General features: G+C 42.7%; 5 protein-coding genes across 10 annotated transcripts; 4 read left to right on the forward strand and 1 right to left on the reverse strand.

Moving 5' to 3' along the window:
* The first annotated feature begins 21,622 nt into the window (after nt 1–21,622).
* On the forward strand, nt 21,623–34,470 carry LOC148896530 (retinoic acid receptor RXR-beta-A-like). The gene is made up of 11 exons (XM_088998390.1): nt 21,623–21,775; nt 22,777–22,906; nt 23,621–23,774; nt 23,863–24,042; nt 28,730–28,890; nt 31,714–31,843; nt 32,247–32,373; nt 32,451–32,492; nt 32,597–32,688; nt 33,114–33,219; nt 33,310–34,470. Exons 2-11 carry the CDS (start codon nt 22,781–22,783, stop codon nt 33,455–33,457), a joined length of 1,266 nt encoding a protein of 421 aa, XP_088854516.1. The 5' UTR covers nt 21,623–21,775; nt 22,777–22,780; the 3' UTR covers nt 33,458–34,470.
* Nucleotides 34,471–34,521: 51 nt separating this feature from the next.
* On the reverse strand, nt 34,522–170,868 carry fhod3b (formin homology 2 domain containing 3b). 6 transcript variants are annotated; one of them, XM_088998388.1, is made up of 28 exons: nt 170,375–170,868; nt 163,352–163,458; nt 155,487–155,551; nt 114,244–114,311; nt 109,303–109,408; nt 87,129–87,223; nt 86,582–86,693; nt 83,939–84,033; nt 83,560–83,703; nt 83,210–83,457; nt 75,017–75,142; nt 71,301–71,348; nt 61,411–61,518; nt 61,191–61,325; nt 61,066–61,116; nt 60,094–60,266; nt 58,373–58,948; nt 56,666–57,573; nt 55,184–55,342; nt 54,471–54,653; nt 52,066–52,185; nt 49,649–49,810; nt 48,662–48,852; nt 48,374–48,566; nt 47,403–47,426; nt 46,119–46,305; nt 45,840–46,001; nt 34,522–35,784 (listed from the first exon to the last, which is right to left on the reverse strand). In XM_088998388.1, exons 1-28 carry the CDS (start codon nt 170,537–170,539, stop codon nt 35,702–35,704), a joined length of 4,794 nt encoding a protein of 1,597 aa, XP_088854514.1. In that variant the 5' UTR covers nt 170,540–170,868; the 3' UTR covers nt 34,522–35,701. The 6 variants fall into 6 exon arrangements, with proteins under 6 accessions (XP_088854514.1, XP_088854512.1, XP_088854515.1 ...); XM_088998386.1 differs by lacking the exons at nt 71,301–71,348; nt 75,017–75,142 and having other exon boundaries at nt 34,529–35,784; XM_088998389.1 differs by lacking the exons at nt 47,403–47,426; nt 71,301–71,348 and having other exon boundaries at nt 34,529–35,784.
* A 1,538-nt stretch (nt 170,869–172,406) lies between these two features.
* slc6a19b (solute carrier family 6 member 19b) lies at nt 172,407–178,795 on the forward strand. The gene is made up of 12 exons (XM_088997988.1): nt 172,407–172,605; nt 173,948–174,088; nt 174,162–174,299; nt 174,365–174,546; nt 174,622–174,732; nt 174,947–175,059; nt 175,136–175,264; nt 175,347–175,503; nt 176,486–176,690; nt 176,789–176,948; nt 178,080–178,242; nt 178,331–178,795. The coding sequence occupies exons 1-12, from the start codon at nt 172,407–172,409 to the stop codon at nt 178,517–178,519; spliced, it is 1,887 nt and encodes a 628-aa protein (XP_088854114.1). The 3' UTR covers nt 178,520–178,795.
* Nucleotides 178,796–186,581: 7,786 nt separating this feature from the next.
* On the forward strand, nt 186,582–193,090 carry LOC148896533 (ferroportin). The gene is made up of 8 exons (XM_088998538.1): nt 186,582–186,684; nt 186,788–186,855; nt 188,078–188,237; nt 188,557–188,672; nt 188,837–188,963; nt 189,039–189,293; nt 189,804–190,469; nt 192,399–193,090. The coding sequence occupies exons 1-8, from the start codon at nt 186,582–186,584 to the stop codon at nt 192,656–192,658; spliced, it is 1,755 nt and encodes a 584-aa protein (XP_088854664.1). The 3' UTR covers nt 192,659–193,090.
* A 9,209-nt stretch (nt 193,091–202,299) lies between these two features.
* On the forward strand, nt 202,300–240,707 carry rapgef5b (Rap guanine nucleotide exchange factor (GEF) 5b). The gene is made up of 18 exons (XM_088998391.1): nt 202,300–202,577; nt 209,715–209,848; nt 210,398–210,498; nt 216,592–216,670; nt 216,772–216,916; nt 217,004–217,101; nt 220,778–220,808; nt 220,959–221,037; nt 232,854–233,003; nt 234,146–234,243; nt 236,502–236,624; nt 236,800–236,978; nt 237,587–237,677; nt 237,889–237,939; nt 238,040–238,127; nt 238,222–238,286; nt 238,540–238,594; nt 238,675–240,707. The coding sequence occupies exons 1-18, from the start codon at nt 202,398–202,400 to the stop codon at nt 238,791–238,793; spliced, it is 1,866 nt and encodes a 621-aa protein (XP_088854517.1). The 5' UTR covers nt 202,300–202,397; the 3' UTR covers nt 238,794–240,707.
* The last annotated feature ends 172 nt before the right edge of the window (nt 240,708–240,879 follow it).

A 240,879-nucleotide genomic window follows, 5' to 3' on the forward strand; every position in this document is an offset into this window, starting at 1 on the left:
GACGCATAGCACACGCTTGAAAATTGTATAAAAGGAGCTGTCGCGGGACAGAGAGATTGGGCGAACCACGGGGCAGAATCATATCAGACTCATCTCGGACTCACGCCGGGCGTCGGACGGACATCACGGCACGACTTGCTCAACTCCACGACACGATCAAGCTCTGCGCGTCACCTGCCTGGGAGATCTGACAATGAACCTACTTACAAATAAAGAGAACCATCAAACTCTTTAAATACACCACATTACCTCCCCCCTTAGCTTAAAGGTAATCGCAACAATGTCTTAACTGTAATTTCAATAGACATCAACATTCACTTAGAATAATATATTCACATGACCTTAGCCATCATACTGCATAGAAATTGTAACAATAAACTCAATCTGAACATTTTCAATTACAACATCACATTCAATCTTTGTAACGTGAAGGCCGTTGTGTTTTACGTCCTGAACGTCTCAAAACCACTGTTTCCGGCACAAATGGTTCTGGCGCGTCCGGTGCACAAGCTGGTGGTGCATGTGCTGTGGAATTTGGTTCACCAAGGTCTCTGTCATGCTCAGAATGTTGTTCATGTGCGGAATCAAAAGTGTCCGGTAGGTATCGAGGGCGCAATTGGTCTCCATGGCGCCTGTATACCTGTTCAGTCTCGCCTTGCACATGGTATGACACGGACGGGTCCAGTCTGTTGTGTCACCACCCCAGGGATCCATTTGGGGTGCTCTCCAGCCGTGTTGCGGAGATAGACAGGATCGTCCACATCAAAGTGTCTTTCGGTAGCTTGACGATCATGTTCCTCCTTCTGTCTGAACTGTCTCTTCCTCACTGTCTCAGAAATGTTCGATATCAGGAAATCCAGCCGTGTTCGCACGTGTCTTTTTAAGAACAGGTCTGCTGGTGTCTCTCCTGTTGTACTGTTCAGCGTTGTGCGATAACGCAGCAAGAAGTGTGAGATCTTATCCTCAACACTCAGGGTCTCTCCTGCAAGCTTCTTCATGCCTGCCTTGAAGGTTGCGATGCACCTCTCAGGAAGTCCATTTGGAGCAGGATGCTTCGGTGCTCCAGTTGTGTGAAAGATTCCATTTCTTTTCATGAAGAGCTGGAACTCATTCGACATGAAGGTTGTGGCATTGTCGGTGACAATCGGCTCTGGTATGCCTTGGGCTGCAAACAACCTTTTGAGTCTTGTGATGGTGGCTGCTGAGGTTATCTGAGACATTTTGAAGACCTCAAGCCACTTGGAGTAAGCATCGACCACTATCATGAACATGTGATTCATGAATGGAACTGCAAAATCAGTGTGTATTCTTCTCCATATTCCAGGAAACTCCTATGGGTGTAAGGGAACATGGCGTGGCATGTGTTGTTCTTGCAGACACGTCTCACATTTCCTGCAGACCTTCTCTCCGTCCTTGTCAATATTTGGCGAGGTTTTTTTTGTTTCTTCTTGGTTGTGCAAGAATAAAGTGTGCTGTCTTTATCTGAGGCAGAAACAAACGGTTGTTGTTTTTTCATTTCTTCAGACTCACAGAGATGTATCATGCTTTGACTGGAAGCCTCGGTGTGCTCAGATATTTTGGCTTTGCCATCAGCACTTAAACATGGCTTTTTTGTTTTCATTGGTTTTGTCATATCTTTGTCAGTTAGAGCTTCATGTCATGATTATCAAAGTCATCATCTTTCTTGAGTATTTCTGGGATTGACTCTTGGCTTGGAGACGACAGCATTTTGTTTTTTGTTACTGTTTTGATCGTTTCCCAGTTTACTTTTATTTTTATCTAGCCCAGGGGTGCTCATTATGTCGATCGCGATCTACCGGTCGATCGCGGAGGTAGTACTGGTCGATCGCAGCGTGACAGTAAAAGAAAACAAATTGTCAGCCTATCAAACGTCCGGTCACTTGATTGACATACAGGGCAACCATTCAGATGACAACTGAATTTTTACCTTTAGGTCGCCGCGCATGCGTAAACAACGGCGCTAAACGCAGCAAAATTTACAAGCTAGTCAGCGAATTACCTTACTCCTTGTTCAGAGACTTTAAAAATAAGGCAGAAATATTATCTTGAATCAAAGCTCTACAGCTGTCAAGACATACAGTTACACGGCGCTGTGAAGCCATGGCTGAGGATTTAACCCAGCAAATGTGGAAAGACATCGGAGATTGTGAGTGTTCTCACTGCTGAAGTCCAGGGCTCATGGACAGTTCTGTAACTTACTCACACAGGAAAAGTACCCCAACGTGAGGAAATGTGCTACCTCCTTGCCTGCATTATTCGGCTCCACTTATTTATGGGAGTCAGCCTTTTCCTACATGAAGATCATTAAGTCCAAATACCGTTCCACCATGACTGATGAACATTTGGAAATGTGCTTGAGGCTGGCTGTCAGCAGCTACTGTCCGGACTATGAATCCCTGGCTGATTCAATTCAGTGCAAGTCATCAAAATAAACTCAGGTAATTACAAAAAATAATAATAGTTATGTGTGTTGTGCAATATTGGCTTATTCAGTTATGCAAGGTACATCAACATACATTGTACATACAAAGAATCCTTAAAACATTTGATAATAATTATGTTTTGCATTTTTGTCGTGGGTAGATCATTTTGACTTGGTTGTTTTTATAAGTAGCTCATATGCTGAAAAAGTGTGAGCACCCCTGATCTAGCCACTCTCATCCACAAAGTGACGGCCCATTAACCCCCACAACTACCAGTGGTAAGTTAGCAGTCTGACCTTCATATGTCACTTTAACGTTGAATTGACCTGTCACAGGGATGGGTTGCCTTAAATAGCCCTTTAGTGCTACACGACTCCCCTCTAGTGGTATATGCGAGAACGACCGCTCATTCACATTTTCAGAGATAATGCTGACTGCAGCGCCTGTGTCAATCTCCATCGAGATCTCTTTCCCATTTATGTCAAAAACGGCCTCATATGGCCTCTGGCTCCCATTAGCACTATGCATGTGGACTTGTAACATGGGAACATCATCTTTTTCGTCAGTTTGCACATAGCCAGTCATTTTACTATTATGTATCTCTCTCTCTGTCGATTTGAAATGCAGTATTCAATATTCGACTTGAGCCTGATATTGTTTGGCCATGTGTTGACTGTTTGTATGGCTTGCCTTCACGTTGCACTCTTGGCTTCACGTTTGTCTCCTCAAACAATATCCATCCATCCATTTTCCAGACCACTCCATCCTCATGAGGTTCCCAGGGGGTGCTGCAGCCTATCCCAGCCATCTTTGGGAACTAGGCGAGGGATAGCCTGAACTGGTTGCCAGCCAATCGCAGGGCACACAGAGACAAACAACCATCCACACTCACACTCTCACCTTGGGACAATTTGGAGTGTTCAACCAGCCTGCCATGCATGTTTATTTGAATGTGGGAGGAAACCGGAGGATCCTGAGAAAACCCACCCGGGCCCGGGAGAACATGCACACTCCACACAGGGAGGCTGGATCGGGTTTGAACTCCTGACCTCTGCACTATGAAGCCACTAACCACTGGAGTATCGGGCCGCCCCTTCAAACCCAGGAAAAAAAATAATGATTTTCAACCTTTGTTGATAAAAGTTATGATGGTTTCCAAATCCAAATAAGCCATTCCATTATTTGTAATTACACAAAGAAAACAAAACACAGAAGAATATAGTTGCAGTTTTTATTAAATCATACAAAAACATTTAAATCAACAGACCCCACCAAGAAGAAACCATCCAAAAAATAGGAAAAGAACAAATTGACCAGCCAGCTAAACGTGTAGCTGATGGGAAGCCATGACTTGAAGCTATTTTGACATGAAGCTATTTTGACAAGAGCAGTTCCTCGCCTCATGGAACCTCCAGAACTACGTGGAGAAGGAAGCTCTTGCGCGTTCCCTGTCATCAAAAACAATACAGTGCAAGAAAATCCATTGAACCATTTGAACAAGTAGCACCCAAGTGATGAAGTGAAAAGCATGATAAAAAGTTTGCACAGCCTGCCCACACAAAATTAGCAGTTTAGTCGCTACTAACACACCGGCAGTCAACCTGATGAAAGAAGCAGTCAATCATGTCCAATTTGCAAGTTACCAATGAGGCTAGCCCAGGATGTAGGATCTTAACTAGGCGTAAATATCATTCCTAGGAGGCCCATTTCTTGGTAATTCACTGTTTTAGTTTCTTTTAGTCTAAATTTGTTGTGCAATACATTAACACTGTTTTAAATGAATAAATATGTGAATAAAATGTCAAATTACTTTCTTTTTTTATTACTTTAATTACTTTTATCTTCCTCGTAAGTATCAGTGCTAGCAATTTTAAAGGAATGAAAAATCATGGTTGGCATTGCACGAACAACATGTATTTGTCTCCGCCGATCCTTGACAAAAAAAGGTTGGAGACCCTGTACTTTGTGATTTTTAAAAAGTGTGATTTAAATCGACACATCCATCCATCCATTTCTTGTTAAAAGGGAATACACCTTAAAGAGTTAATTCCCAAAACAAGATAAAAGCTATATTTTATATTCTAATCTTTTCTCAAGTAAGTATTATTAATGTTTTAAAACATTTTAGTCCAAGTATACAGGATCTAGTTAGTCAATTTTCTCAGAATGATCCAAATGGATTTACAGTGGTTTGAAGAAAAATAGTTTTATAAAAACGAATGCGCAGTCATGTGGTCAATTCAAAGTGAAACTTGTTGGACATCTCATGGAATCTAACTCCTTTCTTAAGACTTATAGGACAAGCAAAGTCGACTTAATAGGCACAGCCAAACAATTCAAGAAAAATAGTTAACATAAAATGTGTCACAAAACACGTCTTTGGGCTAATCTGGAGAGGGAGTCCACAAAATATTGTTAGAACTCATCATTATGAAGTTTAGTTCTTCCTGGAAACAAAGTGTATTAGTGAGAGACAGGGGCCTGATGTCCATCCACAACTCCTGGATGAGAAACACAAGAATTGCGTTTGGACAATCAGCTCCAGACTCCCGGTCACAGCAAAAACATCCTTTTGTCCGCGCAGTGGCTTAAAAAGAAGGAAAGAAAGAAACAAAGAAACAATATGAGGCAAATTTAAAGACAATAATCATAATCTAAGGTCTTGATGCTCCAACTTAACTTTTAAAAAAGGTTACAATCAAAGTTTGTTTGGAACAACAGTGTCAACGAATGAAAGTTTCAAATTTCTTCGACAAATTCAAAATACAAGACGCACCTTCACGCATGCATTTTCTTGAAAGTCCCAATTTTGATAAATGTGTCCATCACTACACAAACTCTTTTCGGTTCTACATGCCGGTTAAGTCCACACTCCTGTGCATCCGAGCTCAAGCGCTGCCTGTTCCGTTTGTCTCCTCTTGTGCCCCTCTCTGCTGCTTTCCATCTATCCATCTCATTTCATGGAGGAACAGGGTTACCTAAGCGACTGGGCCTCAAAGGAGAAAATCTCCTTTTCTACAATTAGCTCTGAAAGTGACAGAAGGGAAAGAAGGGAGGGGTCCGTGACGATGGGGGGGCTTGAGCGGAGAGAAGGAAAGAATGACAACAATGCACATGACAGATACAGAGATGTAAAGTTAAAAAGTACTAATCTGGTGTTTTCCCAAATTTTCGCTGTTTTTCAGGGGGTGGGGGTCTGTTGAGACAATCAAGATCGACAAAATCAAAGCAAACAATTATCTATTTTACTTTTCAATATGATCAATTTCAAGATTTATTTGAACTGAAAAGTAATATTTCATTCATTAGTCGTATTTTTTAATACCCCCCCAAAAAACGAATGGAAAAAAATACACTGACTGGCTTCTCCAATCATCCGATCATTCACTTAAAATGATTATGCTCAACTCCGGCATGTGTAAGAGAAGGTATTCCTTCATCAGTATGCGTATCATTGGGGAAACCTATTTCTAATATTTTGCGTATTCTTTTTCATTACATGGAAGGCCCAATGTGTAACAACAACAACGTGCAGATCCATCAGAACAAGAAACATTAACTTTGCTGACAGTGTCAGACACACCTGAAAAAGATCTTTCTAGATGCCGCTAGGTTGTTTCTTTCATTTTCAGGTGCACAGAATATTGTGGCCAGTAAATAGCATTAGGCCAAACTTGTCTGCATTAGCCTATTGCTTACTAAAGTGAAAGATGCCCATCGTTGTCATCTTAAAAGATGCAGAGGGTGTACCAACTGAGTAACCACGGGGAGCGGAACACAAAAGGGTGTGGCGTGGGAATGTCCCCCAGAGGTCAGGAGTAAGGCTGAAGAGGTCAAAGGTCGAAGCCAGCTGGACAACACACAAGAGGAGAGGAGGGTGAGAAAAGATGGTGAGGGGGTGGGATGGTCCACAAACGGAGCCAATGGGACATTAACATTGAACTGATGGGAGGCTCAGTGGCCAGCGTCTACTGACATGGAAGCTAAGCTATGACACACTCATGCGTAATGGGCCGTGGTAATTGACAAATGACAAGAAGCTCATTTGGGATGCAAAAAGCAGCCCTTCAAAAGCAGTGTATGATTAAAATTTGTTGGGATTATCTGAAAGGAAGACTAACTCCCATTTAGTATAAGTTGAATCAAAATATAACATTCACAAAATGCTCAATTCTAAAATGGAGTCTGTCTTTGAGGTTTGCCTCCATTGGTTTGGCTTGTTTTTTAAATCGAAGTGGCATTCTCAAAATGAACATGAACAAATGCCCAAACTACCTAGAAATCATTTGTCATTGAGTTCGTCTTATTGCAAAAGTACGTCTCACAAATGTCTCTGTATATCTTAGCAAGTAGCCTACGGTTTGCACAATGAACACTTTTATCATTTTTTTTTTAATAAACCTTATTATAAGGTTGTTTCTCAGTCTAATACTTGTTTTCTCAAAGACAGCAAGATCTCATTTTATAAGTTATCACATGCACTATACTCAGTGACATGCAGTCAGGGGAGGTAAATCAGGCAGTGCCTCACCTGTCATCATGGAAATATCAAATGAAAAAATAAATGAAACAGTTATATTTATTTAGTGACTTCTACTCTGCTTCTACTAAGCAGAGACCAGCGGTGAGGTAGCAGTGGGCTGAGCCTCACCATGGATTGCGCAATGACTGTGGTACCTGGGCTGCTTGCTCTGCAGTGAGACCGCATTGCTGTCCCTCTGCATATCGCGATTAAAGTGTTCAAACACATTTAGTATATCAACTAAATTTATACAGTTTAGCTGGTGTATATAATGTACAGTCACTGTACATAATAAATTAACACTGTACTACAGTGTTTATTTTATTTTATTTTTATCAAAACTGTGTGCATAGGTGAGGCACACAGTTCTCCTGCCTCATGACAGGGGGCGCTGGTGATTACAGATTCTTCTTGCGACTCCTCGGCTGCAGAATAATAGAATTAGTGACAGCAAGCTACAGTAAACAGTTAGCAAGTTAAGTGCAACCATCCAGTCATTTTTTCGTGTTGCTTGGCCTTATTTTAAGAATGGAGGATTACATATCTAAATTGAAAGAATTTTTCTAAACTGGACTTTCAATCGAAGCAGGAGATAATAATTAAAGGAAGACCAACACCGGACTGTATAGCTCACAAACGGTGAAGGATGAATGTAAATCTCCTGGACAGCTTCTCAGCTTTTTGGCCAAGAAGGATCTCATTGAAACTATAACTGAAGCGACAAAGTTGCTCCAGCTTGTGCTCACTGTTCCACCTACTACAGCATCAGTGGAGCGGTCATTCTCAGCACAAAAGACTGAAAACATACATCGGAACAGGACTGATCAAGGACGACTTTCTTCACCGGCAGTAATCTCCATTGAGACAGAGAGATTTGAACTTCATGTATAAGGAAAGGTAACACGATAATAACATTTTCTTAATTCTTTTTTTCTATGCTACAGTTTGTATACAGTACATAAAGAATGCTGACATGACATTTTAAACAAAACACGTTAACTGTTGCCAATCAAATGGTGAATAAGCTACACTGTGGAGTTCATATGTTTGTAAATCTGACTGTGATGACGTCAGTGCCTCACCAGCCATGAACTTCACCGCACGTCACTGGTTGGCTATAGTTTAAGTTGTAATGTCACCATTTTTACATGTTTACATTTTTTTTTGTTCTTTTGACTTCAAGACGGCGCCGCGAGAGTGGCTGCCTTTCCAGCAGCTCATGTATTTCATTTTTCTACTTTCATTCCTTTCATCACTTTGCTGCTGTGAAATGTAAATTTCTCCACTGTGAGACTAATAAAGGCATATCCAATCCAATCCAACCTTGTGAAATTCCATGATGCTTGCTAAAATCTTAACTTAATGTCACCATCAACCTTGTGAAATTCCATGCTTGCTAAAATCTTAACCGAAATGTCATATTTTTGGAAAAACTACAATAACAGTCATTATTCTTGACTTCAGATTTGAAAACTAGTTATTCATTAAATTGTTGTGCACTCTATATGTAATATGTGGAGGGGCTTAAAGATGCTAATGGCGTCCCCATAATGGCTCTCCAGAGGAAACCATAACTATAATGTGGCCTACGGCAAAAATGACTGTGACACCTCTGCTTTACAGCCTTTAAATTCCTCCCCATCCCTTTTCTATGTTATCGTAAGTACTTTTCTGAGGTGTTTAGTAATAGTTCTGCTGATAGGGAAGTGTAGTATTGTGTCCATTTAGAGCAAAGCCAGTGAGAAGTAAGAAAACATTTACCAGAGGGGCGAGTTATTTTAGTATACCTATATTACTACCAATAAAACAGAAATCACACGGTTCCATTTAGTAATTTTCTGATCACTTCTGACAACTGTACTTCTACTTATCTGTTGTTAAGGTAAATGTATCTCTCAGTGTGGAAACAATTCTCGCCAAATTGTTTAAAATAATATTGTGCATATAATCATGGTCAACATCATCAAAATCCAAACAAAGTGAACAAACTGTTCACCAGTTGATAAGAAGCTACTAGTCACTCCAGTTAACTAAGATGTTTTGCATTTCAGAATCTGAAAGCCTTTAATGGTCCCACAATGGGGACATTTCTTTTATTCTATTTTATTGATCATTCATTTTAATTTTTCACAGTTGAATGATCAGTTGCGAGGTGAACATTTTTTTTAACAATTCCCACGGTTGTCGCCGTTCGCCATAGACCTCGGCTCTGTGGACAAGGTCAGTGGGGCCGGCAGTCCGTCTGCATCAGGTCCGTGGTGGTCCTAAAAAGGAGCATCTTGAGCTCAAGCAGTCGGGGTCAATATGCAAATGCTAACCCCTGAGTGAAAGCAGTGGATCAATGTTCTCATGTCACTCTCTCCACTCATGAATGTGTCAGCCGGCACACTGCACTGTTTTCATATTTAATCACATTCACACTTAACAATGGGGAGGTAGCCCTTCAGTTATCCTTTCACACTTGTGCACTGATTTAGTGAGACAAGAGAACGATAGTGAAATGAAAATGGGGATTATAACACAATAAACCGAGTGGTACTGTCACGGTTTGCGAGGTAGTGATGGTGGGTGCGGATCCCAAAAAACAGGCAGGAGGGAGCAGGAGGTTGTGTTTGACAAATTGTATTAAAATAAAGGTCAGCGGGAACAAAATGTAAAACATCAAAATCATCTGAACAGAAAAAATACAAAGTATCAAAAGAAGACCAAGAGTAAAAGTCCGCCAAGGTTAAACAAACACATGCACAGCATACAATGTATACAATTGCATACAAAGCATACAACAATGACCCGACACCGGATGGTCGTGCCGGGAGTCCTTTTAAGTGTCACTGATTGTAACGACCAGCACCTGCGAGGCAGCAGGCAGGCTGACAGCGCTAGCCGGTGGTCGCCAATCCGAACGTGGCAGTCCGCCAAGGCTCGGGACGACCAGCACCTGTGCAGGTGCAGGCGGGGCCGACAGCGCCACCCGTTGGTCGCCAACCAGATCATGACAAGTACCAGCTCACATTTTTGCACCTTAAAAAATTAACGTGCTTATCCAGCACAGTCCTGGCAAATAAAGGTAGGTTGCTGCCTCTCAAACAAGCTCACCCATGCTGCCCCTAGCTGGTCAACATGGCACCGGTTACTCCACATCCATATGCACACTGCGGTGGTCCTTGTCCATGGGCCCAGAACTGGTCACAATCAGCTGACGAACCGAGCCCAAACCAAAGGTCAAAGGTACAAGTGGAGCATATGCCAAGCCAAATGTGGGATATTAGGAGTTTTGAGCCATCTGATCCCGAGTGCTTTGCGCAGTGATGAAGACAAGGTCCATGTATTTCTCTCTGTAATAACTGAAGGCCTCCACCCAAGGCATATTTTCTAAAATTAATATCAGATATCCTGTGACCTAAATGTACTCGTTTTCTCATCTTATAAATGTGTGCCAATCAATATAACTCGATATATCACACCTGTTATTAACAGTACAGCATTTAAAGCAAAGTAAAGAAATACAATATGTAAAGAGCATACAGTGCAAGAACGATATTTTTCAAAAAAAAAAAAAAAAAAAAATACCCTCCTGTTGTCCGTAGGTCAAAATGACCTGAGACTGTGTTTAAAATGCCCCCTCCCCCCCAAAAAAAACTAAATTATATGTTTTTTACTTGAAATTTTATGACTTTTCCTACATTACGTCTGTGTAAGCTCTCAGTCGTACAGGAGTGTTCCATCGATGAGAAGGTTTCTTCAGCCGTCATCTGTACAAAAGTGAAGGTTTCGGACGTTTCGCCTCCTATCCAAGAGGCTTTGTCAGCGAACTAAAGTCTGACTGGTCGTATCGGCCCCATATATATAACCCTAATGTCCAGACCTGGTGGCGCCGGACACAGCTATGATAGGTCCCTACTCTCAGGTTAGGGGGGGCGCGGGACAAGGGGGATAAGAATGAAAATTGTAAAGAGCAGTACATTGGGGAGACTCAACAAATTCTCAAAAAAATACTTTATCAACATCGCAGGGATAATACTAGTGGGCCTCAATCGGCAGTACATTTGCACCTAAAAGCTAGCAACCACTCATTTGACGACAATGGGGTTAAAATCTTAGCGAAAGAACATAGATGGTTTGAAAGGGGGGTAAAAGAGGCGATTCTTATAAAACAACAAAATCCTTCATTAAACCGGTCTGGTGGTGTGAGGTTCAATTTGGATCGTTCATACAATAGCCTGCTCAGGCAAAACAGGTTAGGCAACTTTCGCAATGCTGATGAGGGTCGTTATGCTGATGAGGTGATACCGGGGGGAATGGGGGTAATAGGCCAATCGTTAGTCAGAAATGTAGGAACAATCAGTGGGGCCACAGGGGGGGGTCCTGCGCCCCCCCCCAACCTGAGAGTAGGGACCTATCATATCTGTGTCCGGCGCCAGGTCTGGACATTAGGGTTATATATATGGGGCCGATACGACCAGTCAGACTTTAGTTCGCTGACGAAGCCTCTTGGATAGGAGGCGAAACGTCCGAAACCTTCACTTTTGTACAGATGACGGCTGAAGAAACCTTCTCATCGACTTTTCCTACATTGACATTTCGTTTTGATTCCAATTTGTACAAAAATTACAAAGATGCTATTCGGGTCAAAATGACCCGAGAGGCGAATCAAGTTGAAATTAAGGTCTTGCCGTTTTTTACATACCACAGAATGTTTCAATATTTTAGGTGTGTCTCAAAACAATTAGCTGTGCATGTGAACAAGACAGTAGCAGACATAAACCAGACAAGATAAGTGGCATTCTCATAGACGCAGAACTCCTTTTTTTGTGGATTTCAAGGTGTTGACAACGATACTAGTGCAGCGTGTACTACCGGAAACAAATTCCTTGTGTGTTCTACATACTTGGCAATAAAGATGATTCTGATTCTGATTCTGATAAGGGCGCTACATATGACAGGACCCCTAATTATCTGTGTGGTGACGCCGACATTCAAAAGGCTCTGGAAGTGATTTTTTTCTGTTATCCAGCAAGACAACTGACTCAGAAGAGGAAGTGGTCAATGTATCAGAAGAAATTGAGGAGGAATATAACCCAGAGTAATTATCAATCATCTTACCCTACCACAGCCAAGTCCTCAGCTTTGCCAGGTAAGAGAAGATACGCCAATTCTGCCCTCAAAAGAAGGACTGTAAATACGTAGTGGTTACTTCTGGTGTCAGAAATATATACACAAGTCTGTGCACTCACATACTGCTCTACATCATGTGTGTATTAAAAAAAAATCATTTAAAGGACAACCGACGTCACTTTTTTGTTTCTTAACTGACATCAGAAAAACGTTTTACAGCATCTAAAATACCCAAAACACGCAGTATGATATTTTTATTCAAATGCAAAACACCAATAAAAATTACTTAAAGTGTCCAAAATCTGCCAAAAATTGAGCTGCGAATTGGGCATTTTCAGAAAGTCCCGCCCCCAGTTCGTGATGTCACGCCAAGACGTCTTGCATTGCTGGAGAATCAAAACAATGGCTTCAGATTCGGAGAATATGCTTTCTTGTTATACATCCAGTTATGAATATGATTCAAATAGTTCTGAAGAGGAAAGCATACATGTTTGCAATTGATTAAAGAATTTATTCCGTGCCATTATGAGGCAACATTGAGGGGAAATGTCTCAACGAAAAAGAGGCACAAAATGGCGACCTCCTGTGGCCACCTCCCTTACCACAGGCTGATAAATTCTTTATATGGAGCTTGGACGCCCTCTTCTGGCGGCTTTTGGGTGCAACACGAGGTTCCCAGACCAAACAAGTACAGCCAAATACATTGACGTGATGGAAGGACCGCTATAATGTGTCTTTTTTCGGTCAGGGGCGTTCCTTTAGTGACGTCACGTACGGACTCGTCACCAACTCAAAAACAAGACTTCCTGAATATTCAACGCAATTCTTAAAACGGAAAATATAGCTATATGCGGTGGAATCTTTTTAAAATACGCTCAGTAGAAGTCATTTGAAGCCATTTTACAAATTATGGACACAACTTGTCCGGAGACGTCGGTTGTCCTTTAAGCTGCTTATTTGGGGAGGGGGGTTACCTAATACGGGTTATTTTGACCCAAAGTACACGGAGTGTGCACAGAAAATGAGGACAACAGGAGGGCTAGAAAGACTTACATAAAAGTGGATGACTGTATTGTTTCCAGTGTCGCAGAGTAAAAAACAGCATGCAGACACATAGAAATCTGATATATCTACGATTAAGAAGACAGTGTCTCCCGTGTGCTTCTCTGAGTGGTTGCAGGAAACTGCTTGTTGCACCAAAATAAACACAACAGTGATGCAATGCAGATGTGTACCATTTATATCGATTCAGCTCTCCCCAAAAATGTGGATATCAACAGAAACTTGATTTATTTGAGGCTATATAACTCAAAAAGTGAAACTAAGATTGTATACATGCACTTATAGAATTGTATATACAGTGAGACCTCAACTTACGAACTTAATTGGTTCCCAGACAGTGTGTAAGGCGAAAAGTGTGTATCTCAAAAAAAAATTCCCGTAGGAAACCATTAAAATGGGAATAATCCGTTCCCGGGTTTCCATAAAAGATACTTTTCAACTAAATAAGCCTTAAAACAACATACCTTATTCTATGTATAATAAATGTGCTATTGTATTGTAATGAAAGAAATACACTGCATTGTATCATAAAGTCACTTTATTTACATTTGTGATGGTCATTTATGGCTTGATGGGATGGCGTTGGAGGTCGTAGGTCAAAGGGAATTGCTGTTTGGAAAGAGAGGCGCATTACATGACGACTGTAATTAAAGAAATAAACTGTGCTGTAAAATAAAGTTTTATTTACCTTTTTGATGGTCGTTGATGGCTTATGGTGTCATGATCTGGTTGGCGACCAACGGGGGTTGCCGTCGGCCCCGCCTGCACCTGCGCAGGTGCTGGTCGTCCCGATCAGATTGGCGACCAGCGGGTAGCGACGTCAGCCCTGCCGGCAGCCTCGCAGGTGCTGGTCGTTATAATCAATGACACTTAAAAGGACACCTGGCACGATCATCCGGTGCCGATTCATTGTTTGTTTGCTGCTTGGTTGCAGCATGCATCGTGTACGTGTTTGTTTAACCTTGGCGGGCTTTTACTTTTGGTCTTCCTTTGCTACTTTGTACTTTTTCCATTCAGATCATTTTGATGTTTTACATTTTGTTCCTGCTGACTTTATTTTAATACAATTTGTCAAACAACCTCCTGCTCCCTCCTGCCTGCTTTTTGGGATCCGAACCCGCCATCACCACCTCGCAAACCTTGAGAGAATGAATCGGCCTACCATCGGATCCCGCAGGTACATCGGACCCGTCTCATTTCCACCCTGTGCCTGGCAATGCTACGTCCACGTTAGCGCAAGCCTCGTCGAGTTTGAATTGCGTCACTCGACGAGCCGCAACGTCCACGTAAACGTCCGGCCGAGACCTCCTTCCAGGTGGCCATCCAGGGTGAAACTGGGTGACTGGCATTGCACGCCCACGTCCAGCCACGCTGTCGTCGTGCATGACGAATTGAGTCATCCACGACGAGCCGTGCAACGTCCGCGTCAACGTCAGTCCGAGACCCCACTCACCGCTGGATCCCGGAGCGGCTCTGGACTGTTCTCGTTCCCCCGGAGCCGGGCAGTTCACGCCCACGTCGGCGTCCGGCCGAGACCTGGTCCCATACGGCCGTACGGGGTGCCATTCTGCGCCTGGCAGTTCGACGTCCACGCAGAGCCATGCGCCGTCGCGTGAACGTGCGAGGGGGATCGCACTCACGCCCACGACGATCCGTGCCGCGTCTTCGTCCACCCCAGGCCGAGTCCCGTTCCCATCAGGCCGCCGCCCGTCGTATGCTGGAGAGGCAGCGGTTGCCCTCTCCACCGACCGTTCCCTGGCGAGTGGACCTTTTGGGAGACTGTTGGGACTTCTGGAAGCAGCCCCTTGAAGTGGGGGTACTGTCATGATCTGGTTGGCGACCAACGGGGGTTGCCGTCGGCCCCGCCTGCACCTGCGCAGGTGCTGGTCATCCCGATCAGATTGGCAACCAGCGGGTAGCGACGTCAGCCCTGCCGGCAGCCTCGCAGGTGCTGGTCGTTATAATCAATGACACTTAAAAGGACACCTGGCACGATCATCCGGTGCCGATTCATTGTTTGTTTGCTGCTTGGTTGCAGCATGCATCGTGTACGTGTTTGTTTAACCTTGGCGGGCTTTTACTTTTGGTCTTCCTTTGCTACTTTGTACTTTTTCCATTCAGATCATTTTGATGTTTTACATTTTGTTCCTGCTGACTTTATTTTAATACAATTTGTCAAACAACCTCCTGCTCCCTCCTGCCTGCTTTTTGGGATCCGAACCCGCCATCACCACCTCGCAAACCTTGACATATGGAAGGAGAGTCACCTTCCATAAGGACTGTTGGTACCTTAACCTCTGGTTCTCTTCGGTCGTGTGCTTCCGCCGAAGATCACTCTGCCAGCCGTGGTGGGTGTGTATTATGAAAATAGTGCTTATTATAATGTTTAATTTTCATAAATTTGACGTTTGTAAGACGAAAAGTTTGTAAGATAAGGTGTTTGTAAGTTGAGGTCTCACTGTATGCACTTCTTAGTCATTTGAATATTAAGAGCTGATAGATGATTTAAAAAAAAGAAAATGGCAAAAATGACCAAAAGCTGGTTATATAACCTCGGTTTAACTGTGCTTGATGGGCCAGAAAAAACTCACCCGACATGAACCCCGTACAGAATTTATGGGGTACTCATTGCCAAAAGCAGTGTAAGATACACCTGACCAAATAAAGCACACAAGCTGAAAGGCTGCTATTGAAGCAATCTGGACACCATAACACCTCAGCAATGTCGCCCGCCTCCATGCCACAACTTATTGACGCAGGAATTCCAGCAGAGAGATCTTCAACAGGAGATACGGAGTGAATGTACCAGTCGGCGGAGGTGAACAAACAGAGGTGCTGTGTGGCACCATCAATGTTTTCACTGACTAAACGCTTTGCACCAGTGAGCATGGCTTCCATTTTCATGGGTTTTCATTTGGCTTTGCCGAACCTTAGTCCGCCAAGGCACATATTGATATGAATAGAAAAAAAATCAGATAATAAAATTATACAGTCTTCTTCTTCTTTTCCTTTCGGCTTTTCCCTTCAGGGGGTCGCCACAGCAAATCAATGTCCTCCATCTATCCCGGTTTTGTGCATCCTCTTCTCTCACACCAGCTACCTTCATGTCCTCTTTGACCACATCCATAAACCTCCTCTTCGGTCTTCCTCTCGGTCTCCTGCCTGGCAGTTCAAGACTCAGCATCCTTCTCCCGATATAGTCACTCTCTCTCCTCTGGACATATCCAAACCATCTCAGTCTGGCCTCTCTGACTTTCTCTCCAAAGCCTCTAATATGAGTTGTCCCTCTAATGTACTCATTCCTGATCCTATCCAACCTGGTCACTCCCAAAGAAAACCTCAACATCTTCAGCTCTGCTACCTCCAGCTCTGCTTCCTGTCTTTTCTTCAGTGGCACTGTCTCCAGTCCAAACATCATGGATGGTCTCACCACCGTTTTATACACGTTATAAAATCATACAGTGCAAGCTTGAATATTCATGGAGTAGCATTTTTGAATTTGCCAAATTGCTGATATTTTGGGTAACCTATCTTTGTGTACTATCCTCCATTGTTTTGATGTTCAGGCTAAATCCATGTTAAAGATAAAATAATAATAATAATAATAATAATAATAATAGTAAGGCCAACCGAGATGAAATTATGGGTCGCATAATATATTATTATTATCAGTATATTATTATTTGTATGTTAGTAGTATATTATTATTATTATTATTATTATTATTATTATTATTATTATTAGGGTTATTATGATTACTTGGAATTGAAGCGGATTTATGTGGGACAGGTGATGTGAGACAATCTGTTTTCGTCAATGGAGGCTACAGCTTTATGTTTATTTTCAACAATTAGCTTGTAGTAGACGTGCACATTCCATCATGACGTCCCTGATCAACTGCTGAAAAGGACGCTTTGATCCTCTCTTTATTCATCTAGAACTGCTTCATGGCACAAAGAGGGTACAGAACGTGCTGAAGAATGAATGACTCTTTGTCTTTGCGTTGTCATATTATTTGTTATTTAGTTGTTTTTTTAACTTTGTGTTACTTCCGGGTTGAGTGAACACTGGCTGCCGCTGCTCATCCGCAGAAAAAATATCCTGTGACGGTAAAGTGTCGGTAGTGTGACGGTAAATGACATTATTTTTACCACCCAGTTGGCTATCTATTAGATTATTATTATTATTATTATTATTATTATTATTATTATTATTATTATTATTATTATTATTATAATAATAATAATAATAATAAATATTATTATTATTATTATTAATAATAATAATAATAATAATAATAATAATAATAATACTGTGGTTGCATATGGGGGCTCTTGTCAACAAAATGCCATGCTGAACAAAAGGGAGTTTATTTTAGTCTGACCCTAGTTTTGTGTAATATAATAAAAACGTGATTTGCCAACATCTTGTGGCATCAAGTTTTTTTGCAATTTGCCATTAGTCACTGAATTTCACTGTTCGTGGCCAGGCTAGGTCCCCTTCGTTCACTTAAAGAGGGTTCCCTGAATACTAAAATGCTAATATTTTGATCTCATCTCAATTTACACTAAAGATACTAGATTGGTTCGTCATCATTGTTTAGACAATAAGATTGTCATTTTTAAACAGCAGGCTTGAAAAATAAATGAGTGTTGTTATGTAAACCATGAGCCCCTATGATACGGTTGCATCTGTTTTCAGTTGCAACAAAAAAAGTCTTTCTTGATGACAAATAGACACGAGTCATCTTACGGGTTTGGCAGACAAATGTACTTTCACTGGCTGCTACATTTCATCTTTTAAATGATCATCTTTGTAAATATAACACATAAGCAAAATAAGCAAAATAAAGTCAAAGTCAGCTTTATTGTCAAACATGCTAATATGCATGACATACAGCACAAATGAAATTAATGTCCTCTCGGACCCAGCGTGCAAGACATGCAAGGCACTTATAACGTGGCTAAAAGACATACAATTGACAACAGACAATACTTGTAATTTCTGTATGTAAAGTGAGGTAGTGTCGTCTGGAAAGTGAGGCAGTGACGTATGTAAAGTGAGGAAGTGACGTACATAAAGTGACGTAATATAGTATTGCAAAAACAAACAACAAGAAAGGGTTGAAGTGAGGTCTTGCAGAAAAAAATGAGAAAGAACAAAAAAATAGAGTTCAGGATGATCGTACAGCATGTAGCGTGTACTCAGAGTTCGGTGAGTGTGGCAGTGGGAAGGAGCAGGCTGGGCAGGGCTGGGAGGGAGTTGAGTCTCCGGACTGCCTGGTGGCAGAAACTGTCCTTGAGCCTGCTGGTCTTGGCTCGGAGACTCCGCAGTCTCCTACCCGATGGCAGCAGGCTGAAGAGGTTGTGGGAGGGGTGTGTGGGATCGCCAGCGATCCTGATGGCTCTGCGGGTGAGGCGGGTGTTGTAGATGTCCTGAAGGGGGGGGAGAGAGACACCGATGATCTTCTCAGCTGTCCTCACGATGCGCTGCAGAGTCTTACGGATATGTGCACTCCCAGGAACTTGGTGCTGCTCACTCTCTCCACTGCAGCACCGTCAATGGTTAGTGGAGCATGCTGGGGGCGCACTCTCCTGAAGTCCACAACAATCTCCTTCGTCTTCTCCACATTCAGACGGAGATTGTTGTCCTTGCACCACGTGGCCAGGCGGCTGACCTCGTCCCTGTAGGCTGTCTCCTCGTCGTTGTTGATGAGGCCCACCACAGTCATGTCATCCGCAAACTTTATGAAGAGGTTGGAGCTGAGTGATGATGGTGAGCAGTCGTGCGTGAGCAGAGTGAAGAGGAGGGGGCTCAGCACACACCCCTGGGGGGCCCCTGTGTTCAGCGTGATGGTGCTGGTAGTGTTGTCGCCAACTCTGACTGCCTGTGGTCTCCCCGTCAGGAAGTCCAGCAGCCAGTTGCACAGGGAGGTGCTGATCCCCAGTTTGCTCAATTTATCGGTGAGCTGTTGGGGGATGATTGTGTTGAATGCTGAGCTGAAGTCGATGAACAGCATTCTGACATAGGAGTCTCTGGTCTCCAGGTGGGTGAGCGCTGTGTGGAGAGCAGTGGAGATGGCATCATCGGTCGAGCGGTTGGGCCGATATGCAAACTGGAATGGGTCATGGTTGGGGGGGAGGGCAGCCTTGATGTGGTTCATAACTAGCCGCTCGAAGCACTTCATGAGGATGCGAGTGAGTGGGACCGGGCGGTAGTCATTGTGGCAGGTGGGGGACGACATCTTAGGGACCGGGATAATGGTGGTGGCTTTGAGGCACGTGGGCACAACAGCCTGGCTCAGAGATGTGTTGAAGATGTCCGTGAAGACATCTGTGAGCTCCACAGCGCAGTCTCTCAGAACACGGCCAGGAATGCCGTTGGGACCCGGGGCTTTTCGTGGGTTGGTCCCTCTGAGGGATCGCCTCACGCTGTCCTGGGACAGTGTCAGCACCTGTTCGCCGGGAGGTGGTGGGGTCTTCTGTGCTGGAGTGCTGTTGTCTGCCTCGAAGCGGGCGAAGAAGTCATTCAGCTGATTCAGCAGAGTGGTGGAGTTCTCGCAGGTCTGTGGAGAGGGCTTGTAGTCTGTGATGGTCTGTATCCCACGCCACAGGTTCCTGGTGTCTCTGCTGTTTCTGAAGTGGTTGGTGATCCTCCTGGAGTGCTGTCTCTTGGCCATCCTGATGCCACGTGACAGGTTGGCCCTGGCTGTTCTCAGGCCCAGCTCATCGCCAGCTTTGTAGGCAGCGTTCCGAGCCCTAAGGAGCAGTCTTTGAGTGCCTCTGACGACCCATCAGGCCACAGCCTTATCTGCTTCTTGACTGGTTTGACGACTTTGACAAGTGGCCTATATGCGGGCATTAACATGATAGTGGAGTGGTCCGAAGCTCCTAGGTGGGGGAGGGGGTAGGCTTTGTAGGCTCCTTTGTGTGTGGTGAAAACATTGTCCAGAATGTTGTTACCTCTAGTCGGAAAGTTAATGTGTCCATGGAGTTGTGGAAAAACGCTTTTCGGGTTGGCATGGTTGAAATCGCCAGCCAAGATAAGGAAAGCATCTGGATGGGCTGTCTGTTGCTCGCTGATGTGCTGGTAGAGTTCATTCAATGCCGCGCTCCTGTTGTTAATTGAGCTTGGGGGGATGTAGACTGCTACCAGCAGTATGGCACTAAATTCCCTCGGCAGGTAGGTAATGATTAATGACTCGCTGATGAGATGTGGATACATTCTGGACTCTTTTCGTCTCTTCTGCTGAGCCTCTGCTGACCAGATCCAAAGATAAATCGCTGCTGTGTTTTTAGGTGTCCTTTCCTCCATGATTGAGTGATGACAATAAAAATAAATCACCTGGAGAATGATGGTTCTTTGACATTTTTTTTAAAGCGTGATTTATGACAACGACTGCAATTTCAGGATTATATAATTCTAAATGTGTACTTACTGTGCCAAACAAAGATATTTTGGGTTTCACAATCACTTTCAAATAATTCTCCCGGCTTTCTGTGAATCTACTGCTCCAAACGAAGGTTGACCCAATCCTTGCGGATTTCCCAACTTCCAGATAAAGACATTACATTTTTTTTATTCAGCTAAAACCGATGTCACCTTAATATATTGCCCAGCTTCAGTCCTCTCCACGATCTGACGATGTTATTTGGAACAAAGGTAATGAGATTGTTGCAATCTATCAGGTAGCTGATCGTAGCAAGGTCCATGGGCATCTGTCTACAGAAGTCATTTGTTTCTTTGTGGGTCCTCTAAGGCAAGATGTAGTAGTAGTTACAAAATGCTACGAGAAAAAAAGCAGATGACTGTAGAACAACAGCTTACTTCTTAGTTAACAGAAGGGAAGAAACACATTGGCAGAGAACTCATAATTTTAAGTATTGAAAATTAGGCGTGAGTGTTAATTTCATTTACATTTACATTAGAATGCATTTGGATATACTGTATAGAAGAAAAGTTACAAACTAGAAAATAGCAATACCGCTACCACCCTGTTGGCCTTCTGCATGCCCATTCTTTTGCGTCTTCACTAACTATATCATTCACATCCAAGATGTTCATAACCTTCAAGACTCCTTGGTAACTACTTATCACACTTTCCAAATCTACAAATGTTATTTCTCGAACGATGTAAACCATCTTTAGTTCAATTTTCGATTTCAATGGTTGCCCTGCGGTTCAGGATGTCCCCCACCTACTGCCCGAAGACAGCTGAGTATATGAGAATAAAGTAGTTCGGAAGGGTATGGGTGATTTCAACAGTTCAGAAATCGAATTAAGGAACCAACATTTTAGTGCAGCGACATCTCTTGAGCGTTCAAACGGCATTCGTCAAGAAACTGCAAATTATTATGAGTAATATGATGGTCATACTTTTGTCTGAATTCCTTTGCCTTCCACCCACACATCACGAGCCGCACTGTCACGTGACCACGCCACTGGGTGGTCCCAGGAGACATTTTGGCTCGCGTGGAGCTGGCACTGAGTCAACATGGCCAGTAAACAACAACAGCGTCGAATTGAAGGCAACTGGCGTTGAGCAGCGGCCTTGCTGTCGGCTGTCGCTTCTCGGGAAGCACGATCAACACACATATGCGTGCTCACCAACAATGCGTCGATTGTGTGTCTGGTGAGTATCCCGCCACCTCATGACTTTCAAGGGAATACATTCGTTGCCATTATCTTGCTCGCTCGGCTACCGCCTTGTAATTAGCGGCAAGCTAATTGTAGCCACGCTAGTGAAGTTAGCCTGAGTCGTTGCGAAGCTTCGCTAAGTAGATTACATTGCGACGCACACTTAGATTTTAAGTCGTTCTTATTGACCATCAACCTGTGTCGTGGATATGTTTGCGTTCAACGAATAGCTTGTGAGTAATTTGAGCCACGTAAAATCCGAGACAGGTATGCTTCTCATGTTAGCGGGCTAATGTTGCGCTCGTCATTCGGTGTACTGTACACAGTGCTCATTTTATTTGGCTCAAATGATAGACGGGTGAATCTGCATTATTGCAAATAAGAGTTGTTTGTTTGGTGGTAGTTTTTGCTTAATGTTTCAAATTCAATTCAAAACGGCGTAGGCCGGGTAATGTGACGCATTTGTTTGTGCGAATCATGAGCAGCATTTAACCAGCAAACGTGTTAACAATCCAAATGCAACATTGCTTCCTGCCAAACACTTGTATCATACGGTACCAAACGACTCATAAATGCTTTTAGGTCGGTTTAATGCAAACGTTATTCTGCACAACGACCACGTTTATGAGCGTTACACGATATACGCCAATGCATCAAATATTCTCCACCAATTTTGTACACTAGGTACAAATGTATTTGATCTAAATCTAGCGCTGTTCCTAACTTGTTTGGCTCTTATGCAACGGAGGTAACTAATTTATTACCCACAGCTCTTTATATAGAATATAATTTTTTTTTTATTTGAGAGGGGAAATTTAAGATCACATGGGGCAGCAACAATTTTCTGAATGCAGACTATCTAATACAGCTCTTGTATTGGATCTCACTTTTTTATACAACAGATCATAATTCCGTTCAAGTAGTAAATACTGCTCATAACTGATTGTCACCCTTAAACTAATAATTGATTTTGTGGGACCTCGTCCTATGTATTAGAGCAATGTCTTCCCAGCAGCCTAACAGCTCAGCACCCAACAGCCCGACCAATGTAATTGGTTCTCCATTCACTGTCAACTCTCCAATGGTGTCACCCTCTCTGGGATTTGGACCCATCAGTCACAACCAGGTGAATTGATATGTATGCATTTCATCATTTGTCAAGAGCTATTTGAGTATTTAGAAAACACTGATACCTGCATGCAATACAATACATATTGATTTATATAGCGCTTTCACGACAGCTGAATCTGCAACAAATATGTATGTATTATTCATTTAAATATGTAGTTATGCAGTGTTTCCCTACTGTATCGTGCGCCCATTAAACCACAATATTTGTCAGGCACTCATTATTGCATGAGTTCATAATGTATACTTCTCGTAATGCCTTTGCTTGTGGGATAGGAGAACCACAGTCTCATATGCACTGTTCAGATGTGGAGAGAACAGTAAAACATATGAATGCAATGAGTACACAGAAGCTCCCGTTGGCCACAGCTCACACCCATACACTCACATGCAGACTCGCTGATGTGACATACCACTTCTTTAGCCCTTTCTCTTAAAGGCACTTCTGTGTTTTCAAAACAGTAACTACAATACATGTAGTATATTCAAAACATTTTATATTTGCTTTTTGTGTTTTCCAATATGTTTGAGTGCTTTAAAAACATGTTTTAATAAGCATATGTGTACTGTGGATCTCCGCTATTCGCGAGGAATCGGCACTTGGCCCGGCCCACAAATAGCAAAAATACATGAATAATAGCTGGCGATTATAATTGCACGCATTTTTTTTCTCTTCATGTGCCAATTCTCTCTGTGATTCATATCTATCCAGCGCTCAGCTTCAGGTGCCATGTCAGGGATGCATTCAATCAGCAGTTCAGAGGACATCAAACCTCCATTCGGCCTGAGGCCCATGTCTGCGCACAGTCCGGGAATCATGTTGTCTCAGAAGCGCCTGTGCGTCATTTGCGGAGATCGTTCATCTGGTGAGTGAATGAACCACACAACCAGCGTATGCTAGTTTTACTGTAAATATTTTTTGGGCTTATCTCTTCATTTCTCATTGTGCACTAGGCAAGCACTACGGCGTCTACAGCTGCGAGGGGTGCAAAGGTTTTTTCAAGAGGACGGTCCGCAAAGACTTGAGCTACACGTGCAGGGACAACAAGGAGTGCCTGGTGGACAAACGCCAGCGCAACCGGTGCCAGTACTGCCGCTACCAGAAGTGCCTGGCCATGGGCATGAAGAGGGAAGGTATGCAAGTTTTGTATTGCAAAGCATGTCTCCCATGGTAACAAAACAAAAACAAGTCACTACAACAACAAAAAACGAAAAACATCAGCCAAAAAAGGCTAACTAGGCAAACAATGGAAGTGGGGAAACGCACTAGGTTGCAAAATGTCTTGCCTTGATTTATTACTTTTTGGAGTTAAACGGCGTTCTCATGGTCATTGCACTTAAAATAGTCTAGAAATGTTGTAGAGGCTGATGCAGCGGGTTGGGCTTATATATCTAACCCCTGTCTTCCCTTTATTTTCCCAATTCTACCCTTTCTCCATCTTTCAATAGTGGTAAGGTGGATAAAAGAAGATGGAAAAGATGAGGGTTGGATGGGTATGGCATTGACATTCTAAAGCTACTTTTTGTACTGCAATGTGTCTTAGATTTGATGTGGTCTTATTAAACACGTAATGCTTAAATTACAGAGACACAGAGGGTGATGTTTTGGGCAGCGAAAAAAATTCAGTCATTAGATATACATATACAACTGATTAATCGATCACAGCTTTGCAACTCTATTAAAATTATCGGAACTGTTCATATTAAATGGCAAATATGATATTTCCAATATTTTGTATCTTGGGTTCGATTTACTATTCACTCTTAGAATGTCATAACGGAACAGAGGAACAGAACCAAAAATGAATGTTATTTGTTAAAAACACTCTGTTCTCAAGTTGACCAGATAATAACTTGTGACTGAATTTCTTTTAATCCCAAAAGAAACAAAATGAAGTACTTTTTGCTGATATGGACAAAATATTTCATCACAATATAGGTAGTGGTGCTATATAAAATGATCAAATGAGTGCAGGGGCGGACTTGTGCATGCGTGCGTGCAGCTCTCTTTAATGTCACTAATTACACGGCTGAAAATGAATAAAACCATTTTTTCCCCACCTAATACTGGTCGGGTCAGCTGAAAGTCATGCCGCCATCCTTGTTTTCAAATCATATGATTGAACCGGGACATCATGATTAACTTTAAACTGACATTTGTATTTGTGTTGGGGTAGCACATCTGCCTCACAGTGTGCAGTTTTGCATGTTCTCCCCGTGCCTATGTTTGTGTTTTCCCCCCCGGAAACTCAGATTTCCTCCCACATTTCAAAAACATGCAATTTCAGGTTGATTGGGCACATTCAATTGTCCCTACTTGTGATTATGTGGTTGTTTGGTCTAAGTTTTACTCCCTGGTGCTGTCTACTATCTTCTTTCTTTTTGTTGAGGGCTTTATTGCCTGTATATGATAGTTGTCCATGTGCAGCACTTTGTGTGCAGCTTGTTTGGAAGTGTTCTATCAGTACAGTTGAGTTGAGTTTGTCTATGTTTGCCCTGCGATTGTCTGGCAACCAGTTTAGAATGTACCCCTCCTACTGTCAGGATTAGGCTCCAAAGCATGCGTGACCCTTGTGAGGCTAAGCGGACTCAAAAATGGACAGAAGTATAGTGATACCTCAGCTCGTGAACTTAATTGGTTCCCAGAAAGTGTGTCTAAGGCGAAATGTTCGTCTGCTAAACATTTATTTCCCATAAGAAACCATTAAAAATGAGAAAAATACGTTCCCAGGTCCCCATAAAACATACTTTTACTGTACTGTAGTGACTTTCGCTGCCATTTGCGGGCTTTTTAAAGGACAAACAACATGTTTTTTTTTTGTTTCCTAACTGACATAAGAAAAATGTTTTATAGCATCTAAAATACCCAAAACACACAGGCTGATATTTTTAGTCAAATGCTAAACACCAATAAAAATGACATAAAGTGGAACTGGGGATTTTCAGAAAGTCCCGCTCCCAGTTCGTGACGTCACGCCAGGACGTCTTGCCTTGCTCAAGGATCAAAACAATGGGCTCACGGAGTTCAGATTCGGAGAAGATGCTTTCTTTTTACTCATCCAGTTATGAAAATAGTTCTGAAGAGGAAAGCATAAATGTCTGCAATCGATTAAAGGAGTCCTTCCGTATCATTTTGAGGCGTCGAGACTCAAATGTAGCTCCCAGAAAATGACAAGATGGCGCGCAAGCTCCGTTGGAAATGGGCTGATTTGTCTGCTGGGAATTTGTGTCCACTTCTATATGGTGTTTGCGCAATTCGTAGTCTTGGTGCGACACACAACGATTCACAATCGCGTTATTTGTGTTTTTCCTTCTAATTTCGCCATCAACACATATCAACACGATGTTTTCAGACCAAACAAACTACCCAAAATGCATTGCGTGTCACTTTCACGGTCGGGCATTCCTGATGTGACGTCACGTCAGGAATAGTCACCAATTCAAAAACAAGACTTCCTGAATATTCAGTGTGAGTTTTAAAACGTAAAATACAGCCATTTGCGGTGTAATCTTTGTAAAATGCGCTCAGTAGAAGTCATTTGAAGTGATTTTACAAATTATGGACTTGTCCGGAGGCGTCTGTTGTCTTTCAAAGGACAACCGACGCTGACCGGAGCTACATTGGAGTCCAGACGCCTTAAAATGATACGGAAGGACTTCTTTAATTGATTGCAAACATTTAAGCTTTCCTCTTCAGAACTATCCATCCATTTTCCGTACCGCTTATTCTTCATTAGGGTCGCGGGGGGTTCTGGAGCCTATCAGCTGTCTTCGGGCACGAGTTAGGAAACAAAAAATGGTGTCGGTTGCCCTTTAAGACTACATAAAACATACCTTATTTATCTATAATAAATGTGCTATTGTGTTGTAATTAAAGAAATAAACCGCATTCGTGTTTTTCGATGATCTTCTGCTTGACCGTAATTTTCTTCTGTGTCCTCTTCGGCTGAAAGGACAACCAACGTCACTTTTTTGTTTTTTAACTGACATCAGAAAAACGTTTTATAGCATCTAAAATACCCAAAACGCGCCAAAATCTGCAAAAAATTGAGCTGCTAATTGGGAATTTTCAGAAAGTCCCGCCCCCAGTTTGCGACGTCACGCCAAGACGTCTTGCATTGCTTGAGAATCAAAACGATGGCTTCAGATTCAGAGAATATGCTTTCTTGTTACACATCCAGTTATGAATATGATTCAAATAATCAATTAAAAAATTTATTCCATGCCATTTTGAGGCAACATTGGGGAGAAACGATCACCAGAAAAGAGGCACAAAATGGCGACCTCCTGTGGCCACCTCCGTTTCCTAGGCTGATGAATTCCTTATATGGAGCTTGGACAACCTCTTCTGGCAGGCTTTTGGGTGCAACACAAGGTTTTCAGACCATACAATACAACAAAATACATTGACGTGATGGAAGAACTGCTACGTGTCTTTTTTTTGGTCAGGGGGCATTCCTTTAGTGACGTCACGTACGGACTCGTCACCAACTCGAAAACAACACTTCCTGAATATTCAGCGCGAGTCTTAAAACGTAAAATATAGCTATATGCGATGGAATCTTTTTAAAATATGCTCAATAGAAGTAATTTGAAGCCATTTTATAAATTATGGACACAACTTGTCCGGAGACGTCGGTTGTCCTTTAAGACTAGCCTGTGGAGGGGGACTTTTTCGGTGCCACAAGAGCAAAAGTACTCCTCTCAATAACAAACCACGTCTGCACCTAACGGAAATGGGTGTGGAAAACTATTCCGGCAGTCACCGTGCCGCTGTGTGGTTTGGTTCGTCCGCTGAAACCTAGTTCGTTAGCCAAGACTATATGCTCGCGAATTTAATGTTCGTGAGGCGAAAAGTTAGTGAGCTAAAGTGTTCGTAAGCAGTATTTGTCCTAAGAGGTATCACTGTATTTGTGTTTGAAATTGCCCCACCTCAAAGGATCATCGAAAATATTGTTTGTTGCTATTCACGATGTGAATGTAACAATTAAAAATTGTTGACTTAAGAAAAAAGGAAAATGCTGTAGTTGTTCATTATCATCAAATTGTTATTGTTTAATAAAATCCTTCGCAAAACTGTGTTGCTCCTCAAATTAAGTAGTAGTGATTAGCCAAAAAAATCCCTTAAAGTATTATTTCTAGGCTTGCTACACCAATTAAAAAGGAATAATGAGTAGATGGCAATGTCAATCCAAATTAACGGATTAAAAAAAATATTTTATGCGCAGACTTTTGAAGTGACTTATTTTGTCCAGCTCAGGGATTATTTTAGTATATCTTGAGTACCGTGTTTTCCAGTGTATAAGGCGCACTGGAGTACAAAACGCACCCCCAATGAATAGTGTATTTTTAAAACATTTTCCATGTATAAGGCGCACCTTCAATAAATGACAAAAGTTTTCCAAACATATGAATATATAAAAGTTTTCCAAATATAAGGCACACCACATTATTAGGCGCTACAGTCGAGGCTGGAGTTACGCACTACTTGTTTTACAGCTAACATTAGTTGCGATACCTGTTGTGGCTCAATATTACTTCACATATTATTCGCACCTGCGCATAAGGCGCAGGATCATCTTTTCAAGAAAATTAAGGCATTTTGTGTGCCCTATACACCGGGAAATACGGTATTTAGATGGAAATAGTTGTAACCTAAGTCATATCTATTAGAAACCTCTGTTCCTGCATACATAAAGTCATAACATGGCAGTCAACATGATGAATTCACTGCTGCACCTCTGCCGCATGGCCGATCTGCATTCAAACACCAATGGTAGCTGCCTTCTCTAAATCACTTTTTCCACCTTTTGTGATGCAGCGGTTCAGGAAGAGCGCCAGAGGAACCGCGAGCGTGAAGGCGAGCTGGAGTTCAGCATGGGCATAAATGAGGAGATGCCAGTGGAGAAAATCTTGGAGGCTGAGACTGCAGTGGAGTTGAAGACTGAGCTCCACTCTGACGGAGGCTCTGCTGGCAACTCTGTAAGTGGCTACACAACACTGGGGGGGAACCTTTTCTTTTGTTGTTGCCACAAACAAAACAACGACAACAGCAGCCGCACCCCATTTTTTTTACTACATGTAGCTTCATATGCCTTTCACATTTGGCTGGTGCAGGGTAATTGTGGAGCCAAAAATGACCACAACTTGATTATTTCTTTTGGTGTACAAGCAACCACTTGAAGCACTCCCATTAACTCATTTGCTGCCATTCCCGAATTTATTCGGGAATTGAAAAGTGTGACGTGGAGCGCCATTCCCAAATTTGTTTGGGTTTTGTTTTTTTCCTGCGGGGGGTGCCGATAAAGCGCTGGTCTGACCTCTGGCAATGTTTTACCTTCCACGACGGGGCAGCATTTGCCTTTTGTTTGCGCTTTGTTGCAGCTTCAGCTGTGGTTAGATAACTCCACACTCATATAACTTCGGAATTAACAGTTTTTTTCTGATAAAAGAAGAGAGTCTAAGGATGTTTATGTTGTCCTAAAACTCAATATTCTGTTGGTCCTGCAATTTGAGTGAAAATGACAAAAAACCCTGGCACTGGAGTGGACATACTGTATATTTGCATATCGTCTGGCAGTGAATGAGTTAATTTTGTGCTTAGCTCGGGGTAACCCTTTGTCCTTCCAGAGACAAGTCTTGTGTTTTGCCATTCAGTGGCAGTCTGGTATGAACATTCAAGCGCTATTTAATGGAAAAGAAGCCACAGACGTTATCGTAGGCAGTTTTGTAGCAGGAATGTACATTCAGCTGCGACTTGGCTCATTGCCAGCCAAACTGGTGCACACTCTAAATCAGGGTTCCCCGGGCTGCAGACCTCTATCGGTCCGTGGGTCATTTGGTACCGGGCCGTAAAGAAGAATTTCTGTTTTATTTATCATCTGAGTCCGAACTCTGTTTTGTTTTGAAAAATGAAAAGTCACCGCTTGCAGCGCATTTCCGTGACGAGGAATGGGTGGCAAAGCTCGCTTACTTGTGTGACATATTCAACCTGCTCAACGAACACAATCTGTCACTTCAGGGGAACATGACAACTGTCTTCAAGTAGGCTGATAAGGTAGCTGCATTTAAAGCCAAACTGGAGTTGTGGGGACGGCACGTGAATAGCGGTGTATTTGACATGTTTCAAACATTGGCGGGGTTTTTGGAAGAGACTGAGCCCAAGCCTTCATTCCCCAAGCTGTTGCACGAGCACCTGTCTTTGCAATTAAAGGAGTTCGAGCGATACTTCCCAGCCACAAAAGACCCACAAAATGACAAAAAATGGATCCGCAACCCATTTGTCAACAAACCAGGTGAATCCAGCATGCCTGTGCAAGAGGAAGAACAACTGCTGGAGTTCGCAAATGATGGCGGATTTAAAAGTACAGTAAATTCTCGTTATATCGATATCGGATATATCGATAGTCCCGGTTATATCGATACTATTTCTATGCACGCACGGAGAAAATTACATGCAAACAGGGTCGGATATATCGATAGTCCCGGTTATATCGATATTTTTTCGGACTCCCTTGAATATCGATATAACGAGACTTTACTGTATATTTGAGACAAGAGCTCTGCCGGTGTTCTGGATTAAAGTGATGGCAGAATACCCCGAGATCGCCACCACAGCACTGAAAACCCTGTTGCAGTTTCCGACATCTTATTTGTGTGAAGCGGGGTTTTCTACAGTGACAGCAACCAAAACAAAACAACGGAGTAGAATGGACATAAGCAAGACACTTCGGGTGTTATTGTCTCCCATTACCCCTAGATGGGACCGTCTCGTTGCAGAGAAACAAGCTCAGGGGTCCCACTGATTCAGTTGAAGTGAGTTTCTTTTTATTTCATGCGCTTTACACTTGTTTTCATGGTGTATCTTATTTTGAAGGCACGTTTAAACATGACCATGGTGACCATTGAGCGTTAAGAGGCAGAGTTGATGTTAAATATGTTGCTGGTGCGATGTTACCAGGACTCCGCTAATAAAGTTGGATAAAAGTACCCAATGGATTCACGTTTATTATTATATTTGAAATAATGAAAAAACAGTTTCCATCCCTGTCGTATCATTTTATTTTGTTGTATTTATCCGCCGGTCCTTGAAAATATTGTCTGACATTAAACCGGTCCGTGGTGCAAAAAAGGTTGGGGACCCCTGCTCTAAATGGCGCATGCACATCAGTTCCTAACTCAGTCTTGTTATTGGCTAATAGTAACCTCACAATCCCTTCTGTGATTTCTATTCTAACATTATTAAGATTGATTGAATTTGGAATAATTTGGCCTGTCATTCCTCTTTATTGAAATTGCAGGTTATATTTCAACTAAAGTTTGACTCTTTTCTTCCAAGTGTCGGGTTCTTTGACTGATGTTGCATCCGGAAATGTTCACAGCACTTACCTTGTTCCACATTTTGTTATGTAGAGCCTCATTTCAAATCCAAATAAATTTTTTCCCTCATAATACTAACACACAACAACCCATAATGACAAGATTAAAACACAGAGGGGGGAAGTTTATCTACCACCTCAAAAAAGTACTACTGGTCTCGGTTGAGATTCCTTTCAAGCCCAAAGCAATGGAACAAAACAAACAAATGAACCTTAATAAGAAGGCTTCAAGATGGTTTGATACTATTAAACCATCTTGAATCGATGTGCGTCTAACCATCTGTTAAATAGAAGCAACACTGCTGCTCAGACTTCAAAAAGTGGAAGAGTTAATGTACAAGTGTAGCGCACACCGGAGTCATTTCGCCTCTGTTGTTTATATGTGAAACTTCCAAAGTGCTCCTTTTGACGCAGCGATTTGTTTCAGCCCCATGACGCGGTCACCAACATCTGCCACACCGCAGACAAGCAGCTCTTCGCCCTGGTGGAATGGGCCAAGAGAATCCCTCACTTCTGTGAGCTGCCCCTTGATGACCAGGTCATCCTCCTGCGTGCAGGTGCTTCATCTCGTGCATACGCGCACACACATGCAGGGAGCTTTTGTAATTCCTGCAGTTTGAAAATCGACCCTGTTACGAATTCTAATTGCCTTTTCAAGGCCTCGACCCCACAGAGCCACGCCCGCCTGTCCAATCTTGAATCACGCTGCTGTTCGCCATCGAGCAGGCCGATTCTCAGATACTGTTCGTTAGCTTCTCTTATGCTAACGTGGTCTCATAGAAGGAGCAGGGGCTCAGAGAAATGTCTAAAATGCCCGGTTATATTTTTCGACAAATATTTGTCCACTTCTACAAGAAAAATTCTCAAGTCGACTAAAGAATGGCAAAACTGATTGAGCTCACTGTAAACTTAATGCACATGGAAGTGGTCTTTATGTAACCCTAATGCTGGTGTTGCCAGGTTGGAATGAACTCCTCATCGCCTCCTTCTCCCACCGCTCCATTGCCCTGAAGGACGGCGTTCTCCTCACCTCGGAGCTGCAGCGCGATGGTGCTCACAGTGCGGGAGTCGGCGCAATCTTTGACAGGTTCATTCATTGGCCACTTCCACACGTTAACAATTAGTTCAAAGATCCTTGTCGTAATCACGCTTGTTTTAAATCAGGGAGAGTGTGCAGAGTGCTGAGGTCGGTGCCATATTTGACAGGTAACATCACAGCTTTGTGATATTTTTTGGGAATCGATCACATCATTATTTTTTGGAGTTGGGGGAAACTTGAACGCATTAAACATATGAATGTTGTCCTTCAGGGTTCTCACCGAGCTTGTCAACAAGATGAGAGATATGCAAATGGACAAGACAGAGTTGGGGTGCCTTCGCGCCATCGTCCTCTTCAACCCAGGTGGGCCCGCTGGTGACACCCTACAAATGGGTGACCAAATCTGCAAATCAACTATTTGGCGACACATGTTACTGCTTCAAACTATTTGTTGCTGTGATCTTATTCGAGTACAAAAGCATCCCGCATTTCACTCACAATTTGAGCTCTTCAGTAAATTGAGTTATACTTGTGGAGGCCACGCCTTGATTTGGGAAAAACAAGCGGGTGTCCAAAAAGTTACATGACAGTTCATAGATTTTTAACGACAACACTTTATAATCTGCACATTACACTGTACATTGTCATCAAATTTGCCTTGTTCAGGGTGGCCTCAGGATGGCCCGGCACTCCAAATGATGCAACCATTACAAAGTCAAATTTCCCTTCGTCCCGTTTCAAGGACCAAGCGCTTCATCAAATTGAAGATGACTCTTATTACACTGCAGATGCAAAAGGTCTGTCCAACACGGGGGAGGTGGAGCTGCTCCGAGAGAAGGTTTACGCATCGCTGGAGGCCTACTGCAAACACAAGTACCCCGAGCAGCAGGGCAGGTGCGTGCGCGGGTAGCCTTTTTTTCTCCCCCTTTGGAGTCGTTACAAAGACAAAGCGACAGAAAGTCCTTGACCTTCGTGTCGTGTCAGGTTTGCCAAGCTGCTCCTTCGCCTGCCCGCACTGCGCTCCATCGGCCTCAAGTGCTTGGAGCACCTGTTCTTCTTCAAGCTGATCGGCGACACGCCCATTGACACTTTCCTCATGGAGATGCTTGAAGCTCCTCATCAGCTGGCCTAGAGGGAGCGTGCAGACTGGAGTGGCACTTTAACTTGGAAACATTTGTCCGCTTGTCTCACTGCTATCTGGGTTCCACTTCCTTTTCCTTTTGTTTTGTTTTAGCGCTGCACACATTTTGATCTTTTTAGACCAAACAGGCTGGCTGGTGCTATGTGTCGAAAGAAGTTGTTTTTCCTCCTTCACAGGCTATATCCCATTTTATATGAGCTTTGTACACACTGCTTAAGTGGATCTATTTTTAAACGACAGCACCGCGTCGGAAGACCTAGTCTTCTTTTTAATCCTTTCTAGTCAACATGGATTTATTCCACAAGATGAAATCTTTGCAGAGACACAAAATGTCTGCACCCCAGTTAGACTCAAGACTTTGCCCTTTTCTAAGGCCAATCACTTGCCTTTCTAAAAGCTGCCAGCCGACTGTTGGGAGCCTTTTCCTATTTGGTGCTATTTACGAAAATGTGACTTGATTGGTTCGAGAAGCCCAAACCTAAGAGGATATGCAAACATGTTTTTTTTTGTTATTTTAAATAAAATGTAGCAATATAAAATGTTTAAGTGCTTTCTGCCTTTCACTCATTCAGGGGTTTTACCAAGTAAATCGCGTCTGGTGGAAAGGGAATATTCCATTTTGTAATTTATACAATTCTGAGGTACTGTGCAAAAGTAAATGTTCAGGGAAAATGTATGTTGATTTGAAACATGATCAGGAGATGCAAATTATATCTTTTAACCCGCGCCCTTGTTTTTAATTTTCTCTTCAGATAGCAGAACATGTGTTGGGTTGCACTGGATTTGCTGATTTTCAGCTTTTTTTTAATCTTTTGTTGCTCCCTTGTATTTCCTTCCATCCTTCTTACCCTGCTAGGTAGCTGTCCTGCCCATTGTACTGTCTGCACAGTTTATTCAAAGCAAAATCACATTAGGTCCAAGCACCAAGTCATTGATCAAGTTGACACCCATGTGCTTCTCCCTGCGTGGGTTGTGGATTAAAAATAAACATCACTTCAATTTGACTCCTTGTTTCCCAGGTTTGTGTCATTTCCTAAAAAGAGACTTGCTATTTTAATTAAAATAGTGAGATAGTTCCTGGCCGCATGTCAAGTCATGCTTGTGTGAATGTAGCAGAGTTTAGTGCAATGAGTCAAAGAAGTCAAGTGTTGGAGCACAAAACCAGCATCATTTCAAACTTTCAAAACTGAATGATCTTTTACTCTATTATACACAATTCTACAATTGGAACGAAGACATTTTACATCACTGGCTGACCTGACATCATCTGTCATCTTGGTTTAAAAAAAGTTTTACTAACTAGTACATTGGATTGCTACCCATGTAATCTAAGGTGCTGAACCGAGTTCTACCGCTGGTTTTTTCTTTATTTTGATCAATCCTCAATGGCCATGCTCACATTCTAATTCTACATAGCAAATTTTGACTTGTAAATGGAAGAAAAATGCAATTAACTGGCCCACGTTAAAAAAAACCCTCTTCACATCACTTCAGCATTGGCGTTAAATTGCGATTTTCACATTCAATGTCATGAGAGGAGTGCTTGCCACAGAAACTCCAGTGCTGCCAGTTGAAAGAGATGTCTGTTATTCATACTTTTTGCTTACAGTTCACGTGAACTGACATGTAAGGCGCTGGGGAAAGACTCGTCATAATAAATACACAATAGCTTCATTTAGAATCGACCCGAACACTATAGGGAAATCATCGGTCCTCGTGTATTTGGATGTCCCTGAAAATCTCTTAATAATAAATAATCGTCTCAAAAAGGCACTGATATGTGCGGCTGGGACGACAGATGCAAGTACAGTACTGTGCGCCACATGCTGCCGAGCAATTTGCCTATTTTACTCCTAAACCTGGTTGGTTGATTCGGTCCTAATGTGCTGCAGCTCATCTTTTTTTCTGGAGTGTTTCGCGTTTTGTTAACGGCCGGTGAGTCGATCGATAACCTTATGGAGCGCAATTTAAATACACAGAGATGCTCGCAGCACAGTAGTAATTGTACACACGCAGGTGATATCTTTGGAATTGTTTCTCTCACATTGACTACCAGAGAATTACAAAACGCCTCCAATGCTCAAGAACTGCCCGAGTGCAGGCAGAATATACCAGAAGCTGAACACAGTGGTCTCAACGCGGCGCTCTGCTTCTTCTCGAGGAAGGGCAAACAAGTCCTCCATATTGGGACGGGAACGAGGCGAGGATGCGTCAACTTGTGTCCCCCAGTCCTATTCATACTTGCACGTCAGGGCCACCGGATAAGCCCAAGGCGTTGGCCTCCTCGGATGTCAAACCGCTCTTTAGCGTCCTCCTCACTTCACAAAGCAGAATGCAAAGTGGACATTGTCAGACAACTTGCAATTTCAACAATACCTGTACAGCACAGAAGGAAAAAATCAACACTATTTGACATTCATTTTAATTAAAAGCAATGTCTTTATTATCACGTATTTTATTATTTTAACACGGTACAAACAGAGTATACTACAAGATTGTTTATACGTAATTCCTAGTTGTGTTTTAGTTTTTTTTTAATTCTTTTTTATTTCAGATTGCCGGTACAGTGTATATGGCGTCAGTATGGCTCGTGTTTGTGTGATGCAGGCTTCCTCTAGTGCAGGGGTCGGGAACCTATGGCTCTTTTGATGATTGCAAATGGCTCGCCGATAAAACTAAATACAGTGGTACCTCGGTTCTTGACCATAATTCGTTCCAGGACCCTGTTCGAAAAGTGATTTTTTTTCGAACACCAAAACCACCTCTTTGCTCCTGTCACTTGCGAGTTGACAGCGGGGGAGGGGAGGGGGGCTGCCTCTCCCGGCCGTTCTCCACCTGTTTTCAATTCTCTAATCACGGACACGGGGCATTTATACGGTTCGAGATCACCTCACCAATACCAGATGATTGACTCACTATGATGATTAACTCACTATAAGTACCTGGGTGTTACTCTCAACAATAAACTGGACTGGACAACAAACACGGATGCCCTAATCAAAAAGGGACAGAGTCGCCTCTTCCTCCTCAGGAAACTGAGGTCTTTTGGAGTTCAGGGGTCACTCCTAAAGACTTTCTATGACTCTGTGGTGGCATCAGCCATCCACTATGGCATTGTCTGCTGGTCAGGCAGCATCACCACCCGGGACAGAAAAAGACTGGAGCGCTTTGTCAAGCGGGCCAGTTCTGTCGTGGGCTGCTCGCTGGACTCTCTTGAGGAGGTGGGCAACAGACGGACGCTAGCTAAACTAAAAGCTATGACGGACAGCCCCTCCCACCCCCTCCTGCCCATCCTGACAGCTCTGGGTAGCTCCTTTAGCCAGAGACTATTACACCCGCGCTGCAAGAAGGAGAGGTACCGCCGCTCGTTCCTACCGACTGCTGTCAGGCTTCACAATTCCCAATGATCACGTGAAAAAAAACAAAAAAAAAAAAAAAAAACTGGACACTTGTAAATATGGGTTGTTGCAATATATCTAAATGCATCTCTTGATTCTGCACTATGTACAGTCTTGTTTATAGAACGGTTTTTGCACATCTACATTTGCACAGTATACAGTTGACATTTTTATTTTGTTATGATTAGAATATCTTGTTTTCTATCCTTTCACTCCCACCCCAACCCCATCCCTCTTCAATTGCTGCTGTGGACTGCAAATTTCCCCATTGCGGGACGAATAAAGGTATTCTGATTCTGATAAGGTTCGAGATCATCTCGCCAATACCGGATGATTGACTCACCTCGCTACCATACCTGGACTCTTCCTTTGATGCGCGAGTGTATCCCGGTCTGAGGTATTTTCCCTGTGTCCCGTAAATTTATGTCATCTTCCAGGATTGCGTCATTTTGCACCCTCGTGTGCCATTTGCTTTTTGTCGTAGTAAGCAGGTAACAAATCGCTACGAGCCACACTGACTCCACTTTCTCGACGGGTTTCAAAACTCTGAAGTACACTTTTGAGTCAGGGTATAGTCCGAAGCATGCTTCTGATTGGCTGCCTGTGCCGAATATGCAAATTGCCGAACGAACGTCCATCCATCCATCCATCCATCCATCCATCCATCCATCCATCCATCCATCCATCTTCTGCCACTTATCCGGGGTCGGGTCGCGGGGGCAGCAGCTTCAGTAGGGAAGCCCAGACTTCCCTCTCCCCAGCCACTTCTTCCAGCTCGTCCTGGCGGATCCCGAGGCGTTCCCATGCCAGCTGGGAGACATAGTCTCTCCAGCGTGTTCTGGGTCGTCCCCGGGGTCTCCTGCCAGTGGGGCATGCCCGGAACACCTCACGAGGGAGACGTCCCGGGGGCATCCTAATCAGATGCTCGAGCCACCTCATCTGACTCCTCTCGATGTGGAGGAGAAGCGGCTCGACTTTGAGCCCCTCCCGGATGACCGAGCTTCTCACCTTATCTCTAAGGGAGAGCCCGGACACCCGACGGAGAAAGCTCATTTCGGCCGCTTGCATCCGGGATCTCGTTCTTTCGGACACAACCCATAGCTCGTGACCATAGATGAGGGTTGGGACGTAGATCGACTGGTAGATTGAGAGCTTTGCTTTTTGGCTCAGCTCCTTCTTCACCACGACAGATCGGTACAAAGTCCGCATCACGGCAGACGCCGCACCGATCCGCCCGTCGACCTCTCGATCCCTTTCACCCTCACTCGTGAACAAGACACCCAGATACTTAAACTCCTCCACTTGAGGAAAAATCTCTTCCCCGACCCGGAGAGGGCACTCCACCCTTTTCCGACTGAGAACCATTGTCTCAGATTTGGAGGTGCTGATTCTCATCCCAGCCGCTTCACATTCGGCTGCGAAACGCTCCAGCGAGAGTTGGAGAGCTCCACTTGAAGGCCCCAACAGTACAACATCATCTGCAAAAAGCAGAGATGCTATACTGAGGCTACCAAAACGGAAACCTTCAACGCTTCGGCTGCGCCTAGAAATTCTGTCCATAAAGGTTATGAACAGAATCGGTGACAAAGGGCAGCCTTGGCGGAGCCCAACCCTCACTGGAAACGGTTCCGACTTACTGCCGGCAATGCGAACCAGACTCTGACATCGGTCATATAGGGACCGAACGGCCCGTATCAGCCGCTCCTGTACCCCATACTCCCGAAGTACCCTCCACAGAACTCCACGAGGGACACGGTCAAACGCTTTCTCCAAGTCTACAAAACACATGTAGAGTGGTTGGGCGAATTCTCATGCGCCCTCGAGGACCCTGCTAAGGGTGTAGAGCAGGTCCACTGTTCCGCGGCTGGGACGAAAACCACACTGTTCCTCCTCAATCTGAGGCTCGACTTTCCGACGGACCCGCCCCTCTAGGACCCCTGAATAGACCTTTCCAGGGAGGCTGAGGAGTGTGATCCCTCTGTAGTTGGAACACACCCTCCGGTCCCCCTTTTTAAAAAGGGGGACCACCACCCCGGTCTGCCAATCCAGAGGCACTCTCCCCGATGACCACGCAATGTTGCAGAGGCGTGTCAGCCAGGACAGCCCCACAACATCCAGAGCCTTTAGGAACTCCGGTCGGATCTCATCCACCCCCGGGGCCTTGCCACCGAGTAGCTTTTTAACCACCTCGGTGACTTCAGTCAAAAGGATCGGAGGGCCCACCTCGGAGTCCCCAGACACTGCTTCCTCCAAAGAAGGCGTGTTGGTGGAGTTGAGGAGGTCTTCGAAGTACTCTGCCCACCGGTTCACGACGTCTCGAGTCGAAGTCAGCAGCGCCCCACCCTCACTGTACACAATGTTAGTGGTGCACTGCTTTCCCCTCCCGAGACGCCGGATGGTGGACCAGAATTTCCTCGAAGCGGTCCGGAAGTCGGCTTCCATGGCCTCACCGAACTCTTCCCATGCCCGTGTTTTTGCCTCGGCGACCACCGAGGCTGCATTCCGCTGTGCTAGTCGATACGTGTCAGCTGTCTCAGGAGTCCCACAGGCTATATAAGCCCGGTAGGACTCCTTCTTCAGCTTTACGGCATCCCTTACTACTGGTGTCCACCAGCGAGTACGGGGATTGCCTCCACGACAGGCACCAACCACCTTACGGCCGCAACTCTGATTTGCCGCCTCAGCAAGGGAGGTACGGAACATGGTCCATTCGGACTCAATGTCCCCCACCTCCCCCGGGACATGTGTATAGTTCTGCCGGAGGTGGGAGTTGAAACTCCTTCTGACAGGGGATTCTGCCAGACGTTCCCAACAAACCCTCACAACACGTTTGGGTCTTCCAGGTCGGACTGGCATCTTCCCCCACCAACGGAGCCTACTCACCACCAGGTGGTGATCAGTTGACAGCTCCGCCCCTCTCTTCACTCGAGTGTCCAAAACATGAGGCCGCAAATCCGATGATACAACTATAAAGTCAATCATCGAACTGCGACCAAGGGTGTCCTGGTGCCACGTGCACATATGAATACCCTTATGTTTGAATAAAGTGTTTGTTATAGACAATCCGTGTTGAGCACAGAAGTCTAATAACAAGACACCACTCCTGTTCTGATCGGGGGGGCCATTCCTCCCAATCACGCCCTTCCAGGTCTCACTGTCATTGCCCACATGAGCATTGAAATCGCCCAGCAGAACAAGGGAGTCCCCAGGGGGAGCGCTCTCCAGCACACCCCCTAAGGTCTCCAAAAAGGATGGGTACACTGAACTGCTGTTTGGTCCATATGCACAGACAACAGTCAGAACCCGTCCCCCCACCTGAAGGCGGAGGGAAGCAACCCTTTCGTCTCCTGGGGTGAATCCCAATGTACAGGCGGCGAGTCGGGGGGCAATAAGTATGCCGACACCTGCTCTACGCCTCTCACCGTGGGCAACTCCAGAGTGGAAGAGAGTCCAACCCCTCTCGAGAGGGCTGGTACCGGAACCCAGGCTGTGTGTGGAGGCAAGCCCAACTATGTCTAGTCGGAACTTTTCAACCTCGTGCACCAGCTCAGGCTCCTTCCCTGTAAGAGAGGTGACATTCCACGTCCCCAGAGCTAGCTTCTGCAGTCGAGGGTCGGACCGCCAGGGTCCCCGCCTTTGGCCGCTGCCCAGCTCACATTGCACCCGACCCCTCTGGCCCCTCCCATGGGTGGTGAGCCCTTGAGAAGGGGGACCCACGTTTCCTCTTCGGGCTGAGCCCGACCGGGCCCCATGGGTGTAGGCCCGGCCACCAGGCGCTCGCCAACGAGCCCCATCTCCAGGCCTGGCTCCAGAGAGAGGCCCCGGTGACCCGCGTCCGGGCAAGGGAAAACTGAATCCATTTATCTTTTTCATCATATGGGGTCTTCTGAGTCGTACTTTGTCTGGTCCCTCACCCAGGACCTGTTTGCCATGGGTGACCCTACCAGGGGCATGAAGCCCCAGACAACCTAGCTCCTAGGATCATTGGGACACACAAACCCCTCCACCACGGTAAGGTGACGACTCATGGAGGGGCGAACGTTCGTTTGGCAATTTGCGAGAGGATTTAACAAACATTATGTGTCATAATTTTTCGCGTCTTCGAAAGTTCGTTTGGTAATTTGCATACTCGGACTACACCCTGACTCAAAAGTGTACTTCAGAGTTTTGAAAGCCGCTGACAAAGTGCAGTCCTCGTAGTGTTAAGCAGGCAACACAAAGCAAATGTTGTATGCGACAATAGTTGATCAGGAAGAGAGTGATACACCCGTGCGCCGCTCAGTTCCCCTCCCTCGCTCAGCTCCCCTCCCTCGCGTACGCACTCACGCGTCGTATGCCTTCGTATGCCTCACAGTTCGAACATCAATCGGTGTTCGAACTGTGAGGCGTTTGAGAACCGAGGTACCGCTGTGGTACCGCTGTGGTACCGCTGTGGTACCGCTGTACATATTCATTTCCCATTGGGGCTGCAGTTGGCGGAAAGCGCAATTTTGATTGGATGACACTTACCTAGAATGGCCGAAAGCGCCATTTTGATTGGATGATAGTGGCCGTCATGTTGAAACCGGTAGACGGCCCTTTAAATGAGCCCAACTAGTGCACTTCAGCGTGAATGCACCGGAGCATTAGGGGAGAGAAAATGTTCTGATTCTAATTTGCAATGAAACAATACCATCGATGAAACAGTCGAATGTCAGTGACATTTTAACAAGCCCCATGTTAACGTTAGCATCAACCTACTTCTGCGAGAAGTAGATTGCAGATAGCAACTGTGGAAGCTTATTAGCCGTGTGCAGGCAAGCTAGCAGTAACTTCGCCTCTGGACCGGCAAATTGAATTTCATTCCGATCGTTTGCCTGGATTTTTACCAATCACGAGGAACGGAAAACCATTCATGTTAACGGTGAGTACTATCACAAAGTTATTTTAAATAATACATTCTGATATTTTGTTGAAAAGTGGCCGCGCGTGCGCGTGTGTGTGTGCGCGCACGCGAGCGTTTGTATGTGCGCGCGCGCGTGCGTGTGGCTCTCACTGAAAAACATTTCTAAATATTTGACTTTTATGGCTCTCTTCGTCAAAAAGGTTCCCGACCACTGCTCTAGTGGTTAACAAAAGAATCAGTACCGAAGTGATATTAAGTTGGATCCAACTTTAAGAACTGTTTATTTTGATACTTTTATTGTTTCACAATATTTATGAGCATTTAATCGAACGAGTAAGTACATTGTAATAATATTAATGATCATAATAATAATAATAATAATAATAATAATAATAATAGTAGTCGAGTGGTTAGCACACCGGCTTCACAGTGCAGAGGTCGCCGGTTCGCGTCCCGGTCCGGTCTCCCTGTGTGGAGTTTGCATGTTCTCCCCGGACCCGCGTGGGTTTTCTCCGGGTCCTCCGGTTTCCTCCCACACTCCAAAAACATGCATGGCAGGCAGATTGACCACTCCAAATTGTCCCTAGGTGTGAGTGTGAGAGTGACTGTTGTATGTCTTTGTGTGCCTTGCGATTGGCTGGCAACCAATTCAGGGTGTCCCCCGCCTCGTGCCCGAAGACAGCTGAGATAGGCTCCAGCAACCCCCGCGACCCTAATGAGGAATAAGCGGTACGGAAAATGAGATGAGATGAGATAATAATAATAATAATAATTATTATTATTATTTTCCTTTCGGAAAAGTGGCGCTGTGGCGACCCGGTCGCCACAGCGAATCAATTCCTCCATCTATCCCGGTTTTGTGCATCCTCTTCTCTCACAGCAGCTACCTTCATGTCGCCTTTGACCACATCCATAAACCTCCTCTTCGGTCTTCCTCTCGGTCTCCTGCCTGGCAGTTCACTCTCTCTCCTCTGGACATGTCCAAACCATCTCAGTCTGGCCTCTCTGACTTTCTCTCCAAAGCCTCTAATAATGAGTTGTCCCTCTAATGTACTCATAATAAAGGCATATCCAATCCAATCCAATCCAATTCCTGATCCTATCCCAAAGAAAACCTCAACATCTTCAGCTCTGCTACCTCCAGCTCTGCTTCCTGTCTTTTCTTCTGTGGCACTGTCCAAACATCATGGCTGGTCTCACCACTGTTTTATACACTTTTCCTTTCATCCTAGCTGAAACCCTTCTATCACACATCATACCTGACTTTTTTCTCCAACCGCTGCAGCCTGCAAGGACACGCTTCTTCACCTCTTTTCCACACTCTCCGTTGCTCTGGACAGTTGACCCCAAGTACTTAAAATCCTCCACCTTCTTTATCTCTTCTCCCTGCAGCATCACTCTTGCACTTGGATCCCTCTCATTCACACACATATTCCGTCTTGCTGCGACTGATCTTCATTCCTCTCCTTTCCAGGGCATATATCCACATCTCTTGTTTCTCCGCCACCTGTTCCCTGTTCTCGCTACAGATCACAATGTCATCTGAAAACATCATGGTCCAAGGAGATTCTTGTCTAACATCGTCTGTCAGCCTGTCCATCACCATAGCAAACAAGAAGGGGCTCAGAGCTGACCCCTGGTGGAGTCCCACCTCCACCTTAAATTGCTCAGTCACACCGACAGCACACCTCACAACTGTCTTACAGTCATGATACATGTCTTGCACCGACCGCTCTGCAATGCAACTTTCACTCATGCAATGCCACAGCTCTTCTCTGGGTACCCTGTCATACGCTTTCTCCAGATCTACAAAGACACAATGCAATTCCTTCTGACCTTCTCTGTACTTCTCTATCAGCATTATTAAAGCAAACACTGCATCTGTCGTACTCTTTTTTGGCATGAAGCCATACTGCTTCTCACAAATGTTCACTTCTGCTCTTAGTCTAGCTTCAACTACTCTTTCCCAGAGTTTCATTGTGTGGCTCATCAACTTTATTCCTCTGTAGTTAGTACAACTCTACACATCTCCTTTGTTCTTAAAAATGGGCACGAGTACACTTCGTATCCATTCTTCAGCCATCTGTTCACCACCTAAGATCTTGTTGAATAACCCAGTCAGGAACACCACCGCCACCTCTCCAAGACACTTCCATACCTCGATTGGTAAATCATCAGGCCCGAGTGCCTTTCCCCGCTTCACCCTCTTCAGCGCCCTCCTCACTTCATCCTTCATTCTTTCTCATTTTCCTCATTCATCAATTCTTCAAAGTACTCTTTCCATCTTGCCATCACACTACTGGCACCTGTTAATACATTGCCATCTCTATCCTTAATCACCCGAACCTGCTGCATGTCCTTACCATCTTTGTCTCCCTGTCTCGCCAGCCTGTAAAGATCAATCTCACCTTCCTTGCTGTCCAGCCGAGCATACAAATTATCATAGGCCTCTTGTTTGGCCTTTGCCACCTTTACTTTAACCGTGCGCTGCATCTCCTTGTACTGCTGTCTACTCTCGTCCGTCCTCTGTGTCCCACTTCTTCTTTGCTAACCTCTTTCTCTGTATACACTCATGCACCTCCCTATTCCACCACCAAGTCTCCTTATCTACCTTTCTTCCACTCGATACACCAAGTACTTTCCGACCTGTGTCCCTGATTATGTTCGCTGTAGTTTGCCAGTCATCTGGAAGGACCTCTTGCCCACCCAGTGCTTGTCTTACCTCCTTCCGAAATGTCATGCAACACTCTTCCTTTTTCAACTTCCACCATTTTGTCCTCACTTCGGCCTTTGGTATCTTCATCTTCCTCACTGCCAGCGTCATCCTACACACCACCAACCTATGCTGTCTGGCTACACTCTCACCAACCACTACTTTGCAGTCACTGATTTCCTTTAGATGGCGCCGTTAACACAAAATGTAGTCTACCTGTGTACTTCTGCCTCCACTCTTATAGGTCGCCCTATGTTCCTGTCTCTTCTGAAAGAAAGTATTCACAATAGCCATTTCCATTCTCTTAGCAAAGTCAACCACCATCTGTCCTTCAGCGTTCCTCATCTGGAGTCCATACTTACCCATCACCTCCTCATCATATTTAAACCAGATTCTTATCTTACAGACAGTGTATTTTCGGTGGAAGGCGGAAGTAGACGCCGAAACATGTCAGGTATTTGAACACCGAAAATACACTCTGTAAGATAAGAATCTGTTTTAAAGTTGATATAAAGGATGAACTTAATACAACTATTACCTCCTCATCATCTTTGTTTCCTGCACCAACATGTCCATTGAAGTCTCCACCAAATACAACCCTCTCACATCTCGGGATGTTCTGTATGACTTCATCAAAGTCCATGCAAAATTTCTCCTTCTCCGCCAGCTCACATCCTACTTGTGGGGCATACCCACAAAGAACATTGAACATCACACCTTCAATTTCTAGCTTCAGACTTATCATTCTGAGACTCTTTTTACTTCTAAGACATTCCTAACAAACTCCTCTTTTAAGATAACCCCAACTCCATTTCTCTTTCTGTCTTCACCATGTTAGAACAACTTAAACCCTGACCCTAAGCTTCTAGCCTTGCTCCCTTTCCACCTGGTCTCCTGGACACACAGTATGTCTACCTTCCTTCTCTGCATCATGTGTCTAATAATAATAATAATAATAATAATAATAATAATAATAATAATAATAATAATAATAATAATAATAATAATAATACATTTTATTTATAAGCACCTTTCAAAGCTCTGATGGACACTTTATAATCACAAAACAAGCGCATAAATAAAACCACAGATAAAATTATGAATAAAAACAAGAGCAAAAACTACACAATTTGGGTCGTGTCAATGCTCTCTATGTATATTGTCACCGTAGCTTAAATAAAATACAAAATACATTTATTGTAAAAAGTTACTTGAAGCCTACAGAGAATTTTAAAAGTAGCTACATTTGTAAAAAGGTGCATTTTTGGAATACAATGCTAAGTTGGGTTATCTGAAAATTTGTTGAATTGAGCAACAAAACTACTAAATGTGCACGCACTTCCTGGCTTCCAGCAAAACGCTTTAAAAATAACTTACGTGATTTGCGATTAACTCTGGAGCGCCGCCTCTCACGAGGTTGCGTCCTTGGACCTGGCCCCTGAGTAGCCGATCGCACGATTCGCTCCATGATCTCGTCTGCCGTGTCGTCCGTGCAGTTGATGGCGTCATCGTTCGCAATGCGCCATGGCGAGGCATGGGCTGAAAACCCAAACGTTGAGAGCAGGTGATGATTACATCCATGGTTTAATTTGTGGATTGTTCTGTGATTGACTGGTGACACTCAATGCTGAACACAATACAAATGTACTGAATCACCTTTGGTGCTGCTGGCTCGCGTGCGAGTTCGGAGTCCCGGCACGGTGGACGTCTCGCTGTCTCCACTCTGGGCACTGCTTTTCAGCACCGCCTTCATGTTCTCGTGCTCGGCAGCGTCCTCGGCGTACTGGATGCCCTGAAGCAGGCTCCCGGGTGTGTCGGGCCGGGTGCCGCCAAATTTTCCGCTCTATAAAACAGGTGAGGATCAACCGCTGCGCTCTGGTCATTCTCATTTGTTGTGATGCAGCAATTTTCAGTCCCCTTTGGTCCATGCTGTCTCACTGAATTGGTCCCGAAATGCATCTTCATGTTTTCACATAATAATTTCACTTTGTTCTCCCATAGAAGCAAGTGTGTCTTTGATCTTGGCTGTCTCAAGTATTTCAGGTGATTTTAAAATTAATTCTCAGTAGTTTTTTTAAGTCATTCATCAGTGTTCTGCAATTTGAGATGACATGCACTGCAATCAAGTTATATTTTGAATTATTTCCCGACAAGGTTCAAACAATAGGTATAAACAAACCACCAATAGTTTTGTACATTATAATATAAATACATAAATAAATAAAATAAGTTTCCCCAATAGTACTATGTGAGAACGTTGGCAGCTAAAAAAACAAACACACAAAACAAACAAACTGTAACATCCTAATTGCCGTCAGGCCCGCGCCCCTCCCCTCTCTGCTCTCCGGGCTCACCCACCTGATTCCAATCCCATTGATTGTGCCTTCTGGCTATAAAAGCCCCCCGTTTCCCCTCGGTCCTCGCCGGTGTATTCTTTCATTCATTACCCTGTCGCCCAGCAGTACGCAGGTTGGTCCCGCTCAAAATACATACATACTTACATAAACTATATCGCTAATTCATCCATCAATTTTTTTGTTCTTTTGACTTCAAGACGGCACCGCAAGAGTGGCTGCCTTTCCAGCAGCTCCTGTATTTTGTTTTTCTACTTTCATTCCTTTCATAACTTTGCTGCTGTGAAATGTAAATTTCTCCACTGCGAGACGAATACAGGCAAATCCAATCCAATATTCAATTTATCTCTTACACTGCAGGAATGCTGGTACTGATTAAACTTTGCACAGTGCAAAATGAGAATGAACACATTGTCTAGCATTTGTAGACATTGGAGGTTTGGCTTGGTCAGATATTGTGACCGCATCATCATTACAACTAACAGCCATGCACCCTGCTGTCAGCCCTCAAAGTTTAAGTCTTGAATGTTAGTCACTGCAAATGCTTTCTCATGCGGCCAACTGCAGACAGCAGAAGCGCCCCTACCTCACTTTCACCTTCGTCGTCACTCTACAGACATGGGAGAGTGAAGGACACGTAAAATAATAAATAAATAAATAAATAAATAAATAAATAAATAAATAAATAAATGAATGCCTGGGGATTTCATGCAGAAATTTCAATTGACAATGTCACAACGAAGCTCTCTGTAAATATCTGTAATACAGCAAAACACCCCAAAAGGGTGCGGTCTTATAGGAGAGAACTACTAAATTGAGATCTAGAGTACAGGTGTCAAAGTCAAGGCCTGGGGCCAATTCTGGCCCGTCACATCATTTTATGAGGTCCGCGTGAGCAAATCATGTGTGCCAACTATCATGATTCCTGCTGAAATCTGTATCGGAAGGTAAAATTGGCATAGGTAACAAATAACATGTACCCTTTGAGGGAAGCCGTAACTGTGAAGTGACCAGCAACCTAAAATAAATTTGACACCCCTGATCTAGAGGATAAGTGCACATGTGTGTATTGACATTTTGGGGCTTTTTACAGCCATTGAAAGTGTGGAATGATTGCAGCAAAATCTATTAAATGTCACGAGGTGACAGCATTAAGGTGTGAATAATTGTACTTTATATTTACTTTGCTCTGGCACTTGTCTGCAAATTATGACTGTTCAAATTTAATTAAAAAATGCCAACATTTTCAAGGTTTTATCATGACCAGGTTTGACTTAGAAGGGATTCTACTCATGGTATTTGCTCTGGCCTTTTATAACCAAATGAAGCAAACATCAGAGTAGACGGCCAGTAATTCTCGAGTGTTGTGACAGAAAAGTATACAGGTGAGTATGCAGGAGGGGAAAACGGTCAAGACCAGATGATGCACGTGGCAGTTGCATGGTCGCATTTGGCGCTTAAACTCTATTGAGTATACTATCAACAGCTTGGTGGAGTGTAGACAGTTAAACTCCACAATGAGAGGGAGGAAGAAATGGGAGGTTGTTGTCCACTTACATCTGTTATCATTTTCCCCCTGGTCTTATTCCTCTCGCGATGGTTGGCTCTCTTCTGTTTCTGCTGTAGCACACGCTCTCTGGTTGTGCGGTACTCCAGCGCAAACTCACTGAGGATCTTGCTGAAGCGATGAATGCTGACGTCTCGGACACTGTATATTGGATGTCCCAGGAACAATAGGAAGGCATGAAACCTACAAGAAAAGACCACAAGCATAGATCAAGGCTAAACAACAATAACAAAGGTGGTAACAGGTAAATAGCATCTATATAACCAACGCCTGCCTACCTGTTGATTATCCTCTTGTGTACGATTTTGAGAATGATAATCCTCTCTGCGCAGTCTTTGACAAAGTCGGACATTTTTTGTTTCAATGCCGATTTCATCTCGTGTTTGGCGATGATCTTGAGGTGATCCCAGGATGCTTTGCATCTTCGCTCCATCTGAGCCAGGTTGTCTTGAAGTTGGTCGAAATCCACCTAGGGCAGTAAGTCATATGGTCCTTTCTCAGACACCATCTGTCCTTCCGTCCGTTCATCCGCCGGCCCGACAGATCTCATCCATCCATCCATCCATCCATCCATCCATCCATCCATCCATCCATCCATCCATCCATCCATCCATCCATCCATCCATCCATCCATCCATCCATCCCACCATTCGATCAAACGATCCACTTCTCCTCACAAAGGTCGCGGGGGGTGCTGGAGCCTATCCCAGCTGTATTAGAACAGTAGGCCTCGGACACCCTGAACCAGTTGGCAGCCAATCGCAAGACATACACAGGCAAACAATCATCCGTGATCACACTCATACCTAAGAACAAATTTGAGTGTTCAATAATCCCGCCATGCATGTTTTTGGCACATGGGTGGAAACTGGAGGACCCGGAGAAAACCCACACGGGCCCGTGGAGAACATGAAAACTCCACATGGGAAGGCCAGACCTGGAATCGAACCTGGTACCACTGCACTGTGATAATCAATGATTGATCCATTAATATTTCCACACACTGTAGCTACCAGCCAGCTAGATGTATGTCTCCCTCAAGTCCAACGTTCAGCTTTTGCAAAGCTTGATGATAAGCTTAACATACAAATCTGGTGTTTTGGAGGAGGGAGACATCTGGTTAGCTCCTGAGGACTGAACTTGCCATTGATAGCATCGTATGTAGTATCCAAGCATTGATCCATCCATTTATTTAGTGAAGACAAAAACAGTCATCAGGATTTAAGATAGAAACGCTATCGAGTGTGAGCTAAATGTCAACTCACCTTGGTAAGGCGGGTGACAGCTCCAATCTCAGAGTAGAGATCGGAGCTGTCTGGAAACTTCTCCACGACGATGGCACAGGTGTGGTGCAGCAAGGACTGCTTATGAACCGTGTCTTTCACCTCAGGGACTTTCTCAAGATAACTGAGCTCAAAGCCTTTGGCCTGGGGAAGCAAGCAAACACAAGCAAACTCAAGAGAGAAAAGGTAACGTTTGGCTCGTTCTGACAGGAGCAATCAAAGGGCCTAACAAGCGCACTAAATTGCGGCACATTTCCTCTCTGGCAAAGACACAAAAAGGCTCTCAAAGCGTGCCAAGAAGATATGTAGCTTCATTAGGTTGTGATGATCAGGAACCACAATCTACTTCCAGGCCGGCAGATTGCAGTGCTGACCACACAGCGGGGCTAAAGTCGGCACATAGCATGGGAGACGCAAAAACAACTCTCCTTTGTTAATTTTCCAGCTTGAAATGTCAAACTGAAAACAAAATTCCACCTGACATTATTTATGGGAACTGCCTTCTTTGATGTCTATGATTTGTACTTTCCTCGTGTGCTTGTACCACACACTCATTCACAGAAGCACAGAGCAAAGATTCATTTGCATGTTCCTCACACATCCCAGCTTCTAGACAATACACAACGCCTCAAATAGTTTTTGAGGCGTTGTATATGGAGATCAATCACAACAGAAAGCAGATACATGAAAATGCAGACTCATGTGAACATCCTCTTTCGGGACTCAATAGGGGATTTTAATTAGTGTTGGCAACCACATTCCCTCAGTGCGTGTGCATTCTTTCCTTGCCACGTGCCTGGCATTTTTTCTCTTGTATGGTTTAAAGATATGCAATTTGCCTGACATTTTGGTTACCGGCCAGCAGCTGACCACTTTTCAAACATGGAGTACCACCACTTATTGGTTGGTTCCATTGGCCAGTCTTCATGCATGCGCTTAACGCTGGCTATATTAGACCTGCTGTAGCCACGTGGCTGGAAGCGACTGAACTGTTAGAAATGTGTAATAATAACCATTTATTTTGGTCAGTTTTCTTTGTGGCTATCCGCTTTGTCCTTGTTGACAAGAGCGTAATCTTTTGGTACTTTGCGGTTCGATTATTGCAAGTTGTGTCCATAATTTGTAAAATCACTTACAATGACTTGTACTTGGTGGATTTTACAATGATTCCACCGCATATAGCTATATTTGTTGTTTTCGAGTTGATGACGGTCCCCTACGTGACGTCACATTTGGAACGCCCCTGACCGACACAATGCATTTTGCGGTACTTTGTTTGGTCTGAAAATCTCATGATGATCCGTGTTGATGGCGAAATTAGAAGGAAAACACATAAATAACGCGATGGTGAATCGTTGTGTGTTGCACCAAGACTATTATTTGAGATTCGCTGACACAAATTCCCAGCAGACAAATCAGCCCATTTTCAACGGAGCAAAAAAAAATATGTTGTTTGTCCTTTAAAGAGCCCCCAAATGGCAGCGAAAGTCACTACCGTACAGTACTGTAAGACAACAGCGGGTCACAGAGAGCAGCCAAGACCATTCATTAGATCCACTGTTGTTATTTTTTTTATTTATTCATCCATTTTGAGGCATTACTGTGATGTAAATGCACAAAACCCAACATTAGTAACCAAATCAGTAACGAAAAAAATCGGTTTTATTTGGCCACACCTGAAAATGAGTCGACGATTAATGTCAACAAAATGTTCATCAATTTGCTTACTGTACATTAATCGTCTTGACTTTGTGTACATTTGTGATGGCGTTCTGTCAACTCTGGTTTTTCTTTTTTCAGTTGTTTGTGTGCTGACTCGGGCCGAAGCTGATTGGCCGAGAGACAACACTACATATAGTATGTTGATAGTGGACTGTTTATTGCATTACTTTTGTACTGTACTAAAAACATTTACTGTGCTTCTTTATGAATGTCCTGTACTGTATTCCACTAAATTTGACCTTATAAATATGTTTTTGTACTCATACACATGTAAATATACCAATGCCTGTTGGGTTCGGTACATCACGGTTTTGCATCTATCACAGTCCGTATTAACTGCGATAAACGGGGGGTTACTATGACTGCATGTTTTTGTGGTTCAATGAAAAAAAAAATCACAACGGCATACTTTATGTGAAACCTCAAAAACTAATACATACATGTACAAGGGCAGACACTTCAGAACCTCATGACAGCACAAAGAACTATACCGTGGTGTTGGCCTCTCTTCAGAAATTAATCTATGTAGTTACTCAGTTTATCCATCAATTCTTGTATTTAACTTATTGCTGTGTGAAATTATGATACGATAAAAGAGAAATCACATTTTGCTTGCTTCTTTCCTAAGTTAGGCCTCAAAATAGCAATGAGCACATGTGAGCTTGAGCTTTGCTTACATTAGTGCCGTTCAGGAAGTTGCCGATGGCTAACAGTGTGGTCAAAATGTAGCGGAGGGTTGTATTTTTTTCTAGTTGGTCCATCCCTTCCTTAAGATCCTGCAGGGGCTCCGCAACTTCCTACAAACACAAGCACAGTACTGGAGGCAGCTGATTCCCAATTTATTTGTACTTTATTTTACAAATACAGTTAAAGGGTTTAATGATGCAGACGGGATTCAGGAAACATCCACTTCCTATAGCACTTTCCTCAAACTCTGAAAGTGTTCCTCCTTTGACTTAATTTCATTTAACTCATTAACTGCCAGATGATGTGCAAAAATGTGTCCATTCCAGTGCCAGGGTTCTTGACTTTTTCACTCAAATTGCATGACCCACAGAATATTGAGTTTAAGAACTACATAAACATTCAATTCGGCATATGAAACCTTAGACTCTCTTCTTTCATCAGAATGAATAGTTAATCAAATCAATAGTTAATTCCAAAGTTATAAGGGTCTGGAGTTATCTGAGCTTGAAGTGGGGGTGGCTGTCCAAATTACAATACATACATCTCATCTCATCTCATTTTCCGTACCGCTTATTCCTCATTAGGGTCGCGGGGATGCTGGAGCCTATCTCAGCTGTCTTCGGGCACGAGGCGGGGGACACCCTGAATTGGTTGCCAGCCAATCGCAGGGCACACAAAGACATACAACAGTCATTCTCACACTCACACCTAGGGACAATTTGGAGTGGTCAATCTGCCTGCCATGCATGTTTTTGGAGTGTGGGAGGAAACCGGAGGACCCGGAGAAAACCCACGCGGGTCCGGGGAGAACATGCAAACTCCACACAGGGAGACCGGACCGGGACGCGAACCGGCGACCTCTGCACTGTGAAGCCGGTGTGCTAACCACTCGAGTACCGGGCCGCCCACAATACATACATATTAATTTAAATAGTTCTTTGACAACAGCCGAAGCTGTAACAAAGCGCTAACATGGACAAAATGCTGGCCCCTCGTGGAAGGGAAAAACATTGCCAGAGGTCTGAGCAGCGCTTTATACGCACCCCCCACAAAAAAACAAAACAAAAGTAAAAACAAACCCAAACACATTTGGGAATGGCGCTCCACATCATGCTTTTCAATTCCCAAATAAATTCGGGAATGGCAGTGAATGAGTTAACAGTCTTCAGTGAGACCAACTTGCTTGTTTTTGGAATACAGTAAATCGTGAGCCCCTACCCTCCACCAAAATTAAAAAAATAAAAAATCATGCAAATACGAGAACAAGCAAACTCCAGACAGGAAGCCTGGAATCTGACCCCAAAACCTCTCTCCTGTGCTAACCATTCCCCCCATGATACTGTCAAATCCAATTAGAAAGAAGAGCTAGATCAACATACCTGAGTTTACAAACATAATAATACTCAGTTTTGATTGATACTTCGAGAGGGTATCAGTTAACCGGTGATTCCCACTGCAGTGTGCTGGTGGAGAACACTTCCTAGACTTCAAATAATATATCATTTCATTGTTTATCTATGGCGACATACACTGAAAAGTAGAAATGCTGTTCAGCTAAATGGTAAAATTAACTTGTGGATCAAACATTGTTTCAGTATTACGTTTTGTGAGCTCTGTGTGTGTGATGTTTGTTATGCTGGTAGATTGCAGTAATTTTGTCACTTCAGTTTCATTAGAGGGCAAACATTGATGTCAGTCAACAGTACCAATAGTCGAGCACAGGGGTGTAAAACTCATTTTTTTGCCACTGGCCACATTGTCGTTATGGTTTCTTCTGGAGGGCCGTTATGAATTTGGGGAAGCCATTAGAATGTTTCATCTCCTCAACATATGACAGAGAGCGAAAAACAAATGAATGAATTACTAGTTTTCAAATTTGAAGTCAAGAATAATGGCTGTTATTGTGGTTTACACCCAAGAATTTGAAATGTTTGTTCGGACTTACTGTGCAAGCATCATGGAATTTAACAAGTTTGATTAGCTTTTGCGGGCCGATTAAAAGTGAGGCCCAGATTTGGCCCCTGGGCCTTGACTTTGACACTTTTATTCTCGCATGTTTTTTTTCCAGAATTGTAGCGATTAGCCGAAGTTCCAGGGTAGTCTTTTGAATGTAAATTGTTTGCTCCTCTCTTTAATCTATTAAAATGAAGATACGGATCTTTGCCCCTCCCTGTAAGCTAAATGACATTTGAAGGGAGCTATTTTATATTTTAATCAAAACAATGTTCAACAAGCTATGTATTACTATACTCTTTTTGTGTCTTTTTTAAACATACAGCCTATTGTAGTTAGTGCTCTAGAATAAAGATGAGATCTCAATTGATGAACTTCTGACTATCTTCTGCCTCCTAACGGTTGCACGTGCATTTGAGTAAAAGTGACCACAGACACTGACCTTCTCAATAAGCTCATAGTCCATCTTGAAGGCCCACAGCTGCAAGCGGGCCGACAGCTCGGTGATGGAGGAGAGGATGAGGAGAAACTGCTCAGCGCTGCCCAGGGGAATTTCAGGATTGAGCAGCTGAGCCTCTTGGATCTTTTGCTTTTCTTCCTCGGTGGGGATCATGGTGAGGATTTTCTAAGAGGAGATGAGATGATAGAGAGAGTGCATGGAGAGCTCCAGTGGGGATCGTTTATCAAGTCCTCATCGCCTTGTTTTCGCATAACACGTCTGGAGGTACATTGTAGAGTGGGAGAGGATGCAAAATGATCCTGACATTTTCCACTGCTGTTTAGCTCAGCTATTTCCAGATTTCCAGGAAATCTATGTGACATGTGAACTTTCAACCTTTGAAGTATCTTTGGCAAAAAAATAGGTAAACAGGAACTTCTTGTGGAGTGTGATCCTTTCATAATACAGAAGGGACGCAACATTCATTGCTGATGTCATTCCCATCATTTTCAAGTGCTTGTTGACATTTTTATCTCACAGTGATGAATGAATCGACATCAGACATCTAGATGAAAGAAGTATCTTTTTTAGATCCAATGGTGCATTTTTTACTGCGTTGGCACAGCGTCAGTGCATAAAAATGTTGATTTGGATTTTAACTTGATGGGATTTCTTCACAGCCACTTCATATTTGAACATGCACTCGTTATCCTTACCTCAATGCCTTCTTTGTTCAGTGCATATTCATCAAAGTTGAGAATAGCTGTCTTGATCGTCCGAGGGGGCGGTAAAACAGTCAGTCCGATGTTTATGGCATTGCTGCGTTTGGAGTCCAGGACGATAATTTCTTGTCGTTTGCCATCAACTGCTGCTTTCTAGGGGACGCAGCACATGTCAGCCATCTCACAAAACACATCGAGCAGGTGGGTTGGTCCGAGTTCTAATATTTCCCTTTCCAGTATTTCATTTGTGAAGAGGCCAAATATTTTCACCCAAAATTATGTTGTCCGGTAAAAGGCTTTTTTGGCTGTTTTGGTTTGTGCACATTCAGTTATTGGGACATGAAAATGGTTTTGCTCTTGATAATTTTGTTGCCCAAAAATAATGAACGTAAAAAATATTTTAATAATGCATATTAAACATATTCAGTGAAATATTGCATTCCTATTTTGTATTATGCGATACAAATATAAAAAGTAACATGTTTCAAACAGTTTCATGGCTGATTCAATGAAGCCTATACCCCCTCCACAATGTACACAACAGGCTACAATTACCTGCTATCTGAATGAGGAAAAACAGAAGAGGAAAAACATGCACGTTCATTGCGCATGTTCACTGCACGCAGCAAGTGAACTGTCCTATCTCCATAAGCCATTTCAATATTTTGGTTATCCGATCCCTCGTGTGGCATAACCCCTATAATTTAAATTTTTTGAGATTCCATTTGAGAACCTGCAGACTGCTATTTATGGTGACTGGTGAATCTGGTTGATGATTGTGGTGTATTTTAGATATGACTATATTTGTATATTGTGATGTCACGAGAGGCTGTGTCCTGGAGGGGAAATACATCCCCCTAAGATGGCTCCACCCAGAGAGAGTCTTGGCCCCAGCTGGTGGAAGGCAGCAATTCAAACCACACACCTGCGGCTGATCACGGCTTGATTGGCAAGCGAGGCTCTTAAGGCAGAGAGCCTCTGAGTGTGGAGTTTGGGGAAAGACAAGCTCGATTGCTGTGCTCTGTGGAGAAGTTGATTGCTGCGTGGAACTCATTGCCAGTTGGGATCACACGACTGGACACTGGATTTGAACCTAGCTAAGGTGGCTAGGCTACATGACGAGGACGTCAAGAGGGGTGAGGCCTCGAGTCTCTTGTAAAGAACTCCGTCTTCAGTTTTACCTCAGAAGAGACTTTATTTGGATTTAAGTATCAGAAGAGACTTTATTTGGATTTAAGTAGCAGAAGAGACTTTATTTGGATTTAAGTACCGAAGAGACTTTATTTTGAGAAGTATTGGAAGAGACACTATTCAAACCTTTGTTGCTTGTGAATTCCCCCTGGAACCCTTGATTAAAACCTTTTGTTTGTATCCAAACCTGTCGTCCATTGCACTTCTTGTCCCGTCCCGCTGAGAGCTAGCCTCTCATGATATCACAATATACAGTAGTGTAAGTGATTTTATGATTCTGTGTACCTTGGTAACAGGCAGATCTTTGGATTTGGACTCAAACAGCTGTTCCAGCTTGGATGTGTCAATTTTAAGTGGCTCTAGTTTGGACCACAGGGACTCCTTACAGAACTTATGGCTCTTGCACTGCCATTCCACCGGGCGCACCTCTTTCCAGAAGAGCCGAATTGTCTTCTTCTTCTTGAGGAAATGAGGACCGTCCGCCCGATTCATCTCAGGAGAAGGAGGCGGCACAGAAGGTGGAGGTGGGAGCACCATTTTGCCAAGGATGGGAGGAGCAGGTGGGCAGCTAAAAAGCGGAGGTGGTGGGGGGAGAATAGCTTTGCACAGTGGGGGAGGTGGCGGCAGCGGTGGGACATGATCACCGGGTCCCACCGCACTGTCCATATCCAAAACGTTCAGGTCATCGTCATCCTGCAGGTCAGTGAAATCCATTTCCTTGATGCGCAGCTCCCTGGGCGAGGCCATGAGTTGGTCCCAGATTTGGTCCGATTCCTTCTTCTGAGCCGATGGGATGCTGCTGGGGGATTTGTCACTCAGAGCGTGCTGCGGCTCCTTTGATGCCTCCGCTTCGGTCGGCCATGTCAGACCTTTGACTAAATCACCAAATTTTTCTGCCACGGCGCGCACAGTTCCTTGTTTGTCGCCAATGGCCACCTCTATTTTCTTCACAGTTTCTTCTCTGGCTTGCCTGTGAGCCTCCAGTGTGGAGATTCTGCTGGCCAGGCTGGCCACTTCGGGGTCATCCACTTCCGGGTCTTTTTCACATTTACATTGAGTTTCTTTTTCAGTCTCTCCTCCTTCGTTGTTTTCCTCCTTGTTGGATGCGTGCACGTAGAGCATATCCAGCATGAAGCGCTTGTTGTTGAGGATGTCGTTGTCGTCTGAGACTTTGATACACTGGCTCCACTGTCCTGTTGGCAGGAAAAGATACAATGAACGCATGCTCTGAAAGACTCCATAAACTACTTCCGTATGATGGTAAAGATTTTGTTATCTTATTTACAAACAGGAAATTATTTCGAATAGAAGGTGCAAAAGAAATAAAAATTAAAATTAAGAGCTAGTGACCTTTTTGGTCCAGAATGGGTTACAAAAAATAAATAAATAAAATCCACCCAAAAAAAATGATCATTGTATTTCAAAATAGAAGTAAGTTAGTAAGTATAGTTAGTGTGCTTTTATATTATTGCATAATTTGCCGGTTTTTATTGCTTACTTATAGAAAGGCTGAAATTTCAAAGAATTGGGCAATTCTAAATGAAAAAATGGTCTTTAATGGATTTCATATTCTGTACCTCCCTCAATAATCATTGAGGGAGGTAATTTTTTTTCAGATCTCTGAATCTAATGAGGATATTTTCTTTGTTCAGGAGAATAAATGTCATTGTAAACAATACATGTTTGTGTTCAAAAATCATTATTTATTGTAAATAAACAAATTATAAACACATATTAATATGAATAATAATAATACATTTTATTTATAAGCGCCTTTTAAAGCTCTCAAAGACACTTTACAATCACAAAACAAGAACATAAATAAAACCACAGATAAAATTACAAGTAAGAACAAAAGATACAACTATAGAGATAATGTGATTTTAATATTTTAGATATTTTACAACAACACTAGTTTCTAGGCTCTGTTTTAAAATTGAAACGTTTCTATCCATGCATACATTATGCAACGAATAAAGCTGCAAGTCATACCTGCTTCAAAGTCATGTTGGATTTTTTCCTCTCGCTCCTCCCTCTCCAGAGTGCTGCTGGTGGAGGAGATGCTGGATGCTGAGCAGTTGTCCTTCTCATTCACTTCCTCATTCTGTTTCTCCTTCTCACTCAGCACAATACTTTCTTCGACCTCTCTGTCTATTGTCGGAACAGTCTCGCAATTCTCTTCAAAAACGACACCCTCTCCGACCACTTCTGAGACTGTGCTTGCTAGCCGTGCTTCCTCAGCTACCTCCACTTCATCAGCCAATACCGCCACCTCCACCTGCTCTTTTACTTCTCTCCCAGTCTCACACTGCTCTTGCTCCTCAAGCTTTCCTTCTTCCTGCATCGCTTCACTTCCCACCCCTCTCTCTTTACACCCCTCTGGCTCTTTATCTACTTTCTCGACTGGTTGTGTGAAAGAAACATCCTCTGCGTCTGCTGGCAACTCTTTTGCAGCCATATTTGGTTGCGAGGGAGGTGTGGGACAAAGTTCTGATCCCGTTAATGCTGATGCTGGACTATTTGTTCTCGTTGGAGAGTCAGGTTTTGACTCCGGGCTGGATTCATGTTCTGCAAGAAATGTTGGGAAAAAAATATGTGAACTGCCAGCAGATGACTGCTATATATCGTCATATTTTTCTCAATGTTTCAAAACAACAAGTGAATGATGCAATGTGTTCTCTTGCCTGTATTAATTTTGGTAAAAAGAAAAATTAAACAAAATGGCCAAATTTAGGTTCAATACCGTATAAAATCCTTATCCTGCCCTCCACAGTGGGTCTGACAATTTATCTCCCCAAAAAAATGCAAATACAATATGCAAACGTGGCACAGAAGACACATTTTACCTGCTGCTTGTAAAGACCACCGTATTTCCCAGTGTATAAGGCACACCCAAAAGCCTTAATTTTCTTCAAAAGATCACCTTATATGCAGGTGTGCCTTATATGTGAAGTAATATTGAGCCACAAAAAGTCTTGTAACGACTGTAAGCAGCCACTGACACCATTTCCCCTTGTACAAGTAGTAGTGCGTAACCCCAGCCTCTACTCTAGTGCCTTATAATGTGGTGTGCCTTATATTTGGAAAACATTTATATATTTGTTATATTTGGAAAACCTTTTTTATTCATTCAAGGTGCACCTTATAATTTGGTGCACCTTATGTAGGTAACATCCGACTTATGACCGAGTTCCGTTCAGAGCAAACGGTCGTTAAGTCGAAATCCATTCAAAATGTTGAATAGAGACTCGGAGGCTGACTCGCCAACCCCCCCCCCCCTGGTGCCATCACACAGTCGATTGCTGAGCGAGAGTGAGATGCTGGCTGGCCAAAATTGTCGGACGCGTTGCCGGCCTGCTAGCGCGTTACGGTGCCGGCCGTAGAATTAAAATTTAGAAAATTGGGTCTGGAGGTCGTGGTCCTAAGTACGGGTGGTCGTAAGTTACCTGTATATGGAACAAGTTTGAAAATACACCATTTATTGGGGGTGCGCCTTTTACTCCGGTGCGCCTTATTCACCGGAAAATACGGTACTGATATTTACATAATTTGTCATTTTAATTATTAGTTTTTATTGAGAGAAGGGCAGTACAATAAATCCATTGTACTCTTATCTGGAAGGAATTACAGGGTCATTAACCCTCATACCTTGTAACAAAAAAGATCATATCTAATGTGTATTGCTTATTTAAGTGCAAAAGGTAAACTGTTACCTGACGTTGTGTCTTGTTGTGAGGCGATAGATGAAGTGGTGATACAACGGGAGGCCGAGCGGACGGCGGGGCTGGAACTTAAACACAGTGTGATCTCCGTGCGTCCTCTTATAGGCACTTTGGTCCGCTCGCACTCACACTCCTCGGCCGCTAGCCTCTCCACGGCTTTGTATCTGCCACACCAAACGTAATTATGTAAAATTCTGATATCACAATGCTGACTGAAGCCATTTTCTGATTTTTATTATTGCTATACTGATCATCTGTGACATCTTCATAAATTCACTTCTACTTTCTACTCTGCCTTCACAAAATAGGCTCATGCCACCTACTAGTAAGGTGTATTCCATTCGTTCAATCTTGGGATTTAGCTACAGTCTTTTTCCAATAATATTAGTAAACCTACAAGAACGTGTTTTTTAGATGCCGCGTCCAGATATGGTCATGTTTTCCCCTTCAATTTGAACATGACATACAGGAAGGTAAGAAAAGAGCACATCCGGGTTATGTGCAGAATTTCTCTTTGCTCTGCCATGCTATCAAAAGTAAAATGAAGATTTAAGAGCCTGAGTGCTTTTGCCACATGTGCAAAGAAAACACAGTCCAATTTAGAGAGATGAAATGGTTGATGGTGGAACAATGAGCCCAAAAAATCTTTCAGGCCACCTTGGCCACACCCATGCCAAAAGACAACTACACACTTGCCCTTAAATAAATAAACAAACAAACAAATAAATAAATAAATATCCATTGTGGGATAAATAAAGGTATTCTTATTATTCTTAATTTGGTCACATATTAATTGTGAAGAGGCCGGGCAGGTAGAACCTAACTCTTGGGCTCTATGAAACTCTCTTTGCATCTGCTCTCTCTTGGAATAAAAACATTAGCACATTCTATTTTTGATTCAATTATGATAATGTCAAAATATAGTCTGTTGATGCCAAAATGCACCAAATATATCCAACCTACCTTTCCTCTCTGGCTTGTCTTGCCTCTTCCCTTTTGTCAACATAGTCTCGCCTGAAAAGGACGAACCAAAAATGATTCCTGATTCCCAATCTACAAATGCTGGTGTTTTGCAAGATGAGACTGACTTCAAGCGGTCCCTCTCTTCTCTTTCGATCCTCTGTAGACGTTCCTCTCGTTCCATGCGCCTCCTCTCCCTCTCTGCAGCCAAGGACTCCTGATGTTGCCTGTACGAGGAGCTCAGCAAGCCTCCTAAAGCAGGTCTGCACGCATTATGTATACAAATACAATAGTCATTTGTTGGGAGTTGTTGATGTTTACATGGTGTACTTTCTTATCAAGGGCTACCTGTCAGTTTTAGATTCCGGGGTGCAGGTTGTCGTACTCGTGAAGCGATGGGTAGATGATGTTGGAGGCTGGTTCATGCTTGGCTGTGGTGCTCCAGCGGAAGTAACCCTGTCAACAGATGATACAATGAACACAACGAAAATGGCTCTGAATTATTGAGGTCAAAAGGTGACTCCAAAAGTATCATTTTATATCAACACGAAATCTCCGAACTCACTTTAAGTGAGTCAATTAAAAAAAAGGAATTGTTTGTCCAAATGAAACAGTGAAACTCCATTCAACAGTGGTGAGCCGTCAAGCCCTGCAGGGACTTCTCAACTGGCTTAAAAATATCTGAGCTTCTCTGCTGGCCTAAAAATTTCCGAATCACAGACTAATGTGAATCATATATTGTCCATGATTTTTTATTAAATAATTTCAAATTGTCTTTCGACTTCCTTTTATTGCTTTTCCCTGTTGTGGTGCTTCCAGTTGTGTTTTCGCATTTAAGCATTTAACCAATCACATGTCAGCCCTCATTTGTTCCCACGGTCAGAAATCTTCCTGGACGCTTTCACTATCAGTTCTGCAGGCTCTGGAGCATAAACATCAATAGTGATGAAAGAGTTGCTTTAACCAACCAAAGTTCAAGTTGGCAACCAAAGGCCTGCTCAAAGGCACTGGCAATGATTTAATCGCAGTTTTGTCAACCCACAATGGCTGAAGGAGGAGAAGAAATGGATTTGGTTGCAGATATATTGTTTCAGCCATTTTCAAGACGGACAGCTTCGAAGCAAGCTAAAATAGCAAATAATATTGCAATTTTATGAGGTTATCAAATCTACACGTTCAGTAAATGAATTTACATTATTAAGTTTCTTCAAGTCACAAGTTATTTCCTGGCCAACGACTTCTTCTAGTGGACGTGTAGTAAATCACACCACACTCGCAGCTGTGGAGTGATTCAGAAGGCCTAGGAGTGACATGCACAGCCCGCAACTGCAGTTCAACATAGTTCCTCGACACCGACATGGCACAATATGTTGCTTCAAATGCTACTTTAATTGTATGGGCCCAGTGGAAAAAAAACAATAGTTCAGTTTTGGCAAATAACAGAAGCTATGATTATAAATACATAAATGAATGAGTTTGTGATTGAAGACCAGCAGATATGTGGGGGTTGACAGAATTGTTAACATATGATATAAATACTACTCGGAAAACTGTAGTTTATTTATTGAGCATAGAAACAGATGACAGGAATTTGGCAAGAAATAAAAGGGATGTAAAAAAACAACTTAGACAAAAAACAGTCATCATTTAGCACAGCTTGCACATACAGTGCAGTCGGCTCCCCTCTCCCGGCAAATTGGCGTTTTCATGTTTATGTTTGTTAAAGTAATTATAAGTGCCTTGCATGCTGGGTCCGAGAGGACAGTAATTTCATCTGTGCTGTATGTCATGCATATTAGCATATTTGACAATAAAGCTGACTTTGACTTTGACTTTGACTTTGAAAGGAAGCAAAACTATATCCAGTCCTGTCCCTTGTTCTTTGTGTATTTTGACTTTAACCCTTGGGGCATGTTTAATATTCACGTTAAGGTCATTCATGTAATATATCAAAAACGTAAAATCCACTCAAAACAGTTTCTCATCCATTCTGAGTGGACTTCATTTAGACGTTATAAAAAGACTTACTGCACCGTCCAAACACGTTCAAGGCAGCAGCAAGTATTAATACAACAAAGCCTTAGATAGGATTAAGGAGTACAGTGAGACCTTGGTTCACGAACACCTTGCCTTACGAAATTTTCGGTTACGAACATCAAATTTATGAAAATTAAACCTTGAAATATGCAGTACTTTTCGCGATACACGCCCACCACGGCTGGTGGACTGATCTTCAGATCTGGTGGAGTGATTTTAGGATTTTCGGCGGAAGCACACGACCGAACAGCGCTCCAGCCGGCGCACCTTTCCACACCCTCTCTCTTTGAATGCACATGTTGATCGCCTCCAAGGAGCTTTTTGCAGATAATCTTACTAATATGGGACCGAAAAAAAAAACCCCACCACTGGCTCTGTCACATCTCGTTGCCATCCGGGGCGCGCCCCGCCCCTCCTGTCACCTCCTCCGCCAATCTTGGGAGACGGCCCCTTCAATCATCATTCACCTGGGTTCCCACAGCTGATTGTCATTCACTGATGGTGCCTTCTGCCTATATCTGTCTCTCGCTCACTACCGTCTCCGTCGGAGTATTTTTGGACATTGCCGTTTCCACTTCCGTGTTGCCAGGTCTGCTGTCAATTAGTTATCTTCCTCCACTCTTCCCTGTTTGGTATTTTTTCATGCGTGCCTCAGTAAAGACTTTTGTATCCGAGTATCTGTCTCGCCGTGTATTTTGGATCCACACTCCCCGCTGTCCTTTCGTCACTGGAGCCCAGCCCTCGAGCCTCGAGTGACGTGTCATAATACTCCGACCCACTATGGATCCCGCCGGCGAAGACAGATATCTCGCCGCCCTCACCGAGCAAGCGGAGCGTTCGAGCCAGCTGGCCCGAGCCATCGCGGAAATCAGCCAAATTACCACCAGGCTGGCTCAACGCTTCGAGGCGGCTGAGGCACGCATTTCCGCTCTCACGGCCAAGTCTTCCCCGCCCGTGAGTAGGCACGCTCCTCAATTTCCTCTTCCCTCCCGCTACGCAGGCGAAACCGGGCGCTGCGCTCAGTTTTTAATGCAGTGCACGCTCGTGTTTGAGCAACATCCATACGCCTGCGTTAGCGATGAGGCGAAGGTAGCCTTCATCACCAGCCTGCTCACGGGAGAAGCCGAGACGTGGGTGCTGGCCATCCGAGAATCCCGACCGGAGCTGCGCACCTCATACCCGGACTTCGTCGCCGAGTTACGCCGGGTTTTCCATCATCCGGTGACGGAGTCCGAAGCGGAGGGGAGACTACTGGACTGCGTCCAAGGGGCCCGTTCAGCCGCGGAATACTCCGTCGACTTCCGCATCCGGGCCGCTGGCAGCGGCTACGGCGACCGAGCGTTGAGGGGGGTGTTTCGTCGCGGATTGAACACCGACCTCAAGGACGAGTTGGCTACCCGCGACGCGGGCACCACCTTCGACGACCTGGTCGCCATAGTCATCGGCCTGGATCACCGCCTTCGGGAGCGACAGAGGGAGCAGCGCGGCCGACGGCCCAGACAGCCACGCAGCCGGTCCATATCTCCCACACCCGGCAGCGAGCGTGTGCGGCGCCTGGAGGAATCCCCCGAACCCATGATCATAGGGGGGGGGGGGAACGACCACACTACACCCGGAGCTCGTCGCACCCAAGGCCCCCAGGCGAAGACCTCAGGTCCACGCAAGTCCCCGACAAGACGGCGACCACAGCGACCTCTGGAGGTCAAATCCACGACCCCCGTTACGCGGTTGGAGCTGGACAGCGAATTAATCGCCCCGTCCAGCTCCCAAACCGTGCGGGCCCTAGTGGACTCGGGGGCCGACGGGTGCATCATTGACCCCCAGCTGGCGGACTCGTTGGGCTGCCAGCTGATCGATCTCCACCCCCCAAAGGAGATGGTCGACCTGGACGGCAGACTGTTAGCCCGAGTCACCCACCTCACGGCCCCGCTCAAACTCAGGGTCGCGGGGAACCACGTCGAGCACCGCCAATTTTTAGTTATGCCCTCCCGGAATGCGCCGTTGGTATTGGGTCTCCCCTGGCTCAATACCCACGACCCGTCAATCTCCTGGGAGGGTCCCACCATTCAGGGCTGGAGCCCCTACTGCTACGCCAACTGCCTACGGTCGGCTACGGCAGGGCGAGACGCCTCCCGCGGTGGACCGCCTGAGGCCATCTGCCTCAAGGGCGTGCCACACTGCTACCACGACCTGCGGGAGGTGTTCAGCAAGGACAACGCCCAATCCCTGCCGCCCCACGGACCGTATGACTGTGCTATTGACTTGCAGCCAGGGGCTCCATTACCGGACTCCAGACTTTTCCACATCTCACAACCGGAACGGGAAGCCCTGAGCACTTACATAGACTCCTCCCTCGCGGCGGGACTCATTCGGCCGTCTCGGTCTCCGCTGGGCGCAGGGTTCTTCATTGACAAGAAGGACGGAACCCTGCGTCCGTGTGTCGATTATCGGAGTCTGAACGACATCACCATCCTTAACAAATACCCCCTCCCCCTCATGGACTCAGCCTTCACCCCCCTTCAATCAGCAACCATTTTTTCCAAATTAGACCTCCGTAGCGCGTACCACTTGGTCCGCATCCGGGAGGGGGATGAATGGAAAACTGCATTTAAGACACCGTTAGGACATTTTGAATATCTGGTGATGCCGTTCGGACTCACGAACGCGCCCGCCGTCTTCCAAAATTTGATCAATGATGTGCTCAGGGACTTCCTCAATGTTTTTGTTTTTGTTTATCTTGATGATATTCTCATTTTTTCTCGTTCCGCAGAGGAGCACCGGCAACACGTCCGACGGGTCCTGGCGCGGCTCCTGCAAAACCGTCTCTATGTGAAGGCAGAGAAGTGTGAGTTCCATGTCCGCTCTCTGTCCTTCCTAGGGTTCATCGTGGAGCGGGGGCAGCTCAGGGCCGACCCCACTAAAACCAAAGCGGTGGTGGAATGGCCGATCCCAAAGACGCGGAAACAGCTTCAGCGATTTTTGGGGTTTGCCAACTTCTACCGCCGCTTCATACGCGGGTATAGTCAGAAGGCACTCCCCCTCACTAACCTCACGTCCACCAAGATTCCCTTCAGGTGGACGCCCGATGCTGAGGGGGCATTCAATCGCCTCCGTCTAGCCTTCACCAATCCCCCTGTTCTGCGTCATCCCGACCCGGATCTCCCGTTCACGGTCGAGGTTGACGCATCCGAGTCCGGAGTAGGGGCCGTCCTGTCCCAGCGCTCTCCCACAGACCAGAAGCTACGCCCATGCGCCTTCTTCTCCCGCCGGCTCAGCCCCGCTGAGGCCAACTACGACGTCGGCAACCGGGAACTGCTGGCGGTCGTCCTGGCCCTGCAGGAATGGAGACACTGGCTTGAGGGAGCGAAACACCCCTTCACCGTCTTCACTGACCATAAGAACCTGGCGGCCATCCGGTCGGCCAAGAGACTGAACTCCCGTCAGGCCCGATGGTCACTCTTCCTCACCCGTTTTAACTTTTCTCTCACCTACTGCTCAGGGTCACAGAACACCAAGCCCGATGCCCTATCCCGCATCCATGAGCCGGCAGAAAAGGAGGAGACCACCACCACCAACATTCTGCCGGCCCAGCGCATCCTGGGTGCCCTGAGGTGGGAGGTTGAGAGAAAAGTCCAGCAAGCCCAGGGGACGACCCCCATCCCCAGGGGCTGTCCGAAGGATCGCCTGTTCGTCCCCCCCCCCTCTTCGCACGGAGGTGCTCGTCTGGGGGCACACCTCCAGGATTGCCTGTCACCCGGGGGTCAACAGGACGATCCAACTCATCGCCCAACGATTCTGGTGGCCGGGGTTCCGGAGGGACATCACCCTCTTCGTGAAGGCCTGCCCGACCTGTGCCTGTGGGAAAGCCTCCCATCAGCCCCCGGCAGGACTCCTCCGGCCGCTACCGGTACCGTCCAGACCCTGGTCCCACATCTCCGTCGACTTCGTGACAGGCCTCCCCCCCTCCCGTGGCAAGATGGTCGTCCTTACTGTTGTGGATCGATTCTCCAAGTCGGCCCACTTCGTCCCGTTAACCAGGTTGCCGTCCGCCATCGAGACGGCTCAACTCCTGGTTAACCACGTCGTCCGTCTCCACGGGATTCCGACGGACATCGTGTCGGACCGGGGACCGCAGTTCGTGTCCAAGGTATGGAAACGTTTCTGTCGGTCCCTAGGGGCGTCGGCGAGCCTGTCGTCTGGATACCATCCCCAGACCAACGGACAGACGGAGAGGAAGTACCAGGACCTGGAGGCGGCCCTCCGGTGCGTGTGCCTCCACAACCCGGCGTCGTGGGCCCTGCACCTACCCTGGGTGGAGTACGCCCACAACTCCCTGGTCTCCGCATCCACAGGTCGGTCCCCATTTATGTCCGCCTGTGGCTATCAGCCGCCCTTGTTTCCCACTCAGGAGGGCCAGGTGGAGGTCCCGTCTATTGAACATCACCTCAGACGGGCCCACCGAGTCTGGAAGGAGACCAGGGACGCCCTGACACGCACCGCATCCCGGAACCAGCGGGTGGCGGACCGTCACCGGAGACAGGCACCCAACTACCAGGTCGGGCAGGAGGTGTGGCTGTCGACGAGGGACCTTAGGCTGGCAGGGTCTTCAGCCAAGCTGGGCCCACGCTTCACGGGTCCCTTCCCCATCGAGGCCATCCTCAGCCCAGTCTCGGTGAGGCTCCGGCTGCCACCCACCATGAGGATCCACCCCGTTTTTCATGTTTCCCTCCTCAAGCCAGTGGAGACCAGCCCCTTAGCCCCCACGCCCTCCCCCCCACCTCCCCCTCGGATATTGGACGACGGACCAGTCTACACCGTGCGGGAGATACTGGACTCCAGGCGCAGGGGCAGAGGAGTGCAGTACCTGGTCGACTGGGAGGGCTATGGACCTGAGGAACGTCAATGGGTCCCACGTTCCTGGATCCTCGACCCATCCCTCACCCGGGCGTTCCATGCGGCTCACCCATCCAAACCTGGTGGGCCGCTGAGAGGCGTCCCTTGGGGGGGGGGCACTGTCACATCTCGTTGCCATCCGGGGCGCGCCCCGCCCCTCCTGTCACCTCCTCCGCCAATCTTGGGAGACGGCCCCTCCAATCATCATTCACCTGGGTTCCCACAGCTGATTGTCATTCACTGATGGTGCCTTCTGCCTATATCTGTCTCTCGCTCACTACCGTCTCCGTCGGAGTATTTTTTCTCGTTCCGCAGAGGAGCACCGGCAACACGTCCGACGGGTCCTGGCGCGGCTCCTGCAAAACCGTCTCTATGTGAAGGCAGAGAAGTGTGAGTTCCATGTCCGCTCTCTGTCCTTCCTAGGGTTCATCGTGGAGCGGGGGCAGCTCAGGGCCTACCCCACTAAAACCAAAGCGGTGGTGGAATGGCCGATCCCAAAGACGCGGAAACAGCTTCAGCGATTTTTGGGGTTTGCCAACTTCTACCGCCGCTTCATACGCGGGCATAGTCAGAAGGCACTCCCCCTCACTAACCTCACGTCCACCAAGATTCCCTTCAGGTGGACGCCCGATGCTGAGGGGGCATTCAATCGCCTCCGTCTAGCCTTCACCAATCCCCCTGTTCTGCGTCATCCCGACCTGGATCTCCCGTTCACGGTCGAGGTTGACGCATCCGAGTCCGGAGTAGGGGCCGTCCTGTCCCAGCGCTCTCCCACAGACCAGAAGCTACGCCCATGCGCCTTCTTCTCCCGCCGGCTCAGCCCCGCTGAGGCCAACTACGACGTCGGCAACCGGGAACTGCTGGCGGTCGTCCTGGCCCTGCAGGAATGGAGACACTGGCTTGAGGGAGCGAAACACCCCTTCACCGTCTAAGAACCTGGCGGCCATCCGGTCGACCAAGAGACTGAACTCCCGTCAGGCCCGATGGTCACTCTTCCTCACCCGTTTTAACTTTTCTCTCACCTACTGCTCAGGGTCACAGAACACCAAGCCCGATGCCCTATCCCGCATCCATGAGCCGGCAGAAAAGGAGGAGACCACCACCACCAACATTCTGCCGGCCCAGCGCATCCTGGGTGCCCTGAGGTGGGAGGTTGAGAGAAAAGTCCAGCAAGCCCAGGGGACGACCCCCATCCCCAGGGGCTGTCCGAAGGATCGCCTGTTCGTCCCCCCCCCCCTCTTCGCACGGAGGTGCTCGTCTGGGGGCACACCTCCAGGATTGCCTGTCACCCGGGGGTCAACAGGACGATCCAACTCATCGCCCAACGATTCTGGTGGCCGGGGTTCCGGAGGGACATCACCCTCTTCGTGAAGGCCTGCCCGACCTGTGCCTGTGGGAAAGCCTCCCATCAGCCCCCGGCAGGACTCCTCCGGCCGCTACCGGTACCGTCCAGACCCTGGTCCCACATCTCCGTCGACTTCGTGACAGGCCTCCCCCCCTCCCGTGGCAAGATGGTCGTCCTTACTGTTGTGGATCGATTCTCCAAGTCGGCCCACTTCGTCCCGTTAACCAGGTTGCCGTCCGCCATCGAGACGGCTCAACTCCTGGTTAACCACGTCGTCCGTCTCCACGGGATTCCGACGGACATCGTGTCGGACCGGGGACCGCAGTTCGTGTCCAAGGTATGGAAACGTTTCTGTCGGTCCCTAGGGGCGTCGGCGAGCCTGTCGTCTGGATACCATCCCCAGACCAACGGACAGACGGAGAGGAAGTACCAGGACCTGGAGGCGGCCCTCCGGTGCGTGTGCCTCCACAACCCGGCGTCGTGGGCCCTGCACCTACCCTGGGTGGAGTACGCCCACAACTCCCTGGTCTCCGCATCCACAGGTCGGTCCCCATTTATGTCCGCCTGTGGCTATCAGCCGCCCTTGTTTCCCACTCAGGAGGGCCAGGTGGAGGTCCCGTCTATTGAACATCACCTCAGACGGGCCCACCGAGTCTGGAAGGAGACCAGGGACGCCCTGACACGCACCGCATCCCGGAACCAGCGGGTGGCGGACCGTCACCGGAGACAGGCACCCAACTACCAGGTCGGGCAGGAGGTGTGGCTGTCGACGAGGGACCTTAGGCTGGCAGGGTCTTCAGCCAAGCTGGGCCCACGCTTCACGGGTCCCTTCCCCATCGAGGCCATCCTCAGCCCAGTCTCGGTGAGGCTCCGGCTGCCACCCACCATGAGGATCCACCCCGTTTTTCATGTTTCCCTCCTCAAGCCAGTGGAGACCAGCCCCTTAGCCCCCACGCCCTCCCCCCCACCTCCCCCTCGGATATTGGACGACGGACCAGTCTACACCGTGCGGGAGATACTGGACTCCAGGCGCAGGGGCAGAGGAGTGCAGTACCTGGTCGACTGGGAGGGCTATGGACCTGAGGAACGTCAATGGGTCCCACGTTCCTGGATCCTCGACCCATCCCTCACCCGGGCGTTCCATGCGGCTCACCCATCCAAACCTGGTGGGCCGCTGAGAGGCGTCCCTTGGGGGGGGGGCACTGTCACATCTCGTTGCCATCCGGGGCGCGCCCCGCCCCTCCTGTCACCTCCTCCGCCAATCTTGGGAGACGGCCCCTCCAATCATCATTCACCTGGGTTCCCACAGCTGATTGTCATTCACTGATGGTGCCTTCTGCCTATATCTGTCTCTCGCTCACTACCGTCTCCGTCGGAGTATTTTTGGACATTGCCGTTTCCACTTCCGTGTTGCCAGGTCTGCTGTCAATTAGTTATCTTCCTCCACTCTTCCCTGTTTGGTATTTTTTCATGCGTGCCTCAGTAAAGACTTTTGTATCCGAGTATCTGTCTCGCCGTGTATTTTGGATCCACACTCCCCGCTGTCCTTTCGTCACTCGAGCCCAGCCCTCGAGCCTCGAGTGACGTGTCAGGCTCGTGTTCAGCCGAAGAAGACACAAACCAAACAAAAACACACTTTGCCCCTTACACACTCTGTCTGGGAACCAATTAAGTTCGTAAGCCAAGGACTCACTGTATTTGCAAGTACTGTAGCAACATGGGTAGCAGCCCACTGAGCAGTTTGACAGCAAGCAAGCAGAAAACGATTGCAAAGCAAATATTAAAAATAGAAACCAGAAAGCCGTTTTCTGTCAGATGTAATGACAAGATTCATGTTCTCTCACAAAGCGTCACTCATTTGCTGCTGCTGTGAAATGTAAATTTCTCCACTGTGAGACAAATAAAGGCTAATCTAATCTAATCTAATCTAATCTAATCTAATCTAATGTTTGACTGCTTTTACCTTTCAGTCCAGCAGGTCCTTCTAAGAGTGTGAGACGCTTCTGTCAGACTAAAGATGGAAGAAAGTGTGAAACAAAGTGCCGAACGTTGAAATGACACTTTGTGTCACCACAACAAGCAGGCAGGAGGAAGGAGTAGGGTGTATTTGACATAAAGGATTGATTAAAGTCAGCAGGAACAAAATCTCAAACATCAGTCATCAGAACAAAACGGTCCAAAGTAACAAACAAAACCATGAGTAAAGTATGACAAGACAAAACAAACCTGACAGGGTGAAACAAACTATGACCCGACATTGATTGGTTATTCCGGGAGTTCTTTTAACTGCCACCGATTAAAATGACCAACACCTGTGCAGCTGCTGGCGGGACCCACAGTGCCACTCGTTGGTCGCAAACCGAAACGTGACAAGGTATTTTTACAGCAGCTCCTTTAGTTTTTGTTCTTCTACTTTCTTCCTTTCATCACTTTGCTTGAGTAAACTGGGAATTTTTCCATTGTGAGACAAATAAGGGTTTTCTTATTCTTATTGACTGCTTTATTTTATGCATATGATAGTTGTTCATGTTAAGCGCTTTGTTACAGCTTCTGTTGTTAAAGCACTATATAAATCAATATTTATTGTATTATTAACATTTCAGCTTAGTCCTATTATTTGTGCTCTTTATTATGCTACATGGCAAAACGAATGATGGGTTGTATCCCATGGAGGAGTGAGTTCGCCGACAATACCTGTGATTGTCATGCCTAATGGACTCAACGACTAGATGATTTTCACCATCTGTCTGATCCTCATCCTCCTCATCCTCCATATCCTCCTCTCCATTCTCCTCCTCCTGTCCTTCTTCCTCCTCATCTCTGTGGTAGGGGACGGTTTGAGGGTTGAAAGGAGGGAAGGGAGGCCGTAGGAACGAGAAGTATGACAGAAGCAAAGACAAGAGATGACTTTCAAAACCGGTATTGAAAAGACAATACACACGGGGTGACAGCGAGTGTTTCCCTTTTCAAATTTTTCTCAGTGGAGTATTTCACCACTCAATTTTTCCACATCTGGAAGGCATTAAATTCAAAATGAATACAGTATAGGTAAACACATAAAAGACAGCTTTCCACGTGACATTGCGTGCCTCCAATTTTTGTTCATTCTGTTCAGTACGGCTTAAAAGCAAACTACAAATCCAAGTATTTAGATGGAGGCTTTAATCCAATTGTATTCATTTTTTTTGGGAAACACTGAACACACACCCGTGCAGCAAACAGGTAGTTACAAGTGTAGAACATTCAGTTCAGCACATGTTAAATTAAAAGCAAACCAGAAATCAAAGTGCTGAGATGAAGGCTTAATTCCAATTTGATACAATTTTGTTGGAAACATTGAACACACACTAGTGCAGAAAGCAGGCAGTTACAAGTGTAGATGATTAAGGATATGGTGGAAGAATGTTAGTTGGCTGGTATTCCAGCGTGCTTTGTATGAGTTTGGGTTGGTCCTGCGACCTATTATACTCAGGTGTGAATTATAAGTATTAAAATTATAAATCACAGAAGATGAATTGAATGGACCAAAATGTTTGCTAACCACAAGAAAGTGGAAAAAGATGTGATGAGGAGAGAGATCAAGGAAGAAATCTTATCTACCGCTTGCGGATCTCTGTCAAATGGGAATTCTTGAACCCGGGAATAAAAAGTATGCATTAAACTTACTACAACTATGTTATATTAATGATCGATTCATAACAACGGGAGTTGCGGAAGCCATGCGGAAGTCCACAGCAGCGCCAACTGAAGCAACGCCCCCTGAATACAACAGAATAAGTGTGTCTGTGCCGCCATTTTCTCTTATTGGATCCAAAAGGACAACATGCAAGTGACTTTGCATGATTGATTTTCATTTCATTCATTTACATCACAGAGATATTGGTGTCCAAACAAAGCGGAACAGTCATGACCGCGGAAGAGAAAATTTTATATATCTGATTAAATGAAGAGGGTTGCAAAGTACGAAACATTCAGGAGACGCTTGGGGTCGGAAACACTCAATTCTGGAGACTGAAAAACAATGAAGCGATTCTTGCTTGGTTTGTGCACTGACATGCACTGTCATCTGTGGCACCTTATCCGGACAGGCCTTTTCAAATCATCTGCAATCAAATGAATTTACTTCTGGTGGACTTGTATTAGGACACAGGTGTCAAAGTCAAGGCCCGGGGGCCAAATCTGGCCTGCCACATCATTTTATTCGGCCCTCAAAAGCAAATTAAGCATGTCAAGTACGAACCAAAATTTCAAATTGTCCCATGTAAACCAAAATACAGTCATTATTTTTTACTTCAAATTTGCAAACTATGTATTCATTAATTTGTTGTGTGCTGTGTGTATAATTATATTAGGATAAAGGAACCTGTCAATAGTGATCAAATGCGCATGAATGAGTGTTTGTGTATTTTGTGTTGTGTCACATTTGTTATTTTGATTATTATTTTTTTGTTCGTCTTCAAGATGGCGGCGCGAAAGTGGCTGCCTGTAGACAGCAACTCTGTGTTTTGTTTTTATACTTCTTCCTTTCTTTTCTTCCTCCTTTCATAACTTTGCTGCTGTGAAATGTAAATGTATCCACTGGAAGACGAATAAAACCTAATCCAATCCAAACCAATGATGTTTCTGAGCTCAATATTGAGCCTCAAGACAAAAACAGAAAACTAAATATTCATAAATATGGAACAGTGTTGTGTGCGGGGTGTTTGAGGGGGGAAAGGATATACTGTTTTTGAATGAGTCTATAACATAAAATGTGTGAATATCTTCCCAGATGCACTGTATACTATTTTGTTTGCTGCCGGCTCTAATAGGACGAAATAACGGGGCAAACTCGACATGCCTTGCTCGCTTAGGGTGCAGCGTCGCTGCAATGAAGATTTAGTGCGTATAGCACAAATAGGTGAAAAAAATGACAGGATTTTATATTTGGTCACAATTGGCAACACGCTTCTAAGCAACTCAGGTCCTTCTAAGAGTGTGAGACGCTTCTGTCAGACTAAAGATGGAAGAAAGTGTGAAACAAAGTGCCGAACGTTGAAATGACACTTTGTGTCACCACAACAAGCAGGCAGGAGGAAGGAGTAGGGTGTATTTGACATAAAGGATTGATTAAAGTCAGCAGGAACAAAATCTCAAACATCAGTCATCAGAACAAAACGGTCCAAAGTAACAAACAAAACCATGAGTAAAGTATGACAAGACAAAACAAACCTGACAGGGTGAAACAAACTATGACCCGACATTGATTGGTTATTCCGGGAGTTCTTTTAACTGCCACCGATTAAAATGACCAACACCTGTGCAGCTGCTGGCGGGACCCACAGTGCCACTCGTTGGTCGCAAACCGAAACGTGACAAGGTATTTTTACAGCAGCTCCTTTAGTTTTTGTTCTTCTACTTTCTTCCTTTCATCACTTTGCTTGAGTAAACTGGGAATTTTTCCATTGTGAGACAAATAAGGGTTTTCTTATTCTTATTGACTGCTTTATTTTATGCATATGATAGTTGTTCATGTTAAGCGCTTTGTTACAGCTTCTGTTGTTAAAGCACTATATAAATCAATATTTATTGTATTATTAACATTTCAGCTTAGTCCTATTATTTGTGCTCTTTATTATGCTACATGGCAAAACGAATGATGGGTTGTATCCCATGGAGGAGTGAGTTCGCCGACAATACCTGTGATTGTCATGCCTAATGGACTCAACGACTAGATGATTTTCACCATCTGTCTGATCCTCATCCTCCTCATCCTCCATATCCTCCTCTCCATTCTCCTCCTCCTGTCCTTCTTCCTCCTCATCTCTGTGGTAGGGGACGGTTTGAGGGTTGAAAGGAGGGAAGGGAGGCCGTAGGAACGAGAAGTATGACAGAAGCAAAGACAAGAGATGACTTTCAAAACCGGTATTGAAAAGACAATACACACGGGGTGACAGCGAGTGTTTCCCTTTTCAAATTTTTCTCAGTGGAGTATTTCACCACTCAATTTTTCCACATCTGGAAGGCATTAAATTCAAAATGAATACAGTATAGGTAAACACATAAAAGACAGCTTTCCACGTGACATTGCGTGCCTCCAATTTTTGTTCATTCTGTTCAGTACGGCTTAAAAGCAAACTACAAATCCAAGTATTTAGATGGAGGCTTTAATCCAATTGTATTCATTTTTTTTGGGAAACACTGAACACACACCCGTGCAGCAAACAGGTAGTTACAAGTGTAGAACATTCAGTTCAGCACATGTTAAATTAAAAGCAAACCAGAAATCAAAGTGCTGAGATGAAGGCTTAATTCCAATTTGATACAATTTTGTTGGAAACATTGAACACACACTAGTGCAGAAAGCAGGCAGTTACAAGTGTAGATGATTAAGGATATGGTGGAAGAATGTTAGTTGGCTGGTATTCCAGCGTGCTTTGTATGAGTTTGGGTTGGTCCTGCGACCTATTATACTCAGGTGTGAATTATAAGTATTAAAATTATAAATCACAGAAGATGAATTGAATGGACCAAAATGTTTGCTAACCACAAGAAAGTGGAAAAAGATGTGATGAGGAGAGAGATCAAGGAAGAAATCTTATCTACCGCTTGCGGATCTCTGTCAAATGGGAATTCTTGAACCCGGGAATAAAAAGTATGCATTAAACTTACTACAACTATGTTATATTAATGATCGATTCATAACAACGGGAGTTGCGGAAGCCATGCGGAAGTCCACAGCAGCGCCAACTGAAGCAACGCCCCCTGAATACAACAGAATAAGTGTGTCTGTGCCGCCATTTTCTCTTATTGGATCCAAAAGGACAACATGCAAGTGACTTTGCATGATTGATTTTCATTTCATTCATTTACATCACAGAGATATTGGTGTCCAAACAAAGCGGAACAGTCATGACCGCGGAAGAGAAAATTTTATATATCTGATTAAATGAAGAGGGTTGCAAAGTACGAAACATTCAGGAGACGCTTGGGGTCGGAAACACTCAATTCTGGAGACTGAAAAACAATGAAGCGATTCTTGCTTGGTTTGTGCACTGACATGCACTGTCATCTGTGGCACCTTATCCGGACAGGCCTTTTCAAATCATCTGCAATCAAATGAATTTACTTCTGGTGGACTTGTATTAGGACACAGGTGTCAAAGTCAAGGCCCGGGGGCCAAATCTGGCCTGCCACATCATTTTATTCGGCCCTCAAAAGCAAATTAAGCATGTCAAGTACGAACCAAAATTTCAAATTGTCCCATGTAAACCAAAATACAGTCATTATTTTTTACTTCAAATTTGCAAACTATGTATTCATTAATTTGTTGTGTGCTGTGTGTATAATTATATTAGGATAAAGGAACCTGTCAATAGTGATCAAATGCGCATGAATGAGTGTTTGTGTATTTTGTGTTGTGTCACATTTGTTATTTTGATTATTATTTTTTTGTTCGTCTTCAAGATGGCGGCGCGAAAGTGGCTGCCTGTAGACAGCAACTCTGTGTTTTGTTTTTATACTTCTTCCTTTCTTTTCTTCCTCCTTTCATAACTTTGCTGCTGTGAAATGTAAATGTATCCACTGGAAGACGAATAAAACCTAATCCAATCCAAACCAATGATGTTTCTGAGCTCAATATTGAGCCTCAAGACAAAAACAGAAAACTAAATATTCATAAATATGGAACAGTGTTGTGTGCGGGGTGTTTGAGGGGGGAAAGGATATACTGTTTTTGAATGAGTCTATAACATAAAATGTGTGAATATCTTCCCAGATGCACTGTATACTATTTTGTTTGCTGCCGGCTCTAATAGGACGAAATAACGGGGCAAACTCGACATGCCTTGCTCGCTTAGGGTGCAGCGTCGCTGCAATGAAGATTTAGTGCGTATAGCACAAATAGGTGAAAAAAATGACAGGATTTTATATTTGGTCACAATTGGCAACACGCTTCTAAGCAACTAAGTCATTTTAAATAAATAAAAAAAAAAACCCGCGTCCATTGGTAGAAGTGGAAGTTCTCATTCGTTGTCCTCAACATGATTAGGGAACGTGGACTTTGGGAGCGTATCCGAGCTCAACTGTTCTTGGAGCTTGCTTTTTTGTAAAATGCATTTCCCCTGAAAATGCAACTCATTGTAAAGAGCTTCTATGTGTTTTTTTTTCTTGTTGGTGACATGTTTCGACTTCTACTTGGAATAATTATAGAATATTTTTCAGATTTATAGTCTGAAAAATACAGTAATGTTTAGCAATTTCTATTTACTGCTATGGACTAAAGTAATGTTTAGCAATTTCTATTTACTGCTATGGACTAATAGTCATAAAAAGAAAGTTCTTGGTAATATTTGACTTTTTACACAACCCTGTAAATGGCTGACCACTAAAATATTTCCAGGACACATTTAAAGTGAAATAGTTGAGCCTGCATTAAAAAAATGCCAATCATTATAAAATCTGACCAGAAAAAGAGAAAAAAACAAGACCATGAATGAAGAAACACAATGACAAAGCCTAAACTAAATGTATCCTCTATGTGGCATTATTATTATTATTATTATTATTATTATTATTATTATTATTATTATACATTTGATTTAGAAGCACCTTACAAAACTCTCAAGGTCACTTTACAGTTTGTTGATTGAAGCAATGTTGTGCAATACATAATCAAACAAAACTGAATGTAAACAATATTCTGTCTTGAGCATTGAGGCGGTAATCAATTTACACAGACGGGAATACCACATCTCTGGCGGGGGTAAAAATGGACAAAGACACAAGGGGTATTTGCAGGTATGACAAATATTATAATGTATGCAATCTGTGACCTAGGAGGTGATTCATGTCACTGAAGGTAGCGCGAAAGGCTGTACAAGACATGCTCAATGATAATTCCTGTTCCCTGTCCTCATACGAGTTGTGTTGACCGTTTACTATTTAGATCCATCAGTCACATGGACCTTCTGGCTTTCATTACCAAAATGGAAAAAATGTTGATCTTCAAAGGCCTCTAGAATTTCCTGTAGTGGGCAGGTATCACATGACTTGGCCAGACGTACTAGCTACCAGAGGGTTTCATGGTTATGCGATTTCAAAACCTGGCTGGAATGTGATGCATTAAGAGTGGCAACGATCAGGTGATAGCTTAAATAGAGGAGGCAAGACACACGTGCAATACAAATGATTGAAATGTGAAACTATTTTTGTCTGAGGACTGGCATTGACAAAAAATGGAAGACCATTTTTTTTCCCTTTGTTTGATAGGGAGGAGTGGGCAACGATATATAAGAAGAGTACCGTATTTTCCGGTGTGTAAGGTGCACCCAAAAGCTTTATTTTCTTCAAAAGATGACCCTGGGCCTTATACACAGGCGCGCCTTATATGTGAAATAATATTGAGCCACAACAGGTGATGAGGAGTCTCCATTACTACTGTCAGCAGCCACAGACTCAATTCCCCACAGTAGAAGCAGTGTGTAACCCCCGTCTTTACTCTATTGCCTTATCATGCCTTATATTTGGAAAACTTGACAAAAAAACACTGAAAAAAAAATGTTTGCTAAACTTTTTTTCATTCATTGAAGGTCCGCCTTACAGTCCGGTGCGGCTTATACAGTGAGACCTCGGCTTCTGAACTTAATAGAATCAGAATCAGAATCAGAATCATCTTTATTGCCAAGTATGTAGGACACACAAGGAATTTGTTTCCGGTAGAACACGCTGCACTAGTATCGTTGTCAAAAAAACTGCTAAGTGGCACTATACAGTTCCATTTTCCATTTTAATAGGTACCCAGACAGAGTGTGTAAGCCAAAAAGTGTATATCACAAAAAAAATTCCCATAGGAAACCATTAAAATGGGAATCATTCATTCCCGGGTTTCCATAAAATATACTTTTCAACTAAATAAGCCTTAAGACTACACACAACATACCATATTCTATGTATAATAAATGTGCTATTGTATTGTAATGAAAGAAATACACTGCACTGTATAATAAAGTCACTTTATTCACATTTGTGGTGGTCATTGATGGCTTGATGGAATGGCGTTGGAGGTCAGAGGTAATTGCTGTTTAGAAAGAGAGTCACATTCCATAAGGACTGTAATTAAAGAAATAAACTGTACTGTAAAATTAAGTTGTTTTATTTACCTTTGTGATGGTCATTGTTGCCTCGATGGAATGGCGTTGGAGGTCGGAGGTCAGAGGGAATTGCTTTTTGGAAAGAGAGGCACATTACATGAGGACCGTAATTAAAGAAATAAACTACAGTATAATACAGTTTTATTTACCTTTTTGATGGTCGTTGATGGCTTATGGAAGGAGAGTCACCTTCCATAAGGTCTGTTGGTAACTTAACCTCTGGTGTGGCTTCTCTTGGCTTCTTTGTAGACCTCATCATTTTTGCTGATTAAAAACCTCTTAATTGACACCTGTTGCTTTCTGACTACTAAGGTCTTACGAAACTGAGGCATCACAGTATCGTTCATCATGTTGATGACTCTCATAGCCACAGTCTTTTTTTGATGGAACTGTTCGATAAAAGCCTGCAATTCATTCCACTTTGCCAACATTTCTTTGATGCGCTCACTAGATGCTGCAGCAATCTCCAACTCCTCTGATCATCTTTTTCAGGAAAAGTCCGGTCTCATCCGCATTAAATACCTGTTGAGGAATGTAGCCTTCTTCATTCACCAGTTCGAGGAATGACGCCTTGTAGGCTTCAGCAGCTTTATGGTCAGAACTGGCTGCTTCACCATGACGAGTGACGCAGTGAATCCCAGTACGGCGCTTAAAGTTCTTGAGCCATCCGTTGTTGGCTTTATAATCCTCAATCAGTGCCGAACTTCTAGGTTGCCGCGTGGCGATATCGGCGTGAATTAGCCGTGCTTTCTCGCATGAAATAGCTTTACTTACGCTGTCGCTGGATAGCTGCATTTCGTTAATCCAAATTAACAGACATTTTTCAACCTCTTCGATTGCCCGAAACCGTCGCTTTGAGAGCACAGAAACACCTTTTGCAACAGATGCACCTTTGATGGCTTCTCTGTTCCGGAGAATGGTAGCAATGGTTGACTTAGCATAGCACACAAACGCATACCTCGTTCGTGTTTTTCAATTATCTCGTTCCTCTCAGCGACTGTGATTTTATTTTGTGTCTTCTTGGGCTGAACACAAGCCTGTTGTGGTTTTTTTTCGGTCCCATAATAGTAGGCTGGAGAGCTGTTTGGTTGTGTGCTTCCGCCAAAGATTACTCCACCAGCCGTGGTGGGTGTGTATCATGAAAAGTAGTGTGTATTTCAAGGTTTAATTTTCATAAATTTGACGTTTGTAAGATGAAAAGTCCGTAAGATAAGGTGTTCGTAAGCTGAGGTCTCACAGTATATGGAAAAAGTTAGAAAATACATACTTCTTTGAGAATGCGCCTTGTACTCTGGTGCGCCTTATACACCGTAAAATACAGTTCATTTTACTTTAGTTTCTATCTAGTCCAGTGGTTCCTAACCTTGGTTCGATCAAACCTCAGCGGTTTGGTGAGTTGGTCGTAGGGGTTCAATGGAGCCTGTGCCATGGCGGCTAAGACACACGTGACTCAACATGTTGGTTATGACACGCCTGCTTGGCTATCATTGGCTGCATATGCTCACTCTCTCTCCTCTGGACATGTCCAAACCATCTCAGTTTGGCCTCTCTGACTTTCTCTCCAACGCCTCTAATATAAGTTGTCCCTCTAATGTACTCCTGATCCTATCCAACCTGGTCACTCCCAAAGAAAACCTCAACATCTTCAGTTCTGCTACCTCCATCTCTGCTTCCTGTCTTTTCTTCAGTGGCACCGTCTCCAGTCCAAACATCATGGCTGGTCTGACCACGGTTTTATACACTTTTCCTTTCATCCGAGCTGAAACCCTTCTATCACACATCACACCTGACATTTTTCACCAGCCGCTCCAGCCTGCCTGGACACGCTTCTTCACCCTGGACAGTTGACCACAAGTACTTAAAATCCTCCATCTTCTTTATCTCTTTCTCTCTTTATCCCCCTGTAGCATCACTCTTGCACTTGGATCCCTCTCATTCACACACATATATTCCGTCTTGCTTCGACTAATCTTCATTCCTCTCCTTTCCAGGGCATATCTCTACATTTCTAGTTTCTCTGCCACCTGTTCCCTGTTCTCGCTACAGATCACAATGTCATCTGCAAACATCATGGTCCAAGGAGATTCTTGTCTAACATCGTCTGTCCGCCTGTCCATCACCATAGCAAACAAGAAGGGGCTCAGAGCTGACCCCTGGTGGAGTCCCACCACCGCTCTGACATACTTTCCCGTCACTCCAGACTTCCTCATGCAATGCCACAGCTCTTCTCTGGGCACCCTGTCATACGCTTTCTCCAGATCTACAAAGACACAATGCAATTCCTCCTGACCTTCTCTCTACTTCTCTATCAGCATTCTAAAAGCAAACATTGCATTTGTCGTACTCTTTTTTGGCATGAAGCCATACTGCTGCTCACAAATGTTCACTTCTGCTCTTAGTCTAGCTTCAACTACTCTTTCCCAGAGTTTCATTGTATGTCTCATCAACTTTATTCCTCTGTAATTAATACAACTCTGCACATCTCCTTTGTTCTTAAAAATGGGCACGAGTACACTTCGTCGCCATTCTTCAGGCATCTGTTCACCATCTAAGATCTTGTTGAATAACCCAGTCAGGAACACCGCCGCTACCTCTCCAAGACACTTCTATACCTCGATTGGTAAATCATCATACCCAAGTGCCTTTCCCCCCTTCATCCTCTTCAGCGCCCTCCTCACTTCATCCTTGCTAATGCTTGCTACGTCTTGGTCCACAACAGTCACGTCTTCTACTCTTTGTTCCTTCTCATTTTCCTCATTCATCAATTCTTCAAAGTACTCTTTCCATCTTGCCATCACACTATCCAAATAGTACTGTGGGAAATATAATCATCAACCATGAAGAGTACGGTGAATGTGCATACGTTATGTTCGGTACCACCAAGAACAACCGATCTCGTCTTTTAGTTGTTTATCCCATTCACAGTTGGGGAGCGCCCATCAGCAAGGTTAACACGACTGTCTTCAAATGCTATACAGGAGTGCTATTTTGGAGCCCCGGCTTTAATTCGATAGCATCCCCGCTCACTGCCAGAGCAGTGCCTAAAGGCACAGAATGCTCCTTTGAGCATGTGCAGTGTACATACGAACAACATCGGAAGTGACCCCTTATTGATCCGGGGTGGGTATAAGAGCCTGTGTCAAAAGAGGGTCAGTCCCATTTTTCTTCTGGTTTGCTGTTTTCATTACCACTGGCTCCACCAAAGGAATTTTCTGTCATACGGAATCTTGTGACCGTGGGTCCTATTTATTGCTCTCGATCGAGACCTATCATCTTTGGCCTCAATCAATATTACATGCTGTTGAGGTGATTAATTTTGGGTTCGCCATCCATTTTCAACATTCCGTATGCTGAACATGGTTGCTGGAGCCTATTTCAGCTGGCTTCAGTTGCAGGGCTCATATAGAGACAAACAATCCATCACACCCACATCCACACTGTCAATGAGCGGGAACCAATCCGACGCTGCACACACACAATTCCAGAGAGTATACCACCACACCATCAGCAACATTTTGGGTTCTCATTAGCTACAATAAATCATTCATCAAAACAAAAGTAGTAATATTGTAAATATTGGCTTCATTTTTTTTTCATAGGGTACTGAAACTTTCCATGCTTGTAAGTTTCAGATACGCTAAGGATTAAGTTCTGAAGTAGGATCGTTGAATCATTTCTGAACAATCCTCAAAAATTCAAGTCTAAATTGAATCCACATCCCATCTCTCACTGTGCTCCTTACCTTTCGCTAATGTCTTCAACACTCTGGCCACCAAATGGTCGGCGGTTGCTTCCATGAGCGCGAGTGTTGCATGGCGACGGCGGCGCAGAGCCGTGACCTATGTTGTTTTGGAGAGAATGCCTGCGGCTGCGTCGTCTCTCCAGGCCGCGCCGCTCGTTGGCACCACCCATGCTCGCCCGCCGGCGCTCCTTCTTGCCGCTCGAAGGCAACTGTGTTTCATCGTCACCGTCCTCACGACGAAGATTCGTCTGGGACAAGACAAGGAACAGGTCAAGTAACACAACTGACAATGATGAGGGTTTCCATCAGTTCAGAAGAGATAATGTTTGTTGAATGACAAACTTCCCGACCTCATAGATGTTTAACTGCTCTACAAGGTCAAGGTCAGAGCCCTTCCTGCTCAGGTGCCTCTGTGCCAAGGCTTCAATACCCTGATCCTCCAGACAGTCCACCACGTCATAGTAAGAGTCTTGATCAGGCAGACTGGCGAGTGTCTGAAACAAACACACGCACACACCCATGAAAAATGCAAATGGAAGCCGCTGTTCATTTGATGAGAAATCAGATTCATGGGAAACTAATAGGCCCATAGCGAAGCCTGAATGATTATCTACACAGCACATTTCACATACAAGGAAACTCAATGTACTTGTACACAATCAAAAGCACAACATTACTTTTTATTTGTTAATTTGGTGCACATAAACCGTTTGCTAACAATCTCCCGACCTTGTTGATGAGTGTCATTGCATACACCAGCAATTCAGTATCCACTCCGTCCTTTTCATTCAGGATCTCCATGATATTCCCCCACACTTGTGTGCCTGAAATAGACAAATAGAGACACCAGATATTTGTCAAAAAAACAACCATCCCTCCTTTATCTACATCACTTGTCCTAATTTGGGTCACTGGTGAGCTGCAGCCCACCCCAGCTGACTTTTGACAAGAGGTGAGTTACACCCTGGAATGTTCGCCAGGCCATCACAGGGCAGGTCTGGAAAAACTGAGATTTCAACCCAGAAACTCTTGACTGTGAGGAAAACCCGCTAAATCCTATGTCAACGTGCTGCCCAACATCTTCACTCAGAAAAAAAAACATTTTAATTTCCTGTACAGTGATATCTCAGCTTACGAACGCTTTAGCTCACTAACTAAATTCACGAGGATATAGTCGGATGAACTAAACCACACAACGCCACGGTGGCTGGCGGACTAGTTTTCGGCAGACGAAAACCAAACCACACGGTCAACTAGCGCCACGGTGGCTGGCGGACTAGTTTACGTCACCCTCTTTCTTTGAGTGCGGACATGGTTTGTTATCGAGTGGAGTACTTTTGCTCTTATGGGACCATGAAGGCCCCACCACAGGCTCGTTTTAAGCCAAAGAAGACACAAAAGAAAATTACGGTCGAGCAAAAGATCATCGAAAAACATGAACGTAGTGTGCATCCCATTATACCGGGATATACAGTACCATTATGCTAAGTCGACCATTGCTACCATCCTTAAGAACAAGGAAGCTATTCAGAGTGTGTGTGTGGCCAAGGCTGTTTCTGTGTTGTCTAAGCAATGGTCTCAGGCAATAGAAGAGGTTGAAAAACTTCTGTTAATTTGGATTACCAAAAAGCAGCTAACGGGGGACAGTGAAGTGAAGGTATTATTGCTGAGAAAGCACAGCAACTTCACTCAGATATCAAGAGGCAACTACATCATGACCTTCACAAAGGTAAATAAAATGACGTTATTATAAAGTACAGATTATTTCTTTAATTACAATACAATAGCACATTTATTATAATTAAATAATGTATAGGTGCAGACGTGGTTTGTTATTGAGTGGAGTACTTTTGCTCTTGTGGCACCGAAAAAGACCCCCTCCACAGGCTAGTCTTAAAGGACAACCGACGTCTCCGGACAATTTGTGTCCATAATTTGTAAAATGGCTTCACATGACTTCTACTGAGCGTATTTTACAAAGACTCCACCACATAAAGCTATATTTTACGTTTTAAGACTCGCGCTGAATATTCAGTAAGTCTTGTTTTTGAGTTGGTGACGGGTCCGTACGTGACGTCACTAAAGGACCGCCCCTGACCGTAAAAAAGACGCATTCTCGCGGTCCTTCCATCACGTCAATGTATTTCGCTGTACTTGTTTGGTCTGGGGACCTCGTGTTGCACCCAAAAGCCGCCAGAAGGCCAGAAGAGGGCGTCCAAGCGCCATATAAGGAATTTATCAGCCTGTGGAAATGGAGGTGACCACAGGAGGTTGCCATTTTGTGCCTCTTTTTTTGGGTGAGAGATTTCCCCCCAATGTTGCCCCAAAATGGCACAAATAAATTCTTTAATCGATTGCAAACATGTATGCTTTCCTCTTCAGAACTATTTGAATCATTTTCATAACTGGATGTGTAACAAGAAAGCATATTCTCCGAATCTGAAGCCATTGTTTTGATTCACTCGCAATGCAAGACGTCTTGGCGTGATGTCACGAACTGGGGGCGGGACTTTCTGAAAATGCCCAATTCGCAGCTCAATTTTTTTGCAGATTTTAGACACTTTAAGTCATTTTTATTGGTGTTTTGCATTTGACTAAAAATATCATACTGCGTGTTTTGGGTATTTTAGATGCTATAAAACGTTTTTCTGATGTCAGTTAAAAAAGAAACAAGTGACGTTGGTTGTCCTTTAAGGCTTATTTGGTCGGAAATTATGTTTTATGGGGACCTGGGAACGGATTATTCTCATTTCAATGGTTTCTTATGCGAAATGTTTGGCAGATGAAATTTTCGCCGTACACACACTTTCTGGGAACTAATTAAGTTCGTAAACTGAGGTATCACTGTTTATGGTAGTTGTCCATGTTAAGCGCTTTCTTACAGCTTCAGCTGTTATTAAGGCACTATATAAATCCATATGTATTTTGCTGCATTGTATTAATTTGGATACTGCACAAGACAATACAAATATGGCATCACTTCGTGAGTTGGTCGGATTGCATGCACAGCTTATGATTTGACTTTGCACAAGACAGACAATTGAGCACTTCACTCTTACTCAATGGAAGAATGCATTCATTTAATTAAAAAAATATCTGGCACATGCAGGAGAAGGCCCTCTATAGAGATGTGTAATTTGAAGCTGATTAATTACAGGATTTTTCAGATGTGCCGTCAGTAAATTCATTTTAAGGTTTATTTATTCAGCATGCAGATTTGAGTGAGATTATGCTTTAACTCTACCAATGCACTGATCTAATTAGGATGTGTGCCTCTCCAATTAGTGACTTCACTGTACAAAAATGACTGAACTAATTTGTTACTGATCCATTGTGTTATGAGTACTGTGATTTTCATGAGTATCACTTTACCCCCTTTGCCATCCACATTGTTCACGGCGCTAATGAACAGGGCGGCATTTGACTCTGTGTATTCTACGAACACCAGCAGGAGCTTCAGCGCAGTCTTCACCACCAGACGGAACTGCACATTAAAAGAGAAGAATAGCTGATACTCAATCAAAACATTCCACGAGACTTATCAAAATATCCCATCTTGGCTGACTTCATAAGAGCCTTTTTAGGAATTTGTGTTTGTGTACGATGGTTTAAAGCCGAAATAAAACCTTCTGCTGTGTGTTGTATGATGTGAAAATGGGGTTCAATACATAGCGCTGGAAACGTATAGACGCAAGCAATTACTCCATGAAAAAAAAAACAAGTACTTAAAATGTACTGCATTCCCCTTAGTTATAAGGGGGTAGTACTCATAGTTGCATATGCGGAAGCTATCAGGCCACAAGCGGGCTGAATTGACTACATGAACAAGAAGGTCAAATGAAGGGAGTTTAAAATTTAACAATGTAGTCAGGCAGTGAAAACAAGATAGCAGAAAACATACATAAAAAAATAATCTTACCTTGGTTCCAACAAGGGTGTAAAGCCATTGGACTATTTCCTCATGCGCAATAAGGCCATTCATGCCATCCACAAACAACATGATTTGTCCAAGAGCTGAAAAGGAAAAAAATACAATATGGTTTAGATATTCATCAAGCCAGTGATCAGTGATGCTTCGTTATTATCTGCTTGTAAGTGTTCGTCTTAAAATAAATGGAAGCGCTTTGACATTTACTCTGTTTACAAATATATATATATATATATATATATATATATATATATATATATATATATATATATATATATATATATATATATATATATATATATACATATATATATATATATATATATATATATATATATATATATATATATATTGGATTGGATTGCCTTTATTAGTCTCGCAGTGGAGAAATTTACATTTCACAGCAGCAAAGTTATGAAAGAAATGAAAGTAGAAAAGCAAAACACAGGAGCTCTTGGAAAGGCAGCCACTCTCGCGGCGCCGTCTTGAAGTCAAAAGAACCAAAAAAAAAACCTAAATAACAAATAACATAACAACACAAAGACACAGAGAGACATTCATTCTTAAGCACTTTCTGTACCCTCTTTGTTACATAAAACAGTTCCAGATGAAAGAGGAGAGGATCAAAGCGTCTCTTCACCAGTGGATCAGGGACATCATGGTGGAATGTGCACGTCGACTACAAGCTAAATGTTGAAAGCAAACACGCAGCTGTAGCATCCATTGACGAAAAGAGATTGTCTCACATCTCCTGTTCCACATAAATCAGCTTCAATTCCATCCCGCGACAGTTCCATATACGCATCGGCGCTCTGCGCTGACGCTCCTTCCTTCTTATCGCGGGCTCCTCAAGCCATGTATCCATCCAGCCGCAGACTGTCCAACAGTACCGACCTTCCACTGAACAAAGCGGGGCTGTGAAGATGCTGCCCATTACAGGCTCAAAATAGCACAATGGCCCCAGAGCTGTCCAGTGATGACAGTCGAATGGCACCGACATTCCTCTCATTCAAAACTGTACTGGCATATCCATGCTGCCGAAAAGGCGCAACCGCTCAGCACAGTCTCCTCCTTGATGAATGTCGTGGTCAAAAATGCTGAAAAACAATCCGTATCCGTTCCACACGACGCACAATAACACAAAGTGACAAAAGAAAACACAAAAACAAGACAAAAACAACAAAAAAAGCAAGGCCTATCAGAACACTTGCTGACGGCTGCCTAATCGGGCCCCATCTTGGACTCCTTGGACTCATATATATATATATATATATATATATATATATATATATATATATATATATATATACACAGTAAAGTCTCGTTATATCGATATCGGTTATATCGATAGTACTGCTTATTACGATACTATTTCTATGAACTCAATCAAATATATCGATCTTTTTTCCGACTCCTGAGAATATCGATATAACGGGACTTTACTGTATATATATTTGGGGGGGGGTACACAATGTAGCCCAGCAGTAGGAAAAATACAATAAAATAAGATTGTTCTTTAATATATTTCACTAACAAGTCACTATAGTACAATAGTTGTTGAATTCACTGCTTTCCTCATATATCATAAAGTATTTAACTTACAGATTTTTATTTTGGAGTAATTTGGCTGTGTCAGGTTTTGGTTTGTGACCACTGTGGGTCCCGCCTGCAGCTGTACATGTGTTGGTTGTTTTAATGAGTGGCAGTTAGAAGGATTTTTTACTCTTGGATTTGTTTGCTATTTTGGACCTTTTTGTTCTGATGACTTTGTTGTTTGAGATTATTTCATACAATTTGTCAAATACATAGTGCTTCTCCCTCCTGCCTGCTTTGTTGGGGTCCACTAAAACCACCACCACCTTGGCTCGCCAGGGAACAGAAAGGTGACAGCCTGATGGGAAGCACTTGCCTGCGGGGTCCAGTGGTAGGTCGGGACATTCTGTCATTGATTTGCAAGGTGGTGGTGGTGGATTGTATTCAATAAAGTCAGCAGGAAAAAAATCTCAAACAACAAAGTCATCAAAAGAAAAAGGGTCCAAAGTAGCAAACAAAACCATAAGTAAAACATGACAAGACGAAACAAACCTGACAGGGTGAAACAAACAACAAATTGACGCTGAATGGTCGTGTCGGGAGTCCTATAAACTGCCACAGATTAAAACGACCGACACCTAAAGCAGGTTGCAGGCGGGGCCCGACAGTGCCAACCGTTGGTCGCAAACCGAAACGTGACAGGCTCACATAATATTTAATTAGATCAATGGATGAAATGTCTTTCCATTTTGTATTAAGGAATGGGTTAGTTAATGTTTTTTAAATGAAAAACAATTTATATAGACAGACATTTGATTTTTATTTTCATATTATTATTATATTATATATAACATCAAATAATGTCGCTGGATCATGTATGAAAAGAAGCGTGACCCCATCTCACATGATACGCACACCACAAACAGATGTGTATTGTTGTGAAAGGTGTTAATTATATTGCTGTGCCCCGCAAAGAAATTTGAGCTACTCTCCAGGACAAACTTGAAAAAACAACCCTCAACACTCATCCCTCAAGTCAGCCAACATGACTGTAAGGAAAATATTTGAGTAGACCGCCTCGATGGACACCGACATGACTTCCATGTGTAAGCGGATACATAAATAAGAGAGGAAAATAAGAGCCAAGGGATCTCAGTGGGGAAGAGCCCGGGCCAGAAAATTGTGGGGCTTCTGTTAAGGAGAGAACCCATGGGGGAAGAGAAAGTGCAGCTGAACTGACAAAACGATTTTTGCTCCCCCTCTAAGGTGCGAAATAGAACCTCATTGGTCGCTGCTGCATACATAACAAGGGGTTAATGCGTTCACACTAACAGGATGAGAGCCCAGCTTGAGCCTACTACCTCATTCATCAGCTAATGGAAAGGTGGAAGGTGCAAGGGGGTTCTGGACAAAACATGGTGACATTGAAAAAATGTTTATTCGCAATCAACGATCAGTAACATTCAGTTCCTTTAGGTCCAATAAGACAGCTTTCCAAATCAAGGTGTTTGCGTTTATACAATGGAGACAAAATTTGTTATAATGGTCAGTGATTGTAAGAGAGAAAAATAATTCAATCGGATACTAGTAATTAATAAAACAATCAGTAAATCTTACAGATTTGTTTTCTTGGGTTTTCCTTCACTAAGATTTTGAAAAGGCAAAAATACAAAGGACGAGTGAAATCAACAGATAGAGTAGCTGTTGTCCTATTTTCAACTGAGAAACCCAATGGTTGACTTTTGATCCATATTTCATAAGAAACTAAGGTTCTTCATCTACAACAAAAAAATTGCCGTCACAAATGTCAAGAATTAACTCATTCATTGTTAGATGATGTGCAAAAATGTGTCCTCTCCAGTGCCAGTGTTTTTGTCATTTTCATTCAAATTCCAGGGCTCACGGAATATTGACTTTTAGGACCACATAAACATTCAATACAGCGTTAGAAACCTCAGACTCCCTTCTTTCATCAGAAAAGAGAGAGTTAATTGCTAAGTTATATGGGTCTGGAGTTATCTGAGCTTGAAATGGGGGCGGCTCTACAAAATACAAATCATACATATTGATTTTTATAGTGCTTTAAAAACAGCTAAAGTTGTAACAAAGCGCTAACATGGACAAAACGCAAATTCTACCCCTTCGTGGAGGGGAAAAAACATTACCAGAGGTCTGACCAGCGCTTTATCGACACCCTCGCAAGAAAAACCAAAAACCCGAACACATTTAGGAATGGCCCTCCAATGGCACTCCACGTCACACTTTTCAAGAACAAAGACAAGACAAACAAATACAGTGAGACCTCAGCTTACAAACTTAATTGGTTCCCAGACAGAGTGTGTAAGCCAAAAAGTGTGTATCACATTTTTTTCCCCCATAGCAAACCATTAAAATGGGAATAATCCGTTCCCAGGTTTCCATAAAATATACTTTTCAACTAAATAAGCCTTAAAACTACATACACCATACCTTATTCTATGTATAATAAATGTGCTGTGTATTGTAATGAAAGAAATACACTGCACTGTATAATAAAGTCACTTTATTGACATTTGTGATGGTCATTGATGGCTTGATGGAATGGCGTTGGAGGTCTGAGGTCAAAGGGAATTGCTGTTTGGAAGGAGAGTCACCTTCCATAAGGATGGTAACTTCACCGCTGGTGTGGCTTCTGTCTGCTTCTTTGGAGACTCCTCATCATTTTTGCTAATTAAAAACCTCTTAATTGCCACCTGTTGCTTTCTGACTTGTAAGGTCTTACGAAACTGAGGCATCCCAGTATCGTTCATCATGTTGATGACTCTCATAGCCACAGGCTTTTCTTGATGGAACTGTTCGATGGCTTGGCTGGATGGCTTGTTGCTGCTTGTCCTCGTGAAGGGTAATCAAATCCTCCGTGTTGAGGACCTCATTATGGTCAGCAACAAGCTCCTCAATGTCATCGCATCCACTTCGAGTCCCATGTTCTGTCCAAGGGAAACAATTTCGTCCAAAACAACAGCGTCATGAGAATCAAATGTTTCAAAATCCCTCTCAAGGATGCATGCTGCTTTCAATGATCGGAGGGTAACATCCTGCCAAGCCTTTTCTACCAGCTGAACACAATGAAACACGTTGAAATGGTCTTTCCAATAATCACTCAGGGTGTCACGGTTTGCGAGGTGGTGATGGCGGGTGCTGATCCCAAAAAGCAGGCAGGAGGGAGCAGGAGGTTGTTTGACAAATTGTATTAAAATAAAGGTCAGCAGGAACAAAATGTAAAACAGCAAAATCATCTGAATGGAAAAAATACAAAGTAGCAAAAGAAGACCAAAAGTAAAAGTCCGCCAAGGTTAAACAAACACATACACAATGCATGCAGCAAACAAGCAGCAAACAAACAATGAACCGGCACCGGATGGTCGTGCCGGGTGTCCTTTTAAGTGTCAATGATTAAACGACCAACACCTGCGAGGTTGCAGGCAGGGCTGACGTCGCTACCCGCTGGTCGCCAATCTGATCACTTTACATATGTCACTACCTCACTTTACATACGTCACTACCTCACTTTCCATACGACACTACCTCACTTTACATACAGAAATTACATGTATTGTCTGTTGTCAATTGTATGTCTTTTTTAGCCACGTTATAAGTGCCTTGCATGTCTTGCACGCTGGGTCCGAGAGGACATTAATTTCATCTGTGCTGTATGTCATGCATATTAGCATATTTGACTATAAAGCTGACTTTGACTTTGACTTTTGACTTTGACTTTGATCGGGACGACCAGCACCTGTGCAGGTGTAGGCGGGGCCGACAGCGCCCCCCGTTGGTCGCCAACCAGATCATGACACAGGGATAGTTCGGTGTCATATGTCACTTGAAATCATCTGGTAAATAAAGCCTTTGTGTAAAGCTTCTTAAAGCTTGCAATCACTTGCTGGTCCATGGGCTGCAGAAGAGGGGTTGTGTTGGGAGGGAGGATTTTTTTTTGCGTGAATTAGCCGTGCTTTCTCGCATAATATAGCTTTACTCACGCTGTCGCCGGATAGCTGATTTTCGTTAATCCAAATTAACAGAAGTTTTTCAACTTCTTCGATTGCTCGAGACCGTCGCTTTGAGAGCACGGAAACACCTTTTGCAACAGCCGCACCTTTGATGGCTTCTCTGTTCCGGAGAATGGTAGCAATGATGACTTAGCATAGCCGTCCGTGCTCGGCCACTAAATCACACAAACGCACACCTCGTTCATGTTTTTCAATTATCTCCTTCTTCTCAGCGACTGTGATTTTATTTTGCGTCTTCTTCGGCTGAACACGAGCCTGTGGTGGGTTTTTTTTCGGTTGCATAATAGTAAAATTATCAGCAAAAAGCTCCAAGGAGGCAATCGACGTGTGGATTCAATGAGAGGGGTTGTGGAAAGGTGGCCCGGCTGGAGCGCTGTTCGGTCGTGTGCTTCCGCCGAAGATCCGAAGATCACTCCAGATCACGCCAGATCCGAAGGTCGTGTGCTTTGGTGTACTTCCGCCGAAGATTACTCCGCTAGCCGTGGTGGGTGTGTATCACGAAAAGTAGTGCATATTTCAAGGTTTAACTTTCATTAATTTGATGTTCGTAAAACGAAAAGTTCATAAAATAAGGTGTTCGTAAGCTGAGGTCTCACTGTACTCAAGACACTTCCTTCAAAATCACAAGGTATGACAAAAACAGGACTTTTTGAGTAGATATAACATTTAAAGTGGTCACAATGACATAATAACGCAGGTTTTATCTGACCAACAGCTCGGCCCAAGACTTACAGTGGCTTAACTGAGAGCTCCTCAGTCGTTGGACACTAATCTTCACTTGGTCATGTTAAACTGCTTCTCATGTCATAATGAGATGACGGGATACACCTTGTCACATGCTTCTCATCTTTGAAGGGAAGGGGGCTTATCTGGTGATTCCGGAATCACCAGATAAGACATAATTCCCAGGTGCAGCCGTTGAATGCTGCTGACCCTATGCTCGTATGTGTGTGTGTGTGAACGCTACAGTTCATCTTTTATCAATCAGACTTAATTACTCAGAACAGGTCAAGCCTGAGCATTCCTGACGGTCCTCTGGTGTGGTCAGCTATGAGCGGCGGCGTGGACAATGTTGAGACTCAGGGTGGACTATAACAGGGTATGTTTATAAAAACATGATTAACCTTCTCAGTCAGCGTGACTTCAAGTGTCACCCTCTCCTCTAATGCCTCCCACCACCCCCGTTATGCTTGGGAGCGCTGCTGATGGATGCGTAACAGGGGGAATGACGTGATGAACAGCTGCCAACTGACTCCAAAATAGAGCATCTAAACAGCTCAGAACTCAAACGAACACACTTTCCAGACTTCTATTATGATCCACATTATTTTTGTCTCACGGATCTATGATATGACCACATGAGCTGATACTTGTGTACTAACTACACCTGACTGGATTGGATATACCCTGCGTGGCCCGTAAAGATTTTGAGCAAATCACAAGTTCACTCGGAAGTTTCATGGCCTTAATAAGGCTTTTCAATATGTCACAACACAACATAAATGCCTACAGATAGCGCATTAGGCCTCCCAAAGTTGACCCCTAAATGAGCCGATGCTTTGATTATCGTAACATGAGGATTTTGTGTAGCCAGATACGATACAGTAATTAAATGCATAAACGTTTATACACAAGAATAGAAACCATGCTACGGCGAGCTTTCCCTCAAGAGTCGTTAAAAATGCTTGGTCATGGATTTTGTTTATGCCAGCGGCGGTTTCAAGAACATTTAAACGCAAATACACAAAACCACATGGAGTGCAGTAATCCTGTTAAGGCAAAAACGATAATGTAACTTGTTTAAAAAACTAAAAGGACAATTTATTATGGAAAATGCAACCCTGGAACACGGGTAATTATTCGGTTTACATATGTTATATAGGAGATATCAATTTGAGATGCAAACTCACTTCACTATATTTGTGATTAAGGCATGCCAACAACTATTGCGAAAGATGGATTCCTTTTATGTGGCAGCATGTGGCATGTAATAAGACGGATTCTATTTACCATGGTTGGTATTTTTAGTTTTCATTCAACCCATATTTATGCATGCAAGACATTTAGAGCAGATTATTATTTGGGAATGCTGACCGAGCAACAAAACTACTGTATTTTCTGGTGTAAAAGGCACACCCAAAAAGCCTTCATTTTCTTCAGATGACCCTATACGCAGGTGTGCCTTATAGTTGAAGTAATTACTGTCAGCGGTCACCGACCCCATTTACCCTTGTAGTAGCATGAAATGCCAGGCTCTACTGTAGCGCCTTATGATGTGGTGTGGCTTATATTTAAAAACCTTTTCTATATTTATATATTACATTTGGAAAACATTTTCCATTCATTGAAGGTGTGCCTTATAATCCAGTTCGCCTCATATCTAGAAAACATTTGAAAATGCACCATTCCTTGGGAGTGCGCCTTATACTCCGTTGTGCCTTTGTACATTGGAAAATATGGTAAATGAAAATACAATGACATACACACACGCATATACAGTATACATAAGTATATGTTGTATGTTACATCATAACATTACATTCCACATAGCATATGGTGAGTGAAGGTTAATAATCCTGTTGGAACGGGTAGTGCATTTAGTGGTATGCCTGGTGAGTCTTGCCAATGAGTAATATGTGATTTCAAGGAGATTGAGGTTGGCAAACAAAAAAATGACAAAAAAAAAACAGGGCAGCAGCAAATTGGAGACTGAGGTGTCCAAAGGAAACTTAAATTAGCAATTAAATCTAATTATGAAAGAATTGTAAAACGGCCACATTTGTTGGGCATAGTGGTGCACACGTGATTTGCATCATTTTCTCATAATTGGAACGCTTTGGGTTCGATTTTCGACTCTGATCTTATGGTCAGTAATGTCCCCTTTCACAGCTTTTCTATGGGTGTTACAGCTCGTACGACAGCCATTTGTCGCATGAGTAGTCCCTGGACAAGAAAAGGAATGAGCTGGCAGGAAGAAGTCAAGAAGTCTTCCCGGAAGATTTGTCATCAGGTGCCTCAGCTTCGGTTGCAGGTGTCCACCGCGTTGTTGTTCTAAGTGCAATGTGAAAAGGCAATTGCTTTTCACCAAAACTACGTAGGTCTATAGATGGTGGGAAAAAATATATTTTTCTTTCACAAATGAAGCACTACTTTCGATCTGGATTTATTTATATTTCCAGCAATGTTATTGCAAAAAAAATATACACGGTATATATCAGTGTCTGAAACTCATTACAAAAAGTACTGTCCTGCCCGGCCATAAAGTTGCCTGCCCCATTTTTCATAAGTTGAAAGACAATAAGACAACTAATGGCAAAAAGTCCGTGCTCGGCCACTAAATCACACAAACGCACACCTCGTTCATGTTTTTCAATTATCTCCTTCTTCTCAGCGACTGTGATTTTATTTTGCGTCTTCTTCGGCTGAACACGAGCCTGTGGTGGTTTTTTTTTCGGTTGCATAATAGTAAAATTATCAGCAAAAAGCTCCAAGGAGGCAATCGACGTGTGGATTCAATGAGAGGGGTTGTGGAAAGGTGGCCCGGCTGGAGCGCTGTTCGGTCGTGTGCTTCCGCCGAAGATCCGAAGATCACTCCAGATCACGCCAGATCCGAAGGTCGTGTGCTTTGGTGTACTTCCGCCGAAGATTACTCCGCTAGCCGTGGTGGGTGTGTATCACGAAAAGTAGTGCATATTTCAAGGTTTAATTTTCATTAATTTGATGTTCGTAAAACGAAAAGTTCATAAAATAAGGTGTTCGTAAGCTGAGGTCTCACTGTACTCAAGACACTTCCTTCAAAATCACAAGGTATGACAAAAACAGGACTTTTTGAGTAGATATAACATTTAAAGTGGTAACAATGACATAATAACGCAGGTTTTATCTGACCAACAGCTCGGCCCAAGACTTACAGTGGCTTAACTGAGAGCTCCTCAGTCGTTGGACACTAATCTTCACTTGGTCATGTTAAACTGCTTCTCATGTCATAATGAGATGACGGGATGCACCTTGTCACATGCTTCTCATCTTTGAAGGGAAGGGGGCTTATCTGGTGATTCCGGAATCACCAGATAAGACATAATTCCCAGGTGCAGCCGTTGAATGCTGCTGACCCTATGCTCGTATGTGTGTGTGTGTGAACGCTACAGTTCATCTTTTATCAATCAGACTTAATTACTCAGAACAGGTCAAGCCTGAGCATTCCTGACGGTCCTCTGGTGTGGTCAGCTATGAGCGGCGGCGTGGACAATGTTGAGACTCAGGGTGGACTATAACAGGGTATGTTTATAAAAACATGATTAACCTTCTCAGTCAGCGTGACTTCAAGTGTCACCCTCTCCTCTAATGCCTCCCACCACCCCCGTTATGCTTGGGAGCGCTGCTGATGGATGCGTAACAGGGGGAATGACGTGATGAACAGCTGCCAACTGACTCCAAAATAGAGCATCTAAACAGCTCAGAACTCAAACGAACACACTTTCCAGACTTCTATTATGATCCACATTATTTTTGTCTCACGGATCTATGATATGACCACATGAGCTGATACTTGTGTACTAACTACACCTGACTGGATTGGATATACCCTGCGTGGCCCGTAAAGATTTTGAGCAAATCACAAGTTCACTCAGAAGTTTCATGGCCTTAATAAGGCTTTTCAATATGTCACAACACAACATAAATGCCTACAGATAGCGCATTAGGCCTCCCAAAGTTGACCTCTAAATGAGCCGATGCTTTGATTATCGTAACATGAGGATTTTGTGTAGCCAGATACGATACAGTAATTAAATGCATAAACGTTTATACACAAGAATAGAAACCATGCTACGGCGAGCTTTCCCTCAAGAGTCGTTAAAAATGCTTGGTCATGGATTTTGTTTATGCCAGCGGCGGTTTCAAGAACATTTAAACGCAAATACACAAAACCACATGGAGTGCAGTAATCCTGTTAAGGCAAAAACGATAATGTAACTTGTTTAAAAAACTAAAAGGACAATTTATTATGGAAAATGCAACCTTGGAACACGGGTAATTATTCGGTTTACATATGTTATATAGGAGATATCAATTTGAGATGCAAACTCACTTCACTATATTTGTGATTAAGGCATGCCAACAACTATTGCGAAAGATGGATTCCCTTTATGTGGCAGCATGTGGCATGTAATAAGACGGATTCTATTTACCATGGTTGGTATTTTTAGTTTTCATTCAACCCATATTTATGCATGCAAGACATTTAGAGCAGATTATTATTTGGGAATGCTGACCGAGCAACAAAACTACTGTATTTTCTGGTGTAAAAGGCACACCCAAAAAGCCTTCATTTTCTTCAGATGACCCTATACGCAGGTGTGCCTTATAGTTGAAGTAATTACTGTCAGCGGTCACCGACCCCATTTACCCTTGTAGTAGCATGAAATGCCAGGCTCTACTGTAGCGCCTTATGATGTGGTGTGGCTTATATTTAAAAACCTTTTCTATATTTATATATTACATTTGGAAAACATTTTCCATTCATTGAAGGTGTGCCTTATAATCCAGTTCGCCTCATATCTAGAAAACATTTGAAAATGCACCATTCCTTGGGAGTGTGCCTTATACTCCGTTGTGCCTTTGTACATTGGAAAATATGGTAAATGAAAATACAATGACATACACACACGCATATACAGTATACATAAGTATATGTTGTATGTTACATCATAACATTACATTCCACATAGCATATGGTGAGTGAAGGTTAATAATCCTGTTGGAACGGGTAGTGCATTTAGTGGTATGCCTGGTGAGTCTTGCCAATGAGTAATATGTGATTTCAAGGAGATTGAGGTTGGCAAACAAAAAAATGACAAAAAAAAACAGGGCAGCAGCAAATTGGAGACTGAGGTGTCCAAAGGAAACTTAAATTAGCAATTAAATCTAATTATGAAAGAATTGTAAAACAGCCACATTTGTTGAGCATAGTGGTGCACACGTGATTTGCATCATTTTCTCATAATTGGAACGCTTTGGGTTCGATTTTCGACTCTGATCTTATGGTCAGTAATGTCCCCTTTCACAGCTTTTCTATGGGTGTTACAGCTCGTACGACAGCCATTTGTCGCATGAGTAGTCCCTGGACAAGAAAAGGAATGAGCTGGCAGGAAGAAGTCAAGAAGTCTTCCCGGAAGATTTGTCATCAGGTGCCTCAGCTACGGTTGCAGGTGTCCACCGCGTTGTTGTTCTAAGTGCAATGTGAAAAGGCAATTGCTTTTCACCAAAACTACGTAGGTCTATAGATGGTGGGAAAAAAAATATATTTTTCTTTCACAAATGAAGCACTACTTTCGATCTGGATTTATTTATATTTCCAGCAATGTTATTGCAAAAAAAATATACACGGTATATATCAGTGTCTGAAACTCATTACAAAAAGTACTGTCCTGCCCGGCCATAAAGTTGCCTGCCCCATTTTTCACAAGTTGAAAGACAATAAGACAACTAATGGCAAAAAAACATTGTTGCGAAGTATAAAGGATTTGTTTTTTAAATTAAGGAAGTACCTACCACAAATGCTCCCTGGCTTAATTTATGGTAAATCTTCTTTGCTGAAGATTTTGCTCCAGTAGTCATTTGTCGTCATGGTGCACAATGCAATGTTTGCGTTGCATTTGCGTTTTTTTTTCTTGAAGAAGTTGTCGGCCACCCGGGATGAGACGTTTTGAAAGTTGTACGCCCGACGTAAAAGTTGTACGCCTCGGGCCTCCGGGCAGATGTTATTTCAAAACTGTATATTGTCATGATCTGGTTGGCGACCAACGGGGGGCGCTGTCGGCCCCGCCTGCACCTGCACAGGTGCTGGTCATCCCGATCAGATCGGCGACCAACGGGTAGCGACGTCAGCTCTGCCTGCAGCCTCGCAGGTGCTGGTCGTTTAATCACTGACACTTAAAAGGACACCCGGCACGACCATCCGGGGTCGGTTCATTGTTTGCTGCTTGTTTGCTGCATGCATTGTGTATGTGTTTGTTTAACCTTGGCAGACTTTTACTTTTGGTCTTCTTTTGCTACTTTGTATTTTTTCCATTCAGATGATTTTGATGTGTTACATTTTGTTCCTGCTGACTTTAATTTAATACAATTTGTGAAACAACCTCCTCCTCCTGCCTGCTTTTTGGGATCCGCACCCACCATCACCACCTTGCAAACCATGACAGAATGCACCGACCAACCATCGGATCCCGCAGGTACATCGGAGCCATGTCATTTCCACCCTGTGCCTGGCAATGCTACGTCCACGTTAGCCCGAGCCTCGTCGAGTTTGAATTGCGTCACTCGACGAGCCGTAACGTCCACGTAAACGTCCGGCCGAGACCTCCTTCCAGGTGGCCGTCCAGGGTGACACTGGGTGACTGGCAGTGCCCGCCCACGTCCAGTCACGCTGTCGTCGTGCATGACGAATGGAGTCTCATCCACAACGAGCCGTGCAACGTCCGCGTCAACGTCAGTCCGAGACCCCACTCACCGCTGCATCCTGGAGCGGCTCTGGACTGGTCTCGTTCCCCCGGAGCCGGGCAGTTCACGCCCACGTCGGCGTCCGGCCGAGACCTGGTCCCATACGGCCGTACGGGGTGCCACTCTGCGCCTGGATGTTCGACGTCCACGTTAAGCCATGCGCCGTCGCGTGAACGTGCGAGAGGGATCGCACTCACGCCCACGACGATCCGTGCCGCGTCTTCGTCCACCCATTGTTTGCTGCTTGTTTGCTGCTTGTTTGCTGCATGCATTGTGTATGTGTTTGTATAACGTTGGCGGACTTTTACTTTTGGTCTTCTTTTGCTACTTTGTATTTTTTCCATTCAGATGATTTTGATGTGTGACATTTTGTTCCTGCTGAGTTTAATTTAATACAATTTGTCAAACAACCTCCTGCTCCCTCCTGCCTGCTTTTTGGGATCCGCACCCACCATCACCACCTTGCAAATCGTGACATATATATGTATCTTTTTTGTGTGTTTTTTTTTTTTTACATAATGATGATTGCAAATAGCCTGAGAGAACTCCCCCTCAACCCAATTCCCCCCCAAAAAATCTACCGTCACAGACAACACCAATACACAATGTATTGGTCAGAGAATTAATAAAAAGAGCATGTGAGTGCTGAGACTGTGCAGGACAGCGTCCACTTCAGGCACTCATCTGGGTCCAAAAATGTGGGCCTCCATTTGGGTTAATCATGAGCAGCTCCAAAATACCTCACACAAAGTACAACAATAACATCGCTCTGCCCCTTTTTTTGCATGGATATCACGTAATGAGATGCTGCCAGACAGTGAACTGCCTCCAAAGCTCAATGATTAGAATTTAAATGTATCCACGATGGGAAAGGCCCGCCCGGGAAGAAAACGCATAGCTGTAAGGACAACAAGCAAAGATCTTCTGTACGAAAGACACGAAGCAAGCGTCTGAGCTCCAGCGGTAGTTCTCAAAGTGTTTCTTAAAGAGCCCTCTCCCATAGACCACAAGTAATTATGCTGAAAATCCACAGGAATGTGCAGGAAGGGCTGCTCCTTGACTGCTGCCAAGGTGAGAAAATCTATGAGGTTTGGGTGGCAGCGCCAACATTAGTCAGCTGGCTCCAACAAAGCGACCTTATCTGGAAAGACGTGCAAAGTCAACACAAGAGTCTCCTTTCCCAAACTCATTCGTCACTTCGCCCCTTTGCTTTTTAATTTTGAAATGTATACAAAACTAGGTCAGTTGAACCGTCCGTCATCGAGGAGAATTTATTTTATCAGCACTTGGGAAAGGTGCCAAATCTCCATCACATTCAGGCTGTTATCATGCTATGCTGTGCATTAGCAAGCAGCTGCACTCACGGGTCGGACGTGCATGCACATGAACTGGACAAAGCTCTTTGCAGTATAGAAAATGTTTAATGTTGATTCTTTGTCTACAAAACTGCTGCCAAGATCAACGTTTCAACATCTCATGCAATAACATTAACATCCATTTAAAGACATAACATAAAAAAGGGGTGAAGTTCACTGGAAACAACAGAGAGCAACACAAGTGAAGAAATAGAAACCATCAACCCAAATCAACAAGCTCATGGACCCTAAAAGCCTCTGCAACACGTTAGTCGATTCATCAGAACCTTCTATTTCAAAACATAAAACAAAATTGCTTCTGAAATTGTACAAAACACCGATGACCTGAATCTACCGTCTAGTATTACTGCTTGAAATGTTAAAAATTAATCTACAAGAAAGGTACATTGTTTCTCTTTTACTGTTATTATCTGTTTAATTTATTCTTGACCCTTGTATGACAATTAACTCATTCACTGCCATTCCCAAATGTATTCGGGAATTGAAAAAATTCCTGAATTTTTTTCGGGTTATGGTTTTCCTGCGGGGGATACCGATAAAGCGCTGGTCAGACCTCTGGCAATGTTTCTCCTTTCCACGAGGGGGGAGCATTTTCATTTTGTCCATGTTAGCGCTTTGTTAGAGCTTCAGCTGTTGTTAAACCGCTATATAAACCCATTTTTGTATTATAGTATTTCATACAGCTGCCCCCATTTCAAACTCCGTTAACTCCAGACCCATACAATTTAGGAATATACTCTTTTGTTTTCATCAAAGAAAATAGTCTAAGGTTTCTTACACTGAATTGAATGTTTATGAAGTCCTAAACCTCAATATTCTGTGGGTCTTGCAATTTGAATGAAAATGACAAACACTGGCACTGGACTGGAAACATTTTTGCACATCATCTGGCAGTGAATGAGTTAATGATGCAAAGGTATTATTGCTGTATATGTAGATTTTCTTTCTTAGCTTTTCCCTTTTCTGCTCCATTACTTGTAACTCAGGTTTGATTAAAAGCCTATTTTGGCAAACACATAAAATGTTATTGCTCATTCCTTAAGATCTAGATATTGGATAAGACAGGTTCATGGAGAGCATGCGCTTGTGTTCAGACAACTTGCCCCTGCCAAAACATTTCCAGTCAACAACCCGACTGCCAGACATACACAGAGGCCACATGCGCATTACTATATTAGGAAGATGCTTCCATTTGGAAGTGAAACACACATCTGCAGCCATTTGACAACTCACTTTGGGGCAGAAGCCCAAAACAAATTCCATAATGACATACAAACAAATTAGATAGCAATGAATGTGTCGTTTCTCGAGGCCTTGTGAAGAAATTTCATGTCTCGAATTGGGTGTCGGCATTAAGTATGTGAAAAAAAATAACTTCAAAGTATCTCAGACATTATGAGTGAAAAGCTGTTTAATGCTTGACTGATGAGTTTTTCCTCCATCAGCCTGACAGGGTGAGACTGGAAGAAAGCCACAAAATGAAAATGTCCCAATTGAACTGCACTGTTAATAGAGCATTGTGTAACACATAATACTCACTGGTTTTGTTTATCCGTGCGCTTTTTTTATGACAAAAAAAAATAATTGTGGGGAATCAATGACAGATAATCTATATACCAGTGGTGTGCAACTTTTGTAAAATATTCCACTAATTAGAGCCATGTGCTAGCCACCTATCCAACCATCTGACCAAAATATTGAAGCGAGGGCCAATATAGTTAAATGGCCAATAATAGCAGCAAACCCTGAGTCCACTGGCCTTTCATGCATGCTTCATAAGTACACGCCAGTGCTTCTGATGTACATTTGGCATTTAATGAAAGTAGTAGTGGAAAAAAAAAGTAATAACAGTTAGAAGGTCCAAACGCAAGCCCCAAATGCCTGTTCGACAAACATCGCGCACAATAAAAACTCCAATGGCCTCAATTGAAGATTAACTCATTCACTGCCAGATGTACACTCCAGTGCCAGGGTTTTTGTCATTTTTACTCAATTCCACGACTCACAGAATATTGAGTTTGAGGACAACATAAACAGTCAATGCAGCGTAAGAAACCTTCGACTCTCTTGTTTCATCAGAAAAAAGGGTTAATTCTGAAGTTATATGGGTCTGGAGTAATATGGGGTGCAAGTGGTGGCGGCTGTACAAAAGATAAATGCTGCCCCCTAGTGGAAGGGGGAAAACACTGCCAGAGGTCTGACCAGCGCTTTATCGACACCCCAACCCCCCGCACAGGAAAAACCCAAACAAATTTGTCAATGGGACCCTACTTCATAATTTCAATTCCCGAATAAATTCAGAAATGGCAGTGAATGAGTTAAATACAGCAAATATTTCAAGTGTGTATATTCTCAATAAATAAATAAATAAATAAATAAATACATAAATAAATAAATCCTGTAGAAGACGTGCAGCACATATTGCCTACCACTGTGAGGAGGACATGAATGGGCTCTATTCGGTTTCAACTGCGGTACGGTGGGCTTAAATGTGATGATCTAACCAAATACCACGTTACCGGGTCAGGGTTCCTTTCACGTAAAAGGTTGCTAAGTCAAAAGCTTTTGACACTTTGGACAAGTTATTGGAGTTGCAGATCATAGCACATAGGAGTCATATGGAGAGAAACGATCCACACACACACACACACACTGATGGAAATTTTAAGTGTTGCATGTTTTTGGAATGTGGGAGGAAGCCGCAGTACCCAGAAAAACCCCATACAGAGGTCGAGTTCAAACTGCACAGAGGAAGGCCAAAGTTGGAATCTATCCCTGCATCTCGCACTGTGAAGCATTTTGTGATTAACTTGTCGCCCACCATGCCAACCAACTCTTCAAGAGCTTTGTAAAATTTCTTTTGGCATGAGAACAATCTTTTTTAATACAAACAAAGCGGACGTTGCCCAGTGTCGCAGCAGGAAGTAGTTTTATAGGCCATGGATTCACTCAGCTTCCCCCATTACAAGGAGCTTCGACTGATAGCCTTGCATATACCATGTCATTAAAAACAACGGACCTTCTCACTGTAGTGCCAAAGAAATGAATGGAGCCACGAAGGACAAAAGCAAGAGTAAAACAAATTATGTGATAAAGACACAAAAAGAAATATGAGCGTCACTTACTTTATCTGCTACAATTGGGCTGCCAACTTTGGAAGTTATAGCATGTAATCCACTGGATGACAACACAACATGTAATGACCAATGCTTGGTTTTACAAACTTTAAATGCAGCGTTCTCTCTGATGCCCGCAGACTGTCAAAGGTATAAAATACTCTCCACATTCCTGTACATTAAAAAATGTCATGTTCTGTTCCCAAGTGTGTGTCATCATCATCATCATCATCATCATCATCATCATCATCATCATCATCATCATCATCACCATCATCATCATCATAAAAAAACGGGAAAAAAACCATTGCAGGAGAACTAGCAGTGTTGGTGTCAGTAAAAACAGGGATCATTCTAAAGTGTCCCCAGAGACCATTTCCGAGAACAGATAATTGCTTCAAGTTGGCTGTAATTGGTTTGTCTGATTGATGTTGCTCCCATGTATTTTTTTGTTTTAAACATGACCAACTTTAAGGTTGTTTTTATAAGCATGACCAACCTTCTTTGAGGTTACAATGAGCAACTTAAAGGACGAGCTATGGCCATATGGCAAAGGCTGGAATTAATACTTATGTTTGTGGTAGATCTTTCACATTTCTGAATATATGAAGCATTTTTTATGAAAGAATGTCATGAAATACATTTTTGATTTGTTTTCAGTTTGCAAGGTGGTAGATGGTTGTGGATCCCAAAATAAGCAGGCAGGAGGGAGCAGCAGGTTGTGTTTGACAAATTGTATTAAAATAAAGTCAGCAGGAACAAAATCTAAAACCTCAAAGTCATCTGAACAGAAAAGTACAAAGTATCAAAGAAAACCAAGAGTAAAAGTCTGCCAAGATGAAAAAACCTGACAGGGTGCCACAAACAAATACACAGAACAATGACCCGACACGGAATGGTCGTGCCGGGAGTCCTTTTAACTGCCACTGACTGGGACGACCAACACCTGTACAGCTTCAGGCGGTGCCGACAGCGCTATCCGTTGGTCGCCAACCAGAACATGACAGTCTGCCACGGATTGGAACGACCAACACCTGTGCAGGTGCCGGCGGGGCCGACAGCGCCACCAGTTGGTTGCCAACCAAATCGTGACAGACACAAAAGGAAATCTAAATGAGAACACTAAATACAAAATTACCACCTGCAGAAGATGTAAGGCGCAGAGAAAAATAACTGTGCAAACAGCTACATATGATCAACGAACGCCCATGACATTAAATACTTGACAAAACCCAAGCCAACCACCAGAGCCTTCTGAGTTGTTCTTAGCCACACCACTCGTTGTACAGACCACTTACAAACTAGTGTCTGGGGGTGGAATACACAGCTCTGATGAACACAAGATGCACCAAGACGCTTTTCTCGGTTGCTACAAAAATCAACATTGTGTTATTTATAAGACACTTTACGCAGATATTGCAAAAAAAAATCAAACGACTGACATGATGTCATCTGTGGCAGTCATCGAGATAACAAGTTTCAGCTAGTTAAAACAAGATACATGCCAGTCATGACATTTTTCGTAGTTTTCTAGGCGCGCACATGTTGAAAAATCATGCAATCAGTTTGGAGAATTGTGGAGAATGTAATAGGAAATGAATAGGAAATTAAGAATTCATGACGCAGTTCAACTCTGTTACAGAAATGTGTACATAGTGTTCATCATTTTCAATGCTATCAATTGTTTTGAGTAATCAATCCGTATCAGGAAAGTATATCTTAGAAGTTACCCTTACACATATCTGTACATGATATACTTTTATTTTTTTCTTAATGTATTATGATCATGATGGACGAATCTTATATCTAATGAAACTTGAATTCCTTCGGTATAGTAGTGACCTTGTAGCATGTCTGATCATAAAGTAGCTAACCCAGATGACAAAAAGGCAGCTCAGAAAAAAATGACCTCATTCCCATTTGCACTGATGGGGTGATGAAGGTCCCCCTGGGCCAGAACTGCAGGCCTACAGCAAGTTAAATCCCAGTCGGGAAGACCTTTTGGGCCAGGTGTGAGGGGGGGCGCCACATCACAGCACTAAGTGGTCGCAGAAACCTTTGCGGCAACAAAAACTGAGGGGGGGGGGGCTATAGATGGCATTATTCCAAGGAGTGAAGTCTGGGAACCGCTCTTATAAAATCTATGCTCACTCGGTACTAGTGTGAATATTTTTTCCATGATTTAAAATAGATTTATTGATTCATGAGGGAGCTGTCAGAGTGTCCTTGGGAGCTTTGAAAGGCGCTTGAAATAAAATGTTATTGTTATTGTTACTGTTACTGTTACTGTTACTGTTATTGTTATTGTTATTGTTATTGTTATTGTTATTGTTATTATTATTCAGAAACGTTCAGGGCCATCTTCTTTCCGTTTTGAAATTAGCTTCAACATTAGAAATAAATTAAGAGACACACACAATTAAATTACTTCCCGTGATTCTTTTGCTTGTGTGCAAGCATGAAAATTTCCCCATTGTGGGACGAATAAAGGTTTTCTGATTCTGATTCTGAAAACCACAGGTCTGCAACCCCCTCCACCGTCTCTTTTGTGAATCCATATGACTTAGTTCCACATTTCATTCAGTCATCAAATATAAAGCGGCCACATCTAAAGTACATCCTATGGATGTATGCTCATGTTCCACTTGTCATGAAAGAGGGATGTATCGACTAGAGTTTCAAAATATTCTATGGTGTGTCAAGAGACAACATTGGATTGGATTGGATTAGCCTTTATTAGTCTCGCAGTGGGAAAAAAATACATTTGACAGCAGTAAAGTTATGAAAGGAAGAGGAAAGAAAAGAAGTAGAAAAACAAAATACAAGAGCTGCTGGAAAGGCAGCCACTCTCGCGGCGTCACCTTGAAGTCAAAATTACAAAAAAAAACGAAATAACAAATATGACAACATAAAGACAAAGTCATTCATTTTAAGCACTTTCTGCACTTTCTGTATTGCATGAAGAAGTTCTAAATGATAGAGGAGAGCATCAAAGCATCCTTTTCACCAGTGGATAAGGGACGTCTTGGTGGAATGTGCACGTCTACTACAGGCTAACTGTTGAAAGCAAACACGAAGTTGTAGCATCCATTGACGAAAAGAGATTGTCTCTCATCTCCTATCACACGTAAATCCGTTTCAATTCCACTTCGCGACAGTTCCACATATGCATCGGCGCTCTAGCCGCAGATTGTCCAACAGCACTGACCTTTCCGCTTAACAAAGTGGGGCTGTGAAAATGCTGCCCATTGCAGGGGCAAAAAAGCAGAATCGCCTCAGAGCTGTCCATCGATGACAGTGAAATTGGACAGACATTCCTCCCAATCAAAAACAGTGCTGGCATATTCGTGCTGCCGAAAAGGCGCAACCGCTCAGCACAGTCTCCTCACATATTTTCCTCGATGAGCAATTAAATTGGGTTGAAAGCCCTTGTGGAGAGGTGGGAGTATTGCACAATCTCTCATTGTAGTTTTGAAACACAAGGAGGACCTAATAAGTGATCATGCTGTTTTGATCAGATAAGTGAGATGAGAAGTGATCACATGATTCATCACGCAGTAACACCCACATTGCCCCTAACGCGGGAGGGTCCACATCATACCTCCTCCCACTCCTGTGCAATTTGGGAATGAGCAAGACATTCAAGATCAGTCGGGGTTGACAGAATCAAAGCAGAGGTCATGTTCATGTTTATAACCCGTACAAGTTGGACAGGAACTGAGGTAACTTGTCACTGGCGTCCAGACAAAGGCAATTCTTAAGAGAGTTTACACATGGGGGCCATGACTCATTTAAGGGACTAAACACAAAGCATCTTGTTTAAACCTGAGATCTTGACTCACAGTGATGTATTTTGTTGTTTCTATTTTGTTGCAATTACTAGTTCTAAGTTCAATCATTATAAAAAGCTATTTGATTTTGGAACTGAAATTATTTCCCCCAAAACTGTAAGCACTACTAATGGTGAATTCAAGAGTTATTTGTTGATTGCCTGATTATATTCCAACTTTTCAGAGTTCCGGGTGTATACACCTGAATATAATTGTAAAATATCTCGAAAATGTCTCCACTGTGAGACTAATAAAGGCTCATCCAATCAAGTTTCTGCCTTTATTTATCTGTGAATTTTGCAATGCTTCATTGAAAAAAACTGAGCCAGCCTGATGCAATTGGCTCATACTTATCAACAAATAGTTTAAAAAATGAGCTTGGGAAAAGACCAACACAACCTAAAAGCGGAGTACATTTTATGATCCTAACAGGTTTTTATTAGCTACTCAAGCATGTGTGACCATGATATCAGGCAGTTAAAATGTCCGTGACCCTGCAGCCGGTGGGTGAGGCCTCCACCACGCGAACTGAAAGCATGCGATCTCTCATCCCCACTACCAGGGGACTGATAAATGAACATGACTTCATATGGCTTTTTCATTTGAGAAGGTCATCCAGCTAAGGTATCAATTGACATAGTAAACACATGGTTCTGGGCAGCCTTATGGAAAGACAAGTGTTTGGGGATTGATTAGGTAAGTCCTCCTTCTGACCCAAAGCCCAAGTGTGACAATGTAATCGAATTCGGACACGCACGTACCTCTGAGAATGTAATTCTGGTAGTTCTGGTCAGCTTCAGCACCTACTTTGATCAGACAAGTCAGTCCCTCGGCCACCACAAATTCATGCACCAGATCCTTGTCATCCTAAACAGGAGAAATGGAAGACAAGTCAATATTGTCGGCAAAATTTACAATAACCCTAACTTTCACTATTTTTTTTAAATGAGGGTGGTGAACGACCTTGGGATTTGCAACCCCCCCAATGAAGATTGGTGAGTTATCGGAGAGACGCTAGTTAGCTTTCTGACTGCTGTTGCTCACCAAGTAAGGCTACTACGTTCCTCCCTCACCACCTCATCAGATTGTATTTGAACCTGGTGAGAGCATAATGGTAATATGTTTGATCATGTTAGCACTTGATGCTATCATGAATGTTGTTGCACTACTCTGTTAACAGTACATCACAGGATAGAAAGAACATTGGCGAGAAATTTTGATGGTACAATTTAAAACTGATGCAGTCACACGCAGGCTGCAGCGGACCAAGCTCAGATTTCTGTCACATGACATAAGAACCGTCTTTGAAATCATTTCTTGCATGACATCTGATATCAGTGCATTCGATCAACATTAGAATTGTTTGCCGTGTTCATACCTGTCCTTCTGAACAGCACAAAACAAATACAGTACAGTAGAAGAGAGTTTTAGGATAGATTGGCAAGAGAAGAAGAGGTTTGCCAATAAACCTCAGTGGAACCAATTTAGTAGGAATTTCATCCGTGAGTCACCGAGGGGCAAATAGCATCATTTACTTGAGAAAATATATTATTAAGCGGAGCTTTTCAGCCAGCTGCAGCAGTATTGATGAGTCACAGCATTAGGGCGAGTGAGCATATGGACATAACTCATTTCAGCAGCTTGTTGGAACCGTCTCATCTTTCAGTCACTCGAACACAGATTGTGTGGCTATAGGTGAATGTTGGAACGTGACGCGAGAAAATCCAGATGTAAAACCATTGGTTTATGCTATTTAACATTGTCTTCACCTGTTGTGGTCAAAAAGCCAAGCCACGCCGCCAGCCCTTTGATTAAGGTTTCAATAAACAAGTACAAAGACTTGTGATTGTGAGATTGCCATTTGTTTAGAAGGCCATTGTGAAACGCGACGATCGAGTTATTCGAAATGTGAAGCATACCGTCACTGTCGAGCGAAATCTTCAATGTTCAAAAATCACAACTTGTCATGAGGAACTTATTTTTAAAAAGTTATCTTGCTTAAATTACCAAATAGTATAAATTGGTCTGATACATTATATTGCTCTATTGCACAGGAATCTGAAGAAAACCACACCATAAAATAACATGCAATCGCTGAATCAAAACTCTAAAAACTGGCTAATTTACGACAAGCTTTAATTTAATGTGGTAGGCCAAATTACACTCATATCAACCTACAGGATGAAATGGCTTTATTACTTCACAAAGCAAATGACATTTATTACATCATTTTCCCAAGCTTTGTTTGAAAGGTTTTAGCCCCCCAGCTGATCCAATTGTAATATACCAGACTTCCTCAAATGTATCCAACCAAACTGTTTTAACACATTATTGTCTATCAACACTTACAGTTTCAACTTTCTTAACTCTTTCAGTGCCATTCACAAATTTATTCGGGAATTGAAAATACGACGTAGAGCGCCATTCCCAAATGTTTGGTTTTTTTTTTTTTCATGCTTAGGTGCCGATAAAGCGCTGACCATGGGCTCTGGAAATGTGTTTTATTTTCCACAAGGGGCAGCATTTCCCTTATTTCTATGTGTGTGCTTTGTTCAGGCTTCATCTATTGTTAAAGCACTATATAAACAAATATTTATGTATTGCATTGTATTTTGGCTACCCTCATTTCAAAGTCATATAATTCCAGACCAATATACAGTAAAGTCTCGTTATATCGATATCGGATATATCGATAGTCCCGGTTATATCGATACTATTTCTATGCACGCACGGAGAAAATTACATGCAAACAGGGTCGGATATATCGATAGTCCCGGTTATATCGATATTTTTTCGGACTCCCTTGAATATCGATATAACGAGACTTTACTGTAATTAAGAAATTAACTTTTTTTCTGATGAAAGAAGTGAGTAAGGTTTCTCACGCTGTATTGAATGTTTATGTAGTCCTAATACTCAATATTTCTGTGGATCCTGGAATTCAAGTGACAATGAAAAAACCCTGGCACTGCAGTGGACACATGATTTTGCACGTCTGGCAGTGAATGAATTAATCTCATCTCATCTCATTTTCCGTACCGCTTATTCCTCATTAGGGTTGCGGGGGTTGCTGGAACCTATCTCAGCTGTCTTTGGGCACGAGGCGGGGGACACCCTGAATTGGTTGCCAGCCAATCGCAGGGCACACGAAGACATACAACAGTCACTCTCACACTCACACCTAGGGACAATTTGGAGTGGTCAATCTGCCTGTCATGCATGTTTTTTGGAGTGTGGGAGGAAACCGGAGGACCCGCAGAAAACCCACGCGGGTCCGGGGAGAACATGCAAACTCCACACAGGGAGGCCGGACCGGGACGCGAACCGGCGACCTCTGCACTGTGAAGCCGGTGTGCTAACCACTCGACTACCGGGCCGCCATCTGAATGAATTAATGATGCGTAAAAAAAATGACTCCTCCACGGACCAATAATGTCAATTTGTGAAAAAAATATTTGGATACATCTGGTTTTTGCCAAACAAGAATATTCCAAAAAAACTGCCAGGCAGGAGGAAAAAGATGGAGGACATTGATTCACTGCGGCGACCCCTGAAGGGAAAAGCGAAAGGGAAAGAAGAATATTCAGAAAAAAAGAGGTGGGGGTTGCTTTTTAAGTTTCTTGATTTAAAGGACAACCAACGTCACTTTTTTTGTTTTTTAACTGACATAAAAAAAAAACGTTTGATAGCATCTAAAATACCCAAAACACGCAGTATGATATTTTTAGTGAAATGCAAAACACCAATAAAAATGACTTAAAGTGTCCAAAATCTGCAAAAAATTGAGCTGCGAATTGGGCATTTTCAGAAAGTCCCGCCCCCAGTTCGTGACGTCACACCAAGACATCTAGCTAGCATTGCTGGAGAATCCAAACAATGGCTTCAGATTCGGAGAATATGCTTTCTTGTTACACATCCAGTTATGAATATGATTCAAATAGTTCTGAAGAGGAACGCATACATGTTTGTAATCGATTAAATAATTTATTCCATGCCATTTTGAGGCAACATTGGGGCAACAATGGATCATCAGAAGGGAGGCAGAACATGGCGACCTCCAGTGGCTACCTCCGCTTCGACAGGCTGATAAATTCCTTATATGGAGCTTGGACTCCCACTTCTGGCGGCTTTTGGGTGCAACACGGTTCTCAAACCAAACATGTACAGCAAAATACATTGGCGTGATGGAAGGACGCTACAATGCGTCTTTTTTACGGTCAGGGGGCGGTCCTTTCATGACGTCACGTAAGGACTCGTCACCAACTCAAAAACAAGACTTCCTGAATATTCAGAGCGAGTCTTAAAACGTAAAATATAGCTATATGCGGTGGAATCTTATTAAAATACGCTCAGTAGAATTCATTTGAAGCCATTTTACTAATTATGGACACAACTTGTCCGGAGACGTCGGTTGTCCTTTAAAGGCTTGTGCTAATGATGTTTACGCTTCTCGTATAGAACGCAACATTTATTTAAATTGGTCATGACGCTTGAATGTCGCTGCGCTGATGACCATTTTGTGTTTGGGAGCCTTTTCCTGAGCATCTTCATCTATATTAAGTTCATAGAGTTGCTTGTTCAGTAGCCACAAGGAGACACAAGCCAGTGTCTTATTGTTCTGGTCCCAAGCCCGGATAAATACAGAGGGTTGTGTCAGGAAGGGCATCCGACGTAAAAGCCTAAACAAACATGCGAATGAAACCTCTGAATATGGAGGACACTGATTCGCTGTGGCAACCCCTTGAAGGGAAAAGCTAAAAGGAAAAGAAGAGGTCATGACATACACTCTTAGCCACAGGTGTCAAAGTCAAGGCCCGCGGGCCAAATCTGGCCTGCCACATCATTTTTTTCGGCCCGCGAAAGCCAATCAAACTTGTTAAATTCCATGATGATTGCTAAAATCTGAGCCAAAATTTCATTTTTTTGGATGTCAACCACAATAAAAGTCATTCTTGACTTCAGATTTGAAAGCGAGTTATTCATTAATTTGCTGTGTGCTCTAATATTTGAAGGGATTTAAACATTCTAATGGGTTCCCCAAATTCATAACGGCCCTCGAGAGGAAACCATAACTACAATGTGGCCCGCGGCAAAAAATTACTTTGACACCCCTGCTCTTAGCGGACATTTGTGAGGATAAGGCTTTCTGGCTACACTATCAGCTAATTTACATGTCTTAATTCCGTGAATGTCCTATTTTTTTTTCACAAATACTGTTGGGCAGTCCGCATGTTTGAGGTTTATATTTTTACAAATTACTGACTAATCTAAAGTTTTTAAAATGATGCCGCTTCCAATATATTTGTTGAACAAACCGTGTTTGAGATCCCGCAAAAATGTCTGATTTTGGATGAACAAGGATTCCATCCGACGCCAGCAATTCATCTATTGCAGCCCAACGCTGTTACCCGTCATATTAAAAGCTAGAAAGAAGGAAAATTTGATCCCCAATGACAAAACCACCTGCAACTCTCACCTGTCAGTAACATTGTTATTTAAAGCCCAGCTGGGGCGTGTTCTGATGAAGCCCGTCATTCAGATGAGGGCATGGAAAAGAGAAGCCCAATACCGTGTGGCAATCAAGGCTCCTTCCCTTCCCTGGAGGGGGTTAAACTGCTTCCATAACAGCTTTACCATAGGTGCATGATTGTTACTACCAGTGTGGAAATGGAAGAAACCGGCTGCTGAAAAGTGTGATTTACCTGAAAGATTTGCTTGAGGGAAAAGAGGGCTCTCCTCAGCTCCCTTCCGCTGGAGTTGTAGAGTTTTTCTGTATGGAGAGCAAAGGAGATGAATCAGTCACACATGTGGAAACCCCCCATCATGTCACAAAGCAAATGGTGAATAAATAAGACTAATTTGTTTTGTCCGATGCTGAAAGAGACGCTCATGAACAGTGGTTGAAATGAACACAGTGTGCCATGAATAATAAATAACTCCATTGTGTTTGCTGACTTGAAATAGCTGCAATTATTCCCAAGTAGCCAAATGTGCCGTGAGGCAAAAAGCCGGCGCAAAAAAAGAGCAGACGCTACATCTGGGTAGAGTTAGTGAGTAGTTTCCTGCCGACGGTGCTGAATGCGCAGCTTGTGATTATGCAAATTCATGGCAGAAACACCACAATGGCTAAGAAACAATCTTCTCATTAATCAGTTATGGAAATATGTGGAAAGCTGGGCAGGTCCCTCTAACAGTGAACATTTCCTGCAACAACTTTTGGTCATTGTGTCACTGCTGCCAGAAAGTGGCAGTGCTGAGCCCATTTGGAGACTACCTCACACAGTTTTTATGCTGTATCTTTTGTGGAAATGGATTGGAAAGCTGGACTTTAAAAACAAGTTGACCTCAACACCAGGGACCGGACATTTTATCTCTCTCGCAGTCTGTCTCACTCAGTCTCTGTCTGTCTGTCTGTCTGTCTGTCTGTCTGTCTGTCAGGCTCTCTCTTTCTCTGCCCCCCCCCCCTCCTCTCTCTCGGACGGACACTGATCAGCATTCGAGCAAGTCTTCTTTATAGCATCAACTAATCCCATTCTCAAGTATGACGAACACACACTGATTGGTGTATACGATTGGCTTCCGAGCAATAGGTTCCCATTCATTATTGTTGCTGGCCATTGCAACGAGTGGGTAAATCCCTTTAGTGGATGAACAGAGGGAGGAAGAGAGAGGATGCCGGCTATGTCGGCTGCCAGTTCTGTGGGCACACACAGTCTACTTACAGACACTGGACAAGACAGAATAAGCACACTGAGCCTGGTGTACTTGAGGGTGCCTTTCCAATGACACAAAGCTTTTTCCCACCATATGCATTGGGTCACTGATGCAATAATCACACAGCATCATGCTGCTACATACTTTGTAAAAAGATGATTCAAGATAGACAAGATTTTTAACATGTAAACACTTTAAACATCATCCAAGAGGTCAACCATTTGGTCTTGGTTTATTTGCTGGATGAGACAGCAGCCGCAGGTTTCATTCAACATCAACATGTTGAATCTGAATCTGTACAAAGGACAAAAGTGCCATCATGGCAGTGATCGTTATGGGATGGGATGGTGGTTGTTGAGTTTATGCCATTAAGATTCATTGTAATGGCATCAGGCCATCTGGGCCAACACAGCCTTCTCTACTGGCCTAAATATTACATTAGCACAGTTGAAATAGTTGTTCCATGCACGTGTACAAATTCATTTCAATGGGAGTATTTTTTTCAGTGCGCAGGATTTTTGTTGTTGACAAAAATGACATTGGCAATGACACTGAACATAACGTTTATGTTTTTCTCTCCTCTAATAAGTATATTTTTTGTGTTTGGTCCTGTGATGGTGACATGTGAATGCAAATGACAGTTGCAAGCAGTCAGAATGATGCCTTTTTGTATAGTACAGTATTGATGGTTTCTGGATTTGCCCCAACAATACTGTAGTGGCAATGTGACCGTGGATTCTCAGTTTGCTGGACAGAATATTTTTTCTTGAAAAATCAAATATATGTTATGAAATAGAAGCCTTGCACGAATAGTCCACTCGAAGGCAGCAGTCTGCCTTACAAATGATGAAGAAAGATTGCCAAATAAATTCATATTTTAGGTTTTTATAAAATGTTATCTCCCCCCGAAAAAAAGGAATCTCAGAAGTCAAACATTAATTTGTTTTGAATGCACCTTTTTATTTTTAGGTAGACATAGGCTGCTGCCTTGAGGATGGTTTGGGAGTCGCCTGATTTGAAAAAAGGTTGGCCTGGATCATTTCCCAACAGTGCAAACCTGAAAGAGACAAAAGTTACCGCAAAGGCCATGTCTTCTGTAAGAAATACAAAGTGTGCCTGCCGAAGGCCAACAAGGTTTTACAAAATGTCCCAATTCCAGATATTTTGTATTACAGTCGTAAAAATATAATGAATGTTTTTTAATTGAATTTTCTGTTAATTATCTAATGGCTCCAGCTTTACTGGGTTAAGAGGTGGTTTAAGTCGAGTAAGTCCTCACTGGAGGCGCAAGCACCAATTGCACAGCTAGAGTCCTGACACAACCATTAAATGAAGTTGTGTACACTTTTCCTTGGAACTACAAATGCAAATTCCTGATTTTAATACACCAAAATGAATCATTAATTATACATTGTTAAAAAAAGTAATCATTTTGCCACCAAAACTGGAGAAATAAGACTCGTAGGTCAAACAAAAGCTTTTGTTTAAACATTTAGATGAGGCACAGTGAATCCGGACTGCAGCTAAGTGAGCGTCTAAAGGATAAACTGTCAGGTCTGCTGTCTCAGCCTCCCGAGCTCCATATTGTGGAGTCGTATGCACATGATTGAGCCCTTCAAGATGAGCAGCATCAGAATCGCTCAGCGGCTGTAACCCAATGTCCATCTGCTGCCCTTCTCCAACAAACATCAGATACCACCAAGCTAATGAATTGACAAGGCAAAGCTAATCAACAAATAAAACAGAACCGTGAGGTTAACAAAATTAAAATAAAACAATGATAACAAGATAGACAAAGCCGGACACAATTGGACATGAGACGAGATTGAGAGTGAATGTCTTGAAAATAAGCACTTGAACGTGAGACGAGTGAAAATATCGGACAACTACTTGACATTCTCTTTCACAGGTGACAAATAAAGACATGACAAACAGGTGCAGAACAAAAGGGAGAGCTCTCCTTTACCACCTGCTGGAGACACATCAAAACAGGTGCGACAATATCATTCTATCATTCAGTTTGTAATCATGTGTTTTCATGTATGCATTCCAATGTCTGAAACTGACTGAGGTCTGAGCACCATTGTGAAAAAGACAGCACAGTTATTTTCCCTTTCACTCTCATATTTATGACTGGAACTTGACTGCTTTTCTTTGTAAACGTTGAATGTCAATCAGCCAACAACCAACTGACACTGTGCCCCGCTTAAGAAGTGACTGCGTCCAGATCGTAGCAAGCCCCGATGACAGCGATGCATCAGCACCTGACTTGACCCCAATTGGCCTTCTACATATCCAGAAGCACATGCGCACGATGCCATTTTCCCGTAACCAAACACTCAGTTCTTCTCTCTTTGTCAGCTCTTTAATCTGGACTGCAATAAAAATGTCAGAACATTATTCCTTGCCGACACTAAATAAGGCACATCTGCAGGAAGAGACAGATCTTTTTCCTGTCTTTGTCAACGTCACGCCCTCTGATGAGGGGCTCCGAGGCCCATATCTAATGAGAAATAGCTCGGTGGAGATTAACGCCGTACCATTTGGCACACCATTTCCGTGCCAGCGACGAAACCACAGAGCTTAATGTTTCAAGACCCCAACTCTCACAGTTTTGTTTACCTGAAGCCAACTGAAACGTCCAACTTACTGCGTTTGTCAGGGCTTTTTTATTGGACCAGTGCAAATCTCCGAAACAGAGACCAAATAAAGCCAAAGTGATAACACATGTTTGGGGCAGGCAATATCATCATGGCTTCATCTTTTGAACGACCGTGTATCAACCACAATTGGACTGCAAAATAGGACTGAATCATTTACAGCTCACTCATTTATTCAATACATATTTTTGATTAAATAGTTGGTCGAGTATAATTATATGCTATGAGTGAATCCTCGCGCCACAAAGTAAGATGTAATCCTCATTATTTTAACTCCTAAATTGCAACATCAAATCACATGTTCTGAGATGTATCACTCTAGATAAGAAAAGGCAACATCTTTATAACTTGCTATAATAATTATCAATAGCACGTGGCTGTGGCAGAGCAGTGGCAGTGTCATATGGACAGTCACATCTCGTCGCCGTCCTGGGCGCGCCCCGCCCCTCCCGTCACCTCCTCCGTTGCTCCCTGGAGACGGCCCCTCCCATCATCACTCACCTGGGCTCCCACAGCTGTTTGTCATTTACTGATTGTGCTTTCTGACTATACAGTAAAGTCTCGTTATATCGATATTCAAGGAAGTCCGAAAAAATATCGATATAACCGGGACTATCGATATATCCGACCCTGTTTGCATGTAATTTTCTCCGTGCATGCATAGAAATAGTATCGATATAACCGGGACTATCGATATATCCGATATCGATATAACGAGACTTTACTGTATATGCCGATCGCACATTACCGTCTCTGTCGGAGAATTCTGGAAGCTATCCTCGCGACTACCTCGCCGTCAGGTCGGTCGTTGTCAGTTGTCCTCACTTACCTTCCCACTGTTTGTTATTTTGCAAGCGTGTCTCAGTAAAGACTTTTTCCTGGAAATCTGTCTCGCCGTGTATTTCGGATCCAAACCGCCCCACCCACCTGCCTCGAGTGCCGTGACAGACACGCTCTGCTATTCACAACAATAGGCGGAAAAAAGTCTGCAGACAAAGGCATATTTACACGGCCATGCAAGTAGTGAAAAATCGCCTTTGCTACTAATAGCAATGTGCAATGATAATTGTAATTCAGTTTGTCATTTTTGTCGCAGTTAAAAAAAAATACAATAAGTGAGATGGCGATTCAGGACTGATGTATCCGAGATACTCCTTTGGCCTGGAAAATGCTACAATCAGTATGGTATTGCAAGCTGTTGTTTCAAGTGCAGCTTAAACAATACAGTGCAGAGAGATGGTCATCATAGATGCCTGATGGAGAGATACTGTAAATAATTCCACTTACATGAGAGTCAGGGTACATTATGCATCATTCCTGCTAACCATCATTTAGCCGTTTATCCCTTGAGGGCTGTGTTGCTTTAAATAAGTTCCTGACATAACCTGAAAGTATTTAGAGTTCAGTTGTTTTGGGAGTAGTCAGGAGGAAGTAAATCCTCCATCTGTATGATTTTTTTCTAAGACGTTTTATTACAGCCACAGAAACATCAATAAACTTGTCTGACCTTTATGTGAATACAAAACAAAGATGAATCATTTAAACTTTTGTTTGGCCTCTATGGGGCTCTAAAGCAAAGATGAATCGTAACAAACAACAATGAATGGTATGATGATTTTCCCTTTCTCTTCAGCGATCGCCACAGCAAATCAGTGCTCTCCATCTAACCCTGTTTTGTGCATCCTCTTCTCTCACACCAGGTACAGGATAATTTTCCCTGTCAACAAAAAAACTTTTTTGGGACAATGGCAGGGTTGACCTTTGATTAAAAGTGAGAAATGTCATGTAAAATTGAAAATACCAGAGAAATCAAACAACTTGCATCATCATACAGGCGCAGGGTTCAGGCGCTGAGTGCTGTGCCACATTGACACAGAAATGAGCCACTTTGTTGGAATTTTTCGTCTTTTTTTCCCATCTTTCGCCATCAACACCCTGACCTATTCAAGAATAATGCAACCATGTCATTTCTGGCAGATAAAAATGTTGGTGTGCAACTCTATTCAATACAGCTTCCACTGCATTGGTCTGTTTTCTCACTGCCCTTCACGTCTTAATGGAATATGTGACAAATCGAGAGGAATAGATGGGATTTGTCCATTGCTGTTGTTTGGCATTATGTTTTTCATTCTGATGTTTCAATACTGTCCGGATTTGATAGTTTGCTGCAACTACGTTTGTGTAGTGGAAAATAGTCCAAAATGTAGGCAACAACAAAGATGCTTACACCTAGTGGAGACTCCACGACCAAATTCCACATTCCTGCCAGAAAAAAAACAAAGAAGCAAACAACGCAATAAATAAATAATAAATAACTCCTAAATAAATAATCAACAAGTCTGTGTTTATTTACACATTCATAAATATAATAAACACTGTAACTAAATAAATAAATACAGAAATAAATACATACATGAACTTTCCGAGATTGACGTTTGGCATGGTATTGGCCAGAATTGACCCCTTTCTGCCTGGGCAAAGGTGAATGAAGGTTCAATAAAAGCATTTTATAGCACTTGGGTGAAAATTGTTTGACAGCAGGTAAGACTGGGCTCACATTCTGTGTTTGGCTTTTGACAGCCAGTCACCTGAGAATATAGAAAATATCTGCACCAAAATTAACTTTGACTTTCACATGTATGCAGACTGCTCAAAATGCGGACAAAGGAATAAAGGCATTCATTAATTTGTTCCTGTTGCCTGGAAAAGATGTGGATGTTATGATGAAACCCATGTGGCGACGATGGTTTAGATTTCAGAAAACTGAGCCCGGCCACACAGATTGAAGAAGAAGCCTCTGCCACTGGGAGCCTTAGGAAGGCCTCACAGCACGCACAGGGCGTGAAAGTCAAAGCCCAAAAAAGCAGACACATGAGGGAGACATGAACACCCCCACTCCCAAACGAGAAATAAACTGGCGCATAATCTAATCATAAACACATCACCAGCAGACGGTGCAGGGACTGCTATTCAGAAAATATTCATGCCACAATACAACCGTGTAAATAAACCAGTGCAATTTCTTCTAATTCTCGATCTCTCGCAGGTAAGGTATCGCTGGATTTCCTCATGGGAGCTGAGCACGAGAAATTGTGTTACCGGGCTGTGACACCCGATCCTGCCTGGCTCCTTCAATGCAACGACATACCAAGTTCATATAAATATCAAACCTGCCCCACAGAGCACAACAGCACCCATTGTGCCCCAGTGGGAATTGAATTGTGGCGTTTATTGATGTGTTTACACACGACCCATGGTGAAAATTTAGTTTTTTTTGTCAGTCACTATAATTCTGCTTGAAGGCAGCAATGACTTTTTTCTTTGAATATGGCCGACGTCTGCTCCTTTTCTTGAAAGAGCCCTTATTAGGAGGTCGTTGGTGCTTGACAGACATGGCGGACTAAAGCATGTTGCTTTGCCTGTGTAATATGTATTTTGACCACACATCAAGATGCTATCTGATGCTGTCAGAGGGACTCTTGCTTGGATCTGCACAAGGGACGCATGACTGCAAGGCTAACAGCGGACAGGTAAAACTTTCAATACCTGCTCGTCAAATGAGTCCTTTCTTACCAGGTGAGCCACACTTGGGCCATTTCTCTCCTCTGTTTTTATTTGATATAGCCCACTGCCCTCGATTCACCTCCCCAGCGGGGTTTCCTCGTGCTAAGCACAACTGACACAGATACCGACCTAAGGCATGCAACTATTCAGCGCGCCAGACAAAAGCCTGACACACATACAACTCAGCGGATCAGTGTTTGAGGCATGTCCGAATGGGGGAAGGGCGGAAGGGTGGCCGTCTGTCAGGTCCAGCTGTACCACAGCTAAATCAAATCATCTAATGCGTTAAAACGTTGTGGTAACCTAACCACCTCCAGATGATGATCGTGAACTTTATTTCTGTAACTGTGTCAGTAAAACTAAGTTCATTGAAGCCGACGGGTTTTTGCACTGTGCAGAAATATCAGATGTGTTCAATCTGCACCTCTCATTTCATTTGTAACAAAGTAGGAGGCTGTCAAAACCAAGTGATTGACTGGAGTTTCATTTCAAGGTCCCAGCAATTAAAAACGATTCATTACTCAACGTGCAATTACATTTCAAGCCTTTTTTTCAATGTTAGGGAAGGGAAAAAAAACTTTTACTACTTTTGGATTGCTCTATAACTTCCTTTGCCATGTCAAGCACCAGAGACAACGGAAGAAGCACCTCTTGACACCATTCAATGGACACATTTACATCAGATTCAACGCACACGCACACACACACACATACAAACTTGGGACTATGTATCCGAAGTCTATACAGTGGTCTTCTGACTTCCAGCTGTTCCTATAAAGTCTGTTTCACATTGGCAAAACTAACACAGCGTATCGAATCTCCCAATTATTCATGCAAATTATCCAGTTATCATGCTTTTTTTTTCTCGCAAGACACAGTGTCATTTTTGTACCACTGATTTGGGATCCAGAATTAGTGGGAAACGAGTATAGTTATTGTAATGATGATGCGTGATTACAAATTATTAATTGCACTTACAGGTGAATCTGTGTATTGAGTAAATGGCATTGTAAATCAGAATGATCACACATGCAATATATGAATCACAGACTGATGTGAATTATATGTTGTCCACGAATTCTTATTAAATAATTCCAAAATGTCTTTCAGTTTCCTTTCCTTACTTTTCCTCCATTGCATTGCATCCAGACATGTGTTTTCGTATTTAAGCATTTAACCATTCACATTTCAGCCATCATTTGTTACCAGAGTCAAAAATCTACCTGGATGCCTTCACAATCAGTTCTGTCGCATCAAATCTGTCGATCGAACTGTTGCTTTAACCAATCAGATTTCGAGTTGTCAATCCACAATGGCTGAAGGAGGAGAAGAAATGGATTTGTTTGGAGATTTACTGTCAGATTTAAGTCATTTTCAAGACGGACTTTTCAAAAAAAATGGACATCATAAAGAAACGTCCGTCATTTATTTCCTGACTAATGGTACCCTCTAGTGGACTTGTAGTAAATCACACCACACTTTTTTCAGTCTGGATTGATTCAAACGTAGCACTACTGAAGGCCTTGCGATGAAATCCACGGCCTGCCACTGCTAAAAGCCTATGAAAAATTTAACACAGTGTGTGCCAAAGTGAAAAATAATAATTTATGACAGGGCAGTGGACAATTACGCACAAGCTATGGAACACAATGTTCACATTGATATGTTCTCAGGTCCAATGTAATATTCCTTTTTCTTTCCGTGTGTCGTTAAAACCATTCACTTTGATCCAGTGGCACTGACAAGTTACCCAAGAAGCTCATGACTTGGTTTTCATAGTGTGGAACGTCCCACTTCTGGATGTGCTTTTGAAATGGTGAAAGGTTTTGCAAATAATCCATGGAAACCATTCATTGATAAATGAGCTTCATTAAAAAAAATAATAATGAAAATATCTGACGTTTAACCACAGACGTAAAATGAGGCACTCATGTTATTCCGAGCATGTAATATGTGATCTTGAGCTATCACTACAATCTTGGCCTTGCATCGATGCCCTGTCATGTTGCATTCCTTTGCCCCAGTACCAGCTTCACGATGCTAAAATGGTGTGAAGTGTTATATGACTGCTGACAGGTGGCAAAGACAGGAATTGGGTCAGCTTACCAGCTACCAAAGGCTTGCAGGCTTGCAACAATAGCTTAGCGCAATCAAAGAACCAGGAAAGTCTTGATTGTATATTAAAGGGCCGACATTTCAATGAACAGCAAACAAATGGAACAAGATTAACATTTCAAATACATATTTGTTGTACGTTATTTGGGTAAGTAATGCTTCAAACAGAGGAATCGGGGAACTTTGGTGTCAAACCGGAATCCTCTCAAGAGGATTGAGTTCTCATGACTGATGTATTTTCAGTTTTACTCCATGTAGATCATAGGAGACATTTCCCCACTCCAGCTGGTGCTGCTAGAGAAGGATGAAATATTTGCTTAGCAAGCCAATAATAATTCTCTCTTAACTATTTAGTTTCAAACACGTTTGCCGGCCATCTTTAGATGTAGAGTACTGATGGGTTTTTGGGTTTCCCCCCCCAAAAAAATGTGATTCAATCCAAGTATATAGATTGGGAAGGATGGATTGTGAAATATCTGCAGCATGACAAAGTGAAATTAGAGACCATGACCTTTCTTGAAGCATGCAGACATACCCGCATCCCAACAAACATGCATTAACGAGCAAAATGTCAAAATTTTGGACAACCCCCATTAGTAGCCAGTCATGCATCCCAAGAGCATGGGAAAAAAAGAGCTCTGATTCACAGCACGACAGACTCTGCTGTCTTTGGGCAAAACAGAATACCGGTATTGTGATTTCTCCACTTACAGGATGTGTTTAGCCAAAATCAGTCACGGTATCAACACCTGAAATTTTGCCAAGATTATAGTCAAAAGCTGAGAAAAAAAAGGATGTCAACAAAATTTACTGAAACTAAGGGCATTCATGGCAGTAAAATGACAAATGGGGCTCACAGCCCCTTTTGTAACATATTGTTTTTGTGTGTCTGACAAAGATAAGTTGTTTTTGGCAGCCTTTAACAGCAAATGTTAGAGCACATTGGCTTTACCACCCTGCACAAGACATTACATGGGATATATAAATCCGTAGCATTAATATTGCGCAATTAAAATCAGATTTTCTTTCCTTGTTTCTTTTGAACAATAATCCTCATGAGGATAGTCTATCTCTTGGACTATGACAGAATAGATGAATTAATAGACTTTGCATTCCACCAAGGGGACGGAAGAAGATATCCGGACTTGGATCTCAAGTGTACTCAACATGACTATAACAACGGGCACCCATGCCGAAGAATAAATGGCAATCTTGCGGTCTCGTATCGTGTGGGCGATGTATATTATCGTCCCTCAACTCAACAATACTGATGGAGCAGTTGAAAACAATCAACACGGGATGAAAAGTTATGTGCATGCAGCGATAAGTCAAACAACAACAAAACCATCAATGAATAACGAAGAGAGTAAAATAAATTTATCGCCAAAAGGTGTTTTCATTATGTTTAATTTAACTAATAATGTCTCAAAAACAAACATCAAAAAATAACTAACCAGCTAACCAACTAACCAACCAACTAACTAACCAATGAATAAACAAACTAAACAACACAATAACTACATATCTACTTAACTAAATACTCAACACCTAACTAACCAACCAACTAACCAACCAAACAACAAACTAACCAACCAACTACCCAACTAACTAGTTAACTCATTAGCTAACCAACCACACACTTACATTGCTAACTAACCGACTAACTAGTTAAATAGCCAACTAACCAACCAATTAACTAGATAACCAAATGAATAAATGAATACAGGAATAAATAAATACGAGAGGTTTTATCAGTTGACTGCAAATTGGGAGGAAGTGATAAAAGCCTATTTGACAAATTATCGTGCATTGTTGGCTGCGGAAGAGGGAATGATGAGTCTTCATACTACAAATCAGTGGCCGTGATTCAGTTTGTTTTAGTGAGTTTTAACGAGTTTTCAAGGCAACTTAGGACATTTTTACTATTTTTTTCCTCAAAATGGTTACTTCCTTGAGTGTTGTCAGAACAACTCATGTGCAATATTAAACAGACTGGTACATCTTGTGAAACATAAAGTGACAATGCAGAATGCATCATAATGGGTTTCTAAACAAGGAGATAAATAAGTGGTGAATGGGATTGAATTCTTATGGCTAAGTGGAATAAATACATCCGGAACAGGCTGCAAGTTTGTTTGGAAGCATACCAAAACAACAGAGAAGAGGAGATTTGCCAACTCACGCCTGAGTTTGATTAGCGTCTTGACACCGAACCAAATCAACCATGCCAAAAAAAGACCATTTTACATTCAAAAGGACTAAAGTGGCCAAGTATGAAACCCTCAAGATTCATGAATTATTCACTTGTATAATTTCAGGAAAATGTGAAAATAACTTTAATGTGAATGCACACAGCTGCCTTGCATAATTACTGTATAAGCAATTCACATAACTCGGACCCGGCAAACTGGTACCAGATTCTGACTGGTCCATGTTTTTCCATTTTGGCGCTTCATTTCCAGTACAGGTACTCCCATTTCCTTTTCACTCCTCCACCCCTTCTCGTATTCTGTCTCGACCAGTTTGCCAATTTTACCAAAATGTTTTCGGCACAAATACGTGGTTGTATTACCAGTGCAATTCCACGAGTGTTTCTGAAAAAGAAAAAGACATCTGCTCTCAAAAGAAACTGGTTAGGTACACAGCTGTAACTCTGCAAATGGGACAGAAGATAACTCTAAGTAAACCACAAAAAATATTCCTAGCCATCAGTAATGCTCATGTACTGATTGTATAGCTTACTTGTTAACTTCTATGTCTTCACCGGAGCCACACCAGGACTTTAAGGAAATCCTTCCACCCATCGATTCATTTTCCGAAACGCTTTATCCTTACTAAGGTTGCGGGGGAGGGGTTGTCTCTTCCAGCTGTGTGCAGGCAGTAGGTGTGGGACACCCTGAACTAAATCCCTTGCCATCCACGCATACAGTCATATTTACGGACAATTTGGAGTGTTCAATAAGCCTGCCATGCACATTTTTGGAATGTGGGAGGAAACCATAGTACCCGTAGAAAACCCACGCAGGCCCGGAGAGGACATGCACACTCCAGAGCAGATCCAGAGGCCAGAGCTGGAATTGGACCTGTTACATCTGCACTGTGAGGTTGAGGCGCTAACCACTCGAATATCAGGGTCGCCCGTTAAGGAAATATCAATTGTATTAGATTGCCAACTGTACAAAACATTTCCCGTGCTGCCGTGAACCTAATTTTAAAATTAAGTAATCTAGAGGAAATTGTCGCTAAAAGACAACATGAAACCACCCACTGTGTCAAGATTTTCATCAATGTAAAATATATATTGTGATGTCACGAGAGGCTGTGTCCTGGAGGGCAAATACATCCCCCGAAGATGGCTCCACCCAGAGAGAGTGTTGGCAGCAATTAAACCCACACACCTGCAGCTGATCAGGGCTTGATTGGAAAGCAGGGCTCTTAAGGCAGAGAGCCTCTGAGTGTGCAGCTTGGGGAAAGACAAGCTCGATTGCTGTGCTCTGTGGAGAAGTTGATTGCTGTGTGGAACTCATTGCCAGTTGGGACCCCACGACTGGACACTGGATTTGAACCTAGCTAAGGTGGCTAGGCTACATGACGAGGACGTCAAGAGGGGTGAGGCCTAGAGACTCTTGTAAAGAACTCCGTCTTCAGTTTTACCTCAGAAGAGACTTTATTTGGATTTAAGTAGCAGAAGAGACTTTATTTGGATTTAAGTAGCAGAAGAGACTTTATTTGGATTTAAGCATCAGAAGAGACTTTATTTTGATAAGTATTGGAAGAGACACTATTCAAACCTTTGTTGCTTGTGAATTCCCCCTGGAACCCTTGATTAAAACCTTTTTCTTTGCATCCAAACCTGTCGTCCATTGCACTTCTTGTCCCGTCCCGCTGAGAGCAAGCCTCTCATGATATCACAATATATATATTTGCACTCTATTGCACTCTGTTCTATAAAATATACATTCTGTAAGTAAGGTTTTGAGACAACATACAGTATTTCTCCTTATGAATTAGTGAGTTTAAAGTGACTGAAAGTCTTCAAGTTGTTGAAAACTGTGTCAGAATCACTTGATTCTGACCTGGCCCAGACAAATGGAACTCTAGAAACATTTGACCGAGGCAGCTGGCTTCCATAAGAGCCTCAAAGCCGCCGTTGCGCTCTTTGTAGACGCCGCAGGATTTAGCTAACAGACAACACAATGTCTGTGTATTCTAAATATGACATGATTGCAATAAGAATGTTAGATAAGCAGCACCGCCGACAACCAAAACCATGACAGACTTAGAAACTCCAGCTATGTTTGGACTGAGAATAATGGCGGCCTTCTAATGAGCAGTGAGATTTGCATAATACTCGTGCATAACGGGCAAACAAAGACAGCATTTTCCTCAATTACTTAAACAAACATTGAAATGTAGTTAATGGGATCCAGAGGTGGTTACGGACATGTTTGTTTACATTTCAGAGTAATGGACCCAATATTTTATTTGGTCTCATTCAAACGATTTTGTTATGTTTGATCACAGGGTTGGAAGACTTTATTGTCAAATCGATCACAGCTTTTGTCCAAGTTCCATGATTGACTAGCCAAAACAGTGCAGGAGGCAGGTCTGCAATGAAATAATACGACTTTTTGGACAAAAGGCTCAGCTCACTTTTCAGATGACAGGATGGTTTGAAAAGATTATTGAAAAGAAAATCCAATTCCATGTTTGGCACAATGTGTTTGATTGGGTTTGTTTGATCTCTTTTCACGTTAGTTTATGGTATACATTTCCCCGTTGTGGGACGAATAAAGGTTTTCTGATTCTGATTGTCACTTATCACATTTGCCCATCCATCCATCCATCCATTTTTTGATCCACATTATCCTCACAAGAGTCTGTTTTTTGGGCAGTAGTTAAGGGACACCCTGAACCGGTTATTGCCAATAGCATGGCAAACCACCCGCGCTCATACTCACACTCAGGGATGGATTATTCTGAGTGGTCAATCCGCCTGCCATGCATGTTTTTGAAATACGGGGAGTGAACTGGAGTGCCCAGAGAAAACCCGCACGGGCTCGAGGAGAACATGCAAACTCCACACGGGGATGGATATCACTGTTATATTTTTTTTAATATTTTTGCGCATACCGTTTAATACTGTTCACACTTTTTAAAACATTGTTTTTTACATTTATAGCTGTGTTACATCAACCCTTTGTCAATTCAGTCAAGTCATTAATGTTTTATTGTTGAACAGTGGTTAACTTTTTTGCTACACTGATATGACAGTTTGATTCTGACATCCATCAGTAGCGATCAGAGGAGTAGTTATAACAAGTTACATAGTGACTGCTCAGTTTCCATTCTTTTCCTATGGGGGCATTTATTTTGGACTTCTACTGAAAGTGAAACGTGTCAAGAAGCTGAGTAAAATACTGCATCTATTTTTTTAATCCGTTTTTATAGGTGTATTAAAACAGCCTATTCAAACATTAAAATGAAAGGGGCAGTAAATGTGTACGTCTGCGTCATAATACCTGAGAAATAATGACTTTGCTCAGCTTTGCTCTTTTATTTAATGGTTGCCTCATGCTTGACCGGTACCACTCCCCCACCATGTTTGATTAAAACCCGACCGGGTTCTTGAAGTAACACCCTGAAAGATATACAACCCCTTGAAGGATAAATTGGAAAGAAGTGGAGTGGACAGGCTCAGGCAAATGGACTACACATCTATTGCCAATTATTAACTTCCCAATCATGAAAATGAGAAAACACTGGTGTACTTTTCACACTAAGAGGAGGTTTCTGCCACTGGATACTTTCCACTTCAGAGAGTGCCCTTTTACTCACAGATATCAACATCTCCTCAAGCCAGACTGCTTCCTCAAGTGGTAATTGTTCCTTTCGAAAAACACCCCTGTGTTTTCGGCTCTGTTGGGGGCAACTCTGCACACAAAGCGAGTTGGTCTGCTTATCATTTGTGATTGATGAGTTCAGCTGTCTTGTGCGCGGCGTTGTGTAAAGAGCCATTGACCGGCTGTCAGGCAGATCCAGTGAAGGAAATGAAAAGGCAATACTAAAACAAGTGTCATTTGCAAAATACTGTACTCACCTCTCTGCATTCGGTACATATATGGTGCTGATTTTATTACAAATCTCGTTGTGGTCAAAATGTTTTCTTTGCCTTTGGTTACTTTGTTTTTTCAGCATCGCATTCCGAACACTCCAAATATTACATTTGAACTAGGTGATTTATCTTCTATTTAAGACTGCCAAAGAATTTCCCCAGAGAAGTCAAATCAAATGCCGACTCGAGAGAATGTCTGAACTGTTCTTTTGCAGGTTCATATCTTGACTTGGTGCTTCACACTTGGGTGATATTATTATTTAGGCCCGGTATGCTGGGTAGACCACTTCCACAATAAATCCCGACAGGTGACTGAGTTCTCTGATTTATCTGTTGCTATTTTACGAAAACTAAGAAGTGCATAAATGGGGTAATAGTCCACACACTGCTGGTTTTAAATTTGAAATAGATATCTGGGGTTATGCATGTTTTTTTTGTCAAGTGTCAAAACAATCAGCTGGAGGAATTGCGCATTCACCACTGACCTTGATCAAGTGTTCTTTTTTTAAATCCTCTTGACTAATTATAACTCAACCACAAAGCATGTAAATGAGCTTCCTGGAAAGAAGCATTTTCACAAATATCAAGAAAATTTCCTCCCTGGCTGTTTTAGATAAAATTGCACCTTTGTGGGAGAGCAAATTAGTACGTATGACATGTTGTTTTGTTTTTCACGAGGAAGGGGGGAGAGGCAAAGTTTGCATGTGTGTGATATGTGTATAGAGCAGGGGTGGGCAAACTTTTGACTCGCGGACCACAATGGGTTCTAACATTTGACAGAGGGGCCGGATTTGGAGGGAGTGTTTGGGCCCGATATAATAAAGCATTAAATGTAGTGTGTGCAAACATTATAGCACAGTCAGAACACTATAACCCAATTTATTAACTGTCTTTCAAATGTGAAAAATAGCCCTTATCAGTTCATAAATTTGTCTCAAGGAATATGCAAGAGATGGCATTTACATACAATTTCACAGATACTGAGAGGAGTAAATAAATATATATAAATATACATAAATATATATAATAAATTTAAATAACATACGCACTGTGATTTATCAAGATTGCATCTGTTTTTAATAAGTTTCAATTGAAGGTGCAAAGTTAAAGAAATCAACATTTATTGAAAAATGGAATCACTTTCAACATTCAAAACATATTATTACACAACGAAATACTCAAGCTCAATAATATAACTTGGGTTAAACTCCGCAAAATCATGGATGGATTGTCCTGACCGCGCGCTCTACAAACTTGCCATGGACGCCCTCACCTTCACGCGCAAACGATACACGTGTATCGTTGCCAAGCACACAGACATAGGCTGAATGAAATAGCCTACCTGCAGCTGAAATTTGCATACTCGGCACGGCAGCTAATCAGAAGCCTGCTTCATGCTTCGGACTTTCCCGAGCGTTATAAGGTTGTGCATTTGCATATCATTTTCCAAAGTAGATGCACAGACCCTCAGCCCCAGAAGAAAGATTCAAAAGAAGCTAACACAATTTATGACGCTACAAAACATAAACGTACATGATACCGTGACTGTGAAGTGTCCTTGAGAGTTTTGAAAGGTGTTTAGTCGCTTGTAGCAGACAACATTGCATTGCTGACAAACAACAACTGGAGAAAAATCTTCAGCAAGGGATATTTACCGTAAATTAAGCAAGGGAGCATTTTTGTTAACTTTGTGGACATTTTTTTTGTTTGTTTGTTTTTTGTGCAATGTGTCGTCTTTTTGTGTTTCAAGTTGTGAAAAATGGGGCAGGCAACTTTTCAGAGTTGTCTGCCCTGGTGTCCGCTAACTTTGTGTCATGAGTTTCAGACACTGTTTTTAACTATAATTTGGAAAAGTTCGGCGGGCCGGATTAAAAAACCTAACGGGTCGTATGTGGCCCGCGGGCTGTAGTTTGCCCATGTCTGGTGTAGAGCCACCATGAGCCGCTGTGTCACACCAGCCAAAGAGCAGACGAGTGATTACCTTCTTTGTTTCGATGACATTCACAAGACCAATACAGTAAAGTCTCGTTATATCGATATCGGATATATCGATAGTCCCTGTTATATCGATACTATTTATATGCACGCACGGAGAAAATTACATGCAAACAGGGTCGGATATATCGATAGTCCCGGTTATATCGATATTTTTTCGGACTCCCTTGAATATCGATATAACGAGACTTTACTGTACATGCTATAGGGATGGCCTTGTTTTGTTGACAACATCCCAAAATATACCTTCAGAAGAACATAAATACAGGAAGAAGAAAAATAAAACCCAGGGGTTGAGTAATTAGTGCATTGGCCTCATTATCGAGGTATTGGGTTTGATCGGGCTTACTGTGTGAAGTTTGCATGTTCTCCCTGTGCCTGAATAGGTTTTCTCTGGGTATACAAAAGCATGCGGTTTCCTCACAAATTCCCAAAACATGCGTGGCAGTCCGATTGAAAGCTGACCGGAAAATGGATGTATGGATGGAAAATGGGGGTGCAAGACAGGGAGGACTACTCTCCAAAGCTTGAGGTGATCCATATCATCGTGTTTGACAGTGAGGTCACTGAGTTCTTCTATGTTTACCCAAAATGTTGTGCAGAGACTTGCCACATGAAAAAGTCTACTCCTTACATCTCAAAGTTTTCACTTTACTTACCGGAACTATTTGTTTGCTGTTATACAGTGATGTGCAAAAGTCACAACTACAATTTTAAAATTGCAATTAAAAGATACAGATAGTATGATTAGACACAAACACACGCACACACACGTGCACACGCACGCACGCACACACACACATGAACACACACGCACGCACACACACACAACACACACACACACACACACACACACACACACACACACACACACACACACACACACACACACACACACACACACACACACACACACACACACACACACACACTAATACATATGACGTATTTTAATTGAGTTTTAGTAAAGGGTGGAGAAGGAGCCAAAGGGGTTCTTCCATTTCTGCGTGATCTGATTTTTAGTTCACACCACCCGTGATCCAAACTGTGTTTTTACCACGTTTGTTTCTTTCACACTGACCCAATAAAGTCCCAATGTCGCTTAATGGTAGGCCATGAAGAATAAGATATCTTGCCACCCTCCCTCAAGGGTATGGAAGCGAGTTAAAATAAACCCAGATGATTCATCCAGCTAATCAAGGTGATGTAAATGACCACTGTGGCTAAACACTGAAATCAGACAATGCACGACAACAGTCATCATCGAAGCAACACAGTGTGTGTTTGTTAAGATTATACAGATTAGAAGTTTCACTTGACGAAGGATAAAATGAAAGCCTTGTGACTCCTTGTTGTGGACAGAAACCAAAATACTGTATGTGCATCCTAGCAATTTGAGACAGCAAAGGCAGAACAAACAAACAGCAAACAGACTGCAAAATATACAGCATCATATCCAATTAAAGCCATCAAACACATTTAAACCACAAACGAGCGCAATTGACTCACAAAGCAACATGACTTGATAGCTCAGTTTATTTATTTATTTATTTATTTATTTATTTGGAAAACATGTGCATCCCATTGTGATAGTGGGGTTAAAAATTGTGAAATTATGTAAAGTCTTGAGTTTAAATTGTAAAACTATTTTTGAAAAAGTGGAAACCCTGAAATCTATTTAAAATAAGTATATATCTTTGAAATATTTCTAACATATTGAACTTCTTCTTTTCCTTTCGGCTTTTCCCTTCAAGGGGTCGCCACAGCAAATCAGTGTCCTCCATCTTTGGAGGTTTGATCCGCATGTGTGTTTTGGCCAAGCTTTTACGTCGGATGCCCTTCCTGACACAACCCTCTGTGTTTATCCGGGCTTGGGACCGGCACAAGAAGACTTTTGTGGCTACAGAACAAGCAACTCACTCAGTAAAAGGCTCCCAAACACAAAATGGTCATCGGCACAGCAACATTCATATTGAACATAAATAAGAAATCCGCTTTTAAAAGAAATTATTCAGAAATTTATTTTTACCCAGGATGAAATACAGTGTATCTAATATGTGTTTGGAGTTTGAATTTAATAAGCAAAAAAAATACCTGTACAGTATAATGAAACTCCTTTAAGCAAATAACACACTACATTTTGATGCCATGTGACATTTTGACACCAAAGTAATCAATGTATCATTCTAGACCAGGGGTGGGCAAACTTTTTGACTCGCGGGCCGCATTGGGTACTAAAATTTGACAGAGGGGCCAGGCCAGGAGCATTTGGAGGGAGTGTTTGGGCTGGAAATACTAAACCTAAAGCATTAAAGGACAAACGACGCCTCCGGACAAGTTATGTCCATAATTTATAAAATCACTTCAAATGACTTTGACTGAGCGTATTTTACAAAGATTCCACAGCATATAGCTATAGTTTACGTTTTAAGACTTGCGCTGAATATTCATGAAGTCTTGTTTTCGAGTTGATGACGATCCCCATGTGACGTCACGTTTGGACCGCCCCTGACCGAGAAAGCGACACACAATGCATTTTGGGTACTTTGTTTGGTCTGAAAACTTCGTGTTGATCCGTGTTGATGGCGAAATTAGAAGGAAAACACATAAATAACGCCATGGTGAATCGTTGTGTGTTGCACCAAGACAACTATTTGATATTCGCTGACACAAATTCCCAGCGGACAAATCAGCCCATTTCCAACGGAGCTTGGGCGCAATCTTCTGCATTTTCTGGGTGCTACATTGCTGTCATTGACGGCTCGAATTGATTTGGGAGGACTCCTTGAATCAATTGCAAACATTTATGCTTTCCTCTTCAGAACTATTTGAATCATATTCATAACTGGATGAGTAACAAGAAAACATCTTCTCCGAATCTGAAGCCATTGTTTTGATTCTCGAGCAAGGCAAGACGTCTTGGCGTGACGTCACGAACAAGGGGGTGGGACCTTCTGAAACTGGCCATTTCCGGATTCATTTTGAAGTCATTTTTATTGGTGTTTTTCATTTAACTAAAAATATCAGCCTGCCTGATTTGGGTATTTTAGATGCTTCTTTGTAAGCTCTCAGTCGTACACGAGTGGTCCATCGATGAGAAGGTTTCTTCAGCCGTCATCTGTACAATTTTGAAGGTTTCGGACGTTTCGCCTCCCATCCAAGAGGCTTCGTCAGCGGACTAAAGTCTGACTGGTCGTATCAGCCCTATTTATATATCCCTAATGTCCAGGCATGGCGGCGCCGGACACAGCTATGATAGGTCACTATTTTAGATGCTATAAAACGTTTTTCTGATGTCAGTGGGAAACAAAAAAACAAAAAAAATGGTGCCGGTTGTCCTTTAAATGTAGCCTCATAGCACAGTAAGAACACTACAACCCAATTTCTTAACTGTCTTTCAAATGTGAAAAATATCCCTGATCAGTTAATAAATTTGTCTCAAGGAATATGGCGTTTACATACTATTTCGCAGATACTTGGAGGAGGAAATGGAAATAGATTAAAATAACATATGCACTGTGATTTATCAAGATTGCGTCTGTTTTTAATAAGTTTTCATTGAAGGGGCAAAGTTAAAGAAATCAACATTTATTGAAAAATGGAATCACTTTCAACATTCAAAACATACTATTACACAACAAAATATTCAGCTCATAGATGGTTTGTCCTGACCGCGCACTCAACAAACTCTCCACTGACGCCCTCGCCTTCACGTGCAAACAATACACGTGTACCGTCGCCGAGCACTCAGACATAGACTACTTGCAGTTGAAATTTGCATACTCGGCACGGCAGCCAATCAGAAGCCTGCTTCTTTCTTCCGGACTTTCGCAAGCATTATAAAGTCGTGCAATTGCATGTCATTTTCCAAAATAGATGCACAGAACCTCAGCCCAGAAGAAAGATTCAAAAGAAGCTATCAACATATGTGACGCTACAAATCGCACATTTACATTAAACCGTGACTGTAAAGTGTACGTGAGACTTATGAAAGGGGCTTAGTGGCTCGTAGGAAGCAATGCAAACGTTGCATTGTGCACCACAATGACAATCGACTACTGCAGCAAAATCTACAGCAATGCATATTTACCGTAAATTAAGCAAGGTAGCATTTGTAGTAGGTACATTCTTAATTTAAAAAAAAAAATATTCTTTGTGGCAATGTTTTTGTTGTGCTTCAAGTTGTGAAAAATGGGGCAGACAACTTTTCCGTTATCTGACCTGTTGTGTTATCTGCCCTGTTGTCCGCTAACTTTTTGTCATGAGTTTCAGACACTGTTTTTACTATAATTTGGGCAAGTTCGGCGGGCCGGATTAAAGAGCCCGCGGGCCGTAGTTTGCCCATGTCTGTTCTAGACTGAGCCTCCAAAATCTACGAGCTCCACCACCTTATACTCTATTACTATCTTGTTTTAATCAATAAGCTCATCCCACTTTATCATACCATCTCAACAGTTTTTAAATATGTTAACTGTCGCAGAGAACATTTAGAACTTACAGGGCAGTCATGTTGAAAAAAAAAAAGAATTGCCACTGTGCAAAGGTTATATGTTACACTACCCCCAAAACAGCTGCCTCACAATGGCTTGCAGCCATGCTACAATTTGGTGAGTATGAGAAAACTCCAGAAAATATGGTGTGATAGATTATGAACACACCTTCCTACACATACTCTCCCTGTGCCAGCTTTTTTTGCTGTGGTGAGTGCAACATTGTCGTCTAACTACCAAGCTATAGACCACGTTTTTCTTTTCTCCTTCTTTAAACCCGTCTGGTGGGGTGAGGTTCAATTTGGATCGTTCATACAATAGCCTGCTTAGGCAAAACAGGTTAGGCAACATTCGTTATGCTGATGAGATGATACCGGTGGGAGGGGGGGAAATAGGCCAGTCGTTAGTCAGGAATGTAGGAACAATCAGTGGGGCAACAGGGAGGGGTCCTCTGATCCCCCCAACCTGAGAGTAGTGACCTATCATAGCTGTGTCCGGCGCCGCCATGCCTGGACATTAGGGATATATAAATAGGGCCGATACGACCAGTCAGACTTTAGTTCGCTGACGAAGCCTCTTGGATAGGAGGCGAAACGTCCGAAACATTCAAAATTGTACAGATGACGGCTGAAGAAACCTTCTCATCGATGGACCACTCCTGTACGACTGAGAGCTTGCACAGTCGTTTTGATAACATTGAAGACTTTTAGTGCGAAAATACGATGTGTGTGTGAGTGTGTGTGTGTGTGTGTGTGTGTGTGTGTGTGTGTGTGTGTGTGTGTGTGTGTGTGTGTGTGTGTGTGTGTGTGCGAGTGATCTATAAATTTAGATATATCTCAGGACAGAGGTACAAGGTCTGATTCCAGGTCATGCCCTTCCCCTGCAAATTCTCCCCATACTTGCGTGGGGAGGGTTTTCTACGGGGTCTCTGGTTTCCTTCCACATTTCAAAAACATGCACGGCAGGTTACTGGAACATTCTAAATTGTCGCAAGGTGTGATCTTGACCATGGATGGTTGTTTGCCTGTGTGTGCCCTGTGATTGGATGGCAACCAGTTCAAGATTATACCGTCGCTACTTCCTGAAGACAGCTTGGATAGACTCTCGCATGCCTGTGGCCCTTACGAGGAGGAATTCATGAGAAAATTGATGCATGAAAATTATGCAGCACCAGACAGAGAAACAAACCAAATCAGTGTAACTATTAGCCTCCCAGTGTACTGGAACGGAATTCTTAAAGACCCCATTGATTGCAGCCATGTAAGTCCAGTTTTTTCTTCACTTTAATGAGCATTACTGAAAAACATAAGCAAAAATAAAAACACTTCAGTAACTTAGAAAGATATGAGATCACCCCGTCCCCCACACACATAATGTGACAGACAGGGTCTGAGAATCTGTTCTGCTGCTGAAATTGCCATGACGTATCTGAACTAGTTCACATGCGGCAATTTTATACAACCATGAAAATCTAACAACTGATTTACTTTGGTTAACCTCAGGTCTGTTTAGGGTATGTTTAAAATCGGAATCATCTATAGCAGTGGTCTCAAAGGCGCGGCCCGTGGGCCATCTGCGGCCCCCAAAACAATATTTTGCGGCCCACCTTGATATGAAAGATTAATGTTAGTGAGGCCCGTATGATTGATACGAATGAAACTTGTGTGTGAAGCTGAACAAGTAGGCAAGAGAAGCCATGTTTAGGACAGTTCATGTTCAATATTTTATGTTTTATGTTTCTTAATATGTTAAGAAAGCTAAAGGTTCAAGAACTGTTAATACAGACATTTGAAATTTCATTAAAATAATTAGTTTTCCTGTGGTTTTCTCAGTCGTCTGTATCTGCCTTATGATCATTATAATTATTTCATTTATTTATTACTGGTTAATTTATTTTTTATTCATCTTTTCATTTATTCATTGAATTCATTTCTTGGGTGTTAAGAATCAAGATTTTGAGAACATTGGAATGTTTTATCTATAATTTTCTTGAGGAAATCATGATGCGGCCCAGCCTCACCCAGACTCTGCCTCCTCCTAAATTGAGTTTGAGACCCCTGATCTACAGTATGCAACTCCTGGGAAACACGAAAAACCAAACCACACGCAGTGCTTAGGACACTGACTTGTGACAGAACTTCCATATCTAGACATTTTATATAAGGACACAACCTGGAATCAAACCTTGCACCTCTGTCCTTTATATGGTGTTTACCTGAGATGAAGGTGGACTATATACATTAATCCCGATTTCTTCACAGCGTCTGGTGATTGTATTCGCCGACAGACTTACGGCATTATATGCATCTTTCTTCTCGGGACACAACTCCTCAGTATCCGTACATTTCTTAACAAACTCTCCGTCCGTGAAAGGCTTACCGCTGCTTGCTCTCAGTTTAGCAACCCGAAAGCTGGCCCGAACGGATGCCTTCTTCAGCTGAGCTTGGCGTACAAATGTATTCTGCTGAGATAGTAGTCCACTTTTCGCTTTGAGAGTTTGTTTGCTTGTATTTGGCCTTGCAAGCTATCGTACTTGTCTTTGTGACGGGATTCATAGTGTCGGCGAAGATTGTATTCTTTGAATACCGCCACCGCCTCTTGACAGATGAGAGAAACGGCCTTTTCTTTGAATTGAACATAAAAATAATCGTTTGTCCACTGCAGGTTAAATACCCTGCATTCGGCATCAATTTTTCTCTTACCTAACCTTTTCGCCATTATTCCGTTCTCTCTTTGACAGGAAGGTTTACAAGAGAAAACGGGTTTGGGACCAAATAGAGCACCAAACTGAGCGCACCTGAATGTACCACCGGACTCCTTTAGAGTTCTATTGTGAGCAGGCGTGTTTGTATTGTTCAATCACGATTATAAACAACATATATTGATTACATTGATTAAAATAGGAACAGATAATGATCGAAAACCGACCTTTGACTTGTAAAAGGATTTTTTTATTTTTCTGGAGGACAAATAGGAAAAACATCTGATACCATCTCTGGTATTGTTCAGGGGGCCGGGCCAAATGTGCTGACGGGCCGGATATGGCCCGCAGGCCGTAGTTTGGTGACCACTGACGTAAGTGGTACAATTTAAAAAGATCCTCATCATTTGAGGGAATACGATCTGAATTAAAGTTGGAAATCATAAATGTCTGCGATTCACATTAACATGGAGCACTTTCCAAAAAGGACAGCTGGCGTTTTGCTCTCCGCATATGTTTGGAAAGTGAAACCTGTCCATCCCCAGAATATATGTGGGTTAGATCCGAAAATAAATCAACACCACTGCAACTCGGGCACCGGCTGACCATTTTTGAGATATGAAAATACAGTCTCTAACATTTGAAATGTGAGCCCAGTGGCGAAAGTCTTGAAACAGCAATTCAGCTTGCCAATACCCAGCTCTTCTCTGAATAGAAATACTGTACATAACAATATTTTCTTAAAAGTCAAGCCAGTCACTTTGCTCTTTATATAGCTCAGCATATCTATAAACGAGAGTGATTCTTTTCCCGATGGAGGGAGATCAAGTAACAAATTTAAGTCACTCTGATGACAGCAAGAATAATCTGTTAGACTCACATGAACGATAGAGAAATGTGACATGAATTTAGACTCTGATGCTGTTCTGAACATACTGTACATTATTGGTGTAGTCGGGAAATACTAGGTTGGCATTTTTGTCCGCCATTATATCGAACATTTATATACAACAGAACCAATAAAAAGCTGACAAATATTTACCATACTCTCCTCCATTATTAGAGCTGGAGAAACTTGCATTTTCATTTATAAATGTTACTTTTTGCATACATTACTGTGCCATATAAATAGCATAGGGGTGCGCTGTATCAATATAATTGATGAGTAGGACATTGTTTCCCACTGTTTTCGTCAGCCTTTGTGATTGACACTATTAACTCATTCACTGCCATTCCCAAATTTATTCGGGGATTGAAAAGCATGACGTGGAGCACCATTAGCTAATTAGTTTGGGTTATTTTTTACTTGTTGGGGAGGAGGGGTTGTGAATCAAATGTTTTTCCCTCCCACGAGGGGGCAGCATTTGCATTTTGTATAGCTCCCTCAATTTACATTGCAGATAACGCTAGAGCCAAATAAAATCGACATAAACTGTTTTTCTGATGAAACAAGAGAGTCTAAGGTTTCTTGGGCCGCACTGAATATGTATGTAGTCCTAAAATTCAATATTCTGTGGGTCCTGCAATTTGAGTGAAAATGACAAAAACCCTGGCACTGGAGTGGACACACATGTTTGCACATTGTCTGGCAGTGAATGAGTTAAAAGCAACCAACATAGGAAAGTCTGCTGTGCGCCATCACTATTCTTCAACACAATGCAGTCAAACGGTATTTTGCCATTTCTGTCAACCGAAACAATTGTTTATATATGGAAAGCAAATTGTATCTGTGACTTTAAATACTGTATGACATAATGATTATGGACCCTTTTTAGGAGGTTTAGAAATGACTTAATTATAATTGATGTCTTGGAGGATTGGAGGGATAATTAGCCAAAGCGTGTGAATTTGTTCTAATAACACATTCAAAAGGAGGGCTTTTATCTGGTCCTGAAGACGGATGACCTTCTCTTCAAAAGGGGCTGCAGAAAAGCTTTTTGTCTCTGTTCATGGTACATAACAGCAAAGCATTCTGTTTGCCAAGTCAGGAAGTGATCTTGTTCTTATGTTGAGACAAACATCCGTAGAGATTCAAAACTTCGGCCGGGTGTTAATTTGTCACGCTCTATGACACATGCTCAATGGATATAAGACTATTCAATCGCCTGCTGGCTCTCCGGGCTAATCATGGAGAGAAATGTAGTTGGACAGAATGAAACGGATTCCTGCATTGAGAGGATGAGGCCCTCCTCACTATGGGATACACTTCCCATATGGCGCTCTGTTTCTTCCCACATCCTTCAGAAACCCTCGAGCACGAGAGTGCCTCAAGCAAGGCCTGATCTTGGACTATCTCACCGGACCAATCAAAGCGCTCCTCGTGTCCCTTTGGCAAGCCTATTCACTCAGAACAACCACTAATGCTTTCTTCAGCTCGCCTCATTCTGCTGCACTCCACTTTCTTTGTCATTCCCCGCAATAGTGAGCCCAGGATGTGTTAGCTGACACTGGACTCCTTCCGCCCACTTTCTGTGGACTCAACACTTTCTAATGATAACACAAGCCAGAGATTTCCACTCACAAGCGGGCTGAGGCACTGCTGAGGCAGCCTTGCTAGGGGGGAATAGACCAAAAACAGCCCAAGACATGTCCTGCAAGACCTGGATTAGTGATGTGACATTTTTTAATTGTGCCTGTCAAAATTGGGCATGACCAGGTAACACTGCATATTATTTGAGTCCAAAAACGGACCATATAAGGGTTGACATAATCAACTGTGTCATTGTTTCATCTGATGATAACAAGAAACCAGCTCACGCTTGTGTTCCCCCTTTGTGGTGTCTTCGCTCTGGTTGCTGAATGAAGTATTACACGTCACAGTGTCATCTTTGCTGAAGCAGTGGCTGACAACCACATATCGACATGTAAATAAAATAGTCCCTTGTTCTCATTTACCTTCTCTAAGTTGTTCAGAGAGTAAAACGTGCCTTTTTGTCTCGACAACATACTAGCATCAATGAAAAGGATGACGTCCAATACCGAGGCAATATCCAAAGTAAATACGTGCGCTCATCATCTTGCAGGTCCTCCCGTAATACCTGTTGCATGCAGACATGTGTGTATGATATTTTCTATTAAGCAAGAAGTCAAATGAGAATTCCTGCCGATGTCTGCATGGCCTGGCCAGCATGGCCTGGCCGTGTGCAGTCACGCACCGCATGACATCTTCGAGGGGGAACATTCCTCCACGTGTTTCAAACTGCTCCCAAAACCCATCTATACTTTCATCTATCCATCCATTTTAAACACTGCTTATCCTGAACAGGGTCGTAAGGAGTTGCTTGAGCCTATCCCAACTGACTCCATGGGGGGAAGGCATAGTACACCCGAAACGGTTGCCAATCAGTCGCAGAGATGAATGACAATTCACACCCACATCCCTGTCGTAATTGAGTGGGAATCGAACCTACGCTGCTCGTCCAGCAGTCCATCAGCGACACTTTCAAAAAACACTTCAATTTAAAGTTGTAACAGAGGGCACAGAACGTGGTCTGGCATCAAAATATTAATTCATCAAATTCATTCCAAACTAAACTATAAAATACCACATATGAGAGATTTCCCAGGCGCACAATGAAAGAAGAATCTCTCATTGAAGAACTTTCCACAGGAAGTTTAAACTGAATTCCACTCCAGGTTACTCTATGAGCTTTTTAAAGAGGGTTGGTTCTTGTTTTAAAACACACACCACAGGGTTACTACAATATTTCCTATCCTGCAACACTCTTAAACTCAACATCAAGTGGTAGGGGGCAGACAGGTTGTGATGGCTTCAGTATTCAGTTACAGCATACAGGATACGTAATTGATTCACTTGTTGACAACTCACTCCAGGATGACAGGAGGTGGTCGTCTTGTCACTTAGTCCGCTAGCGCCCTCCTCATTCAGAGATGTCAGGTTCCCTCCATGGTCAGCTCTGACTCAGAAGGGATTTAAGCAAGGCTATTTAACAATCACGTATTGGCCCGCACCATTCGTAACATGGCTCACTGACATGGTGCCGACAGGTTCGATCAGATGAGGAGTATAGAGGTCTGTTCTAAAAATAGCTCCACCAGTGATGTCCATCCATCCATCCTTTTTCTGATCCACTTAATCTTCACAAGGGTAGCAGGGGTGCTGGCTCTTTGGACAGGCAGAGGAAATCCTGAACCGGTTGTGACATCGTAATTTTCTCGGAATGCAGGTCATTTCCAAATTCAATGACTTAAAAAAGATTTTCCAGTAGGTTTCAGTTTCAAAAAAGGTTAGTCCTGCCATATCCATAGGATAAGCTGCTGAGTATGCAGTTATCAACATCAAATCAAGAATGTGTGCAAAGGTGAGAAAATGTACTGTCCCACAGTATCATTCCAATGTGCTGCACAGGGGTTCCTCCAGATGGCTAACAGGTTTAGATGGAGTTAACCCCAGTTGACCTTCTCTCTGGGTATCTAAGATATAAAACCTTTCGAGGAACTGATGGCACCCAAGGTAGAAATATGGTAGACACTTGAAGAAAACAACAGAATTCAAGTCAATTTATGTTCTATACTTTTTATCTTGTTCTACGTCACTAAAACCGGGAGCAGAAACAAGCCAACGGGCAGAATACATCATATATTAGTTGTCAGTAAATCATAGGACATCTGGAAAAAAAAGACATTTCATAAAAATGCACAACAATGTGATCAATTATTATCAGATAAACAAGGGAAGTACCAGAAGTATAGTTTCAAAGGAAAGTGTTGGAATGTTTGAAAATACTGACACAGTCTGCATCCATAACAATGGCTTTCCATGAAGAACAGAAAAATAATAGCTCCCCGTTTATGATGACAAATGGAGGAAAAATAAAATGTTTACACTGGAATTGGTTTATTTCTTTGTTTTGTGGCTTATTTGAATAAATTTTGACCAGCTCTTTGGTCATTTGGTTCTGAGTCTCTCAAATTATCTTGAAATGAATTTAAAAGGTTGACAAGAATGTGAGTCTTTATGATAATATATAATATTACAAGAAACAAGAAACAAAACTTCTCCAATTATGTCCTCTGAAGAGGACCATTTTAAGTTGTCCACTTAAGAGGACTGGGGCTTGAGTTCCTTATTGGAGCTTCAACCTCAGTGATGACTGGATTGAAGACAGGTTGATTGAGTCTTTGAATATTGCTTGTTCCCCGAGATAAAAGGCCCAGTGAGAAGTCTGCATTTGTCATGTTCTAGCGTCAACCATGTGGTTTAGCTAAAATAAGGGAACAACCCTTTGGATAGTCATTTGATCATGTCAAAGGTTGTCCGCAAGATTATTGAAAAACTAACATGAAACCTTGGAGAGGAATTCAGCATAGGAACAACACATATCGATTCAAGCATGGATCTTAGTTCTTCTGTCTTTTTCACTGAAGATCTTGTAAATTAAAAAAAAAAAAAACTGGTTTGTCACCCACAAATAAGTGCCAAAATGCCTGCTAGGGTTAAAGCAGTGTCTGAAATAATGCTTGACCGGACGCCCGGGGCGTGCAACTTTTATGTCGGCCGTACAACTTGCAAAACGTCTCCGCCCGGGTGGCCGACAACGTCTACAAGAAAAAATATATATAAATATATATATTTTTCAAATCAAACGTTTGCTTTATTCAATAAAGCAAATGCGACAAGAAAATTGCTACAAGCCACATGGATGCCTATTTCTAAGCACCTTTCAAAACTTTCAAGGACACTTTACAGTCATATGATAATGTACGTTTACGTTTTTTCGCGTCAGAAATTGTGTTAGCTCTTTTGAATCTTTCTTCTGGGGCTGAGGTTCTGTGCATCTTCTTTGGCAATCGATATGCAAATGCACGACCTTATAACGCTGGGGAAAGTCCGAAGCACGAGGCAGGCTTCTGATTGGCTGCAGTGCCGTGTATGCAAATTGCCAACGGCAAGTCGTTTGGCAACGCAACGCAAACATTGCATTGTCCACCATGAGGAACAGTGTATGGACAAATGACAACTCGAGCAAAATCATCAGCAAGGGATATTTGCCATAAATTAAGCAAGGGAGCATTTGTGGTAGATACATCCTTAATTTAAAAAAAAAAAAACCTTTATACTTTTTTTTTTGCGATTAGTCGTCTTATTGTGTTTCAAGTTTTAAAAAATGGGGCAGGCAACTTTATGGACAACTCTGAAAAGTTGGCTGCCCTGGTGTCCGCTAACTTTTTGTCATGAGTTTCAGGCACTGGTTAAAGATAAAAAATGAGGCTGTAAATTCTGTTTCAAGGATCTAGCTTATTTTGGGGGGAAGATTTCATCATTTCAATCTTATGGAAAGGTTACATTTAATTCATTCATGCATTTTGCGAACTGCTTTTTCCACAATTGGGTCGGAGGGGGTGCTGGAGCCGATCCCATCTGTGTTTGTGCAGTTTGGCGGTTGCGAGCCATTTGCAGGACACACAGAAACGAATAACCAGCCATGCTCACACTCACGCCTCGGGACAATTTGGAGTATTCAATCAACCTGCGATGCATGTTTTTTGGCATGTAGGAAGAAACCGGAGGACCCGGAGAAAACCCACGCGGGCCTCGGGAGAACATGCTGACTCCACACGAGAAGGCTGAAGCTAGAATCGAAATACTTCTGCACTGTGAGGCTGCCCTATTCAAGAATATATCAACTTAAAATACTTTATCAAATAATTTCAAAAAGTCTGGATAAAACACAAGTAAAACAAAATCCCATTGTTGATTTTGTGAAGGAAAACATTTGTTTTATTCCTGTCCACATAGGGTTGCCATGTTCTGGGGGGGTGTTTAACCTTGGTTTAAAACAATTGGGATTATTTTTAAAATCACATCTATGAAAACTATGTTGAGTATTTTTTTAAAAACGGAACATCATGTTTGAACATTGTATTATTGCAGGGTAAAATAATCATCATGAATGAAAAAAGTATACATTTTTTTGGTTCCAAACACTTTGAAAATATGATTATCTATATAATTTAGAAAAGATAATATCTGTAAACAATAAGTGATGACTTGAGAACAAGAGGAACATTTGCTTAACTCAGAGAGAATAATGCAAAACATGTGCTGTCTATGGCTTCATGTCATCAATCCATTTTGTATGTTGTAAAATTTGATTTTTATTTCTTATTTTTGCAGGGAGTGTTTTATGGTATTATTTTTCTTTTTGTTCTTTTTCATTCACTGTTGATGCTTTGTCATTGTATTTGATAGGATGATGATGATGATGATGATGATGATGATGATGATGATGATGATGATGATGATGATGATGATGATGATGATGAATGGTGATGACGACAATAATAAGGATGATCATGGGTCATGTTAGAGTGAATGAAAGGGTAATTGTGCACGAAGGCACGAAGGGGTGTTATAAAGCCTATTTTTTTCCTCATTTATTAATGCTATTAAATAAAGTGTTGAAAAACATAATACATGTATTATTTCTAACGTTGTGGACAGAGATGATCCCGTTCAAGATTCACATGACTATGTAAGCTTTAGGATTTGTACATTTTATCCTCCAGAAACCTCATTCACCTCCTGTGCTTTATGATGGGCAACGAATGACAGCACTGGCAAGGAGCTAAGCGAATAACACTGAAAAGGATACTATGTTTCATTAGAGGCTCTGCAAAATAAATATTATGTATCCCACTTCTGGCTTGAAATTTACATCACCTCTAAAAATCACAGACATAGTTCTGTCTTGGCCTTGGACGTATTTGCAGTTGATCCATCGAAATGAATAACTGCTATACCCACTATTGTTTCCAGTGCCTGACAACGTTTCACAGAATAGTCCAGACGAGTCGTGAATGTCTACCAATAAAACTACTGATGCGCTTCCAAAGCTAAAAGCTGTAAAGCAACAACCGAGGACAGACTCCAGCATGGGATGCAGTCACGCACACCAAAAGCTATCTGCCAGCTGCCTATAACGACAGAAAAACAAAAGTCGGAAGCAGTTTTCATAGAATCACACATATTTCACTGCTATGCCAGCTAAATAAAACGCTACACTTTAGGCAGACCACCAAAAGTTCCAAGGATGATTCAGCACAGTGAAGAATGGGCAACTGAATAGTTGGAAGGAAAGCAGTTTATGTTTACGAATGTTAAACAAAGAACAAATCTGAGGTTGAGCAAATTTACTCTTGTCCCAGTATAGAAAGTCTTCGACTTTAGACATTCCATCATGTTGTCGGTGTTATAAAACAACAAACTTCAGTATAACAGGAAATGAAACACAATTACAAAGGCAGCACACATAATGTAATACTCTATATGAAACATAAAACAAGCATTTCACCTCATTGGGTAGTTCATAAATGTGAATGGTCTTAAAAAAAACAACTAAAATAATTTCCAGCTCATGGGTTGTATGGAGCATTCCTGCGTTTTAAGGCGTCCACGTTAGACTTGTGACAGGGCGTGTGAATAACATTGTAACATTTTATTCATAACTTTCTAAACTTAAACTTGAGGCAGTTTTTTTCCAGCTGATGTCAGGCTCAATATTGGATCAATTTGAGCGCGTAAATGTGACCAAAATCCTATAAATCCTCTTTGTAAGCTAAAAGGCAATGTAAATGATTCAAAGGTAGCCAGCTGAGGCAACACCACTTGATCCAAAGCGAGAGGAGAAATAACAGTCATGCTTCACAGAAGACCACATGAATGACAGTAGTGTTACGACAAATATAAAATATGTTTTTGGTTTTATTGGGCTCATTGTCTTGATCGATGCAGCACGGGAAAAATGACGTTTCCTACCAATGCGGCCAGCATCAAAGCGGAAGGAAAGAAAAGTGAGGTCGGACATGGAATGGAATTCAGTGTCACACTGCATGGGATTTGGTTGAAGGCCATGTGCACACCGAACTAGCCTCAGGGGTTTTAACTATACTGGTACTGTAGCAAAGGCAACCATAAATCCTGATCCAAAATTCAAGCATTGCGGAAAGTAATTTTTTTCCAGCTACATTTTTTCTGTGCCTTGCCATCAAGGATACCATAACTACAGTCATTTTAGGAATCATTTCTGACACAATGAGAGAAGAATATTTATCTATAAGCAATCAAAGTCAAAGTCAGCTTTATTGTCAAACGTGCTAATATGCATGACATACAGCACAAAAAATTAATGTCCTCTCGGACCCAGCGTGCAAGACGTGCAAGGCACTTATAACATGGCTAAAAGACATACAATTGACAACAGACAATACTTGTAATTTCTGTATGTAAAGTGAGGTAGTGTCGTCTGGAAAGTGAGCCAGTGACGTATGTAAAGTGAGGAAGTGACATATGTAAAGTGAGGAAGTGAAAATTGCAAAAACAGTGTAATTGCAAAAACAAACAACAAGAAAGGGTTGAAGTGAGGTCTTGCAGAAAAAAAAATGAGAAAGAACAAAAAAAATAGAGTTCAGGATGATCGTACAGCATGTTGCGTGTACTCAGAGTTCGGCGAGTGTGGCAGTGGGAAGGGGCAGGCTGGGCAGGGCTGGGAGGGAGTTGAGTCTCCGGACTGCCTGGTGGCAGAAACTGTGCCTGTGCCGTCACACGTGTGTATGATTTTGAAGTGCGCCTTTCAACCTTTCATGTCTTTCAATTCCTTGATCTCCTTGATGTGCGTCTCACCCTGACGCATAGCACACGCTTGAAAATGGTATAAAAGGAACTGTCGCGGGACAGAGAGATTGGGCGAACCACGGAGCAGAATCATCTCGGACTCACAGACTCAAAGAGACTTGCAAAGACCCGCTCAGGCGCCCGACTCACGACTCACAGCATGACTTGCTCGACTCCACGCCGCGATCAAGCTCTGCGCGTCACCTGCCTGGGAGATTTGACAACGAACCTACTTACAAATAAAGAGAACCATCAAACTCTTTATTGGCGAGCAAGCCAGGAGGTTTTTTTTTCGTCCTCCTCAGCCCAATCAACTCTCCAAATGGAAAGAACCAGATTTCCCAGCCGCCCGTGATCCCGGCATCTTCACAGCAAGACCCCTCGAGCCGAGCTCCCAATGGGCCGCCACCACCCGTGGGCGCCCCGACCCCACCGTGAAACCTGCCACACCCTGATGCCCAACATCGTTCAATTCGCCTGGCGACTCTGCAACTCGCTGCATCGTATATGTCCACGATCGCACATCGTCGGACATCGCTTATGTCCACGATCGGACATCATATATGTCCACGATCAGACATCGTCGGACATCGCTTATGTCCACGATCGGACTTCGGGAAGACGCTTCATGGCCAACTCGGCCGCCGACGTCAGCGTGCTTCCTCAGCGTCCTGCAGAGCGCCAGGGCAGCGCGATCAACGCCACCGTCGCCGATGACCGGCCTGTCCGTGCCCGGCAGCATGACCAACCCCACGCTTCTTCGTCCTCACAATCCCTCATCGATCGACTCAAACTGGCAGTCGTAGAGCACTCTTTGCCGTGCTCCCGTACAACGACTTCAGGCACCACGAAACTTCTTCGGCAACCACCCCACCGACGCCTGCCATGCCCGGTGACCGTCATCTTGCCTGGCCTCACCATGTCGCAGAATGACTTTTGTTTTTATTTCTTTTTCCTTCATCGCTTTCATCGACTTCGGATCCAGGAGGGGAGCCCTGTGCCATCACACGTGTGTATGATTTTGAAGTGCGCCTTTCAACCCTTTCATGTCTTTCAATTCCTTGATCTCCTTGATGTGCGTCTCACCCTGACGCATAGCACACGCTTGAAAATGATATAAAAGGATCTGTTGTCGGACGGACATCACGGCACGACTTGCTCGACTCCACGCCGCAATCAAGCTCTGCGCGTCACCTGCCTGGGAGATTTGACAACGAACCTACTTACAAATAAAGAGAACCATCAAAGCCCAAATAGGCTATGACATGCAATAAAGCTATGTCCATATGCTATTGTGAACGTTTTTTAGAAACTGTGCATGATTTGCTACCACAATGAAAGCTTATTTGCATAGTCAATTGAATGTTTAAAAATCGGTCCATCCTTTCATCATCGCATGAAGGATGTTGTAAATACATGTAAAACCTTTCTGACCATTTAGGGTGGACATTGCTTGCTTGCAGAAGCACTCAAGCCTTCACACTAAGACACCACAAAGCCTGACATTGAAATACTACAAACTATATTCCGCAGAATTGAAATACAAGTTGTTCGAAGCAAAAACAAACCACTGCGATGTTCTTTCCAGTGAACGGATAGTTGTTTAAAGCTTGTGGCCGCTGAGGTTACACACCTGTCCCCTTCAGCATAGAATGACCCTCACAGCTGTGCACTTTCCCAGCATGCTCTCGTTCACATGGTCGCCACTCTGTGCCATCTCCACCCACATGTCATGATTGTAGGTAACTTTACCCAGTTGTAGGCAAGTTTCTGCTAAGTTACATTATCATTGGCAGCCTGTGTCCAAAGTAGGTAATTCTACAGCAATTTAAAACACTGTCAAATGTTGGATGAATATTTAGGACAGTGCACAAATCGGTGGTGATTTACTAATATTGTCACAGGTATATATTTTTAAGTCATTCCAAAGTTGTTGACAATTTACCTAGCTAACAGAACTATCACCATTCTGTCTCTACGCCTTTGCATAGAAACACAATGCAGATCAATGCAGATCACGGCTTAAGTTGTCCAAAATGTTGACAACCTTGTAACTCTGCTTGTTCACCCCCCACCCCTCCTTCCACAGTGAAAGAAGTAAAACCACTCTTTGAAGGGAAATGTAGACAGCTCACTTCTCTTTGTATTGGTGAGGAACAGTGCTGAGGGGCCTTTCAACTGAAACCAGATGGCTTCTTCAAAACGTACATGTCTTTGCATGAGTGTGTGAGAACATGAGCATGTGATTGTCTTGAGACGAATCACTGTTGTAGTTGTCATAGCCTTGTACTGTAAGCGAAACTGTATAAAAAAAGACAACAAATTAGATCTGTTGAAATTGTTTTGTTTCTAAGGTCACTGGGACAACAGGAAAAACGATCTTCTGTGCTATAGTTTAAAAAAGAAGCACACGTCAAGGCTGTGCTGTTATCGCACTGCACGGGGCAGTTGGGCTAGAGGCCAAATGGACAGATTACAAAAACAGTGAGGGAAAAAGTGTGAGGTGAGTGATACGAGCAATCCTTCCACTGATTTAAGGATCAAGACATGGTTCACTCTCCCGTCGCTCTGAGATGTTGGCTGCCTCACATTTCCCCTCTCTGGCACTAAACTGTTTGGGTTGGCCTCCCAGAGTGACTGTAATCCCATGTTGGGTCTCTTGGAGTGAAGTTGAAGAGATAGACCATTTCATCTTCCACTGAGTCCCCGAGGTGCCATATGATATGCATGTTTTGAACGACAGTGTGGCTGCTAGCTTGCGTGCTATGGTCACAGGAACAAGGAGAGAAATTTGATGAGACTACCTGATAAAGACAGCAGGAAAGAAAAAATACCTCCTCTTTAAAAATATGTACAATAACAGTACCACTGTGATGTCATAAGTTCTTGTATTTATGAAATCATTTAAATCAATTGAACTCAAGTGTAATTAGCAGTGTTGGTCACAATCAAAACAGCTTTTCAAACTGTTGTTTTTATATGGACATCTTTGCAATGCGTTGCTGTCTTTTTTCGGTGCCAATAAGATCAATAAACTACGGTCTGGAACAGCATGTAGAATACACTGGATCTTTGCTTTTTCGAGTCAATTACCAGACACTATCCTAAACCGGATTTTCAAACAAAACATAACCTTAAAAACAAATCTTTACCCTCAAGTTCTTTTGAAGCGGTGTCGTTGACGTCATCTGAAATGGATAGAAATTTACTCACCAAAATGGTGACATATAATCATGCACATAAACAAACCATTAAAAAGCATGAAATAGCCCACATTTCCCAGGAGGCAAGGTTTCTGTCAGCTACATGGAACTGTCCACATGGTTCGCAGGGGAATAATAAAAAGAAAACACACGACTCATTGAACTCCCTTTTCAGTGTCATTGCTAGCTAGACTTTCCACTTGTCAACATGAAGATGATCAAGACTCTCAATTTGACAAATTCTTAAGAGCAACAAAGTCTTAAGAGCAACTGAAGTCATCAGTGGGTATAATAATGAATCATGTCTGGAGCTGTGATTATAAGAGGTTGTAAAAGGCAAGGTAGATAATCCACTACGATTGTCCCGCTTCTGATTACGGATGTAGCTCTACGGTCGGGATCAGTGTGTTGTCAAATAAAGCTACACGTAAAGAGAGACTGCCAACACATTCAGTTTAGAAATGCACTGTTTTATTTTATTTATTTAGTTTGTTTTTTTACATGCCAGTAAAAACCTGATTGGGACTGAGAATGTGCTCCAGGGCCACATATATTTCACATGTATAAGGAAGCTGAAATGTGCATGTGAAATGTTTTGTCCTAACTGTGAAATAATAACGTGATTATCATGGTGCATGCACCACTTTGATGCTAGCAAGCACAGTGCAGTCCCCACTCAGTTTTCGTGTAAAATGTCACTCTGTGGGCCTGATTATTATGATGTGGGCAATGTGCAGTCTTACTGTCTGCATATTTTCGTAGATGGGCGCAGTTAATACTGGGTGTTTGCGCCATTGTGGGAGTGAAAACAGCCGGCTAGCTAATTCCTTGCCAAATAAAGCAGCCCCTCATTCCTCCTAAAATCAGCGCAGAGGAGGCACGCCGTCAACATGGCGGAAGCATAACAGACTAACTAGAGACTGTACAGGAGATTATGCTCGCCAAGTATGTTAAGGAGGAAGTGCAATCAGACTTCCACGGATGATATTAAGTTGGCTGTAGCGAAGAGGGCACCTGGAAACCACCTTTCAACCCCAATCATGCAGATGGTAACACATGCAACAAAGATGACAAATCTTTTTCTCAGTATGCTAGTGTAAGTAACACACTGATTTGTATGACCAAAATTCATTCTAAAGTCCCTGACAGCCTCTTGAATGAAAAGTTTTTTTTTTAATTTGGGAGACAGTCTGTATTATTTTCTCAGTTGTGTGCGTGTGTGTATGCGTGTGTGCGTGTGTGTGCATGTGCGTGTGTGTGTGTGTGTGTGTGTGTGTGTGTGTGTGTGTGTGTGTTTAGCATTCCAGTCGTGTAAAGGAGAGTTTGAGGAGTGAGTGAGAATGTGAATGAGTACATTTTCAGTTGTGTTTGTCTGATGAAAACAAAAAGAAGTCTGATCTAGAGCTCCTGCATTGAGGCGGAAAATCACGTTGTAATGCCACACTCACGGGTCTTCAGGGTAAACCCCGCAGTCAGATAAAATCTGGCTCAAATGTCTGGACATGTTACAGTAACAGTGACCACCTTGGCTAGAAGAAATAAATCAGCTAACTTCAAGGGTAGTCTCAGGGCAGGAATGGGGAAGGGCAACAGGTGGTTGTCAACTTAAAGAGAAAGACGGTCATCATCCACTTAGGGAAGAGCAGCAAGTCCGTCTGTCTCTCCGCAGGTTTCGCTAAGCTCAACCAACCAACAGTAGGAAGACAAAATAAGGCTCTGTGGGGCAACTTCACAGTTGAAAACACCAACAGTATCCCAGGCAACATGTTATCATGACGGTTTTTTGGCTATACAAAAGGTTAAGCGCGAAATCTGATTTGGACTGGACAATCTTCGCACTACTACAAAGTGTACTCTCGAAGAGGCATACTTTCCAAACGTGGCTTACATAGTTAGTTTGCTTGAAAATGCTGAAATCATATATCCGTCTCTGAGCACTTATTGATTAAAACTTTTACCTGCACAGGGTCATTCAAAAAAAGCCACACACCTGATCATTCTTTGCACATTTTTTTACACAGGTAACCCTAAATGAAACAAGTGTCAATTTTATCCAGGCGCAGGAGTGGCAGTGATTGACAACTGGCAAGCTGCATCAAGGTAAACATACCTGGATCAACGTGGATTGGAACCCCAATCTTCATGTCCAAGGATATCAGTGCTTCTTGCTGAAGCATCCAGCCACCACAAATGTTCTTTCAGGATATATCGTGTATTTACTGTACTTCAAATTCAATACAACAAATAATGACTAGCTTTAGCCCAAATACAATCGTTAACCTAGTCAAAACAGTCATGACTTCATCTCCCCAAAAATCAACAGCTATTCAGTGAATGCACGGAAAACAGCCCAGCATTTTTTAATAGGAAGGATATTTGAACTTCCTCTTTCTTATATGTCATGTCCAAGTAAGGAGAATAAATTGCCCGATTCCTTTGACACAGTAACAACGAGTTCCCAGACCAGAGTGACTATGTTTACTTGAATCTATGCAGCCATCCAGTTCCTGTACGACTTGTCCTCATCACCACGAGTGAGCTGGAGGCTATCTGACTGACTGGCCAGCATTTAGTTGCAACACACGTACAACACTCATAATTACAACTATTGGCAATTAACTCATTCACTGACATTCCCGAATTTATTTGGGAATTGAAAATATGACGGAGAGCGCCATTCCCAAATTAGTTTTGTCTTGCTGAAGTGCCGATGAAGTGCTGGCCACACCTCTGGCAATGTTTTTTTCACACCTACAAGGGGGCAGCATTTCCTTTTTTTCCATGTTAGTGCTTTGTTCCAGCTTCAGCGGTTGTTAAAGCGCTATATAAACCAATATGTATGTATTGCATTGTATTTTGGAGAGCCTCCCTCATTTCAAGCTCATATAACTCCAGGCCCAAACAATTTAGGAATTAGCTGTTTTTTTTGTTGAAAGAAGCGAGTCTCAGGTTTCTTACGTTGCATGGAATGTTTATGTAGTTCTGGAACTCAATATTTTGTGGGCCCTGGAATTTGAGTGACAATGACAAAAACCATGGCACTGGAGTGTACACATTTTTGCACGTCTGGCAGTGAATGAGTTAAGATTTTCTACTGAATCTAACGGGCATGTTTCTGGAAGATAGAAAAACTGAAAATTCCTGATATAGGTACAAAAAATATTATAATTCTAAGATTAAAAAATCTAAATTCAGGGTATGTGTTTGTGTACGTGTGTGTGTGTGTGTGCGCATGCGTGTGTGTATGTAAAATAAGTAAATAAGTGAAAAGGATCTGTGAAATTGAAGCATGTGCAAAAATATGATTTATCATTAAAAGCTTCAACAGCTGGTGATATGTTCATTACGTGTGCGTGTATGTGTTTGCATGTCGCAAGCAGGCTAGTCTGCATGTGTTTTCAGTCAGCTCTTTGAGCAAGGTCCCTCCCATGATTCAGACACCAGGAGACCCAATAAAACAAAGTGACGGAACATAGTAACTTTAAAAAACAAAATGTTTTCAATCTGTGTCCTCTGCCAGCTCGCTGATTTGCCTAGTGTCGCTGAAATGCTGGTAATTTGCACTCAAATTAAGATTCAAGCTGTTTCCCCAAAGCTGCCACTGTGCATTGTATGCACCAGTAATAAAACGACCCTGCTGGTAATGGAGGCGGTAACGGAAGCTCATACCATACAAGTGATGCAGCACAAATTTCACGATTATAGAGTGATAAATGTGAGGCTTATGTTTGCTACTTAGGTTAACAGTACTTACCGATGCATGCGTGGACCCTGACTGACAGCTGTGTTCGAAGTATGAAGTTGTGTTTCCTGCCCCTCCTGAAAAAGGAAAAAAAATATATAAATTGATGTGTTCATTAAAGCAGAAATAAGAATGAATAAATCACATTATATCTTCTTGAAGCCACATTTAAAAGTGCTGTGAAGAAAACAGCTTCTGTGGAAACGGGAAAATCAAAAGCAAAGATTGCATCTAAACCTGTTGTTTTTTCAGCTGCTAGAAAAAAAAGAAGCACAAGGTCTCCATGGGTGAAATTGAAGGATGGGAGCAGCCCATGGGTCAACTCCGCCCACGGTGTTAATGGAGACATGCAAAGACTCGATCACCATTCTGTCAACGGCTTACAATGTCAGAATGACAATCAAAGAGAAAGATGCCAGCAGTTCACCACAAAGCCACTCTGCTCAGACGTAATTTGGTGTTTTGGATATATATCAGGCCCAGTGGATCTACACACACCAAATATAAATAAATCACATCATATAGAAAATTCAGTATGTTACTGACTGCTATTTCCACCAAACAGTGATATTAAAGGTTTATGTCATGCCTCCCATACCTGTAGATCAAGGGTGTCAACTCATTTTTGTAGTTACGGTTTCCTCTTGGAGGCCGTTATGAATTTGGAAAAACCATTAGAATGTTTAATCCCCTCCACATATTACTTATAGAGCGCACAACAAATTAATGAATAACTAGTTTTCAAATTTGAAGTAAAAAATAATGACTATTGTGGTTTACATGAGACAATTTGAAATGTTGCTTCGGACTTTAGCAAGCATCATGGCACTTGGCATTCTTGATTTGCTTTTGTGGGCCAAATAAAATGATATGGCGGACCATATTGGGCCCCCGGGCCTTAACTTTGACACTGTGCTGCAGATGATTCCTAATTGTTCGTACAGAGAATAAATGTGCCTCGATATTAACCTATCGGAATTGTGCACTTCAAGAAAATAGTAAAATAAATGACCAATAACATAATCAGATGGACATGACAATATGGAATCAACACGAAGACTAAAATGCAGTAAAATGACACACTCATTCATCTCGAGAGACTGTTAATCTGTTTCAGCCAAGGCTGCTGTTTTGGTTAGCAACAACAGAGTCAGCCACAGAGTTTGAATTACTGACCAGTTAACCACTGATCGAGTTGAAAGGTCCACACGGATTGAGACAGTGGCACAACATTAATTGTTATCCATTCATCCATCCATACATAGAAAAATGTTCTAATCAGATTATCCTCACGAGGGAATCAGCCATGCACCTCTGCACTGTGAGGCGGACGGCTAGTTGCCCACTGTGCCGCCCCAGTGACTTTTAACGACTGTGAAATAATCGAGTGTTCCCTAATTGGTTAGAAAGGTTTTATTTACTACAAATATGTCTGGACCAATCTACGTATGTCAGCGATATATAGTAACAGGCACAACAATGAAATTCTCCCGCACTACATGGAAAGAGGTACATTTAACCTGTGTATCCCAACTGTCGCATTTCATAAAACAAAAGTCATTTTTGTGACCATATACTGTATATTTGTTGTGACATTTTTATTTGCCGGTCCAAAGTCCTACATCTATTTGAATGACAAATTGAGGTTTGATTATTTCCAGTGTCTCGAAATAAATCATGCAAACACGGCCAGTAAACACGATTATAGTAAAGAGCACAGCAGATACAGTTACCAAAACCACCAATTTAGCTCTGACAAATCGGCTTTTGTGCTTCCGGCTTAAAGGCTGTGAGAAATTCTGACTGGCACTGCACCAAGGTGAAGTCTGCTAGTGACACTCAAACAGCAGTGGGCCTGACAGCAGAAAAGAACTGAGCTCAGAGTGCAGATCACACTACTGCCTCACACTAAACAACCATTAAAACTGTTCAGTGCTTCCAAATTCATATCGTTCCTGCGTTTGCCAGTGTGAGACTTGACCCGGCGTGCACGCGAGCAGATTACGCAGCGGGGGTCCTGCGCACACTGCCGCCATTTAGAAAATATAATAGCAAGTAACAGCCAGATGTGAGACAGAAGCAACATCTGTCAACATTGCTCTCAAGATGAGACAGCAAACAGGAACTTAATCCAAATGGGTAACCAGAACCCCTCAGTCACGAACGTCTGCTTTCTGTCGGCTTTACTGCAACTGTATCCCTTTACTGCACCTGAGGCTATACAGGCTGGTGTGCTCGTTATCAAATTAAACAAACGCGCATGGAATAGAAGAGAGGACCCATTCCCTTACCCAATTAAATATGAAAACTGGGAACTCCACAAAAGAGCAGGGCATGCGCATAGAAGTTAAACCACAGAAGTACTCCTTGAGATGAACTTCATGCGGTACCTCATAAACGTTTGTGTCTTGATCCAACATTCTTCTATGCATGCTCAAGTGATGGCTGATCAAGCCAAACGAAAGTCCAATTAAACATAATAGTCGTTACTGAGAGGCCACTCCTCTGAAAAACTGTTATTGACTCTATCCATGTCGGTTTTTTAATACTGACATGACATGACATGACATGACATGACATGACATGACATGACATGACATGACCATTTGACATCAACGTGAACTATAACATATATGGATAACAATGAGCATGTAAGGGATTCAGTAAAGTTTGCATTGAAACGCATGAATTCGCACAGATGCAAATCATAAATGTAGCACGACATCCCGACGAGTAACTTACCAGGAATCATTATTGTGAAGAGTCGGGTTGAGTGACAATTAACACAGTAGGCAAGATGCCTCTTAAAACCACTGACCAGGTATGCAGAGTGTATTTGTGACTACACACGCAAAACAATGACTATGCTGCACCGCGCTGTTAATGGTCCCCTAAAACAGCCCCACACACAATGCAGCCAAGTTGTATTTTATTTCCTCCCTTGAAGTTTGAGTTCATTCATTCTCCTCCTTCACATGAAATGTAATGCGCTCGGGTCCACCTGCGATGTCCAAGTGGGTCAAGACAAAATGAAAAACACTGAAAGCAGAGGAATTCCAAAGGGGAAAGCAACCCTCAAAAGTTCCTTACGATATGTTCTATGGAGCCCCTAAAACAGCATTCTGACAGATATTGTGTTTGTGGAATATGAGTTAAGTCGTAAAATCTACATGTTTTTGTCCATCTCAAGGGGCGGCCATTTTGCCACTTGTTGTCAAATGAAAATGGCACCTGATTCATTCAGGGCTCAAGTAAGAATCAATAATGGCTCAGTTTCAGAAAACAGGTAAATGGTTGAGCCCTAAGCAACTGCAATGTCATTTTCATTTGACAGAACCTGGAAAAATGGCCGCCTCCTGAGATGGCTAAAACCATGTAGGTTTTGCTGCTTAATTTTCTATTCATTAGAATATCACGTTTAGACTAGTGTGGATGAATAGAACATATTAAGAAAATAATCCGTGTGACCATTGAAATGAGAAGAAATCAATTTTAATATGCTTGAACATGTGCCTTCCATGCTGTGACCAGGAAATTATGACCATCTAGCTGAGGATGTAGGAAAATGAGTGTGATCGCTCACAAAGAAACAGCTTTAAGAAGCATCTATTATTGCTTACAAGTGAGCACCATTAATCTTCAGAACATATTTCTATAAATGAATTTGTCACGTAAGTCTCAGTATTGGTCACACAGTGTCTTTGCTTGTCTAAGAATGATAGGCGCTATGAATGGGACCATTTGAGCAAGATCCCACAAATGTCACTCTTGACAACCTAAAGCTGGGAACATGTGTCAGGGTGCATGCCTGGACTATCCGGACGATCCATTTATAACTTAAAGGACAACTGACGTCACTTTTTTGTTTCTTAACTGACAGCAGAAAAATGTTTAATAGCATCTAAAATACCCAAAACACGCAGTATATTTTTATTCAAATGCAAAACACATATAAAAATGATTTAAAGTGTCCAAAAGCTGCAAAAAATTGAGCTGCGAATTGGGCATTTTCAGAAAGTCCCGCCCCCAGTTCGTGACGTCACGCCAAGACGTCTTGCATTGCTGGAGAATCAAAACAATGGCTTCAGATTCGGAGAATATGCTTTCTTGTTACACATCCAGTTATGAATATGATTCAAATAGTTCTGTAGAGGAAACCATACATGTTTGCAATCGATTAAAGAAGTCCTTCCGTGTCATTTTGAGGCATCTGGACTGCAATGTCGCGTCCCAGAAAAGAGGCACAAAATGGATCAGCCAGTTTCCACAGGCTGATAAATTCCTTCCATGGAGCTTGGACACCCTTTTCTGGCAGCTTTTGGGTGAAACACGAGGTTTTCAGACCAAACAAGTACAGCAAACGTGATGGAAGGACTGCTACAATGTGTCTTTTTTTCTGTCAGGGGTGTTCCTTTAGTGACGTCACGTACAGACTCGTCACCAACTCAAAAACAAGACTTCCTGAATATTCAGTGCGAGTCTTAAAACGTAAAATATAGCTATATGTGGTGGAATCTTATTAAAATGCGCTCAGTAGAAGTCAATTTAAGCCATTTTACAAAATATGGACACAACTTGTCTGGAGACGTCGGTTGTCCTTTAAAGAGGCATTGGACCTGTGATGGGACAAAAGATTTAGGAAACCCAACCATCTAGACTCTAGAGCCAAGCTTCATGCGGTTGTGTGGAAGTAATTATGGCTTGTAAAATTTTGTGATATGGATATCTTTTGGTTCTGTCAGAAGAACCTGACTTTAATCTGATTGTGAACACCAAAGGTATGACACAGGCGCTCCTGGAATGTGACCTGCCATTAATATCAATAACAGTTGCATTTTATGGCCAAAGGTATAAAGGCTAAGCTTCTGTTTTAAAAGTCTGCTTCTAACCTTTCCCTGATAGTGTAGTGGTGTTATACCAAGGTCAGTTTGGATGACTTATCACAGACATAAAATGCGATCAACAAATTAACTACTTTTGAGTCCTGAAGTTGGTTCTTATAGACGAGACTTGTAAATGCCAAAGACCCCATCAGAAGTAACGGCCATAAAATGAACAACAGAACCACAGAGTGCGGCTGGTTTACTCTTGCACATACAGTATCATTGCCATCAAAAGCCAGGAGGTCTACTGCCCTATTTTTACAAAATAATTGGCTGGCCACTTCACTCCCTTCCTCACCACCGCCGGTCTCCTCAGACAACACAGTGTGGGTTTAATCACACACATCCAAGTGCCAGCTGGCAAGATGTACCCTATAGCAGCCTGGATCAGTGAGGAGGGACAACGCAGACCACTCACAGTTCTCACCAGCTTCCCATGAGCTCCAACCCTGTTCACTTGACTTGGAATTGGGGAAAGACAGTCATCTGGAGAGCATCCTGTGAATTCCACGTTAAATAAATAAATCCCACAAATGTTTGTGGTCCAACTGACCAGGAAAATGCATGCCAACCCTTTGGATTGTGATCCTCTACTATGAGTGGATATATCAACACAATCCAAAGCGAATAAAACATATGGGGCCAATAAAGAACCTGGCCGAAAAAAAGCGAAAAATAAAACACAAGCACAAGCACAATTTCCAACCTTTCTTTTCTTCGTCCAGGTCTCGAAAATATGTCAAGACAAAACATATTAAATGCTTGGAGTTGTGCGGTGGAGAGACAATTATAATGAGAACCCTGAGGTAACCGAGTTGTGATGAGGGCAATTACTCATGAAACGTGTCTACACCTCTTAAGTGCTTACAATGACATCACTGTTGACCTGCGGCGAAGCATTTGACCTGTGGGGGTCCTGGAAACTCTGAACTGTCTTGTGTCTTTACCCTGATAAAAAAAAGTAGCACGCACACATCCCACGGACTGCGTTTCATACCAAGAAAGTGTGTGTAAGGTGAAAAGTATGTCTTCCAAATATTAACTTGCCATAGCAAACTATTAAATTGAGTATAATCCGTTCCCAGGTCCCCATATAGTATAATTTCTACTAAAGAAGCTTTAAAACTACACAAAATATACCTTATTTTATGTATAATAAATGTGCTATTGTATTGTAATTAAAGAAATAAACAGTACTGTACAATAGAGTCGTTTTATTCACCTTTGTCCATTATGATACGCATACATGTACTATACTGCACCCGGTGGCCATCATCAGTAATAGGAAATGGCTGAATTTCACACAATGACCAAGTCAATTATTTTGTGATGAAATGTAGGGAAAGACATGCCCATTTCACTGTAAGATCAGAGCATTGTCATCAAATGGTGAGTATAGTTTCAGATAAATACAGAGGGTTGTGTCAGGAAGGGCATCCGACGTAAAAGCCTGGCAATAACAAACATGCGAATCAAACCTCTGAAGATGGAGGACACTGATTTGATGTGGCGACCCCTTGAAAAGAAAAGCCGAAAAGAAAAACGTTTTATTTACCTCAGTGATGGTAGTTGTCAATGGATGACGAGCAGAAACACCCCGAACCACATGTAGCAATGGTCGACTTAGCATACTGGTAGTGGGACGCTAAGTCACACAAATGCACACCTCGTTCATGTTTCTCGATTATCTCCTTCTGCTCGACCGTAATTCTTCGGCTGTCCTCTTCGGCTGAACACGAGCCTGTGTTGGAGTCTTTTTCGGACTAATAATAGCAAAAGTATCCGTTATAACAAATCCTTGAAGACAAACGATGAACGCACTCAGAGGATAGGGGTGTGGAAAAGCTGTTCGGCCGTGTGGTTTGGTGTTCTTCCGCCCAAAATTAGACCGCCAGCCATTGTGGCGCTCCGTGTGTTTCCCGAAAAACAGTTTGTATGCCAAGATTATATTCTCGTGAATTTAATGTTTGTAAGGCGAAAAATTCGTTAGCGAAAGTGTTCGTAAGCCAAGGTATCACTGTACTGCTCAGTTACATACTGTTTTGATTTTGATTGTATGAATTTTGTTTTATATTTACTGCATGGCCAAGTAGAGCCTTTTTATGCAGCTTCCTGGAATAATGGCATTTCAAAGTCTGGAGGCAGCACACAATGAATAGTTTCATTCATTATTTTTTTTTCAATATCGTCAAGTGTGTTGCTGACAAATATTTACTGACAATGTTTTGGCAGTATCTGACAACTTGAGTAGAAGTTAGACTGACTACAGCATATTTCAATTTGGGTGCAAACGAATTTGGGTTACGCTGACATCATAAGGGCAGAAGCCACACTGTCAAGCCCGCAGGACAAATGGCAAGTCAACGTGAACCTCTAACAGCAATTGAAGAATTCAACTCTCAAGTTGAGCTGTGTTGTTGAAAGTGACACCAGAGTAATAAGTAAGGCTAATTATTCAAATTGGCTTTATAATAAAACATATAAGTGAAATAAAGGAGGAAAAAAAAAATCAAAGTATACGAAATCATCAGAGGGATTTTTTACTTAAAATATTATCAATACATTTTGATCAGAGTTGGAGTGTAAATCAATTGTGCATACAGTAATGATTCATTGATCCAACTCTCAAGGATACTAAATGGGACACTCAATATAAAAATGGCTGGATGGGTGATTTAAAAGAAAAAAATGTTAAAGAAAAGCAGGGGTTGGGAGTGAGCACAGATGTAACATGAAAGAGTATTTTTCCACAAGAAAAAGTGCTGAAAGATTTTTGGAAGTGCAGAGGTAAACCTTTCAACTGTTTGACACATGAGGTTGGTTCCCAAAAGCCAAGTCTGAGTAGGAGAGATCAATCAGCGTACCTTCATGAGAAAAATAATCTTATTAATTCGAACAAATTGTGTAATACTGTGAAGTTATTGATGGACTTAAACCACATGAAAACTCCACAAGGAGAGTGAAAACACACACAGACAAAGGAAATGATCTTACCCTCCTTCTTCTTGAAATCCTTCCAGTTCGTCTTTTTGCTCTGCCAGCGTCGACTCCAAGTCCAGATAGTTCCCATTATGAGACAACTGAAGTGCACAGTCATCAGGCTGCAGTGGAGAAAGATGCATATTGCAGTTCCAATTATTTCATGTTTTATTTATTTATTTTGATTTCTCATTGTTTTAAAATGTGCTATTTTTACTTAAAAGACTGCATTGACTTTAAAAATAAAGCTGCATATACTCTTATTACTTGGGTTCGGATGTGGGGTTCCTCGGTTCACAATTGAGTTCACAAATATGTAGGTAATTCAGTAACCATCATAAGCTTAAATGTTTGTAGCATAAACATAATATTAATAATAATAATAATAGTCACAATAATAGTCACAAAACAAACACCCATGGCATTAGTGTAAACCAGCAAAGAAAAACAGTACAGTACATCTGAAATTGAGCATGCCAGATTGTGCCCCATGAGAGCATATTTTTACCTCTGATTATTACTACAATATGTAACCTCAAAACCACATCAGGACCGTCAACTGAGGAGTCGGTGTAAATGTCAAATTATTGATGTGGCATGTGTACTGTATACAGTATATATATATATATATATATATATATATATATATATATATATATATATATATATATATATATATATATATATATATATATATATATATATATATATATATATATATATATATATATTTTTTTTTCTCTTTGTAATTACTGGCAACCTGTTGCTTCAATTGCAAAAATACATCCAAGTGGAATGTCTGCTTTTTCTGTTTATACTGCTGATGACATTTTCAAATGTTTTGTATCTGGCTTTTCATCCACTAAGTGATCTCTCCCGCTCCTGCTTTGCTCTCCCTCCGCTGAATTATGTCATTGACCTCTCCCTGTCACCAAACGTAGCGCCTGCCCTCTCAGTGCACCGATCATATGTGCACCGGGTAAAGTATTTGATGCGTCAAGACTCCAACGAATGTCGCGAGAACACTTCTTCGCTCTTGTCAGCACTTGGGAGCAGCTTGCCAGTGTGTTGTTTCTTATCTCTTGTGTTGCTCTCTTTGAGCAATTGTCACACAACAGGGGTTTGGAGAAGAGGAGTGATTTGTCAAGTTTTGAGGACTTTTCATAAGTTGTTTATTGTGCGCAAGACCAAGGCTGGGTTTTAAAAATCGATAAATCAAATCAAATTTCCTTTTCATAGCGACATATCGATTTGTAAGACCATAAACAGATCATTTAAATGTGTCTATTACAATAAGTTCATGTGATTTTATGCATCAAGAGCTTTCATTATTATGTGAGAGCAGTGTATCAAAACACTAATAGCAGACACACCAAAATCAGCAACAAGATTGAACCATGGTGTGTTAACAGATTTTTTCTATGTTTTATTAGTTTGGTGAAAGGTGTTAAAACACTAAGACAGCAATGAACTTTGGGAGACAGTCAGAAATGTGATTGGTTTATTGTGGGTTGTTGCCATTTTATTTACACAGCTTTTCGAGTCATTGGAATTTATTCAGTTATAAAGTTATTGTTTCTTTCAGGTCATTGTAAATTAAAAAATGTTTAATACAAGTGAGCGGAGTTCAATTCTCAATGGAAATATTCCTGTTATAAATAATAAATACATCATAAAAAGTTAGAGCGGCCCGGTAGCCGAGTGGTTAGCACACCGGCTTCACAGTGCAGAGGTCGCCGGTTCGCGTCCCGGTCCGGTCTCCCTGTGTGGAGTTTGCATGTTGTCCCCGGACCCACGTGGGTTTTCTCCGGGTCCTCCGGTTTCCTCCCACACTCCAAAAACATGCATGGCAGGAAGATTGACCACTCCAAATTGTCCCTAGGTGTGAGTGGAAGAGTGACTGTTGTATGTCTTTGTGTGCCCTGCGATTGGCTGGCAACCAATTCAGGGTGTCCCCCGCCTCGTGCCCGAAGACAGCTGAGATAGGCTCCAGCAACCCCCGCGACCCTAATGAGGAATAAGCGGTACGGAAAATGAGATGAGATGAGATAAAAAGTTAGAGACATATTTTTTTACAATTTTCAGCATTGCTTCTGAGAATGCCGTCCATGTACAGTAAAAGTGAAATTGGTGTTAATGAAATCCTTTATGAAATTAAACTTCAATCAGTGAATCTTGTCCTTTTCCTTTCGGCTTTTCCATTCAAGGGGTCGCCACAGCGAATCAGTGTCCTCCATCTTCAGAGGTTTGAGTCGCATGTTTGTTTTGGCCAAGCTTTTACGTCGGATGCCCTTCCTGACACAACCCTCTGCATTTATCCGGGCTTGGGACCGGCACAAGAAGACACTGGCTTATGTCCCCTTGTGGCTACAGAACAAACAACTCTATGAACTTAATAAGGCTCCCAAACACAAAATGGTCATCTGCACAGCAGTAATCAAGCAAAGCAATCAGTGAATCATGAATGGAAAATAAAATCAAATCGGGTCCTCGTGAATAATTGATTTTGGAAATTTGAAGCAACACCCATAGCGCCGTGGAATTAACTTCCAAGACCTCTATTTTTGAAGACAGCACAAATGGCGAGTTATCCTAATTTTTATGTCGATCAGTGACAGAAAGTTGACTAGTATCCACGCTGATGGTTTTGCTGAATTTGATCGGAACTCAAGCAGGCAGGCAGACACAGAACTCAGTTGGTTGAGTGATTGTAAGATTACAGACAAAACACAAAGGATGTCTGTGATGCTCTGAGAGTGGTCACTGACGTCACTGACGTCAATGACGCTAAGCGGCTCCCCTCATTCAAGTCTGCCGCCGTGTGGGAGGGAAAACATTGCCAGAGATCCTGCCTGCGCTTTATCGCACCCCCAGCAAGAAAAACCAAACCCTGAACAAATTTAGAAATGGTGCCCTACATCTATTTTTTGAACCAGATCTATAGTTTTGAACCTAAAACTGAATATTATGTGGGTCCTGCAATTTGAGTGAATATGAAAACAATCCTGGCACTGGGGTGTACACATTTTTACACATCGTCTGGCAGTGAATGAGTTAAAAGCAACCAACATAGGAAAGTCTGCTGTGCGCCATCACTATTCTTCAACACAATGCAGTCAAACAGTATTTTGCCATTTCTGTCAACCGAAACAATTGTTTATATATGGAAAGCAAATGAGAAATGAGAAAGCAAAGTGAATGAGTTAAAAGTGGAGCTGGGGTCGCATGGCAGTGGCAACAAAGGGTTGTATACGAGTGACCACGCATCAGTGTCGTAATTGCTCATACTAACTAGCCACATATTGTTGCTGCCTTAACTTTTAAGTCAGTAAATCAAGTCTTGTGTCAGATTCCTGCATTTCTTTGTGTGGAAATATGCCAATAAATCCAAGAGCAGTTTTATCACATCAAGGGCACTTCCCCCACCCAGGATTTGAACCCGTGGTGGCCCTGAGCTGTGACCAAGTCCAGAGAGGGAACCACAAGTTGTGTTCTCTCTCACACTGAGCCTTCGCCTCTCCCTTCAACCACCATAATGTGGTCCACTGACCAGGCAGGCAGTGAAGGCAGAATGAGTAAAAATAAACCGTATGCAATTTACAATTGAATTGTGCTATCTCTTTCAACTACACACGACTCTGCACAACATTCACTTCCCAAACTTCATTTTTGCTTGAAAACGGGTTTATGACAGATTACAACGTTAATCAAGACAGCAAAAACATTATTGTGGGATTCCTACGCTGAGAAATAACAGTCCAGACTGCAGAAATTGGCACAACCACAAATGTGCATAACAATGTGTAAAAGTATTTGAAGGCCTTTTGACAGGCCCTGAGAAGGAACCTGTATTTTACAACATTTCATATAACTTCTCATTATAGGACTCTATAATTTCTAGTGGATGAAATATGCAAGAAAACATGTCCAGATTGTAATTGGTGAGAAGTGAGAGTGCATCCTCTAAAACTAAGCAATATTTTCCCCTTACTTCGACACACTCTGTCAACCAGACTCAACGCCACCAAGTCACATCACGAGAACGAAGCAAAAGAGAGGAAAGCATTTGAGAGTGCGTGGATCAATTGATTTTTATAGATTATGAGAGAATTGAGTTGCTGATGATGAATAGAGGTACACTCGCCTGATCTGTGTGTGGGAAATTTGGGATTGCTTACCACACAGTTACGTTGCGATCGAGGGTGTGGATGGTATATGTGCCCTGTGACTGACTGGAGACCAGTTCAGGGTGTAGTTTGCCTTCCGCCCATAGTCAGCAACTCCCCACATCCTTGTTCAGGATAACCGGTGTTAAAAATGGACGGATGAGTGTATGTATGGAAGATTTGGAACAAGTCCATCAGGTCTTGAACAGAGTACACACTGAGCCATTCATAACAATTTGTTATTTAAAGTTTTTTTGAAATATTCACTGAATTCAGCTATTAAAAGTTAATTCATCCAACAGAGGGTGTGGAAAATCACTTAAAATTGAATGACCATCCGTGTCTTATGAGTTGTGTGTTATTATTTTGTTATTTGACTTCAAGATGGCTCTGCAAGAGTTGTCTGCATTAACAGCAGCTCCTATGTTTTGTGCTTCTATTTCTTATTTTTCTTTTCGTCTTCCTTTCAAAACTGTGCTGCTGTGAATTGGGAATTTCTCTATTGTGAGACCGATAAAGGTTGCCTTATCTTGTTTTATCCTCACGGGGTTCGCAGGGGGTTCTGGAGCCTTTCCCAGCTGTCTTCGGACAGTATCACAGCAACAGAAACGGTGTAGAGATTGCACATTTAAGCCATTTCAAATCAATACATATTTTTATGCCAAACCACGTTTTGTGGCCCCTGTTAAAACATTAAATGGAAAGGTGATTTTTGGAAGCGTCTCTGATGGACTGGTGTGCGAGTCGCAGTGGATTTGTTCCCGCTCATTGATAGTGGGGATGTGGGTATGAAACGTCATTTGTCTCTGTAACTGACTGGTGACCGAATTCAGGGTGATGTCTGCTTTGCGGCCGGAGTCAGCTGAAAACGGCTCCTGCAACTCTCAACAACCCAGTACAAGATAAGCGGTGATGAAAATGGATGGACAGACTGCAAATGCCAGAAAGAGGGAAATTCTGCACAATGATGGTGCGAGATGATGTGATGACGTTGATATACTGATTTGATGCAAATGGCGATTCTTTAGAATGGTGCTGTAGTTTTCTTTCAGTGATGTACTGATGGCATTTTGGTATACAGACGCTCCCCAACTTACGAACGAGATACGTTCCGAACGGTTGTTTGTAATGTGAATTATTTTGTAAGTTGCTTCAGTGCCATATTTTGTATGGTATGTACATATGTTTAAGGCTTATTTGCTTATTATTATTGGCTTTATTTGTTTAAAGGACAACCGACGTCACTTTTTTGTTTTTTTAACTGACACCAGAAAAACATTTTATAGCATCCAAAATACCCAAAACACGCAGTATGATATTTTTAGTCAAATGCAAAACGCCAATAAAAATGACTTAAAGTGTCCAAAATCTGCAAAAAAATTGAGCTGCGAATTGGGCATTTCAGAAAGTCCCGCCCCCAGTTTGTGACGTCACGCCAAGACGTCTTGCATTACTTGTGAATCAAAACAATGGCTTCAGATTCTGAAGAATATGCTTTCTTGTTACACATCCAGTTATGAATATGATTCAAATAGTTCTGAAGAGGAAAGCAATCGATTAAAGAATTTATTTGTGCCATTTTGAGGCAACATTGGGGGAAAATATCTCACCCAAAAAAAGAGGCACAAAATGGCGACCTCCAGTGGCCACCTCCGTTTCCACAGGCTAATAAATTCCTTATATGGCGCTTGGACGCCCTATTCTGGCCTTCTGGCGGCTTTTGGGTGCAACACGAGGTCCCCAGACCAAACAAATACAGCAAAATACATTGATGTGATGGAAGGACCGCTACAATGCGTCTTTTTTACGGTGAAGGGCGGTCCTTTCATTCTTTTCATCACTTTTCTGCTGTGAAATGTAAATTTCTCCACTGTGAGACTAATAAAGGCATATCCAATCCAATCCAATCCTTTAGTGACGTCACGTACGGACTCGTCACCAACTCAAAAACAAGACTTCCTGAATATTCAGCGCGAGTCTTAAAACGTAAAATATAGCTATATGCGGTGGAATCTTTGTAAAATACGCTCAGTAGAGGTCATTTGAAGCCATTTTACAAATTATAGACACAACTTGTCCGGAGACATCGGTTGTCCTTTAAGGTTTACATAAGTCTGTATAGGACACCTTCAAAGAAGTACAGATGACGGCTGAAGAAACCTTTTCATCGATGGACCACTCCTGTGCGACTGAGAACTTACACAGACGCATCTCAAATTCTGTACCACCACACTGTGATGATGCCATACTGAGCAATAGTTGCCTGTACTTAAAACAATCCCATCCATCCATCTTCTAATCCCTTTATCCTCACGAGAGTGGTGAGCATGCTGGAGTGTATCCCAGCCATCATTGGGCAGTAGGCGGGCACCACCCTGAACTGGTTGCCAGCACATCGCAGGGCACACTTGCAAACTACACACAAGAACGCCAGGGCTGGAATCAAACCCTGCACCACAAAACTGTTGGATGGACATTCTAACCAGTCTATTATCGTGCCACTCTAAAACAATCGTTTTCATTAAAATCATGTACCACTATAAAGCAAGGAATGTACTGTATGTCTTTATTTATTCCAGTCAAACTCAGGGATTGATGTGGTTAAAAGCAACCATGAGCAGATGGTTCCTTTTCTCAACTACAAAAATCACACACAAATCCCAAATAACCATAAAGTGGTTGTAGAGCATGTGGCACGCTTTCATGAGTGGAATGTTAATGTGCATCAAAGTCAGCATCCCACATCAGCAATGCGCACTTGCTAAACGCTCCATCCGTGTTGTATGTTTTGGCAGTAGCACCTGGGGCTAATTATTACTGCGTATGTGTGGAGGAGCAGGTAAAGCATAAAAGGGATGTCAACATTGCATACCTTATGCGGTGCTCTTAGCAGTCGGTGCACTCCAGCGATTTGATTGATGAGCGGGATATCTTCCCTGAATGTGTACACTGGAGGTCTGCTGGGCTCCGGGAAGTTGGTGCTGTTGAATGGATCAGTATCATCTAAGAACTGCACCCTGCACATAAACGTAGCCATGGCGTGTCCTCCATGCAAGGCCGACTGTGGGGACAAAACAGCGAATGCTTCCCGACAGAGCCTCCGGCGCAGGTTCCTCCGCAGTTGTCTCTTGTTAACCTACTCGGAGCGTCTCCATGCGGGACACCCACCGCCGCCTTCACGATGCAACACCATGCACCAAGCCGGCAGGATAGTCGACAAAGCTGGTACAAGAAAGTCAAAATTCGGAGCTTCGTCTTTTTCTTGCTCTCTCTGTCTCTTTCTTATGCGGCATCCAGCAGCATTGTGGTGCTGAAGCAAAGAGCCGATAAGGGAGGACCACACTTGGCAATCTTTGCTCTTCCAGAGCGATGCGCCAAACACACTGCCTCGACGCGTAACGTGGGTCATGTTACAAGCATCGTGGCGTCCTCTAGGGGCCAAAATGAGAAGTACACGGCGATGAATATATCCCACGATTTGAAATGCATCCCCAGAGCTGCGCAGGACAAGCACACGCAAACACACTCGCGCGCGCAAACACACACACACACACACACACACACACACACACACACACACACACACACACACACACACACACACACACACACACACACACGCACACACGCTCACACACGCTCACACACGCACACACGCACACACTCACACACGTACACACACAATTCAAATAAATATGACACTGGAAATGGAATGTTATCATAATACCGCATAATTAAGAATCCATCATATACTGGGAGTTGATTCAAATTGTGTTATAGTCACTAATATGACGGGAAGACGGACGGACGATAGATCGATGGACCAATGGACCGAGGGACGGAGGGAGGGACGGACAGAGGGAGGGGCGGACAGACGGACGGACAGACAGACAGACAGACAGACAGACAGACAGACAGACAGACAGACAGACAGACAGGCAGGCAGGCAGGCAGACAGAGAGAGAGAGAGAGAGAGAGAGAGAGAGAGAGAGAGAGAGAGAGAGAGAGAGAGAGAGAGAGAGAGATAGATAGATAGATAGATAGATAGATAGATAGATAGATAGATAGATAGATAGATAGATAGATAGATAGATAGATAGATAGATAGATAGATAGATAGATAGATAGATAGATAGATAGAATTTCCTGCTCATTTCCTCCTCATCCCTTTAGTTTGACGGACGGAAGGATGATAGATCGAGGGACGGGCGGGCAGCCGGGCGGGCAGCCGGGCGGGCAGCCGGGCGGGCAGCCGGGCGGGCAGCCGGGTGGGCAACCGGGCGGGCAGCCGGGCGGGCGGACGTACGGACAACAACGGAAAACAAGGTAGAACAGAGGAACATATGTAGATTGGGATTGGGAGCGGGTGGGAGCAATGATGAAATAGAATAGAAATTAAAACACCCTGTTGAAGCATTTTGCATTACATAGGTTGCAAAATGCTTTAAGAACTTGTCTTGTTGTGCTGAACCTATGTTTTTTGGTGTCCGAACGGGTCACGTGACATATCTATTGAATGAAAACAGACACGGATAGATTGCAAGAAGGACAGACAGATAGGCAGCTCCATGGACTGAGAGGCAGATTTCACTTGCTTTCTCTCACTTTTACAGTTGCCAGGTAATACTGGTTTATAGATCAAAACAGTGGTGAGTTGTGCTGAGGCAGTGATTACCAAAGCCTTGAAGGCCACCCTGCACGATATAAACTACCAAAATTATATGTTTCCCCATAAATGTTTACAAGAGCAATGACCCGTCATTTTCAGATAAGACACTTGTCAAGTTTCATGGGTGGGCTTCAAACGTTGTCACACCTCTGATTTCAAGCTCTCTGTCAATATATAACAGAGATCCACTATATAGTCCATCATTTGCATCCCGGAAACGATACAGAGACAGATCATGAAGCTCACACTCCCTAACGCGGGCCTGGATGACAGGATACTGTCGCACCAGCAGCTGGACAAGCTGGAACAAGATGAGGCGAGTGACAGGCCCAAATGGGAGAACAAAGCACAGTACATGTTGACCTGCGTCGGCTTCTGTGTTGGACTGGGAAATGTGTGGCGCTTCCCATATTTGTGTCAGAGTCATGGAGGAGGTGAGTTTTCCAACTATACACAATTGTAATAATGGTTGGTCTTGCTAAAGATGATATTTAACTCTGCAAAATGACATTTGTTTTTGTTTGATTGTTTCATTTCAATATTAATAAAACTGAGATGAATCATGGGATTAATCCCCTCTCCCACCGCTAAGGACTCATGATTGTTATATTGGAGCCATCCTTGAACGCTTTGGTCATAATGCCGCACGAAATGCAAAGCAAAATTGCACACCAAAAGAACAGCAAGCTATAGGGGCAATGCATAGCAGTGGGAGTGCATGGTTTTGTTTTGGGGAATTGGAATCTTGGTCAACGTGAAAAGAATAATGAAGAGGTCCAAAGAGCAGATATTCTTGGCACATACTTGTGAAAGGTTCCTCAGACACGTATTTGCACGAGAGATACCTGAGAGATATCAGGCATATTTCAAATGCTTTTGCAAGCATGACCGGCACACGTTGATCGGAATGAATTTGAGTGAAGAGATTGTTTTAATCTATTTAGTTCTATTTATTTATTTAGTGACATTTATTTTTCCTTTATTATTTGAATTGTGACAGGTCTTCATTTAATGTATTCATTTTTACACAGGAATGTTCATTCGTTTTAGTAATTCAATTGAAAACTGGAAACTCAAAATAGCCAGTTGTGCAATTCATTGTTATGTTTCTTGTATAACATTCTTTTTCCTTGAGATGGCAAATTTTGTCTGTTTGCAGGGATCATGAATTAAATCCAATTCGTGAAAATCTGAAAACAAATATCTATCATGTAGTACTGTTTAAGTCCTACTTTCTGAATTGAGCTGCTAAAATGCATACCCCCCGCCCCCACCCCTCGATCTTCTAATTTATTTTCAGAGATAGAGTAAGACGTATAATGCATTGGTTCTGCCATGTTGTTTTTAGGCTACAGTATCAAGAGCTGTCTCTACTGTAGTTATGCATTTCTCATCATGATGTTGTGATATATTTTATAATGACTGTGGTCTTTCAAGCAAATCAATGGAATTACCTCAATGGTATCCTAAGTGACAAATCCGGGAACTGTTTCCCAACTGAAATGCAGTCACAAAGAAAAATAGGCACATTATTGGCATCTGTATCTTACTGATACATATATACATATATAAGCTTATTTAAGATGCTGATCCAGCAATATGTATGTCCTCATGGAAAGATAAGGTTTTTGTACATTCCGTTCAAAGGCTGGCATTCTCGTATAAGTGCACGTGCATTACAGCTTGCAAAACAGGCTGCATCAGCTGTTTGCTTTTATGTCTGCTATATGACAGGATGTAAATAAAGATAACAGCATTTAACTGTTTCCCGTGCAGGCGCGTTTATGATCCCCTTTCTTATCTTGCTGGTTCTTGAGGGAATCCCTTTGCTTCATCTGGAGTTCGCCATCGGTCAACGTTTGAGGGGGGGCAGTTTGGGGGTGTGGTCGTCCATACATCCTTACTTGACCGGGATTGGTGAGCGTCATTCATTATATCGTTGAAGTTGTACTTAAAGGACCCTAAACAAAGTGACAATGTGTATTTACAGGGATCGCCTCCATGTGTGTCTCTCTGACCATCAGCCTATATTACAACACCATCATTGCTTGGATTCTTTGGTACTTCTTCAATTCATTTCAAGACCCTCTGCCTTGGAGCCAATGTCCGATGAATGAAAATTTAACAGGTATGCCTCCACTGAATATGAAGGAATGCTTCCACAAAGGAACTTTCAAAAAACAATAATTGCAGGCCTGGTCTTGGAGTGTGCGAGGAGCTCCCCAGTGGACTACTTCTGGTATAGGGAGACTCTGAACACAACTGCGAGTATTTTGGATGACGGCGGCATACAATGGCGCACATTGCTTAGTCACATATGTGCCTGGGCTGTGCTGTACGTTTGCATCGTGCGAGGTATCGAGACCACTGGCAAGGTATTGCAATGTTGCTAACTTTGTCTTTGAATTGTGTCTGCTTTGAGACAAATAATGTATGATTCCTCTTGGCAGGCTGTATATGTGACTTCGACTCTCCCGTATGTGGTACTTACCATCTTTCTGGTCAGGGGACTGACGCTGAAGGGATCTTTGAGTGGAGTCAAGTTTCTATTCACACCAAATGTAAGTTCTTCAGGGGTGCCACCATCTAAGACCTCTAAGGGGTGAGCATGCCTTTTCCATTATGTGATTGACTGCAAATGGCGTAATCCTGATATGAGTTCATTCGCCAAAGTACTTTGTGCAGATTTTCATGGGGTCCAATCATTACGGTCTGGTTTTAATTCCATGTGCATATCCAAGATCAGGTTCATGTTGAATTGCTTCCAATCTGCAGCTCGCAGAGCTGGCGAACCCTTCAACATGGATGAACGCGGGTGCTCAGGTCTTCTACTCCTTCTCTTTGGCTTTCGGGGGCCTGATATCCTTCTCCAGCTATAACTCAGTCCAGTAAGTCCAAATTTTGAGCTCTTTTAAAACCACGTTCATACGCAAACCTCACCTTATCCCTTGTGTATGCTTTCAGTAACAACTGTGAACAGGATGCAGTGATCATCTCTATAATAAACGGCATCACGTCTATTTTCGCCGCGACGGTCATCTATACGATCATCGGCTTCAGAGCAACACAACAATTTGACACCTGCATTAATGGGTGCTTGTCATTCTTCACATTCTGACATCAATGTAGAACCAAATATTTTCGACCAGCTGAAATATCGTATTTTACATTTTAGGAATATCTTGATGCTGCTCAATACATTTGACCTTCCTGAGGGAAACATCATTGACAGCAACTACACCGAGGCGTTAATGCAACTCAATGCAACGTATCCGGACATTATTCGAGGACTGGATCTGGGCACTTGTGATTTAAATACGTACCTTAGTGAGGTAACAATTCCACAGTTTTTCCATCCATCCATGCATTTTGCACACCGCTTAATCCTCAGTAGGGTCGTAGGGGGTGCTAGAGCCTATCCCAGCCGTTTTTGGGCACGAGGCAGGGGACACCCTAAATTGGTTGCCTGTCAATCACAGGGCACATCGAGACAAACAAGCATCTGCACTCACACTCACACTCACACCTAGGGACAATTTGGAGTGTTCAATCAGCCTGCCATGCATGTTTTTGGAACGTGGGAGAGTTCCGGACCGGGTCCTGAACTCATGACCACTGCTAACCATTCGACTACCGGCCCGCCCAATTCCACAGTTTTATTTTTTAAATTCATGAAACAATAGTTGAACATCTAAGGCACAGGGGTCAAAGTCAAGGCCTGCGGGCCAAATCCGGCCCGCCACATCATTTTTTTTGGCCCGCGAAAGCAAATCAAACTTGTTAAATTCCATAATGATTGCTAAAATCTGAGCCAAAATTTCATATTTTTGGATGTCAACCACAATAAAAGTCATTATTCTTGACTTCAGATTTGAAAACGAGTTATTTATTAATTTGCTGTGTGCTGTATATGTAATATTTGAAGGAATGTAAACATTCTTATGGGTTCCCCAAATTCATAACGGCCCTCGAGAAGAAACCATAACTACAATGTGGCCCGCGGCAAAAAATGACTTTGACACCCCTGATCTAAGGTCAAACTTGACTGAGCCAAGTAAATTTTGCGGTTACATTTTACAGTGGTGAACTTTTTTTTTCAAACCGTTGCCGGGACATTGACCTGCCCTGTACAGTTCATAAAATAACACTGCCAACAGATTGACCTTGGATCAGATTATCAATTTTACATTCCTTGTCATGGGATATTGCAGGTGTATGTTTCTTTTTGTCCTCCAAAATAGTCAGGCCATGTCGGGGAAGTGACCATCACTTTGTTCGTATACTTGCTGATAAATTGTTTCTTCTTTATTTTAGGGAGTTGAAGGAACCGGTTTGGCCTTTATCGTCTTCACAGAGTCCATCACCAAGATGCCTTTCTCCCCACTGTGGTCCGTCCTCTTCTTCGTCATGCTTTTCAGCCTCGGCCTATCATCTATGTTTGGGAACATTGAAGGGGTTGTGGTGCCTCTACAAGACCTCAAGGTTTTTCCGAAGAAGTGGCCTAAAGAAGCCGTCACAGGTAGCGCACACACTCATTACACCTTTTTCTAAACTGATGGATTTTTGTTTTAATTTTAATCTTGGGGGAAGTTTAAATAAATGTTTTCTCCTCCTCAGGTGTGACATGTGTATTTTGCTGTCTGGTGGGCCTGGTCTTCGTACTCGGCTCAGGGAACTACTGGCTGTCTTTATTCGACACTTATGGAGGATCAATCCCACTGTTAGTCATTGGATTCTGTGAGATGATCTCCGTGGTTTACATATATGGGATCGACAGGTAATTTAAAAAATTCTCAATTTGAATTGCATTTCCATTGTCCAAAAATTGTTTTGACGAATGTTTCTGTTAATGTAAATGTATTCATTGTTAAAAAATATATATAATACAAAACAATACAATAAATATTGATTTATATAGCGCTTTAACAACAGCTGAAGCTGTAACAAAGCGTTTAACATGAACAGCTATCACATACAGGAAATAAAACAGTGACAAATATAGTCGAAAGCACAAGGGAGTAAAACTAAGATCAAGTACGTATGTGTAAGTGTAACAATATAAATATAAATATAAATATAAATATAAATATAAATATAAGCATAAGCATAACCATAACCATAACCATAAGGTTAAGCATAAGCATAAGCATGAGCACAGTATATACACAGATCAGTCTTTTCTTGGCCCTCATGCGGAGTATTTCTTTCAATCTTGGATTGAATTTGCCTTTATTAGTCTCGCAGTGGAGAAATTTACATTTCACAGCAGCAAAGTGATGAAAGGAATGAAAGTAGAAAAGCAAAAAGAAACAAAAGTAAAAAGAACAAAAAAAGTAAATAACAAATAATATGACAGCACAAAGACAATATGACTGCACAAAACCACAGTCATTCATCTTAAGCACTTTCTGTACCCTTTTTGTTACATGAAGCAGTTCCAGATGAAAGATCAGGGACATCATGGTGGAATGTGCACGTGGACTACAGGCTAAATGTTGAAAGCAAACATGCAGCTGTAGCATCCATTGATGAAAAGAAAAGAGTTCTTGGGTCTTCTACTGGCTTCCCTACAGGGTCTTAAATCATTTAAAACTGAACTATAAATGAAAACCTTTCCAGAGGCAGTCGTGCAGCCTGATTAGCGTATTGGCTGTATAGGCAACTCCAAAAAGTGAATCGGTGGGATGTTAAAGGGCTTTGGCCATGTGCAATATGCAGGAACTGCACTCCTTTTATTGATCTGATCAAATTAAGTTTATCTTTTTTTTTTTTTTTTTTTTTTGGGGGGGGGGGGGGGGGTACAATTATTTACCCATTCAAATGGCTTTGGGATTATGTGGTTTAATGATAAGGGAATAACGAGTCAACACGCCTGAATCATGCATTTTTTTTGTGTTTGTCTGCTCAGGTTCAATGAGGACATCGAGTTTATGATTGGACACAAACCAAATATTTTCTGGCAGGCTACATGGAGATTCATCAGCCCACTCATCATGGTCTTCATCTTAATCTTCTACTTCATCACTAAACTCACAGAAAAGATATTTTACAAAGCCTGGGATCCCAAATATGTATGTGTATTAACATCACCCTGGCAGTATTCTGAATAAGGATATTGTGCGCCATCTGAAACTTATTATTAATAAACACTGTTTGCAGGAAAAATTCCCAACCTTGGAGGAGAAGTCATATCCACCGTGGATCTATGTGATCATTTTCATTCTGGCAGGCATCCCAAGTCTAGCTGTACCAGTCATTGCAATCTTCAAATGTTTAAAGGCAAAGGCAACAAAGAAGTCACAGCTCGTCTTTCAAATCTATGACAAACCCAAATTATCATTGGCATAATATTCTTTATTCGAATCTGTTTTTAAATGCTATGACACTTATTTCTCCAGTGTTCTGAATTAATCCGTCAAAGCACGTTATGATATATTAGCGGTGTGTCCACTAGGGGTCAGTAAAGAAATTTGTTAAGTGTGAAATAGTTTTGAGGCGTGTGAATAGTTAAAAAGTGCTGCAGTCAAGGATTGCTGTTTTTTGTTTTCTGTATTTTTTTTCCTTCATTTATTGATCCTATCCTGTTTGTGTATTTTCTATTAAAACGCAGTCTTTTGTACAGACTTTTGGCATTGAAATGTGTTTTGAATTAATAATAATAATAATAATAATAATAATAATAATAATAATAATAATAATAATAATAATAATAATAATAATACATTACATTTTAAGCACCCTTCAAAGCTCTCAAGGACACTTTACCGTCACAGACAAGCATAGGTACTATAATAAATAAATACAATCACGAATAGAATGCAATAAATAAAATACAATTATAAATAGAAACAGGAGAGAGAGCTGCACAGAAAATGCAATTTTAAATAGGTGGGTTTTGAGATGGGACTTGAAGGTGGGAAGAGAATCGATGTTATGAATGTTGGGAGGAAGCGAGTTCCAAAGTTTGGGGGCAGAGCATCTGAAGGCTCTGTCACTGAATTCAAAGTATGTGATGCATGTACGTACACTTTGGTCCGCCTATGTTTAAAGTTTTATGATTGCATTTTTTTAAAAATGTGTACATTTCTTTCAGGGATTTCCCCATAATTATAATTTAATAAGTGTCAAAGTAAAGGATAGAATGACCTTTAAAATACACATGCAATAATGTGACGCTATATTGCACAAAGCTACGGTTTGTGTCATTAGAAAGCGATGCATTATATCATTTTTAATTTAAAGGTCACAACACTGTATTCATTATTGTAAGAAACGTCCTGAGACGGAATCATCTAAGGCCCTGGGTCCTGCAGAGATTACTCACTTAATTCTACTGTATGTCTTCTTGTGATGTAAATTAACAATTTACCTGAATAATAAATGAAGGCTCAGGACAGCCTCTTAAGAATTAATTAAATACATGAATGTAAAGTAATGCAACTCTGATGCAAAAGAAAGAAAACATCTAAAGCCCACCAGTGAATTACTTAAGTTTCAGACGCTTAAAGAACTGTGCCGACATCAGTTTCATAGAAGTCATTGAAAACACGTAATCTCATATTTACTTTCTATTTTGCATATACAGTAAAGTCTCGTTATATCGATATCGGATATATCGATAGTCCCGGTTATATCGATACTATTTCTATGCACGCACAGAGAAAATTACATGCAAACAGGGTCGGATATATCGATAGTCCCGGTTATATCGATATTTTTTCGGACTCCCTTGAATATCGATATAACGAGACTTTACTGTAACTCAGATGAATTATAAAGCTACACAATGTTCCCACCAACCACAGCAGCACCGTTTACCCGAATCATAGTCCCAAGGAATTTTTGACAGTTTCTTTTTCACCGTTTACTTTTGTTAAGCTTCCAAAAAAAGATGCATGTGTGACAGGTAGCGTTATCAATCATTTTCATCCACACACATTCAACATATAGGAATGATAAAAGCACCTGAGCCATCCGGATTTTTATATCTGTGGAAGACACTGCATTAAAAATGAACGACTGGCTATAATTAAATTCAGCTCTATTTAAGAAATAAATGCTAATAATGACGGCATGTTTGAAAACATGTCAATCAAACATATCAAACAAATTCAAATCTATGTTGTAATATATAAAAGGCACTGTCAATACAATTGTTGTGAATGCCACAGCAGCCACTCATATCAACATAGTACCGTACTCACTCAACATAGTACCATGTTTTCCGGTGTATAAAGCTCACCCCCAATAAATGGTGTATTTTCAAACTTCCATCCACACTGAAGTATGAGGCCAAGGTTCGGGAACCTATGGCTCGCGAGCCATATATGGCTCTTTTGATGATTTTGATGATTGCATATGGCTCGCCGATAAAACTAAATACATATTCTCGTTTTTTTCGCCGTTCGTTTCCTGTTGGGGCTGCAGTTGGCGGAAAGCGCAATTTTGATTGGATGACACTGACCTAGGTTGGCCGAAAGTGCCTTTTTGATTGGATGATACTGGTCGTCATGTTGAAACAGGTAAACGCCCCTTTAAATGAGCCCAACGAGTGCACTTCAGCTTGAATGCACCGGAGCATTCGCCTTTGAGGAGAGAAAAGGTTCTGATTCTAATTTGCAATGAAACAATACCATCGATGAAACTGTCGAATGTCAGTGACATTTTAACAAACCTCATGTTAATGTTAGCATAAATGTACTTCTGCGAGAAGATATTGCAGATAGCAAGTGTGGAAGCTTATGAATGTAGCCACAAGGGGGCACAAGCCAGTGTCTTGTTGTGCCGGTCGCAGGCCCAGATAAATACAGAGGGTTGTGTCAGAAAGGGTATCCAACGTAAAAAAAAAATGCCAAAACAAATATGAGAATCAAACCTCTGAATCCCATACCGGTGCGGTCGAGGCCCGGATTAACAACGGCCGCCATTGGTACTGTTGACCTTCAGGGTGCCAGTGGAAAATGGACTACTGTTGGTCGAAGAAGGAGAGGAGGGAGTTGTGCCCGGAGGAGAAGAGAGAAATGGAACGCCACAATGACGTGCAGTCAGTGGAGGCAGGTGAGGCTGTGCCTCACCTGTCAGCATGAACTATCAAATGAAAAAACAAATTAAACAGTTATATTTATTTAGTGATTTGTACTTTAAAGTTCTTTTCCATTTAACTTCACCATTTTTGGATTTTTTTTTCAAAATTTAAAAAATAAATAAATAAATAAATTTAAATTTTCACATTTACCGTTACATTAGACGAGCGGTGAGGCAGGAACCGGCTGAGCCTCACCATGGATTGCGCAATGACTATGCTAACTGTGCTGGCTTGCTCTGCAGTGAGACGGCATTGCTGTCCCTCTGCATATCGCTATTAAAGTGTTCAAAAACTTTTAGTAAATGAACTAAATTTTGACACTTTCGCTGGTGTATATAATGTACAGTCACTGTACATTATAAACACGGTACTACAGTGTTTAATTTATTTTATTTTTATTAAAACTGTGTCCTTAGGTGAGGCACACACTTCTCCTGCCTCATGACAGGGGGCGCTGGTGATTACAGAGAGTCGTGCACCTCCTCGTCTGCAAAATAATACAATTAGTGAGAGCAAGCAAGCTGCAGTAAACAGTTAGCAAGTTAAGTGCAGTTATCCAGTCATTTTTTTCGTGTTGCTTGGCCTTATTTTCAGAATGGAGGATTACATATCTAAATTGAAAGAAATAGAGAGACTTTTAAAACTGAAGAAAGATAAGGAAGGCTTCTACAAATAAGGTATCGATGCCTTTCTTCAGAAGGAGTGGCGCATGGACTTCATTTATACGTAAAGGTAACACGATAATAGGGTTTTTTAAAATTCTTTTTTCTATGCTAGTTTATATAAAGAATGCTGACATGACATTTTAAACGAAACACGTGAACTGTTGCCAATCAAATTGTGAATAAGCTACTCTGTAGAGTTCGTAGAGTTTGTAAATCTGACTGTGATGACGTCAGTGCCTCACCAGCCATGAACCTCACCACACGTCACTGGAACGCCAAGAGTATATGTTGGGTTATTTTTTATCGTTCGCCCTTGGTTCATTGCTTTGACGGGTGTAGATGGAGATCGATGGTTAAATCATCAGGGAGCCAGGTCTTGAACAGAAAGTTGATTTAATTGGGAGAGCACGGGCATTGCGGTGTGGACGGAGGAGCGAGCATGGAGAGAGAGAGAGAGAGACAAACGGGCTGCAGGAGTATTTATGCGGCGCATAGTAATGACGCGACAAGATGTGACGTAATGAAAATGCGACATCATGTAAAGGAAGGCAAGATATGACGTATGAAGAAGTTCAAAATGTAAACAAAGACTACAGAGCGATGTTTAGAGATGTTTGTATGGCGAATTACCCTAACAGTATAGAACTAAGAGTAGGAACTTTGAATGTAGGAACAATGACAGGTAAAGGTAGAGAGCTGGTTGCCATGGTGCAGAGAAGGAAGGTAGACATACTGTGTGTACAGGAGACCAGGTGGAAAGGGAGCAAGGCTAGAAGCTTAGGGTCAGGGTTTAAGTTGTTCTATCATGGTGAAGTCAAAAAGAGAAATGGAGTTGGTGTTATCTTAAAAAAGGAGTTTGTTGGGAATGTCTTAGAAGTAAAAAGAGTATCAGATAGAATGATGAGTTTGAAGCTAGAAATTGAAGGCGTGATGTTCAATGTTGCTTGTGGGTATGCCCCACAAGTAGGATGTGAGCTGGCGGAGAAAGAGACATTTTGGTTGGACTTTGATGAAGTCATACAGAACCTCTCGAGAAGTGAGAGGGTTGTCATTGGTGGAGACTTCAATTGACATGTTGGGGCAGGAAACAAAGAAGATGAGGTGATGGGCAGGTTTGGACTCCAGATGAGGAACGCTGAAGGACAGATGGTGGTTGACTTTGCTAAGAGAATGGAAATGGCTATTGTGAATACTTTCTTTCTGAAGAGACAGTAACAAAGGGTGACCTACAATAGTGGAGGCAGAAGTAGACAGGTAGACTACATTTTGTGTTAACGGCGCCATCTAAAGGAAATCAGTGATTGCAAAGTAGTGGTTGGTGAGAGTGTAGCCAGACAGCATAGGTTGGTGGGTGTAGGATGACGCTGGCAGTGAGGAAGCTGAAAAACCCAAAGGCTGAAGTGAGGACAAAATGGTGGAAGTTGAAAAAGGAAGAGTGTTGCATGACATTTAGGAAGGAGGTAAGACGAGCACTGGGTGGGCAAGAGGTCCTTCCAGATGACTGGCAAACTACAGCGAACATAATCAGAGACACAGGTCGGAAAGTACTTGGTGTATAGAGTGGTAGAAAGGTAGATAAGGAGACTTGGTGGTGGAATGGGGAGGTGCAGGAGTGTATACAGAGAAAGAGGTTAGCAAAGAAGAAGTGGGACACTGAGAGGACGGACGAGAGTAGACAGCAGTACAAGGACATGCAGCGCACGGTTAAAGTAAAGGTGGCAAAGGCCAAACAAGAGGCCTATGATGACTTGTATGCTCGGCTGGACAGCAAGGAAGGTGAGACTGATATTTACAGGCTGGCGAGACAGAGAGACAAAGATGGTAAGGACCTGCAGCTGGTTCGGGTGATTAAGGATAGATATGGCAATGTATTAACAGGTGCCAGTAGTGTGATGGCAAGATGGAAAGAGTACTTTGAAGAATTGATGAATGAGGAAAATGAGAAGGAACAAAGAGTAGAAGACGTGACTGTTGTGGACCATGTTGTGGACCAAGACGTAGCAAACATTAGCAAGGATGAAGTGAGGAGGGCGCTGAAGATGATGAAGGGGGGAAAGGCACTGGGGCCTGATGATTTACCAATCGAGGAATGGAAGTGTCTTGGAGAGGTGGCGGTGGTGTTCCTGACTGGGTTATTCAACAAGATATTAGATGGCGAACAGATGCTTGAAGAATGGAGACAAAGTGTACTCGTGCCCATTTTTAAGAACAAAGGAGATGTGCAGAGTTGTACTAACTACAGAGGAATAAAGTTGATGAGCCATACAATGAAACTTTGGGAAAGAGTAGTTGAAGCTAGACTAAGAGCAGAAGTGAACATTTGTGAGCAGCAGTATAGCTTCATGCCAAAAGAAAGAGTACAACAGATGTAGTGTTTGCTTTAAGAATGCTGATAGAGAAGTACAGAGAAGGTCAGAAGGAATTGCATTGTGTCTTTGTAGATCTGGAGAAAGTGTACGACAGGGTGTCCATAGAAGAGCTGTGGTATTGCATGAGGAATTCTGGAGTGACAGAAAAGTATGTCAGAGCGGTGCAAGACATATATCATGACTGTAAGACAGTTGTGACGTGTATTGTCGATGTGACTGAGGAATTCAAGGTGGAGGGGGGACTCCTGAGCCCCTTCTCCTGAGCCCCTTCTTATTTACTATGGGAATGGACAGGCTGACAGACGATGTTAGGCAAGAATCTCCTTGGACCATGATGTTTGCAGATGACATTGTGATCTGTAGCGAGAACAGGGAACAGGTGGCGGAGAAACTAGAGGTGTGGAGATATGCCCTGGAAAGGAGAGGAATGAAGATCAGTCGCAGCAAGACGGAATATATGTGTGTGAATGAGAGGGATCAAAGTGCAAGAGTGATGCTACAGGGAGAAGAGATAAAGAAGGTGGATGATTTTAAGTACTTGGGGTCAACTGTCCAGAGCACTGGAGAGTCTGGAAAAGAGGTGAAGAAGCGAGTCCTGGCAGGCTGGAGCGGCTGGAGAAAAATGTCAGGTGTGATGTGTGATAGAAGGGTTTCAGCTCGGATGAAAGGAAAATTGTATAAAACAGTGGTGAGACCAGCCATGATGTTTGGACTGGAGACAGTGCCACTGAAGAAAAGACAGGAAGCAGAGCTGGAGGTAGCAGAGCTGAAGATGTTGAGGTTTTCTTTGGGAGTGACCAGGTTGGATAGGATCAGGAATGAGTACATTACAGGGACAACTCATATTAGAGGCTTTGCAGAGAAAGTCAGAGAGGCCAGACTGAGATGTTTTGGACATGTCCAGAGGAGAGAGAACGAATATATCGGGAGAAGGATGCTGAATCTTGAACTGCCAGGCAGGAGACCGAGAGGAAGACCGAAGAGGAGGTTTATGGATGTGGTCAAAGAGGACATGAATGTAGCTGGTGTGAGAGAAGAGAATGCACAAAACCAGGATAGATGGAGGACGTTGATTCGCTGTGGCGACCCCTGAAGGGAAAAGCCGAAAGGAAAAGAAGAAGAACTGTGGAAGCTTATAAGCCGTGTGCAGGCCTGGATTTTTACCAATCACAAGGAACGGAACACCATTCATGTTAACGGTGAGTACTATCACAGTTATTTTAAATAATACATTCTGCCATTTTGTTAAAAAGTCCCCGCGCCTGCGTGCGTGTTTGCGTTTGTGTGTGTGCGCTCGCGTGCGTGTGGCTCTCACTGAAAAACATTTCTAAATATTTTACTTTTATGGCTCTCTTCGTCAAAAAGGTTCCAGACCCCTGTATTAGGCGCTCCATAAATGAAATGGAAAAAAAGTCTTCCAAATATAATATATAAATATATAAATGTTTAAAATGAATATAAGGCACACCACATTATAACGCTCTTCAGTAGAGGCTGGGATTATGCACTACTTCTTCTACAGAGGGGTGAAATGAAGTTGATGGCGGCTCACAGTAGTTGCAAGACCTGTTGGGGCTCAATATTACTTCACATATAAGGCACACCGGCTTATAAGGCGACGGGTCATTTTTTGAACAAAATGAAGGCTTTTGGGTGCACCTTATACACCTCAAAATACAGTACATGATATAAAGAGACAAGTGTTTGGACCTAAAGTACAAGTGTGAGTGCGTATCTACACATCTCTGTACGTGTGGAGCATGCATGTGTACTCTTTTGAGCCGGACCAACCACACAGATGTCCTTTTTGTGAAGTGGGCGGACGTTGACATTGTCCTCACGACCAGTCACGTGCTATGGAATATGCTGGCATCCTCTGTTGTCCCATTGCCGGTTCTGCTTTTCTGGCACTTTCATACAATGGTGCACTTGAGCAGTGGGATGCTATTAAGCTTTTCGGACTGCTACAGCTTGAATTGCAGCTCTCAGGAAACACAAGCATCCCAATATAGGATACATGGCACAACCTACATCAATAAACAGCAGCAAGGATCAAGTTTAAGACGGAAAACAAGGTGACTTGCCTATCTTTGCGTTTTGCAGAGCTAAAGGCTGCATTGTACATATCAGCAAACATAATTTTGTTCCCTGCTTCTCAATGCAATGCACAGGAGCTATTGTGAGGGCTTGTTGAGATTGTGAAACACACGAGAGCCACAGTACGATACAGCTGATATGAAGCTCAGAGACCTCAACAAAAGAGTTAACATGTTTACCATCTTCCACAGGCAATGTCGCAGCGAGCTGAGTCCTCCCAACGTGGACGGGTTGTGGTGGAGTTCGAGCCTGACGACATCAGGATTGCCAGAGTAAAAAAAGCCAGGAGCAGACCAGGTGAGCTCATCTTTGAAGACAAACGGAATACAGTGGCAAAACTCAAAGAAAGTAAAGTCTTCTATAAAGTACCTCCATTCAATTTGTATGCATTTTTTATGAGGTTCAGCGCTTATCTACCTCAAGGGTCCCAAGTTCCTCATCTATGTTAGTGGAGCATTGTCAATGTGGGTAAGAATCATCTCTTGTATGTGCACACATACTCACTCACACACACACACACACACACACACACACACACACACACACACACACACACACACACACACACACACACACACACGCACACACACACACACACACACACACACACACACACACACACACACACACACACACACACACACACACACACACACACACACACACACACACACACACACACACACACACACACACACACACACACACACAAAGCATAAGACAGAATCTGTCTGCATGTGCCTAGACCAAATCCAACAAAACCATGATACAAAACCTGATTATGACACACCTAGTCAAAGTTCTATTCTACAGTACTTTATGCAGTGATGACCATCAGGGCCCGCAAGGCCTTTTCTGGCGGCCTAAAACTGATGTCAATTATATTTTATCCGTGAACTTTGATTAAATAATTCTTAGTTGTCTTTCGGCTTCCTTACATTGCTTTTCCTCTGTTGTGCTGCTTCCAGATGTGTGTTTTCGTTGTTAAGGATTTCACCAATCACATTTCAGCCATCATTTGTTGCCAGGGTCAGACATCTTCCTGGACACCTTCGCAATCAGTTCTGCAGGCTCTGTAGCATAAAATAAGTTTTGATCAAACTGTTGCTTTAACCAATTAGATTTTGAGTTGGTGGCACCAAGGCCTATTTCCTGGCTAACGGTACCCTCAGGTGGACTTGTAGTAAATGACAGCACACTTTTTATATGCGTCGCAGTTGCAGCTGTAGCTGCAGTCAATGTTGTGTAGTCACAAAACCGTTATTAAGGGTCGATTGATTCAGACAAAGCAGGCCTAGGTGTGATGGCTCACCACTGACTTTATGTCAACAAATTGTCAGATGCACCAGGGGTGTGTAAAAAAAATGTCCACCTTCAGTCCACGAGGAGTAGCATGGCGTGACAACAATACTTGCGCCAGGATGATAATGAAGACACTCCAGTTTTGATGCAGAGTATAGACATGTGCCCATTCTTTAAAATAGGACCCTTGTCACCCTTGCTAGTCCACCAAGATTAGAAACTACGATGGAAGTTATGGATGAATGAGTTGGTAACGCAAACCATACCCTAGCCTAGCCAATGCACAGGATATTATTTTTGAGTTACCATTCATACACATTCTATTTTGAGCTATCTCAAGCTATGACGGCTAAAAAAAACATAACAATGTTCATGGTGTGCTAATCAGGGTGACCGAATGTGGCACTTTGCCATCTCTGTGTTCCTGATTGAGCTGTACGGACGTAACTTGCTGCTGACTGCAGTCTTCGGCTTAGTGGTGGCTGGCTCGGTGCTCCTACTGGGAGCTTTGATCGGAGACTGGGTTGATCGCAATCCCAGGAATAAAGGTACTCGGCAGCAATTTCACACCCACCTGAAATTATTTTGCATGCGTTACTGTGCATCAGCCGAGAGGGTGATAAATCACTGCATCTCAATCTTGAGGCTGGGCCGTGTGCTGCTTTGCCATCCCGCCATGTGGTAAATTGCATTCGCCTTTCGGCGTCAAAAGTGTGAATCATCTCCTGATTTGATTTCTACACTCAAAAGCAGCGAGGCACACGGTTCACAGTTACCGACATCTGGTTTAAGTTAGCTTTCGTATCTGAAAATATCAACCCCCTTTGTCCTTTTCTTTCTCTTTCCTTTTGTTTTTCTTTTCTTCAGTTGCACATGCGTCTCTATTCATCCAGAATGTCTCAGTGACAGTATGTAGCATTGTCCTCATGTTGGTCTTCTCCTATAAGCAAACGATTGAGCAGATCTGGGATGGCTGGCTTACCGTGAGTATACCCGACAGAATGACACGATTTTAATTCACTCACATTCAATAACAGAACAATGACGCCGATTATTACTGCTGTGGTTTCCCTCTGTGCTGTGAGCTTGTGGCTGCAATCCGTCTGTGCTTCCGTAATAACATGTCGCATCGCAAAACCTACACAAGGTGGTTTGTTATACGGTGGTGATCGTCCTGGCAGATGTGGCAAACCTGGCAAGTACCGCGCTGACCATTGCCATCCAGCGGGACTGGATCATAGTCATCACCGGCTACAATCGCGGCCACCTGGCCGGTAAGACGACTCTTGCGCATGTTCACAGCGGTCACACAAATGCATCAATCTAAACCTCCCTGATCCTCAAAAAAGGAATGAATGCCACCATGAGGCGGATAGATCAGGTGACGAACATCCTGGCCCCGCTCGCCGTGGGACAGGTTATGACATTGGCCTCCAATGTAGTTGGGTGTGGATTCATCTTGGGATGGAACCTCGTGTCTCTCATTGTAGAGTTTTTCTTCTTGTCGCGGGTGTACCGCATCGTGCCCGCTCTTTCTGTCAAACCATCAACAGCCGAGGTGGACCTGGCCAATCTGCAAGGGATGATCAGACGTGGATCGCAAGGTATGATGGTGTGGCTTCACTTCAAATACACTCTCGATGAATCCTCCCAGAATGGCAAGTCTAATCAGGAGGATGCTGTTTATATGATAAATTGTGGAGAAAAAAACCCTGAAATGACTGCAATCAATCAACCAACCTACCACCCTACTAACCTACCTACCAACCTACCTACCCACCTACCCATCCATCCATCCATCCATCCATCCATCCATCCATCCATCCATCCATCCATCCATCCATCCATCTATTTTTTAAATCTTTTTTTCATTTCGAATAAAATGTATTATTATTATTATAGAAAAGTAACTACTGATTCTTTGAGTTCCAAATTGTTCCCCAGGAGTCGTGCAACAGTGACAGGTCATGAAATTATGTTACAGATTAAGATTTTTTTTCCTGATCTTTGTGAACTGGTCTTGTATGTGAAATAAAAAAAGACTCATTTGTACATTTTTATCGTGCAAATCCATTTGACACATATTGTCTAACTGATATATTATTTGTCATCAGGTGAAGGTCAAGTCGCTCAGCCTATGGCAGAAGATCACAGCAATCACCGAAAAGAAATGACCTATCTCCCACTGTGCTTGCGGAGGTTTTGCTGGCTGGTGAGCACCTGCAACGACGGATGGAGGTCCTACTATCAACAGCCGGTTTTCCTGGCGGGAATGGGCTTGGCATTCCTCTACACGACCGTACTGGGCTTTGATTGCATCACCACCGGCTACGCTTACACTCAAGGCATAAGCGGCTTCTTCCTCAGTGTGCTGATGGCCGTATCGGCCATCGCTGGGATGATGGGCACCGTCATGTTTACGAGACTGAGGAAGACGTATGGTCTGATCAACACGGGCATCATCTCCAGCTGCCTCCACCTGGGCTGCTTGCTCCTGTGTGTGGGCTCCGTCTTTGCCCCCGGAAGCCCCATGGATCTTAGCTTGCTCGTGCCCTACTTGACCTCAAACTCTTCCTCGGAGATTGGCGGCTTGGCGAACCAAAGAAAAAAACACACGTCTCCTTTGATTGAGGGAAGCAATCAACCACTCCTCCCTGACCGTTCCTCCATCCACTGGACCAACAACACTGTGCTTTTTGACAACGTGCCCTCCGGTAGTGCGCCAGAATCTTATATCTCCATTATCCTACTGTTCTCGGGGGTCATCACTGCACGCATCGGTGAGTGGAGGCGAACCGGGAAAATCCATGTTGCGCAAGTTTTGATTGGTAAAACATTGAAACATAAAATGAGAATATCTCAAAAGCCTCATGTGCAAAAAATAGTAAACGTCTGTGTAAGCTCTCAGTCGTACAGGAGTGGTCCATCGATGAAAAGGTTTCTTCAGCCGTCATCTGTACTTCTTTGAAGGTGTCGGATGTTTCGCTTCTTCTCCAAGATGCTTCTTCAGCAAACTAAAGTCTTACTGGTAGTATCAGCCCTGTATATATATATATATATATATATATATATATATATATATATATATATATATATATATATATATATATATATATATATATATATATATATATATATATATATATATATATATATCCCTACTGTCCAGACATGGCGGTGCCGGACACTGCTATGATAGGTCCCTGCTCTCAGGACAGAGCGCTAAAAACAGAAGACTTTAGGAAGGCTACGCACACTGACCAATACTTACTTTTCGATTCTAACCACCCTCTACAACACAAACTAGGAGTGATCAGAACCCTCCAGCATAAGGCTAAACTAATACCAACACGCGTCGAAGGTAGAGAAAAGGAATCAAAACATATCAGGAGAGCACTCACAAACTGTGGGTACCCTCGGTGGTCATTTAACAAATGTCAGAAAGAAAGAATAGGGAATGAAACCAAAAATTCGGAAGATACAAAAGGAGAGGAGTAGCAGTACCTTACATGGCAGGAGTTTCTGAAAAACTACACAAAATTCCTACTTATTTCAAACCGATAAACACTTTAAGGCAAAAATTAGTGTATCCAAAAGATAGGCTGCAAAATGAAAAACAAAGTAATGTAGTTTATTCGATACATTGTAAGAATAAAAATTGTAAAGAGCAATACATTGGGGAGACTAAACAAATTCTCAAAAAAAAAGACTTCATCAACATCGCAGGAATATTACTAGTGTGCCTCAATCGTCAGTACATATGCACCTAAAAGCTAGCAACCACTCATTTGATGACAAAGAAGTTAAAATCTTAGCGAAAGAACATAGATTGTTTGAAAGGGGAGTAAAGGAAGTGATTTTCGCTAAAACAGCTAAATCCTTCACTAAACCGATATGGTGGCGTGAGGTTCAATTTGGATCGTTCGTACAACAGCCTACTTAGGGATCATAGGATTAGTAATGCTGATGAGGTGATACCGGAGCAAGTGGGGCAATCAGGCCAGTCGTCAGTCACGACAATAGGAACAATCAATGGAGCCGCAGGATGTAGTCCTCTGCTCCCCCAACCTGAGAGCAGGGACCTACCATAGCGGTGTCCGGCACTGCCATGTCTTGACAGTAGAGATGTATATATAGGGCCTAAACTACCAGTAAGAATTTAGTTTGCTGAAAAAGCATCTTGGATAAGAAGCGAAACGTCCGACACCTTCAAAGAAGTACAGGTGACGGCTGAAGAAACCTTTTCATCGAAAAAATAGTAAAAACTTTAAATTCAGATCAAAAATGCATTTGGGGTGCATAGTGATTTGGATTTCATTTTTCATACTAAAGTGGCAAAACAACCACTAATTGCACACTATAATAATACCAACACAAATACTAAAACTGGATCCACTTAAATTGGCACTGTGAGAGGAGCATTATCTCACAAGATGCTATTAGTAAATGTGTACTAAATTATAATGAGAGATAACATTTTTTCACTCTCGTGTGTAGCCAATAGCAGTACCACAGCAAACGACCTATTCTGACACTGTCAATCAAAACAGCAGTTTTGATGAGGTACTGGCTACACAAGAGAGTGAAAAATATTTGAATATAATTTTGGATATCTTGAGCAAGCGGTCAATATGACGTACACAGTCAAAATTACAAACCAATTGCTACCCGGGTAAGTGTTTTGAAACTTGCTGTCACATGACTTGCAGGTTTGTGGTCCTTTGACCTGACAGTCACCCAGCTATTGCAGGAGAACATCTCTGAGTCCGAGCGAGGTGTTGTCAATGGCGTCCAGAGCTCTATGAATTACCTGATGGACCTGCTCCACTTCATAATGGTCATCTCTGCTCCACAGCCACAGCACTTTGGTATCCTAGTTCTCATTTCTGTGCTCTTCATCACCACTGGGCACACTATGTACTTCGTGTATGCACATAAATGCAAGAGAAAACGTCGCCTGGACACCTAAAAGGGGAGACAAGGCCCCCCATGTGCACACATGAAATACTTTACCAGCACAGCGTCCGCTCTGACCACGTGAAATGAATATGTCCCTCCTGTTCCGTGATTTAGCCATTTATTTCCGCACACGGCCGCCAGAGTGTCTCACCTCAGCTGCTTCCTCCCTGCAGGGCCTGCATGCGATAAAGCAGCAAACCAGAACTCAGGTGCAATAGAATGGGAGCAACACTGTATCATGAATATGAATGGCCGCGATAAATGCAGCAATGAAACCTCCGGGGGTGATGTCCTAGTGGAATTTACAACAGGAGTCAATGCCTTTGTAAACCTCAAAGGATTACCGCAAGGCTTTCATTGAACCTTTTTAAAGCTTTTGCCATGAAAGTAGATGGATGTTGTGAGACAAATGCTGATGCATTGCTAAGAAAGACAGGCGTTATACAAGACAGTACTGATCCACCCACTTGGAAATGATCCAGGATTTCCAATTGAGGAAAATAATGGGAATCACACAAGATCGTATGAAATAAACTTGAAACAAAAGGCAGCTCCCTGTAAGGGACAAAAAGGAGTTTCTTCGACAGTTTTTTTCCCTTTGCAGGAATCAAGCAAATGAACACTGCCAAAAAAATGAATGGTCCTCGGTGCAATAGAACACAAAATGGATCTCCAATGGCACGTTTATTTAAAAAAAAACCATATGCCTTATCTGGTTTGTCAATATTTTCAAAATGTTAGAAATCAACTTCTACAGGGGGTGTTCAACTCCACATTCATACTTCGAATCAACCCACCTTGACCTCACCTCGATAAAAATAACATAAAGACCTCTACTCTATGTTTTCATATTGCCTCCACACACATACCACAACCAGCATCACCTCTCATTATATTTGTATCATTTTCCTGTCATCTCGACATGTCCTGTGCTGTCACTGTTTGACTGATATCCTCTATATGATGAATAATAAATAATTAGTAAAATGACACGATGCCCATCGAGTGCTGTAATGTGAAGTTTATGATGGCCAACTTGTTAAAAGTATTGTCAAAAGCTAAATAAGGCGATGCTAATTGTCTTACCCAATTAAAGCTGAACTACATACACCAATGCAATACAATACAATACATATTGATGTATACAGCACTTTAACAACAGCTGAAACTGTAACAAAGCACTTAATGGAGAGTAGAAAGCACCAACAGTGAAACAAAGATCAAGTCAGAATCATGCTAGGCGAATATCAAAGAGTACAAGTGAGTTATATCATCAATTTGTCGAATTACAATAAAACCTAAAGGTAGAGTGCAATCCATTGATATTTTTTTCCTTTCCGAATAAAATAATTCAAAGCGAATTCATGTGATCTTGACTCCAATGGTTGATTGTCCAATTGTCTATTGTCCTATTGTCCAATTGTCTATTGACTGTGATACAATTAATTTTCGTGTAGCGGTGGCCCTTACATGTTTTCTCCATTCCATTTTTTATTCATTTACATTTACTTTGATCCTGACTTTAATCCTTTGGAAAATAAGTCCAAAGAGCCCTTCTACTACTTGAATAGCATTGTGCAGTCAGACTAGCTTCGGAAAAAATCTATTTTTCCTCTCTTGCATCACCAGTATCTTTCTGTGGATACATCACAAAGTACTGATGCATGAAGGATATGACATAAGGAGTCCACGAGTGGAATACAGTAAACCGAAAGATAAACAGAGGTTGAAAGATTTCATTGGAAAGGCGCAACGAGCAAAATGAGCTTTCATCACATCCGCCTCCTTCTCCTGCAGGCCTTACAGCATTCCCAATGATTTTGTGCTATTCCCTGATTAACTTGCCCACACCAACAATCTGACTGGAGTCATTCTCACTTTGAAATTCGTTTACTTTAGAAACTGGGTCAGTGGAAGCACGTTGAAGCTGTGATTGCCTCATTGAGAAATTACAAAGAAACGCAGTACAAAATTGTTCATAAATATTCAAGGCTGGTCACGATATTTTACTACTTGCTAATTGATATAGTCATAAACCTCTTGATCCAAATGCCCATGAGATCATACAATTTGACCAACATTTTCTGGAAGTCAACATGCCTCGAAATCAGTGGTTCTCAAAGTGGGTTTGACCGAACCCTAGAGGTTCAGTGAATCAGTCTCAGGGGTTCGACAGTGCCTCTGCCAAGGAGGTTAACGCACACCCGACTCAACATGTCAATTAGTTATGAGATGCCTGTGATCTAGAGTAGAAGAGCAGTGCCAACGATAAATGCACTGTGACGAAATGTAGAGTGGAAGACGAACTGCATTTCATGTTTGCTGCATTTCATGTTTGCACTTTCTACTTCCTCTGTCGCGCTTCAGTTATTCTGGTGACCTCATAGAAGTACTGATGAGACCAATGCTCATATCCTTAATTTTACCATCTGCACAAAAGGAAAATATGCACGTTTGCACCAGGACATCGACACCACATGGTGCCGGTCCACGAGCCAAGAAAACCATCAAAGACTTTGGCCTAGCCAATAATAAATACTGTTTCAGCTCCCCTCTGACAAGAGCCTCTGCTCCTGCAGGGCCACAATGGAGAGGCTGGGGAAGAGCTTATCTCCATCTCTAATGCGCTCATTAAAACACACAACATGCAAACTTGCATGTCACGACTGATCATTCTCACACAGGCTGCTTAATTTCATTTTACAATTTTGATGAGTTGGTTTGGTACTATTAAGAAATGTATAGTGTGTTTATTTTTCTTCAAGTGTATTTTAATAGACATCAGACATATTTCGTGCATCATTTGAAAACAGTTCCCCCGCCTCAATAGCTTGACTGAGACTTGCTTTTGTCAAAATTCCCAATATGTATTAGGAATTGTATTCAACTCACCTATTTCTTGTCTTGCTGACATGTATTTTATAATAATGCCCTGTTTAGTGCAAGTGTGCAACTATGCTCTCTGCCCCAGAAGCAGTACTGCTGGTCTGGTGGCAAATACATTGTTGGTTACTAAGACGACTGCAATTGGAGTTACGACTGAAAGAGCAAGCGTAAGTTCACCTTGCGGGAGCCCAGAGATAAACTCAGACACAAATACCCACTCTCATCCATCCGATAATTTCACAGAGTATACAAGTTTGTGATGCCTTATCAGAAGCAAACACTGTTAGCTCACACAAATATGTGTATTCATTAAGAATAATCAACGCAGCTCTGCTTACCTTTTGGATTTAACCTGTCGGCAGGAGCTTCAGATACTTACATGTGGGAGTTTCAGCATTAACTCCATCCATCCATCCATCCATCTTCTGCCGCTTATCCGGGGTCGGGTCGCGGGGGCAGCAGCTTCAGTAGGGAAGCCCAGACTTCCCTCTCCCCAGCCACTTCTTCCAGCTCGTCCTGGCGGATCCCGAGGCGTTCCCATGCCAGCTGGGAGACATAGTCTCTCCAGCGTGTTCTGGGTCGTCCCCGGGGTCTCCTGCCAGTGGGGCATGCCCGGAACACCTCACGAGGGAGACGTCCCGGTGGCATCCTAATCAGATGCATTAACTCACACCAGTGAAATAATGCTATTATGCAATGGATAGCCTTTCAGACAGCATAGTCTGGTCATCGCTTGAGAGTAGCTCTGGATCTTTAACTGGCCGAGATTATCATGGAAATTCATAATGCTTAAAGGACAACCGACGTCTCCGGACTATTTGTGTCCATAATTTGTAAAATGGCTTCAAATGACTTCTACTGAGCTTATTTTACAAAGATTCCCGCATTATATCTATATTTTACGTTTTAAGACTCGCACTGAATATTCCGGAAGTCTTGTTTTTTAGTTGGTGACGAGTCCTCACCCTACGTCACTGAAGGAACGCCCCTGAGCGAGAAAGGACATACCTTGCATCACCTCAATGCATTTTTCGGTACTTTGTTTGGTCTGAAAACTTTGTTTTGATCCGTGTTGATGGCGAAATTAGAAGGAAAACACATAAATAACGCAATGGTGAATCGTTGTATGTTACACCGAGACAACTATTAGATATTCGCTGACAAAAATTCCAAGGTGAAAAATCAAAAATCAATCTTCTGCATTTTCTGTGCTGCACACATCAGTCTTGATCACTCAAAATGACCCGCAAGACCTTCTTTAATCGATTGCAAACATTTATACTTTCCTCTTCAGAACTATTTGAATCATATTCATAGCTGTATGCGTAACAGGAAAGCATATTCTCAGAATCTGAAGCCATTGTTTTGATTCTCGAGCAATGCAAGACGTCTTGGCGTGACGTCACGCACTGGGGGCGGAACTTTCTGAAAATGCCCAATTCGCTTAATTTTTTGCAGATTTTGGACACCTTAAAGAACAACCGACGTATCCGGACAAGTTGTTCCATAATTTGTAAAATGGCTTCAAATGACTTCTACTGAGCGTATTTTACAAAGATTCCACCCCATATAGCTATATTTTACGTTTTAAGACTCGCGCTGAATATTCAGGAAGTCTTGTTTTTGAGTTGGTGACGAGTCCGTACGTGACGTCACTAAAGGACCGCTCTTGACCGTAAAAAAGACGCATTGTTGCGGTCCTTCTATCACGTCAATGTTTTTTACTGTACTTGTTTGGTCTGGGGACCTCGTGTTGCACTCATAAGCCGTCAGAAGGCCAGAAGAGGGCGTCCAAGCGCCATATAAGGAATTTATTACCCTGTGGAAACGGAGGTGGCCACAGGAGGTCGCTATATTGTGGCTCTTTTTTTGGGTGAGAGATTTTCCCCCAATGTTGCCTCAAAATGGCACAAATAAATTCTGAACGTCCGGCGGATTGCCTTCCGTCAACGACGGCAGCGCACAGGCGAGTCGGTACACCACTACGTTGCCGACTTGCGATGCTTAGCGGGCCTCTGTAAATTTGGCCGCTTGGAAGAGGAGATGATTAGGGATCAATTAGCGGAGCACATGATTGATTCCAAGCTACGGGAGTAACTGTTACTGTCGCATGACGACCTCCCACTTTCGAAGGCTGTGGAGATGGCGTTCCAATTAGAGAATGCAGCACAATTAGCGGCTCGGCTCGCAAACCCCCCCCCTCCCCCCTTCACGCTCTCCCGCGTTGGCACAGATCGTTGCTCCGACCCCTCACCCCCAGACTGCACCTCCACCTACGACGGTGCTGAGATAAATGAAGATAACTTGTGGGTCTGCCTGGCACCCCACACGCGCGCCCACTTGCGAAGCCACCGGACAAAGATGCCAGCACTGCGGAAAGATGAACCACTTTGCCAGGATTCAAGTGGTGCACAGTGGAACTGGATGGAGTGATCTTACCACTCCTGCTCGACACTGCAGCCTCCAGGTCACTGTTGGACGTGTCCACAGTTCGACGTCTATTTCCTCATCTCCCAATCGAAGACAACGATGAAGACTTGTTCGTCTACGACCACACTAGAATTGGCATGGTAGGCACTGCCACCTTCACAGTGCGCAATGGCTCGAGGACTCTCCCCTACTTTACCTTCCAATTATCCCATCATGGTGCCAACCTCTTGGGTTTGGACTTGTTTTGTGTACAATTCACCCACAGGCCAACAGGGGTGGAGAAAGGTTCAACCAAGCAGAAGCGCTGGGCTAAGCAACCCACACTTACTGTGTCGGACTGGGTCCGCATTCGCTGGCTGAGCTGCTCTCACAAATTGGACTCATTCTGGACAGCACCAATCCAGATTACCGCCCAACTCGGACCGACCAGCTTCTGTCTGGCTGACGGGTCGCGTTGGCATGCCAGTTGCCTATGGAGAGTGGCATCACGGACCCCTTTGAACGACAGGGCTGTCGTAGATATAGACTTCTCAGACAAAGACTACTGACTTTCCTGTCACGCATTCAAGAACATTGGTGGGACGCCTTGAAGAGCGTGGTGAACCAGCCGTGCCCGTGGGGCCAGAGTCTCGGCCAGCTCGCGTTCGCCTTCGCCCTCGGTATTTGGACAATTACATCACTGATTTCAAATGTTCAGATCCTAGCCAGTGCTTAGCCTATTGCGTGGCAGAATAACCCACAAGGCTACGCAGGGAAACCGTCAATCTACCCGGTTTCCCTTGTTACATAGTTTTTCTGTTTCCTTCAGGGAGGGGGGGGTAAATGTAGCATATGTCACATGGCTACAGAATGCTGCGACAGGTCGTAAAGCAGCGGTGACGTCGCGACCGCAGGTAGACAATCAGGGCAGCACAATAAAGACGTTGACAAAGTAAGTCTTCTCCTCTCATTCCTCCGGACATAACAGATACCAGTGTGTTTTCGTAAACAAGTGAATGGATAAAGGTATAAGAGAAGAAAGAGCAACTCAAATTGGGGACCTTTTTTACGTGTCACTTTGGTGAGTCAGCACATCCGGGATGCCGGCACAAATGAATGGCCTTGCAAGGACGCAGTCAAGCGTTTGCTGCTGACTGTGGACAAATCGATAAAACCTAATGGATAAAATGGTCATTTGGGGGGAAAAGAAATTTATGTCCTTGGTGAGTCCAATACTTGGGGTGTCCAAACTTTTTCGTTTGAGGGATGCATACAAAAAAATTGGAGGATGAAATGGCCGCTTTAAAATAAAACATTTTTGAAACAAGTCAGTAAGGAAAGCAGTGCCATATATTCATATTGTAAATTTTATTTCATCTGGTTTCTGTTGAAAACGTCATCCCATCTCAAACATTCTGCCCAGTTCCAACTTTTTAAACTAACCTTGCAACTCGTGCGAAAGTCAAATGGGCCCCTCGACCGAAGTTTGGACACCCTTGGTCTATATTATGGAGCATAGGGACCAACCCACGAAAAGCCCCGGGTCCCGACGGCATTCCTGGCCGTGTTCTGAGAGACTGCGCTGTGGAGCTCACAGATGTCTTCACGGACATCTTCAACACATCTCTGCGCCAGGCTGTTGTGCCCACGTGCCTCAAAGCCACCACCATTATCCCAGTCCCTAAGAAGTCGTCCCCCACCTGCCACAATGACTACCGCCTGGTCGCACTCACTCCTATCCTCATGAAGTGCTTCGAGCGGCTAGTTATGAACCACATCAAGGCTGCCCTCCCCCCCAACCATGACCCCTTCCAGTTTGCATATCGGCCCAACCGCTCTACCGATGATGCCATCTCCACTGCTCTCCACACAGCGCTCACCCACCTGGAGACCAGAGACTCCTACGTCAGAATGCTGTTCATCGACTTCAGCTCAGCATTCAACACAATCATCCCCCAACAGCTCACCGATAAACTGAGCAAAGTGGGGATCAGCACCTCCCTGTGCAACTGGCTGCTGGACTTCCTGACGGGGAGACCACAGGCAGTCAGAGTTGGCGACAACACTTCCAGCACCATCACGCCGAACACAGGGGCCCCTCCAGGGGTGTGTGCTGAGCCCCCTCCTCTTCACTCTGCTCACGCACGACTGCTCACCATCATCACCCAGCTCCAACCTCTTCATAAAGTTTGCGGATGACACGACTGTGGTGGGCCTCATCAACAACGACGAGGAGACAGCCTACAGGGACGAGGTCAGCCGCCTGGCCACGTGGTGCAAGGACAACAATCTCCGTCTGAATGTGGAGAAGACGAAGGAGATTGTTGTGGACTTCAGGAGAGTGCGCCCCCAGCATGCTCCACTAACCATCGACGGTGCTGCAGTGGAGAGAGTGAGCAGCACCAAGTTCCTGGGAGTGCACATATCCGAAGACCTTTCCTGGAGCCACAACACGGCATCAATCACCAAGAGATCCCACCAGCGCATGTACTTCCTCCGCAAGCTTAAAAGAGTTGGAGCCCCGACCCCCATCACGACCTCCTTCTACCGCGGTACCATCGAGAGCATCCTGACCAGCTGTATCACCGTGTGGTACGGTGCCTGCACCGTGTCCTGCCGTAAGACTCTGCAGCGCATCGTGAGGACAGCTGAGAAGATCATCGATGTCTCTCTCCCCCCCCCTTCAGGACATCTACAACACCCGCCTCACCAGCAGAGCCATCAGGATCGCTGGCGATCCCACACGCCCCTCCCACAGCCTCTTCAGCCTGCTGCCATCGGGTAGGAGACTGCAAAGTCTCCGAACCAAGACCAGCAGGCTCAAGGACAGTTTCTGCCACTAGGCAGTCCGGAGACTCAACTCCCTCCCAGCCCTGCCCAGCCTGCCCCTTCCCACTGCCACACTCGCCGAACTCTGAGTACACGCTACATGCTGTACTATCATCCTGAACTCTATTTTTTTGTTCTTTCTCATTTTTTTTCTGCAAGACCTCACTTCAACCCTTTCTTGTTGTTTGTTTTTGCAATTACAACATTACGTCATTTTATGTACGTCACTTCCTCACTTTACATATGTCACTACCTCACTTTACATATGTCACTGCCTCACTTTCCAGACGACACTACCTCACTTTACATTCAGAAATTACAAGTATTGTCTGTTGTCAATTGTATGTCTTTTAGCCACGTTATAAGTGCCTTCCATGTCTTGCACGCTGGGTCCGAGAGGACATTAATTTCATTTGTGCTGTATGTCATGCATATTAGCACGTTTGACAATAAAGCTGACTTTGACTTTGACTTTGATTTCTTTGCTCTCACTCGCAGACCAATGGTGATGAGCATAAACCAAATTTAAATTTTCTTCATTGCAAATAAGCGCAATTCAGGCGCTACCGATCCATGCGCACCAAATCCAATAGACATTTAAACAGCTACTTCCCCCAAGCCATTAACTCTTTGAACAGGAGCCCAAATGGAACTGTATAGTGCCTCTTTGCAATTTTTTGATGATAGTGCAGCGGGTTCGACCGGAAACAAATTCCTTGTGTGTTCTACATACTTGGTAATTAAGATGATTCTGATTCTGATTCTGATCATGATGAGTTCTATTAAGCATGAGAAACACTGCAAGTGAAGCCTGGAAATTGTGTGACACTTCAGCTTGGCGACCACTCGTGGCATGAACAATAAATCAAATGTTTTGCTTTTATTTGACATCCCGGTGAAAAGTGGAAAGCTCCATTAAATTGCTCCAATAGAAACAAGGTAACACAGGAAAGAAACTCAATTCTTCTGCTGACCAACAGACACACAACACAAATGAATGCTAACACCCTCATAATATGAGGTACGGAATGATTATTTGGTGTTGGGGTGCAATTTTCAATTATGTTAAGAATTGAATACTTTTGTTGAATAATCAGTACATTTTAGTTAGACAATGAAGCAGTTCTAAAGCTAATTTTGCCATCTTGTCCCAATGCGACAATAACACTGTTTCTTGATACATTTATCATTGCCATGTCCATCCTTCACGGGAAGATGAATGCAAGGCATAGAAACGCTTAACAAACACAATTTGACTGTATGATTGTATTGTGGGATTGACTAAACACAGTGTTTGACCTTCCAGTAAAAAACCCCGCCCAGTCCTGAATCCAGACTCTTGCATTCAAGAGATTCTCCCACTTCCCTTTTGGGTGTGTTTGGCTGGCCAGATGTTTCCTGAACCTGCCCTGTTCCCATCTCCCTCTGCTCCCCTGCAGTGAAAGGCAAGGGAAGAACGAGAAGAGAGCGTGCCATTCACTTTGTATGCACGCACCTGTGCTCCCAAGGATTTTGTCTTCGATGTCAATCCAGTTTATGCCTGAGTGATTTTCCCGCCGCATGCCTCTTTGCGAGTCACCTCCCAGACGTCGGTTGTTGCCATTATCCTGGTCAGCGAGACAGTGATGTCGTGGGACTGCGGTCTGAGGTACATGTTCTCCACATCCCCTTCTCTCCAGCCGAGCAGCATGTGCATCGTGCATGATAAAGAGGAAGTGTCCAAATTTGAGATGGTCCAGAGACTGGCCAAGGATGGTTGCCGCTTCCTGCAGAATCACAGCAAGGGCCTGCAAAGGACAAGTGAGGTGAGGGACACGGAAAAGTAAAAACTTTGGAGGCACGAAAGGTTGTGATCCTTGAAGTATTTTATGAATGATAACAATAGCATTTTTATTCCGTATTTACTAAGTGGGCACCTCAATCCAAATGAAAAAGGACAAAAAGGTGAAGATTGTACTGTACTGTGTGATGAAAAGCGCTTTCAAACTAAAATTATTATTATTATTATTATTATTATTATTATTATTATTATTATTATATCCCAATAGGCGGCCCGGTAGTCGAGTGGTTAGCACACTGGCTTCACAGTGCAGAGGTCGCCGGTTCGCGTCCCGGTCCGGCCTCCCTGTGTGGAGTTTGCATGTTCTCCCCGGACCCGCGTGGGTTTTCTCCGGGTCCTCCGGTTTCCTCCCACACTCTAAAAACATGCATGGCAGGCAGATTGACCACTCCAAATTGTCCCTAGGTGTGAGTGTGAGAGTGACTGTTGTATGTCTTTGTGTGCCCTGCGATTGGATGGCAACCAATTCAGGGTGTCCCCCGCCTCGTGCCCGAAGACAGCTGAGATAGGCTCCAGCAACCCCCGCGACCCTAATGAGGAATAAGCGGTACGGAAAATGAGATGAGATGAGATTATATCCCAATACAATTCCTCAAAACAATTCATTTGCAAGTCAAGAGACCCAGGAAACAATACTGTACACACGACATTTCGGTCTAGACATATTTTGAGTATGACAGTTTTTACAATAAATATCAGCACAATCGATGATGAATCAAATACATAGTTTGGACAGACCAAGGGTAAAATGTTTTTTTCTTTTCACTTTCACTTGACCAAGTTTTCACTGAGGTGACCTTCTAGCGTATTCCACATTTGTCTTTTCATAAAAAGTGTGTTCTGTTGGGTAATGACTCAGTCACTGACTAAAAAAATTTTATCTTTATCTTTTATCTCAATCAGAATGCTCATTACCTATGCGGTGAATGGCTGTCTTATTAAAATTGTAACACGGTTTATCCATTCAATTTCCTTCATTGAAATGTACTCGTGATATTATCTAACCAGCCCTCGAAATACCACCTCATAATGAAAAAAAGAAAAAGGTTTAGTGAGTAAAAACATCATAAGAAATGAGAATGGCAAGAAATTAACTTATTGTATGAAGTGTAATTACTTTTCAAACTACAGTATTTGTTTGTAGCCTTCAGTGGGTGTCGCAGAGCGAGTGAGTGTCTGCATAAGAAAACCATATCGGTTGGGCCCGAATACCTTAAAGGACAACCGACATCACTTTTTTGTTTCCTAACTGACATCGGAAAAACGTTTTATAGCATCTAAAATACCCAAAACACTCAGTATGATATTTTTAGTCAAAGGCAAAACACCAATAAAAATGACCTAAAGTGTCTAAAAAGTACTTCAATTTGAAACCGGAAGTGGCCAGTTTCAGAAGGTCCCGCCCCCATGTTCGTGGTGTCACGGCAAGACGTCTTGCCTTGCTCGAGAATCAAAACAATGGCTTCAGATTCTGAGAATATGCTTTCTTGTTACTCATCCAGTTATGAATATGATTCAAATAGTTCTGAAGAAGAAAGCATACATGTTTGCAATCGATTAAAGAATTTATTCCGTGTCATTTTGAGGCATCAGGGGTGGGAAATGTCGCACCCAAAAAAGGCAGAACATGGCGACAAAGCCGTGTAAGGAATTAATCAGCCCATTTCCACGACGTTTTCAGACCAAAGTACAGCAAAATGCATTGACGTGATGGAAGGACCGCTACAATGTGTCCTTTTTTCAGTCAAGGGTGTTCCTTCAGTGACGTAGGGTGAGCAGTCGTCACCAACTCAAAAACAAGACTTCTGGAATATTCAGCGCGAGTCTTAAAACGTAAACTATAGCTATATACGGTGGACTCATTGTAAAATACGCTCAGTAGAAGTTATTTGAAGCTATTTTACAAATTATGGACACAACTTGTCCGGAGACGTCTGCTGTTGTCCTTTAATTGTTCCATTTACTTTCACTTTCCTCAAATTTTGGCACAAACACAAAGCTACATACAAATGGGCCAAGCAACAGCTTGCTGCTGTTCAACGCCTCTTCCAAGTCATTTTTTGTTACTTCTGTCAGTTATTTGCATCACCAATAAACACCAGTGAACACATTCCATTAGCAGCCACATGCAAGCTGTTTCATTTCAATCCATTCTGTTACTTAACAAACCTGAAAATCATTAAAAACAATAAATAAACATGATTAAATACTTCTGGAGCCAACTTTCAGCTCCTACATTCCACAACGATTGTATTGGTTTCAATTATGTACGTAAATCAGTTAAATGAGTTTTAAATAAATGCGAGGAAACACCAGAGTCAGTCAATGATTCATATCATTGGAGGAATAAAGCCTAGCTGGGAGGATGGCGTCATGTAAAATCAGTCCACCGAACTTTTAAAATGAAGGTCTATGATTGGTTGAGATCATGGCGGGCTCAGCTTCCTGCTGACTGGGTGATTGCATAAGCGAGACTGCACTACAATGGCAGGATGCAGTGACGCAAGCAGGACAGACCACCATGTGGGGCGAAATTATGTGGCTTCAGGGTGGAGTTGAGTGCGTCAAGTCCTCGACCTTTTCTCCGAACACTGAATCGCTTCATCGCTGTCGTTTTTCAACAGAATGACGCTTAGCCTGCACAATGTCTTTGCTAATCTGCGCCTGATAACAGGTCATAAAAAAGAGTACTGTCAATAGTAGAAATCACGTGAATGTATAGGTACATATTTGTCATGTGTGATCCGAGATCTCAGCTAATACCTGCCATGAGAAAATATAAAGATTATCTAGTTTCGTTTCCAGATAATGCCATCGTTTGCAGTAATCTAATGATGCGGCGCGCATACTGGCCACGTGACTCAAATACATATTTAAACATGGGAATCAAAGAGCTTAGAGTTCCCAGATGGTGAATGACGATTTCAATCCAGTGCACTCTGACCATTACGCAATCACTTTCAATCTTGTTTACTTTGATTCCCAATGAATTCAATCCTTTATGAAATTATATTTCACATTTATTTTGCTTCGCATGCATACTGGTGATATCATAAGATCGTAAAGCCGTAGAACAGAGGCTGCTTGGAGGGAGCTGCCGCTGTTCTCTGTTTGGGGATAACCAAGTCAACATCAACTGCTTCTTTGAAAAGCCAGCGAGTGTTTGAACAATGCTGAGCAGAATTTAGACCAAATGTGAGGGGTGTCAAGACTGACATCTTCCAGGTCGCTTTGAGAGTTCCATAACAGGCTTGCGAGTATTACAGAGTGGAGAGGATCCCTCCAACAAGCGGAATGCATCTGGAACCTAAAGAGAGATAAAAAAAAAAAAAACATTTCAAATCACAAGGCACTACGGTCGTGTTTACTGTTCCACAGACAGAGTCAAGAGCTGAATGAGGAGGTCATATTAGTGCCTGGGATTTCTCTCCTGTTACAAGCATTGGATTCCAGCAAACTGATTATTTTACTAACACACATTGCTCAGTTTGAGTGTACTCGTAGTGACTATAGCATTTGACTCGGATCAATAATTCATCATGGGGTTTGGTCAAGGCTGACAAACTAACACAATGCATGACAAACCGATTTTATTCAGATGCAAGTACACACTTGAATTGGAAAACTTTTGATAAAACCTGCAGGCGTGTACTTATGCACACACTCATGACTTGTCACTTCCTCTCTATGCTCTGGCTCGCTGATCGAAGGTTTATGGGTTAAATCAGGGGTGGGCAAACTTTTTGACTCGCGGGCCGCATTGGGTTCTAAAATTTGACAGAGGGGCCGGGCCAGGAGCATTTGGAGGGAGTGTTTCCGCCGGAAGTACTAAACCTAAAGCATTAAAGGACAACCGACGCCTCCAGACAAGTTATATCCATAATTTATAAAATCACTTCAAATGACTTTGACTGAGCGTATTTTACAAAGATTCCACAGCATATAGCTATAGTTTACGTTTTAAGACTTGCGCTGAATATTCATGAAGTCGTGTTTTCGAGTTGATGACGATCCCCATCTGACGTCACGTTTGGACCGCCCCTGACCGAGAAAGCGACACACAATGCATTTTGGGTACTTTGTTTGGTCTGAAAACTTCGTGTTGATCCGTGTTGATGGCGAAATTAGAAGGAAAACACATAAATAACGCCATGGTGAATTGCTGTGTGTTGCACCAAGACAACTATTTGATATTCGCTGACACAAATTCCCAGCTGACAAATCAGCCCATTTCTAACGGAGCTTGGGCGCAATCTTCTGCATTTTCTGGGTGCTACATTGCTGTCATTGACGGCTCGAATTGATTTGGGAGGACTCCTTGAATCAATTGCAAACATTTATGCTTTCCTCTTCAGAACTATTTGAATCATATTCATAACTGGATGAGTAACAAGAAAACATCTTCTCCGAATCTGAAGCCATTGTTTTGATTCTCGAGCAAGGCAAGACGTCTTGGCGTGACGTCACGAACAAGGGGGTGGGACCTTCTGAAACTGGCCATTTCCGGATTCATTTTGAAGTCATTTTTATTGGTGTTTTTCATTTAACTAAAAATATCAGCCTGCCTGATTTGGGTATTTTAAATGCTATAAAAAGTTTTTCTGATGTCAGTGGGAAACAAAAAAATTGGTCTCAAGGAATATGGCGTTTACATACTATTTCGCAGATACTTGGAGGAGGAAATGGAAATAGATTAAAATAACATATGCACTGTGATTTATCAAGATTGCGTCTGTTTTTAATAAGTTTTCATTGAAGGGGCAAAGTTAAAGAAATCAACATTTATTGAAAAATGGAATCACTTTCAACATTCAAAACATATTATTCCACAACGAAATAGTCAAGCTCTATAATACCTACTTGTGTTAAATTCCGCCAAATCATAGATGGTTTGTCCTGACCGCGCGCTCAACAAACTCTCCACTGACGCCCTCGCCTTCACGCGCAAACAATACACGTGTACCGTCGCCGAGCACACAGACATAGGCTACCTGCAGTTGAAATTTGCATACTAGGCACGGCAGCCAATCAGAAGCCTGCTTCTTTCTTCCGGACTTTCGCAAGCGTTACAAAGTCGTGCAATTGCATGTCATTTTCCAAAATAGATGCTGTTCTACATACTTGGCAATAAAGATGATTCTGATTCTGATTCTGATTCTGATTCTGATTCTGAACCTCAGCCCAGAAGAAAGATTCAAAAGAAGCTAACAACATATGTGACGCTACAAAACGTAAGTTTACATTAAACCGTGACTGTAAAGTGTATGTGAGACTTATGAAAGGGGCTTAGTGGCTCGTAGGAAGCAATGCAATCGTTGCATTATGCACCACAATGAAAATCGACTACTGCAGCAAAATCTACAGCCATGCACATTGACCGTAAATTAAGCAAGGTAGCATTTTTTTAATGTGATTAGTTGTCTCATTGTGCTTCAAGTTGTGAAAAATGGGGCAGGCAACTTTTCAGTTATCTGCCCTGTTGTGCGCTAACTTTTTGTCATGAGTTTCAGACACTGTTTTTACAATAATTTGGGCAAGTTCGGCGGGCCGGATTAAAAAGCCTAACGGGCCGTATGTGGCCCGCGGGCCGTAGTTTGACCATGTCTGCTATAGCCAATATAAAATCAAAACCAAGAGAGAGCAAATGCACAACGCTGTAAGATTTATGACACCTGTTTTCTTCCCATGTCAAAATGAGTGTGAAAAAGCTAACTGGAAAAAAGTAAACTCAAGACGTGCATGCTATTATTTCATATTCACCATATTACAAGAATGGTGATGTGTCTAGAAATAATGCTTGAACGCTTCAGCTCAAATGGCAATTAGAGGAGCCCCCACCCCAAGATAAAATTTAAAAAAACTTCTCCAGTGTCTGCAGAGCTAATTGCATACACAGTGATGAGTGCTGCACTGAATGACTGGGGAGGGGAGGGCGATTTGAAAGGGTGAACAAATGCAGAATGCATGTGCATGCACCATACAGTGTGGTGCTCATTATGGTCAATATCTATGATCCTTCCAAACTTGGCATTGTCATGTGGTTTATTTTATTTTATTTATTTATTATTCTTTTCCCTCTTGCAAGCTGGAACAACAAATGCTCTTTGGAGTTTGTATGCAGTACATCAGTCAACTGTGTACATTTACAGTGCATGGAGTTTGTTACCATGACAATGTTGTTGGATTTTGCTCAAAGGTAATGCTTTGAAGATATTCGTGGGATTTCGGGTGTTTAAGTTCTTGTGAAATGAAAGGAAATGTATTGTAAATTTGGCACGTAAGCCCAGTGTTGTTAAAGACTTTGAATTTCCTCCAATGCACCTGATTCAAATCAGCAGAACCATTACCAGGCACCTGCAGAGTTTGTTGACACATTGAAGAAGTGAACTACGTATCTAAAACATGCCGGACAGGGGCTCCCAGAAACCGACATTTGACACCTTTGATGAACTCCATTTGTTTCTATTGGAATCATGTAATTTATAATACAACAAAACATATCCACAGAAAAGCCACATAGATAAATATATTTTTGGAGATATACTGGAGATACATTTCCTAGCAAGAAACACTAGTAAATGCTGTGCATATTATCTGTGTGAAAATTATTGGAATGTTATTAATAGCAACAACAACAAAAATATGACCGGCCTACCCAAATCCAACATTTTAAAATGAAACTGGGTTGACCTTTCCTGGTTCAGATTTATATCAGATTGGGTGATTTGGCATAACAAATCTAAGTATGAAATCATAAAGACGGGTGGGGGACAGCAGACATTGTTAACCCCACACCACAGAGACCCTAAAGGCACCCGCCATAATTTAATAGAGCTGACATCAGGAATCAGTAATTAAAATATGTACGAGCCACTTCTGTTAATCCCTGAAGGTAATCCTACTGATATAGCCTGAATAATGGAAATGGGAAGTGGAAATTGGGCTTCATTTACATTGCAGCCTTTGACAGGGCATTGTGATGGAAATCAGTGGTGATTTGTGTTAGTTGGAGAACAAGCAGGGCAGGAGTGGGGAGTGGGAGTGGAGGGTATCTCCTTGGTGATAATAAAACCCTTCCCATCTCTCCATCCCTTGTGTCCAGGCTGTACAGAGTGATGAAGCTGCGGGCGTGCAGGAGCGCGGCCGCTGCGTTCTAGTCGTCCGGAGGATCACGTCACAGCCAGTCAGGGGAGGAGGGAAGCGGGAGGAGGGAGAGGAGGAGGCGAAGGATAGGAGGTAAAAGCACTCCACAAATCTCTGGCTCCCTCTCTCACGCTTTCTCCACCTCTCATCATTCTCTCTGTATTACTCTGTCACATGCGTCCACCACAACTACTGATGACATAGGACTGTGTTAGATGGACCTCACCAGCATGGAACTGTGAGATTAAGGCATGTGGGGGCTTGTTTGGATTTGAAAGGGTGTGAGGGGGTTTACAGGACTCTGGATGGCAGGGTAAAAGGGGCATGCAACAGTAACCACGGTAACATTGCCGGCGTGAGGGCAAGGATGAGCCTGCTGCGGGATGAGATGCTGCTGCTGCACGTCGCCTTAGTGGAGCAGGAGGAGGATGCAGACGATGACGAGGAAGGGTCCGAGGAAGGGAGCGGCGGCAGCAGTGACGGTGCCGACCGGGTAGATCCATCTACTCTGCCCACATTTGACGTGCCCTACTTCCGTTACATCGACGACGAGGGCACGGAGGGCGAGGACGAATGGAGCAGTGGTCACTCGCTGTCCTCCATGGACGAGTACTCGTCCATTCACTCTGTGGTGTCTGACAGGTATACAGTGGTGTCATGGACCCCAAACAAAATCCTGGATCACCTGCTGAAAGACCTAAAGCTGGAGGAGGACCAGGCGGCCACAGAGGGCAAAGACACAGGTCAGTGCCAAAACCCCCAGAGCCTTTCTGTTTTTGTCTGGGTTCTTCTTTGAGGAACACATCAAAGTTTTTCCATAAGAATGCTTTATTATATACATGGTTCTGTGATGTCATCAATGTGAGCAAGATCTGTGGCACTGACTGAGAGTCAAAGATTCTGGGTTTGAATCTCGGCTCTGGCTTTTTGGAGGGTTTCTTGTCCACATCTCGAAAACATGCATTTTAAGATGGGTAGTATTCTATATACCACGAAAGGTAGAAATCGGTGAGTGAGTGATGTTGCATTGAAACCTAGATGCAGAAATTGCTTTAGGATTCCACAACTTAGCAAAGATTTACATGAATCTTCGCAATTCACTTCAACATAGTTCTTTGGAATCATACCACAAGATAGAACCAAAAAATATTTTTATATGAGATATGCTTTTGGTCTGAGCAGAAAAAAAGAAAATAGGCGAGTTGTAACAAATCACTGAAAAAGGCGGACTTTATAATGGCCTTGGGTGTGATTACAATCTTGGATGGTTGATATGGTTGGTCTATATTTACACTGCGCATAACTGGTTAAAAGTCCAGGATGCACTCTTGCTCACCTGAAACTCTTGCTCACTATACTCATTTGTAAATCTCAACAACTGTTTTTCCATTTTACTTCCTCGATTTGAAGTCAAAATGTGTAGTTCAGCCCCTGTTACAGAGGTCAGCAGGTAGGCATAGCATTAAAATAGAAAGATACTCTGACAACAAATGCACTGACTTCAATTCATGGTCGCAAGTACTCTTATAATAATGTGACACTGTGGGCAAGGCAGAGGAAAGTCTCTTCCGCTGAGGCTTGGAGGAGCAATTGTGAATTCAGCCAGTAGTGACTAGCAAGGCGAAGAAAGACGGGGAGAGGCAGAGCAAGATCTAACAATTTTGATTCCTGGTAAATGCAATTGGTCACGTTTGACCTGTCACTTGGATGAAAGCAGGAAGAGCACTTCAACTGCAATTACTCATTCTGATGAGGAAGTCAATGAAATTGATGCAGACAGAACCCAATTGACTGCAGGGACAATGTAAGTGAGGGGGGTGTCATGTCCCAATGTCAAAGAACTAACACCTAAAATATGAAGAAACAATGAGTCAGCAATTAATTCCACACACTAATAACAAATAGTCACCCTTATTTAATTGGCTCATTTGCATCCTGGATGCTGTTTATTGTTTCTTTCAAAGATGGTTGTCAGAGGGGAAAATATTGCAGAGTGGCTGAAGCCTATAACAAACATGGGCATAAAGATGGGTGGCTTTGTGTTGATCCGTGTTGATGGCGAAATTAGAAGGAAAACACATAAATAATAAGATGGAGAATCGTTGTGTGTTGCACCAAGACTACGATTTGATTCGAGTTGACACATCGGAGCTTTGGCGCCATCTTGTGCATTTTCTGAGCCGCTACATTTCATCCACATGCCTCAAAATGACACGGACTTACTTCTTTAATCGATTGCAAACATTTATGCTTTCCTCTTCAGAACTACAGTAAAGTCTCGTTATATCGATATCGTTTATATTGATAATACTGCTTATTACAACACTATTTTCATTTCCCGTGCACATTTCTAGTCTTTTTATGTATAATTAGTTCAGTTTAGTACGATTCGTGGTTTTTATGATAATCCGGTTACTACGGTGCTCTTTTTCATCTCCCCCCGGCCATTTTGCTGTGTTTATATTGATACACGCCATTGGTCGCGCCAATGGTCGACTTGGTCACGTGAGTTTGTTACGTGTTTGTTACCAGCTCCCGTGTAGCAGAGCCATTTTCATTTTCAGACGCTAGCTCGTGTGTAGCAGACGAGATTGAAGTGTTTGTGTTAAAAGGTAAAAATGGGAGGCAGAAGAAGATTGATGACTTTTTTAAATTGCACACATAATTGGATTGGATTTGATTTGCCTTTATTACTTACTTTATTATTATTACTTTTAATACAGTAAGATGTAAACGTTGCAGTTTCCCTGTTGTGTTATGTCCATGCCCACTGTACTGTATATGAATGCAATCGTTTTTTGCAACAATGTTTCTTCTTTTGTCTGCTGAAGCGTGATGATTTTGAAAATTACCATACATTCCATACTGTGTATTAAAGGTCAATGTCACTTTTTATTCAAATGCAAAACACCAATAAAAATGACTTCACGCCAAGACGTCTTGCATTGCTTGTGAATTCAAACAATGGCTTCAGATTCGGATAATATGCTTTCTTGTTACACATCCAGTTATGAATATGATTCAAATACACTGTAGTTCTGAAGAGGAAAGCATACATGTTTGCAATCGATTAAAGAATTATATGTGCCATTTTGAGGCAACATTGGGGGAACATCTCCCACCCCCCAAAAAAATGAGGCACAAAATGGCGAGCTCATGGCCAGCTCCGTTTCTTATATGGCGCTTGGATGCCGTCTTTTGGCGGCTTTTGTTAATGCAGTTCGGCGCAGGACGGATATATCGACAGTACGGTTATATCGACATTTTTTCTAACTCCCGAGAATATCGATATAACGAGACTTTACTGTATTTGAATATATTCATAACTGGATGAGTAACAAGAAAGCATCTTCTCCGAATCTGAAGCCAATGTTTTGATTCTCGAGCAAGGCAAGACGTCTTGGCATGATGTCACGAACAAGGGGAAACTTCTGAAACTGAAACTTTCTCAGATCATTTTGAAGTAGTTTTGGGAGACTTTAAGTCATTTTTATTGGTGTTTTTCATTTGACTAAAACTATCAGCCTGTGTGTTTTGGGTATTTTAGATGCTATAAAACGTTTTTGTGATGTCAGTTAGGAAACAAGAAAATGGTGTTGGTTGTCCTTTAAATCAGGTGCGTTGCAACAGGGAGACTTGGAAAACATTTAGGACGGCGGCCCTCGAGGACCGGAGTTTGACACCCCTGCTATAGTGTTTTCAGTGCCCATCAAGTTCTCCCATGTCTAATTATCAGAATGTGAGATGTCAAAACACACAGCAATATTTGGCCTCCTTTAATTTCTATATAAAAGACAAAGATCTTTTTGATCAATCTCGATGTGAGGCTAATTGGATTGGGTTGGATTGGATTAGCCTTTATTAGTCTCACAGTCGAGACATTTATATTTCAAAGCAGCAAAGTGATGGAAGAAAGAGGAGAGGAAAGGAAGAAGTAGAAAAACAAAATACAGGACCTGCTGGAAAGGCAGCCACTCACTGAGAAATGTGCATGTCTGCTACAAGCTATGTTTTGAAAGCAAACACAAGGCTGTAGCATCCATTGACGAAAAGAGATTGCCTCACATCTCCTGTTCCACGTGAACTCGCTTCAATTTCATGTACGCATCTGCGCTCTGCGCTGGTGCTCCTTTCTTCTCATCGCGGGCTCCTCAAGCCATGCATCCATCCAGCCGCAGACTGTCCAATATCACCGACATTTTCACTGATCAAAGCAGAGCTGTGAAAGTGCTGCCCAGTACAGGCTCAAAAAAGCACAAACACCCCATAGCTGTCCAGCAATGACAGTCAAATGATATCAACAATCCTCCCAATCAAAAACAGTGCTGGCATATTTTGTGCTGCCTAAAAGGCGCAACCGCTCAGCAATCTCCTCCTTGATGAATGTAGTGGCCATAAATACTGAAAAAACAATCTGTATCCGTTCCACATTACACACAACACAAAGTGACAAAAGAAAACACAAAAACAACAAAAACGCAAGGCTCGAGAGAGCATGTGTCTTGTACTTCACTCATAAAGACACACTAATTACATGCCAGTGGCACAAAAGTCCACAAAAGTTAATGAATAATACTAATAAATCACCGCAGCATATTGTCTTTATTGTACTTTAGACATGTGCAGCAAGTTTTAAAATTCAGAGGAATATTTTGTTTTCATAAACACAAGAGCAGTTACATGGAATGGTTCCACGATGACAGCTGAAGTTAATGAGTGCCATGTTATCATGGTGAATTCCAAGGTTGTGAGAATCAATTTTAGATGTACTTGAATTTGAAAAAGCATTGTCAGTCTGAATGATTGAACCAGCTGATCATAGAATCAATCTGGGACATTTGTCAAGGTTTGACTCATGAAACAATTGTTGCGAGGATGATGTGAGTGTCTGCGGTTATTTATTGATGTGTTTCCTGCGATTGGCTACCTAGTTCAAGGCATACGCCATTTACAGCCCAGTCCATCAACGTTTGCGGTAAATTAACCCACACATTAACGTGACTGGCATGTCATCAAATTTAGAGGTAGAGATGGCAATTGTGTATTTCATTGACAATAAAGCAATACAAAACATTATAATACTGTCAAGTTTTTGCGAGGTGGTGATGGCGGGTTCGGATCCCAAAAAGCAGGCAGGAGGGAGCAGGAGGTTGTTTGACAAATTGTATTAAAAATGTAAAACATCAAAATGATCTGAATGGAAAAAATACAAAGTAGCAACAGAAAACCAAGTGTAAAAGTCCGCCAAGGTTAAACAAACACGTACACGATGCATGCTGCAACCAAGCAGCAAACAAACAATGAATCGGCACCGGATGATCGTGCCAGGTGTCTTTTTAAGTGTCATTGATTGTAACGACCAGCACCTGCGAGGCTGCCGGCAGGGCTGACGTCGCTACCCGCTGGTCGCCAATTTGATCGGGACGACCAGCACCTGTGCAGGTGCAGGCGGGGCCGACAGCGCCCCCCGTTGGTCGCCAACCAGATCATGACAGTACCCCCCCTTCAAGGGGCTGCTTCCAGAAGTCCCAACAGTCTCCCAAAAGGTCCACTCGCCAGGGAACGGTCGGTGGAGAGGGCAACCGCGGCCTCTCCAGCATACGACGGGCGGCGGCCTGATGGGAACGGGACTCGGCCTGGGGTGGACGAAGACGCGGCACGGATCGTCGTGGGCGTGAGTGCGATCCCTCTCGCACGTTCACGCGACGGCGCATGGCTCTGCGTGGACGTCGAACTGCCAGGCGCAGAATGGCACCCCGTACGGCCGTATGGGACCAGGTCTCGGCCGGACGCCGACGTGGGCGTGAACTGCCCGGCTCCGGGGGAACGAGACGGGTCCAGAGCCGCTCCGGGATCCAGCGGTGAGTGGGGTCTCGGACTGACATTGACGCGGACGTTGCACGGCTCGTCGTGGATGAGACTCAATCCGTCATGCACGACGACAGCGTGGCTGGACGTGGGCGTGCAATGCCAGTCACCCAGGGTCACCCTGGACGGCCACCTGGAAGGAGGTCTCGGCCGGACGTTTACGTGGACGTTGCGGCTCGTCGAGTGACGCAATTCAAACTCGACGAGGCTTGCGCTAACGTGGACGTAGCATTGCCAGGCACAGGGTGGAAATGAGACGGGTCCGATGTACCTGCGGGATCCGATGGTTGGCCGATTCATTCTGTCACGGTTTTGCGAGGTGGTGATGGCGGGTTCGGATCCCAAAAAGCAGGCAGGAGGGAGCAGGAGGTTGTTTGACAAATTGTATTAAAATAAAGTTAGCAGGAACAAAATGTAAAACATCAAAATGATCTGAATGGAAAAAATACAAAGTAGCAACAGAAAACCAAGTGTAAAAGTCCGCCAAGGTTAAACAAACACGTACACGATGCATGCTGCAACCAAGCAGCAAACAAACAATGAATCGGCACCGGATGATCGTGCCAGGTGTCTTTTTAAGTGTCATTGATTGTAACGACCAGCACCTGCGAGGCTGCCGGCAGGGCTGACGTCGCTACCCGCTGGTCGCCAATTTGATCGGGACGACCAGCACCTGTGCAGGTGCAGGCGGGGCCGACAGCGCCCCCCGTTGGTCGCCAACCAGATCATGACAAATACAATACATCTCGATGGACGAGGCTTGTTTAAACTTGCTAATCTAAATACAGAACAAGTGTGGAATCCTCAGCGGGCTGATGGAAGTCATCCTCAGAAGCTCAGAGGACTTTATATTCACTGAAATATTACTCATGTCGCTCTCCTTTGATATGACTCCATTTTAGAAATGGCAGACGTACAGCATTTGAAACGGTCCGATTGCTTTCTGATGTGTCTGTCTCTATTTACAGGCACACTTTTGGATGACTTTCTGTTGACCTACCCAGTGTTTATGTCAACCAGCGATTTATGCCAAGCTCTTCTGGGACAATATCCTTCAATAACAATAAAATAATGTTATGGGCTAATGAGCTAACAAGCCCCAGGTCAGATTCTTACAGCTTACATATGAAACCTGAACCAATCATTACTTACTGCTGCAAGCACTACCGAGTGAAAGAGGATGCAAAGGAGGCTCTGGAGAGGAAACGGAAAGTGGCATACCTGGTGTCACAGTGGATGCTTCTCTGCAAGGACTTTCTGAGAGATGACGAGCATGTCCAAGTGTTTATGAAGGTAAAGGATGAATGGTTGACACAAAAGGAGAAAAATCACCACCTGGAGGTGTAACAGGGAGAAATGAAAATGGCTTTTTCCTTGCAGACTTTGTACCACTATATGCTAGACGACCTTTACGAGTACCCCGCCTTGCAGAGGCATTTGAGGGAGCTGCAGAAGCTCTACCAGCTGCATCGGAGGCAGTGAGTAACATGATCAGAGGTCATCAATGGCATGTTACTTAATGATTTATATACAACATTATTACGGAACGTCTGCAGAACTGTTCCAGCACTGATCGGCGAGAGTACGCCCCACAAAGTCAGAGCTTCTTCTTCTGTCATCAATGCATTCTTTCAGAGGCTGAGAAGGAAATGTACTGTTCTGGGCTTTTGTGCATGCCAATATGAAAGTCAGGGAGTTCTTTATGCTGAACCTCCATAAATCAAGAGAATAGAAGAAAGACACGCTGTCGGATCATGAAAGGTTTATGTACCTTGACAAGATCGAGGAAAGAACCTGCCCACAATGTACTCCAATCTCTTCACCAAAAATTCCTATACATAGTAAACCATTTCTTTAAGAATACAGCAATGTGCCAACAAAATATTTGGAGACATTTTGTTCATCTTAGTTGATATTAGGTGTTGATGAAGCTTTATTATGTTACATTAGGCGAGGGAAGCCCCAGGCAGTGCAACACAGGAAGTCAACGAAGCGGGACCGCAATTTTATTCGCCACAGTTTGGCACACTTTCTGTCCTTGCATGATAGCGGGCAACCTCATCTTCTATGATTGCAGTGTCTGCATGAAAATATGATATATATATATATATATATATATATACAGTACTGTATATATACAGAAAGGGAGACGGAGAGAGAGAGAGGAGAGAGGAGAGACAAAGAGGCACAAAGAGAGAGCGAAAGAGAGACAGACGGAAAGAGAGAGGGGGAGAAAGAGAGACAGAGAGAGATAGACTGAGAGAGAGAGTGAAGGGGAAAGAGAGAGAGAGGGAATGACAGAAGAGAGAGAGAAAGAGAGAGAGAGAGAGAGAGAGAGAGAGAGAGAGAGAGAGAGAGAGAGAGAGAGAGAGAGAATTTTTCGTTCGCTCCTTCTTCAAATACAGTATATCTATGTCTTGATGGATCGATAGAAATTGGTGTATGAGGAAGTCTGTGGCTTCTAGCTTGAACCTCCACAAAATTTAATACATCTCGATGGACGAGGCTTGTTTAAACTTGCTAATCTAAATACAGAACAAGTGTGGAATCCTCAGCGGGCTGATGGAAGTCATCCTCAGAAGCTCAGAGGACTTTATATTCACTGAAATATTACTCATGTCGCTCTCCTTTGATATGACTCCATTTTAGAAATGGCAGACGTACAGCATTTGAAACGGTCCGATTGCTTTCTGATGTGTCTGTCTCTATTTACAGGCACACTTTTGGATGACTTTCTGTTGACCTACCCAGTGTTTATGTCAACCAGCGATTTATGCCAAGCTCTTCTGGGACAATATCCTTCAATAACAATAAAATAATGTTATGGGCTAATGAGCTAACAAGCCCCAGGTCAGATTCTTACAGCTTACATATGAAACCTGAACCAATCATTACTTACTGCTGCAAGCACTACCGAGTGAAAGAGGATGCAAAGGAGGCTCTGGAGAGGAAACGGAAAGTGGCATACCTGGTGTCACAGTGGATGCTTCTCTGCAAGGACTTTCTGAGAGATGACGAGCATGTCCAAGTGTTTATGAAGGTAAAGGATGAATGGTTGACACAAAAGGAGAAAAATCACCACCTGGAGGTGTAACAGGGAGAAATGAAAATGGCTTTTTCCTTGCAGACTTTGTACCACTATATGCTAGACGACCTTTACGAGTACCCCGCCTTGCAGAGGCATTTGAGGGAGCTGCAGAAGCTCTACCAGCTGCATCGGAGGCAGTGAGTAACATGATCAGAGGTCATCAATGGCATGTTACTTAATGATTTATATACAACATTATTACGGAACGTCTGCAGAACTGTTCCAGCACTGATCGGCGAGAGTACGCCCCACAAAGTCAGAGCTTCTTCTTCTGTCATCAATGCATTCTTTCAGAGGCTGAGAAGGAAATGTACTGTTCTGGGCTTTTGTGCATGCCAATATGAAAGTCAGGGAGTTCTTTATGCTGAACCTCCATAAATCAAGAGAATAGAAGAAAGACACCCTGTCGGATCATGAAAGGTTTATGTACCTTGACAAGATCGAGGAAAGAACCTGCCCACAATGTACTCCAATCTCTTCACCAAAAATTCCTATACATAGTAAACCATTTCTTTAAGAATACAGCAATGTGCCAACAAAATATTTGGAGACATTTTGTTCATCTTAGTTGATATTAGGTGTTGATGAAGCTTTATTATGTTACATTAGGCGAGGGAAGCCCCAGGCAGTGCAACACAGGAAGTCAACGAAGCGGGACCGCAATTTTATTCGCCACAGTTTGGCACACTTTCTGTCCTTGCATGATAGCGGGCAACCTGTATATATCCTATATATATATATATATATATATATATATATATATATATATATATATATATATATATATATACAGTACTGTATATATACAGAAAGGGAGACGGAGAGAGAGAGGAGAGAGGAGAGACAAAGAGGCACAAAGAGAGAGCGAAAGAGAGACAGACGGAAAGAGAGAGGGGGAGAAAGAGAGACAGAGAGAGATAGACTGAGAGAGAGAGTGAAGGGGAAAGAGAGAGAGAGGGAATGACAGAAGAGAGAGAGAAAGAGAGAGAGAGAGAGAGAGAGAGAGAGAGAGAGAGAGAGAGAGAGAGAGAGAGAATTTTTCGTTCGCTCCTTCTTCAAATACAGTATATCTATGTCTTGATGGATCGATAGAAATTGGTGTATGAGGAAGTCTGTGGCTTCTAGCTTGAACCTCCACAAAATTTTGTGGAAATTCATTTATTAGTTCCAGATGCCTTCTCACTATCAAAAAAATTAAAAAAATGACCTCCTTGTGGAAGGTAATAATCTCTCAGCCTGCAAACCCTTTGCAAAGTGTGACTGCCCCTCCTCCTCTCTCCCTTGGACCGCAGCCTCCAATCAGAGTCTCCCTGGGGAGTCTGTCCTGCTGCCCTTAGGATCGAGTGCAAATGATCTTGCCTGCTGCTGCTGCTGTTTTCTGGCAGTGCCTCATTCCTGCTCACAGCTAGTGACGGGGTCCCACCAAAACCAGTACAATTTGCGGGGGTGCCTCTAAGTGACATACTCAACTATTTATGGGCTTTATACAATGAAGCCCATTGGGAAAATAAGACTGGCTGCCTTGAGCCACCGATTGGAGATTGAACCAAGGAAGTTTTTCGGCAAAAGAAAGCTTGTCATGTGCTCTGAGGAGCTAAGTACTGTAACTTAACTCAATTACTACTCTAAAAGCCCTTTATAATTCACAGTACTGCACACCAATATATACTCTATTTTCACAAAGATTGGATGGCTGCAGCCTGGCCAGAAAGGCCCCCAGGGTAGACTTTGTGCCGACGTGTTTATTGTGATGCAAAGGACCCAAATAATCCACAGGGCCAGCGATCCTCGGCCTCCATCAGAACTAAAGGCGGAAAAGAGGGTGAATACAGAAAAAGGCTTAGAGAAAAAACACAGCGCACTCTGCGCTCACCTTCTTGACATTGCCTTCAAATAATGAAGTGTGCCCATTGAAAAAAAAAGGTTTGATCAGACAGTGAGGGACATATATTTATGCAAACCAACATGGGGAAAAAACGCACAAGAGCCACTTCAGAGATAAAATAATGCAACAAATTTGGGTTTGTGTTAGTTGGTGCTTCATTGTTTAATTTATTCTTTTTCAGCACGGAGGAGGAATATTCTCCTCAAAGAACGGTGAGCAAAGAGGCTGTAATGTTATGATGTGGGCTTTTTTTGTTTTGATTTTGATTAAATTTACTGACCTAACTGGTTCATGTATCGTCACACCTCCTCCCATGTTGGACTTTATCACCTGGTTCTCAGTGTTCACTTTCCTTCTTCCAGAACAAAGCACTTGTCCACCAATTTAGCCTGAAAGAGAACTGGGTCTTGTCCAGGGCCACACACAGACAGACAAAGGAAGGTAACAACAACAACAACAACACACGTCCCTCTCACATCATAAGTTGTCCCTCATTGCAATTCCGATGAGGCATTATCCTCAGCAGCAGCAACAGCAGCATAATGGGAGTTCTGCCAAGGTCTGAATATGACAGTTTGGCATGCACATTCCTGAATTCTGATCCGGCTGTGAAAAACAATACAAACACAGGCCGCAACAGCGTGTTGTGCTGTCGGAAAGCCCCTCAAGGGAAGCGCTAATTTAGTCATCCTGACAACTGCTCTGTTTGAAAACTAGGAAACACAAAACAAGGTGCAGCCTCCGGTGCAAAGTCAGTGAGAATTTCTGACACTGACAATTAAAAAAGGCAATATACAGCATCAATATGACATACCAACCAGAACAATTTACACATCCATCAATTTTCTGATGTATTTATCCTCACAAGACTCCTGGGGTTTGCTGGAGCCTATCACAGCTGTCTTCGGGCAGTAAGTGTGGAACACCCTGAACCAGTTGGCAACCAATTGAAGGGCACACAGAGATTAACAACCATCCACCCTCACAATATCACTGGGGATAAATTGGAGTGTTTAATCAGCCTGCCATGCATGTTTTTGGAATGTTGGAGGAAACCGGAGGACCCGGAGAAAACCCACACAAGCACAGGGAGAACATGCAAGCCCCACACAGGCTGAAATTGAACCAAAAACCTCAGCACGGTGAAGTTGATGTGCTAACCAATCGACTACCAGACAGGCCACTAAAAGATTTTATGAAAAGGTTTCTTCAGCCGTCATCTGTACTTTATTGCAGGTGTCGGACGTTTCGCTTCTTATCTAAGAAACTTCGTCAGAAAACTAAAGTCTTACTGGTAGTTTAGGCCCTATATATATATATATATATATAGCCCTACTGTCCAGACATGGCGGTGCTATGATAGGTCCCTGCTCTCAGGTTGAGGGGAGCAGAGGACTACTCCCTGGCGCTCCACTGACTGTTCCTATTGTTTTGACTAACAACTGGCCTGATTGCCCCACTTCCACCGGTCTCACCTCATCAGTATTCCTAATCCTATTTTGCCAAAGTGGGCTGTTGTACGAACGATCCAATTTGAACCTCATCCCACCATATTGGTTTAAAGAAGGATTTAGCTGTTTTATGAAAATCGCATCTTTTACTCCTCTTTCAAACCATCTATGTTCTTTCGCTAAGATTTTAACCTCATTGTTGTCAAATGAGTGGTTGCTAGCTTTTAGGTGCATATGTACTGCTGATTGAGGCCCGCGAGTATTATCCCTGCGATGTTGATAAAGTCTTTTTTTGAGAATTTGTTTAGTCTCCCCAATGTACTGCTCTTTACAATTTTCATTCTTACAATGTATTGAATAAACTGCATTACTTTGTTTTTCATTTGGCAGCCTATCTTTTGGATGCACTAATTTTTGCCTTAAAGTGTTTATCAGTTTGAAATAAGTAGGAATTTTGTGTTACTGAAGGACTCTGTAGTTTTTCAGGAACTCCTGCAATGTAAGGTACTGCTACTCCTCTCCTTTTTGTATCTTCAGCATTTTTGGCTTCATTCCCTATTCTTTCTTTCTGACATTTGTTAAATGACCACTGAGGGTACCCACAGTTAGAGTGCTCTCCCGATTTTACTCCTTTACTCTACCTTCGACACTTGTTGGTATTAGTTTAGCCCTATGCTGGAAGGTTCTGATAACTCCTAGTTTGTGTTGTAAAGGGTGGTTGGAATCGAAAAGTAAGTATTGGTCAATGTGCGTAGCCTTCCTAAAGACTTCTTTTTTTCGCGCTCTGTCCTCTTACGCTCTTACTTTACAATCCAAAAAGGCTAGGCTTTAATGTCCTCACGAATAAATTTAATGTTGATATCTACCAAGTTGAGGTGATCTGTGATGGATTGAATTTCTTGTTTTTTAATTATGACAAAAGTATTGTCCAAGTAGTGTCTAGGTTTTGTCCCCGGGAAAGATGTGAGGGTCTGTTTCTCCATCTCTTCCATGTAAAGATTAGCCACTATGGGTGAAACTGGTGAGCCCATAGTACAACCAATTTGTTTGTAAAATGTCTCCCTAAATTGAAAATACGTAGTATTAAGGCAGATTTCCAATAATTGGCACATGTGGTCCGGTTTAAGTTTGGTTCTTTTATGAAGAGAAACGTCCGCCAGCAGTCTTGTCCTCACTACTGAGACTGCTGCTGGGGTTGGGACAGATGTGAAGAGAGAAGTCACATCGTAAGATGCCAATGTTTCCTCAGGTTCCAATATGAGGTCTTTGATCCTCTCTACAAACCCTGTGTCAACGCAACAGCCCAACGCAATGTTATGAAAATAAAGCACAGCCATCTGCTGGTCAACTATGGGATAGCAGTCATAAACAAATGCATCAGCTGCAGTTACACGCCCGTAAATATATTTTTTTAGACAAAGCCAACCAAAAAGACTGCAGTGCATTCTCTACCCTGTGTCTAGCAATAGAACTGATTTGTGTCTAGCCCTCTCGACATAACGTGGCTGAAATGTGCTTATGCCTTAGTTGTCTAATGTTGTGTCACTGACCAAAGGTTTAACTCTTTTAACTTTATTGTTTTGTCGTTTTTTGTGTCTCTTGGTATCTTGCTCCTTCAAAGCCGGTTTCTGAACTTCCTTGGGATGGTCCTTGACGGGACTCTCTATTTTCAGAGCTTTATCAACTTCTTGAGGACGGGTCTTGTCTTGTTTCTCTTCTCTCTGTGGTTTCTCTTGTAGTTTTTCAGCATTTTCTTTGAGTGATTCCACAGACCTTTATTCTTTGGAAGGTTTGCTCAACTTAACATTGTCCCACTTTACTTTCTCTTCTATCTCTTTCTGTACTGATTCTTGGACTATCTTCACTCTCTTTTTAGGTGTGTTAACATCCTTTTCTATGTTAGAAATTTCTTTGAGTTCTGTCTCAGGTTTCTTGACTTCTTTCTCTTCCTTCAGATGTTTCTTAGGTTCCGGAAAAGGTTCGTTGATCTCCTTGTCTTGTTTTTGCGGTTTCCTGACTTGCTTTAAAGATACCTTGACCTCTGTATCTTTCTTTTGAAGTTTCCCAACCTTCTTCTCCTTTTGAGAATGTTCTTTGACATCTTCAAGAACTTTCTTAGCTTCTTCAGAATGATCTTTCTCTTCTTTCAAGACTTTCTTGACCGCCTTATCTTTTCCAGTTGGTTCTTTGAGTTCTTTGTCTTGTGTTCTGGAGGTAAGGTCGACTTCAGACTTCAGATCATTGAATGAGCCATGATCGTTGGTGTGACTTGTTTTGTGATGATGCAGTGACTAACACCAATTTCATCTTCACAGCCTGAGGTAGCGCTGCTATTATGGCCAATGATACTCCAACCCAGCGAAGACTTGAGCGTAAAAGGTTGATCTTCATTGCCAAGGATGACATCTCTATGCTCTAAGTGTGGCCAAGATCTTGCTGTTTCACTCGTGGGGATATGAGATCTGTTCGCAGGGATGGATCGGATTGGATTTGCCTTTATTAGTCTCGCAGTGGAGAACATTTTACATTTCACATCAGCAAAGCGATAAAATGAATGAAAGTAGAAAAACAAAATACATGAGCTGCTGGAAAGGCAGCCACTCTCGAGGCGCCGTCTTGAAGTCAAAAGAACAAAAAACAAAAAAACAAATATGACAAACCAAAGACAATATTACAACACAAAGACACAGAGAGGCAATCATTCTTTAGCACTTTCTGTATACCCTCTGTCGTGCGGCGAGACAGCAAGCAGGTGGAAAGTTGATAAAAGTTCACTCAGCCAGATGCAGGAAGGATATTGTGAGTTTTCTTTATTTGAAGTTGATATCAGTTTTCGGCAGACCCCAGGTAACACTGCTCTCCAGGTTGTCCTTTGTCCCTCTTCTTCCTCCTCGAAGTGACTAGCTCAGGCTGGCTTTAAAGGTGCTTCACCTGAGCTTCTGGCCAATCAGGTCCCAGCGGCAATTGGCCATTCCCAGGTGGTTGCAATCACCTTCTCAGAGTCAATTAGTGGTCGCCCAACTACCGTTTTGGATGGGGAGAAATGCGCACCTTTATCCCATCCAAAATCCATGAAACACAAAATTATTTAACATTTCTTTTAGCATCATGACATCATTCACCCCCTCTCCTCAGAGTTCAGACATTCTTGTCAAATAATCAGCAATAACATTTGTTGTCAGGGCAGAGAATGTCGTATGTGACAGGTCCTATTCTCCTAGTCACAGCGTATGGGCCCTGCCACTTTGCCAGTAGCTTACTTGATCCCATATGCAACAATATTAACACCTTCTGTCCAGGGTGCCAATCACTCCCTGATAAATTCTTGCCGTTATTCTCGCTGGAGATCCTCTTCGAGCTCCTGACGTTCTGCATCTTCCGTTTCTTTCTGGAATTCTGGGTTCAGAAACTATGGGAATTGCAGCTTGTCTTAGATGATGAAACTGTGGAGGTTGGGCATGTTAGGTAACCCAACATGGAGGTTTCTTGTGCCGGAGGAAGGTTTGTTGGTCTGGATGTTCGAGGGTCAGTGTTTTGGGGCTGTGCTTTTTGAGGATAATGTTGACTCGATTGATAATCAAATGTCCATTCTTGCTTGTTGTGGAGCATCTGATTTCTTAATTGGTTGATTTGTTCAATCAACACCCCCTCTCTATCTTTAGAGTGTTGCATGAAAGTTCTGATTTCTTTCACCAATTCCTCGTTAAGTTGAGCTCTGGTGGTACTCACTGTCTGAGTCTTAGGCTTCACCACTGGTTCTGGCTCACTCTGCCCAGTTCCAGCCTTGGCTTGGTCAGACGCCTCATGGGAATAAAGAACGGCATCGTCTTGGGGCAACTCAAGCTGCTGGTTTCCTTGATCCTCTTCAGAACTCTCCAGTTCAGTTTGGTTGGGCCGTGCTGCACATCTTCTTCCTCGTCCCACCTTCTCCATCTCGGCTTCCTCTTATCCTTTCCACTCCAGCAAGGCGTTAACGATCCCACCACTTCATGCAGGGTGAAACGATCCCGCCACTGCCACCAATTGTCGTGCGGCGAGACAGCAAGCAGGTGGAAAGTTGATAAAAGTTCACTCAGCCAGATGCAGGAACAGTATTGTGAGTTTTCTTTATTTGAAGTTGATATCAGTTTTCGGCAGACCCCAGGTAACACTGCTCTCCATGTTGTCCTTTGTCCCTCTTCTTCCTCCTCCTCCTCGAAGTCACTGGCTCAGGCTGGCTTTAAAGGTGCTTCACCTGAGCTTCTGGCCAATCAGGTCCCAGCGGCAATTGGCCATTCCCAGGTGGTTGCAATCACCTTCTCAGAGTCAATTAGTCGTCGCCCAACTCAACTGTTTTGGATGGGGAGAAATGCGCACCTTTCCCCCATCCAAAATCCATGAAACACAACATTATTTAACATTTCTTTTAGCATCATGACACCCTCTTTGTTACATAAAGCAGTTCTAGATGAAAGAGGAGCGGATCAAAGCATCTTTTCACCAGTGGATCAGGGACATCATGGTGGAATGTGCACGTCGACTACAAGCCAAATGCTGAAAGCAAACATGCAGCTGTAGCATCCATTGACGAAAAGAGATTGCCTCACATTTCCTGTCCCACATAAATCTGCTTCAACTCCCAGCCGCGACAGTTCCACATCCGCATCGGCGCTCTGCGCTGACGCTCCTTTCTTCTTATAGCGGGCTCCTCAAGCCATGCATCCATCCAGCCGCAGACTGTCCAACAACACCGACCTTTCCATTGAACAAAGCGGGGCTGTGAAGATGCTGCCCATTACAGGCGCAAAATAGCACAATGGCCCCGAGCTGTCCAGCGAAGCCAGTCGAATGGCACCAACATTCCTCCCATTCAAAAACAGTACTGGCATATTCATGCTGCCAAAAAGGCGCAACTGCTCAGCACAGTCTCCTCCTTGATGAATGTCGTGGCCAAAAATGCTGAAAGACAATCTGTATCCATTCCACACGACGCACAACAGCACGAGGTGACAAAAGAAAAAAAAAAAAAGAAAAAAAGCAACAACAAAAAAGCAAGGCTCATGAGAGCACTCGCTGACAGCTGCCTACTCGGGCGCCATCTTGGACTCCTTTTTGCTTTTTTTTGTTTGTATTCCTGAGTGTAGCTTGCGGGGAGCTTGATCTTGGTTTGAGTCTTGATACCTCTCACTTGTAGACCTGTCACTTTCTCACTGGACACAACTTTGGTTTGAGAAGTGATTGTGGATATCTTGAGCTTTGCCTTATCTTTCTTCACGTTCAATGTGTCAGCTACATTCTTTAGAATAAAAGTAGTTTCACTTTGGGTGTCGAGCAATGCGTACACTACTTCCTTGTCTAGGTCAGTCGGTGTGGACACATAGACTGGAACGATTGGTGAAGTGTAAGTGCTGCTCCTCTCCTGTACAATTCTAAGAGAGGTACCTACATCTGACTTTTGTGTCCTTGATTTAGACCACTCTTCTTTGTCCCTTTCTCTTGGCTGGTCTCGTTGTCCTTGCTTGTACTCTTTCCTGTCACGGTTTTGATGTAAGGATGTTGGATGGTGCTTTTCACATGTGTCACATTTGCTTCTAGATTTGCAGTTCTTTGAATGATGACCAGCTTCAAGGCAGCCAAACCAACAGTCTCTCCTGCTGCACAAACTTTACTCTTTCCTCTATTGGTTTTTCCATAAACCTTCGACACTTGTGGAGAGTGTGATTTACTTTCTTGCAGAACAGACATTGGGTGTCTGTCTTTTCACTTGAACTTGTAGTGAAGATTTTGGCATCAATGTTTCGTTTTCTATATTCCTTCAAGTTGAGTTGCTGGCTTGCCTTTGTTTGGGAAAAAGAGGTAATGAGTGCTTATCCTCTTCGTCATCACTTTGAACACTTTCAGAGTAAATTTTCAGCTTGGCTTCTGCTGCGCTGAGCCTTTTGAGTTCCTTTAATTCAGGGGTGTCAAAGTCATTTTTGCCGCGGGCCACATTGTAGTTATGGTTTCCTCTCGAGGGCCGTTATGAATTTGGGGAAACCATTAGAATGTTTAAATCCCTTCAAATATCACATATAGAGCACACAGCAAATTAATGAATAACTCGTTTTCAAATCTGAAGTCAATAATAATGACTTTTATTGTGGTTGACATCCAAAAATATGAAATTTTGGCTCAGATTTTAGCAATCATCATGGAATTTAACAAGTTTGATTTGCTTTCTCGGGCCGAAAAAAACGATGTGGCGGGTGGGATTTGGCCCGCGGGCCTTGACTTTGACACCTATGCTTTAATTGTTCAACTTCTCTCCCTTTCTCCTCTAGCCGTGTTTTTCTATCAGCACTTTCTGCAATGAAGAGAGCTCCTTTCTTTGCATTCTCTGCTTCATTTTCAGCTCTCCGTGTTTCATCTTGCAGCTCCAGTTTCTGGATTTCTTCTTCTTGATCAGCTATCTCTTTCATGACTCTAAGAGCTACTCTTGATGCTGCAGCTTTAGCTGCAGCTTGTCTTGTGTCTTGGGAGACGTATGAAGACTGCTTAGAGTTCGTGGTGTGCGAAGATAAGGAGACATTGGAGAGTGTAGTCTCAAACACGGATTCATTGTCTGGCCAAAATGAGATTTCTGACCTATGATCTTTGAGGAATTGCTGATCCCTTTTTATTGACAGTTTGGGGATAGTGCTTTACATGTGTCATTCTTTCTACGGAATTCTGAGTCTGGATGCTCTGGATGTAGAGTGTCTTGGATTTTTCGGTAAGTAACATCAATCGCATATTGAGCTGTATTTATTCTGCTCATTGTATTCACTAGGTCAGAATCGTCATTGTATTTGATGGTGTCGTGCGGCGAGACAGCATGCACGTGGAAAGTTGATAAAAGTTCACTCAGCCAGATGCATGACAGATGACAGATGGCCTTTTTTAGTTCATTAATATTATGTTTCCACCTTTCATGCGTCACTTTAAACTTTGCTTGCAGATCTTTCAACTTGGCATCTACAAGTGCCTGTCCCTTTTCAGTTCGTGTGCGAGTACGTTCACTTCTCCTAGGCTGTTTAAAATCTGCTTTACTCTGATGTGGTGTAACATCTAATGTTGTTTCATCTTGCTCTTCTGAGACAGATGGTTGCTCTCTTTCACCTTCACGTGACATGTTTTGTGTAGCAAAAACGTAGTTGAAACGTAAATAATTTCTCCCTTTTGTATAAATATACTTTTAAGCTTAGTCTTTGTAACTTTAAATATACAGTAGAGTGTCACAAAATACAGGTGTGAATATGCTATTTTCAATTTAGCTTATAAACCCAAACTTCAATACTTAAAGGACAACCGACGTCACTTTTTTGTTTCCTAACTGACATCAGAAAAATGTTTTATAGCATCTAAAATACCCAAAACACGCAGTATGATATTTTAGTCAAATGCAAAATACCAATAAAAATGACTTAAACTGTCTAAAAAGTACTTTTTTCTCCACATTTACAGCTGGGGGTGTGCCCCGAGATAATTTCAACGGAAGAAATGTGCCCTGGCTTGAAAAAGGTTGAAAAACACTGCTTTAATTAAACAATTGCAATCAACTAGGTTAATATAGCAAATCACAACGACTTATATAATAATAATAATAATAATAATTTATTATTATTATTATTATTATTATTATTATTATTATTATTATTATTATTATTATTATTATTATTATATTATAATGCAAATATAGACATGCAAAATTCAGTATTTGCGACTTGTGATAGGTAAATCAACTTGCTGAATGTTGTTTGCCAGTGCCATGTAGGGAAACGTCTGCTTCTCTTTTAAGACGGCGGGGTCTTTGCAGCGAAGAGTGGCAGTCCTTGTCTGGCCCGCTTGTCGAGACGTTGCTTGTTCAATGTGCTCCTTGTTCAGGCTTGAGACAATGCTCCTTTCACTTCGCAGCTCAAACTTTTACCACGGACGTCTTCTTTGGCAGGCGAATTTTCTACCCGACGCCTTCAGACGAAAAACGATTCAGCTCTCACGTGGAGTCTTCACTCTTCACGGAAGTGTTCTACTGTAGTTCCATTTCAAACAGAGGACTCCGGTTCTTTGTACAGATGGTTATTCTTTAATGTGATTTCACTTGCCTTCACCAACACCACCACCATCGTAGAACTACAAACAAGTATAAAAATACAGCTGATATTTACACAAAAACATTTTGACCCCACATCAATGAAATAAAACGTATGCAACAACATCGTACAAACCACTTTGCCCGCTTTCTGTCCGAATAGAAGTTTTTGGTCTTTGTTCTTTTGTCTTTTCCCTGCTAAACAGCACAGCGATAAAGCATGTCTATCCTCGCGGTCTTCTTAGTAAAATGAAGCTTAAAGGACAACCGACGCCACTTGTTTGTTTCTTAACTGACATCAGAAAAACATTTTATAGCATCTAAAATACCCAAAACACGCAGTATGATATTTTTATTCAAATGCAAAACACCAATAAAAATGATTTAATGTGTCCAAAATCTGCAAAAATTGAGCTGCAAATTGGGCATTTTCAGAAAGTCCCGCCGACAGTGTGTGATGTCACGCCAAGACGTCTTGCAATGATGGAGAATCAAAACAATGGCTTCAGATTCGGAGAATATGCTTTCTTGTTACACATCCAATTATGAATATCATTCAAATAGTTCTGAAGAGGAAACCATAGATGTTTGCAATCGATTAAAGAATTTATTCCGTGCCATTATGAGGCAACATTGAGGGGAAATGTCTCACCGAAAAAGAGGCACAAAATGGCGACCTCCTGTGGCCACCTCCGTTTTCACAGGCTGATAAATCCCTTATATGGACGCCCTCTTCTGGCGGCTTTTGGGTGCAACACGAGGTCCCCAGACCAAACAAGTACAGCAAAATACATTGACGTGATGGAAGGACCACTACAATGCGTCTTTTTTCGGTCAGGGGCGTTCCTTTAGTGACGTCACGTACGGACTCGTCACCAACTCAAAAACAAGTCTTCCTGAATATTCAGTGCGAGTCTTAAAACATAAAATATCGCTATATGCGGTGGAATCTTGTTAAAATACGCTCAGTAGAAGTCATCTGAAGCCATTTTACAAATTATGGACACAACCTGTCCGGAGACGTCGGTTGTCCTTTAAATAACGAAGAGCGGGAAGTAAATCTTTACCGGAGGTCACAACAGCCCAACGCAATGTTAAGAAAATAAAGCACAGGCATCTGCTGGTCAACTATGGGATAGCAGTCATAAACAAATGCATCAGCTGCAGTTCCCGTGTTTACAAGTAGCTGTGATTGTTTCTGTAAAAGTAATTTTAAAAATTTACCCTTTTGTCTCTCTTGCGTTTTGCTGTGATGCCTCATGTATCCGGATTTGGTACATTCACACACTTCCTGGTAGGTTTTGTGGGTAAATTCAGTTTGTAATCATTGATAATAAGTTTCTATTTCTGACTGTTTGTTTTTTATCTGTATGTTAAGTCTCCTAATTCGCGAATTTAGTATTTTCATAGTATAATTTTGTTGCATTTTATCGGCTAAATATCCAGGTTCCAGGGGTGCTTGCTTCAAGCATTTAGGAATTATCCGGCTCTGTCTACATCTAAGATTGAATCTGAGGTGGTTCTTTAAGTCAGCTAATTTAAAAGTGGCCGTTTCTAAATTACGTACCAGCAGAAGGATGGCTCTCCCAAAGTTGGCAGCAATACGTCAGTCATACAGGAGTACAGGAGAAGAACATAAACAAAGTAATGTAGTTTATTCAATACATTGTAAGAATGAAAATTGTAAAGAGCAGTACATTGGGGAGACTAAACAAATTCTCAAAAAAAGACTATCAACATCGCAGGGATAATACGAGTGGGCCTCAATCGGCAGTACAAGCTAGCAACCACTCATTTGATGACAATGAGGTTAAAATCTTAGCGAAAGAACATATATGGTTTGAAAGGGGAGTAAAAGAAGCGATTTTCAACAGCTAATTCCTTCTTTAAACCGATATGGTGCGGTGGATTTCAATTTGGATCGTTCGTAAAACAGCCTACTTAGGCAAAATAGGATTAGGAATACTGATGAGGTGATACCGGTGGAAGTGGGGCAATCACGCCAGTCGTTAGTCAGAACAATAGGAACAATCAGTGGAGCGGCAGGGAGTAGTCCTCTGCTCCCCTCAACCTGAGAGCAGGTACCTATCATAGCAGAGTCCGGCACCGCTATGTCTGCACAGTAGGATATATATATATATATATATATATATATATATATATATATATATATATATATATATATATATATATATATATATATATATAGGGCCTACCAGTAATACGTTAGTTGGCTGACGAAGTTTCTTGGATAAGAAGCGAAACGTCCGACACCTTCAAAGAAGTACAGATGACGGCTGAAGAAACCTTTTCATCGATGGACCACTCCTGTACGACTGAGAGCTTACATATACATAAAAGATTTAATGTAACTATATTGTAGTTACATATTTTCTACAGCTTCAGCTGCTTTTAAAGCCCTATATATATCAATATGTATTGTATATTAGTGGCCTGCACTTAACAAATGCAGTGTTTTGATTGAAACAGGTTTGAGACTCTGTATTTTTACATAGTTTCTGAAAGTTTAATTCAATTGTTTTTTGTGTGTGTACCACTATGGATGTGGCCTCCACGTTGTTATGAACGCACTGTAAAGTGTCCTTGAGAGTTTTGAAAGGCGTTTATAAATGAAATGTGTTATTATTATTATTATTATTCAGAGAGTACAAAATGTTTCCATGATAACAGTTAGGTTAGCGAATACTTTGTGTTTACAGTACCGTGCCAAGTGTACATCACCATGGATTGCTACCTGAGTATCATGGCCCATCCTGGAGCTGTGGCCCAGGAGTTGCTACAAGCCGTGGCTGAAAAGATGGGTGTCTCCCAGGGTGAACTGGTGCTGGTGGCCATCACTTATCCTGGAGGTAAACATTACACCATACAAGGTCAAGTTTACAAAGATATTAAAACAAATGACAGGATTGGATTGGATTTGCCTTTATTAGTCTCGCTGTGGAGAAATTTACATTTCACAGCAGCAAAGTTATGAATGGAATGAAAGTAGAAAATCACAATACAGGAGCAGCTGGAATGGCAGCCACTCTTGCGGCGCCGTCTTGAAGTCAAAAGAACAAAAAAACTACATGACAAATAACATGACAACACAAAGACACAGAGAGATACCCACTCTAGCTTAATGTGTTCCAGGAAAGTGTCGGCATCAGCAATTGTCACTTTATAACTGTCATTTTGATTTTAAATAGTTGATTTGGCGGTTGTAGAAAGTCGGACTTTCAATCATTTCAATTCAATATGTATATTCAAGATTTCAAATTTAAATAATAAATGACTGGTCACTGATCCTAACAGATCACAAACTACGCTTCACAATAAAAATATACACAGACAATGAATTACCAAGCTGCCAATTTAACTCATTCACTGCCAGACGTGAAAACATGTATCCACTCCAGTGTCAGGGTTTTTGTCATTTTCACTCAAATTCCAGGCCCCACAGAATATTGAGTTTTAGGACTACGTAAACATTCAATGCAGCGGAGCAAATTGTAGATTCTCTTCATTCATCTGAAAAAAAAAAGTTAATTCCTAAGTTATATGGGTCTGGAGTAATATGAGGTGCAAGTGTAAAAGGCTGTATAAAATGCAAATGCTGCCCCCTCGCGGTTGGGAAAAACATTGCCAGAGGTCTGATCACCGCTTTATCGGCACCGCCCCCGTCCAAAATTTGTGAATGGCACTCCACGTAATATTTTCGATTCATAAATAAATTTGTGAATGGCAGTGAATGAGTTAAGAAAATGGCACAGTTTTCACGCTGCTTCTATTCCATACGTGCTCAACCTTTCACGTTTTTCTAAACTGACTCATACTAGGGCGAAGCCACATTTAAAGATCGAGAAGTGTTTTATAGTCAATCAATAAACAGTTATGTCTTGCGTCTGTTTTACTCAGAGGGCTGGACGGGGTTCTATCTCTGGTACTCTGCTTGACGGATCTTGCCTGATGCCTGCCACTTGTGATATGTGATGCATTTCCTCCCCTGTAGGCAGGCTCCGACTGCAGCCTCACGACACACTTTTCTCCCCCTCCCTACAGCCAGTGGGAAGATTGCATGTTTGCAGAAAGGACTTTGGCGAAGTTCTGGTGAGAGAGAAAAAAACACTGTCACATCTGTCACTTTACAATACATAGTATGGTCACAATTAGGGCAAAATGATTTTGAAATACAGTGGGGCCTCGGTTTACGAACACCTCGCCTTACGAACTTTTCGGTTTACCAACGTTAGATGTATGAAAATTAAACCTTGGATTAAGCACTACTTTTCGCGATACACATCCCCCACCACAGCTGGTGGAGTAATCTTCAGCGGAAGCCTACCTTTCCACGCCCCCTTTATATGAGTGCACACGTCGATCGTCTTCAACGATACTTTTGCTGTTATGGGACCGAAAAAGACCCCACCACAGGCTCGTGTTCAGCCAAAGAAGACACAAAACAAAATTACAGTCGAGAAGAAGAAGGATCATTGAGGAACCTCACCAGTGACATGATTATGACGCCTCGCGCCTTGCCAATGTCTTGGAATGGCCAGCACAAGAGTTTGCTTCGACCGAGGTGATTGTTAGCCGTGTTCACGTAAGTTTGTTGCTTTCCGGGATCACAAGTTTTTTTTAACCCCCGCGTGCCATTTTATTTTGCCTAGCTTGATAGGCTGGACGGATCGCCCCAACCCGCCTTCTTTTGTCGCATCTGTTGAATCATCGGACTCGCCCCTTTTGTTGTAATAAAACCTCTGCCAGCACCTACGTCTCTGCCGCCTGCTTAGGGATCCAACCCCTTTTATTAACATTCCGACGAGTCAGCTATCCCTGTGTGTATCTCACAGTGGAGAAATTTACATTTCACAGCAGCAAAGTGATGAACGGAATGAAAGTAGAAAAAATAAATACATGAGGTGCTGGAAAGGCAGCCACTCTCGCGGCACCGTCTTGAAGTCAAAAGAACAACAAAATAAACTAAATAACAAATAATATGACAACACAAAGACAACGTGACAAACCAAAGACACAGTGTCATTCATTCTTCAGGACTTGCTGTACCCTCTTTGTGATGACATGACGCAGTTCTAGATGAAAGAGGAGACGATCAAAGCGTCTTTCCACCAGTGGATCAGGGACATCATGGTGGAACGTGCACGTCGACTACAAGCTAAATGTTGAAAGCAAACACGCAGCTGTAGCATCCATTGACGAAAAGAGATTGTCTCACATCTCCTGTCCCACATAAATCTGCTTCAATTCCAAGCCGCAACAGTCCCACATACGCATCGGCGCTCTGCGCTGACGCTCCTTTCTTCTTATCGCGGGCTCCTCAAGCCATGCATCCATCCAGCCGCAGACTGTCCAACAGCACCGACCTTTCCGCTGAACAAAGCGGGGCTGTGAAGATGCTGCCCATTACAGGTGCAAAAAAGCACAATGGCCCCTTTGGTGTCCAGCGATGGCAGTCGAATGGCATCGATATTCCTCCCATTCAAAAACAGTATTGGCATATTCATGCTGCCGAAAAGGCGCAACCGCTCAGCACAGTCTCCTGTTTGATGAATGTCATGGTCAAAAATGCTGAAAAACAATCCGTATACATTCCACACGACGCCCAACAACACAAAGTGACAAAAGAAAACACAAAACAAGACAAAAACAGCAAAAAAAGCAAGGCTCATGAGAGCACTTGCTGGCAGCTGCCTCCTCGGGCGCCATCTTGGTCTTCTTTATCTGTTTATGTGAATGATTCGCTGTGGCGACCCCTTGGAGGGAAAATGCGAAAGGAAAAGATGTGATTGATAAAGGCAAATAAATTTTAAATTTAGATTTTAATTTTATTGAGCACTTTGATTTAGTCTTTTCACTGTTCACTATGACAACTTCACTAAATACTAACTTATGAAATGTCGTGTGGGTCAATTTCACAATCGAACTCTTTCCTCGTGCAAAAGTTACATTTAAAACTCAACTAATAAGAACTTCTCTGGAAAAACATTATTTCTTTATACCTTACCCAGTTAGTGACGATGACATTGACGGTTGAAAAGCCACATCTGCCGGTTCTTAGTCTGTCATTGGTATTATGTTTGTCGTCATTCATCAACAAAACGAATATCCGGTGGTGACAGGCTTCCAGACCTTCTGCCATTTCTGACAGAACGCTCCCCTCTTCATAGAAGACAACAATGTTATGTTGATTGGACATTGGAATGATTAATTGAAGGACATTGGTGTTGGAAGTATAGAATTATCCAAAATGTTCAGCAAGGTAAACGAGTAAGATGTGAACTACGGTCTGAACAAATTATTAGGGGGTCCAGTCTTTCGAACAATGTGCTTTTTTCATCCCTCCTCAGAACCCGTTTAAAGAAAATTCAAAACTACAACAGAGGACTGCCCACATGCTGAGTTTAAACACATGGAATGTTGCTGTAACTTTCAGCAACATTGACTGGAACATGTTTGAGTCAATTCACGAGGTTTGTACCCATAATATAACTTATATATATATATATATATATATATATATATATATATATATATATATATATATATATATATATATATATATATATATATAATATACTTTTTCCAGGTTGAATTACTTAGCGACCTGATGATCCTCATTTGTGAGCCGTGTAACTGTCTTTACAGCAAGAGCTGATCTACTTCACCTTCAGGCGTCATTCTAATGGAAACCACACGGCGGCATTGGAATTGCTCCTTCAGCGCTTCAATGAGATCCAATTGTGGGTGATGACTGAAGTGTTAGTGTGCACAGCGCTCTGCCAAAGAGTACAGCTTATCAAGAAGTTCATCAAGATAGCTGCCCAGTAAGCATCCATCTAATCATTGTATTTCCTCAAATAACGGCCACCATGCTAATAAATATCCACATTCATCACAAAGCGGCAGGCGTTATCAAAATAAATGAGCACTCGTCCTCAAATACAAACGTCTTTTCCCCAGGGAAAAAAGGCCTCTACATTTGGCTTTATTTACCATTCCCTGATTCTGCCATGTATTGCGGTGTGACATATTGACCTTAACATTTTGCCTGCATACCGGTATCTGTAAACATGATACAGGGATTTAACAAGAAAGCACAGTGCATTTAGAAATACAGTATGGTCAACTATTAGGCACTGACCTGAAAAGAATCAAATCAAATAATATATTTGTCTTGTATAAACAAGAAGAGAGCATGTCTTGCTTGGAATGGCGAGCATAATATTGCTATTTTAATCAAGTATTAGTCCATGTACAAAATATTATTTTTATTTCATATTTTAGTTAAGTAAATGCCAAATTGCCCAGGCATAGGGTTCATACGTATTTAATATTTGTGGGAATGTTGCTCTCTAGTGGTCAAACAATGAACTGCGTGACAATTCCTGCAGTGACGACCTGTGATTTAATTTGACTGCATGTCATTTGGCAGTTGCAAAGCACAGAGGAACCTCCACTGTTTCTTCGCAATTATAATGGGCCTGAATACTGCTGCCGTGAGCCGTCTCAGTCAGACATGGGAGGTAGTAAACACTATATATATTTTTTATTATTCATATTTCCTGTACAAACATGCGTATCATACCTCTGAAGATGGAGGTTATTGATTCGCTGTGGCGACCCCTTGAAGGGAAAAGCCGAGAGGAAAAGAACATTACTTGTACAATTCCTCTCCCTTCCTCACAAGTTTACAACATAGTACATGTAATGTGTCATTTTTTTTAATTTCTGCAGAAAATTCCTGGGAAATTCAAGAAGTTGTTTTCTGAGATGGAGAGTATCACAGTAAGTATATTTGAAGGTTCTCATTCAAAACAATGCACGTGTAACACCCTATTGTACATGTCGAACATCCCATATGTTTGTCTTAAAAATGTCTTTACAGGATCCCTCGCTAAACCACAAGGCCTACAGGGACACCCTCAAGAAGATGAAGGCGCCAAAGATTCCTTTTCTTCCTCTCCTCCTTAAAGGTATCATTATCATTATCAGCATGAAAGGGGATCAGGGTGGAGAAACAACACTTCCAAAATGTCGAAACTAAAGATGAAGCTCTTTTTCTTTTAGATATCACATTCATCCATGAGGGCAACAGAACATTTCATGATAATCAAGTGAACTTTGAAAAGCTGGTAAGTCACCAAAGAGACACAATGCTGGCTTTCAAATACAGTAAAGTCTCGTTATATCGATATTCAAGGGAGTCCGAAAAAATATCGATATAACCGGGACTATCGATATATCCGACCCTGTTTGCATGTAATTTTCTCCGTGCGTGCATAGAAATAGTATCGATATAACCGGGACTATCGATATATCCGATATCGATATAACGAGACTTTACTGTATCAGATTTATCATGTGCTTTTCGCCCCTCCCCGCCAGCACATGATAGCAGACACGGTCCGCCTCATCAGATATTGTCAGAAAGATCATTTAGGTCAGTACTCCTATTTTGTGCTAATGAGTAGAAAAGAAGTGTGATGAGGAAAACAAATTATCTCCCTCTCATCTCGACAGGAAATAATATGAGCCCAAAGACCAGTGCAGACGTGCGCGCTTACATGGACAACCTTCATATCATCGACAATCAGCAGACCCTCTTTGAACTGTCACACAGGCTGGAGCCTCGGACTTGAGGGGAAAGACATGTTAGTACTGCAGACTTAAACACTCAGGACCGTGTCAGCAATCCGAGGTCATGCAACTCAACGGCCGCCAGAGGGAGCTATTCAATCAGGAATTTGTTACCCGGCACGAACAAAAATGGAAGCATTGTATTTTTTTTTTGTTACCGGCTTTTTTTAAGGTTCACCACAGTACTATCCATCGAGATATTATGTAGCATTTTTTATCAGCATTTTGCATCAAAGTTGATGTCGTACTAGCATACAGTGAGGGTCAGAAGACGCTGTTACTATGACTAATATGACCATCAAGTGGCAGAATTTGGAAAAGTTGAGCTGATTATTGAGCTGATGAAGTTACATACATTCATTTTCCGAAACGCTTTATCCTCAGAGTTGCTGCAGCCTATCCCAGCTGTCTTCGGGTAGTCGCCAGGGGACACCCTGAACTGGTTACCAGACAATTGTCGGGCACACGGAAGGGGGAAAACCGGGGGAGGAAACCGGAGGACCCGGCTATAACCCACGCAGAACATGCAAACTCCAAACAGGGAGCGGGGATTGAACCCAAGATGTCTGCACTGTGAATTTGACGTGCTAACCACTCGCCTACTGCCCAATTTTATGTTTTGTCATACAATTGTTAATTTTCAAGACACATTGAACATTATGGCTGTCACAAAACCAAACTAAAATGTCACAAATATCATACACACTGAAATAAGTCTAAATATGTCTCAATTGTAACCACATTTACTTACTCATTGTAAAATCTTACTAGAAAGTTAGTCATATCATGTTACACACCTAATAAAATAGATACACAGGTCATTCACACCTTTTTCCATCCATCGGAAAAGCATTTAACTGTCCTGCCTAGCACTATTTATTGCTGACACAGATGAACACAGCGTTATTTGGCCGACAAGATATAGGCAGAAAAAAAATGTGACATCTCACTTTTACTAACCTCCTTAAAAGTATTTATCTCACAGACTACCAGCTACTGATAATCATCAAAAGGACAGAATGACTATTGAAAAGTAGTGATTAAATTCCACTAAAGATTATTTTGGTATAGATGCATTTTGTTATGTGTTCGTAAACACAATTCCTACTGTTGTTTTTATATAATATAGTTATATGAGTAGCATCCAAGTCTTGCTGGAAATGCATAAACAGTTCTGTAAGTTAGTCGTGCTTTTATTGTGCAATGTGTGCTTGGGTCAGGATCACAATTTACAGTATTAGTGCAAAACATTGTGAAAATGTGTGGGTGCAAAGGCGAATAGATTTTTTTTCAACACAACTTTTTAAAAATAACCATTAAAATAAATGCTGTTGGACAATCAGTATAATTAAGCAGCAAACACATTCACTCACATCAATCTGCATTCTATTCAGAATTCTTTCTTTCAAAAGGGATTACTAATTGCACTTATAATTGTCGGTAGAGTGCCACAAACTAAGTCCAGTCAATTTCAACCATCTAATTTTGTTGACATGGATGGTGTAGTGTGGTAAGGAGGAGTTGTTGGGAATTTGTAAAATGGCCCAAAAACAGGATATAAAGGAAGGTAAAAATATAGCAGAACTTTGAGGAGGTTAAAATAACTCGTTTCTGCTCCTTGATGTATCTATCTTGAGTTCAGACTCAGTAGAATATACATTTTATATATTTATGGGGTATATTTTAACTCATGACTGTTAAACAATGAATATTTTCTGTATTTAAACTGTAGTCATAAATTGTTTGTGCACATTGTATTTATTTGTTTCAGAATAAGTTATTTCTCTCCTTTGAACTGACTATAAGATTCTGGTGTGGTTTTGACTAGTCTGTGTGACATGGAAAACCATAGATTAACCCAGTGTGTAACTAATAAACAATTTTTCATAAAAGTAACCCCATTACCAGAAAATGTCACTTTTACATTACTTGTATCAGCCCATTGCCAACGGTCTGTTTGAGAAAACATGCATACATGCTGGTTCTATAGTGGAGAAAAGAGAAAGGCAAAACTCACCTGCTGTTATGAAACCGTGGATGCCACTTCATCATCCCTGGCTGTAAAACGACACAGTTGTGAAAAAAAAA

Source organism: Hippocampus bargibanti, linkage group LG06 (assembly GCF_051943395.1).
Source record: "Hippocampus bargibanti isolate YZ-2025 linkage group LG06, ASM5194339v1, whole genome shotgun sequence".
In the NCBI taxonomy this organism is placed as follows: Eukaryota; Metazoa; Chordata; class Actinopteri; order Syngnathiformes; family Syngnathidae; genus Hippocampus; species Hippocampus bargibanti.

Bases quoted from the DNA above. Each gene is read 5' to 3' on its own strand.
- LOC148896530 (XM_088998390.1), top strand. From the start codon at position 22,781: ATGTCTTCCCAGCAGCCTAACAGCTCAGCACCCAACAGCCCGACCAAT. The intron at 28,891-31,713 runs GTAAGTGGCTAC...GATTTGTTTCAG, and splicing joins GAGGCTCTGCTGGCAACTCT to CCCCATGACGCGGTCACCAA. The intron at 32,689-33,113 runs GTGGGCCCGCTG...ATTACACTGCAG, and splicing joins CATCGTCCTCTTCAACCCAG to ATGCAAAAGGTCTGTCCAAC.
- fhod3b (XM_088998384.1), bottom strand. From the start codon at position 170,539: ATGGCTACGTTTATGTGCAGGGTGCAGTTCTTAGATGATACTGATCCA. The intron at 46,306-47,402 runs GTAGGGGCGCTT...CCTGTTTTATAG, and splicing joins ACGACGAAGGTGAAAGTGAG to AGCGGAAAATTTGGCGGCAC. The intron at 46,002-46,118 runs GTGATTCAGTAC...TTGGGTTTTCAG, and splicing joins GCGAGCCAGCAGCACCAAAG to CCCATGCCTCGCCATGGCGC.
- slc6a19b (XM_088997988.1), top strand. From the start codon at position 172,407: ATGAAGCTCACACTCCCTAACGCGGGCCTGGATGACAGGATACTGTCG. The intron at 176,691-176,788 runs GTAGCGCACACA...TCTCCTCCTCAG, and splicing joins GCCTAAAGAAGCCGTCACAG to GTGTGACATGTGTATTTTGC. The intron at 176,949-178,079 runs GTAATTTAAAAA...TTGTCTGCTCAG, and splicing joins TACATATATGGGATCGACAG to GTTCAATGAGGACATCGAGT.
- LOC148896533 (XM_088998538.1), top strand. From the start codon at position 186,582: ATGTCGCAGCGAGCTGAGTCCTCCCAACGTGGACGGGTTGTGGTGGAG. The intron at 186,856-188,077 runs GTAAGAATCATC...TGTGCTAATCAG, and splicing joins GTGGAGCATTGTCAATGTGG to GGTGACCGAATGTGGCACTT. The intron at 188,238-188,556 runs GTACTCGGCAGC...TCTTTTCTTCAG, and splicing joins TCGCAATCCCAGGAATAAAG to TTGCACATGCGTCTCTATTC.
- rapgef5b (XM_088998391.1), top strand. From the start codon at position 202,398: ATGTCGTGGGACTGCGGTCTGAGGTACATGTTCTCCACATCCCCTTCT. The intron at 216,671-216,771 runs ATATCCTTCAAT...ACCAATCATTAC, and splicing joins TGCCAAGCTCTTCTGGGACA to TTACTGCTGCAAGCACTACC. The intron at 233,004-234,145 runs GTAAACATTACA...CCTCCCCTGTAG, and splicing joins GGCCATCACTTATCCTGGAG to GCAGGCTCCGACTGCAGCCT.